The 288,358-nt window shown below is 41.7% G+C and overlaps 3 protein-coding genes and 1 long non-coding RNA gene across 6 annotated transcripts in view; 2 read left to right on the forward strand and 2 right to left on the reverse strand.

The window, feature by feature from the left end:
- Positions 1–728: 728 nt before the first annotated feature.
- Positions 729–122,982, reverse strand: LOC141570588 (uncharacterized). Of its 2 annotated transcripts, XR_012494754.1 has the most exons (6): positions 122,919–122,982; positions 107,632–107,704; positions 77,769–77,800; positions 14,957–15,024; positions 9,690–9,848; positions 729–3,427 (listed from the first exon to the last, which is right to left on the reverse strand). It is a non-coding gene; the product is annotated as an uncharacterized LOC141570588 (long non-coding RNA). The 2 variants fall into 2 exon arrangements; XR_012494753.1 differs by lacking the exon at positions 107,632–107,704 and having other exon boundaries at positions 122,919–122,981.
- CYP19A1 (cytochrome P450 family 19 subfamily A member 1) lies at positions 14,842–92,518 on the forward strand. Its single transcript, XM_019730620.2, has 10 exons — positions 14,842–14,999; positions 57,244–57,426; positions 62,461–62,611; positions 73,906–74,060; positions 81,754–81,930; positions 83,881–83,995; positions 86,253–86,367; positions 86,810–86,972; positions 89,484–89,725; positions 90,998–92,518. The coding sequence occupies exons 2-10, from the start codon at positions 57,282–57,284 to the stop codon at positions 91,250–91,252; spliced, it is 1,518 nt and encodes a 505-aa protein (XP_019586179.1). The 5' UTR covers positions 14,842–14,999; positions 57,244–57,281; the 3' UTR covers positions 91,253–92,518.
- Positions 122,983–190,339: 67,357 nt separating the features above from the next.
- Positions 190,340–233,679, forward strand: TNFAIP8L3 (TNF alpha induced protein 8 like 3). Its single transcript, XM_019730650.2, has 2 exons — positions 190,340–190,690; positions 232,149–233,679. Exons 1-2 carry the CDS (start codon positions 190,639–190,641, stop codon positions 232,709–232,711), a joined length of 615 nt encoding a protein of 204 aa, XP_019586209.1. The 5' UTR covers positions 190,340–190,638; the 3' UTR covers positions 232,712–233,679.
- Positions 233,680–238,758: 5,079 nt separating this feature from the next.
- Positions 238,759–288,358, reverse strand: part of AP4E1 (adaptor related protein complex 4 subunit epsilon 1) — a 66,601-nt gene continuing 17,001 nt past the window's right edge. Inside the window, exons 9-22 of one of the 2 annotated variants that reach the window (XM_074327746.1) lie at positions 284,078–284,200; positions 283,868–283,977; positions 280,771–280,910; positions 279,643–279,755; positions 279,411–279,529; positions 275,206–275,508; positions 273,156–273,270; positions 268,224–268,347; positions 264,497–264,755; positions 259,895–260,452; positions 258,353–258,543; positions 256,664–256,821; positions 255,496–255,638; positions 238,759–238,908 (exon numbers count right to left, since the gene is read on the reverse strand). In XM_074327746.1, coding sequence (XP_074183847.1) covers positions 238,876–238,908; positions 255,496–255,638; positions 256,664–256,821; positions 258,353–258,543; positions 259,895–260,452; positions 264,497–264,755; positions 268,224–268,347; positions 273,156–273,270; positions 275,206–275,508; positions 279,411–279,529; positions 279,643–279,755; positions 280,771–280,910; positions 283,868–283,977; positions 284,078–284,200 — 2,489 coding nt within the window. In that variant the 3' untranslated portion in view covers positions 238,759–238,875. Of the gene's footprint in view, positions 238,909–252,648; positions 255,639–256,663; positions 256,822–258,352; positions 258,544–259,894; positions 260,453–264,496; positions 264,756–268,223; positions 268,348–273,155; positions 273,271–275,205; positions 275,509–279,410; positions 279,530–279,642; positions 279,756–280,770; positions 280,911–283,867; positions 283,978–284,077; positions 284,201–288,358 lie in introns of those variants that run through there. The other variant, XM_019730653.2, reaches the window with a different exon arrangement.

A 288,358-nucleotide genomic window follows, 5' to 3' on the forward strand; every position in this document is an offset into this window, starting at 1 on the left:
AACTATAAAATGGAACCAATCAGAAGTAAAGAATACAGATTATTGTTCAACTCTGCGTGGCCGGGCGCTGTCTTACTCGGCTCTGGCAGTGTCCGTTTGTCTGGCTTCCTCTCAGCCCCTCACTCCCGGAGGCTGAAGGCAGTGGCTGCGGCGGGCGGGGCCTGGCGTTTTGAGGCCGAGCGGTGCCAGGGTGAGGGGCACAGAGGAGGAGGAGCAGTAGCCAGAGGAGGAGCCGTGTGCCCTGGCACCAAGCAGCCATGGCGATGGTGTACGCCGATCTCTTCAAGTACATCACCATTGGCGACCCAGGTGTTGGTAAAGCCTGCTTACTGCTACAGTTTGCAGACAAGAGGTTCCAGCCAGTGCATGACCTTACTATTGGTGTCAAGTTTGGTGCTCGAATGATAACTATTGATGGAAAACAAGTAAAACTTCAGATATGGGATACGGCAGGGCAAGAATCCTTTCGTTCCATCACAAGGTCATATTACAGAGGTGCAGCAGGAGCTTTACTTGTGTATGATATTACAAGGAGAGATACACTCAACCACTTGACAACCTGGTTAGAAGATGTCTGCCAGCATTCCAATTCCAACATGGTCATTATGCTTCTTGGAAATAAGAGTGATTTAGAATCTTTATTCGAGGATAACACATTGCTGAACCTCTTATATCCCCTCGTGGCGCTATAGACCCGCCTGCGAGAATCAGGGCTCTGCCATCCTGCCATGCAAAGATGGCCGGAGCACAGGGAACCTCCACTATCCCTTCTTTTAAGCATAGACTGCGTTGCTCCCGACAGACACAGTACACTCATGTCTACTTCCAACAGTTCCTCGCCCAAAGAGCACCACCACATTTCTTGAAAGAAGAGTCTACACTTACTGTCTCCACAGCTTCTCTGCCCACCATCTGACTGAATCTGACTGATGGGAGAGCACAGTGTGTTCCTAACTGCTGAAGCTGCTGGACTTCTTTTTCTTTTTCAAATCTAGTCAGTATGAAGTGTTCTAAGCTGATGCCTTTTTTCCCTCTGTTTTTACACTTGTCCTCTTTGGACTCCTGTTAAGTGATCTTCACCTGGTTTTCCTTCTACTCTCATGGCTTCTTTTCTGCTTCTTCATTAGTTCCTAAGCTGCAGATGCCTCTCAGGGTTTTGTTCAGAGCTTACTTCCCTGATCTTTCTCTCTCCTGTGTATGATGTATTCCCAGAGTTTCCAGTGTAACAGTGATTCAGCTGACTTCCAGATTTGTATCTTCTGATCCAGATCTATTTCCAGATCTCCATGCCCACATTTCCAACTGCTGGCCAGAATGTTGCCTGTCCTGCCAGCCCCTCAACATGTTCAAAGCCATCATCTTTCCCCCTCTATTTTCTTCCCCTTCTGGCTTCTCTAGAGAAACACTCTGTAGTGCAAAAGGCAAAGACTTTGGACACACCACCTAGGTTAGAATCTTGGTTCTATACTTTTTGTGTAGGCTTTGAAGCAAGGTCCTTTTTGTCTCATGTTTCATGAAGGCTACCAGTGCTCGTTCTGCAATAAGCATTTGTTAATTGTTGGTCCTCTTGCCCATTTCTTATTAGCACGAAAATTTTCTCTCTAAAGTGGGACTGCCTCTTTTCCAGGTGGCTCATGGGAAATTGTGCAGGAAGCTCAATTAAATAGGAACTCTAAGGAGTCAGGGAATTGTGGGCTCAATACCGGCTGGGACTGGCCAGGGAAGACATTCAAAAGATAGTTTTGTCTAGTTGTTTAATGTACTTTCCCTTCCCTGTACCTTCCCAAATCCATGTCAGTTCTACTGAAGCATCTCTCACATTGGTCCCCTCTTTCCCGCCTTGAGGGGCAGTAATATGGCTCCATGAAAACAGTCTCTCTGCCTCCAGGCTCTGCCCACCCAATCCACCCTGCCCACCACCACTGCCAGAAGCAGTGTTATGATCATAAGAAGGCCTTGCTTAAAAACTTTCAGTGCTCCCATACCTGGTTCCATACCCTTGCTTTCAAGATTTTTTATAATCTGCCTCAAACCTAGTTTTCTGCCAAACTTAGGTTGACTCAATCACAAGACATGCTGGGACCAAAGTGACACAAACTCTGAGGGTGAGGTGCAGGGAAGGAGCCAGTGTTTACCCAAGAGCATCTAACCTAGAACATAGGGGCAATGCTTTTGGGCCCTGGTGCTGCTCAGAGTGAAGTGGGGGCTTTGCCAGCCCCTGGATGCTGGGCCCTAGCCCTCAGGGCAAAGAGCACAGCAAGTCCTAGACAGAGAATCAAAGTCTGTGTCCCAGCTATGTATTAGGTTGGTGCACAAGTAATTGCAGTTTGGGACCGTGAATTTTAAATCATTATAACTAGGCTCAAATTAGGCTCAAATTGATTTATTAATCAAAATAGGAACTATTACAATCAGCACATTTTTGCCAACGCGAAATAAGTTTGTCTATTCCTGTATAGTAAAAATCCGTGCTTCGGGATTCGACAAACTCTTGCAAAGCATTTTCTGCATCCTGCTGGTTATGGAAGTGTTTTCTCTGCAAAAAGTTGTTGAGATGCTTGAAGAAGTGGTAGTCAGTTGGCGAGAGGTCAGGTGAATATGGCAGATGAGGCAAAATTTCGTAGCCCAATTCGTTCAAATTTTGAAGCGTTTGTTGTGCAATGTGCAGTTGGGCAGGTGTTGTCGTGGAGAAGAATTGGGCCCTTTCTACTGACCAATGCCGGCTGCAGGCGTTGCAGTTTTTGGTGCATCTCATCGATTGCTGAGCATACTTCTCAGATGTAATGGTGTCACCAGGATTCAGAAAGCTATAGTGGATCAGACTGGCAGCACACCACCAAACAGCGACCATAACCATTTTTTTTTGGTGCAAGTTTGGATCTGGGAAGTGCTTTGGAGCTTCTTCTCGGTCCAATCTCTGAGCTGGTCATTGACGGTTGTCATATAAAATCTACTTTTCGTTGCATGTCACAATCTGATTGAGAAATGGTTCATTGTTTTTGCGTAAAATAAGAGAAGATGACACTTCAAAATGACGAAATTTTTTTATTTTTGGTCAGCTCATGAGGCACCCACTTATTGAGCTTTTTCACCTTTCCAATTTGCTTCAAATACCAAATGACCACAGAAAGGTCAACATTGAGTTATTCGGCAACTTCTCGTGTAGTTGTAAGAGGATCAGCTTCGATGATTGCTGTCAGTTGGTCATTGTCAACTTCCGATGCTTGGCCACCAGGCTTCTCATCTTCAAGGCTCTCGTCTCCTTTGCAGAACTTCTTGAACCACCACTAACTGCACTGTACGTTCCTTAGCAGTTCCTGGGCCAAATACGTTGGTGATGCTGCAAGTTGTCTCCACTGCTTTACGACACATTTTGAACTCAAATAAAATCTGCTTGAATTTGCTTTTTGTCTAACATTTCCATAGTCTAAAATAAATATGAAATAAACAGCAAGTAATAAGTCATTAGCAAAAAAAAATATAAAGCGAGACATATGTATTAACATGATGTATAACATAACCACATTTATTTAAGAATCAAACGACAAATTTCAACAAATGCAAAAACTGCAATTATATTTGCACCAACCTAATAGTTTTAGAAGTCCAGGCAGCACTAGAGGACCAGTTGGAAATCCAGAGATTCTCAGGAAATGGAGACAAACTTCCACTCCCAGTGTGCAGAGCCATGTGACAGGGGAGAGGGAAGGGGAAGAAGCAATGTAGTGCTCCTGGGCTTGAGGTAGCAAGTTAATTCTGGACTCTGAAGGTGGAACCTCATTGATCTTTCTATTTCCTGGCTTTAGGTGAGAACCTTGCAAATAGATCTTGCTTAATTAGTTTAACTCACCTCATTAGCCTTATCTCCTTCCATAGAAAGTGCTGGCTGGGTCCTATGAAAGTTCTCTACATCAATTGGCCCATTGGAATTCTCACAGCCAAGACAGAAGACAGATGGGGATGAGTGGGTGGGTTGTGTTTGGTCATAAATCTCCATCTTAGGTATTGAGCAGAATGTTTAGCCAATGCATAGAAAGCCTTTTTCTTTTTTCAACTCTCCTGGAGATTTAGGAAATAAGGGACCCATATTATTTTCATTTGGACAAAAGCCTTTCTTTTTCCACTTTAAAGAGCTGAAACTCCCTCTAGTTCAGAAACGTTAAATGAACAATCCACCATGTGCTGAGAGTTTAGATGCTCACCACTGTCTGGGGCTCCTGACTACTCCTAGCAGCTTCTATCCATCCCATGGATACATTCTGGATTTATTCTTTTTATTATTAATAGCTAACATTAACTGAGTGCTTACTATGTGCCAGGCATTGTGCAAAGGGAAACACATTGCCTCTTTCCCAGGTGATTCCTGGAAACTGAGTAGGAATGTGAAATAGAAACTCTGAGGAATTAGGGGGGTATGAGCTCATGCAGGCTGGGACCAGACAGGGAAAACGGCCTTTAAAACATGGTTTTGCAACTCAGCCTCAGTTACACACCTGCTGTCTGTCACCCACTCACTCAGTAGTGGGCCTGAAGTTCAGTGGAGGAGGAGTGGGGTGCTGTTCATGCTTGAGCCTCATCAGCCTCTACTGGGTCTGGTAGCATAAGTGTTGCATAGGATATTGGGGTACCAAAAAGAGCCTCTGCCCTAGCTCCTCTAGCTCCCTGAGGGTTAACACTAAAATTCAGAGGCAAGATTACATTCCTTGATTTGATGCAAAAAGGCTTAAAATGCAAATAGCTCTAGAGAAATAACAGAAGGGGTTGGATACCATTTCCTAGAAGAGAGGAATGACTCAGGAAAGTGTTCTGGCAAGGGCTATGGAGAGGACATCCAGGGATCCTGGCTTGTCTGAAGGAGAGTGGGGAAGAAAGGGGGCAGGCACAGTGGGCAGCTGAGAGCGCTGCAGGTGAGCCTGTGATCAAAGCATTCCAGAAGATCCCAAAGCACCCACTCAGCTAGAGATAGGAAGGTGGTTTGCAGCCTCCTATGGCAAGGAGCCAAGAATAATTACAAGCAGAGACAAATTCAGACTGTTGATGAGAGTACTTGGAATGTGAAGCCTGGGGCAGAAGTCAGGCACAAGTGCACCCTAGAAGAGCTGCTCTATTCCTGGAACTGTCTCAGGAATTGCATAAGCAGTGGCCAGGTCACCTACTCATCCAGGGACCTTGTTTTCCAAAACTCATGATTTGAGAAAGAATTTGTTTAAAATGGTTTTAGAAATGTGTATAAAGTCTAACAAAGCCTTTGAAATGTAAAGATTTGTGTGTTTAGTAAAGCACAAAGTTAACTACCTTCGGGAGGGGTAGAGACACAGAATGAGCTGGTCCCCATACTCATGTGTGGAGATTAAAAATAGGAAGGGATATCTTGGCTGCAGAGGTCCCCCTTGAGGCGTGAGGAGTCCCAGCCACACATAAGGCTCCCCAACCCAGGGTTCTAGTGCCGGGGAGAGAAGTCCACACAAGGTTTGGCTGTGAAAACCACTGCAGACTGTGGTTGAGTGAGAGATGGAGGGCTTCTGGAGTCCCAGGCGTTCCTGTTAAAGGGCCCACACATGGACTGACTTGCTGACAGACTCACTCACTCTGAACGGCAGTGCTGGGGCAGCAGCTCAAAAGGCACCCGGGACATACAGGGAGGAAATGAATTGTCTGGTTTCAGGGTGAGGGCTGGAGGGGTCAGCTTTCTTTCAGACAGAAGTGCTTTCTTTTCAGACAGAAGTAACAGTGGCAGCCGGCCACTGTTACTTTGTTGAGCTCTCCCCACCACCCAGCATGCACATATCTGCATTTCCATCAACCTCACTAATAACTTTCGTTCTGCCACCCTGGTGATTCTCTGAGATCCCATCCAAGCTGCTTTCAGTGGCTTTTCCATAAAAATGTCCTGTCTTGGCTCATGCTGCAAATTTTCCTAAAATCTCTCAAAGATTCACCAACCCCAAACCAGCAGCATTTGGCCTTAGTGTGTCCTGTACCACTTGCTAAGCAGACCCAAGCCTGGCACTAGTGGCAGATGGCCTGAGTTCATGACTTAGCCTTTCCCAGGCACCTCCAAGCCTAATGGAGGTGGAAGAAATCTGAGGATCACCTTGTGGCTCATGCCAGGTGGCCCCAAACAGGGCACAAGCAGAGGCTAAACTTGGCCTTTGGCAGGGCCCTTCCCAGGTAGCCCTGGTGCTGGTACACCTGGTGGCTGACTTCAGATGATGCCAGAGCACCACCAGGCCAACTCCACAGATGACACACCCAAAGGGCTGACTGGGCAGGCACCGGAACCCTGCTAAAGCAAATCCTGATGTGTAGGGTAAGGCTCTGCACCACAACTCCTCCACTGTAGTCACAGCCAATTCCTCACAACCAATCAGCCTGAGGGTCAATTCCTCCTACTGACAGGCAAACAGCAATCAAGGCTCATCTAAAAAAGGAGGGCACAAACAACCCACACAAGGGACACACCCGGCTCAGGTGACCAGGGCGATTGTGCTACTGGGCCCCACAGGACACCTACTACATAAGGCCACTCTACTAAGACCAGGAGACATAACAGCTCTACATAATACATAGAAAAAACAAAACAAAACACAGGAAGGCAGCCAAAATGGGGAGACAAAGAAACATGTCCTAAATGAAAGTACAGAACAAATCTCCAGGTGTAAAGAACTAAAAAAAATGGAGATAAGCAATCTACTAGATGCAGAGTTCAAAACACTGGTTATAAGGATGCTCAGTGATGTCAGGGAGAACTTTAGAAAAGATATAGGAAACATAAGGATGAGATAGAAAACATAAATCAGAAATGAAGAAAACAATAACTGAAATGAAGAATATATTAGAAGAAATCAACAGCAGATTAGATGAAGCAGAAGATTGAATCAGCAATTTGGAAGATAAGGTAGCAGAAAACACCCAATCAGAACAGCAAAAAGAAAAAAGAATCCAAAAAAATGAGGATAATTTAAGGGGCCTCTGAGCATCAAGCCTACCAACATTCTCATCATAGGGGTAACTCTTAAAGTAGAAGAGAGAGAGAGAGAGAGAGAGCAAGATATTGAAAACCTATTTGAAGAAATGACGATGGAAAACTTTCCTAACCTGGTGAAGGAAATAGACATACAAGCCCAGGAAGTGCAGAGAGTCCCAAACAAGATGAACCCAAGAAGCCCCACACCAAGACATGTTATAATTAATATCACAAAGATTAAAAACAAAGAACCTTGAAAGCAGCAAGAGAAAGGCAGTTGGTTACCTACAAGGGAGCTCCCATAAGTCTGTCAGCTGATTCCTCAACAGCAACTTTTCAGGCCAAAAGGGATTGATGTGAAATATTCAAAGTGATGAAAAGCAAAGGCCTACAACAATTTACTCTACCCAGCAAAGCTATCATTTAAAATTGAAGGACAGATAAAGAACTTTCCAGACAAGAAAAAACTAAAGGAGTTCATCAACACCAAACCAGAATTACAAGAAATGTTGAAGGGACTTCTTTAAGAAGAAGAGAAGATAAAAAATATGAATAATAAAGTGATAAACTACATATTTGCCAACAACTACTTTCAATGCAAATGGATTAAATTAAATGTTCCAATCAAAAGACATAGGGTGGCTGAATGAGTAAGAAAACAAGACCCTTACATATGCTGCCTATGGGAGACTCACTTCAGACCGAGACACAGACTGAAAGTAAAGTGATGGAAAAAAAGATATTTCATGAAAATGGAAATGAAAAAAACAAGCTGGGGTAGCAATAGTTATACCAGATGAAAATGCCTTTTAAAAAAAGCCTTTAAAACAAAGGCTATAACAAGAGACAAAGAAGAACCCAGCAATCTCAATTTTGGGTATTTATCTGAAGAAATACAAAACACTAGTTCAAGGGGACATGTGCATCCATATATTCATCGCAGTATTATTTCCAGTAGCCAAGACATGGAGGCAACCTGGGTGTCCACCAATGGATGAATAGATAAAGAAGTGGTGGTACATACATACAATGTAATATTACTCAGCCATAAAAAAGAATGAAATCTTGCTATCTGCAACAACATGGATGGACCTAGAGGGTATTATGCTAAGTGAAATAAGACAGTGAAAGACAAATACCATATGATTTCACTTATATGTGGAATCTAAACAACAAAATAAATGAACAAACAAAACAGAAACAGACTCATAGATACGAGAACAAACTGATGGCTTGCCAAATGGGAGAGGGGTTAGGAGGTTGGGAAAAAAAAGGTGAAGGGATTAAGAAGTACAAATCAGCAGTTACAAAATTGCCATAGTGGGTTGGGGGAAGGGGGTCGGCCAGATGGCTCAGTTGGTTAGAACACGAGCTCTGAACAACAGGGTTGCTGGTTCGATTCCCACATGGGCCAGTGAGCTGCACCCTCCACAACTAGATTGAAGACAGCAAGCTGCGGCTGAGCTTCCAGAGGGACGGCTGGATGGCTCAGTTGTTTAGATCGCGAACTCTTAACAAGTTTGCTGGTTCAATTCCCGCATGGGATGGTGGGCTGCATCCCCTGCAACTAAAGATTGAAAATGGCAACTGGACTTGGAACTAAGCTGTGCCCTCCACAACTAGATTGAGGGACAACGACTTGGAGCTGATGGGCCCTGGAGAAACAGTGTTCCCCAATATTCCCCAATTAAAAAAAAAAGTCACGGGGATGTAAAGTGTACAGCATAAGGAACATAGTTAATAATAATGTAATAACTATGAATGGTGTTAGATGGGTGCTAGATTTATCAGGGTGATCACTTTGTAAGGTATATAGATGTCTAATTTCTATGTTGTACACCTGAAACTAATATGTCAACAGGATTTGAAAAATTAACAAAAATAACAATTAAAAAAGTTAAATATTAAAAAAAAGTTAACTACCTTTAGTGACAAGAATAAAACACTATGGAAAGTGGGACTGTTACAAGATAATTCAGCATATCTGATTGTCAGAGACTTGTACCCCCAACCCCCACTTTCATGAAGAATGTAACTAGCCAAAAACCCTAGTTGTACAGTAATAAACCTCTCCCTGTTTAATTCACCTTCCATGTCTCTTGACAGTACAAAGTCTGTTTTGAAGTGACCAGGAAACTGAGCCAGCTTAAAGTAGGGGTTACTTCCTGTGCCGCTTTCTTGAGGCCATTGTGAGCCTTCTCAGGTTCTCAGGCGGCTGCAGCACAGACATTGGTTCTGCAGCTCTGCAGAAGGTGCCTGTTCCCACACAGGTTCCCCAGGCGCCCCCCTCCTCACCTAGGCCAAAACACCTTTGTCCCAAATCCACTCTGGCCAGGTCCACACCCTACTTTCAAATGGCCTCCCTCCGCCAGTACTTTCGCAAAGAATGTACTTTTCATTATTTTGATTGGGGTTGGCCTAGAGGACTGGAAAGGACGGATAGGCCAAGAAGGAAAGACTGATAAGGTTTCTAGTTCATTCCCAAAGTTCTGGTTTTTGTTGGGAGTGGGTGTCATTTGGATGAAGTGTGTGGGGGAGGAACATGGGGTGACAAGCCCTCTTGTCAATGCTGCCCTCTGTTGATGCCGCCCTCCGGATGTCAATGTCGGGTAGGATGAATCGAAGAGCTTTTTCTGCTGCATTCATCCTCAACGAGACTGGAGCAGCACCTCCTCTCCCCTCTCGAGGCCTCTTAGAGGTGCATTCTGAGGCCACAGCTTACCTCTCTCCAGATGTCACAGGTGTGAGGTGTCAACTTCTTGCTTGTATACATAAGTCAGTGTACCTCCAGGGCACAGATCCTGCCTTTTATTTCCTTTTGGGGGATTTTCATCAAATGTCTACTGGTTGCCTGCTCCATGCTTACAAATCAACAAATGCCCTGCAGAATGAAAACAGTTGGGAAACCATGAATGGGGAGGAGGTAACAGTGTCTGGATCATATACAGCAGGAGAACCTTTGCACTTCTTAAAGAAGATTCCCTTTAAGCTATCGAAGGCCTGGTGCCCTTACACAGTGGGCTTTGGATGTGCCTGGAGGTCAGGGCACACTTGGCTTCGAAATGCGATGTGCTGAGTGAAATAAGAAGGACTTGGTACCCTGATGGTTGGAGATTGTGGTTCAGACAGGATTAAACCATCGAGAGGGGAAAGAAATCCCAACAAAACAAGTGCATGAAGACAGAGCACTTTAGTTTAGTGCTTCTTGGCCTTTATCTTAGCCAACCTTATTTAAAGATGTGTGTCTGAGCGGCGGTGTATGGAGCACGGGGGAAACAGGGCTTACCTGCAGATGAGAGGTGGCTGGGTGGGGACGTACAGGTAAAGAGCGGAGGGAGATAGGGAGAGATGGACTCAGAGATGACTCAGAAAAGAGAGAAAAATGGAGAGTAGTTTGATTTATGAGAACTTTGCTCAGTTTAATTGTACTTGGCTAAAATAACATTGTTGGTTTATAATTATGTTGCAGTTAATTACCCTCAATCTGTTTTCTTGAGGAATTGAAGATTCCGGAGTTAGTAGGTTCCTGTGTGGGTATTAATGTATGCACCTTTGTGGGACCACATCACTTTGTTAGTTCAAGAGGATGCTTGGTTTCTGTTTGTTTTCATCTTTCCCCCACCACCTCATATTCTTGTTGCCTATCCCTCTCCCCAGTCTTTTCTCACTCAGTAAACTACTTAACAGATGGGTATAATTAATACCTGAAAGTTGTCAAAGGCAGTGACTAGAGGTAAATTACCAGCTGTGAAGAGGGTCAACAAGGGCCAGACAATTTGAGAAGAACAGCACTGTTCTTTGCCCAAGAAAAGCAGGGAAATTGGACTATGTGGTGGTACTCATTAGGCCGTGTTCTTTTGTTATGTTATCACGCAAATTGCAGTCTGAGAGCTCCCTGCCTTGCATGTCTGGTAACTAACAAGATGAGTTGGACACATGTGCTTGCTCTGGAGCCTCGTGGTGGTCAGTGGATTCTTTGTTGTGGTCTTCAACATGTCAGAACAAGGCTCTGAGGCCTTCCTGGAAGGCCCTAGCTCCCCCCAACGACAAGCTGGCTGCTAGAGTGTTGGTATGACCAGAGCACTGGGAAATTAGGTGTGGGTGGAAGCCATATTTTCTGTGGCAGGGGTGGATAGGGAGAGGGTAGGGAGGGAAGGGGTGTTTTAACAAGAGAGAAGGGGCAGAGAGTGGTTACAGGTGAATTTCCCTATGTAGCTGGATCAGGCCCAGTGTTGGTGACAAGTGCAAGGGCAAGCCTTTCCTGAGCACCCAAGTGATACATGGTGGGTGGCCTTGCTCTTTAGGTAATTATTGGACAACTGGTAGCTGTACATGTGGACAGATGGATCCCCCACAAAGCTGGGGTACAATCTGAATGGGGAGCAAGGTGTTTAGAGGAATTTTTGCTGAGAAGGGCTATGATGAGGTAGCAAAAGGGGAGGATGAAATGTAGTGTCTTAAGGCCTCTGTCACTGCAAGGAGGGGGTGAGACCAGGAGGAGGGTGCACGATCGGGGAAGCCAACTATACCCATGTATCTTGAGGTCTGTTCACCATTGAGCCAGGTCTCCTTGTCTCAGGTCTGAGCATGCCAGAAATCTCTGTGGACTTTGACAAACATTTTTTGAGTCCAGAGAGGCAATCAGCGCAAAGGACAAGCTTGGCTGCAGCACCTCTGGCCAGATGGGCAGCTGCTCCCTAGGAGAGCAGACCCTCTGCCCTTTGACCTCAGGCCTCCCTAAGTAGCCTTGGCTGTCACCTTGAGGCAGTTGTACTTTGCTGCCCTCTGCTGCTCAAACCCTACTCTTAATAGTAGCCTCTCAGGGCTGGAAGGCAGGAGGCAACTTTTCCAGGGCAGGCCCTCCTCTGCTGCCCCCTGGTGCTCTGGCTTCTAAGAGTAAGTTTCTGCCCAGCACATGGGTGGCATCAGGCAAGGGTAGATTTCTGGGAAAAAGCAACTTTGTTCAGGGCTGGTCAAACTTGTACTAGCTCCTCCACGCTGCATGCAGAGGTCCTTCTGGAAAGGACCCCAAACTCCTGAAGTGGAAATGGTTCTTACCTAGCAGGTCATGCTTTTCTATGGACTATTTGACCTCTTCCAGGAGCAGTTTCCTGGAGAAATAGAAACAGAGTTTCGGGCTACTACACTCACAAGAGAGAAGTGGATGCTTTCTACCTCCTAGTTAAAGAATGGGTGATGTGAGCCTTTCTAGAAATGGTGCCTAGATGTCTGTATTTTAACCAGGAGAGGCAAGTCCTGGGGGAATTACTGGCAGTTGGGCAATAGAATAGATGGCATCAGGATCTTTGGGTGCTCAGCTGGGAGTGGCATCAGGGGACACTGGTTTCCCCAACTAAAAAAGGCACCTGCAGGGGCAGCCACTTCTGCAGAGGATGCTTTGGGGCTTGATGTTTCTCAGTACACCATCTCGGTACACCATCTCCTGACCTCGGTACACCATCTCCAGGAGCCCGCCGTTCTAGGATCCCAGCTCTGTCCTCATTGCTGAAGTTGGGAGATGGAGCCTGCATGGGCTGGCAGCTTTCCAGCAGTTGGTTGCGGTCAGGGTGGCTCTGTGGTTCAAGCACCAGTAGACCAGTGCTCTGCTACACTGCAGGACCCCAAATGAACTAGACTGCATTTCTTGGGGCGAACAGTTACATCCATGCAAAAAATTTCCTTTCAAAGCTTCAAGTTGATAGAGCCCTCATGGATCCAAACCTATTTCTTTCTGTGATACGGCACTGACCACTGAGTGGGCCGCTTGCATTTCCCCACCTCTACCCAGGCAGGTGAAAGCCGGAGCCTGCCAAGGAATGGGATCCAGAATGGTGCCTGAGTCACCTCCTGATAGGCAACAGGTAGCCAAAAGGCAGGGATGGGGCCTCATGTCCCAGAGGTAGAAGCTAAGAATCCAAAGCAAATGGCCACAAGGCCGGGAGAGGAGAGCCAAAGAAGTAGAGAAATCAAGATGGAGGAAAAAGAAGAAGTGCAGGTTTTTATTTTTAGATTGAGGTTCAAAATACAGATGTCTGCAGAGCACGCTCTTTGGAGGGAACCAGGGCCAAGTAATAGTTCAACCTCCTCAGGCCCATCCTTACTGCTCTTTTTCTCCTTTGACTTATAATTTAACAGAAGCATTTGTTCTAAGTGCAAAAGTCCTGTACACAAAGTACTTGGAATTGGGGAAGGGAAAGTATAGGTGTTTTCTGCCTCAAAGAACATACACTCAAGGTCATGGCCTCTTTCCCCCGCAGCCTCCTCTCCCTCTCCCTCATTCCTGCAACAAGCATTTCTTCCTAGGTACTGACTATGCACTTGGAATTTATTTTTTCCTCTTACCTTTTTCTACCCCTAATTCCTTTATCTCAGATCCCTTCCATTTCTCTCCCAAAAAACTAAGCAACAGAGAAATTTAGGGGGGTAGAGGAAGAAAAAGACTTTAAGGGAAAAGGGATGCTTAGTTGGCACACCTGAGTTCATTCTGTAAAACTCAAATGCTATGCATCCATTTCACGCGTAGCTTGGGTTGGGGAACGTTGTTTCATTTCCTCTTGGAATAAATTTTTGCTGAGCATTAGACCCATCCCATTTGCCCAGGCCATATATATATGCTATATATATCTAAATAAATTCAAACTGGTTGCAGGTCTTTCATCATCTACTTTGTAAATGAGTGGTGGAATGCTGCCAATCTGACAGTGACCAGAGCTAAACAGTGAATGAATACCTGACTCTTAATCCTCCCACCTGACACTTCCACCCTGGCTTTCAGCCCTCACTCCACCGTCTCCATCACGTACAGCGTATTCATCATAAAGACCACCAATCAAGGCAAAGGCATGACGTGTTCTATCATGGCCAGCACTTTGGAGAAAAAACTCTGAGATCCTAGGTCTCTTATCTTGATTTTTAACTCCAAGAGTTTGATCCCTTATTTGCTTGTTTCTCACCTAAAATGGGACCAAGGATAGATGCAGGAGGGAGTTGTGTTATCCAGTTACATAATGAAGTGTTGTGTCTCAATTTATTTGGCTCCCAAACATCGCCCATCCTACTTGTTAAGAAAGCCACCATTTCTTTGAATCCTAAAGAAATTTAAGAGTCTTTCATTTGAAAATAGATTCCTAAATGCAAATGTCCCTGCAAGGGCTAATCCTAAGGTGACAGGTAATTTGAGGAGAGAAAGTCTCAGTGTGGACAGTGGGGAGAGAAAGAATCCCAAAGCCAAATCGCACCTACTTAACCAATTATATTTACTCCTCTCTCCAGGTCAGTACTGTACCTGAGTACAGGGAGAAGATGAAAGGCAGACTTGTATGCAAACCTCCTCCCTCTAGCACATACGTACACACCTGGACCTGAAGCAGTGATAATTGTTCTCACCTGAAAACATCTGCCTGAAGGCTAAGATCACTTCAGATTTCCAAGTTACATTTTCCTAAGTGTAGCACTTTTCTCCTAATTTTCTTTTAGAAAAGACTGAAGTAGCTCCACATGTCTTCATCCTCCAAACTGGACTCAGTTTGCCTGGGACAGGTGTATGTCTGTACGTAAATCTATATTCCCAATATATGTCTAGGACCCCCATGAGGAGACAAAGTTTCAGAGACCAAGTTTCAGAGAGCCTTGCGTCGGTGTAACTCCCTCACAGGGAGTCCGAGGCATTACTCTCTGTCCATGGGAACGGATGCACAGATCTTTTCTCTTCCTCATGGTCAGTTTTCTATTTGTGATTAGTAATTGGCTTCCCTCGGTACGTTGCGATCTATTACAAAAGCCAAACATTCAGAGGGCGAGCTGAAATGACAAAATTGGGTTATAATTTATGTTGGCCCCTGACATATATATTTTTTTAAAATGATTTGGTCTCTAAGCAACTGATCTCTTAGCAACAAGAAGCACCTTTATAAAAGATGGCACACAAAGAGTGATTGCCAGAAAAGCCACCCGGTTCTTAAACAGCCGCGCATCATTAGCAAAACTCACCATCTTCAAGAGTCCAAAAACTAGAAGTGACCAGCAGACCCAGGTAACCTTGATATTTGCACATTTTCCTGAAAAAAGAAAGAAAAAAAACAACTCATGCAACTATTGAAGAGAACAAAATTCTTTGAAATGTGTTCATTTTTGAGGTCTTATTAGTTGGTCTTGGCTAACTTTTAACAGAATGTATTCTATTAAATAACTGGCTTCTTGATTTTTTAAAAAACAACTTGGACATGAATTTTGTGATCAGAAAACAATTCACTGAAAAGATTTCATTGACATGAGAGGATGGAAGGGGGGAAACAGTCTATCCTTTTCAGAGTTTCTTTCTGTGGGTTTTCATTGAAAAGGAGAAATTCCACACTGTGGCAAAATAGGAGTGTGCTGAATGTCATACGAGTGGTATGCACTACTAGGGGAGTAGCGTATTTTTTTTCAATGTATTTTTAAATGGTTAAAATATTTAAAGAGCAGCAAAATTATTTTACTTCCAAACTTCAGCTTTTTAATCCAGTGTCAGTTCTAGTGGCAAATGATGGTCTTTTCTTGCAAATATGCAAAGACTGGTTTTTCTTTTCTCTCTTTCATAGCACAAAACCAAGCATTTTTCTATTTGTTTTCATTGCCGTAAGAAAAGATTCATTCTAAAACTGAAAATAGGAGAAATTCCAGCCATCTGTACTTTGTTTGCTTTTTTCAGGTAGCTGGGAGTTGAAGACTTAGTGTCTTTCTAGAAAATTGGAGTTAGAGGTGAGGAACAATTATTTTTCCTCTGTATCCCTTTATTTAGGACTGTGTAATTATAAACCCACTTGGGGTACTGAAAGTGCATAAAAAGGAGATATTTTGTGAGAGAGAAATAAAAATCTCTCTAACAACGCTTGGGAACATTACATAGAGATAGCACAGATCTAAGCAAACAGACTTTCAGAGAATTGCAGTTTCAATAAAGACAAGTTGGGATGGTGAATATATATATAAATACATATATATATATATATATACATATATGTATATATATGAATTGCATGTGCCACTTACCTTTAAATTGAGCTGTATGTTGACATCTTCTCGGAACCAGAAGATGGGATATTTTATCTAAATACTGAAATTGGCGGTGTTTCAGAGTGTTCAAAATCAGGAAAATCCCAGAAAATTTGGGACTTAACAGTTATTTTGCTAAGAAAAGACTCCTTATCAATGCAATATGATTACAACTTGATTTAAAAACAAAAAGCTGCTTATGATTTGTATTTCTGTTACTGCTACCACTTGAGGCAGAAAGAATTCCTTCTTGTGATTGCTTTGCTCAGAAGTTAGCAACTTGGGTATTTTAAGTTGAACGGCAGAAACTGTTTTTTAAAGAAATGTACCATGAAAGCACAGAGACACACACATATACAGCTTTGTCGTTGAGAACTAAAGATTTTATGTACTTGTATTGCAGTATGGTCATTATTTTAGAAGCATGTTTGTGACTTTAAGTTAAGGAACTTGGATGAATAATTATAAGATATAACTTGTGTTGGCTGTGTTTGAATGTTTCCAGTTTTAAGTGTACCATAATCTACCAAACATGAAGGGGAATAAAAATAAGCAAAGATATGGTAATATTTGTATCATAAGTGGCAGCTAAGTTTTTGCAGTGGTTCTTTAAGATTTTTCAAATGCAGTCATTATGTCCTTTGAGGCTCATGTCTTGTAAGTTTTATCTATGCATAAAGAAATAAAGGGAACCAATGGCACTGTAGAGCTTGTCATTTTGGCTGTCTTAATAAACCATCTGACCAAGATGCAAAACAATTGCAATCTTTGAGATATACAATGAAGTACTCTAAATAGACTGGCCACTAGAGACTAAGCTGACTCATTCTGCTGTGTTAGGATTAGTTACTTCTGAGACACACACACACTTACACAAATAGTCTCAATATAAATCATAAACCAGGAAGTCAAAATGAGCCTCTTCATTAGTGAGGGTCTCTTAAGAAAAAAGATAGCTTTAATTTCATAAAAGTTTCCAACCATAATCGTTATTTGGTGTCTAAAAATCCTAGATGAGACTTGATGGCTTTTTTCCTTCAAACCTTAGGCTGGGGTGGGGTTGGTGGGGGCGAGAGTGCATGGGGTGGGGTGGGAGGATAACAGCTGGCAGACCTACGTCCAAACAGTTCTGCTGTGTGGGAGATGCATGCTGCAAATGGGTCTGTTTACTTTGGACACTTGAATAACTGAATTGAAATGATCAGGCAGGAACTTGATCGATTACTACTTTTAACAGAAAAATGTTAACGCTCATCCTTTGGATAATTTGGTCTTTCTCTGGTGAGAGGGAAGCAAGAACAAAGGGGAGTTCCACTAAGGGCTAGGGACTTTACAATGTGCAGTGTGTTTAATCCTCACAACCGCTGTGCAGGGGCATCAGCATCTCCATTTTGCACTTGTGTAAACCAGGCTCAGCAGTTTGCCAAGATGTTATCTAAACAGTGAATGACAAAGGGGGGTTTAAACCCAGGGCCAGTCTGACTCCCCAGTCTATGTGCTTTCCTTGGGCCACAATGGCACAAGCAACTATTTTAAACTGACATTCAAATAGTCCCTCTGGTCTTAGTAAAGCAAAAGCTCTGATTCAGGCATCTGTCCACAGAAGAATCTCCTTAACCCCTGCCTCTGTTGGCTGGGGTGACTCAGATGCCTCATTCAATGGCTACCACAGGCTGTGAACTGGAGGCGGGCACTTGGTGGGGCTGTGGCAGCAGTGGCCACAGGGCATGTCACCATTCCTTGCCATGATGCTCATCCCAAATGAAGTTGGGTAGGACTCTTTGAGGTACTCTTTGTATGAGACTAGAACCTGAGACAGGGCTCCCAGGGAGCATCCTTGGACCACAAGAGTTAGGGACTGCATGGGTAGAGAGGAAGCCAAACCAAGAAGCAGAGTGGGTCCAGTGGTATGCCACCAAGTTAAGGTGGCAAGAAGAGAACCTAGGTGGCTGAAGCAGGGTGGGGGTGAAATGATGCTACAAAAAGTGGAGCTTTCTCCCAAGGAAGTCCTTACAGAGTTGCAAGACTGCAATGCGCAGTCCCCTCTGGTTCTGATGCCTCTGCCTTGTGTTTTGCCCCCTCTTTAAATAGCGCTGACAAAGGGATCAATCTTAGAGGGCTCATTTAGAAAAAATCCCTGAAATATAGTATCTGGGTAGAACATTTGTAGAGGAGTGAGGGCCAGGGCAGCCACAACTAGTCCTGGAACAAAGCGTTCTACACATCTCCACTTCTTTTGATCTGTCTGTCAATCAGCTCAGAGACTTGCAGTGTCTCGCCCAAAGCCAGATAATTCATGGAGGTGAGATTTGAACTCAGATTTTTTGGCTGAGAACCCTGTGGCTCTTTCTTGGAACTGGAAAATATGATGATATACATATAGGCACATACCAATTCTAAGGTGTGATACGGATCCAAAAAAGTTGGGGGCTGGAGGTGACCTGCCTTGAACTTGGCATGACCATCAAATGAACATCAGGGGCAGTTCTTTGCCTGCTACACTTTGGTCCATCCTTGGTCCACACTCCAACAAATGTAAGAGGCAACCTCCCATTTCTTTTTTCAATTCCTCTTTGCTGGGGTATATTATGGGTAATCTCTCCTACACTAAGTCAGAGGGCTGGCGGGCAGCTTAGAAAGCTTGAAAATAATGTATAGTAATAGGTTCTATTTTTGTACAAAAAATAATTATCTTTGTACAAAAGTATCCAAGTAATCCATATGACTCTACTTCGCTAGGGTTCTTGTCTCCAATCGGACATCCCCACCCTCTCTGATTTCCTGGCTGGTGTGTGGTGCTATGACGTATATGGTTGGCACATGACGCCACATAATTACCAAGGGCAGCACAGGCCAAATACCCCTCTGTATAGTGCATAGAAAGTCTCCTCTCATTTGGCATCCCGAGTAGAAGAAGAGAGCCACTCAAGTCATTTCATTTCTTTCAAAGCATATCATTCTTCATCTGGGAGCTGGCTTAATTTAGACTTCTCATTTTGGAGGTGAGGGAAGTGAGCTGAAGTGACTGCCCAAGGTCTATGCAACTAGTCATAGCGAGGGATAGCACTCAGTTCTCTTGACTCCCAGTCCAGTGCTCTTTCCTCTGTATCAGAAAAATTGTTAATCCTAAGAAGAGGGTGAGAGTACAAACTATTACCCCCATTTTACAGATAGAAAAATTGAGGGCTTAGTTCACTTTAGGGACAACTGCCACTCCAAAAGTATGAAAATTATTAAATCTATGAAAGTGATTTAACGGTTCCTCAGTATTAACGATTTACATTATCCCTGCTGGATACAAATATGCAGAGTTCCGTGTGATAGTGAACACACTGGGGTGTCCAAAGGCTATGCAGCTCGCTGATCATATGATTTCTCCCTTGCATGGAATTAAGGAAGAGAGGGAAGTGTTCCCTACCGTTATGAAGCCTAGTGTCCAAACAGATTATACATTTATGGAATCTCTTAAAAAGATAAACCATGTACATCTCCATGGTAGAACTGTCACAGATAAGCCCCAAAAAATGGATAACAAAGGGCACTGTAAGCAGTAATCCTTGTGGGTTTTCCTCCTGTTGGACCAATATTATTTCTTCCTACATGATTACAACTCCCACATTTGAATTTGGTACTTCCCCCAGAAGTGGCTCTAGCAAAAATACTCTGATATGCAGTAACAATTATGGGAACTGTACAATTCTGATGACAATTCTCAAAAGTTAATGTGAAACTGTTCAGTTGGATTGAGTTCTCTGTGCCAAGTTCTGTGCTAGGACCTTTACATAGGTTTTCTTATTTAATGTCCATAACCTATGGTGTCAATATTCTGAGCACTGTTTTCCTAATGAGGAAGCTGAAACTCTTCTGCGTTTAAGGAACTTACCGGAAGGCGCAAGACCATAGCGTGGTGTCTATTTGACTTACCTTTACTGTACTTAATTAATGTGCCTGGCCCTGGGCCAGATGCTGGTGATATAAAGTTAAATAAGACATGGTCCTTGTCTTGAAGAAGCTCACAGCTTAATGATGTTCTTTCCCAGTTAATGTGGGAACTTTTGCTCCTCAGAGCTAGTTTAATAGCAAATAAGATATTTACTAAGTAAATTCTAAAAGGTTTGCTCTAGAGCACACGTCTTGAAGGTAGGCTAAGGATTAGAGGAAAAATATCCTAGGATAGGAAAATATAGGATTAAAGTTTACAATAAGGGGGAAAATTGAAGATTGACAGAAAGTTGGCATTCATGGCATATAGAATAAATGGTCAAAAAGCATGGAGGAGACCGTGCTTAGGACACATAAAACGGCCAGCAAACCTTGTTTTTTATGTTGGCTGTAGGGATAATATGAACAGTGAACTTGATAATATAGGACACTGGTAGAAAACCTTAAAGATCAGACAAAAGAGTATGGATTTAGTAAATAGAAAATGGGGAGCAATACGAGATCTGCTGATGCAGGATCCTGGTTTTCGAATATTGTGAATACCTGTGACAAAAAGTGACAGAGGAACAGATTTTTGTCTGTGTGTCATTGTCTCTGACAGAGAAGGATACTACAGACCAGAAGATCAGTCTTCTGAAATCCTGAACTAATCAAGAGTGAACTGGTGTGACCCTGGCCTGGACAATAGCTGCAGAAGACAGAGCCTAACCCAAGACAAATGCAGAACAATGGACTAGGCTTGGTGATTAGATGGCAGAAGGGAAGGGAGAAAGAAAACAAAAGGATGGTGGTATCTTTAGAAGTAAAGGAATTTAGGAATTAGTTATCTCTTTAAGTAGAACTATGGTGAGCTTGTTTTTCAACAAGGTTTAGATATAATAAATGTGCTCATCCGTGGAAATGTTAACTATGTCCCTCAAAATACAAATCAAGACATATTGGGTCTAAGAAGGGATCTGTGCTCTTCTGAGAGTAGAGGAAATTTGGGGGGGAGGGGGAGGGATGTCTGGAAAACATCATTTAGTTGCTAAACTATTAGAATTTCCAAGCCATTTTCATGGTTTTAGGACTATCCTGGAAACCCCAGGAAGCAGGCACACTTCTGGATCTTTCTCCTATAAAATGCCTACAAAATATGGGGGAGGTGCTCAGTAAATACCAACTCCTCTGGAACAGTGGATTTTTCAGCTGTGTTACTTGGAGTCTTGGAGTTTTTGAAAAATTTCCAGAAGCTATTGTTGAAGGTGTTGGGGGTGTGGAAGACGATAGGAGGAGACAGAAGATGGTAGGAGGGGCTCCAGCTACAGCACTCTCACCAGAACACTGGGCTCCCATGGAAATTTTTGTTTGGAATACTATTCGGCAGTAAGAAAAGATGATATAGGAACTTTTGTGACAACATGGATGGTTCTTGAGAGAGTAATGCTGAGCGAAACAAGTCAGACAGAAAAAGCAGAGAACCATGTGATTTCACTGATATGTGGTATATAAACCAAAAACAACAAAAGAACAAGACAAACAAATGAGAAACAGAAACTCATAGACACAGACAATAGTTTAGTGGTTGCCAGAGGGTAACGGGGGCTGGGGGTGGGGGGTGGGAGATGAGGGTAAGGGGGATCGAATATATGGTGATGGAAGGAGAACTGACTCTGGGTGGTGAACACACAATGGGATTTATAGATGATGTAATACAGAATTGTACACCTGAAATCTATGTAATTTTACTAAGAATTGTCACCGCAATAAATTTAATAAAAAAATAAAAAATAAAAAAAAAAAGGTGGGGGGAGCAGAGATAAAACTACTGGGACTAGTAATGAATTTAGCAAGGTTTCAGGATAGAAGGTTAATTCAGGATACAAAAATTCACTTGTATTCTTATACACTAGTAGCAGTCAATTGGAAAATAAAATTTTAAAAACAATTCCAATAGTGTAGAACAAAAAATACATAAAATACTTAGGAATAAATCCAACAAAAGATGTCTAAGACCTGTACACTAAAAGGTACAAAACATGGCTGAAAGAAATTAAAGACAATCTAATAAATGGCAAGATATATTTGTGATATAAAACCCAGTATTTTTAAGGTAGCAATTCTGCCGAAATTGTCCTTTAGAGTCAATGAACTTCCAAATAAAATTCCGGTGGGCATTTTTTTTGTGTGTGTGTGTGTGTAGAATTTAACAGGCTGATTTCGGAAATTTATATTGAAATGCAAAAGACCTAGAATAACCAAAATATTTCAGTTAGGGACCTTTGAGAAGCAGGCAGCACGACTAGATGTACAAGAGATTTATTGGAGGGGAAGAGTGGGGAGCATAAAAGGGAATGAGCAGGAGTAGGTAAGGAAGCTGTCAGACCCTAGTGTAGTTCTGACACCAGTGAAAGGAGAGAGGGAAGAATTGTGTGGAAAGAGCTTCGGACCCTAGTGTAGTTATGAGAGGTTTTTTCTGGCCAGGAAAGGAGAGTTCCCAAGGAAAGGCTACCTGTTGGAAGAGTACTGCATTAGATAGAATGGACTACCACTAGTATCCCCACCATGATTACTCATTGGTTAGGAGCTACCTAGAGAAGTATGGCCTTTCAGTGAACTTGGTGGTGAATCCATAAAGGGGCTCTCAATTAGGCTCCCAACAGCAGGTTCTTTTGAAGGCGATCTCAGCAGCACACCTCCATGGCCACCATACAAAGTAATTTTTAAAAAGAACAAAGTTGAAGAACTTATCTTCCAACTTACCAACTTTACCTTTATATTTCAAGACTTACTATAAAGCTACAGTAATCAAAACAGTTGGGTATTGGCAAGAAATAAACATATAGATCAATGGAAAAGAATAGAGTCCAGAAAGAGTTCCACACATATATTGCCAATTTTTAACAAAGGCAATTCAATGAGGAAAGGAAAGTCTTTTCAACAAATGGTGCTGGATCAACTGGATATCTATAAGGGATGTCAGGGGAGGGAGGCTGGACTCCATCAACCCTTACCTCACACCACACACAAAAATTAACTCAAAATGGATCAGAGACCTAAATGTAAAACCTAAAGCTGTTAAACTTCTAGAAGAAAAATCTTTGTGATTTGGACTGGCAAAATTTCCCTTGAATACAAACCATGAACTATAAAAGAAAAACTTGGTAACTGGACTCTATCAAAACTAAAAACTTTGATCTTCAATAGACACTAAGAAAATAAAGCAGACCACAAATTAGGAGAAAATATTTGAAATACATATAGCAGACAAATAACTTGAATCCAGAATATAAAAGCAAAACAAAACAAAGAAAACCCTCTTAAAATGCAATAAGACAAACCAATTTTTTGAAACGAAAAGACTTGACCAGACACTTCACAAAAGAAGATATACGAATAGCCATTGAGCTCACTAAAAAATTTAGTAATTAGGAAATTGCAAATTAAAGACCATAATCAGATACCTCCAGAATAGCTAAAATTAAAAGCCTGACACATACCAAGTATTGGTGAGGATGTGGAGCAACTGAAACTCTCATATACAACGGGTGGGAATGCCGTGGTACTTTGGAAGATAATTTGGCAGTTTCTTAAAAAGTCAAAAACTAATGTGAATGTTTAAATTTTTAAAAATGTATTACCGTAAAAGACACATTGCCATTAATCCCCCTCAAAATACTCCCCTTGCTTCGAACACACTTATCCTATCGTTCTTGCCACTTTCTGAAGCAGTTCTGGAAGTCCTCTTTCATGAGTGTCTTTAGTTGCACTGTTGTGGCTGCCTTGGTGTCCTGAATCAATTCAAAATGTTTACCTTTCATGGTCATTTTGACTTTGGGGAAGAGCCAGAAGTCGCACGGTGCCAGATCCGGTGGATAAGGTGGATGAGGATACACTGTAATGTTTTTATTGGACAGAAATTGCCGTACCTACCATATGACACAGCCATTCTGCTCTTGTATGCTAGTGTTCATATTAGCCTTATTTGAAATAACCAACAAACTGGGAACAACCTAAATGTCCAGTAACAAGTGAATGGATAAACAATGGTTTATCTATACAATAGAATACTACTCAGAAATATTAATGAACAAACTATTAATATGAACAACAACATAAATGTATCTCAGAATCAATATGCTGAGTGAAAGAAGCCAGACAAAAGTGTACAGGCCATATGATTACACTGACTAAAATTCTAGAAAATGCAAACTAATCAATAGTGACAGGAAGCACATCAGTAGTTGTGACTGGGGATGGGGTAGAGGAAGGGATGGATTACAAAAGGGTGATGGAAATGTCATCTTGATTTTGGTGATGCTTTCACAAGTGTATATATACAGTGTATATATATATATATATATGTTTATATATGTTGACATATATATAGATATATGTTAAAACTCAAAATTGTACACCTTAAATATTTGAGGTTTATTGTATGTCAATTATGCCTCAATAAAGTGGTTTTAAAGGGATGGGGGAGATGGGGTCTGAAAGCAATGCAACCTGGCCTATACAATAAAAAGATTGGAATAGTGTTCTAGAAGAAACTTAGGGAGAAGTGAGTCTGGTACTTTGCATTCCTTTCTGTCTGTTTAGTGTCTGCATTTCCCCTAGGCTGGGGAAGAGAGTGGAAGAAGGAGCAATGCCTAGTGCCAACCAGCTGTCCCGTTGAAACTCTCTTGAGCACTCCTGCCTGCTGGGCTGGGGTCTACATAAGGAAGGCCCTTTTCTGTGATGTGAGCAGGCAGGCCAGCTGCATGGGTGATTGGCCAATGCATCACACAGGGCTGAGCAGTCAGAGGCAAGGCCTACTTGGTGTTTAATGCTCTGCAGTCACCATATTGAAGTTCTTAATAATTGTACCTTTGAATTTGTGTTTTGTAAGCAAAGTCTGATGGGACATTATATGTGCCCCGAACTTGGACCCTTGGCTCCCGAAGTGTCAGGGTCGCCTCTCCTGTGCTTCCCGGATACGTTCTGGACTGTGAGCACCTCCTCTGTCCTTGCCCAGCAAGCACTGTAGCCCTCCCCCAGGCAGTGACCTGGGCAAGGACGTGGGGAGTGGGAGGGCTGGGCACACAGCCAGGGGACTGAGTCACAGGGTGCTCCCCACCTGCGGGGGCACCCTGTGATGGTCTGCATTTGCTGTGTGAGAATCCTTGTACCTTAGGGAGTGCAATATTAAGTGGCAAACAAAACACACCATGACAAGGGGAGAGGAAAAGGCCTTTTCCCCGCTTTTTGAACACGGGACTCCCCATTTTTATTTTGCCCTGGGCTGAGCAAATTTCTGTTGCCGGTGCCGCTGCAGGGCAGCCTGCTTGAGATGCTCACACTCATTCCCCAGCCGCTTGCCTGCGGCGGATCAGCTGTGGATTGCCACAGATAGGGGAGCTGGGTTGATTTTGCTCCCGAAAGCTTCCAACTACCCTAGGGGAAAGATAAGGCTCTATCCACCTTGCCCAGCATTGCCAGACCCTAAAGCATTTGTAAGAAACGTCTGGAATGCAGAGCTGATGTGCTCTCCAGAGCAGTAAGTATATCAGGATAGAAGCAAGGAAAGTCCTGCACTCATAAGATGCTTCTGGATGCAGTCCTCCTCCTCCTTTGATTTCCTCTCCAGTGTGGAATAGGGGTGAAAGTCCCAATTTGGTGTTTTGAAAAAAATCACCATGACAACAGCCAAGTCTGTACAGAGAGTTGTAAAACACATCAAGCTCACTTTCAATACCTTGCCTTTCCTTCCAGAATGAATGCTTCTAGTCAGACAATGATCCAGGTGCAACAAAAGAGCAAAAGGGAAGAGTGGACCATGGTTTGCCCAGGCCCATCAGAAACTAGTGGTACCTCTTTGATTTGTCAGTTCTTCGCCTCCAGCTTTCTCCACACCGTCCGAGTCAGCTTTAAAAGCTTATGCTAAAAGGGCAAGAGCAGATATGAGCTCTTTTCAGGAAATGTGCTCTATAAATCTGTTAAACTCGTGGATTTAGAAGTAAAAATAAACTTGGAAACTTCCATTAAATATGTCAGGGTGTGATAGAAATTTGGGACTAATCCTTGACTCCATGGGTTGGAGAATGAACTGGCAAAAGCTTGTCCAACTCTATCATCGTGAGGAAGAAAGTGGTTTTCCTTCTGCCTAACAAGTGGGCCTCCCACCCTGGCCTTTTCCAAGGCAGGAAGAATCAGTATAATCTTCAAGGGCACTGGCTGGGAAATGAGGAGGCCTGGGTTCCAAACTCTTGTCACTAATTAGTATGAGACCTTGGGTACGTAGTTATCCTCTTCGGCTATGCCAGTGTTTTCCCTGCCCTATAGGCATATATGCAAGTGCCTTTCAATGAGAGGAAAGTGTTATGCACATAATGTAATGTGTGAGTGAGAGCATTATCACATGTTTTCTCTTTGCTCTTCTCCCGATATGGCAGAGATGGGTTGGATCTTGCAGTCATTTTGTGAAGTGAAATCTAAGTCTTTCCTGAGCTGGGTCTGGGCTGTGCCTCTGTGCAGACTTAGGGAGATAACAGAGGCTTATTACACCTTTGCACAAAGTAAACCAGCTATTTTCCTCAGTGTTGGGGGCAACTAGATTTATCAAGACCGGTCATATTTGTTAGCCTGCAGCCGGACGCTTGGGTTATCAGGCACCAGGGTTCTGAAGCTCAAAGAGCTACAAAGGTCAGGCCGATAGTGGTCAAGGAGAATGGAGAGTGTTTGCCCCATCAAAAGGGACAACAAATTGTTGCCACAAGGGGATGTGAGTCCAGCCTGGCCAGATCTTCCGAGTTTTTCTCAAGACCTGAAATCTGGACTTTTAAAAAGTTAAGATATCCAAAAGTTTAAATAACGGCAACAAAAGCAAATTTAAAGCACAGTGTAATCCAGAATGAGACGGGTTAGCAGGTTGGGTGGGTTAATGACAGAAACTCCAGTTAGGACAGGGGAAATGGAGCAGTGACACAGTCCTGTGCCCTGCAGTTCCTTCAGGGAGCTCTTTATTTAGGCAACTTGTGTCCTGCCTCAGGGTCTCCTCTTCTGTCTCTCCTCTTCCCTCAGGCCTGACAAGTTTCATCTCTTTGTGGGAGAAGGAGGTAAGAAGCCTTGCTCCTGTAGCCCATTCTGTTTCCCAAAGCCATCATTGTGACCAGTCCTTGCCTACCCCTGTAAGGCCTGGATTTTGAAACTTAAAACCCAGGAAAATAATTCCCCCCCACTCCCTGCTTTCTGCTTCGCTGAGGCAATGAAAAATGCTCAGGAGACTTAATGAGGAGAGGGGAGAAGGGGTAAACAGGTAACACTAGCTAACTGGCCCCCAGCCCAGGGGTTATACTGGAGGAAGGCACATCACACGCTCAGTCTCAGAGACCCAAATGGGGACGGTGTACTTGTAAAGGAAGAGGAATTAGCTATAGCTGGTGGAGTCTGGGCACATGGCAGGAGAGGAGACTGGAAAGGCAAGTGAAACAGGACTTACTATGGAAAAAAATTTTGATTGACTCAGATGTCTGATTACTTGTGTGTTATTTTTGTAAAGTTGGTGACCCAATTCTACATCTGTCTGTGTAATTTATCATCTATGCACTTTAAAGTGACCTAAAGGGCCTCAGAAACCACGATCTGGAAACCATGCCCATCCTAATTTGAGTTGTCTTAACCTCTAAAAAGCATCCAAAGCTGATACTGGTTGAACTCATTTGAGGGTATTAAGTAAAGCCAGACTTTACTGAGAGTTGTGTCACAGTTGTCACCAAGCCTTCTTGCAATCTGAGGACTACTACTGCTTCCTATCTGCCCTCTCTCTACTCCAGTCCCCTTCATTTCTCCAGGCTCCCCGAAACTCTTCTTGTTCCCCAGCAATCCTCCCAACTCCATCTCTTCACTGAACTTGGGCTGACCCCTGAAGACCCTGTTCTCCTGTCTGCCCTCTCAAGTAGAGGATGTGTTTTCAATCATAAATCCCCCAATTTCAGTGTTGGTATCTCCTGGGGTACTGCCCTTGGACCATTACTCCCTTTTTCTTTCTAAAATATGAAATCTCCTTAAGGATCTCACCATCCACCCACTCACTCTGTCTCCCATAGTCACTGAAGGCTGTTGCCTCTTTGTCTGTGCCTTCCTCTCCACTCCCTCATCCTGAGCAGCTAAAGGTCCATGTGGCTGATCTAAGCGACTCCTTGGCTGCAGAGTTCCACAGTGATCGCACCTTAGGTGACGTTCTCCCTCCACCTCAGCACACTCCCATGGGCACAGCTTGGACCTGGTCATCATCAGGAATACACCTTCTCTGAAATCTTGCGCTCTCACCACCACCTTCCAGCTCATTTGCTCAAGTCCCCTCACTGCAATAGTTCTCCAGGCTCAATGAGATCTCCAAGCCAGTAGTCTCCACTTTATGTCCCTGGACCTCTCCTGGCTTTACGTCCTTCTGTATCTAGCTTAGAGGCCATTGTTGTTCCCACAGTGTCCTAATAATACTAAATCCAGTGTGCCCCTCTTGATTGTCCATGCCTGGCAAAGGCCCTCAGACTTATTCATGTCTGTGCCTGAGTAGATCATTATTATGGGAGAAGATGACATGACAGGACATTTTGATGTGGCTCTAACTTCATGTGCTCCAACCCTTGATTGGGCTCAACACTTCCCAGCAATTTTACCATGCTTTCCTAGAAGCTCTCTCCACTTTCACAATCATAATTTCAGTTCTTCTCAGAGCTTTGTGCTGCCAACCACTTTCTCCCCAGAGAAGAAGCTGGGCAGAGAAAACTGATCGATTGCATTTGTACCTGCCCACTCCTCCCATGTATATTCCAGCGGTGCACATGTCCCTCCTCCAACCACAGCCAGTCCCTCTACATGTGCCCTGGATCTCATCCCCACCTATCTAAGCCGGGGGTCCTTCCGTGAAGACCTTCTCCTTCCCAAATTTTCAACCTCTTCCTCACAGCTGGATTCTTCCCTTCAGCACTCAAATATATGTTAGAATCTTCCATTACAAAGTCAAGGAAACAAAATTTCCCTTAACTCTACACATCCCTCAAGTTCTCACCTATTATATCTACTCTCCATTCACAGAGTTATGAATAGGCAGTGCCTCCACTCTGTCATCTTGTCTCCTTTTCATTCTGGCTTCCTACTTCACTGTACAGAAACTGCTCTTATTTTATCCAATATAAGTTATTTGCCTTCCTCTGACTTTACCTCTCAGCAGCATTTGATACAGTTAACCACATCTTCCTTCTTAAAACACTCTCCTCTTGACTGTGGTGATAAAGGTACTGTTTTGGTCTTCTTTATCCCTTCTGAATCTTCTTTCTTGGGATCTCCTCCTCCTGAATTCTAAATTCATGAGTTCTTTGGGAGCTCCTCTCACTCTGCACTCTTTCTTGGCAATTTCAGCTTCTTCCAAAGTCTAAATACCATCTCTAGTTTGGTTTAATCTTTCCTGAATTCTTGCCTTTTCTATCACAGAACTGGAATTAAGTACTTATTTGGGTGATTATCTGTGTATTGTTTCCCTATTGGAACTGTGAGCTCCATGAGGGTGGGCAATGTCATCTTTATTCACCACTCCCATAATCCATTGGGTTAGTCTCCAAAAAAAGTGACCAAGCTTCAATATCAGCTCTTAGTCGATGGGCCCACCTTCTGCCACCAGAGAATGAAAACATCTGCCTTCATGGGATCGGCTAGTAGTTTGAACTTATCACTGCAGTCTTTTTTCCAGCTCTAAGCTACAACTATTTTTTCTTTATTGCAGAACAGGAAGTCCAGATATTTTCTTTTGCCAAAAATGGGGGAATCCAGTATTAATAAAAATCAGCATTGAGGGGGTAAGGGAGCCTTCAAGTTTTTAAGCAGAAGAGTGAAAGGTGAGGTCTGTATCTTGGGAAGCTGTCTGTCAGCAGTAAGGAGGGGGAATTGGTGGAAGATGAGAATTAGAGGCGGGGGCATTTGGGTGATTGTGTTCCAGGAGAAAGATGAGGAAAGCCTTAGCTCACAGGTGGCATTGAGAATAGAGAAGGAAGCGGGAGAGGTGAGACTTCCAGAGATAAATAATCATTGGCTATGAGGGTGCCATGTGGGCAGTGAGAGATTGCCCAGAATCAGAGGACGCTAGTATTTGACTCATCATCCTCTTCACATACATGCTGCTGGTCTCTCTCCCTGGAAGGACCTGCCCCCACCCTTATCTCCTTGGAATCCTATTCCTTCATTATTATGATCTCTACGATGCTCTCCTTGACCACCTCAAGGAGAATGTCTCTTTTTCCTCCTCTTTCCCCCCATAGCACTTTGTTCAAATGATCATTATTATGGCCAATCATGTATAACACAGGTGTTCATATAGCTGACTATGTCAAGGTATTATGCCATCTGCGATGAAATAGCTACTTCAAACTAGAACAGCTGAAAAAAACAACCATAAATTAAAAGAAGCACATTTACTGCATTTCCTTGACTTTAATTAACCAAAAACATATTCTCATCTTTTTTAAAAAAAAACCACGAAGTTCTGGTGGGGCATGTTAATAATGTTTATTACTCATTTCTCTGATAAGATTTATATAAAAGTCTTGGGTGATCCTGGCCTGCTTCTTTCTTTGGCCTCGGAGTAAATCTCTTAACTCCAGAGTAGCCTGCGACACGACCTCTGAGCTTCTAAATGACTCTTAAATCCTGAAAACCAGTGGTAATCTCACTCTAGGTCAGCAGGCTGTAGTTAACCCTTTTGCAAGCTATCTGCGTGTGCATGCTTTAGTAATGTAGTTTTTTAAAAGGGGCCAGGCATTTACCGGACACATAACACGGTCTAACTCATATATGTCCTGGGTCGACTTACACAGACTTCTTCATATTTAAGGCTTTTCCTAAAAAAATTCCAACATTCACTAGGGCTTCAGCAGCACCCTTTAGACAAATGCCTTCTGTGAAAACATTCAAAAATACATCTGAATTCACGTCCTATGCCATCACCAAGAGCACTCTGCCATCTAGTTCCTGCAGAACCCTAATAATTCCATAAGGCCAGAAAGAGTGCCTCATTGGGGGACAGTTCCTGATTCCCATCACCCTCTTCTGATCAGACACAGTCCCTTTGCTGTTCCACCTTCATTATTTGCATATCCCTTTCCTGTGGAGTTTATCACTTAAAGCCTTGCTATTTTTACTTGTATTTATGTCTTTCTTTCTAGTTATATCATAAGCTCCTTAAAGGCAGAGACAATATTCTCTTCGTGTCCTTTTTATCTGCCCCCCCATCCCCACCCCATTCATCCTGGAATCCTAAACCCATGCCTTGCACTTAGTTGGAGTTTAGGGTTCTAGAAAAGTTAATGAATGAAACATAAATATAATTTGGGTCACTTTTCCCACGAAATGCATCATCTGTCTTTACCCACATTGAAAGCCCTCAGCCTCTTCTCTGCCCACTCCCACTGGCTCCCTATAGTTTCTCCACATCTGCCTCTAAAATGCTTTCCAATCTGCTGCAAGCCTAGCACCTGCACCATCATTCTCTCTTTTGACTCATTCTTAAAGTTGGTTAATCAGGCTAGTGCCATGGTTTAGCACTCTGCCATTAGGAGAACTGTCCTACCACTGCTGGTTTCTCCAGTCCTGTTAACACTGCCCCCACTGCCCAAACCATGGCAACTCTATAAGAAAGAAAGCCTTATGATGTCTCCGTCAGCAAAGGAGCTTGTTGTCTTGTAATTTCCAAAACTCTGTGCAGTATCCAGTTTACCCCTAAAATCTCCCTTGACACTGAGGAACACAATGTGGTCTCTCTGAGTTTTTTCCTTATGTCATCTTTTTTTTTTTTTTTTTTTTTCACATAGTCGAAATGTTGCAGCTATCTCCAATTATTCCTAAACTTGTGTTTTCCAGAAACTGATGTTTGTGTAAATATTTTTTCAAGCAATTTTTCTTTTTTTTTGCTTTGGTGATTACTTGACAGATGTTTTTGGTGATAGTAATCCTAAGTCCTAAACGTACCTCGCATGATTCTGTGGGTGTTTTACTACCCACTATCTCCTCTACTGATCACATCATCCTCTGAATGGGGAGTGGGCAGGGATCATTAGCCCCATTTTACAGATGCATAATCTGTGGCTGGGATTTTGTGATTTTCCTGAACTGCCATGGCCTGTAAATGGTGATGGTGGATGAAGGTGAAAGTACTTAACCCACAGCTTTCTAAGATTTTCCCATTTTCTCGTGCTTTTTGACTATTTCTGTGAGCAGCTTTCAGTGCAGCCATCTTTGGTTGCCTGGACTTTTACTCATCCGCGTAAGCTTCCTCCCCTAGTTTTTTTGGATTTAAACTCTTTGCATTGAATAAATCAGATTTACAATTTAAAGAGAAAACCACTCTTACAGTCCTGTTATTTTTTGTAAATCTTTGTAACAATTTTAGCAGGCCTTACCTTCCATTGGCAGGCAGACAACAGATAGATATGTACTGAGCACTGACTTGTTAGCCTTTCTGCTAGATACAGGGAGACTGACCAGGCTGGGAGATGATGGGGGTGGGGTGGAGTGGGGGGAAGGAGGGTGTGTCAGGGGAGAAAGGGTGCCTGGAATCCAGTCCAAGATCCACTGTAGGTGTGCCTTTTTCAAAGCACCTCTCAGAGGTGCAGGCTTTTTCAAATCACACGATTGACCTGCAGAAGCTAAAGGGGTCTGGCCAGGAGGGGGTTGGGGGAGAGAAGCAGGATAGTTTACAATCTAACCCAAGAGTCAAGCTAGATGCTTAAAAGCAGCTGGGTTACACTGGGATAAAGACATGCTAGAAATGCTACCCAGGATGTACACCAAGAGCTCACTGTGTTCAGGAGCAATAAAGGAAAACAAAGGCAGGAGAGGCAGCTGTGTGCTGCGGGGATCTGGAAAGCTTTGTGGAGATGAGACAGTGGTTTGGAAAGCATGAGATCCCAGCTGCAAGCAGGGAAACAGTCCCATCCCCAGGCAGGGCCTGAGAGTCCTATCTAGTGCCTGCTCAAGGAGCATCCAGTCCTTTGGAAGTAGGTAGACTATAAAATGTTATAAAATGTAGCCAGCACAAAGGCGAGGAGAGAGAAGAAAGCAAGGAGCAGTAGAGAGGATAGGCGTGTCCTTCTGAGCCACAGTAACTGAGTGACATGGGTAAACTGCTGCTAGTTTCTGGTCTTTGACACTAGCAGTGCCTACTTCCTAGACTGGGTATAAGGATTAAATGAGAATATTGTCCATAAAGTGCTTAGAACTGTGCCTGGCACACAGTAAGTGCTCAATAAATGTTAGCTATTATCATGATCACACAGGCATATAAATATATGAGTGTCTACAGTTACTGATAGGTACACATCTACACACACAAAAGGCCTATTGTGTTCTACAAATAGTAGCAGCAGCCATAGACTGAGAGTTGTTATAGTTTAAAAGATACCACGAAAGGTCAGGGAAAGAGGTCTTGACCTTCATGTGTTGTTGCTGTTTTTATATGGTTTACCACTTTGGGATAACATTTAGAAGAATATATGGCAATGACAGTGGTGCTGTTTGGGACTGACCTTGGTTCCCTGGGCTCAGGCACTGGAGCACAGTGTCCAAAAAGCCAAGGCCTGTTTGGATTCCTCACGTCATAGGAAGGAAGCAAAGCTCCTATTGGCTACCCACCCACACGGCAATAGTCTTTTGAGCTGCACCCTTCCAGAGGTCTTGTGTCCAGACCCTGGGGGGCATAGGAAATCAGTTTCATTGCTAAGGGAAATTTCCAGAGTGGCTCTCCTCACCCTTCCGGAATCACCACCTGCTCTGCCCTGCCCTGGATTGTAGGGCATACAGAGACCTGCTACTATGTCTAGCCCCAAAGTGGAGTAAGTTGGGGTCATCACTCCAAGTTCTATGCTTGGTGAAATCGGGTCTCTTGGGCAAGTTACTTAATCTCTCCAAGCCACATCTGTAAAATGGATATAAGAATGAAACCTTCATGGGACTGACTGTGAGGTTTAGCTGTACTACGTTACAGCTTGGCATTCAATAAAAAGTAGCCATTATAGCTATGAATAGCTGCGGCCACTGTAGTCATGATACTACAGGTAGAGAAGGGGGTGCCGCTGAAAGCACACTTGAAACTCACATATAATTAAGGTGACCATAAATGTATTGTCAAAACTGGGGCACTTTTGAGAGTCAAGGGAGTGCTATTAATAATGGGACCAGGACATCAGTCCTAATTGGGACCTTCTGGGGTAAACCAGTCCGTGATTCTCTACCCACTGCTCGTCTCCAAGGCCAAACTGTCTGACTACACCTCTTTCTTCAAAACACAGTTCTTAGTGAAATATTTTTTTCCTGCTTGACATCTTTGTCTTTTGATGGGCATTTATTTTACCACTAAGGTTAACCATCACTTGTTGGGAAATAAATATGTGTCAGACAGTGTACCTGGTGCTTTAAGGAAATGAGCTTTGAAATTCTCAGCCACAGTGGGAGGTAGGTGCGAACTCCATGACACAGCTATGGAACCTGAGGCTCAGGGAGGTTAAGTAACTTGCCCAGCCAAGGTTACAGGCCTATGAAATGGTATATTGGGAACATGCCACATAGACTAAAGCCTATGACCTTTCCTGGATCAGAATGTTTAGAGGTGAGCCCAGAATAATTTGTGTGGAGCCCTCGCTGCCACCCCTTACCTGCTAGACTGATGGGGTGGGTGCCAAGGTGCACATCTTCCTCCCATGTATACACTGATTCCCAAACATTCAGGTCAGAGAACTGGGCTGCAGAACCATCGACTGCTGTTCTCTGATTATCACAGAAATGGGAACGTCATAAGTGGAGGTTATGAAAACTGCTCCTGGTTTCTTTGTAAGTGGAATCTTGTGTAGTTTTCCTAAGATTGAAAGATTGTGCAGCTAAGCTGGCGACACATTTTATCCTTATCTTTTCCATTACAGATATTGCCAGGGTGGGGTGTGGAGAGCAGTATCTCTAGACCCAATGCTCTTTTATAAACAAGCTATACAGGAATACTTCTTTCAAGAATGTTCACTCCTGATTCTGCCATGGTGATACAGATACACTGCCTTACCCATAAGTATCTGTTGGTGGAGAACATTAACTCTGAATGTCTGTGTCCATGTGAGAAAATCTAGGGCTCCCATAAACCTGGGGTATGATACCCAGAATTCATCTGAACTATTTGGACAACTTTATCATTCCTGGGGCCATAATTTTCAGGAGGATGGTTTGCATGGTGTAAGAAAATGACTGCTTCCTGCAGCACTGGCCGCTGTATAAAAAGAGCTCTTTGGCAAACACATTACTCATCCTTCATTACGGAGCCTGTCACCTCCAGGGTGCTAGTTCAGAAGTAATCCCATTACCTACATCATGTCCTAGCAAGTGGAAGGTTTCCTCTGCACTCACTCACTGGCTGATTTCTTAGGTCCCCATGGATGGTTGCCATTCAGGGGGCTAAGGGTTCCCAAATTTCCAATACTGGCATTGATGCCAGTCCTCAGGAGGGGGAACACCAGAAAGCTTTCCTTACCACCTACTTGCAAGCATAACAAACTGAAAATGAAACCTAATTTCAAATGTTCTGTTGAGGAAAGATTTCTTTGAGTTACTTTAACTGGGTTTTTATGAACACAAGTGTCCTTCTTTGTGTCCCATGTCATGAGTGACTTTAATGAGAAATGGTGGCAGTCAATTCAGGTGAGTCCACCTGCATATGGGGCAAGTCCCCACTTCATTGCCCTGACAGGTCAAGAAATCATTCAGGAATTTGCAGCCCAGCTGTTCCAGATAGCCTCGGCACAAGTAATGTTTGCTCCAAATTACTGGACTAATGCCTGCATAAATTGGAAAGAGGGAGTTTTTCCAGTTTTGGTAAGAGCATTGTCTTCTTAACCATCAAAGTCTTTGTACGTACTGTTCTCTCACTCTGGAATAAGCTATTCCTTTGCATTTCCTTTTCCTGGAAGACACCTACTATTTTTAATACTCAGTTTATGGGGGCACCTAACCTCCCCTGGAAGAGGTTTTCTGTCACGTACTCCCATAGGACCCTGCATGCTCCCTTTGATAAACCTCATCTCATTTGTATGAACTACTTACTAGTTCAAGGCCTGCCTGCCTTCACTACTGGGTCACGAGCTCTAGGGACAGGGCCTGTCCGCCATGTTTCTCCCATGCCCATCACCTGTCATGGTATCTAGTGCAGACAGCCCTCAGCGAAAGAGAAGAGTACTTTGTTGTGTGGGGGAATGTGCCTGGTCCACTGGCTGTGGCAGTTCAGGGCTTTGCAGGGCCCCTGGTATGCTTCACTGAGGCTGGAGATGCATTCTCTCTCTCTTTCAAGGATTTTACTTTCAATTTCAAAGACTGTTCACTTCTGCTTTGCTCCTAAACTCCAAGAGAGTTAGTACGAGCCTCAGGTAAAATTATGCCTGCCATTTTTATCATGTCACATTACAGTTTATATAGATATTTCATCTAAGTTAGCTCACGGCAAGGAAGGTTCTACTATCTCCATTTTGCTAACAAGGAAACTAAAGGCTAGAGTAGTGTAGTAACTTGCCCCAAGTCACAAAGTATGGGGCAGAGCTGTAAAGTGAATTATTCCCCACGATGAGACAACTACACTAACAATATCATAAAAGCTATAATAAGGTTGATTATGTCTTACTTCCAAGTTCCAATTGGTCACAGATCATTCAGAGCCCCATTCAAACTTTTTCTAATACTTATTATTAAGGAGTCACCCATTGCCTCTTTGCAAGTTAAGCAGCCTTGTAGAAATTGTTATTTTTTTAAATTATTTTCTTTCAGTTACAGTTGACATTCAGTATTGTTTTATATAGGTTTCAGGTGTACAGCATGGTGGTTAGATATTTACAAAATTTATGCAGTGACCCCTCCACCTCCATTAGTCTAGACCTGGCGCTGTACATAGCTGTTGCAGCATTCAGCAAACTCATTTTACACCTTGAGTAGTGTAGACAAGACTGTTGAAGAACAAGTTGATGAACGTACATTTTTCCAATTCACAATTAATGACAAAGATCTCCCATTCAGTAGGTTGCCTCTTTATTTTGTTGATGGTTTCATTTTCTGTGCAGAAGCTTTTTAGCTTGATATAGTCCCATTCATTTATTTTAGCTTTTACTTCCCTTGCCTTTGGGGTCAAATTCATAAAATGCTCTTTGAACCCAAGGTCCATAAGTTTAGTACCTATGTTTTCTTCTATGCATTTTATTGTTTCAGGTCTTATGTTTAGGTCTTTGATCCATTTGAGTTAATTTTGGTACACGGTGACAGATATCAGTCCAGTTTCATTCTTTTGCACGTGGCTTTCCAATTCTCCCAGCACCGTTTATTGAAGAGGCTATCTTTTCTCCATTGTATGTTTTTGGCTTCTTTGTTGAAAATTATCTGTCCATATTTATGTGGGTTTTTTTCTAGGTTCTCAATTCTATTCCATTGGTCTGTGTGTCTGTTGTTCTGCCAATACCATGCTGTTTTAATTATTGTTGTCCTGTGGTACAAGCGGAAGTCAGGGAGTGTGATACCTCCAGCACTGTTCTTCTTTCTTAGGATTTCTTTGGATTATTATGCTGAGCGAAATAAGTCAGACAGAAAAAGTTGCGAATCATATGATTTCACTGATATGTGGTATATAAACTGAAAACAACAAAAGAACAAGACAAACAAATGAAGAAACAAAAACTTATAGACACAGACAATAGTTTAGTAGTTACCAGAGGGTAAGGGGGGGTGGGGGGTGGTAGGTGAGGGTAAAGGGGATCAAATATATGGTGATGGAAGGAAAACTGACTCTGGGTGGTGAACACACAATGTGATTTATAGATGATGTAATACAGAATTGTACACCTGAAATCTATGTAACTTTACTAACAATTGTAACCCCAATAAACTTTAATTTAAAAAAATTAATGACAAAGATACAATAATCAGAAAAACGTGCTAATTTACACATCCCAGTGCTTCAACTGTAAAAGTGATGCATCCAGTCGAGAGCAGCCGCTGGAGGACAAAGGAGATACCCACTGGAGCTGGGTGATGACTGCGGCCTGGCTCGTGGCTGGCGGAACAATGAGCGCCCGCAGGGGTTGGTGTTGGAAGCTTCCAAGGAGCTGGAATGTGCTGAGGATCCAGCCTCTGTTGGGAGGCTGCTCGTGCTGGCCTCTTCACTCTGGACCAGTGCCTGAACCCCTTCATGCAGCCTGGGGTGCTGGCACCTGAGGAGGCTTGGTACTGTCTGCAGTGCAGACAACACCGCGAGGCCTCCAAGCAGCTATTGCTGTGGCGCCTGCCAAACGCGTTCACTGGGCAGCTCAAGCACTTCTCCTTACAGTTGCATTTGGTGTGACAAGGTCAGTGACTTGGTAGAGTGCCCTGTTTGGAACCTGGACCTGAGCAAGTTTTGCATCAGTCAGAAAGAGGAGCAACTGCCCAGCTACGATCTGCATGCTGTCACCAGCCACTATGGAGGCGTGATCCGTGGCCACTATACCTCCTGTGCATGCCTGCACAATGACCACAGCAGGCAGAGCAGCCATGTGGGCTGGCGCTTAGTTGATGACAGCACGGTGACAAGAGTAGAAGAGAGCCAGGTGGTGACGTGTTATATCTCATGCCTATATACTCTTCTATCACCAGTGGAAGTCTCCTGTGGAGAAGGCGACCCCCCCCCATCCCCATTCACCACCCCTCAGGTTACCCTGAGCATCACCCAGACCTAGAACCTGCCGCTGAGGCTGCTGCCATCCATGACAGGGCCTAGTCAGGCTGGCCATGGCCCAGGGTGGGCATCACCCTCTCTGAGGCCTGTGCCTCTGGGTTCCTGGGGGCCCCAAGACTGGGTGGGCCCCCCTGCCATAGGACTCCACCATACCAGATGAGGGCTGCCTCTGGTACTTTGTTCTGGGCACCATGGCAGCTTTGATGGCCCTGGTGCTCAACGTGTTATACCCTCTGGTATCCCCGAGTTGCTGGAGATGAGCAAGTTGCTGCTGTGAGCTGGCTCACCTGCCTGCCCTCCAGGCTTGCCTGTCTCTGTGGTGGGGACCAACTCTGGGCTTGGGCCTCAGTGTGTGCATCTGGAGGGAGAAGGTGGGGATGGTGGCTCCTGCAGGGGCAGAGCATCTGAGGATGGGTATCCATCCAGCTGTCTGTCCATTCGTCTTGCTGCTCTGACCCTTGGCCTGTGGCTTAGCCCTGCCCAAACAGCTTCCAGTATTTAAACTATGAATAAAGCAAGATTGCTCAGGCCTTCCTCCTCCCCAAAATAAATGCCCAAGGGCCATGTGATAGGCTAAGCAGAAACCACAGTTTTTTCACCACCTGTTCTCATGTACAGGAAGTGACAAATCTGCAAAACCATTAGGGTCCCTGAGCCAGCCATGACCATGGCAAGAGACAGCAGCACCACACTCAGGCACGTTTCCACACTGTAAGGGCCTGTCACAGAAGCATTACGTGCAGGAAAATATGTTATAAAATATTTTAAAAATTTATGCAAACAATTAAATGCTGATTACGTTTTCTGAATCAGCAAATCGAAAACCCAGAGACAAAGAGGCTCCTGCAATTATGTAGACATGTACTTGTGACAAAGCTTCCAGATTCAAATCCTCTGAGCAGAGCAATTTCTCAAAGACAGATGCTCTTTTTTTGTAATTTATTGGAGAGACAGTGGTTCATAAAATTATATAGATTGCAAGTGTACACTTCCATAATACATCATCTATATATTGCATTGTATGTTCACCACCCAAAGTCAAATCTCCTCCTGTCACCATATACCAGAGGTGCCAAAAAAATGTGTACACATGACTTGTATTCATCTTTTGTTTTCAGTATACATTGAGTATTACAAGTTTAATACACTGTTTTCCTTAAAATGTGCACACATGGTTTTGGCACCCTCTGTATTTGACTCCCTTTACCTTCTTCTACCTCTCCCCCAACTTAATCTCTGGTAACCACTAAACTGTTGTCTATGTCTATGAGTTTTTGCTTGTCTTGTTAATGGATTGGAAGAGTCAACAGTTAAAATGGCTACAGTACCTAAAATGATATACATATTTAATGCAACCCCCATCAAAATCTCAATGGCATTTTTTAAAGAAATAGAACAAAAAAATCATCAGATTTGAATTGAATCACAAAAGACCCCTAATAGCCAAAGCAATTCTGAGTAAAAAAAGAACAAATCTAGAGGTATCACACTCCCTCACTACAAAGCAACAATAATCAAATCAGCATGGTAATGGCAGAAAGCCAGATATGCAGACTAATGGAACAGAATTGAAAACCCAGAAATAATCCCACATTTATATGGCTAAATAATTTTCAACAAAGGAGCCAAAAGCATACAATGGAGAAAAGAAAGCCTCTTCAAAAATGGTGCTAGGAAAATAGAAAAGCCACATGCAAAAGAATGAAACTAGACTGCTATCTATCACTATATACCAAATTTAACTCACAATGGATCAAAGACCTGAAACAAGGAATTGCATAGAAAACAACATAGATACTAAATTATGGACTTGATCTGAGAGAGGATTTTATGAATTTGACCTCAAAGGCAAGGGAAGTAAAAGCAAAAATAAATGATTGGGATTATATCAAACTAAAAAGCTTCTGCACAGCAAAACTGTCAACAAAACAAAGTGGCAACTGACCAAATGGGAGAAGATATTTGCAAACAACACCTCCAATAAGGGGCTAATACAACTCAAGAACAACAGAAAATCCAAAATGGGAAGAGGACCTAAATAGACACTTCTCCCAAGAGGACATACAATTGACCAACAGGTATATGAAAAGATGCTCAACTTCACTAGCTGTTAGAGAAATTCAAATCAAAACCACAATGAGATAACACCTCACACGTATTAGAACGGCTGTTATCAGCAAGACAATTGTTGGAGAGGCTGTGGAGAAAAAGGAACCCTTATACACTGCTGGTGCAGCCACTACGGAAAACAGTATGGAGGTTCCTCAAAAAATTAAGACTAGAGCTATCATACTAATCCCTCTTCTGGGTACCTACCTGAAAAATCTGAAAACATGTATCCGTAATGATATATGTACCCCTATGTTCACTGCAGCATTATTCACAGTGGTCAAGACGTGGAAACAACCAAAGTGTCCTTTGATAGATGATTGGATAAAGAAGATGTGGTACATATATACAATGGAATACTACTCTGCCAAAAGATAAGATGAAATACTGCCATTTGCAACAACATGGATGCATCATGAGAGTATCAGCTAAGCAAAATAAAAAGTCGAGAACTACATGATTTCACTAATATGTGGGATATATAACTGAAAGCAACCAATGAACAAGACAAGAAAATTCTCAGATACTCTTCTCTCATAATCTTTCTGAGAGAAATTTATACAGGCCTAAACAGAGTCACACTCCCCACCATGCAGGAGGGAAACAGCAGAGCAGCGTCCCCTCAGCCCACCGCCAGCTGAGGCAGTGGGTGACAGTGGGGACTGTGGGGGCTGCAGCAGTGGGCATGGGTAAGGCGTCGGTGAGAAGAGGAGCTTGCCCACCAGCCACTGACAGCAGACCTGTGCAACCCCACTTGCCACCTGACCCTGCCCCAAATTTTGATTATTTTATTGGAATTCTCATGCCTGTCTCAAATCTCCCATGTTCTCTATTCTACCCATTTTCTCAGAAACCATTTTTATGTGCTTGCCTTTCTGCTTGCTTCTCTTTCCTCCAGCTGGATCACTGACCTCCACATCTAACCTATATTTGCTATTCTGAGTCTCCAAGTATATCTCTTTTCATTATTCCCTGCCGCCTTCTATGTTTGCTGTATCCAACTCTGGAGCCCTCCTTAAGTAAGGTCTAGAGTAACTCTGATATCAGCAATACTGCTTTACTGTCACAGGGTCTTTTCTCAAAATCGTATGACTGATAAGCAACTACTCCATGAGAAATTTTCACAACCAAACAGGTGACTCTCTTAACCTAACCACTCATTTCATTACCACCAAAACACTCATTTCATTATCACCAGAGCCCCTTCTTTGGAATTGCTTCAGAAATATGTGGCACTTTGTTTTAATATCTTTAGTAAATTTCTGGTTCAAGATGGTGGATAAAGCACATGTGACAATTTTTCTTTGTCATCTCCAAATCCTGGAATTGATAGAAAAGGTATTTTTTAAATCTACAACTGCACCAAGGCACATCATAATTGAAATGCCAAAGGTTAAAGACAAAGAGAGAATCTTAAAAGCAGCAGAGAAAAGCAGTTACCTACAAGACTGTCAGCTGATTTCTCAACAGAAACTTTACTCGCCAGAAGGGATTGGCAGGAAATATTCAAAGTGATGAAAAGCAAGGACCGACATCCAAGATTACCCAGAAAAGTTATCTTTTAGATTCACAGGACAGATAAAGATCTTCCCAGACAAGGAAAAAGCTAAAAAAATTTATCACCAACAAACCAGTATTACAAGGAATCTTAGAGGGACTTCTTTAAGATGGGGGGAAAAAAGGTAAAAAATACAAATAATAAAATGGCAATAATTACATACCTATCAACAGTTACTTTCAATGTGAATGGATTAAATGCTCCAATCAAAAGATAGGGGCACTGAATGGATAAGAAAACAGGACTCTTACATATGCTGTCTATAAGAGACTCACTTCAGAGCAAAAGACACACACAGACTGAAAGTAAAGAGATGGAAAAATATATTTCATGAAAATGGAAACAAAAAAGCTGGGGTAGCAATATTTATACTAGACAAAATAGACTTTAAAACAAAGACTATAATAGGAGACAAAGAAGGACCTGGTAATCCCACTTCTTGGTATTTATCCAAAGAAACTCAAAGTGCTACTTCAAGGGGACATGCTCATCCATATGTTCATTACAGTATTATTTCCAATAGCTAAGACATGAAGGCAATCTGGGTGTCCCTGAATGGATGAGTGGATAAAGAAGAGGTGGTACATACAGAGGGTGCCAAAAAAATGTATATACATTTTAAGAAAGGAAAACTGTATTAAAATTGTAATACTCAATATATACCAATAATAAAAGATGAATACAAGTCATGTTTGTTTTCTGCAATTCCAAGAGGTGCTCAAAGTGGTTACCAAGGGTGTCCAGACACTTGTGATTATGGCAAACTACTGCTTAAGCAGCGTTGACCAAAGTGTCCACTTGTATACATTCTTTGGCACCCCTGGTATATACAATGGAATATTACTCAGCTATAAAAAATAATGAAATCTTGCTATCTGCGACAACATGGATGGACCTACAGGGTATTGGGCTGAGTGTACTAAGTCAGACAGCAAAAGACAAATGTCATATGATTTCACTTATCAGTGGAATCGAAAGAACAAAATAAACAAAACAGAAACAAACTCATAGATACAGAGAACATTTTGATGGTTGCCAGATGGGAGGGGGCTGGAGGGTGGGTGAAAGAGGGGAAAGGATTAAGAAGTACAAATTTGTTATTATACAGTAGTCATGGGATGTAGGGTATAACATAAGGAATATTGTCAGTAATATTGTAATAACTATGTATGGTGTTAGATGGGTACTAGATCTATCGGGGTGATAGATGGGAGGGGGGTTGGGGCAGGGTAAAAATGGTGAAGGGATTAAGAAATACAAATTGTTAGTTACAAAATAGTCATAGGATGCAAAATAAAGTATAGGGAATATGAGTATAATTAATAATATGATAATAACTATGTATAGTACCAGATGGGTACTAGTCAGGAGGATCACTTTGTAATGTATATAAATGTCTAACCACCATGCTGTACACTTGAAACTAATAAACAAAATAATATTGAATGTGAACTCTAATAGAAAAATTTAAAAAGAGGGGGAAAGATAAAGAAGAATAAGAGGTTTAAGTTTCCAGGTATAAAACAAGTAAGTCTTGGGGATGTAACATACAGCACAAGGAATAGTCAATAATATTGTGATAGCGTGGTATAGTGTCAGTGGACTTACCATAGTGATCTTCTTTAGCATAGGGAATATAATCAATAATATAGTAATAACTGTGTATAGTACCAGGTGGGTACTTATTGAATAACTGTGATGTATACCCGAAACTACTATAATATTATACGTTAGCTATATTATAATAAAAATCTTAAAACCCCCCAAAATAAAACAACCATCCACAACTGAACTATAAAACAAGAAGGGGAGTCCTCCTTGGGCCAGAAATTCTGGAAGTATAAAAACTTGATGGGATCAACCTGACAAAGGAAACAAATCAAAATACACATAGGAGAGAAGAGTATTCTACAAAGGTAGGACAAAACCCAATAGGGCTCCACACCGGGAGATAATGGATTATTAGAGCAGAAGAAAACCAGGGACGACCAGCAGATTGGAGAACTGCCTTCAGGAGTTCCTGTACCTCTTCTTTCCCCTTACCAAGCAGCAGCTAAGGTGGGTCTCTGCCTGAAGAAGCTACTGGTATAGAGGGTTGGAGCTGGACAGGCAGGGCACCCCCAAGCCCAGAAGCCTAACTGCTAAGATACCCTGACTAGAGGTATGCTCCACCCTTCCTCACTCTTTCCCGGGACAGGTTGGAGCACAAGCTGCAGAAGAACATCCTGCCTTTTCTTTTCCTCCTCCAAAAGGTGGGCAAACAGAAGCCACCGTATGAATAACAGGAAATTTCAGGAATTTCATTCACAAAAATGAGCACATAATTAAGACTGATCAAACATTTGGTGAATGCCAACATTGTGGAAGGGAGTCACAAACTGAAAACAAACAGAAGAGTTTATACCTGAGGAAAGAGACTTACTGATCAATCAAAACAGGACTGTAGAATGTGTTGAATATATGTAGACACCAGCAGGTATGGCATCGCTAAGAAAATTAATGGACAATGGACATTCATATTTTGGTTTTTGACATAAAAATCTGAATTAAAGAACTGAAAAGCCAAATAGATAACATTTGAGGATCTGGGAGATCCAGTCAAGGAATTATTTCAGAATGCAGCACAAAAAGATAAAAGAGGTGGGAAATATGAAAGAACAGGTAAGAAACATGAAGAATGTATCCATAAGGCCCACTATTTGTCTAATTGGTGTTTTAGGAAGTAAAAATGTTCAGAATGGAGGGGAGGCAATATTCAAAGAAATATTAGCCAAGAATATCCCAGAACTGCAGAGGACCGCCTTAATTCTCAGTAGTATACAAGAGTCACACACAGATATCTCAGTGGGGCCAATTCTTTCATTCACTGAAGATAGACTTGATTTGGGAAGCAGCAAAAGGTCATTTGAAGCCAAGTTTTATGGAATCAAATTCAGTTACTGTTGAGAATGACATGTAAGTGAAATTCGATGTAAATTTTAAATACGTTTGTCAAGGCTTATAATTTAGTTCTTCTATAATTTAGTTAGTAGAGGACTGCCTCTACTATTAGCACCTACGTGACAGTTTAGCTAGTAGAATTGTCTATTTTCTCAAAACTTCCTCTAGTTTCCTTTTATAGGAGCACACATATGCTGGTTTCCTAGCATAGGAGCACGTGAACAAAGTAAAAGCCAGTGGATCAACTAAGAGAACAATGCCTCTCCCATATGCTCCCTCAGCATCCCCACTCCTAGTTACAGTTCCCCCAGTAGATAGAAATGCTTCCCAACATGAATCCAGTTTCTTCAGTATCATTATCCTCAACCGTCACACTCATTCTTACCTCCTTACGTAATTCTACCTCTTTACTCATTCCTCCCTCCGAGCATTTACAAAGTCCCTTCCCTACTCACCATGAAAATCCCTGCCACATTTCAAGGCCCAGAACAAGTCCCATCTTTCACACACAGGCTTCTTTGGCCACATCTCAGTGCTAATATTTCTTTGTACTTGTCAACAGTACCATGCTTATTAGTATTTTTCTCCTTCTAGACTGCAAGCTCCCATGTGGCTGAGAGAGTGCCAAACATTTCTTTTGTGCCCTCCAAAAAACTGTTCCAGGCACCTGTTAAAATGAAAATATCCCCAGGGGAAGAACAAGTTGAGACATTATCCCTGGAGATGAATTATTTTGGTGAAATGATGTCCCCTGACTGGGGAGGAAAAAGTGGGTAGACAGAAAATGTGGGGAAACTACACAGAAAAGGAAGTGGGGGTGAGGAGGGGCACTGGAGGCAAAAGTCAGCTATTTCACAGTTCTTTTTAGGCCACCTCAGCTTGTCCCACATGACAGAAGAGTCATAGAATAACTGACCTCCAGGCTACCTTATTCCCTGGTGCCCTTCCGAGTACCCAAGAGAAGTGTGGTGACCTGCTCGAAAACACACATTTTACAGTGGCCCCCGAAGATATTGCTCCATTCCAGATTCTGCTCCTTCCAGCTATTCCCAGGACTGTCTCTTATTACCTATACTCTTGTTGGAGACTGAAGACTTATGACAATTTGTATTGACCTCTTTTATATGTTATTGTTATAGAATAGAGTTCATGCGCCTAGTGCTAGCAGAGCCTAATACGAGACACCGAGAATTGTAGTGGAGAAATATTGGCTGTTTTATTGATGAATGGTGCCATCCAGGAGAACAGGAAACTCATGTTCAAAGGCTTGAACTCCCCGATAGTGTGTGGTTTACAAATTATGTAGGGAAAATCACAAGACACTGTGGGTTAGGGGTTCAAGGTTGAATTGGGAGCTGAGTTCCCAGAGGTGAGGTAAGGGTAACGAATCAGTTCTTCAGGTCTTGAGGACAGCTCGGAGGTCTTTTCTGGTGTCCCTCCATCTGGTCTCCTGAGAAAGTAGTAGGGCTCAGGAACTGAAACATAGTTTAGGTGAAGATGTTATCTTTAGCCTGCCAGTAGTATATCTTGTGACTGTTAGGTCAGGTCTGGGCTAGTGTCTCCTGCTCTCTCGGGGCTTGCTGATTATCCAGGGATAAGGCTAGGTCTCTGAAGGGCATGAGGGGTGGGATATGATCTATAGAGCTAGAATTTAAAAGTAAATCTAATCAAAGCCATAAAGACTCTCAGCTTCACTAGATGCTCATAGTTGTCATATAAAGAAACACAATTATTTCCCCCATTTTTCTGATGAAGAAACTAAGGCAGAGCTGTAGCAATGAATGCAACACAGTGATGGGGGTCCATCTCAACCCAGCAAAGCAAATGGCATGGGAAGGGATGCAAAAGCAGCCTAGAGTTTCCCAGTGAATTTTTTTCTCATTCTCTCTCAACCTGCAATGCCTTTCCCTCAACTTGATAGCTTATAAAATAACGTTTCTCCTTCAAGGCCTGCTTCGGAAGCCATACCCAACCTTCCCAGGAAAATCCCTTTCTCCTCTCTTCCCATGGTTGTTTACACCTCTGGTTGAACACTTGTAATTTGACTTATATTAATATTAATAATAATTTGGGAGGCTCTGTCTTGTCAAAATTAACTCCTCAAGGACCAGGACCTCATTTTGTTCATTGCTATAGTCCTAGAGCCTGCAACAGTGGTTAGGGCATTGTAAGCATTACATTTTTGGAGGGAACACAGTAGTCTGCATGTGTATGTGCTTTCAAATGAGACGGGGCCTCCATAGCAGAAGCCTAGGGTTCTTGTGAGCCTTAATACCCACTGAGGGCTAAAGTGTAGCCACGAACAGTGTCAGTGTGAGGGATGCCACAGATGGGATTTCAGGATGTCAGTCACGCCTCTCACCCTCCCCTTAAATCTTTCTCATTGGTTCCATTGGTGGCATAATCTACCACCTTATTATACCTTCACCCATATTTGGGGTCCAGGTAAAACGTAAAATACCCAAAGGACATTTCATTCACTTACAACCTAGACATCATATTCTACTGGTCATGAAGATGGCTTTGATCTGGAAAGAGGCTCTTGGACATTGAGAACCTGAGGTAGAAGATGAAGAGAAGAACGAACCCAAGAGTTGTTTATTTGAAGTCTGCGGATGGGCCTCGGGGATCCAGAACCAAGAATTGTATTCAAAGCATTGCACGTGGATTCTGGAGAGTGTTTCTCCAGAGTGCTGTTCCACAGCTTTTATTAGATTCACAGAATGGGTCCAAGGCTCTAAAGAGAATGAGAAGAGCTAGAGAAGATGGACACAGCTGGTCGTTTGCACCCCAGCTTCCCTGATATCCAGTTTAGCTCTGGGCCCTGGGCCTACAGGCATCACTGGCTGGCCTAAGGCAATGGTGCAGAAGGAGAGAATGGAAGAAGATGAAGGGCATAGGTACTGGGGGGGTTGGGAGGGAAAGTGAAGATAAAGGGTAAGAATGTTTGGCATCAGATACAGAGCTAGAAGAGGTCATGTGACCCAATCCTCTTGTTTTATAGATAAGTAAAGGCGGTCCAGAGGGGTTAAGTAACCCCAGCTCTTCGAGTCAGCCAGCGGCTCCCTTGCCAGAGACTGGCCCTGTTCTAGGCCATCTCTGTGGCCTCACAGTTTGTTCATTAAACAACAGATAAGCTCAGAAGAAGAGGCCAGTGATGCTGCTGTTTATCTGACTGTTTGGGTGGTGGCTGGGGGCTGCTACATTGTTGAAACTTGGCATTTGGAATCATAGATAGAATAAGGAAACATTCCTCTGGGAATATGTGAATGCGTCATTCTTTGGTGACCCCGGGCCTAAAAAGTTCATTTATTCACTTCACAAGCATTTACCGAGCATGTAACTAGGTTCAAGGTACTCATGGAAGCCCCCGTGGGGGCCACAGAGATAAGCAAGATCTGAGTCTTTGCCTTGGAGGAACTTATGCTGTGGCAATGATGAAAGACTCTCTCTACAGAGGCAGCTGGGTGTTTCACACAGGAGGCAAGTTTGTTACTGCCCTTAGAGGAGGTAAGTACAAGAGCCAAAACAAGGCCACTTGGGACCTTGGTGTGATAAATCTTAGATACAAAGGCTCAAGAATGACTCTGGATCTTGCCATGAGAAACAGGTTTAGTGACCACTCTGTAGGTGGCATCAAGGTTGCCCTAAGCAGCCCCACTTGGGGACCTGCCATTGTTGCTCCCAGAGTCCCAGAGTCCCACAACTCCACATGCCATGAAGAATTTAAAGCCTGAGGAAAGACAGCAAACCACTGGTGCACAGCTCCCAAGCTTTCCCTTTAACCCGCATCTCAGTGTCCTGAGGTAGAATTCACTTCTTCAGCCAGGGCTCAGGGAGGCTTGGGCAGTGAACAGGTCACAAGACGAGTTAGCCACAGAGCTGAGACTGGAACTCAGGCCCCTGACCCTGAATCCTGCTCGTGTGATACTGCCACTTCTACCTTCTCCCCTTCAGGTTAAAAGCCAAAATTGGACTGAAAAATCCTTCTACCTTATTCCCTATGAGGCCAGACAACATGTTAAGTGTTATAAAATTGAATTGAAAATGAAGTGGTGGGAAAATGCCTTAGAGAAATGACTGCTGCTGTAGGGACAATACCCAGCGTGGTCTTTTCTGCCTCCTCCATGAGACAGGCTCAGCCTGTCTGTGAAACAAAGTATGGATTGGGTGCCAGGTAGTCCCTATACAATAGGCTCTGAGAGCCCCATGGTGGACCTCTGATCCCACAATCCCATGCACCCCATCCCTTGTCTCATGGCCCGAAAAGCTTTGAATGATCAAGATCTAGAAGCCTTTTCAGCTGGTCACTTTAAAACAAACTCTTTTGGGAGAGGTTACCAGCTACAGCCCATTGAGAAGACAGTGGATCAGGTATTTGAGGGATGACAGGGCATGCTCAGAGGGGAAAGATGAGAGGTGAGGTAAAAGGGAAGCCAGGCTTGCTGCTGGTGGTTGGTCAGCAAGCCATTGCGAAGAAAGTATTTCCATAAACGTGCATTGAAGTCATGGGACTTCAAAGATGAGTATAAAAGCCCCAGCCCTGCCTGATGCCCAAGAGTTTGGGTCTTCAGGCTCATGGGAAATGTGGGTTTTGGCAGCTTGTACGAATACCAGAGAGGGAAACGTGCCTTTTATGCACGGTTAACAGTTTTCCCTACATCCTAGTGGCTGAGGTCTCCTAGTGGTGCCCTAAAGGGAAGTCCAGGCCAACCACACAATGTTTATGCCTCCAGGTTTCCCTTGTTGGCTCCTATTGAGTCTCTCCTGCTTCAGAACAAGAGATTTCCAGTGACTCACTTGGAAGCTTGCTGGGAAGAACTACTAGAACCTCCAGTGTCATGACCCCAGTGCCAGGGCACGGAAATCAGATTGCAGAATGTACACTTGGGTAAACCTTTCCCACTTTTTTTTTTTTTAATTTGAGAATATTTGGGATCAGTGTGTTTCTCCAGAGCCCATCAGCTTCAAGTCGTTGTCCTTCAATCAAGTTGGGGAGGGTGCAGTTCAGCTCTGAGTCCAGTTGCCGTTTTTAATCTTAGTTGCAGGGGGCACAGCCCACCATCCCATGCGGGAATTGAACAGGCAACCTTATTGTTGAGAGCTCGTGCTCTAACCAACTGAGCCATCCAGCTGCCCCACTGGCAGCTCAGCAGCAGCTCATTGTCTTCAATCTAGTTGTGGAGGGTGCAGCACACTGGTCTATGTGGGAATCAAACTGGCAACCCTGTTGTTCAGAGCTTGTGCTCTAACCACCTGAGCCATCCGGCCACTTACCTTTCCCTCTTTTAAGTGACCATTAACAAGTTACCTTACTTCCCTGGATCTCATATGGTTGGCTCATTTTTCATGGGATAGAAATATACTGTAAGATCTCAGAGTATCTTTCCAGCTCTGATAGACCATGTTTCTTCGGTGGAGAAGTTCACGGGCAGTTCTGCCTTTCACCCTAGAGTCCCAGTATACAGTACCTTCCTCAGAACTTGCTCAGATAGGGTCCTTAATAAATATTTAATGAAACTCTCCACAATTCTGAGTTATAGAGTAATGTGGCAATCAAAAGCAAGAGTGTCCCATGTCAAAGGGAAAGGAGGGAGGGGTATTTGTATGTAAGAGAATGCTCAGGGAAGGAAGATACAGACCTCTCGCAGGAGACCCGTGGGGCAGAACCAGCTGGGCTGGGGAGACATGAGAAGAACTCCTGGGTAGGATGTCTGTGGGTCAGCGAGGAGTCAGAGTGTGGTGGAGAGAGCCAAGAAATAAAGCTGTGTGAAGATGAGTTTGGAAACCTTGTTGTCAACAGAAAGCAAAGGACAGTTTTTAGCAGGGAATTGATATGATAAAAACTGAGCTGAAAAACTATCTGACAGCAGCATGGAGAATGAACTGAAAGATGGAAGGCCTGAGAGGAAGGGGTTCAGGTAAGTTACAATAGGGAGTGAAATCTGGACAAAGGTGGAAACAGTGCAAACTCTGGCACTGTTTGTAGCGACCATGTACAAAAGTCTGGATGCTGTTCTAGGAGTCTGACACTGGCGTGAAGGAGACAGACACATATCTGTGGCTTTGGGGAATTCAACTTTTAGGAGAGGAAACAGAAGGAGGGAGATGACTTTTAAGAATCAGTGTCCCATTTATTCTGCAAGGCATTTGAGGAAACTTACAAAAATATATCCAACTCAGAAGGATAAATATGAATGATTTTATCTATTGTCCTGACAACATCTCTTTAAATTGTGTGTATGGCTGAGCTTATAGAGTCACTAAGAGTTAGCTTATGGCCTGGCACCAAAGCATGAATAAGCAAAGGCAGTTGCAGAAAGGACACAAACAACTAGGTCCAAGTGTGCAGCTCCTTGGATCATGGCAATTGATTCAGATACTAAGTAAACGGTGCAAATGGGCTGGAGTCTAGACTGGGCTCATGGAGTGAAGTCTGGTGTGGCGTCATGTCTGATATTTTGTGAGGAGGGCTATGCTCTATCTTATAATGTGCTATAAGTCTGTCCACCTTCTCATTTGTGTCACCTCTGTAGCCCTTGAAAGCATCAGATCTTGGGACTTCCCAGAGTGGATTGAGGGTTCACCAGGAATTCTCCCAATGAATTTTTAACAACGGAACCTTTTGGATTAGAAAATTTGAGGTAATTTCTGGCAGGGGTCCAGAAGGCAGATATGAATTTGCCTCCATCTGACCACTGAGAATATGCTTTGCTCATAAACAGAGCAGAGGATAGGGTTAAGGTCCATTATACAAATTAAGATATGGACCAGGAGCTAAAGAAGTTCAGGGAAGTGAGTACCTTGAGTCAGGGGCAAGACATTTTTAGGGAATATCTTTAGAACTTTGGGAAAAGACATGTCTAGTCTGGGATGAAGCGTGGGAAGTAAAGGGTAGGGTTAAGTGAAAAACAAGATATTAAAGTTAAATGATTAGGAAAATGATGTATAAAAAGGTTGGAGTGGGAGGAAGAGGCCAGGAGGAAGTTGATGGATTTGTTTTTAGACATAAGTGTGGAGTGACAGTGAGACATCTAAATGGTGATGTTCACTAGGCATTTGGGGTTTCAGAAACAGAATTAAAGAGAGGGGGCAGGGCCAAGAAGGGAACTGTGGGGGTGGGGGGAACCCAAGAGCGGTGAGAGCTGAAATCAGGAAAAGTAATGAGTCCTCTAAAGGAGTACGAAGCATAGGGATAGAGCACTTAGTCTGGGGACTGTAGGAGGACTAGGAACAGGGACAGAGGAATAAGAAGGAACAATGGAAAAAAGGAAAAGCCTATCACAAAAACCATAGACAAAAAGGCAGAAGACAGAGGAGTGGCCAAATGGGTCCAATGCCACAGGGTGAGATCAAGAAGAACAAAGATGATGGTGAAAAAAGGACTGGGCAGTCTCTGAGAGACTGGTATCATGAACGTAGTCAAGCAAAAGCCAGGAGTTAAGAGGAAATGGTAGAAAGGAAGTGGAAACAGTAGACAAAGGTTATTTGTTTGGTTACCCCTTGTTTAAAACCCTTCAGTGGTTTCTAATCTCTGTTAGAACAAATTCTAACATCTTTAATGTGCCTACAAGGCTTTGCACAGGTGTCCTCAGTCACTGTTTCCATCCCCAGTGCACCCCACACTTACCCTTACTCTCTGAGCCTTAGGTCACCAGCTTTCTTCCTGTTCTTTGCTGACCCTTCTTTCTGCTTAACATCATGCTCACTCTCCCTCCATTCTCCCCCTTCCTAGTCCCCAGTCCCACTCAGCAGGCCCTCCCAGGGACAGGACATGCTCCAGCCACAAGTCTTCCTGCCCCCAACTGGAAGTTCTCCCTCACTCAGGAAACGATTCAATAAGGGTCTGTACACTCCCCTTCAAGATCTTGTCTGTCAGCCCCTGAGGGCTAAAGTCACATCTGTCTTGCTTCTAGCAGCAACCCGAGATGCAACCCTCTGTGGGGACCCAAATCAGAGCAGGGAGAACCAAGGTGGCTGGGTCTTGTTTCTCTAGGAGTGGAGGCATAAACAGGGATGGACCAGGTGTGCTGGAGAGAATGAGAGGGAGGGCAGAGACTTGTGGCTGGGTTGCCTCCCTGCTGGACAGGTTGCTCCCATGCTGCAAGAGAGGATTTGGTAGGGTCTGCCAGGCCCAGTGTGGGATGCCCCAGCAAGTGGAGAGTGAAGACCACACTGCAAATAAATACCCAGAGATCCAGGCATTTGAAATGGCCTTTGAAGGTGCATGGCACTTGAGGGCCATGTGTTTGAGGTGAGGGTAGAGTATTCCTGGCACCAAGACATATAAGCAACCTCTTTGAAGTTTTAGGACCTTCCTATATTCCTGTACCACCATTCAAAGGCCTCTGTTTAACCTGTCTGTATGGCCCATCAGAATGTTCTACTGAACAGGAAAACCAATGAGCAAGGAGGAGAGAATCTTTATTCTGAGGTCTTAAAAGCTTACTCCTTTAAAGAGAATCATTCTGAATAGCCTAGGAATGAACATAAGTGATTGAAATGTCCCTGAATACAGGGACCGAATGAATTTCCAAATAGGCAGCAAAATGGCATGATTAAGAGCATGAGCTCTGGAGACACACTATACACATAACTCCCATCCCAGCTCTACAACAAACCCAAGCTGGGTGCCCTAGGGCAAGCTACTTCCCCACACCTCAGTTTCCTCATCTGTAAAATGGGGATCATCATACCTAGCTCATATGACTGTTGTGAGAATGAATGGCTTAATATTTGTAAAGTGTGAAACAACATCTAACATATAGCAAATGCTTTGTTAGCATTAAAACAACTCTTATCATGGGGGGTCTTTATTGTTTAATATTTTTTTATTTTTCAATTACAGTTGACATACAATATTATATTAGTTTCAGGTGTACAACATAGTGATTAGATACATATAACTTATGAAGTGATCCCCCTGAAAAATCTAGTACTCATCTGACACGATATATAGTTATTACCATATTATTGACTGTACAAGCTCTATGCTATACTTTAGATCCCCATGACTACTTTGTAACAACCAATTTGTACTTAATCTCTTCCCCTTTTTCCTCACCCCCTCCCAACATCTGGCAAGCATCAAAATGTTTTCTGTATTTATGAGTTTGTTTCTGTTTTGTTTGTTTATTTTGTTCTTTAGATTCCACATATAAGTGAAATCACATTGCGTCTGTCTTACTCTGACGCTCCACTCAGCACAACACCCTCCAGGTCCATCCATGCCACCACAGATGGCAAGAACCCATTCCCTTCCATGGCCAAGCAATATTCCATTGCATACTTGTACCACATCCTCTTTATTCATTCATCCATCAATGGACACCCAGGCTGCCTCCACATCTTGACCATTGTAAACAATGCTTCAATGAACATATGGATGCACACGTCCCTTTGAAGTAGCATTTTGGGTTTCTTCAGATAAATACCCAGAAGTAGGATTACTGGGTTCTTCTTTGTCTCTTGTTATAGCCTTTGTTTTAAAGTCTATTTTGTCTGATATAAGTATTGCTGCCCCAACTCTTTGTTTGTTTGTTTCCAGTTTCATGAAATATCTTTTTCCATTTCTTTACTTTCAGTGTGTGTGTGCCTTCCAATTTGACGTGAGTCTCTTGGAGGCAGCATATGTAAGGGCTTTATTTTCTTAGCCATTCAGCCCTCCTATGTCTTTTGATTAAAACATTTAATCCATTTACATTGAAAGTAGTTGTTGATAAATATGTAGCTATTGCCATTTTATTATTCATATTTCTGATCTTTTGTGTGTGTGTGCCTTAATAAAGTCCCTCTAATATTCCTTGTAATGCTGGTTTGGTGGTGGTGAATTCCTTTAGCTTTTTCTTGTCTGAGAAGCTCTTTATCTGCCCTTCCATTTTAAATGACAGCCTTGCTGGGTAGAGTAATCTTGGTTGTAGGTCCTTGTTTTTCATCACTTTGAAAAAAACGTATCAAGAGTATTTGAACAGTTCTTGCCTTCTTTTGTTTGTATAACTCAATGGTAATGAGGGAGCATCTTTTCCATACATTGGTGCATTGTCATACTCCTTTATGAATTTGCATCAGCTTCCAATATTTCAATGTTGTGAAATATGTGAGAGTTTATGTAATGTGAAGTTTTCTTCCTCTGGGACATCTTGCTCCTTTTTGTCACTATCACTTTCTCCACTCATGCTTCTAACATTAGTTTCGGGATTCATCAATATAAATAGAAACCTTGAGGGTCCTGGCTATTAGAAAGTCATAAAGAGCTTAGAATGATATAAAATTCTAGTCTGGATATTAAAAATCTAAAAACTCAACCTGTTCAAAGCAGCACCTATTTATTAACAAAGGAACGAGATAATAACAGAAACACTGTTGAATTTCAGTCTCTCTCTGTATCTATCCATATATATCTATATATCTATGTACCTCTATCTATCTATCTATCTATCTATCTATCTATCTATCTATCTATCTATCTATCTATCTATCTGTCATCTATTTCTGCCCAAGATCTGTGCAGGAATTTTCAGCGCCTTGCTCTTAACTGTTAATGATTAATTAAATGGTAGAAAAATAGAATGAATCAAGCAACTGCATGAATTCAGCTATATTGTGAAATTTCTGTAGTTGCCAGAAATGCATCTGATTGAATGGTTAACATCTCATATAGATCAGAGGAGAAATATATTTACATACTCTTTAAGAATGTGATGACAGCTTCTTTCCCCTGAAAATTACAGATGAGCAGATGAAACACTTTTTGCAGCATTTCAGGGCCTTCACAGAGCCCCTGAAATCCAATTAGAAGCCCTGGCTAAGATTCTAGAACTTGTGCTCGCTTCGGCAGCACATATACTAAAAAAGAATCTAGAACTTTATTACTGATAAAACCCAGGCAAAATCTGTTTCAGAGCCATTACAAATCCTGGAAACTTCAGACATTTTCCAAGGGAAGGTAACCCTTGGAGCAGTCAGCTGGCACCGGCAACCACATTGAATGGTTTCTCTTTCCTCACTGTACAAGTCTATTCAAGCTAGGTCTCTTCAACAAACCAGCATCTCTGAAACTCTCTTCTGAGAGTATAGGTATTAGAAAACCTTACTGAAAAGACAGACTCAACATTATGTTATTGAAAAACATAACAGAACCAGTGAATCAAACTGAAAATTGGCTTATACAGAGGTTGGCTGCTGTGAGGAGTGAGGTTGCTAAGTGGCACCTGAGCTTATAGCTGGTGGCATTCTATTCTGTCTGTCCTCTCTTCTATTCCTCCTTCCCTATTCCTTCACTTTCTCCCCTCCCTTTATTCTTCCTCTCCTACTGCCTCTGACATTGGCCCTGATGGGCACTGCTTAATACAGCCCATGATGCAGAGTTTTTAAGCCTCACTGAGTGAGCCCCATTGAATTCAATAGAGAATCTAATGGGAGAATTTGAGAATGCCTCACCGATGCCCAAGAAACATATTCTTGCTGGAGAAAGTTATTCTTTGGGGGAAGTAATTTTGAGCAAGGAAGGGGGTTGGAGATTTAAAATAAAAAACAACACAAAACTGATTTGGCTTCAAAGGGAAAAGATTACCTAAAACAAATTCTGCTGATGAAGTCACAGAATGACTCCACTTCTGAAATGATCTTCATTTTCTTGTATTTTGGTAAGAAATCTGGCTTTTGATTGGGAATTCAGTCACTCTACCCACTCAAGGGCAAGGTGATAAGGTTCTATCAGACCAAGCGTCTAAGTGAACCTGAGGCTCCACCAAGGTCAGAAATGCTGCACTTCAAGCCAAAAGATCTCTCTTGGGCTTACTTGTTTTGACTTGTAACCATAAATTTGTCTTGTCTAAGTGTCCGATCACATTATAAAACAAAGTGGCGACCTCTAGAGCACAGCATTTCTGAAGCAACAGGAGTCCTACATGTATGTTTGGAGGATTCTTTAAACCTTCTGCCCTTTGATTTCCACAGAACTTTAAATTGCTTCCCTTGTGATCAGGGAACACAAGATGGTTTTGGAAATGCTGAACCCGATGCATTATAACATCACCAGCATGGTACCCGAAGCTGTGCCTCTTGCCACCATGCCAATCCTACTGCTTACTGGCTTTCTTCTCTTCATTTGGAATTATGAGGATACATCCTCAATCCCTGGTAAGTCAGTCATTCAGGTTTGTATCAAGGAGCTTGTTACTTGGGAGTTTGGGTCCATGATGGTAAAGAAAATTTGAAAAAGGACACTAAGCAAATGTGGGGAGATGGCTGAAGCCCATGGCAACATTAGCAAATGAAGATGCAGGTGAAAATTTTTCTACCAATTATCTGCACATTTTAAATGAGAGCACTAAAAAAAAATCTTAGGTAATCCCTTCCACTCTGTGCTTTGTTTTGGCAAAGTAAACGTGGCACAAACCCTTTAAGGTAAGTTTGAGATAGAGTGGAGCGAGGTAAAATTCCAGGTGTTTTTGTTTGTTTTTTGGATTCAAACTCATTCTAATTTGCTCTGAAGGTGGAAATGTCTCCGGAATGCCTTCTCTACTCCTTTCCTTCCTCTTCCCACTTTGCGTCATTCATGTCTTCTCACTATCTTTAACTTGCTTTAACTTGTTCCTTTTCTTTACCCCACTCTTTTTTTTTTTTTTTTTTTAATTCTTGGGAAGGGGAGAGGTAATGGTGGTGCCACAATAAAGGCTGAATAAAACCTGGTCAGTGGAGGAAGGATTAGTACCACTACAATTCCCTCGGAGCATCACACCCTGATAGAATCTTTAACAAGGTCTGTGGGTCAATCGAAAGTAGAGAATAATATAATTATCCAGATAATTCCAGTAGAAACCCCTACCACTCCACCACTACCAGATGAATTCAGAGTTATCAGAAATATCAGACAAGTTCTTTAGTTTTCAGTGAAAATTCCTCATGACAGATATCTGTCCCCCAACCCCATAAGATACAGGATACGGCTATATATTTCAGTAGCATAGTCATTACACTTTCAAGTGTAATGAGGTGGGCCTCATCACAGCATGATTTAGAGTGGGAGTATGGGGCTGGTGCAAAGTGCCCCATGTCTGGATTCTATAAGAATTTCCAGAAGACTGCCTGTCTCTCTGATTGAGCTTGGTATTTTAGGTTACTTCAATGCCCAATTTAACAGAATGTTTAGTTAATTTTGTTCCCTACTACTTGATGGGATCTGAGGGAAGACTCTTCCGTAGTCTTTAATTTGAACCCTTTTCCCTTTCCTTTGCCAGTGGGATCCCAGGTCAAAGTCCGTGAATGGTGGAGGTGAGATGGCTATATTTTAAACAAGTCCCCCCAGATGTTTATGCTGCAGGTTGTGGTAGAACTCCCTTGTACCCTTGAGTGAGGAGGTGAGTGTAGGGGGCAAGTATGAGAATTGGCATCTCTGAAGCTCTGAATAAGGAACCTTTCCTCCACACTCATTTTCCCTTGTGATCCTCAAAGCACTCTGGTGAGATGGGCGGGTGCCTGTTTTACAGATAAAGAAACTGAGACTTAAAGATGGTAGATGTTACACAGCTAGTAAGTGAAGAAACTGGGACTCAAATCTAAGCTTCTTCAACCTATATTTACTGAGAGGCCCTGCTATGTCAGGTTCTGGGGGTTAGGGGGATGAGCAGGGTGCAAAGATAACACACAGGCAGGTGACTTAGTGTCAGGGAGAAGTATGAGAGTCGGGGGGAGGAAAGAGTCTTTCCTACTTGGGGCTTTGTAAATTTCAGGTCTGGGAAATTGCCCCAAGTTCACTGATCTCTGTCTAGGACTCACAGTTACCTGGCACTTGGGAACTCTCTCTCCCTTCCCCAAGGACACACAGACATTCTCAACCTGTGTAGGTCTCTCCTCCAGAGCCTCTTTTTACTTTGGGCACCACATCCCCAGAAAGGGACACAGGGAAAACGACATGGCAACATTCTCTCTTTCCCATTAAGAAACGATTTCACAGAAAAGTGCCCAAATAAATATGTCGTCACGCCCAGGACAAGAAATAGGATGTTAGCAGAGTCCCCAAAATGTCTCTTGTGCTTTTTCAATTACGCTCTCTCTCGTCCCCAGAGGTAAACAGGCTTCTGTTTTGTGACAATCATTTTCTGCTTGTTTTTACAGTTTTGCCACCTCATTTCATATCCCAAAACAATAGTTCAATTCTGCCTGGTTTTAAATGTTTTAGCAATAGAATCCTACATTATTTAGTCTTCTATTTTGCTGCTTTTGCTCAATATTATGCTTGTACAATTCATCCACATGCAGCTGTAGTTCATATGGTATGCAGTTACATGAACATCTCATGGTTTAATTACTGATTCTACTGTTGATGGGCATTTAGGATGTCTTCGGTTCGGGGCTATTGTGAACAGTGCTGCTATGCACATTTGTGTGTGCAGGTTTCTCTAGGGGGTATTGTGAAAAGCAACGGCTTCTTGACTAGACAGCAGGTGAAAGGTCTCAATTGTTGGCTTCACAGAGGCTATCTCTACACAAAAATGCAGTACAATATTTACTGCATTTTTGCAATCACTGCATGCCTAGATAAGCATTCCCAAATCTGAGAAGCAGAGAACAGCTTAACATGTAGATGCAACCAGAATATTTCCCTAATAGCATACCAAAGTTTCTCTCCCCTCCTAGAGCATTCTTCTTCCCGGGTGGAGGGTATACGATATACAGAGGGTGCCAAAAAAATGTATACAGATTTTAAGAAAGGAACAAACTGTATTAAAATTGTAATACTCAATATATACCGATAACAAAAGACGAATACAAGACATGTGTATACATTTCTTTGGCACCCCTGATACATGGAAATAAAAGGATCACATTGTCATTTATTTGATTTTGTACTTTTTATTCACATTCTCTTCTCTCCTGCCCAAGACTCTGATGGGCACCTAGTTATACTTCTCATACCATCTCTAATCCTTAACCTAGAGCTGATGTCTATTCCTACAGCATCTCAGTAAGTGTTTGTTGGATGAATTCAGCTGACATAATGATTGATCACTAAGGATGTAAAGCTCTGATTCTCTTCTGGTTAGAACTCAGATTTTCAACCTAAGTAAAGTTCATCACAATTCCCGTTTCAGCAGATACGGCTCTGCACTGTCATATTTTATATTTGAATGGTGATTCCCAAATATTAAGATTTTTTACATGGCACCAAATTTTTAGGTAAAAAAAAATGAGAAGTGCAGCCTTTCATTTGCACCTTTTGTTTCTCATGAGCTTAGCATATTAAATAAGTAAATGTTGAATAAATCTAGTCCCAAATAGCCAGATGTTTAACCTCATGCGGAATAAATGTATGTGATACAATGATATTTTTCCATTGTTATCCAAATGTAAATACAATCTAAAATACTCTTTAAAAAATGACATTTAAAACTTCATCCTTCATGTTACACACATCTCTAATTTTAAAAATTCATTCAGAAAACATTTATTGAGCATCCACAATGTTTCAACGAATAAATATCCAGCAAAGTATTTTGCTGTTATGCATATTTCAATTGATAGCAGGTTGGTATATCTCATGACATTTTAAGGAAATACATATTCAACAAAATATGTGTGTTCAAATCTTTTTAAGAACTTAATGAAATTATTTTATATAAAGTCAATCATCTACTTATAGTGTTATTAGGACAATCATAAGATTAAGAACCCTTTGAAAATGTTTTGCTTCTAAAGATATTAACACAGACCTTTATGTTAAAGAAAAAAAAAGTGACAGGTTGTCCACATTAATACTGCTATTGCAAAGTTAAGGACTAAACCTTAACTTGTTTGTCAATGTAGGTGTCTGACCACTGCACTATACACCTGAATCTAAAGCTGAATAATACTGAATGTAAACTGTTATATATATATATATATATATATATATATATATATATATATATATATATATATATATATATTCATTCACGGGATGTGGAGTACAGCATAGAGAATAGAGTCAATGGAATTGTAACAATTATATATGATATCAGAGGGGTAGTAGATTGGGGAAAGGGGGTTATCACATTGTGGAATGTAAATGTCTATTACATTGTTTTGTACACCCGAAACTAATAAAATAAAAGAAAAAAATCTAATTTAGATGATTCAAGCAAAAGCTTAGATTATTACACAACTCTTGCCCATGGAATGAGAATACTATCTTGTATAGTTGTGCATGTTTTGGATTCATAATTATTTCATTGACAGAATGGAATTAAAGGAGAAAGATTTAGAAAAGCTACTACTTTATAAATAAATAATACTTTTAAAACTATTCAAAAAAGTTTTTATCTAACTTTTCACCACCACTAGTAAAATCAAGCTACCAAATTTGGTCTCTGATAGAAGCAACTGCAAATTCCCCAGCTGTTCACTGGATTCATGTCTTCACAATTCTGCCATCCTCTACATAAGCAAGGATGAAATAGGCCACTTCTCTTGAGTAAAACCACATCACTGGACTCAAACTCTGGTCTAAAAACACTGATCAGAGTCATTGCCTAATTCCTCAAGTCTTAGATTTATTTTGCCTAATGAGATTTAGCTTAAGATTCTTAAACTCAATCCTTTCCAAAGGGGGGGGGGGGGGAGACAGAAGAAATGGATGTTGTTTCGACATTATCTTTGTAAATTAAATTTTCTTAATTAAAAAGATTACACCAAAACCACCTAATTCTAACCCATCCATTCTGTTAACTGGGGCATTTAAGCTAAAAGTTTTCAGACAAAACCAGGCAGCCAAACGGATCTGTCAGTTTGTCACTTGTTTCCATGCCTGTAACTAACTGGACTGATTGACTTGTATTTGAAACTCATTGACACCATTTAACATGGCAAGAAAATAGTAGACACATACTCTGATTCATTCAGACTGAATGACTGAGACCAAATGGAACTAGTGTGATGGACAATTAAATACTTTTTATTCGTGGAGGGGTAAAGAGCTTCACATTATGCTTATTAATTTATTTTTTAATTTTTTCTTTTCTGTTATTTTTTGTTTGTTTGTTTGCTTGTTTGTTTGTTTTTTTAGTGGTTCACAGGTATATACCAGAATATGTAAAAGAACACTTAGGTATAAAAGAACAAGAACAGCAGTAACATAAAGCAGTTGCTTTTTTTGATGTTACTAAAATGCTGACTGTGATCTGATAAACTTCCTAGGTCCTGGTTATTGCATGGGAATTGGGCCCCTCATTTCCCACTTCAGGTTCCTGTGGATGGGCATTGGCAGTGCCTGCAACTACTACAACAAGATGTATGGAGAATTCATGAGAGTCTGGATATGTGGAGAGGAAACACTCATCATCAGCAAGTGAGTCTGTTAATAATCAGAGACCTATTTTTAAAGTCAGGGCTGGGTTTTTTCGTATTAAGAAGCAAACAAACTTATTTTGATATTTGACATCTTTGGTTCTAAAGCTGTGTTTTTACCACTCCAATGAAGGTGAGCAATTCCCTGGTAAAAATCTAACACTGTAGAAAAGTGAGATTATGGGCTTTGCCATTATTTCAGAGGTACATAGATAAAGAACTCTGGAAAGTTGGGAAATTATTCCAAATCTCTCTGAGAAGTGGATATAGAAATTTAGAATCCAGAAAATTTGGTTTTGACAAAATATACTTTAAAGAGAGGCATTATCTTTTTGGTTTCTTAAGATTTTGGTCTTATCTCCACAAGTAAGCATTAAACAAACAAAAAAACAAACAAACACACCCAAAGCAAAGAAATATAACTGTACCAATTTGCTAATGTTTTTCTAATGCCAGGCTCCTGGGCACATCTAGAAGGGCAGACAGTAGAAAAAGAAGCCATTGGTATGTGGCTGCCCTATTTATGACTGCATGTCAGCATCCTAGCTGAGTGATCTTAAATAAAGCAGGAATAATATTGACTATTAAAAGAAATGATGCCCCCCTCAATTTCTGTATTTTCTGGATAACATTAGCAGATTGAATTCACTTCAGAGTTAACCAAATATGCATTGACTGTGAAGAACCAGCTTTGCAAAATACTAGGTTTCTTATTTATTAATCATAGAAAATGGAGAATTTCAGAGAGCATATTTCACTAGACTTTCAGCTATCTTTACTAAATTTTTAGCAAAGCTATATACCAACACAGTCTCATTAATGAGTTTTTATATTTATAATCCCTAATGGGGCTTTACCCACAAACTAAGATTGGCCGGGGTATTTTACTGATTTATTAGCATTATTTATTCAGACACATAGACTATCACCCAGAAGTAAGTGAAGCATTTCTGGAAACTACATTGATTTTTTTCAGGCCAAGATTACATATATCATTGCATAAAATACCACGACATCCCAAAAGCCTGATTCTTTGAAGTAAATACCTGAAAGAAGGAAGTGGGGCAGAAAAATGTGTTATCCTTCCAAACATTTTGAACTATCATGTAACGTTATTTCGGACGAATCTGAGACCTCAATTTTTTTTTGTTTCTTCAGTTTGGTGTTGTAGCACTTTTAAGAATAGTTTAGGCAGACTATGTTTATATTAATATAACTAAGCTTAAGTAGCTTCAGGTTGAAATGTCATTTTATTAGGTTCATTGTGAAACCACTCCAATGCAGTGGTTCTCCAAATGTGGTCCCTCAACCAGCAGCATCAGCATCACCTTGGAACTTGTTAGAAATGCACATTCTTGGGTCCCACTCTGACCCACTAAATAAGAAAGCCTGGGGGTGGGCCCAGCAACGTGTTTTCACAAGCTCTCCGGGTGATTCTGAGGACACTCAAGTTTGAGAACACTGTCATGGCTAGACCATAAGTACTCTCGGATTTCACTTCTCTTGGGATATTGAGCTCTGGTCACCCAAATTTAAGTGAATTTGATATGTTCTCATTTTAAAAATCAATACTCACTTTTGCAACTGACTGCTGTCTCAAAAATGTCCCGGCACTGATGACATTTGGGCTGGGGGGATTGGGACATTTGCTCCTGTTCTTTCATCCCCCAGCACAACAAGTTACCTTCCAGCCCTCAAGTCAGCACCTGCCTTCCCTTGTCACCTATTTCCCCCAGCAGACAGGTGAAGTGACCCACAGGATATTTATCAAAAAGGATATTCACCTGCAGCTCAGGACCTGAAACACATTAAAGTAACTCAGGGAGCTTTTAAAACCGCCAGTGCCCAGGCCACACCCCAACTTTTAGAATCTCTGGGGGTGGGACCCAGGCATCAGCAGTGTTTAGAGCTCCCGAGGTGATTCCAGTGTACTGTGCAGCTTGAGAGAAGAGAGAAGGTAAGAAGCTTCCAGGGCAGCGGGGCCTTTTCCTGGGAATAGAGGAAATAGCTAAGCACAGCTGGAGTGGTTTTTGTCTTATTGTGTTACCCTTAAGTCTAGCTCAGGTGGTGGTAGTGTAAGACTAGAAGTGGAATGAAGAATGATGCATATGAGGATGGACCAAGGACCAGAACAGAAATCGCTCTTATATTCTAGATGCTAGATCACCAGATAAATTCCCAGGAAGCCCAAAGCCAGTCCCTGAAGCAGGATCTTCATTACAGTGAGGGGGGTGGCATCCGACCACTCTGCTGTCTTAATTAAGAAAGTGATCTTAGCTCATTTATCAGTTTATATTTTGTCTAGATTACCTTTCTTTTCAATGGTACATTTCTGAGGTGGAGCAAACTGCTAACAAAATTTTAACCCTAACACAATAGCATTACAGCCACACATATTCTATTGTACAGATTACATATTCTATCCTTATATGAATGTTGTCAGTTGCTCTACTTGCTATCTCTATATGTTATACTATAACTCCTTTGTCTTCCTAGGTTATGTTTAATATCATCGATTTTAGGTTGGAAAAAAAGAAAGTGACCTTAGCGACCTGACCAAGTCAGGTGCTGATTCATGCTGGAGACGTGTACACAACCCATCCCGTCCTTCCCCCAACTTCTCCCAGTTCTTTCCTTGTCTTGTCCTCACAGGCTTTTCACTGGTTAGAATCTTTGTGTTCTTTTTAATTGCCTCTGAGCTGCTCGAGTTTGTTGTTAAGGGCTGAGCCCCCCGCGAAATAGGATATGTTTGTCCCTATCTCCTTTCCTTGCCTGCTCTTCAGGTCCATTTCAGAACTACCTGTGCCTCTTGAAAAGACCCCATTGGACCTCAGAAAGCTCTTCATTTTTATTTGAATAGTTTGCTGGATCTTTTTTCTTTTGAAAAGTTTGAGATCTGTAGTCATTACAACTGTGTAGAGATTATGGCCCAACTTTTCTAACCAGTTTAGTCCAGAAGAGGTGGGGGAAGTCAGACATGAGTGCATATGGAACATGGCCTGAGCAGCTGGGGGTTTTGGGAGAAGGTTCATGTGATCATGGGTAGATAAAGTATGCACAATTCTCCTGTCAGGTATGTGCTAAATTAAGGAGGGTCTACAGAAGTTGTGCACGACACTATATGATATATATATATAGTCATGAATACAAAAAAAAAGGAATGTGGATAGCATCCATAAAGCAGAATTAGCAGTTCATATGCCAGTTAGGGTCATATCTGTTAGCAATTAATATACTAATTAGGGTTATTGTTGCATGTGTTTTAATATGTATAATTTTATAGGGAATTTATTCATTCTTTAAACATATATTTATTGATAATTTACTATATACGTAGCACTGAATGATCCTAACTTACCATAGTCATTATTGGCTCTCCACTCACTCATTCATTAAATAAGTATTTATTGAGAACTTACTATATATACTGGGTATCATGAACAAATCAGCCAAAAATTCCTACTGTCCCAGAAATATATTATTAATATACTGACAATAAACCAGTAAAATGTATAGTATATTATCAGTAGGGTGACCAATAGTCTCAGTTTGCCTGGGGCTATGGGGAGTCCCAGGATTTGGGACTTTCAATACTACAACTGGGACAGATGCCAGCAAACCAGGATGGTTTCTCACAAAATTATCAGATGCATATGTGGTATATAGAAAATTAAAGTAGAGAAGGGGAATGGAGGGGTAGTTACAGGGATGGGAGTGCAGTTGTAAATAGGTGGTCAAGGAAGGCCTCATTGAGAAGATAACATTTCAATAAAGACGTAAAGGAAGTGAGGGAGAAAGCCATACAGAAATCTAGAGGAAAAACATTCCAGACCGAAGGAACAGCGAATGCAAAGGCACAGAGGTGGGGGCCTGTCTGAAATGTTCGAGGAGCGATTGTTCATAGATACCAGTGTGTCTATTGCAAGAGTAATAGAGATGAGAGGGACTCATGTGGGGCCTTACGGGCTTTTACCCTGTGTGAGATGGGAAACCATTGAAGAGTTTGAGCAGAAGAGTGACATACCTGACTCATTCATGTGTCACCAAAATAATTCTGGCTTCTCTGTTGAGAATAGATGGCAACAGCTGGGTGCAGAGAAAGTGTTTAGGCAAAAGATAATGATGGCTGGTTCAACTGAGAGCAGTAGAGATGATAAGATGATGAGGTGAAATTTTGGGCGTATTTTGAAAGCAAAGCCAATATTTGCTAACAGATTGTATATTGGGTGTGAGAGTCAAGGTAATGCCACAGTTTTTGCCTTGAGCACGTGGAAGAATGAGGATATTGCATAACCTGAGATAGGTGGGACAAGTTTGGTATGGGAAGAAATCAGAATTTCATTTCAGACATTTTGACTTGACATGTCTAGTAGACATTTGAGTGGGATATTAAGAAGCAAGGTCTGAGCCTTCAGACTTTCAACAAAACGTCACTGCCACCAATCCAGTGCCAATAGGAGTCCCCAATCTGGGGTGCCGTGAAGGGAGAAATTTTATTCAGATAAACAGTTTGCAAACCAGGGAAATGTAACCTCCAGTAGAAACCAAAACTGTGCTCATTGAAGACAAAGAGGAGGGCCACTTATATAAAGAAAGTGCTCCCTGGTCCCTGATTGGTCCATTTTTATGCAAATGAGGAGCCAAATTTGCATCACTTTATTGGTCCAAATAACACTATCCTGATTTGTTGGAATTGCATATCCTGATTGGTCAATATGGAGCCGCTTTGATTGGCTGATAAAGATGCAAATGAGGATATAGCTATGAAGCTCTGACTGGACAGGGCAGGTCTCAGCCCATTGGTCAAAACATGATTCCAGGAACTCCTTTATAAGTTTCAGCTCAGACAGCAGGAGCACAGGAGGCTTGGCAGCTCAGTCTGCAGCTTTTCCCTGATATGCAGTATGCATGTAAAGCAATGGCTGCTAGACTCTGATTATGAATTTGGGCCTGTTAACCACAGGAGTCCTTCTTGGCAGGTATATTTCTTCTCGAGGTCCACAAGACCCTCTACCATAGTTAGAAACTAGCAAAGGAGGCTGAGAAGGAGAGCCAGATAAAGAAAGGAAAAACAAGTGGTCTGAAAGTCGGGTGACAAATACATATCAGGGAAGAAGTAATTGTTAACTATGGAAAGATACTGCCATATGAATACAGAATTTTGAGCATTGCATTTAGTAATCAGGAGGTCATGGATGACCTTGACAAGAGTGTGTTTGGGACAATGGAGTGATGTGGGGAGGACAATGGAGTGAGTTGTAGGGGCAAAAGTCTGACTGAAGTAGAGAAGGAGGGGGAAATAATTGGAGGCAGGAGGTGTAAATAACTCTTCCAAGCAGTTTGCCATAAAGTAGGCAGAGAAATGGAACAGAGCTGGAGAGGGATGTGTGGTCCAAGGAGTTTTGTTAAGATAATAGAAAGCATAGCATGTGTATTGTGATGGGAACAATCAGTTACAGAAACAAACTGTTGATGGAAGAGAATGAAAGGGTGTGCTAGGTGAGCTGTGAAGGGGTCCAGGTGACAAGTAAAGTTGGCCTTGAATAGGAAGGGACATGAAAGTTGATCCACAGTAACAGGTGGGTAGGTTGAATATATGGGCAAAGATCCTGGTAGTTGGAGTTTGCAGAAATTCTAGTTGCTTTTGTTTTCTCCTTAAGATAAAAAATAAAGTCTTTAGCTGAGACTGAGGGGGGAGAAAGTGAAACACTTGAGGAGAGAGGATGCGGGATATAATAGTCATCTAGGAGAGTGAGAAAGTGAATGGACTAGGGAAATGTAGTAGAATTGCCAACTGCACTATGGGTCCGCTTGAATTTAACTGAGACCTCTCATCTGGTGTGTGTGTGTGTGTGTGTGTGTGTGTGTGTGTGTGTGTGTGTGTATGCATGTGCATGTGTGGGTTTTTTTCCCCAGCACGATTCAGCTGCCAGGTGCAAGCACAGAGTAAGCTAGGAATTGGATTTAGCCAGGGTTGAGATTTTACCAGGCAACTGTGACAAAGTAAGGTGAGGGTCAAGGGAGTTGAGGATACTTGGAAGGGAGTGATTTTAATGATTTGCAATGAAATATTTTTTCCAACTCCTTATTAAGACAACGTTCAAATGAACAGGAAAGTTAAAAGAGCAGTCCTCCCATTTTTCCCCCCAGGACACTGACCTTTTGAAGAGACCAAGTCAGTTGTCTTGTAGGATGCCCCATACTCTGAATTTCTCATATTGTTTCAGTATAGTGTCATTTAGCATATTTCTCTATTCCCTGTGTTTCTTATAAACTGAAAATTAGGTCTAAAGGCTTAATTAGGTTCAGATTAAACATTTTCTAATAATACGTCAAATGGTATCACATCAGGAAACAAGAAAGGTTGTTCCACTATTAATGATACTAAATTTGATCACTTGGTTAGGGTGGTACGGCCAGTTCCCTCAGTTAAAAAGATTTTTTTTCTCCTGCTGTGACCCAATTATTTAAACTGGGTAAATGAGGATATTAGAGGTGTATATGACAGTGAAAATGTGATAAGATTGATGGAGCATAAGCCTCAGGCACAGAACAGGTCTGACAAGGCAAGTATTTTTCAATGTGTGGAACCAAATATTCCATTTATTGTCTCCTCCCTATTTCTAGTACTATCACCCTTGAACCTGGGCCACAGCTATGTGAGTTCTTTAAACTCAGAACAGGAGGGTGGCCTCCTCCTTACCACTTAACTTAGTTCCTGGCTCCTCTCCATTTTGAATAGACAACAGGTTTTTTGAATAGACAACTATCTTTGGAGATGTCTTTTCACTTTAGTTGTGCTTAAAGAAGAACAATTACCCACTCCAGTTACCAGACAACTTACACTATGCACTCTCCCTTCTGGGCTTGGGTACCTGTTCAGTCTCTCCTCAGTGATGAGAAATCCTCACTCTTCCAACATGTCAATATGACATCTCTTTCAACTGGTGTTACAGTGAGCACACACAAGACAGAAGCAAGGTCTGTACTGTGCCAGGAATGCTCTGGGCCCGGGGCACCTAGTTATTCACTAACGTTCTCTTCTCCACGTTCCCAATTTAGTCCGGTACGATAAAGCCAGCCTACTTTTGAGAAAAACAAACAAACGACAAAAAAAAAACCTTGTTTAAATTGCTTGTCTGCCGGCTGGTCACACTTAGTTTGCTCTATAGATCGCTGTCTTTTGCCAAGGCTGAACCGCTGACTCAAAATAACTGAGATGCTGCTGCCCCCTACAGACACATTGATTTTAAGTTAGCTCTTGATTAACTAACATTTAGTTGGGTTTAAGTTTGGGGCTTCTTGTTCTCTTTTTGAAATTGATTACTAATTACTCAAAATAAATGGACAGGCCAACATGGTTAATGCAGTATACAAAGCTCTAGGGGTCAGAGCAGAAAAACAGTGTTCTGCTTGTGTTCTAAGCACTAAAAATTTTTAGGTACAAATTTGTGAATAAAGATTATACAAATTAGTTTCTGCTTTAATTATGGAATGAGGTAGGGGAAGGTTAGAAAAGCTAGAGTCCTGAATCTATTAACAAGAATTTCAGTCTTCTCTATAGCATGGTTTGTCTATACAGGACAAAATTTTAGCTGTTTGTCAGTCAAATTAATTCCCTGGAATATAAATAGAAGCATCTGGATTTTTGTTTTTGTTGGTAGGAAGAGGAAAACTTGTCCAAAATTCAGGATCATTTGATGAATATTATCTGGCATTAAATCAAGAGGATATTTTACTTAATAGACAATGTTTTGATTTGAACATAAGATTTTCTTTCATGAAATAAATATCAAGTAAATAATTTATTCATATAATAATAATAATTCTGTTTTCATTCATTTCTTGGCACTGCCATTATGTCAGGGGCTTTCTTTTAAAGTTTAATTAGGACTATGGAATCCATCACAAATGTGAGGATTTGGCTAAAACTTAGCCCACAGCCTTCCCTCAGCCAGAGCAAAGCTCTTTTGGCCCAGCAACTTCTAAAAGAATGTGTTTTCATAGACATTAATGGAACAACCTCATTAAGGCAAAGTCATCCGTTTAGGAGCCAAGTGTCAATTTTGAAAGGGAGGAGCAAGTGTTAAGACGTCCGCCCCAGCCCAGCATAAGAACCAGGCTGCACAAGAACTAGTTACACATACTATATAGTAGCCATTCCCCATCTTTGAGGGTTATGTGTTCAGACAACCCCCATAGTAAGAGAGTTTGCAGTTGAGAAATAAAATTTCAATGAAGTGGGGAGGAAGGACCAAAGTTGCAGTCAATACATGAAAACGTATAAACATTAAGTTCTCTATAAATAAATAAATAAATAAATAATGACAATGTCTAAAATAAAGATGACACCGATGATATTTTATGCCTCTTGAATTGGCACGATTAGGCACCGTGCAATTATTAATACTTTCCATCTTCTATCCCTTGCACACCAGAAAAATGTCCAGGTTTTCCCATTTTTGTAGTATCGAAGAAATGTTTATCAATCCATGCTGCTTTCTTGCAATAGTGTGTATATTTTCTTCCTGTTCCTCTGCTCAAATGTGCAGTCCCTTTTCAATTTTATGATCTGTGCCTCTGAACCCTACTCTGGTCTTGGAGACATGGGATAATTCATAATCCTCAGGTGGAAAAAGCTCTGGGGGTCTATTTTGACTTACCTAGCAAACCTGTGCAGTTTAGTTCTCAAGCCCCAAAGTCAAGGGTTATATCGCTGTAGCTCTGCCTGTGGCAGGCCCCACCCCCGGCCCAGCACACATGTGGTCAACTTTTATACACAGCTTGGCTCCCGCCTTGTTCACATGGCTGAAGCACAGACTAATGGCAGTCTGCCTTGCCTCAGCTTTCTTCATGTCTCCCATAGTTGCACTGCAGAAAACCACTACTCCTTCTCTGCTAACCACTCTGCCTCTTTTTTAAATTCCCCAACTCGGCTCCCTTTTGCTCATTATCTCCAAGAAAAATGGCTATTAATTTGAATATACTCTAATGGAAACTTTTTGCAGTTGCAGAAAAATATATGGAGAAAAGCAAATATGCCTATATTTTATGCTTACATTTTATTGGGGGAAATTTGCATTTGGCTCGGTTGTCCGCATATAAATACTGTGACCGAGGCCATACAATCTGGAAAGCCTATTGTCATGCCCCTCAGGGGAGGCTGGGGAAATAGACTTGGAACATGCTTTGTTAGCATCGGGAGGCGGAGAGGTATAACTGAGGTCTGGTGTGTGCCTGAGCACAGGCTCTGTGGGCCTCTGTGTTCTCGGTTTCTGCTCAGCAGCACAGGGCTGGCTGAGGGCCCCATACCTCAGAGGGGGTGTGCTGCAGTTTTATAGCTAAAATGACTGGGCCTTGGAGGGAGGTAGCTGAAATGTGACCTCTCTTTCCTCACTCACTCATCCATAGCCATGCACCCCTGTGGGTGAGGATGTGGGGGTCTGGCTACCTGCACCTCCTTTTGCCCCGTTTTGTCTGCCTTGTGTCCTCACTGCACTGACGTTCTTCCAGATCCTGTAGATAATCTCATCTGATGTCTCCAAGTGGTATTTGTGTCTGATCTATGCCTACAATACAATATTGGCATTTATAAAAACAAGGGACATACAAACACCTTGTGTTCTGCTTATTATCCTCTCTATCCTCTGAGAAATATCCTGTCTGTCTTCGTGCACCCTCTATCTCACCAGACAGAGGCTTAATCATGCAGCTTATTCACTCGTGGCATCTTTGACTTCCAGTTTCCTGGCCCATGCTTTCATGGCCACTGCCGTCAACCACTTAGCCCTCGTCCAGGCAGCCTGCTTCCCTCTGGGCCCTGCGTGAACCTATTTTCCAACCTCTGCCCCTTTCCCCAGGAAATTTGGTCATGACATTTCTTAATTTTTTCCTTGATAGATGAAAAAAGAACTTATTCTATCTACTCCACAATTCTCAACTTCATAAATTCCCAACAGACTTCTTTTCTCCCCTCTTTTGCTGAGCAATGAACTAGGAGTCCTCTCTTCCCCAAATCCTCACACACATAGCATTCATCCCAGCTCGTTCCCCTCCTCTCTCTCCTGTGCTGCTTGTACCTCTCGTCCAATAAACCACCCCACCATTTATCCTAAAGAGAATCATTATCCTTTATCCTTTTGATTATTAAATTACCTATTTATTTATCTTTCCAATGCCATAGATTAACACCTAAGCAGTCATAATAAAACATCTTTTCAACAAAGTGAATATCTCCCTACAGAAGAATTCCATACTGTTGTCCTAAGAAGATAATATTCTCCTCATATGTGCAGCCCCCTGTGACTTCTTCAGCTAGAATTCTATAACATGTTAAAACTCTCAGTGCCTCATCATGCCCCAGTTAGACGAGGATGTATGGGCAGGATTCAGCAACCAGAGGAGGAAATGAGTGGGAGGGGAGAGACAGAAGGAACTGCCTTCTCCTTCCCAGCTCCTCTGAAGGCTCTTCCCAGGCCTTAAAAGCTGGGCACGGCAGTGGTGATGGAGGCAGAACTGTGGAGAAGAAGCTGAAAAGTTCAAGGAAGTCTGGGTTATTGGCAAGGTCCCAGTGTTGTGATATAAAGGGCTACTAGTGGCTCCCCATATCTTATATCCTGGGAGAATCCTGTGACCCTGGAGACCCTGATGAGTCCTGATGGAATGCAGAGCCCCAGAAGTAGCTGTCACCAGCACGGAGCGCCTTCAGGATCAGCCCAGCCAGCCAAGCGCAGCACCAGGTGTGCCCAGGAGATGTCCTTCAAGCCCAGAATGATACCCCCCTGGAGGGCCAGGCCTAATTAGAGGGCAGATTGCTGGCAATTCTGGCAACTCCAGATTCTGAGGCTCACTCCTGCAAGGGGTGGCACTGTCTGGAGTGGGGCTGGACAGTACCTAGGAACCTGGAGGCCCTCGGGACGCTGGTGGTGTGGAGGGTTCAGCTTCTTAACAGCTTAGCAACTGACCCCAGTATTTTGGTGACTTGGGTAGTATTTTGATGAATTGGAGTTAGACAAGAAAGGGAAATAAGAAATGAGGGGTGTGTGTGTGTGTGTGTGTGTGTGTGTGTGTTCTATCTTTCATAATGCTCAAACAGGGAGTGAGTAAATAGAAATGTTTCAATTGGAGAGGGATGCTCTTATGCTAACAGAAGTGTTTATTCAACATGAACACTAGAAATCATGTGCTGCATGTAGATGAACATGCGTTTGCTAAGAGAGCCACCTGGTAGTCAAAATCATCACCATGAATTCTCCCAGTTTTTAAAAATTAACACAAGTTTTGCTTTCTCTGTAGGTCCTCAAGTATGTTCCACGTAATGAAGCACAATCACTACATCTCCCGATTTGGTAGCAAACTGGGGTTGCAATTTGTTGGTATGCACGAGAATGGCATCATATTTAACAACAACCCAGCCCTCTGGAAAGTCGTTCGACCTTTCTTTATAAAAGGTAATCAGGTGCCTGGCTCCATTCTGCTCTTGCCTATGAATGTGTCTTTTTTTAAATCATTCTTAAATCCTCCTGTTTTGAAATAATAATGATATGAGCTAACATTCATTATACATTTACTATACAGTAGGCACTATTCTAAACACTGGATATTTTAATCTCACAGCAACTCCAAGTGGTAAATACTCTAATTACCTACATTTTACAAATCAGAAAACTGAGGTATAATGAGGTTGATAACTTGTCCAATGTTCCAACCTTAGTAAATGGTGGCCCAGGAGACATGTCCAGAGTTCACATTTTTAACCACCACAAATTCTGGTCCTCCTGTTAATGCACAAAGCAATTTCATGGACCTGAAGAAGAGATGGAATTGTATTGAGGATCATTTCAATTAAGAATTGAGTGTGTCAGCCATGTGTTTGACTTAAACACAGTCAAGCAATGCATTTGCTGAATCATTGACTAACTTCCCAGATGTTTTAACAGAAAGCAATTTGTGAATAAAATTAGAGAATTTTAGAACTGGAAAGGAATGTATTATTTCACCTCATCCACCTTCTGAGTTTTAGAGTTGAGGAAATATAGTCCTAGAGAGTCTGTAATTTTTGCCCAGGCAACACAGCAAATAATGGATGAGCAGAGACCAGATCCGAAGCCTCCGTATATAGTAGTAATTTCCCTTTTATGATACCCTACTGGAAATGAAGCTATTGGGGGATACACGTGACCAGTCTTTGTCATTAACATCAAGGAACATAATTAGCTTTGGAAACATTGTCAGTGGTGGAATCTGGAGCTAGTTTGATTTTAGGTCTGACCATGCACCATCAATATTCATCCCTCCAGCCAGCCTCTGTAGTGAACCTAGATGCTTCCTATGTGGCTGCTGAGACAGGGAAAAGCTATGCTTGTCTCCACTGGGTGTTGATACGCTTCTGTAGAGTTGCCTATCACCAAGACTCAGCACAACTCTATTATAGACTGTTGTATTAGTTTCCTATTGCTGCTATAACAGATTGCCACAAACTTAGTGGCTTAACGCAACATATTGATTATCTTAAAGTTTTGTACATCAAATCTGACGTGGTTCTCACTAGGTAAAATCAAGGCATTGATAAGGCTTTGTTTCTTTCTGGAGGCTCAAGAGGAGACTGTTTCTTTGCCTATTTCAGCCTCAGAGGACACCCATATTCCTCGGCCTATAGCCATTTCCTCCATCTTCAAAGCTTGCAACAGAGGGTTGAGTCCTTCTTACAGCACATCTCTCTGACCATGCTTCTGTGATCACATTTCTTTCTGACTCTGACCTCAGCTAGGAAAAATTCTTTGCTTTTAAGGACTTATGTGATTAGATTGGGCCCTCCCAGATAATCCATAATATTCTCCCCATATCAACGTCCTTAATTTTAATCATATGTGCCAAGTCCCCTTTTCCATGTAAGATAATATATTAATAGGTTCCAAGGATTAGGGCCTGGACAACTTTAGAGGGCTATCATTTTGTCACTACTCAAGTTGGGGCAGATAAATCCTCTTTTGTGTGACAAAATTGCAGAATAGATTAATGGAAAAATTAGGTATTGTGGGTTTGAGCCCCAGCTCTGCCACTTTACTAGCTATATAACCTTGGACAAGTCACTCAGCCTCTCTAAGCTTAAGTTTCCTTATTCATAAAAGGTAATAAACGAATAATAAAATACTTAGAAATAAATTTAACCAAGGAAGTAAAAGACCTGTACTCAGAAAATTATAAGACACTGAAGACAGAAATTAAAGAAGATACAAATACAGTAGTACCTGGGTTTTCGAATGTCTCTGTTGATGAACATTTCAGTTTATGAACACTATAATTTTTATGGATCTATGGTATCATTAGATAGTAAAATTCATGCTAAATTTGCAGTTTTAGGGGTTGATTTTAAAGGTCTGGAATGGATTAATCCATTTTGCATTACTTTCTATGGGGAAACCATGCCTCGGTTTTCAAACGTTTCAGAACTCGAACGGTCTTACAGAATAGATTACGTTAGAAACCTGAGGTACCACTGTAAATGGAAACATATACCATGCTCATGGATAGGAAGAATTAATATAGTTAAAATGCCCATACTACCTAAAGCAATATATAGATTCAATGCAATCCCTATCAAGTTACCAATGACATTTTTCACAGAACTAGAATAATCCTAAAATTTATATGGAACCATAAAACATTCCAAATAGCTACAGCAATCTTGAGAAATAAGAACAAAGTGGGAGGTATCACGTTATCTGACATCAAGTCATACTACAAGGTTATAATAATCAAAATAGCATGGTTTTGGCATAAAAACATAGACACATAGATCACTGGCACAAAATAGAGAGCCCAGGAATAAATCAATGCCTATGTGGTCATTTAATCTATGACAGTGAAAGCAAGAATTTACATGGGGGTAAAGACCGTCTATTTAATAAATGGTGCTGGGAAAACTGGACAGACACATGCAAACAAATGAAACTGCACCACCTTCTTATGCCACATAGAAGAATAAATTAAAAATGGATTAAAGACTTAAATGTAAGACCCGAAACCATAAAACTCCTATAAGAAAATATAGGAAGTAAACTCAGACATTAACCTTAGTAATATTTTTAATGATATATCCCCTCAGGCAAGGGAAGCAGAAGAAAAAATAAACATGTGGGATTACATCAAACTAAAAAGTTTTTTCACGCATCAATAAAACAAAAAGATATCTTACTGAATTGGAGAAGATATTTGCCAATTATACATCTGATAAGGGGTTAATATCCAAAATTCATAAATAAAAAAAATCAAAAACACATACAATTCAACACCAAACAAACAACCCAATTAAAAAACAGGCAGAGGACATGAAGCGACATTTCTCTAAAGAGGACCAACCTACAGATGGCCAACAGGCTTATGAAAAAAAGCTCAACATCACTAATCATTAGAGAAATGCAAATAAAAACCACAATGAGATACCACCTCAGAACTGTCAGAATGGCTGTCATCAATAAATCAATGAACAACAAATGTTTGTGAGGATGTAGAGAAAAGGGATCCCTCATGCACTGTTGGTGGGATTGCAGATTGATGCAGCCACTATGGAAAACAGTATGGAGGTAACTAAAAAATTGAAAATGGAGCTACCTTATGATTCAGCAATTCCACTCCTGAGTATCTATACAAAGAAATCCTAAACACTAATTTGAAAAAATATATGCACTCCTATGTTTATTGCAGTGCTATTCACAATAGCCAAAATATGGAAAAAACTGAAATGCCGATCAATAGACGATTGGATAAAGAAACTGGTACATTTATACAATGGAGTATTACCCGGCTATAAAAAAGAATGAAATTTTACCATTTGCAACAACATGAACGGACCTAGAGAATATTATGCTAAGTGAAATAAGTCAGACTAAGACAAATACCACATGATCTCACTTATATGTGGAATCTAAAGAACAGAATAAACAAGCAAACAAAACAGAAATAGACTCAGATATAGGGGAAAAAAAACTGATGGTTGCTAGATGTGAGGGGGGTCGGGATGGGGGAGAAGGTGAAGTGATTAGAAAGTGCAAATTAGTAGTCATAATATAGTCATGGGAATATGAAACACAATATGGGAAATATAATCAATAATGTTGTAAAGATTATGTAGGGTGCCAGGTGGGCACTGGACTTACCAGGGAGATAGATCACTTCATAGACTGTGCAGCTGTAATAAAAAAAAATAATAATAATAATAATAATAATAATAAATAAATAAATAAATAAATATGTATGTAAAATATATATTTATAGTAAAATAAGACCGGGTCTTATATTAATTTTTGCTCCAATAGACGCATTAAAACTGGTGGTCTGGCTAGGTCTTATTTTCAGGGAAACACGGTATGTATATGGGATGTGAAGTACAGCACACAGAAGATAGTCAATGGTATTGTAATAGCTATATACAATGTCAGAGGGCTAGTAGACTAGGGGGAGGGGTCATCACTTTGTGAGGAGTGTAAATAAATGTCTAACTATTATGTTGCTTTGTATACCTGAGACTAATAAAAATTTTTTTGAAAGGTAATAAACACTACAGAACATGAATTCTAGGGTTATTGTGAAGAATAAATGAAATAATGCTGAAGATCCTATAGAAATATAAATTTTATTTTACTTTATCATTTGGCCAGATGTATTAGGAATATGTGAACTAGTATTTAGGAGCAATTAACTTTCATATACCAATATCCTCTATTCTGACATGCAAGAGTTAATAGAATCTCCAAACTCATCCATTTGTTTAATAAACTACTGTCTTCTCATCATTGAACTAGGTGCCTGGGATATAGTGAGAAACAAGATATAGTCCCTGCCCTCAAGGAATCTATAATGGGGGGACGGGGCAGAGTGGCAGATTAATACATCACCAGATACCATGTTAGGTGATGTGTTATGGTAGATGTGTGTCCAAGTGCTACAGAGCATAGACAAATGGGCCATCTAAAACACACTGAGATGTCAGGGGAGGCTTTTTAGAGAAGTCCTGTATGCTTATGATGAGTTTTGAAAGAAGGTAAATGCTACCTAAATTAAGAAAGTGTGACAATGACACATTCCACAGGTGGAAAGAACAGGATACTCCAAGGCAGTAAAGGATAGATCAGCATGACATGTCCAGGGACCTGTAATCAGAGCCTTATGCCTTGTATGGGTATGTGCCTGCACATATCCAAGCAAGATGCAAGGCCAAGTGGAAGGCAGGGCCAGTCACCAAAGACTCTTGTGCTAAGGCAAGGAACTGAGCTTATCTCAGAAGCTACAGGAAGTCATTCAAGATTTTAAGCAGAATGATATGTACATATTTGTGTTTTAGAAAAACTCCTCTGGTAGCAGAGTGAATAATTAATTGGAAGGAAGCATGACTGTGAGCGGTGAGAATGGTTAAGAGCTACTGCCGTGACACAGGGTTGATGGAGGGGAGGGCACCAATATAAGAGATTTTAAAAGAGTAGAATCTATAGTACTTGGAAATTAATCAAGTAATCTTTGTGACTTTTTAAAGATTAATCCTATATATGAAAGATCAGATCTTTCTAATGAAAACATTATAAAACTGGATCCAAGTTAAATGTCAAAAGTAGAGGGCTAATTGCTTATGAAAATTCATTGTTGTGTGTGACATTTTTAATAACCAGTGAGAGCCCCAAGCATTTCTTAATGAATCTCCTTTTAGAGTTAGGCTTCTTGTTGGTTTTACTGTTAGAATAGAAAGTTTGGGATAGGTTTTGGTATCTAAAGTAGTAGCATTAATGAAGATAGTGACTCATTGGGTGGGTCTATGGAGAAATAGTTACGTATTTTGCCGTGTATAATGCGCTCCTGTGTATAATGTTCACCCATGTTTTTGGCCCAAATTTTCAGGGAAAAAAATCTTTCGTTTTAATTTTTTAATTCAAATTTTTATTTGTTTACCTTTAGGTACTTGTTTTTTGTATTATAAAAGAATTTTAGCATTTATTTTTAACATATTATGGTATAATAATTTTATATAATAAATAATTATGAAACATAAGAACAGATACAAGGTATAAGAAATTTTATGTACCAGTAACACATTTATGAGATTTACACATTATAGGAGGCCAAGAACTCTTCATAGTTGCAAGTTCATCATAAGTTCAACAAAACTGATGGTCATATTCCAGCGTATTGTTTTGCATATGGATATCGTTATTGATTTCTAGAGTTACACTTTTAACTCATAAGCATAAATAAAAGAATTAAAAACATTTTTATAAATATGGAATTAGTATTACCCTTGTATAAGGCACATCCTTATTTTTCCCTCACAAATTTGGGCAAAAAAGTGTGCGTTATACACAGCAAAATACGGTAAGTTCACCTTAGGCAATGGCTTAAGGGGGGGAGGGGTTGAGGCAGGGAATGAAATGGGAGGGGCAAGAAATAGCTTGTGTTTCCTGAAACTGCCAAGGGAGTTGTCTTTATTTTTTAAATTTATTGGGGTGACAATTGTTAGTAAAATTACATAGATTTTAGGTGTACAACTCTGTATTACATCATCTATAAATCCCATTGTGTGTTCACCACCCAGAGTCAGTTCTCCTTCCATCACCATATATTTGATCCCCCTTACCCTCATCTCCCACCCCCCACCCCCTTACCCTCTAGATTCAGTACTTTTAAGCACATTGTAAAAATTAAAATCATATCTACATCATACCACTACCTATAAGCAATGATATTATTACATTTTGTTTATGTGTTTGGAATGTGGCATCAAGTTCTTGGACATAGAGGCTAATCATACATCAGCCTGGAAGAAATCCACCAGTGATATTCAACTTCCACACAAAGGGCTGAGTCATTAAGGAATCGTTTGTCTCACTTGTGGATGTGATAGTCACCCAGGGAATAACATCCTGGCTTTTCATATCTGCCAAACCCTTCCTACAGTCAGAACCTTTCTTTTTTCATATAAGTAGAAATCTTAAGAGTCTAGAACCACTCACCAGGCCTTCTTTCTTAATTTGCAAAGTCTACCTTCAGGAGATTCTGCAGCTATTTTTCGTTTGTTTGTTTGTTTGTTTTTAAAGATAGAATTATGCCTACAAAATTCCTCAGGGTTTTTCATTGCATTTCAAGGACTCTGACTTTAACAGCAACAGCAAGTCTGAGTAATCAAAGACATACAAAAGAGAGATTCCTTTTAAAGAATGCTGAAAGAAACTTAGAACAAACGAAAGGGACTCTAAGAGTTAAACTCCCACGATAGGTCCTCTACCATCAGGATCCACTAGCTGCTCAGATGGTCAGGAGCAGAGCAAAGGGTGAGAGCAGAGCTAGTTCACCAGATCTGTTTCCATCCATTCATTCATTCATTCACCCATCCATTCATTCATTCCTCTATTTGACAAATGTCTTGAGGGCCACCATGTACTGCGGACTTGAAGTACAATGCTAATAGGAGGTTGCCACAGCCCTTAAAGAATCCCCAGTCCACTGCAGAAAACTGCTAAACAAAGAATTGCTTAGCTGTTATGATACTGGCTGAGTAAAATAAATCTCAAAAGTAGTTTGAAGAGAAACCAAAATTAAGAGAAGGGCACTTTTGGTAATTTTATAGGACTAGCATTTTAAACATATAAACAACAATTTAAAAGGAAGCACCTTAGATCAAATAGTTAAGTACCAATTTGACCAGTTCTGTAGTAATATCCTGCCACCTTTTGAAACATAAAATAAATATCACCCTGTCTAAATCCACACCTTCTTTAGAGGGAAATATAAACAATAAATATGAAAAAAACACTGATTTGTGGTTTATGGCCCGAGTACTAAATGTTTCATTTGCAGTCTGATTTGCCATAGCATGAAGGAAAGTTTACTTTATAGTAGTTTATTCAAAATAAGATTCATTCATTCATTTTAAACAATAAAGGTGATACATTCTTGGAGAAAATTAGGGGAATACAGAAAAATATAAAAAATATATGAAAATTTCCACCTAGTTACTGAATAAGAAATTGTGGACAATTAAGCTCCAAACACCAAAATCCAAAATCACCTGAGAGAGAGAGAAAGAGAGAGAGAGAGAGAGAGAGAGATCGAGACCTGGAATTTGCGGAGGCTCACTCTCTGATGTGTTCCCTTCAGCTTTGACTGGCCCTGGCCTCGTGCACATGGTGACAATTTGTGCTGAATCCATCATAAGGCATCTGGACAGGCTGGAGGAGGTCAAAAATGAGTCGGGCTTTGTCGACGTGTTGACCCTGATGCGGCGCGTCATGCTGGATGCCTCTAACATGCTCTTCCTGAGGATCCCTTTGGACGGTACTGAAATTTTCATACTCCTGACTTGACATTCCGCCCTTTACTGAACAAGGGGAGGATAGCGGACTCAAGTAATGGCATGCTGTTTTCTACATAGTTCCTGTTTAATCATCTCTAAGATTTCCTAAGATTTTTTTTTCCTAGTGTGTCTGCCTTGTTCGCTTACGAGATATAAATTTCTGTTAAGTAGGGACCATCTTCGATTTCTTTTATATGTCTCCTCGTTGCTCTAGGAAATAGGATTCTACCCAAAGTCAAAACTTAACAAATGTGATCAGTTCATTTGGTCATTAATATATCCTACACCAAACTAATGTATTTAACCATTTCTAACCTCTCTTCTTTGCATGATATGTACATACATATATGTACATATACACACACATACATACATATGTATAAATACGAGTATACATCACACCCTGCCCTCAAAGCTTGCAAGTATGAAAGCTTTGACTTTCTACTATGGTAATGGCACTGCTTGCTGCTGCTGGAAACTGATGATAGCTACCATTAACAGAGTACCTACCATGTACCAAGTAGTATGAAAAGTTTCTTTACATAGAGTTTGTCATTTAGCATTTTTAACAACCTTGGCAAGACGGCTCACTCAAGAAGCTACTTTCCTCTGACTGCCATTCAGGTGGGAGTCCCCATTCACTGAGGATTTTTAGTCACACCCTCTTGTCTGATCCCCTTCAGGCGGGGACTGCAATCTCAGCTTGCCTGTTTTATACACATATCTCCTCAGGTTAGGCAAGAACATATTTTATAGGTCCCTGCTCTTTAGTTTCCTGCTAGCCTTGATTATTAGGAAGGATCCTGTAAAGGGAATTGTAAATGTCTCTGTTAACTTATGGATACAGACGGTGGTGCTAAGAACTTGCATATGCCATGCAGAGTTCATTTTATTTCCCTTTTCTTCTCCCAGTCCTTGCTAAACTCTACTTGTCTAAGGGACCCAGTGCAATGAAGAGGAAAGGACATTGCCCTGAGGTCAGATAGAACTGGGCTCCAGCCCTTGGGCCAGCCTGCCTGCCTGCCACACTGGCTGTGTGGCGTTGGGCAAGTTTCTCAGCTTCTATGAACTGTAGTTTCTTCATCTGCCAAATGATGATACTATCACTCCCATAGCAAAGTTATAAGGATTAAATGAATTCTCTTTGATAAAGCATCTTGTGTGGTGGCTGGTATTTAGCAGTTGAAAATTAATGTCTATTCCCTTCCCTTGTGTATAATTTGGAAAAAGCAGGAGTTTTCTTTCCCCTAGTATTCAATTGAATTAAAGAACATTTATTAAGAGCAGACTATCAATGAGGCACAAGACAAAACACTGACGATACTAAGATGACTACATTCTGGACCGAATATATATAAGCATGAAAGCTAGGTGATGAGTGCTATGAAAAAAATACAAAAAAAAGCACTATGAGGTAAGAATACACTTACAAGCTATTAATTAGGTACATAATTCAAGTAGATCATCCACTTAGTGGCTCTGCTTACCCAATACCAAAAGAAGTTAAAATGTGGCTGTTGGCTGCCTAACAGGACAGTAGCACGGCTTTTTGCTCTCCCAGGTGCCAGAATTGAGGCCATCTCAGCCATAATTACTAGTGCCCCTCTTATTCCCCAATGTCCAGAAAATAGGAAGGAGGTGGAGGCTCAAAGAGGGACGTGTGAGATTCTAGGCTGTGTCTCCATCACAAACTTGAAAACTGACAAATCTCTGGTCAACTCGCTGATTTAAATATCCAGCGGAATAAATTAGTGTTGATTTGTGTAGCAGCATTAACATGGCTAAAACGCCTACTGAAGGTAGAACCTTGCCTAGCTTAGAACCCCAGACTGGTAGGAGAACCTACAAGGAATCTTTTCTGCTCACAGTACTCTTCTTGGGCTCACGTTTTTACTCAATTGCTCTGCTCTTTTTTTGTTTCTTTCTTCCAGAAAATGCCATCGTAGTTAAAATCCAGGGTTATTTTGATGCTTGGCAAGCTCTCCTTTTCAAACCAGACATCTTCTTTAAGATTTCTTGGCTATACAAAAAATATGAAAAGTCTGTGTAAGTAACACAAGTTTGGAAAATTTATCTGAGAGATTGGATTGTTTTTTCATTGTGTCTTTGCTATTGTTGGCCTCTTCAACAAGTTTTCTGCTTTCCCAAGACCACAAAGGAGATTAAGTTGCTAAGGAAACACTTTCTACATCAATTTGTCTGAATGTGGCTAGACCAAAGAGTAAGGGAAGCTTTTAGCCAGGGCAGCTTCTTAGCCAGGGGGCCAAGTGGGTGGTCTGAGAGCTCCACATCCAGAACTAAAACATTGCAGTGTGTTTTGAGTTGAACAGAAGGGTTGGCTGAAACTATCATTATTATCTGTCAAAATTATCTGTCACAGGATAATTTTATAGTTGTGTTGCTTCTGAATGAATTTCATGTGTAGGAATTGACAGTCATCTCAAAAGAATTTTTTTTCATAATATGTATAATGAACTTCAATCAAATATGTGATTTTTTAAAATTACATATCTTGTGTCTTTGGCGGATTCTGAAACTGTCATTAAATTGCTTTGCTTTGGTCTTAGACTTGTCTAGCTGAAAACTGGACAAATGCCCAATGACCTTAGTTAGTCAAGGGGTTTTCTGAGGGTAAGTAGCCAGCCACTAAACACTGCCACCTCCAAACATTAGTGAAAAGCCCATGTGAGCTAGAGACAGACAGACATGGTTTGTATCCTATCTCTACCACTTAGTAATAATGGCCTTGGGAAGTTATTTTAAGTAAAATAGAACTTGCCTTCCAGAGTGAGGATATAGGTTAATGAGATCCTATATGATGTACAACTTAGTGATTCAATATTTGTATATATTGCAAAATGATTACTGCAATAAGTCTAGTTAACATCTGTCACCATACATAGTTATAATTTTTTTTTTCTTGAGAACTTTTAGGATCTACTCTCTTGGCAACTTTCAAATATACAATACAGTATTATTTGTAGTCACCATGTTGTACATTATAACCCCATAACTTATTTATTTTATAACTGGAAGTTTGTACCTTTTGACCCCCTTCACCCATTTCGCCCACCCCATCCCCCATCTCCCACCCCCACCTCTGGCAACCACCAATCTGTTTTCTATATATATGAACTTAGGCTTTCTTTATATATGAGCTTAGGTTTTATTTCTTTGTTTCTTTCCTTCTTTCATGAGATTCCACATGTAAGTGAGATCATTCGGTATTTGTCTTTATTTATCATGCCAATACTTAAAAAATATATTTATAGAAAAGATTCTAGAATATCTAACCCCATCCCTATTTATTCAATTTTATGTTTTTGCTTTTTAACTCCCAATATTACAGCAGTATTGTTTTCTACTTTTTATTTTAGCAAGTGTAAGACTTTGCAGCCAAAAAATACCTTAAAATGGTGTTTGCATTATATTTAATGTAATACAGAATATTGTTCCCTGATATTGGGGAACAATACACTTGCCCATGAACACATATACTTAAGCATAAAGGCAAGAATAATAGAATTTCGATCTCAAGGTTGCCCTATTGTTCTTCTAGTCTGATCCCTTCACTTTAAAACAGACATAAGGCTCAGAGACTTAAAGCAGGTTATGTAGAAAGAGAACATCCTGGAGTAGAATCTCACCTTCTGTCCAAGGTACTCTTCCTTCCGCTGTCAAAATGCACAGACTTATTTATTCATCCATCCATTCATTCATTCAACAAATATTTACTTAGTGTTTACTATGTGACAGGAACTGCAAGGTATGAGAATAAATATCAAGAATAATACTCAATCACTTGAGTTTATTCTATAGAACAGGAATCTCAAACTCAATATAGTCTTGAGGGCCAGGCAAATGAAAGTGGGCTGGGTGGCTATAAGATAACAGGAAACGGAGGCGCCCATGGCAAACTGAAAAGTGCATGCCCCCACTACAGACATTCACTGATTCTGGTTTTGGCTTTTTAACTTCAACACTGTACTGGCCAAATCAAAAATCATAAAACATGATTGGATTTAGCTTTTGGTACCAGTTTTTAACCCTTAACTAGAGGTCATAGCTTTGATTTTCTACCAGTACCTAGAAATCTTAGCTAACTCTGTCTGGTTCCTTAACATGAAGTATAACATAGATGTAATTTAAGGCTATTTCTGAATAATTAAGTATAAATTCAGGTATTCATGAGCACTAATGGCATCAAAGCAGATCATTTTATTTAAACAAATGGCAAATGAATCCATTTTTCTAGATGTCTTAACTGAGTACAGATAGGTTATATTTTCACTTTTTTTTCCAGCAAGGATTTGAAAGATGCCATAGACGTTCTGACAGAAGAAAAAAGACACAGGGTTTCCACAGCAGACAAACTGGAAGACTGTATGGATTTTGCCACTGAGTTGATTTTTGCTGAGGTACTGACCTGGACTAACCATAATTTCCACACAACATATGTTTATGCCTGTTTGTGTATAGATGTATAAAGATTTCCTTTAGGAATTGTTGCATGTTTCTGCTTTTAAGTATTTGCTTCAGTACTTCTATACCGCTCAACCCAAATAGCTCACTCCTTAGACATTCTGGTAAGACTGACCTTTAAGACTGAAGTGATTCTGTGTCTGCACAATACAAAATATGAAAATGGGAGAGTCCAAAGACACTATATATACGTACATAATTGGTTATCATTCAGTTTTCAGCTGAAGATTATGAAAACTGTTCACAGTTAATGACAGAGACGTGTGATTTCTATGATTTCATTTTAGTGAGGTTGTTGATCCTTGAGTGTGTCCTCCCCTCTTTTTGTGACATTTTGATTTACTTTTCCAATTTTTCTCTCCTCTTTCAATTATTCAGAAACGTGGTGACCTGACAAGAGAGAATGTGAACCAGTGCATCTTGGAAATGCTGATCGCAGCACCAGACACCATGTCTGTCTCTGTGTTGTTCCTGCTATATCTCATTGCAGAGCACCCTAAGGTTGAAGAGGCAATAATGAAGGAAATCCAGACTGTTGTTGGTAAGAATCTATCAAATAAACAAGAGAGCTTAGAAAACAATTCCTTCTGAGTATCAGCTTCTTACATTCTAAGAATCTGATGTCAAACAAGATAGAGACATCAGATTCTTAGAATGCAGAGAGCAATAAAGCAAGTCATTTTGTCACACTTTCATTATGCCAGGTATGTTAAAAATATGGTTCCTTCTGTGTTTTATTTAATTATGAAAATAATACATGCTCATTGAAACAATTCAATAATAGAGAGATGTATAAAGTAGAAAGTGACACCCCCCATTTCCTTCCACTCTGCTCTCCAGCCTCATTCCCATTCTGCAGGGAGAATCACTGTTAGCAGTTTGCTGTGTATTCTTCAAGGTCTTTTTTTCATGTGCACATAAACACACACACACACACACACACACACACACACACACACACACACAGTTGTATTTGTCTGTGTTAAAAAATCATGGGATCGTACACAATATTTTGCCGACCTTCTCAGTGACAAAGGCTTTTGTCAGTTCACCCAGGGAAATGGCTATCATTTATAGCAGTGTTTCTGGGTTTCAAGCAGTCCATTCACAAATGAACTTCCAGTTGGTGGCAGAAGGAGGAGGAGAGGGTGATGGCCAAAGCAGGAGAGTGATAAGCTTCCCTCATGCCCGGATCCAGGATGCTGGCCTCTTCTTCCCCTGACCCTCTCTGTCTCCTCTGCAGCGCAGGCCCCAGGTTCCCGCTCAGCATTTCCTAACACTTCCTCTTCCTTTCTTTGCTCTGCCCCAGCATCATTCTGCCCACGGCTCCTGACATTACCACCCTTCCATAGAAACACTGGCGTATTCATAAGAAGTCAGAATTGCTTTCTTAGAGAAAACAGAATTCCTTATTTGGAATGTTGTCCACATGGGTAATCTTTTTAGGGACACACTTCTGACATATTTGATGAAGTGTCAGTAATGATGTAGACTTTTCTCTCCTGACCTTACACAATCCCTGTGAAAGGAGTTATGTGGTGGTAGAAAGGCACCATCTTTTTAAAACCATTTGAGTGCTGCTTGAAATAGTGGACAATAAGGGGAAATGTCATAGAAGAGTTAAATACATGAAAGGGACCTACAGATGTGTAGCTGTAGGTGGGAAATTGCCTGGCAAGGTAGATAACAAGGAGCTTGGAATAACATCCAGGCTCCAAATTCCAGAATATTCCCTTGAGTGCCGGCATCAGGTTACAGGTACTGTGCCAGCTGTAGGGCCACAGTGGTGAACAAGCCAGTGCCATAGCTGTACTCATGGGGCCCACGGGCTGGTAGGAGAACTCAACAAGCAAACTCAGGGGAATGAAGAGAGGGCCATAGAATGATGGAGTTCAGGGAACAAGGTGGGGATTACTCTTGAGACCATAAGCCTTTAATACAATTTCTTTAGAGGTGAAAAGTGTTTGTGCCCCATGATGTCCCCCTGACACATCAATAGGCCTCTGCAAAGATATAAAAGCCACAGAACCGTCTACTCATGTGTCCATCCTCCCTCTAGCTACACATGGTGATGACTTCCCAGGGAACACTTTTGGTTACCTTCTCCGTCATCTTCCCTTCTACCTTCTCACCCCAGATAAATACACCCTATTAGGTTCTTGAGTGTACAAAGGGCAGTATGTGAGGGGCAGGGCTGTTAGAGTTTTTGACCAAGTGAGACCTTTCCTGAATGCATAGTTGTACATTCCTGAGTACAGGGCTGCCTCGGGATCCTGGGCTGTTTTGATTCTGCAAAAGTGGTATCCCACTTGAGGGTGCTTTGCCAATGCTGGGAGTAATTCAAGCCCCTCTAACCAATATCAGGCCAATCTGAGACAGTGGGGGTGTCCTTCAACCCCCAGCACACTGAAGGCTGATCTGAGGCACCCATATCGTGTGGTAGGGAGAGAGGGGTTTCTTGCCACTCTACTGCAACAGGTTGTTCTTAATGAGATGGGGGGAGGGGCCATTAGTGATGAGTCCTGGGCAGATGACTGCACAGGTAACCAGAGGAGGAAATGCATTGAAATTCACTCTCACTTTGACAAGAAAAAGAGAGAATGTCCCCTAGAATTTAGAGTAGGGGACAAAACTCCAAGACCTCAGAGGCCAGGCACATAAATGTTGGAAGCAGATTGGGTGGGTCTACATGAGACTGCAGAGGAACTGCCCCTCTGAAAGGCTCATCAGCCACTCAACTCCAGCCCATTGTTGTCAGGTAGGGATGTGAACCCACTGTTACCATGTTTTCTGTTTTTTTCTGAAAATCCAGGCTTTTCTATAAAATTCACTAGCTTTTAAGATAATTGGCTTCAAATATAATTGTTTATAAAATACTTTGTGGCACAAACATAACATATTTGGCCCAGGTTGCTGGTTTGCATTAGAATTATAGATATAAATTTTTTTCCAACCAAGAGCAAATCGTTCTGTGGAAACTACAGGAGTTTTAATGCCCATCACATGTTGAAACTGACATTACCTCCTTGTCCTTTTTTATCTGCTCCCACAGGTGAAAGAGACATAAGGATTGATGATATTCAAAAATTAAAAGTGGTGGAAAATGCTATTTACGAGAGCATGCGGTACCAGCCTGTTGTGGACTTGGTCATGCGCAAAGCCTTACAGGACGATGTCATCGATGGCTACCCAGTGAAAAAGGGGACCAACATTATCCTGAATATTGGAAGAATGCATAGGCTCGAGTTTTTCCCTAAGCCCAATGAATTTACTCTTGAAAACTTTGCGAAGAACGTAAGAGCCCTTCCTTAAAACCGAATGTACCACTCTTGAAAAATGTCAGCTGTTAAATCCTCTCTGGCTCTGTGCTTGCATCATGTACATTTCATTCTATTTACTTGTTCCTCTCCACAACCTCACCAGGAACACTTGTTTCCCCCAGCTGGGAACATGGCTACCATGTTCGTCCTCAAGCCGAGGATGCTGGGTCTTCAGCTCTAGGGATTATCTACATGGTGGCGAGATAATAGGTCAAAATGTAAAAAAGTCAGGCCCTTCATTTGACTAAAATGAGGTGAATTTTGATTAAGTCATCCAACCTACTTTTCCATTTAAAGTTATAACTTTGTCAATCAGGTAGCTTCAGCAATTACACTATCTAAGCAAAGGAAAGTCCACTTCTGCTTCAGGTGGAAATCAAATGAAATCAAAAGATTTGGGTTTTGCAGTCTGCCCTCGGTTCACCCAATGATCCGACAAGCACTAATTACCATTCTAAATAGGACTTAGCTATTAGCAGAGCTTTGGCTTTTTCTTTTTCTATCATTGAAGTATACTGTAGATTCTGCTTCCATTATGTCAAATTTGAGGCAATGATGCTTATAACCTATTCTCCAGATAATACCCTCAGTGCCTTCTTTTTCATTTGCATATGGTATTGAAAAATGATTTTAATTAATCCAGTTCTCTAATTCACTGTTTCTATATGAGCGACCCTTGTCATGTTGACAATTGGTCAGCAAAACTTATTGAGAATCTACTACGCAACAGGCATTATGTAAGCTGAGATGTGGACTAGACAAACAGATGTGGCCCCCATGAATTTTTTGCATAACTGAAAATATTTAGATGCTTGGCACTAATAGGTCAGGAATCTACATTTTTGCCTAAATTTGTCCCTTGTCATCAGATTATGTGGCATGGCACAAAAATGGTCTTTGCCTTGATGATTTTCAGAACACTGGTAAAGCTGTGGCCAGCCCAGAGAGCTAGTTGTGTAACACTGGCTGTAATAAAAATGATCTGTGATGCTTTATCCCAGCACATTTAAGTGAAAAGAGGAACTGGTTATGGTCCAAGGTTGGGTTTATATCAGAGGGAATGAATCAAACTGGATGGAGAAAGGGGCTTAACTGAGTTACAGTCCTTCATCTCAGTGACGGAGCAGTATGGCTGAGGCCCCAAAACAGAGCGTTCTGACTGACCAGTGTTTTCAGAGGGGATCCAACAGAGATTGCATGATGCTAGCCTTCAGTACTCTGGCTAATTGTCTGATCGTTTTCACAGGTTCCTTACAGGTACTTTCAGCCCTTTGGTTTTGGGCCCCGTAGCTGTGTGGGGAAGTACATCGCCATGGTCATGATGAAAGTCATCTTGGTGACACTTCTGAAACGATTCCATGTGCAGACACTGCAAAGTCAAGAAGCGTGTATTGAAAAAATGCAGAAAATAAATGACTTGGCCGTGCACCCGGATGAGAACACCAACTTACTGAATATGATTTTTATCCCAAGAAATTCAGACACAGGCCTCGAGCCCTAAGAAGATGGCTCAGCGCCTACTCGGAAGCACTTCTCATCAGTAGCTCACAAGGAAACCATCCATTTTTGCCAGGTAGTGTCATCCTCACAGTGAACGTTAGGTGGTCTGTGGCATTTTACAGGTATACCTCCTATGGGTTGTCAGCAAACCAGGAGATATCAGTCATCTGATTTTGTCCAAACTGGAGAACCACAGGAAGAGAAAATATAGAAGCCAAGAGTTTGCAGGGAAAATAGTCAGTGAAGAAACTGTAGCCCAAAGGCCCAATTCCACAAAAAAGTTAGAAAAGATAGGCCACCAGCAAATCTTCCATCTGGTTTCCCACAGGATCGCCACTCTCCTGCCTCAAGAGCAGTTTAACATTTGGGGCAGAAGCACTCAAGTCTATTAGAAAGACCAGGCTGATGTCTGAGTGCCTAGACCAAACATACCTACTAGTGTGCGTAAAGGTGTTTAATTTAGTTTTCAGTGGGATTGGGACTGCAACATTCACAGTCTTTGGAGAAATACAAATTCAGCATTTGACTTTTCCTATGAATTATATTCAATTAACTCTTGTTTGTCCACATGTGACTTGTCTGTGGCAAAAGTTTAAATCAGAGATGATCCTGTCTCAGTCTCAATTCATGCCTCAGCCGCTTACTTCACTACAATAGATGTAGATTCAGGTAATACAACATAACTTAGTAATAACTCTAGTAAACTATAATTAGGAACAGAAATATGCTGTAGGAAAAGAAATTCACACAATGCATTTCAAATTAAAATGTTTTTTCATGTTTGCATTGTTGCTTAGCTCCATCAGTGTCGATTCATAAGAGATAACTTTAAATAATGACATCATCTATTCATTCTTACAGCAGCTCCAATGATTTGGGGGGAATTCCTAAATCTGTAACTAACCCTACAGCCCAGTGGAATCAAACTTCTAAGGAGTGCTTTTCCCCTTCCATTATCCTTCTCCCTCGGCATTTTCCCCTTCTCTTTCTATGACCCCAAAGCCAAGGGCAACAGATCAGTAGAGAGTATGATCAATGTAGAAACCCTGCAGTCATTTTTTATCCTACCTCTGATTGAACAGTTATCATAGAGTTTTGACAATTGTCTAGTTTATATGTAGCAATGGATAAAATGTACACCTTGGAATTAGCTTGGTAGAGGGAACGAAATATATGAGTTAATTTTTCAAATATCACTTGTGTTATTGCCAGAATGATTGTATGTACTGAATGTCACTTAAAAGCTGATTAAAGTCATTTACAAAAATTTAAATGTTTGTCATTGAGTCAGCCACGAACCTCAACATTTGAATTTTATTTTCATCCACTATTTGGCAATAGGGCAACAACAGAGTATAAAGTGAGAGTGTAAGCTCCTGGAGAGCAGGAGCTCTTTCTTTTATAATACATCCCATGTTTATTCTCAAGAACAGTACTAAATAGACACTCTTGCTCATAGACACTCCCAACTGACCCTAGAAACTAAGTATAGAAGAGGCAGGGATTCTAAGAATTCATAGAAGGGCATTAGTAAACAAGGAAATATTTGAACTTGGAATTATTTGAATCATCTGTATGGCCTAAACATGCATGCAGATACAACTGTGCGCCTAATTATGTCCATAATCAGCTCTACACAATCATCCAAATAATTCAGGATTTATTTACTTGAAAGTAAGTCCACGATTTTAGACTTAATGTATCCAGGCTAATTCACTCTATGATTATTAATACACTTTATTTTGCTCTGGCTAGAGCTGCATAGAAGAGGAAAACAAACTGGATCGGTGTACTTCACTCATCCAATTCCCTTGGAACTTTCCTGTGTTTTATATGTATATAGGTAGCCAAGGCCTACGTCTATACACTCAAAGTAAAATGGAAGGTTGATACAGCTGTAGATAGACAATGCAGATACAAAAATATGCTGTGTCCTCTCAGCAACCTTGGTACGGATTACACCATAGGAGCTCTACAGTCACTTCCAATGCTTTTGTTCTGTTATTATTTTGCTTCGTAAACATAACACCATTTCCCCCTTTGCATCTAAGCCCTAATAACAAAATAAGTATATAAGACAATCTCACTTTCAGGTCAAATATGTAAGTTGGTCATTGAACACGTGATCTGGGCATCCATTGTGTGTTTGTTGGCAGCCCCAAACACTAACATGTCTGCATATAGCCCTAACTTACTGCTGTAGGGGCATGGGTAAGTTTGTGGAACACGTTTCACTCACAAATAATTGTTTTATGCCCTATTTGAACTTGTGAGCAAACCAATGGATTTGCTGAAGCAAATAATCTGTTGAGGTTCATACTCAAGCCTATTGGATCACTAAGAGCTCAGTTATACTTCCCTTCCCAGCTGAAATTAACACTTTCTCTGGACACCTGGACACCAACACTTTCTCTCTGGCACGCTCACCACCTTCTCAAAATGCAGCTTGCTGCCTTTACTATTCATATACCTATAGAAACAACTGAAAACAGGCAAAAAGAAATGAACTCTCACTTTGCAGAAATCCCTGCCATGACAATGCAGGAGTGGCTGATATCTCTTTGTGTGTAGTCCTTAGGGCAAGTGTGAAAGGAAGGAATTGTTATAAATCATTAAGGTGCCACAAGTGATAAGTCTCCATCACCCAGTGCTTATCATGGGCTAGGTTGTCTCATTTAAATTTCACAGCAATCATGCAAAGTAGAGATTATTCTCTATTTTGCAGGTGATAAAACTGATTCTCAAAGAGTAATTGCCCCACTCACTTAACTAGAAATTTGATTCCCCTAACTTATCTCAAAGTCTATGACCTTTCTTGTATGCTATAAAAGTGGGATTTGGTCCTTTGTAAACTCAAATATAGTATAATGATAAATGCCTGTAAATTTTAGTTGACATAAGTATTAAAATTGGGGGTAGGGTTGGTAGAAAATCAGGTATTGAGAACACTGGTGAATTTTGGTCCTATCAGCCCTGACTGGCCACTCCACCATGGGAATAAATCCAAAAGCAATGACTTAGGACTTTGGCCTGTCTCTTCAGTCACCAGCCAAGAGTGGGTCAAACCAGTTATATTGATTTGGCTATATTACAGAGTTAAAGTTAATTTATCAATATGTTTCCTCTAGCCATCCATGTTTTATTTATCTCAGTGTCTGACATACAACATGAACTCAATAAATTTTTGGTGGATGAATGAGGGAAGAATCTTTGAGCCAATAAGAGAAGCAACTTCTATTTGATTCACAAGAATAATTGGTGTTACATGTATACATTCTAAAATGTGGTCTTTGCAGTCTACTAAATACCAGTGAACCAGTCTTAAGACAGTGAATGAACTAGTTATGTATTTAAAACAAGAAAAACAAAAATAGAGCCAAACGAAGGTGGAGGAACTGGATACCTCTGTTGGGGTTACTGGGGAGGGAATTCCTGCTCATTAGGGAATTATACTAGATGAACCTTGGGACTTCTGCAACTTGAGATTCCACAACTCTATAGGTTGGAACGCACTCTACAACCAAATGGTGAGGATTTGAATATGTGCTTCTTTGAAACCAAAAGGCTGGTCTTGTGGAACACACAGCCTCAAAAAGATCATCTTTTAACCTCTCTTAGCTTAGTAATCAGTCATGTTCATAAAGATCACAAATATATGGTATTTTGTGATTATTACATTTGATGCCCACAGTTACCAGGAGAGGCAACACTATACATATTTGCTAGTCTAACTCGTTTCCAAATAAATCATAAAAGCACATTTGATCTTATTTCAATGCAATTATTGCTGGTTCTCCTTCTTAGGTCTCATTCTAGTCTCTTTCAGTAGCCTGCATTCTCACTTCTCTTAGGTCTTTTGTGGGTCCCTCCTCATAAATCCTCTTGGTAGCCCCTTCCTTACACAGTGCCCCTCAGCTTTTCTCAGGTCCAGTGCTGAGGACTCTGCTTAGGGAAGCCCTGCCTGGTTTCCTGACCCCAGGCCCGCTGTCCTGTCCCAGCAAATCTTGTGTGTGTGTTTGGTTTTGGTCCTATTTCTTCCTCCTCTGCAGATCTACCTTCCACATTTCCCTCCTTGTTCCTAAGCCTCTGTTATCTCCTTCCTCTTTCTCTTACAATCACCAGTCACCTTCCCGAATTGCTCTAGGCAGAGGTCGCTGGTTCAGCAGTTTCATGTGCCCTTTTATTGAGCTGGTGAAGCTGAGGTGCCCATCCCTCTTTAACCACCACAGGCTCTAGCCTAGAGGATGTGCAGTGCCTCCTCCCTGAATCAGTTCCTTGGGACCGCCTTAACAAACTACCACAAACTGGGAGGCTTAAAACATCAGAAAGATATTCTCTCATGGTTCTGAAGGCCAGAGTCTGAAATTAGGACACTGGCAGGGCTGCTTTCCCTTGGGGCCTCTAGAGGAAAAGCCTTTCTTGCCTCTATAGCTTCTTCTTGGCCTCCTTGGCTTGTGGCCACGTCACTCTAATCTCTGCTTCTGTGGCCATGTTGTCTTCTCCTGTCTCAAATCTCCCTCTGACTTTCTCTCATAAGAACATTTAGTATTTGATTGGGGTCCACCCAGGTAATCCAAGATGATCTCATCCAAGATCCTTAACTTAATTACATCTGCAATGACCCTTTTCCCAAATAAGGTCACATTCACAGGTTCCAGGGATTTGGATGTGGGCATATTTTATTGCGGGGGGGGGGGGGAGCATCATTCAACCCACTACACCTCTCATGATATGACTGACAGTTCTCACTTTCTAGAGAAGTGTTTTTTAAACTTGGATGTATATTGGAGTCACCTGGGCTTTTGTAACACCACAAATTCTGACTCAGTAGGTCTGGGTAGGGCCTGAGATTCTGCATTTCCAACCAGCTCCCAGCTCTCACTGATGCTGTGGTATGAGGTCCAAGGTGAGCAGAGTTTGCAGCAGCAGCAGCAGCAGCAGCTCCTGGAAGCTCATTAAAATGAAGACACTCAGGCCCCATCCAGACCTGCTGAGTCCGAATCTACACTGCAACAAGATCCCAAAGCACTTTGGTTGTGTGTTAAAGTTTGAGTACCATTGATCAGACCAGGTTTTTATCCTATTACTATATACCCAAGATCCCTCCCACGGCACTCTGCACCTGCCTTGTGGAGTCGTAGCCCTGTTAGAGCAGGTCTTCAGCAGTCCCCTTCATGGGAGTAATTCCCCGGGGCTCCTGAGGGGAAGCCCCTGGAAATTAACCCATTGTGGGGACAGAGCCAGGAGTGCAGTTTCCAGGCTCTCGGCCTCACGTGGAAAGGTGCTGGCTCAGGTAGTAAATGGCCATCAACTGTGATTGGATGGCCATTAGCTGTGGCCAGTTGGCCGTCAGCTGTAACCAGTGAGCCATTGGCCACTAATATAACTGCCGTGGCTACGCTAGCAGAGAATGGGGACTAGCAAGAAGATGGTGGCTGAGCTGGCAAGTGCGGATTGCAATTAGGATGGCGGGTTGTGGACAGTGTGGATCCAGCCTCCAGTGAGACTATAGTGCCACCAGTGAGAATATAGTAGTATGACTCCCCCATCTATGGCTCCATGGGTGTTCTTTTTTAGCCTCACCATATCCTGCGTTCTTATGTGGGGAGCGGGAGCAGAGAACTCTCATGACTCCCTGCATGACACCCATCCTCCTTTGTACTCAGTTCTATTGCACAAACAGCCCCACCCTAGGCTCCTAGTCAGAAGGCCACATTCCCAAGACTAGGAAGACCATACTTATGATTCCAACAAGCCACAGCAGCTGTGATGCACGCAGAAGCTATCAAACGGGATCTTGTCCTGCTCAAAGAAACCACTACAAAACTTTCCCAGAATCCTGGTCCTTCTTCCTGATAAGGGACCAATTTATTGTGCTTTCCACACTCTTCTGATGCTCACATCAAACCCTGTACTTGCAAGGAGTCAAACTATGAAATGTATCCCTTCATGCAGCCCAGTGAACATAAGGAAGGACGTTCCTACAACAAACGTCTTCTACTAGGCATCTGCCATCATCACTCAGGTGGTTCCTTTGCTCAGGGAGTTTTCCCTGAAAGAGACTTTCCTGCCAGCCTGCTCCCTCCACGGGATGTAGGTACACAGTCAGTGAAGGCTGAATTTAGTCAACCTAGCATTAAATCCTCACTCTGCTAGTTAGTGGTTGTGTGTCCTGGGGCAGGTTGCTTAACTTCCCAGAGCCTAGTTTTACCCGTTTGTAAAAATGGATATAACTTACGCCCCACAGGGTTTTTCAATAAATGGACCTTGAGTATTAGAATCGTGCTTGTAAGAGTGAGCACAGGGGCTCAGAGAGGATCCATGTCCTTTCTCCACTTGGTCCTCTTCTCTTTTCACAGCCCTTAGGAAAATGAGTGTGACAATTGCATCTTTCATTTTTCTTCCTCTTCCTCCCTCTTCCTGGCTCAGTGGTCTTTTAAATAGTTCATTTTGAAGAAAAGATTGGTTCTGATTTTGTCTTAAGAGGTCTATCTGTCCTTATCTCCACATCAAAATAAAACTAGGAAAACTAAAAAAAACAAAAATCTCTGAAACCAATTTTATAATTCTCCAGAATTAAATTAAGTTTTTTCCTAATACTTAAATAACCTTCATCATGCAACAAAATTTATTTCTTCTTGCCCTATTATTCATTTATTTCTTCAACAAACATTTATTGAGCACATGCTATATTTCAAGTCCTGTTCTAAGTGCCCATTCCCTTGCAGCTTATATTTTAAAAGAAAAAATAAATAAGTTAACAAACAATGAGCAAGATCATTTCAGGTTGTAGTAAGGGCTGTGAAGGAAACAAACAGGCTGATGAGATATGATGGGGGAAGGGCTCTATTTTAGTGTTAGGTGGTCAGGTGAGAACTCTCTGAGATACTGAAGTTAAGATTAGATTAAAGACTAACCAGTCAAGTTTTGGAGAAGAAAGTTCTAGATAGAGCAGCAAGTGGAAAGGCAAAAGGCATTCGGGTAGGATTAAGGTAAGAGTATTTGAGGGCTTGCAGACAGAGTAGCTGCAGTGTTGTGATCAGAGGGGAGCATGAAACAAAGTTAATGAGGTAAGCACATGCTATGGACAAGATTGTATGCCCCCCAAATTCATATGTTGAAGTCCTAACCCCTGGTGTGACTGTATTTAGAGATAGGACCTTTACAGAAGTACTTAAAGTTAAATGAGGTCATAAGTAAGGTTGTGACCCTCACACAATAGGACTACTGTTCTTATAAGAAGAGACACCTGACAGGTCACATGAGGACACAGTGAAAAGGCAGCTGTCTGCAAGCCACGAAGAGTCCTCCCCAAGAACTGAATTAACCAGACCTTGATCTAGGACTTCCAGCTTCCAGAACTGTGAGAAAAATACTTTCTGTTACTTAAGCCACCCTGTCTGTAATATTTTGTTATAGCAGATTGAGCTGACTAAGCAGGCCATGCTGGACCACAAGGGTCACCATAAGAAACTGCATTTTAAGCAAAGGCATGCTGCGTCTGGCTCATTTTAGCTCACAAAAGTCAACTGTTGAGTTTTCAGGAATTTTGTAAATTAGTAAACATTAAGTTGGTAGCTTGAGATTGGCCTTAGTGAGAATATTTACACCATGGAAATTGGTAGATGCTACAAATCAAGGCTCTTCTTCCTCCACTCAGACCCCTCTCCTCCAAGAAAGCGTGTCATTAAACATGTACTAGCACACAAATGAAGTCTGTGCAATGTAAGTGCAACTGGAAGTCACTGGAGGATTTAAGCAGGACAAAGACATGACCTAATTTAGGCTTTGATATAGTCACTGTGGTTACTGTGTGGAGAATGGCTTCTGGGGGGGGGGAGGGTGAGAATGGAAGTGGGGAAACCCAATAAGACAGACTTGAACCCATATCTTCTGATCCCAAGTCCAGTCCTCATTTTACTGTCACAGCTAAGGCCTGCCTTTTGTATTCTCTTCCTGAGGCTGTAGAAACTCTGCTCTTTTAACCTTTTGCTCCCTGAGCTCAATTTCCTAAATCTTTGAACAGCAATCAGCTCTCCTTTTCACTCAAAATTAGTATCAAGCTTCATAGTCAAGACCCCCAAACGAATCAGTCTCAAAGACCCTCGGAGCTGAAGGGCCTATAAGACCCTATGGCTCATCCATGCCACCTCCCCCATTCTGCTCAATGTGGAAACTGAGTGTTGGAGAATTTTAATGGCTTGTCCATAAATATACAAATAGATGGGTAGAGGAAGCACGTAGATGGACACTGGCTCTTTGTCCAGTATTGTTTCTACCACATGGAAAGGCTGAGCAATAGTGAACACAGAAGACCCATCTTGCTATTCGTACTTCAGTTGAGACCAGTAACAAATGATAATTTGTTTTAATTATAATTATCATTATAATGATAATAGTAATTATCAAGGTAATGCTCAGCCTTTATGAGCATGTTCCCAATAAAAACCACTTGGGGTAGAAGCATTTAACAGCAGATCCAGAAACAGTCCTTATGGAACAACCAGATCTTTACTCAACCTTAGGAAGATGTACGCTCAATGCAGATACGTTCTCAAAGCTTCTAGTTATTTATGACACGAATGCAAAAATTTAAAAGTGACCATAAAAGCAATCAAAGGAGACTCCTTCTTTTAACCACAAGAAGACAAAAAAAAAAAAAAAGAAGTTAATTAATCACCCTTTTCAAAAGATCTTACAATTATAAATAATGGAAATAAAAGTGACATAAGTTCATTAGGGTGAAACAATTGCATTTTTTCTTGTTAGGAATTAATCATATCTCAGAGTTTCAGAAAAAATTCTTTATAGGATTTTTACTGTTTTCATAGATTTATGGAATGTTATTGTTGGAGCAAACACAATCCACCATCTATAAACCCTGAAGGTTTAGAGTTTAAGAACTCTGCCTAAAAGCCACACAGCTCATGGGCAGCAAGATGAGGAAGAGACTCAGTGTCCTGATTCTTAGTCCAGTGCATGCTTACTAAACTCTCAAGAAGGCTCAGGCTACACTCTGCCCAGCATGGAGGGTTGTTCGCTGCCTCTGCAGTGGTACTACCACCCAGGGATGGGGTCTAAATTTCCGTTGAACTCTGCAAGCTGCCTCACAGGGAGTTAAGCTGAGTAGGACGTGTGATACAGTGTAGCACTAGGGGTTATCACTTCTGAGAGAAAGATACTGGAACACCAGACAACTGTGCCGAGGACACACAGGGGATATGTACAAACTTCATCTTTAACAAAAGTGAGTCCTGTCAGGGCAATAAAAGTGCTAGTGGTTCAAGGTGTGCCGTGAACACAGAAAGTTGGGGAATCAGGGGCTCATATGGAACCTCTTAGGCCAGCAGCGTTTGTCATTCACAGTCCAACCCATTTCTTATCATTTCCTTTCAAAATTGGCCTCCAAACACAATTCTCAAAAAGGCGTTCCCAAGATGTTCTGAGCAGGGCCAGCATCATTAGAACGACAGTGTGAGCCCCCCACGTTAAATATAGAGGTTCTGTATGTCAACTGAAAGATAGTCACATCTCCTTCAGGGGCCTAGTACTGTCTGCTTCTTACTATTTTCAGAATGTTTCCTAACAAGAGGATAATTTTGAAGCCAGATTAATAATGTACCTAACTTTTATTTCTGGATTGAATAAAATGTCAGTTTGGCAGCTGAAATCAAAACAGAAACAGATTAAATTCCATTGTTGAGATTTAAGGCTGAACATAACCAGACAACAGGAATGATAGGTGCCGAGTGGGCCGCTGTCCAGCCTGCCCTGTCCCACGACAACCAGATCCTTCTTGTTGCCATTTCCAGACATGTTTGTCTCAATGCTGTGATACGGACTTGGAGTTTTACATCACTATAGTAGAGTCTTCATTAAAATGTAGTAATGTGCTATTGTTCCTCTACTTTTTACTATGTGCTATTGTGAAAATGTTTAAGTAGGAAAAACAATACTTCTGTTGATGCTGAGAAACTCAATACCATCCCTCAGATGCTACGGCCACCGGCCTACACAAACATAGCTTTAATGTGACTTTTGGTAAACGTGGTGCTAACAAAGTGCTATGAATTTTCCTCTTTTGTTCCTTCTGGAAACCGTCCACTTGTTAAAAATTACTCCTCTAGTTGTAAAGATTGATTCTATCTCCAGAGAATCCAGAAGTAAGAGTCTGCAAACTGTTTGGGGTTCATGATGAGATAAACACAGACATGGAGAGTTGGCGCTTACAAATTTTAAGGCAATGTGACTTGACCATGTGATTCAAAAACGATCAAAGAACTTGAATCACTAAAGAGAATAGAGACTGGTTTGGGTATTTGTCATTTCATTTTCTAGTATTTTAGCTTTATTGTGTTTTCTTACATGTAAGTCCATGGTGGATTGAAAATTCAGAAAAATAATTTATCCTTCACCACAGAAGTCCTGCCTTAGACTCTATCTGGATCTGAATAAATGTGTATAGTCTGTGTGCTCCAAATTAAACAACAAAAATTCTTTGGAAATTCTCAGTTCCCCAGATAACATCAGGGTGGTGTCAATAGCAATAGCTATATCCAGCTGGTTCTAACTCCCACTCCTGCTGGCACAGGAACTCCAGGCCCCACGACATTTCTCTCAGGGATTTCTGGCCTCCTCCGGTCTCCACAACTGGACCACAACAACTTCATGTGCCTCTCCACAGTTTCTTGGCTCCAGCTTTCTCTAGAACCTCAGCCATTTGCTCAAATGGAAAGCACCAGTAGGTGCGATCCCCTTATTTCCTGGCACCTCTAGCTGTGTCTGCTTCCCCTGGATGAAGGGCCTGGTACTAGCTCATTCTGCCACAGCGGGAGCCTCAGCAGCTCTGTACCCAGACCCCATCCAACCCAATCCATGGGGCTCTGACCCCTCTCACCACTTCTGGATCCATTGAAGCACCCTGGTATGAGGTCTGGCTTCCTCAGCAGCTGCTGGAGGGGAATGAGTAACCCAACCCAGGAGTGTAGAGGTGGGACAAGAGACAGGAGGGAGCTGGCAGGTAAGTTCCTCTACTTACCTCCCCTCAAGTTCTAACACTTGGTAGTTTTACACATTGGGGAAAAAAAAAGTCGCACACATCTTGTTTTTATTCTTCACTCTATATAGTGGGTATTAAACTTACAGATGAGGAAACTGAGGTTCAGGGAAGATGAGATTCATCCAAACCTGACCCCAAATATGCCTCACATAGGTGTAGGCCGGTCAGTGCAGGACAAGCCAGACCCACCTTAGATTGGGTTCTGCACTAGGAGGCCTAAGCAAGGGACAGGTAGGCCTATATAATAAATCCATGCACGAAATTGCTCCAGAAGGAGAGGAGATGCTCTCATCAGGAAGAAGGGGGAAGTGGACCTGTCCTCACGGAGACTGCCTTCTTCTGGGACTAATTACCAGTGTCTGGAACTCTCAGGCCTCACACATTTCTGATGGAGAAATCTGTGGGCCTGGTGTGTATGACGTGACGCTGGGTCTCAGCCCAGCCACGTGTTGGCTATATGACTGTGGACTTTGGAGCTCTCTGGGCCTCGATTCCCTCCTACAAATGTGGGTGTTAGAAACACCTTCCTTTACAGAGGTGTTGTATGACGCACAGAATGCTTGGTAAATCATCACGTCAAGTCAAGATTTGTTATTACATCAGACTCCATCTTTAGTTCCCCCCAAATCCCATATAAGTTGTTACTTTCTGCTTCTTCTTACTTTTTACTTCCTGAGGTTGGTCTTGCCTGTGGGTGAGAGGTAAGCTGTCCTAAATGCCAAGTAGCACAAGCCAGTTTACCTTCTGAACCATAAGATTCCCATTCTCCGCTAGTGTGAGCCTGGAGACCTCAAACAAAGGCCTGACTCTGAGTCAGAAGGAATGGGCGGCACCTGGCCACAGAGGGACACAGGTCAGCAGACCAGAAACAGGAAATGGGGGTTGAGGAGGAGGCTTCAGGTGAGAATGTGAGGTTCAAGGAGGAGACTTAAATGGGGAAAATGTTTCAAGGACTTAACAGTAGATGTTTAGGACTGAAGAGCCATTAGAGTCACACAGTCTAACGCCTCATTTTGCAAACTAAGGAATAAGTCCAAAGAGGATAACTGCCATTCTGGTAGATGGCCCTGCTGAAACCAGACACTGGGTCTCCTGACTCTTGTTCCAATGCTTTCAAAATGGCCCTTTAACGCCTCCATACTGCCTTCACCCTCCTCAAATTACCACACAAAATAGATTTGCCAAAACAGCAACTGATTTAAAACAGTATAACCTAAGACATTCCTGTTTGTCAAAGCACATGTCCCAATTTGGGGGTCGGGTAATACCATCCCCCTAAATCAGCAGAAGGGCCAAGCAGTGGGCCCACACCTCACTGCATTGAAGATGCTCTTGCAACAAGCTGGGAGAAAGCCCTGCTATCCTCACATCTGCCAGCAGAGGGCAGACATGGAAAAGGGTTGTCCCCTTTGCAGTCTGGCAGCTCCCAGCAGAAAGGAGGGCAGCCTGGTTTCTAGCAGGGCCTCTCACCAAATTGGGCTTCCAGCCAGAGACCAGCAGTAAAAAGCCAGTATGATCGGTTTTACTGTCTAATAAAACAAAAATGCTCATAAATGCTCATTTGCTGTATCATTTCAGACTCCTCAGTGCTTAGGCTGGCTGGCTGCAGATGTGGTACTTGAATTTAAATCATCACCAGACCATAGAAGAGCTGTGACATTGGGGAAGTTATTCCCAACACTTGGTTTGCACATTTGAAAATGAAGAGAAATATAGTGCCCACCTGTTAGGTTTGCTGAGTGGCACAGATTAAAATTTCCCTGCCTCATAGTATTGCTCAATGTATATTAGGTAGCAGTTAATAGTAATTTGACTTTATTAACTCATTCCTTAAATATTTATTGAGCACCTACTATGCATAAGGCCCTAAGCCACAGGTTTAGGAGATAGAATAATGAATACAACACTTCTTCAAAAATATCACAATTACTATCTTTGTTTTATATATTTTATCTTTTAGCTACTATCTTAATGCCAGTAACTCTATAAGTCTCTTTGATTTCTATTATTTTTCTTGCTATGAGGAAGCTTAGCACCAAATCTGAAGGCCAACCTTGATTGCTGTTTTGTCTCTCATGGCCAACAGATTCACATTCTTCTGTTTGGTTGGTTCTCATATTCTATTTATATTTGTATTTTACTAAGTCACTGTATAAATCTTTGCCCTGGTCTGCTCCATCCAGGGGTATGGGATTGCTTGGTCAGAGACTGGAACACTTTGGGAAAAGAAGGTCACAACCAAAAAGAAATACCAAACAAACATATTTACAGGTAAGGAAGTGACTAACGGGGCGTGAGGGGAAGAGGGATGAAGCAGAAACAGCAACAGTCAAAACTCCTCTAAGAAAAGCAGGATTGGGGACTATGTGGGAAGAAAGAGAAAAACAGATAAAAATAAAATGCTACCCAGGGCCACCTTCAATGTGGGCAGAGAAGAAAAAGAAGTGAAGACAGGGGAAGTGTGTATTAAAAAGCATAGGTTAGAAGAGAGGTTGCCTGGTATCCATTTCAGCTGCTGAGAGGGAGGGAAGACAACTAACAATAGGTTTCCCAACTGACTCTGGGTGATGAACACACAATGGGATTTATAGATGATGTAATACAGAATTGTACACCTGAAATCTATGTAATTTTACTAACAATTGTCACCCCAATAAATTTAATAATAATAAAAAAATTAGATAAAAATATTTTTAAAAAAAAGAGAGAGACAAAGAAGAGCAGGGAGCAGAAATCATGATCCCACCCCCACCCTAGTGCCCAAAGGGAGAAGTTCCTGGATCAGCTGGTCACACAGCTGAGTCTCCAGGTTCCCCTGTGACTGTCAAAAGGCTTCAGGTCACTGATGTTCACAGCATCTCCCTGCCCTCCTACTCCTCTATCACCACCTCTCATGAACCAAGAAATGTATACACAGCCAGTCACCACATATGTTAAAAATACAGCAGGGCTGCCATTGGCCTTACTCAGCACATGTTAAAGAAACCTACAGATGGGCCAGCACATGTTACCTGAAAGAAAAAAAAGAACAAAAGAAAAATTGCTGACTGTGGCAAAAGACAAGCAGGCTGATCCATCTGTTAAGGAAAAGTCTTGGCCAACAACGCACAACTGTCGTAAGAACGTCCAAACCTGTAGAGAATTTTAATGAGTTTATTTGAACCAAATTGATGACAATTGCCAGGAAGCAAAATCTCAATTAATTCAGAAAATGCTCAGAGAATGGCAGTTTTGCAGCTTATTTTACACATTAGAATCAAAGGAGAAGATGTCAGGAAGGTGACGTGAAATCCGTTGGTGGTAGATTAGGGAGGTGGCAGAAAGCAAAGTGGGGAAATCTCTGGGATTGGATAAAAGGTAAAATGGAGAGATGCGTACTTCTTTTCATTGGTGGGTACAGGAATAGACAGTAATTAACATTTATAACACATAGTGATGGTATTTGGGGAACAATAAAAATGAGGGGTTCTGTAGTCTACTGCTCAGGTGATGTGGGTGTCCCCCCAGGGCTCTGGAAAAGGAGGTTACTCTGACATTTCAAAGGTATGTTATCTTAGATGCAGAAAGACGACAGGCTCACTTAAGGTAAAGAAAGTCTGACCTCTGTCAAGGAAGCTAGAGGCCTATGATGTGACTACCTGCCATGACTTGCTTTTAGTTAGGAATTTTTATGTTCAGGCCATCCTATGTGGTTACTTTGGGTCTCTGAGCTTGTAAGGGCCACCACGCAGACCGCCTCTGAGTTTGTCAGATTTGTTATGTGGCCCTTTTTCATCTATACAACATTTCTATTAGATACTATGCAGACCCCACAAAAATGTGTACCTCTCTCGCCCAAAAGGTATGTGCTGGAACCATAAATTGGAAACTGCCAAAATGTCTATGAATTATAGAATCGATAAATGAATTTTATTTTCATACAGCAATGAGAATGAACAAACTACAACTACATACAAGAATATGGATGAATCTCACAAGCAGATGTTGAATGAAATAAGCCAGACATAAAAGAATGCAGACTATATGGTTGCCTTTATATAAAGTTCAAAGATAGGAAAACTATGGTGTTAGAAGCCAGAGTAGAGGTCACACTTGGGGGCAGTATCTGGAAGAGTACAACTTGGTTTCTGGGGTGCCAGTCATGTTCTATTTCTTGATCTGCTGCTTGTGTGCATGTATGTTCACTTTGTGAAAATTCATAGAGCTGTGCATTTTTCTATACGTATATTAGATTTCAATAGAAAGCAAAAACAAACAATAACAACACAAGCAGGTCCTGGGGTCTTGACACAGTGGGTCCCAGGGAGAACAGTAGGCCATGTGGCACCCCACCCTGGTGCCAAACATTGACATGGGACGTCCAAGATGGTGGTGACACAGGAGGACATGGAACTCACCCCTCCCATGAGCAAATTCAAATATACATGTATATAAAGAGCAGTTACTCCTGGGAGACAATTGGGGATTGAATAAACAGCTTCTTAACAACAAGCAAGAGAAAGAGATGGAAGAGGAAAGGCTGGAAAGCCGTGGGAGCCTTTTGAGAGCCACAGGAGCTCTCTGGACCAGAGACGACAGTGAGTGACATTATTTGCATTCCCTCCACTTTGACAGAGATCTATTTGGTAGTTTAGCTGCCTGTAAGATTGCCATGATGCATTCCCAGCTGCATTGCCTAGAGTCATTTTCCTCTGGAAAAAAAAAAGGGGGGAGCAAGTAGGAACAGGGCATCTCTGTTATGCCTGGACTTCTTGCCTGGAGCTGCCAGTGCCCCAGATGCCATTAGCACATGCTGAGCTCCAGACGGCTTCCCAAAACTATCCAGCACATAGAGCCTATATGGAAGACGCTTCTTCACAAGACCATTTTTTATATAACAGACCAGAGAGTGATTGTATAGAGAAAGCTGGGGAGCTGGGGGATGAGGACAGGTTTAAATTTGTGGCCCCAGATTTTTCTGAGGAAGATCCACTCTTTGCTCTCTTGAAAACTTCCTGTAGGAGGCCAGAGCCCACATTTGGCCCTGAGTTCTGCTTCTACTGTGTTTCCTTGAAGATAAGACCTAGCCGGACAATCAGCTCTAATGCATCTTTTGGGGCAAAAATTAACATAAGACCCAGTCTTATTTTGCTATAATATAATATAATGTAATGTAATATATAATATAATACTGGATCTTATATTAATTTTCGCTCCAAAAGACACATTAGAGCTGATTGCCCAGCTAGGTCTTATTTTGGGGGAAACGCGATAGTTCAGGGCTGGTGAGGACAGACTGGTGGGACTTTGGAAGAAACTCTGGCCAACCTGAAAGCCATTACCTGTGAGCAGGGAGGGATTGTGGCAAAGCCAGGGCTGTGTGCACTCTCTTAGGCCGCTTAGTGGCTCAGGGACCTGCAAAAAAAAAAAAAAAAAAAAAAAAAAAATCCACCTTGGTCGATAGACAGTCCAAGATGGCAGAACAGGTAAATGCTATGCCTGCCTGCCACCTCTCAGGACCACATTAAAATTACAACAAAATTATAGATCAACCTCAAGAATCATTTGAAGACTAGCTGAACCGAACCCATGTAACTAAGGATATAAACAAGAGTCCACATGAAGACTGGTAGGAGGGGCAGAGATGTGAAATGGCTGACCCCAACCCTACAGGTAGTGTTTGAGCATTGGGAGGGACACCTCAGTGGTGGCAGTGCAGTTCCTCCTGAAGAGTGAGGGGGCCCAGCTCCATACCGGGATCCCCAGCCTAGAGGTCCTGTGCCAGGAAAAGGAGTCCTTACAATATCTGGCAGTGAAAATCAGCTAGGATTCCATCTGTCCATCCTGGTGAGACAGAAGGTAGCTGGAAACACAGACATCCTCTTAATGGGCCCATGCATAGTCTCACTTGCTTGCAAGCACTCACTCTGGGATCTGGCAGAAGGGCAATAACTCAAGAGGTGCCAGAGACATACAGGGAAAGACTGAGTTGTGTGGTTTCAGGGTGAGGGCTAGAGGGACAGCCCCCAGTATCCCTGTGTGGAGCCTGCCTCATATGTCGCCTACAGAAGGGTACCATCTTTCTTGTGTTGAACCCTCTCCCAAAGGGCCAGGTAAAATCGATGCATGCACACCACCTTGGTGGCTCCCTTGGACTCCGTCCCACCCAGCTAGTGCAGCATTATCCAGGGTACTCGAGGCTCCTTGGCGGTCGGCCTTACCCCATGATTTGTTGGAGGTTTGTACAGCTGCAGACAACCCACAGGAGCTTAGGAAACTTTCAGTGGCAGGTGGTCAGCCCTACCTCATGCTGCAGTCTTTCTTGGGCAGCTCTGAAATTGGCCTGCATGGGAGCCCCTCCCAAGAAGCACCAGAAACAACACACCTAGAGGTCAGCCTCAGACCACACCAGAGCACTACCTGATTAGCCCCACAAGCTGCACACCCAAAGGATGATCTTAACAGGCACACAAGCCCACTTGAGCGAATCCTCCTCTGAGGGTTCAGCCCCCAGACAACAGCTCATAAGCTGTGGGCATAGCCTATCTTCACAGCCAGTCAGCCTGAGAGTCAATCCCACCCACTGACCTGCCAAGAGCAATCAAGGCTCAACTACAACAGGAGAATACACCAATATACAAAAGGGAACACACGCACACGTGATCAAGGAGATTGTGTCACTGGACCACACAGGACACCTACTACATAAGGTAAGTTCATGTGGCTAAGACTGAGAGACATAGGAGGTTTGTCTAGTACATAGAAACAAACATTGAGAGTCAACCAGAATGAGGAAACAAAGAAACATGTCCCAAATAAAAGAACAGGAGAAATCTACCAGAAGAAACGAACCTACCAGAGACAGAGTCAAAACACTGATTATAACAATGCTTACAGAACTTAGTGAGAACTTCAACAGAGAGATAGTAAGCATAAAAAAGGACATAGAAACCATGAAAAAGAACCAATCAGAAATAAAGAATACAATAACTGAAATGAAGAATACACTAGAAGGAATCAACAGCAGATTAGATGAAGCAGAGGATCAAATCAGCAACTTAGAAGACAACGTAGCAGAATACACTCAATATGGACTACAAAAAGAAAAAAGAAAAATAAATGAAGATACTTTAAAGGACTTTTTGGACAACATCAAGTGTACCAACATTCACATCATAGGAGTATCAGAAGGAGAAGAGAGGGAGCAAGGGATTGAGAACCAATTTGAAGAAATAATGACTGAAAAGTTCCCTAACCTGGTGAAAGAAATAGATATACAAGCCCAGGAAGCTCAGAGAGACCCAAACAAGATGACGAACACAAACTGGCCCACACCAAACACATTATAATTAAAATGAAAAGGTTAAAGAAAGAAAGAATCTTAAAAGCATCAACAGAAAAGCAGTTAGTTACCTATGAGGGACCTCCCATAAGACTGTCAGCTGATTGCTCAATAGAAACTTAGCAGACCAGAAGGGATTGGCACAAAATATTCAAAGTGATGAACAGCAAGGATCTACAGTCATGACTGCTCTAGACAACAAGACTATCATTTAAAATTGAAGGAGATATAAAGAGCTTCCCAGACAAGAAAAACCTAAGGGAATTCATTACCACCAAGCCAGTGTTACAAGAAATGTTAAAGGGACTTCTTTAAGAAGATAAAGGGGGGAAACAAACAAACAAAAGATCAACTATATGAAAATAAAATAGCAATAGCTATGCACCTATCAATAATCACTTTACATGTAAATGGATTAAATTCTCCAGTCAAAAGATATGGGGTGGCTGACTGGATAAAAAACAAGACCCATGCATATGCTGTCTACAAGAGACCCACCTCAGATCGAAAGAAACACACAGACTGAAAGTAAAGGGATGGAAAAAGATATTTCATACAAATGGAAATGGAAAAAAAGCTGGGTAGCAATAGTTATATCAGACAAAATACACTTTAAAATGAAGACTATAACAAAAACAAAAAAGGGCATTACATAATGATAAAGGTATCAATCCTACAAGAGGATATAACCCTAGAAAACATCTGTGCACCCAACATAGGAGCACCTAAATATATAAAACAAATACTGACTGCATAAAGGCAGAGATCAACAGTAACACAATCATAGTAAGGGACATCCCCATGACCCCAATGGACAGGTCTTCCATATAGAAAATCAACACGGAAACAGCAGCCTTAAATGACACACTGCACTAGATGGGATTGATATTTTTTAGAGCATTTCACCCCAAAGCAACAGAATATACATTCTTTTCAAGAGCACATGGAACAGTTTCCAAGATAGACCACATGTTAGGCCACAAAACAAGTCTCAATAAATTTAAGAAGATTGAAATCATATCAAGCAACTTCTCTGACCACAATGGTATGAAACTAGAAATGAATTACAAAAAAAAAAAAAAAAAAAACACTGAAAAACACACAAACACATGGAGATTAAATAACATGTTACTAAACAATGAATTGGTTAACAAGGAGATCAAGGAAGAAATCAAAAGATACTTTGCGACGGATAAGAATGAAAACTAATATAAAATAATAATATATTTTTTAATTATAGGATGCAGTGAGGAAATTCTGTGGCTCTTGGGTTTTTTTTTTATCAATTGAGTACTATTTCTTACTATTATTTTCCCTTGACATAAAAGAGACATTGTAACATGCACTGGGAGAAATATAACCCAGTATCAAAATGAGACAAGTTTTTGGTAATTTTTCAAAGCAGAAAGCAAACACTTTACAATTCTTAACCACATTAACAAAGGATTGCTCCTTTGGGGGGAAAAATACTTTTTTAAGAGAAAAAGTAACTAGGAATGGGAATAATAATGGAATTAATTATTGAACATTTGCTCTCTGCCGGGCATAGTTCCTGGGGACTAGCATTTTCACTCTTCACGACAACCTCATGACATGGGAAATGTTCTCTCTCCTGTCTGGTTGGAAAGTGGAGTAGAGCTGGCATTTAAACCCAGCAAAGACAATCAACCCCACTGTATACAAAACACCCTGTTGGGGGCCTGATCCCAGCTCCTAGGGTGTGAGGACATTTATGCTGCACGGTGGAGCTGAGGTGCTGGCAGGACCCCCAGGTGGCGCTGTCCAGTCAGAAGCAGAAAATGTAGGACTGATGCTAAGGAGAGGGCAGATATTTTATCCACTCAGTAGATATGTTATGAGGGCCTATTATGTATCCAGCACTATTCTAGGCTGAATAAAACAGGCAAAACTCCCTGCCGTCATTGAGCTGAAATTCCAGTGGCGGTTTGGGGGTTGGCAGGGCAGTTAGATACTAAGGTAATAAGTAAAATGTATAGTAGGTCAGATAGAGAAAAGTTCTATAGAGGAAATCAAAGAAGAGAAAAAAGATTTGGAGAGCCAGCATGTGGTGGTGGGTGGAAATTTACTTAGGGTGCACAGGGAAGGCCTCAGTCGGGGTATTTGTGTCAAACCTGGAGTTAGGTAAGGCAGTAGGCCATGCAGCTATCTGGGAAAAGAATATTTTGGATGGAGTGAAGAGCAGTGCAAACGCCCTGTGGTGAGAGGGTTCTGAGCCGACCAATTACATGACCTGATTTATATTTTAAAAGAACCACTCTGGCCACTTCATAAGCAATGAAATGTAATGGGGCGGGGAGAAGAAGAGGGATAACTAAGGAGCCAATTGCAATAATTCAGACAAGATGTCATGGTAGGTTGGAACAGAGTGGTAACTGGATATAATGAGAAGTGGTATTCTGGACGCATTTGGAGGGTAAATCCAATGGGTTTGGAGTCTTCAGACACCTTTGAGACTATCTTTTAAGGACTGTTTTATTGTGGGCCCCGATCCCAAAACCCTTTCTTGGAAAGCCCTCCCTGGGTGTCTCCAGGATTATAGAATCCATCATCTGTGGAAAGAAGACTTTGCCAAGTCTCAGGGCACTGTGCCAGCTTTCCCGATGTCCCCATGGATTCTGGGCCCCTCCCTACGATGTGGAGAACAGCAGGTAATAAGCACTGCCAACCCCTCTACTTCCCTGCAAGATTTCTGTCAGGATCAAAGCAAATGCCACCAGGAGCAATGCTCCAGTTCCTATTGCTGCATTGAAAACAACCCCAAAACTTAGTGACATAAGACAATTTGCGCTCTTGGATTCTGTGGATCAGTAACTAAGACAGGGGCACCATGGGGATGGCTTATCTCTGCCATTATGTCTGGGGCATTAGCTGGGAAAACCCAGTGGCTTGGGGAGCTGGAATCACCTGGAGGTGTCCTCACTCAAACTCTGGCTTTTGGTGCTTGTTCTTGGCTGGAATCTCAACTGGCCGTTGACCAGAAAACATCTGCACACAGCCTCTGCCTGTAGTGTGTCTGTGGTGCATGGTTTGGGTATCCACATCAGAGTGTGGGCTAATAACAACATGTATGACATGAACGAGACCTAGACCTGCAGCAGCCACCTTGTAAGGCAGGGAGATGCCCCAAAAACAAGATCAGCACACTGAAGATGGCAAAGCAGAGAGATGGAAAGAACAAGAACAACTCAATTAATCTGGAGCACGCTACCTCCAACCTCCTGTTCAGTGGAACAAAATAAGTTGTTCTGGATGGTTTAAATGAGTGTGAACTGAGGGTTTCTGTCATTGCTGCTAACGGTGGCATAACTGATTCAGGTCTCTTAATCTCTCACTTCTCTGGGGGGCTGCACACTCCTGGAAGGGAGCAAGGGCTACAGTCACTACAGGTATAACTGAAACCCCGCTGCCAGCAAACAGCTGCTGCCTCATGGGGCCCTGCATGAGCCTCTGAGACAAAGTGTTGGCACCTTCATCTGTAAAGGCAAGGAATCCATTCTTTGCAATTATCAAGCACTTAGCCCGGGAGTGGGTGGGGGTAGGAGAGTAGTTCTGATGCGGGGTAACTTGACGGTGCCAAACACTAACCAAAAAGTGCCCTAAAGGGGAGAAAACCTTTCAGAGGTGGCTCAATCACTGACTCTGAGGGAGCTCCTTGCCTTAAACCTATGTGTGATGAAAGCACACTGTCAGTGCCCCAGACACGTCCCTTAGACATTCCAGTGCATTCCAGCCAATCTTAAACTGCCAGTCTGTATGCCTGTGCTGGGGACTTTTTTCCAGAACTGTGGAAAGTCCCTCAGTTCACACTCAAGGAAGTTCTAGAAGTGCTGGGAATAATATTCCATGAGAGCAGCCCTCAACCTATGCTCCTGGAATTTGGTATCCAGTTCTCTCACCCTTGATGGAAGCATTCCGAGGTGTGTATCTGACAGAGCTTTCCCAAAGATCGAGCTCTGGTTATCAGCTGTGATGGCTGGTATAATAATGTACCCTTTGTTGACTGCTTTCCTTCCCTGTGTCACTTTCCTACTAGTGTCCCTCCCAAATCAATTACCTGTGCTCAAATCTTTGCTTCTGGCAGAGCTCAAACTAAGGCAGTGATCCTAGGGGGGTGGTTCAGGAATGTGGGAAAGGAGGTGAACAGCGAAGTCCCTGAGGGATGCAGTGATAATCTAGCTACTAATGGGAAGTGCTGGAGGCATGAAACCGAGGCTTCTGAAAATTGCCAAGTGGGAGATGAGTCTCCTAAGTTTTCAAGGTCCACTGGTTGATCACGAGTGCCCAGCTGGTGAGGACACCATTCATGTGGTTCTCATTGTATTCCAATCCTGGCAGCACCCTTGGGTGGCATTTCACATTGAAGATCCTCTCATCCACTTGGCCCCCATCTCCCTGCCGCCGAGGGAACCTCTAGGCAGTGATCAGCGTTGGGAATGGATCCTCCTTTGTTCTTATTCATTCGATGTGTTTATTTTCAAAGATTGCATTTGTGGAAAGCATTTAAACAGCTCCACTTAGAAGAAAACAAAAGTCACCAGATGGAAAAATAGAATAAAAAACATGCACACACAAAAAATTCCCCAAGCAATGTAGGCAGGGCAGCGGGAGTTATGGTTGCCCTGCTGTTGTGGAAGAAAATGCAGCTGTGTCGAAAAAGCGATCTGCTTTTGACAGCCTAGAATTTTCAAGAGAGAACTGAACACAGGTCAACAGCATTCTCTACTGCAGTTTGCTTCTTGAGACAGTTTGACAGACCTTCCTTCTTTCCTCTAGTGAGGACAGAAGAACGGTTACTAGGATTACCATATATATTGAATTATTAAGAACATACAATTTTTTCTTGGGATGATGCTTTCCAGCTGGCTCATATCTTATTTGGACAGGCCTTGTTCTCAAGAGCCCAAGAAACACCCTGCAAATCCAGAAGGATATGAACGCAAGAGAAGTGGTGGCTGCTCCCAAGGCTGAGACCAACACACCTCATGCCCCTTCAAGAAATCAATTGAACCAAACAGCCTTGCCCCTGTCTCCTGCCCCACCATCAAACAACACTATTTGCCTATACTTGGCATTGAAAAACTTCAGCAATATTCCAATGGAGGCAGAAAGGCCCACTTTCATTCACAAGTAGGCCCGTCATTGCTTATTCCTTGTGTTTCATTCTCCCAATGGCCAACAAGAGAGAAGAAAGACGGCAGAGTCTTATATTAATGTTTGTTCCAAAAGACTCATTAAAGCCGATTGTCTGGCTAGGTCTTATTTTCGGGGAAACATGGTAAATAGAAGCTCCTACCTTAGATAGTTAACTTGAGCATTAAAAGATTATAAAACACTAGTGCCTAACGCATCATAAGCTCTCTATAAATGGCAGCTCATATTACTACTGTGGGAATATGGCCATGGTTTCTAATACTGTGAGCAAGTATGGGCTATTAACAGCTGTTTCCACAATTGCCATTTTCAGGGACTATTGTAACATGATTGTAACTGTGGGTCTTAGAGCAATGATGACTATTAGAGAGCCCAACTGGGATTTCGCATTAAGAAACCAATGACATTAAGGAAAGAATGGAATGTTGGGCACTGGGTGGATGGTTAGGACAGCCAGAGAGTGTGGAAAGTTACCAGAAGGTCTGGCTGCCATCAAGAGGGCTTCTCAGGAAAACAGCTCATTCAGTCTGACACAAATCAGGAACCAGAAGAAAAGGTGGGCTCTAGCAGACAGAATTCTGTGAGTCCTGGAGCTGAACCAGCACACGCAGGTTTCATTAACAACAAAGTCACAAGAAAGAGACTTTACAGAGGCCAGTCTCTCTGAGGAGAAAAGAGGTTGAAAACCACTGGCAAAGACCACAGCCATCTCTGTTTCATACAAGTGTGCTCAGCAGGCCAGGCCTCCCTCAGCCCAGCCATGATGGCAGGTGCAGCGACCTTGGGGACAGGTCTCAAGCCCTCCTCCATCACAGCTTGTGTTTCTAAAACATTACTATGAATCTTATTCAATAATGCCAAGCACTTTCCTTTCAATCCTTTTCAGACATATAGGTTGGCCAAGCATGGCTGGGAAACGCCAATAGTGCCTTTGTGAGAAAACTCCAGAAATAGGGTGGATTCTTTGAGGAAAAGAGATAAAATAGAGATTTTGGTTGGGCAGTAAATTATGTGTGAAGAGGGACATAGCAGAATACCCTGGTGTGATACTGTGATTTATAATAAGAAATAAATACAGAGAGTGCCAAAAAAATGTATACATATTTTAAGAGGAAAAAACTGTATTAAAATTGCAATACTCAATATATACCGATAACAAAAGATGAATACAAGTCACATGTGACTTCTGCAATTACAAGAGGTGCTCAAAGTGGTTACCATCAGTGTAATTTTAATACAGTTTTTTTCCTTTCTTAAAATGTGTGTACATTTTTTTGGCACCCTCTGTATTTGGTCTTTGACCCTATTTCTGGCACTCCTAAAACCCTTGGAATTTCCTAAGTGATAAACGCAATAAAGGTGTCTTGATATTTATAACAAACTCTTTTCCACTACACCTGAATTTGTTAATGGGGTGACTTTGAGAAAGCACCTAAGGTTGGGGGCTGGTTGCCAGGAGAACCAGCCATGTGATTGGAGGGCTGAAACTGTCAGTCCCACCCTGACCTCTGGAGAGGGGAGAGGGGCTGAAGATTGAGTTCAATCACCAATGACCAGTGATTTAATCAACCATGCCTGTGTAAACAGCAGGATATTGAGGAAATGATGGTGTGTGACATTTGAGGCTAGGTCATAAGAGAAATAGTGGATTCTGCTTTGCTTTCTCTTGGATCATTCACTGTGGGGGAAGTCAACTCCCATGTCACAAGGGCATTCAAACAGCCTTGGGAAAAAGTCCACGTGGCAAAGAACTGAGACCTCCCCCCACCAATAGCCAGGATCAACTTGGCAGCCATGTGAATGAACTCTTAGAAACAGATTCTCTAGCTCATCAAACCTTCAGATGAATGAAGCCCTAGTTGACATCTTGACTGCAATCTCAGTGGACACCTCAAGTCAGAACCATCAGGTAAGATGCTCCTAAATTTCTGACCCACATAAACTGTGAGATAATAAATGTTTGTTGTTACTTTAAGACACTAAATTTATTACACAGCAATAGATAACTAATACTTAGACATATTCAATTAACTGATAAAGGACCTAAGAAGTCAACCTGCCATGACCACATGTGACACTGGGATGACCCATACTCTCTAACTTGCCAAACTCCTCTCTTCAGAGGCACAGCTTCCCTCCTCCTCTTGCCACCTCCTCCTGGACTTGCGTGAAACACTCAGCACCCTTCCTGTGGATTAGACACTGATGCTAGCTGTAATCAAAGAAGCAAGTGACTTTCGTTCCACTTGCGGGGTGATCTCTGCTAGCTCTTTCTCCTCCCAACTTGCCCAGGTGCAGGAGTTCTCACTTCCATACCACCTTACCCCCTACGTATTTGCAGTCCAACCATCTATTATATAGTGGGCCTACCAGTATTCTGCACCATGAAAAATGGGGTGCCCGTGTGAATTAGCTGGGAGCTGAGACCAGAAGTCCCCCAGCCAACTGCTTCTGGTGGGTTGTCCTCACTGGCCTCACTCAGCAGACAAATATACTTACTCATTAAAACTGGTTCCCTCGGGACTCCTGGAACAGAGAAATTAAGCTGGAAAAGTACAATTCCTCAGGTGTCTTCCGGGTGTTCTGTTGCAGCTGTCCTCCCCAAAGCCATGGAAGGTGTGTCCAATCTGGGGACTTGGGAAATGTGCTCACACAATACTTGAAAACTCTTCTTCTTACACAGATCTTTGAAAACGAGAACGAGGAATGTGTGCTGTTGCTGTTTTTCTTATTTTATAATGGGCTCTGTCCCTTCAAAGAAGGAGCTAACTTTTCTAATTGCCATTTGGGCAGGGAAGGAAGGTTCGTAGGATAGAAGTGGGAAAAAATGAGGAGCACAGAATAAGGTGGGGGAGGTCTATTAAAAGTTTGAACTCAAATTATATGAAAGGGTTCTCCAGAGAAACAGAACCAGTAGGATGAGATTTATTATCAGGAATTGGCTCACACAATTATGGAGGCTGAGAAGTCCCATGATCTTTCATCTGCAAGCTGGAGATCCAGGTAATTCCAGTCCAAGTCCAAAGGCCTAAGAACCAGGGGCACAGATGGTCCAGACCAATGGCTGGAGAAAACCTATGTCTTAGCTCCATCAGACAGGCAGAGAGAAAATTCAACCGTCCTCCATGTATTTGTCCTATTCAGGCCCTCAGTAGTTGGATGATGCTCACCTACATGGGGAGGGTAATCTGCTTTACCTGGTCCACCAGTTCAAATGTTAATCTGTTCTGCAAACACCCACACAGACACACTCAGAAATAATGTTTATCCGTACATCTGGGTATCCTGTGACACCACCAAGTAAACACATAAAATTAACTGTCACGTAAATAAAAGCTTATTTATGGAGCACATTCCACTCCCTGCCTCATACTCAATGCTTTGGGGACAAGAACCTCTGTACAGATATCATTCTGTTTTCTTCCTTTTTCAGTGCTCCTCTGCCCAGAATGGTCTTTTCTCATCTTCATATCTGACTAAGTCCTACTCATACTTTTAGACTCAGTCTAAGCAACTCTCAAGTGTGTTAGGATCCACTCTGAATGCTTCCATTAGTACCCCATGTTCTTACAAACTGTACATTTCTCCCATGACACTCAGTCTTATATCATTGAATCTGTATGTATCTATCCCATTACTCTGAGCACTTCTTAGGGCAGGAGCTTTGCCAAAATCACTTCTGTATTCACAGCCCCTACCTACATTCTAGAACAGTGCCTAGAAAATAGTAGATAATAAATGTGTGCTGGGTGAATAAATGATTGAATGAATGAACGAAATGTAGTATACACTGCACAGTGGAACCCTATCATATCCACTCTAAGACCAACCTCCATTTTATTTTCTTAAGCTATAAACATTATCCTCAAGTGATATTGGGGACTGGTCCCTACCCCTGTGATTTCCTACTTTTAAAACTGTTCTTTAAACCATGACACTCAGGCACAAGAATTCCATTTCACTTCATTTTTCTAACTCAAAAATCTAGATTTGATGACTCTTGAGAGGGGTGAGAAATTCAATCTCAATCACATCTGGGGGTGTCAAAGTACAATTTTCAAAATGCTAAAAATGTGATTTTCAAATAAATATATAAGGAGCATATGTCAAAAGATTTACATAACTCATTAATGAAGAAAGGCAGGATGAAAAAGCTGGTTCAAAGGATTACACAAGAAAATGATATATATAGAGAGAGAGTCAATGAGAAAAGGATACAGGGGAATAAGATTGCTAAATTATATACAAAAATTAGTTAATGCCCTACACAGCAATAAAACTGTCACTCTTGGGGTTACCTTTTCTACCAAACAGAAACATATGCATTTCAACAGGCAAACTTCATTCATCTCCTTTCAGCTTTCTACAAGCTAACATATGGACCTTAATGACCTTGAAGTATATGCTCAACAAAGTTACCTTGCTATAGAGAAAGAAAGTGAACTCTATTCTGGAAATAATTCTGCCAATAAAGAGGTTAAAATGAGAAAGTGTTAAAGTGAAGCTTGGGATATATACATTTAAAACAAATGTGAAAATGAGACTAAATTAGATTTAGGCACAATGTGTATGTACAAGGGAGCATTCCCGGGCAACGAGACCCAGTGAATAAAGGACAATAAAGATTGGAACACTGTTGTCAGTGCCAATGTGTAGGCAAAAAAAGAAACAAAAGATCTGATGATTTCATATAGTAATCTGATGAAAAGACTAACAAATTGTATTGGGCAAAAACCCCAAATATGCCTTGATCAAGTATTAAGTAAGGAGTTTATTGAGGAGAACTGCCTACATAAGAGAAAACTCTTAAGTGTGAAATAAAATAAAATAAAAGAAGCTTTCTACTCCGTCCCCTACACTGTTCCCTCAAACCTAAAAGGCAGGGCCTACAGCACAAACTCACAAGCTCACGTGGACCAGGAGCCAGCAGGATCTCAGAGACTGCTGCCTCTTGGAGAAGCTTTGCCTACATGCACGTTCCACACAGAAGTGGGAAACACAAGAGCTCTGAAAACCAAGTGACAAAATTTGACCTGAACTGATGATAACTGACTGAATTGAATGATTTAAACAGCACTTTCTCACAGTTCTGGAGGCTGAGGAGTCTCAGATCAAGGTACCAGCAGATTCAGTTGGTGGTGAGGACCCTTTTCCTGGCTTGTAGATGGCGGACTTGTTACTGTGTCCTCACATGGTGGAAAGAGGAAGCTTTAATGCCTCTTCTTCTTAAGGGCACTAATCCCGTTACGGGGACCCCACCCTCTCATGACTTCATTCATGGAAAGCTATTACCTCCAAAATGCTCCAACTACAAATACCACATGGGCTTCAACATATGAATTTTGGGGGACACACACATGCTCTCCATAACAGCATTTGACCCTAAAGTTTTTAAATTAGAGGTTGTGTTCCTGCACCATACCCAGAGATTACCAATGCTAACGTTTTGGTATATAATCTGATTTTTGTAATTTCCCTGTTGTTGGATATTTTAGAAGATGTTTTCAATTTTCCTTATTTAAAAAAAAATTCTTCAATGATTATTTCCATATGATAAATTCCTAAAAGCAGAGCCAGAGTAAAGGGGCATGCATGTTTTAAGATGATTGAAACATGTCAAATTACTTTCCAGCACTGTCAGCCAGTATTTAAGAAAGTCTATCTCAGCACAACTCACACTGTCTTACTGCTGCAGCATTGTTTTTTATTTATAGAAAACCAGCACACATGAATGGTAACGTATTCAAGTAGTAGAGAAATGTACACATCTTTGCTGCCAATTTTCAATCCCTCTCCCCAGAGGGAGGTTAGCCATATTCCACATATTTTTCTCAAATCTCTGTTAGCCTTTGCCGCTGCCTCCACTAACACTCTCCATTCCTGTGCCTTTGGAGGCCAGGTAAGGAGAGTGACTCTCATATTCCAAACTTGGTCTCCCTCTGGCTGTTTAATTCCTGGACTTCACTAATCTTTGCTGTCCTAAGGTAGTTTAAAATTCTCTTTCTACCACCTATTTTCTTATTTTAAGAGGATTTGACACCCTGGGTATCAATCCTGGCTGGAAAACTAGGGAAAAGGAAGATTAAAATGTGCAAACACCATTAGAGCTCTGACTACTGATTTGATCTGCTAGGTCTTACCCAAACCAACGGGCTAGGGCCACATTTGATGACACCTGCTGAAAGGCAAGTCTCCTCTGGCTTTCACAAAGGCTTTGACCTTGAAAGTCTTTACTCCAGAAAAGATAGTGTATCTCCACTCTAGACTAGATCTTTTAGCACTGGGGTACAAGGCAGAGAGAGGCCCAATGTTGGTATCCCATGAGTGCCACATGATTGGAGTAAGAGCTGTGGGTGGGGTAGGGGTATTCTGAATAGACCAGGACAAGAGTTGTCCACCATAACAGTCATTGGTTCTGCCTGCCAGAGTCCTCACCCTCTGGCAAATCCACACTCCTGAACCCTTAGCAGGTTATCATGGAGAGAAAAGGAAAACAAACAACCTTGATGGACTCATTATAATCCTGCTAGGAGGGTCGTATCTATTCATTTTGGATGATACATTCCTCAATACCCACTCTGGAATCACTGAGATGAATCTGACCCAAACACTGTCCAGAAGAAGACAAACCCTGTGATAGAATTCCTTTTAAGGCTCTTCACTTCCCTACCCTTGCACAATGCCAACCTCCACCATAGCTCTATTCCTTCCCTCTCCACATCGAAACCCCTGAAACTGTGCCCCTTGTAGACTTTTCTGTTTCAAATCCCACTCGTTGGCCCTTATTTCTAACAGAGCTCTAGGACTATGAACTCCTATTGCTTGTGACTCCCTTTCCCATTAACCAAAGATGTTAGTAAGACTGTTGGCTTCATTACACTATTCAGACTTGACACACTATTCAGACACTTGAAACAAAGACATCAAAATCATACTGCCATCTCCTGATTTTCCATAGACTTCATGTATCTGACAATATGTTTACAAGTACATGTACTATGTTTTTCAGGGATATAGCTTTCATACAATTGAGATTTGACTGTGAAAATAAGATTCCATTGCTAACATACTGATTTTTTTAAATGCTTTCATTTTTACCCTCAATTTGTAGCCAAATTTGCATTTGACAACAATTTCTTATGTATCTTAACATAATTATTCTTAGGCCACATGCATACAAGTGCAGACTAATTTGCATCATCAAATGATACTGTGTTTTAATGGATACCCAAATAGCTATCTTTAGATTAAACTATAAATGTTTCTATTTTATAAAAAATTTTGTAAAAAGAAATGACATAAGATTCAGCATGTAGCCACATCTCTGTGAAATACTATCTAAATTTTTTTCCTTAAAAGTTATTTTGTATACTGGTGATATAATTCCAGTCAAAGTTGTTCCATAATATGAGAAACATCTATACTGGACAACTACATTATTTTAGGTTGAAGGTTTCCTTTGGACAAACAACTTGCAGATTGCCACTAGAGGTGTTTCTTGAGCTGTCATGCTCCTAACCCCTCTTAATTAAGAACAAGAAATGAAAACATTGGGAAAAGTGTTGGCACTGGAATGTGGACTTAGGTGCAGGGCCTAGAAATATGGATGGAGGCTCTTCTGAAATGAACTGAAATTCTCTGACCAGAGAACCAGGAAGGAGGAAGTAAAGATACTGTTGATGCTGCCTCCAGGAACAGAGAGCGAGCTCAGTCCACTTGGACATTCCAACCCAGACCCTGGCCATTCCCACAGGACCTCCTTCAGCTCCCATTCTGCAACTGCTTCTGCCAGGAGGGATACAGAGTCTCTGTTCACACTGCTGCTCCCCAATGATGCTCAGCTAAAGACTTGTCCCACACTATGGGAAGCCAGCAGAGACATCTGCCTCTTCCTGAAAGTCGTGGGGTCCACCACCCTTGCCCCCAACTGAATAGAGACTTTCCCCAACCTGGCCGGAGCTGGCCTCCTGAGCTGTTCCATGGTGCTGTTTAAATGAAGCAAACAGACAAGTGGCTTTAGGGCCAAGGAACACATTGGGCTCCCAGGAGGCCCGGGCAGCTCCTGATGGAATCAGCGTGGACTATAACACAGAGCCATTAGTTTTAATTCCTTACCTGTTACTGACTGTGAGTCCTTAGGCAAGTCACTTAACCTTTCTGAGGCCTCCATTTCTCCACCTGCAAAATGCAGATAATACCATATGGTGATGTGGTGGGCATACTGAATGCATGCACAAAAGAAAGTATTATGAAAACACCCAGTACAATTATCAGTCTGGCAATATGTTGATGCTAGCTTTGAACAGTTTGTATTATTTTCTAAAAATAAAAAAAGGCTGCTAAGAAAATTTTATGCGAATTCATCTTTCCACTTACATAATTTTCATAAAAACTCTGCAAGTGTTAGCATGTAAACAATGCCAGATACTCATTTTCTTTATAAATATCTATAATTGAAATCAGCTTTATAAAACAGAATAAACCCAAGTAAATTATATGCACGTGATTAATTACAAAATTTTTGTCTCATTATCAAAAGCTTATGTAAATCTGAATTAGGAATTTAAAGAGCATCCTTGAACTTTTTGATCCATCTCTTCAAGCCTAATTGTGAAAATCTGAAGAACCATAAAACTACTGCCACTCCCTGAACTAAATCCAACTCAAGAGAGAGAGTGGAGAATGAGCCAAACTCAAGCCTTGGGGCTGCCCATGCTTAAAAAAAGGGGAAAGAGTGCTCAAAGTTATTGGAAACCAAAGAAATAAAAATTAAAACTACTAGAATGGCTACAATTAAAAGTAGTAAAAACACCAAATGTTGATGAAGATGAGAAGCAACTGGAACTCTTAGACATTGCTGGTGGGAGTGTAAGCAATACAACTTTAGAAAGATTAGATTCTTATACAGTTGAACTTGAACATACTGCATTTCTGCACCTACGTTTTACCCAAGAGAAATGAAAACGAATATCCACAAAAAGACTTGTCCAAGAATACCCATAGCAGCTTTGTTCATAATCGTAAAAAACAGAATACAACCCAAATTTCCATTCCCAGGAAAATGGATAAATAAATGAACTATGGTATATTTATGAGATGAATACTACTCAGAAATAAATAGGAACAGACTAATGATACATGATGGATGAATTTCATAGACATTATGCTGAGTGAAAGAAGCCAGCCCAAAAAGAGTAGACATTGGATAAATTTATTTACATGAATTTCTACACAAGACAAAATTATAGTAAAAAAATCAGAAAAGTGGTTGGTTCTGGGTGGATTGACTAAGAACGGACATGAGAGAATTTTCTGGGGTGATGGAAATGTTCTATGCTTTAATGGAAGCACATGCATGCATGAGTGTGTGTGTGTGTGTGTGTGGTGTTAATTTGTCAAACTATATACAATTATACACTTATGATTTATGCATTTCACTCTGTAGAAATTTCACCTTAAAAAAAATAACTGAAAAGTGCTGAACTCTACTTAGTAGGCTTGTTTTTCTCAGTGGCATGAGTTAGCAATTCTGAAACTACTTTTTATGTATCCTAGGATAGAGCAAATGAGTAAATATTTCAAGGGGAATGGGAGCCAGATTTCTTACTGTTAGAGAAAAGAGTTACAAATATATAAAATGGGGAACACTAGAATGTCCTCTGAGGTTATGGACTGCAATTGGAGATACCAGTATGAACTCATGCTTCTTAGTATGTAGATAGGTAACTAAACGTATTTCCTACCTCTGTCCACTGAGAGTCCTAGAAGCAATAACACCCCCACAGCAATGAGCACACCTAGCACTTAGATCTTGGTTTCTAAATACCATTCTCCATTAAAATGAACCAGGGCTCCCTGGAGAAAAGTCTCGTATACCAGGACTGGGGCATGAAACGTACAAGATGAACCCGGAACATCTTGTTACACCAGAAACTAAGGAGATCCTCAATTGGTAGTTGGGAAAATACCAAAGGACCCAGGATCAGCTTGAAGGAATTTCCACTGGCCAAATCAGGGACAATTTGAACTTCAATGATAATAATGCACTGTATTCCACTGAATAAAATAAGAATCCATAAGATCACACTGTCACACATACACACATGCATATACATACATACATACGTACACACACATAAGTAGGGGAAAAGATAAAGCTCTTCCTTATGGAAAAATGCCAACTAATAAATGTAGAAGGCATGATGGGATTAGAAATTCATCAGTGGAAACTAAAACTAGTTTGATGAGGGTGAAAGTTTGATAAGGAACAGAATATTTACATAGTCTCAAAGTACTTCCCTACAAATTATTTATAATTAACAAAGGCAAAAGTGGTAAATTTATGGTGGAGAAATTTGGCAGACACCACTTGTTCCAGTTACTGTGGCCACATAACAAATCACCCCTAAATTCAGCACCATTAAACAGCCCCTTATTATGCTCATGGATCATGGAGGTTAGGCATTTGGACAAGGAACATCAAGGATGTCTTATCTCTCCTCCATGATACTGGGGACCTCAGCTGGAAAATGTGAAAGCTAATGGCTGCTATCTTCATACTCACAGTTGATGCTATCTGTCGATGGGAGCCTCTTATCCTCGCCATGTGGCTGGTTGGGCTTTCTTATAGGACTGGGGCTGCCTGGATTTACCACTGTAAAGTTACTACTTTACAATTAATACGTAGCTTCTAGGGAGATAGTTTGAGACCATAAACATACTCTAAATCTTAATCATGCTTTTGTCTACTAATTTTACCACCTACTGATGAGTTTTGCCTACAACAATTACTGTGGTATTGTTGCGAACTCTATTTTTAAATGCTAATTTACTTCACAGACATCTTCATTTCTTCAAGTAGTCTAAACACAGTAATTCTTGGGAACATAGAATCTGTTTGTTTGGCTCACAAGCCTTCATTTTAGAAAAGCTCCTTGGTTTTCTAGTTTGACAATCTTTGCTAATCTGATAGGTTAAAAAAATATATTTCATTATGTCTTTAATTGCATTTCTATTATTATACACTGAAGTTGAACATCTTGTCACGTTTGAATTATTTGTATTTACTTTTCTGATAATTGTTCTTATCATTTGTCCATTTCATATGTACTTGCAGGAGTTTTTTTATATACTAAGAAATAATTATGGAATAAAGAAATATATTATGAAAGATAGCCCTTTATCACTTACACAATTTGCAAACATTTCTTCCAGATTTGTGTTTGCCCTTTTTCTCTGAATTTTGTTTGAGTATCCCTTTTTTTAAGGTCTTTATTAAAATATAGCTAACATACATCTAGTATGTTTATATTAGTTTCAGGTGCACACAATAGTTATTCAACATTTATATACCTAAAGAAGTGATCACCATGCTTAGTCCAGCAACCATCTGACACTGTAAGATGCCATCACAATATTATTTACCGTATTTCCTATGCTGTATATTACATCCCATGATTTATTTGTTTTATACCTGGAAATTTGGACCTCTTATTCCCCTTCACCTTCCCCCCCCTTTTTAAATTTTTCAATTACAATTGACATTAAATATGATTTTATATTAAATTAAGTTGTATAGCATAGTGGTTAGACATTTATATAATTTAAGAAATGATCCCCTGACTAGTCTAGTACCCACCTGGCACTGTGCATAATTATTATATTATTGACTATATTCCATATGCTATACCCTACATCCCCATGATTACTGTGTAACAACCATTTTGAACTTCTTAATCTCTTTCCCTTTTACACTCACACTCATCCCCTCTCCTATCTGGTAACCATCAAAGTGTTCTCTGTATTTATGAGTTTGTTTCTGTTTCATTTGTGTGTTGATTTTGTTCTTTAGATTCCACTTACAAGTGAAATCACATTGCATCTGTCTTTCACTGTCTGAGTTACTACACTAAGTACAATACCCATCCATGTTGCTGCAAATAGCAAGATTTAATTCTTTTTTATGGCTGAGTAATTTTCCATTGTATATATGTACCACCTACTCTTTATCCATTCATCTGTTCAGGGACATTCCAATTTGCCTCCATATCCTGGCTATCATAAACAATGCTGCAATGACCATACGGATGCACATGTCTCCTTGAAGTAGTATTTTGAGTTTCTTCGAATAAATACCCAGAAGTGAGATTGCTAGGTCCTTCTTTGTCTCTTGTTAATAGCCGTTGTCTTAAAGTCATTTTGTCTGGTGTAAGTATTGCTTCACCAGCTTTTTTTTTTTTTCATTTCCATTTTCATGAAACATTTTTTCCATCCCTTTACTTTCAGTCTCTGTCTGAGACTGAAGTGAGTCTCTTGTAGGCAGCATATGTAAGGTCTTGTTTTCTTATCTATTCAGCCACTCTATGTTTTTGTTTTAAATTGGGACACTTAATCCATTTACATTTAAAGTAATTGTTGATAAATATGTAGTTATTGACATTTTATTTATTTGTTTGTTTGTTTGTTTGTTTATCTTAAAGAAATCACTGTAACATTCCTTGTAATATTGGTTTGGTGGTGATAAAATCCTTTAGCTTTTTCTTGTCTGGGAAGCTCTTTATCTGTCCTTCAAATCTGATAGCTTCACTGGGTAGAATAATCTTGGTTGTAGGTCCTTGCTTTTCACCACTTTGAATATTTTGTACCAATTCCTCTGGCCTACAAAGTTTCTATTGAGAAATCAGCTGACAGTCTTATGGGAGCTCCCTAACTGCTTTTCTGTTCTGCTTTTAAGATTCTTTCTTTGTCTTTAACCTTTGGCATTTTAATTATGATGTGTCTTGATGTGGGCTCTTTGATTTCATTTTGTTTGGAACTCTGTGCTTCTTGTACTTAAATATCCATTTCCTTTGATAGGTTAGGAAAGTCTTCATCATTATTTCTTCCAATAGGTTCTCAATCTCTTGCTTTCTCTCTTCTCCTTCTGATACCCCTATGATGCAAATGTTGGTACACTTGATGTCTCACAGGCTCCTTAAACATTTTTTTGGATTTTTTCTCCCTTCTATTCTGATTGGGTGTTTTCTGCTTTATGTTCTAAATTGCTGATTCAGTCCTCTGCTTCATCTAATCAACTCTTCATTCCTTCTAGAGTATTCTTCATTTCAGTTATTGTACTCTTTATTGGTTCTTTTTTATGTTTTTTTATCTCCATTTTTATGTTTCCTTTCTCTTTCTTGAAGTTTTCATTGAGATCATTGAGCATTTTTATAACCAGCGTTTTGAACTCTGCATCTGTTAGATTGCTTGTCTCTCTTGTTTAGTTCCTTTTCTGGAGCTTTGTTCTGTTCTTTCATTTGAGACTTTTTTTCTCTCCCTGTTTTGTCTGCCTGTGCTTGTTTCTATGTATTAGTTAGGGCTGCTATGTCGCTCAGTCATAGTAGAGTGGACTTCTGTAGTAGGTGTCCTGTGGGGCCCAGTGACGCAGTCTCCCTGGTCACCAGAGCCAGGTGCTCCAGTTGTGTCCCTTGTGTAGGTTGTGTGTGCCCTCCTATTGTAGTTGAGCCTTGGTTGCTCTTTGCACCTCAATGGGAAGGATTGATCCTCCAGCTGATTTGTTGTAAGGACGGGCCATAGAGGATTTGTGATGCAGGAGCTGACTCTCTGGAGCAAGATTCTCTTTAGCAGGGCTCTGGTACCTACCCAGTCTGCCCTTTGGATGTGTCATCCTTGGAGGAGGCAGGGTCTCAGGATCACCTGGAAAGTGTGAACAGAAGATGTCAGTCAGGTTGATGGAGACTCAGATATGGTGGCCAGTTATGTCTGTATGCTGGAATGGGGGAGGGCTCAACAAGGAGATAATGGCTTCTGCCAGCTCCTCATCCAGGAGAGAGCTGCCCCTCCAGCTTTCACCATAAAGCCAGACACTTCAGTTCCTCCTCATGTATCCCTGGCACCTTTTGAGCTGTTGCCCCCGCACTGGAGCTCAGAGTGAATGAGTCGTCCGCACTGGAGCTCAGAGTGAACAAGTAAGTCCGTGTGCAGGCCCTTTAAGAGGAACATCTGGGACTGCAGCCACATTCATCTCACTCAGCCATAATCTCTCCTGGTTTTCACAACCAGAAGTTATGGGGACTTCTCTTTCTGGCATTGAAAACCTGAGATGGGGAGCCTGATGTGGGGCTGGTCCCTGGCTGGGACCCCTCACTCCTCCAGGGGTACCTCCGCAGCCGAGATACCCCTCCTGATTTTTAATGGTCACACACGGGTGTGGGACCAGCCTGTTCCATGTTTCTGTCCCTCTTACTAGTCTCAAGGTGCCTTCTTCTGTTTGTCCTTAGCTGTAGGGCTTCAGTGCAGCAACACTTCAGGTGATTCTCTATGATTTGTAGTTGTTCTGTAGCTTAGTTGTAATTTTGATGTGGTCGTGAAAGTAGGTAAGCACAGCATTTACCTATTCCGCCATCTTGACCAGAAATCAAGTGAGTATCCTTTTCTTATGCACAATTTTTTTCATTGTTTCTATCTAGTAGAATTTACTGCATGCACATGCGTGTGTGTGTGTGTGTGTGTGTGTGTGTGTGTGTGGTTTCTTAGAAGAGCCTTTCTCATTCTATTATTATTAGTTAAATCTTTCATATTTTTACATAGTACTCTCATGATTTCATTTTTTATGTTTGTATATTTGATCCATCTGGATTTTAAATTGGTGTAAGAAGTGAGTTAGAGATCCAACTGTTTTTTGTGTAATGATCTAGTGTCTCAACATTATTAAATGAATAATTTACCTATTCCGTACTAATGCACATTTTGTTATATACTAAATTCTCATATGTATTTGGTTTGACTTTCTAGTTGTATTATTGATCTAGTCATGTGTATTTACCATGTTGTTTTAATTGTTGTAGATTTATAACGTTTTATATCTGGTTTGACCAATATCTCTTCATTATTCTTTTTCCACAATTTTTCTCTCCAAGAATATGCTTGTTTTTCATGTGACCTTAGATTCAATTTATATGCTTAAAAATGAGATTTTTATCAGGAAAGTGATATATTTCATGATTAACTTAGAGAGACTTAACATCTCTATAATACTGTCTTCCCAAGTAGGGAAGCTCAACATCACAAACCTTTCTATTGTTTAAGCTTTGTCTGTATTCCCCCTTTTTTGGTGTGGCTTAAAATAGCATTTTAAATGTGTTTTTCATATAAATCTGTTTGTATGATTAAATTTATTTTGGAGGTTATTGTATCTGTTTTGTCATTATTGCAAATGGATTCTTTTCTCCTGTCATATCTTCTAACTGATTGCTGCTTACCTATAGTTAAATGTTTTTAAGTAAATAGTTCATAAGTTCTCTAAGCTTATATCATTTAATGGAAGGAAGAGGATTTTATTTCTTCCTATATCAATCACCAACCAACAATGGTAGGAAATGAATCTAGGGCTGCATACCAAAAGCAACTTCAGGCAGTTCTTTTTTCTTTTTCTTGATAGAATGAAATAGAACATTCAGCACACTGGCTTTTGGAATATATATATATATATATATATATATATATATATATATATATATATTTGGAATATGTATATATATATATAGATATACATATAGATATATAGATAGATAAATATATGAAAATTTTCAATAAGAAATTCCTTTCAAAAAAACTGCTTCAGTTTTCCTCAGCTATATCAGTCCCAGTTAATACAAGTTAAGACATAGTGAGAAAGACTGAAGGCTAAAACACAAAAAAGATTTTGCAGTGCTTGTCAAAGGTCATAACCAAATATACATTTAGGGTGTGGGCTTTGCAGTCACCACACTGCCCTTAAAAGAAAAAAAATTTTTTTAACGTGACTATGGATAATTCCCATAATTTTTCATAGTATAATTCAGAGGTTGCAAATTCATATGCCAGAGGGGCCAGGCAGGTGTCACAAATGAGTGAAGCAACAGCTGTGGATAACAAATAGGGAAAGGTGGTGACTGGGGCAAACCGCTTACCTCGTGCCCCAGTAAAGAGGCAGCTAGCTGCCCCTCAGCACCAATCAGTTGCTTCCATGTGGCAATTAAGATCCATGTTACTGTAGCTTCCAATTCTTTAAGAAAGACCAAAAATCCAGATTTAACATATCAACGTTCCCAGTTTTTAAGTGCTGGCTCAAATTTTTAAAAACAAAAAACACTGTGCAGGCCAGATGTCAGCCAGGTCCTCAGGTTGACCAGTGAGAGCTCCTCCCTGCTCTAACTCTTACTCCTGCACCTCCACGCTGAGTCACAGACCAAGCAGCGAAAAGTATCCCGTGCGCTGTGGTTGTACTCAGCACAGGCTACGTAGGACACCACCTGAACCATCTCTGGACTCAACATTGAGCATTACCACCTCAGTTTGATGGGATACTTAAATAGCCTGCTTTGCCCCAGAGACAGAAGTGAAAAATTGGCTTCTGAATTTTAACATTATTTAATTACGACGATGACCAGCTTCAGGAACTGCCCGATTTCATAACGGCCTCCTCTCAATGAAGCCCCAGTGTGGCACATTATTTTGGAAAGACTGCATGTGGGCACAGTGCTGGCTTCTAACGTGGGGCACCCAAGGTCCACCTTCTAGACTCCAGAGGAGGGCGGAATGTGTCCTCCACGCTCAGTACACATAGATGGTTCTACAATTGTCACCTTTGTTGAAAGAATCCTCCAAAGCGAGCATGCTTTTTAAAATGAACTAAACGTCTTCTCTTCCAGAGCGGCATCTTTTAAAAAGATATCTCCTGATGTAGACCACTGGTGCAGTGATTTGCAATTTTCAGAGTGTCTCCTGTCTTCTCCTTATCCAACCTTAAAACAACACTTTGTGGAAGGGGTTATGATAGTCCTCGTTTTACAGGTGAGAAGCTGAGATCAGAAAGATTCCACAGTTTGCCCGAGCTCTACAAAATAAGTGCTTCCGTTCAGGCAGCTTAAAAAGCCTCCTCCGGCCGGCCCTGTGCTCAGGCGGTTAGAGCTCCATGCTCCTAACTCCGAAGGCTGCCGGTTCAATTCCCACATGGGCCAGTGGGCTCTCAACCACAAGGTTGCCAGTTCAATTCCTCAACTCCAGCAAGGGATGGTGGGCTGTGCCCCCTGCAACGAAGATTGAACACGGCACCTTGAGCTGATCTGCCTCCCGGATGGCTCAGTTGGTTGGAGCACGTCCTCTCAACCACAAGGTTGCCGGTTCGACTCCTGCAAGGGATGGTGGGCTGTGCCCCCTGCAACTAGCAACGGCAACTGGACCTGGAGCTGAGCTGCGCCCCCCACAACTAAGACTGAAAGGACAACAACTTGAAGCTGAACAGCACCCTCCACAACTAAGATTGAAAGGACAACAACTTGACTTAAAAATAAATAAATAAATAAATAAATAAAAATTAGGAAAAAATAAAGCCTCCTCTGTCCATGTACAAATGGTTGATCAAGTAGCCCACACGGGGAAGTTTTGCCTTGGTTTGTGTGAAAATCTATGTAGGAGGAAAAAGACAAACAGTGCAGTTTTTGAAACCTCAAGAAAAGGCAAACACAAACTGCACAAAATCACAGGACATAAGATGAGACAGACGGAACTCTGAGTTACGCTTACCAGGTTCCCAAGGATAAGTCAGGCAGGGTAGTGACTGGTTGGACAAAAACGGTCATTAGATTTGCTTGAATATTTATTCTGAATAGTTTTTCCACTATAAATATCTTTGCTAAAATTTCCACTGTTTTATATAGTGAAGTTTTGCGTTGCTTTTTACAAAGAGGAATCTGTCTTTGTGGAGCTGGAATAGCCTGAGGCTAACTTTATCAAAAAGCACTTGCTCTGCAGGGAGGCAAGTGAGTCTCTGTCGCCACCTAGTGGACATTTCTAACAGGAAACTGCAGAGAGGGCTCGCATAGGTGTTTGGAGCCTCCAACTTCTTCTCACCAATGACATACATGTGACAGCCACTGAGAGGCCAGAACAGTCTTGGCAGGTCAACCCACAATTAAGTGACATTTCTGATTAGAAGCACATAGCATTTAAAAGATCTTGAAAAAGTCCTTGTAGTATTTGAAGTGAAGCATCACAAACTGAACAGGAGCTCTCACCTGCTCTGTGTCATGCTCCTCTTCTGCTCACCAACATTATTTTCTTGTAACCACATTGCTACTTTGTTAACTTAAACTGCGTGCCCAGTATATGGCCCATTTGAGGTGACCATACTCTACATCCAATCCTGGCTTACTTGATTCTTCCAGCCTTCAAACCTTGCCTTTGTCTGTGACACATTGTCCCCCTTCTCCAGCTACTACAGCCTGTCACCCAAGCCTATCCTTTCTGCTTTCAACATATTTTAAAAACTAACTCTTGCCTCCTACTGCCACATCCCAATCCTGGCCTTTGTCTCTGAATTTCGGATTCATTCATTTATTCAACATATTCTGACTAGGCACCAACTGCTCCTATGTGCATCTACAGCACTGGATGCAGGATAGAGAGATGAGGGTCGTACCACCTGTAGACCCAGTAGGTGTGTATGCAGAAGGTTTCAGGGGAAACTGGGCAGCTCAGGTCAAGAGGGGTGAGTCGCTTCCTTCCTGGGCTTCCCGATATGAATTCTTTCCAATTTGACCCACCATGCTTCATCTTCAGCCTGACTCAGAATCCTCTACAGTCCCCTCTTTCATCTGTTTAGCTCATCTGTAGAGTCTATATTACTCTGTACTCAGAAATGCAGATGGGGTGAGATCCAGTCCAAGCCTTACAAAGCTCATCAGGAGGAAGACAGACCAGCAGGCCCATAAGTATGGAGAGAGCTGCCTGAGGCAGGAATCATGGGTGCTCTGGGGGCCCAGAAAGGGCATGAACAATTCTGTTGGGTAGTGGGAAGCATGGCCAAGGAATGTTTCCAAGAGAAAGTGACATTGCACTGGACCCTGAAAGATGAGTAGAAGTGTGTCAGCTGGAGGTGGGGGAAGGTGAGAGAGAGCATCCAGGCAAAGGCAGCCGCAGGTGGAAAGGCACAGAAGAATACAAGAGTATAGGAGTCAAGGACAGTGGTCCTTCCACATGGAGGGAGAGGAGGCACATGGCTAATGTGACAATGACTCAGATTCCGACCAAATCACTGGATGCGAAGGCCATATGTTCACCCCACCATGTGGATTTACCATCCCTGAAGTTTCCTGAGGCAATAAGAACTAATAATGCTTCAAATGAATGAAATCCCAGGCAGCCACTTCTGACTCTCATTTCACATGCTGCTGCACTGATATGGCTGGGGTGGTATGGGGCCCAGCAGTCACTGTGAGCCAGGCTCTGGGAGCAAAGCTCATATTCACAAGTCACAGTGTGGACTGAACTGAGGCGTTGATTGCCCTAGCTGCAGGAGTGTTGACAGCTGATGGCTCAGATGAGTTTTCCTCTAGGACTTGCTCTCATTTGAAGAGAGCTGCCTCATCCAAAGTCATGACCCTTCCCCATAAATAACTCACATCCAATGATGAATGCAGGGAACAAAGCCAGGGCCTCTTACAAGTCTAAGGGGCCATTCCAGCTCCAGGGCCTCCAATGTGATTGCCTGAGACAGTTGTCACATCTGCGTTGCAGTTCAACTTCCTCTTCCCATTCCTGCTTCTTTCAGGCCACTACAGATGTTGATCCCAAGAACACTGCCCAATAAAGCTCCTTGCACACAAATCTCTATCTGGAAGTGCTTTTCAGAGAACCCGATCAGCAACAGGAAGCCTGGGTCCCATTCAAATAAGACCTGATGACATTAGCATAGTTTAAGAAAGACAGTGTCAATCAGAAGGAAGTTGGTGAGCTGCAGAAGCCGCACGGAAGACGTCACTGATGCTCAGTGCTCACCCAAGCCCGGTGCTGGAAGGAAGAGCCACGGCAGGGCCTCACAAGCTCCGCTCCACCTGGAAGGACTCTTCCCTCCTGGGGACATGGGCACGTGGGGCTATTGGAATCCGGTGCCATTAAATGAAACCCACCTTCTGTAACTCCTCTCTCCCCTTGCTCATGCTCACCAGAGACATTTTGATTCTCGTTTGCCTTTCTGGGTACCTCATCTGCAAAGACAGAGTACCTGAATGGGCCGTCCATCTGGCAGTTACAATTTCTAATTTTTCAATCAGCACATTGACATTCAGGCTTGGAGTCGGTCTCGTGCAAACTGAGTGGACTGATCGGTGCTGAGACAGTGAGGAAGACAGATGTCCAAGCCCATAAGACAGCGTCCAAAACTCGGATGATGGCCAATTCACCATGGCGATGCTCTTCTGGGGGCCTCTTGGTGAACAGGCCACTCCTTCTTTTGCTACTTCAGCCTTGACTTTTCAACATATATAGATTTAACTGAGGGAACTGAGAAGCAGCTCTGCTTCTCCCAGTGTAGCCCCGTCTCAGTCCAAACTCTCTAGGAAACAGACCACTTTTCTCCCAGAGGTCAGGGGAGGTGACTGTTTGGGAATTTGGAAGAGCTTGTTCACAAACAAAGAAAACTAAAGGAATTGGGAGCCCCTCTGCTACCCCCACACACTCCCACCCCCACCAAGTGAACCATGACCCAGCTCCTACTGTGAGGCCATATTGTCAACAAACACTTAAAAGCAAGAATTTTCATAAATAATCCCTTTGGAATAAAGGAGATGATTTTGCAAGTAACTGCATTCTGACATCACTTTAAAACTTCAACAGTGAAGTGACTGATGTTATAAGTAAACAACCAATCAAACGCATGTCTGCCCAGCCTGCTTGGTGCCATTAAGGAACAGCCACTCGACATCCAGTCCCTGAGAACAGGAGGCCAGGCTGTTACCTTCCAGATCCCATCTTTGAAAAATGGAATTTTAGGAACTTGTTTTCATCTCCATACCATGTTTATATCCTCCCCAACCCCCCTCCTCAAGCCCTACATTATATTCCTGCTCCCTCTTTGAAGTGTGGTCCCCAGAGGGCTACCAGAGAAGAACATGTGTGGCATCTGGTCACCTGGTCCATTGAGGTGGCTTCTCAATGGAGACGTGTCAGGACAGGTCAGGTCTCTATGTCAGCTGGACCTGGTGGCATTACTTTAGAGGTGCCAGCAAGGCCTGTCTCAGAGTGGCAGTGCCAGCAAGGCCTGTCTCAGAGAGGCGGTGCTCCATCTATGTCCCCAAACCCCTCTCTTGCTCCTTAGGGAAAGGAGGCTCAGGGAAGTGATGTATGTAAACAAAATCCAGATCTGATTCCTAGGCCACTGCCCCTTCCATGAGGATATTCACCACTGCTTTCACTCGCGCACTGGTCACTCACATATTTAGTCAGCCGCTTAGAGAGCAAATGTTTGCTAAGCTCCTACTGTGAGTAAGCACAGAGCTGGTTTCACTAAAAGGAGCTGGGAAAAGTGTTGGTGCTGGGTGGCATGGGCCAGAGGTGGTCCATGCAGGAAGACATGATGGCAAGCCCCAGAGAAGCACCCAGTGTCCACGGGAGGCTTCAGCTCCAAGATGACAGAAAAGGACTAGGAAAGGCTGGATGAAGGGACCAGGGACAAATGTGCCCACCTCACAACTTGCCCAAGGGCTGGCATTCACTCATAATCCCTAAGAGCAGAGGACTGGCAGTGCCCACCAGGACCAGCTACACAATCTGTGGGATCCAGGGCAAAATTAAAACGTGACGCACTTTGCTCAAAAAATATTATGAACTTCAAGACAGTGACAGCGGAGCATTAAACCAAGCACGAGACCCTTCTAAATACAGGACCCAGGTGCCCACACAGGCCATGTGCCCTGCTGCTACTCAACTTTACCACTTCATTCACAAAGCCAGGGAAGGCCAGACCCTCCTCGCCCTGCCCCTGCCACCTTTCCCAGACCCCTTCTGAGCAGACGAAGAAGCCAAGGCCCAGAGAGACGAAATGACTTGTCCACAGTCTCATAGCTGACCAGAGGCAGCAAATCTTAGAAAACAGCTATGCCCTATTTTTGTCAATCAGAATTGCCATATAGATTTATTGATTTGCTGTCTGCTTGTTTATTTCCTACATAAAGCTGACTATGAATAAGATAAAATGAAAAAATATACCTCCTTTAAACATAAAACAAGGCCAAAACACCTGAAGGCAGAGCCCATTATTTCCCTCAGACTTTCCAGGCTCCCTGCTGGGTCTTCTTTTTAGGGAAGCAGCCCAAGTTCACCCGGGAAGCCCCTCTGGTGTCCAGCTGCTCACACACGGCTCACAGTACTCCAGTGTGTGAATGGCATATTTCTAGGGTCTTCTGACCATCCTTGAGGAGGGCAAGAGGATGAAGAATCACAGATTAGGTCATGACACTGCTGGAAGGACCCTGGAGAGGAGCAGAGTAACCCTCCCATTTTATAGATGAGAAACCTGAGGCCCAGAGAAAGGATGCGTAGAGTTGGGAAAAGAACCCAGTTCTCCTGAGAGCTCCCCAAATGCCAGAAACTGTATGTGAGCATATTTCTGGCAGGACTTCCTTCTCTGTACCATGGGGAGGTGGGCGGAGAAGAATGGAAGGATGGTGTGATGGAAGGAGCCTCTGAGACAGACAGACCCAGCCAGTTCTGCTGCTTCCTAGTTGTGCAAACTTTGCTGGGTCATGGAAACCTCTGAGCCTCTGTTTCACCATCTAAACAATGCGAATAGTAATGTCTACATCAAGGGTCAGATTCAATGAGATGAGTGACCTAAAATGCTCAGGACAGTCCTGCCCTTATAGCAGGTGCCCAACAGACGTGTCCTGCCCATCTTCCCTCCCTTTCTTCCTCTGCATCAGGAGCTCCAGCAGGGACGACACTCAGGTTTGGACCCCTCTCAGGTGCGGTGTTAAAGCAGCTAAGCATCTAGTTTACCTCCCAATGCACATGGAACTGAAGAGATTTATGAGAAAAGAGTTTTACCATGTATGCAACTGGGGTTCCAACTCATAGGGCAAACTAGGGATCACTGAGAAGAGAAGGGGGAAAGCAGGGGAACCCTCATTTTGGAGCAGCAGAGGCTTGAAGTCACATCATACACCCCTAGAATGCCTAGAAATCCTTGAGGGAAGAAGGAAGCTTGAAAAAGTTGCTAAGACCCCGTGGGCTAGGCAGAGGTGGGGGCTAATAAGGTAGTAAAATCCAGGAATTTCCATTCATTCTTGAGGACTCCTGGGTCTCTACGGCTGCTGAGGCCTGCAGTTGCCGCCCACACACACGCTGCCACAAGCAAGCCTGTAAAGGCCCCTAAGAGTGAGGGCCTCAAAGGAGAGGCTGTTGACCATCACTCTTTCCAAAGCTCCTCCCTCCTGGCTTCTGACACCTGGCAGCCTCCCCCTGAATGCGGTCCCCCACCCCTGCTCTCTCATCTCCTCATGATGCCTTTCCATAACAAGGCGCGCCTGTTGGCAGCTCCCAGGCACAGGGCGGCCCTGCAGAGTCAGCCAGGATCCCTCACAGATCAGCTCCCAGCTGGCAGCTTCCCAAGCTCTTTCCCCAGAACTGCCCCCTCCGGCCCCTCACCCAGTCATTCCCAGCCCTGCCTCAGCCTCCCACTTTGTGAACACACGGAGGGTATCTCTTCTATAATGATGACAAAGAGCATTGTAATTCAAGGGAATTTATATCCACACAGATCCCTAACGGTAGACTTTTACGACCTTGGTAACCCCTTAGGAGACCAGGGAAGTCCCTTCTTCAGTAATAGCTGGAATCTCAGAAGTCTGAATTTGGCATAGATCAATCAGAGTGGCGGAGAAGTTCTGAGCAGGACGTGATGTCAGACATACTTGCCTTCGCATGCCTGTGCTGGCACTTACCTGCTCGGTCCCCTAGGCAGGTGACTATACCCCTCTAAGTTTCAGTTTCCTCCTCTATAAAATGGCTAGACTAGCAATCCCTTCTGCGGAGGAGGAATAAATGACAGGATGTGAGTACGGAATTTAGCACCGTGCCTGGTACACAAGCAGCCCTCGGGAGGCATGCGAAGTGGCTGCTGCTGCTCTGGAAGCCCCCCAGCGTTCTCCTGTGCGGTCCCTCATTGCAACTGACCTGCAGGATTTCAGGGCTCCTTCACTTGACTCCCTCCATTCTTGGTTTTCTTCCTCAACTTGATGTTATCACATGACTTCGGAAATCCTCAGTGTCTCCCCACTGCCCACAGGGAACAGCCATGCGTCTTAGCTCACTATGCAACCCTGTGTGTGCAGGGCGCCCCACTCTCCTTCCCGATCATGTCCCTGCACCCTCCTCCACGTGCACGTCATCCCCTCTGGTCCTCGCTCCTGCTGGCTCGGAGCTTAGAAGCCCCTTTGTGCTGACACATCCTCACTTCTTTCAGTGCCTCTCCTTGGGGAGGTTCTTCCCTCCCCATCCATGGAACCTCGTACACCTTTGTGGTCCTCCAGTGCGAGCCGGGATCTCTGTCCCATAGCAAGCCTCTCGGTGGGACTGGGACACAGACCTGCATCCCCAGACTGTGCGCCCCTTGGAGTGAGGAATGTTGACCTGGTCACCTCTGTACATTTCCCTGCTACAGTGTTGGGTGAGTATTGTTGGATCAGTGATATGGAATAAGTAGGAAATTGTCTAATCATTCCCTGCACACGCAAGTCTCTGCCCCCTACATTTCAGTCCAGCATTTTAGAAAAACAGAAAAAGAGGGAGGCCCAGAGGCACACATTCTTGTGCTTCGACCAGCATGTTGGGAGTAATCAGAAACAGGCGGTGCACCTCCCCACCCCCTGCACCCCCACCCCAATCAGCACATGCACACTGCAGAGCCTTCACTGGATTCTGCGTACTTCACTATCTTTGCAGTTTTTCTGATGGCTGTGGGGTCACAGGGAGTGGTCACACTGCGCGGCTCTCAGCACTTCCCTGGGAAAATCCGTCCTTGCAGACCCACCACCTGCAGACCTGCCCTTTGCTTCCTCATTTCCCCAGGCACTCAGAGCTCTCACAGAGCTTCCCACAGCGTCTGTCCTAAGCAACCCCTCCTTCCTACAAGCTCCTGCCTCGGAACCTGTGTGTCCAAACCTTTGCTCCCTCTGCAGCACCAAGAACCCTGATTGCACACACACCCCTTGGAGTCCCAGCAGAGGGTGAGGGGATGTGTGAAACCATGCACAGTAAGGATGCCGCCTGAGTTCTGGAGAGTGGGCTTCTGGGGAGAGAGAAGGGGATTGGTGGGGCATTGACTTAGCCATGCTATTTTATTTCCCTAAAGTGAGAGGCAGAAATTCTAAAGCCAATGCGGCAAATAGGAAGGGGGCCATGGTTGGCCATCATATTATTTGTGTGTATTTCATAATTTAAAAATTTTCAAAAAGAACAAAACTCTTGGGTACATAACATACTTCAGGTACATAAGTCAGCAGTAGGTCTCCCCTCAGTCCTCTGCTCATTCTTAAGGGTGGGGATCAGTCCCCCAGGGGACCTCCCTCTCCTGCTCTTCCCTGGCCCACCCTGGGCCCCCTCCCCTGCTCCTTCTTCCTTCCAACCTTCAACGTGTGTGCGCTCCTTGCCTCCTACACCTAAACATCTTTCATTCCAAGACCACACCTGGGCCAACCAGCCACCAACTTCTCAATTCTACAGTCTTGGCTTCTTCATACTGCCCTCAGGCTGCTTACCGCTGCCAAAGCACAGAGCCCATCGTCAAAATAACTAACAAAGGGAACATCTACAGAAGCCACAAACATTCCTTCATATGTCATAGGAAGAATCACCCCTGAGGCTCTCTGGAATAAAACATGGGCCAACTGTGTCGTCATAGGAATTTCACTTGGCTTTTCTGGTTTCTGAATTCTGCCTTGCCAGCCTTTTTAATTCCTGGGCTGATGCACCTGAACCTCAGCCGCACCTGGCAGGTGGATAGGAGAAACGAGGAGGAGCCATGGTGGGCACCAGCTCCAAAAAGGGCGATGGGGCTCACTTCTCATGGGGACCCTCACTGCCTGTCTCATCCTAAAGGAACACCCTCCTGAGAGCAGTTCCCAAACCAAGGGTGGGCTTTAGCTTTCTTCTCTGGGCCCTGCTCTTTTGGATCCCTCTCTTTCTTCTGATTCTCCCTCTTTCTTCTTCCTCTCCTCCTTTTTATGAATCAAGATGATAATCATCCCTTTTGCTGGCACTAGAAGGAACTTTGGCCATATAGTAGTGGAAAGGGCTTCTTTCTCATTTAATAATAATTTTTTTGAACGTTTCAATGAAGAATAATTGACATTGAGGAAAGTGTATAAATCACGTGTGCAGTTCAATGGGTTTTTACAAAGCGAACACACTGTGAAACGAGCTAACGGTGGAGAAACAACATGAGCAGCACTGGGAGCCCACCCGTGACCTCTCCCAGGCACTATCCCCCACCCAGGCGTGGGCCTCTCCTGACTGCTAACAGCACACAGAGCAGTCATGCCTGCTCTCGTGCTTTCCTGAAGAGGAGTCACACAGAATAAACTCTTCTGTGTCTGGCTTCTTTTTGCTCAACATTATGCTTATGAGTTTCACCCCTAGTAGTACTTGTGATTCTTTATTCTCATTGTGGTACAGTATTCCACTGTGAAACTAGGGTACGTTTGTCCACCCTGCTGCTAATGGGCATTTGGGTAGTTTCAGTTTGGACTATTACGAATAGTGCTGTTATGCAAGAAGGGATTTTTTATTATTGTGGTAAAAAACATAACATAAATTTACTCTCTTAACATTTTTTAAACATACAGCATTGGCAACTGTATGCATAATGTACCACAGATCCCTAGAACTTTTTGTCTCCCGTGACTGAAACACTGTACTCATTGAACAACTACTCCCCATTTTTCCCTCCACCAACCCCTGACAACTACCATTCTACTTTCTGTTTCTAAGAGTTTGACAGTTTTAGATACCTTATACAAGTGGAGTCAGGCTGTATTTGCTCTTCTGTGACTGGCTTATTTTACTTAATGTAATGTCCTCCAAGGTCATCCACATTGTAGCATATGATAGGATTTCCTTCTTAAGGCTGAATATATATATCTCATATCTCACATTTTCTTTATCCATTCATCTGTTGGTGGACATTCAGGTTGCTTCCACATCTTGGCTATTATGAATAGTGCTGCAATGAACGTGACCGTGCAACTATCTCTTTGCGATTCTGTTTTCAATTCTTTGGGATATACACACAGAAGTGGGATTGCTGGATCATATGATAGTTTTATTTTTAGTTTTTTGAGTAATCTTTGTACTGTTTTCCATAGCAGCTGCACCATTTTGTAATCCCAACAGTGCATATGTGTTCAAATGTCTCTACGTCCTCGCCAACACTTGTTTTCTGGTTTTTTGATAGTGGCATCCTAACAGATGTGAGGTGATTTCTCATTGTGGTTTTGACTTGTGTTTCCCTGATGATCCGTGATGCTGAACATCTTTTCATGTACTTGTTGGCCATTTGCATATCTTCTTTGAAGAAATGTCTATTCAAGTCTTTTGCCCATTTGGGGGACAGATTTTGCTGCTGTCTGAGGAGATCCTTACGAGTATGTCTTTGTATATGTTTTGGCTATTAACCTCTTATCAGATACATGGTTTGCAAATATTTTCTCCCATTCCTTAGGTTGCTTTTTTACTCTGTTGATTGTGTCCTTTGCTTCACATAAGTTTTAAAGTTTGATGTAATTCCATTTGTCTATTTTTGCTTTAGTTACTTGTGTTTTTGGTGTTATATCCAAGAAATCATTGTCCATTCCAATGTCATGAAAATTTCCCCCTATGTTTTCTTCTAGCGGTTTTATAATTTTAGGTCTTACACTTAGGTCTTCAATCTACTTTGAGTTAATTATTGTATAGGGTTTAAAATGAGAGTCCATCTTTATTCATCTGCATGTGAATATCCAGTGTCCCCAAAGCATTTGTTGAAGAAACTGTCCTTTCCACATTAGGTAGTCTCGCATCCTTGTCAAAGATCATTTGACCATATCTGTGAAGGTTTATTTCTGGGTTCTCTATTCTGTTCCATTGATACACACACACACACACACACACACACACACACACACACACACACACACATCTTTCTGCCAGTACCATACTGTTTTGATTACTGTAGCTTTGTAATGTTTTAAAATAAGTAAGTGTGAGGTCTTCACCTTTGTTCTTCTTTCTCAAGATTGATTGTTTTGTCTATTCAGGGTCCTTTGAGACTCCATATGAAATTCAGGATTTCTTTTCCTGCTTCTGCAAAAAAAAACTCATTGTAATTTTGATAGAAATTTTATTGAATCTGTAGATAACTTTGGATAAGTATGGACATCTTAATACTATCGAGCCTTTCAAACCATGAACACAGGATGTCTTTCCATTTATTTGTCTGCTTTTAATTAATTTCTTGTCTTCTTTAACTTCTTTCAGCTTTCTTTTGTAGTTTTCAATATACAAGCCTTTAGCTGCCTTGGTTTAAGTTTATTCCTAAGTTTGTTTGTTTTTTATATAAATGGAATTGTTTTCTTAATTTTCTTTTTAAATTGTTCATTGTTAATGTATAAAAATTCAACTGATTTTTGAGTCTTGATTTTATATCCTGTAACTTTGCCAAATTCATTTATTAGTCCTAACAGTTCTTTTGTGGTGAATCTTCAGGGTTTGTTATATATAAGTTCATGTCATTTGTGAACAGAGGTCACTTGACTTCTGCCTTTCCAATTTGAATGTATTTTATTTCTCTTCCTTGCCTAATTGCTCTAGCTTGGACTAGGGAGGGCTTTTTAATACTCTGCCTGTATCCCTACAAGGCTGTCTCCCACCCTTCCCCAAACTCCCAGTATGCTAAACTTACTCTTTTGGGTTAATGGACTTGCCCAAGGTCACTGCTAATATTTGGTTAAGGCAGATATTAGACTGAGACCTATCTGATCACAGAACTCACAGGCTCTTCCCACTTTCTCTCTTGAGCTAAGAGATCTATCATTATTAAAATGATGTTATTAAGTTGAACAGGTAACACCCATTGATATCCCAACATAGTTTATTTTAGAAAAGGGGCTTCAAGATTGGGTCAGTATTGATGTGACTGGAAAAGCACAGCAAGAGCTAGAATTGGGGCTGGGGGGAAGGGGCCTCTTGGGAACAAAAAATAGGGAGTGGGGGCCCTAGGTAAGGGGTGGAATAAATGGGAGTAGAGGTGATGAAGGGCTGTGTAAACTCTAATTGCAGCAGCTACCTATTTTCCATGACTTTTGTTATATTCTAGTACCATCTGCACTATTATTGATTGTTTTTCTAAAAATAAATACATTTTTAAAGGAAACTTTATATCTCTACTCTAAATCCTTACCAGAATCATGTGCCATAAATAGAATATAACAGCAGAAAAACAAATACAATGAAAACAATAGTATGTTGCTAAACATGTTGTCTGCCAAAGGATGCCAGCCTTGGGCCTATTTTCTCGGCTAAAGAGAGAGATTAGCATGAGTTAGGGAGGTGTGCAAAGTATTACCACCACACTAAATTTCTTCTTGATACAATTAGAAAGATTAGATAACCATTAAAAAGGAAATATCTTTCTCATCCTATGATTCAAAGTTATTTTATATTCGGTTCATGTACCACCTAAAATTACTTCTCACACCTCGAGTAAGACATGTCCTTTAAGTAAAGAACATCACGTGTTGTTTTGCTTTGTTTTTGTAAAAATAGCCCAAAGCTCAACCTCTTGAGAAATGTGGGTTGTGGCAGAGAAGAAAATCTGGAGCATTAGGGGGAGGTAGCAGTATGGAGGTCCATTAGGGGAGCCAGGGAGAGGAGCCCTAGGAATGCAAACATTTCCCATCACTGTGATTAGCTTTCCTAAGAGGATCTGTGGGGAAAGCAAGAGCCATTCAAAGTTTAAAGACACGGAAGGGAACCAGCAGGTTCTGCTAAGAATCCTTGACTTCAGTTCTCTTCTCACTCTTCCCTCTTCTTTCTTTTTCTCTCTCTCTCTCTCTCTCTCTCTCTCTCTCTCTCTTCATTCTCCCTACTTCTGGTTATAGACTTCCTACTAATGTTCATAAAATAGTTAAATAGGAAGCACTTGAGCAACTACAATCAAAGAAAGAAGGTTCTTAATGGTTAATCTTGGGAAAAACAGAACCACGAAGCCAGAAAGAAACAGACTGAAATCTTGACTTCCTAAAATGAAAAGGCTTCTTTCTGTATAGCCAAAAAAAAAAGCATTATTAAATAACATTTGAAACAAAAAAAACACCAAAAACCTGGAGAATATTAATATAAACAAACAGTTCAACAGAAAAATAGACAAAAGAAATGGACAAGAAATTTTTAGAGGAAAAAATGCAAATAGCTAACACACACATTGAAAGATGATCAGCCTCTGTAGTTATCAGAGAAATTCAAATGAAAACAAGATGCTATGTTAGACCTATCATACTGGGAACATATAAAGACCTGATAATATTAAAGAAAAGAGCTCTTTCATACATTGTACTTTGTTTTAACACCTTTGGAAGACAATCTCATAAAGTCTACCAACATTTCAAGTATCTATACCTTTGGCTCAGTGATGCACTTTTAGGAATCTATCCTATTTAAGGATATTTGTACAAAGATATTTGTGGCAACATTATTGATAATAGTACACAGTCAGAGACAACCTTAATGTCTACCAATAGAGAAACGGTTATATACAATACAGAATATTCATGGGATACTATGCATTCTATCAACATACTGAGATAAAATTGTATGTACTATGGATATTATTGAGTGAAAACAGCATGTTGCAGAACATTATGCATAAATTCATATATGTGTGTGTGTGTGTGTGTATATATATATATATACAAATGAGATCAAAGCATTTAAATAATGGTGAACTACATGGTTTTTATGTAATAATCAGTGCTTAAATGGCTAATAGTTTTCAACTTATTTACCTCTGCATACTCATATTCACACTATTTCAGCAGTTCCAATGCCTGTTGAAATATTATTTGAACATGCGTTTTGAAATTACCTTCAAATGGTCTGTTATGTTAGATTTGATGACTTGGATAGTATCAAATCTTCTCTTTTCATGATGTGTTTCAATACGGAAAATAGCCAAGAGCTCCAAAATGACAAGATGGTCAAAAACACAATTTGTTATGTTTTTATCCCCCAAAATTGCCAAGTGACAAGCGATATGCTAAGCTACATCCAGCTCAAAAGGCAAATTTCTCTAAGAACAGTAACCACATAGGCCAATACAAATGAAGCTCACCATGCCCTGGAGAGTGATGGCCAGAGAAGACTCTGGACACGCATGAGAGAAGATTCTTATAATATGCTTGGCCTATGGGCACTCTGCATCCCACACATCTGTCAGTGCTGGCCCTATTCTCCAATCTATTCTAGCTCACCTCATGCACATAGGAAAAGATGGAGAGACGCACACCAAAACGCCATTAGGTGTTATACTTGAGTACTGAGAGTGGAAGGAGTGGGGCTTGATAGGGACTTCATTTCATGTATAAACTTTTATATCATTTGAATTTTTCAATGAATACATACCAACTCAATTAAAAACATTTTTATGGATTGAACAACAACAACCAAAAAGGATAACTCAACAAGATTATGATAACCATGCTTTTGCCTAATGGGAGATCTGTTTTCTGCTTAGACTCAATATGAAATTACCAAAGAGACAAAGTACAGTGCCCACCACAACCACATTGGCAGCAGAACATAGAGTGTTTAAAGAGGTGTGGGAGCAAAACTTTATCACAAATAAAGAAAAAGAAGCTATTGGAGTAATAAAGAGCAAGTAGCAAGCAGTTAGCAAAAAGCATATTGAAAGATGCAATCTGTTTTAAATTCCAATGTTGGAGGATGCATTTAAAAGAACTTTGAGTAAGTAAAAGCAAATAATTTTCTAACTGCTTTTAAAAGTAGTTTTCACCATTATTTTCTATATTTACTCCTTGCTGCTTTAACATGGTATTTATCATAATTTAAAATTGTTTTAATTATTTGTCCATTTACTTTTTGTCTCTCTTTCCCTTAGAATATAAGTCCACAGGAGTAGGGATCATTATCTGTCAATCACAATCTCTGGCAGATTATAGGTGCTCAATTAATTTCTTGGATGAATGGATGGATGAATGAAAATAATAATAAAGATCCTCATGTAAGGAAATAACAATCTCAAAACAATATATTGTGGGACCTAAAATAGAATAGAAAACTTAGATATCGAAAAGCACGCAGGACATGAGAAGAGAAATTTGGCAGATTGTGGAAAGAATATTTGGCTAAGGGTTTTCACCAGTTCCTTAGTAGAGAGAAACTGCAAATTGATACCTTAGCTTTACTGCATCAATAAATACTTAAAACTTATAAATCATTATATATATGCTCAAGTTAATTTTAATACAAAATGTGTAGATTTTTCAGTTCATAATGGGAGTTTGATGTTTAGAAAGAGCATGGGTTTGGAGCCAATGTGGATATAAATTCCAGCCCCAGCACTATGGGGGAGTGTGTGTGGTCCTGATTCAAACAAACTGTGTGGAAATATTTATGAGACAATTGGAGAGATGTGAACACTAACAGAAAGTAGATGATGTTAGGAGTTGTTCATTTGGATGGATAGTGCCAACAGTATTGTGGTTACATTTTGAAAGGTCCTTGTCTATGGAGACATGCGTTGTGGATGAAATAGTATGATGTCTGGGATTTGCTTTATAACAATTGGGGTAAGGGCTGGCTAGGAGAATGAGTAAAACAAGATTGACTGTGAATTGATGATTGTTGAAGTTGGCTACACAGGACTTCACCATTCTATTCTCTTTACTTTTGTATAAATTTGAATATTGTTTATAATCAAGAGTCTAAAAGCAAACCAATATGTACGTATAGAGGAGAATAACACACTAGTTCAATGATTCTGGGTAAATTTCAAAACATTTTATACTTCAGTTTCCTTATCTGTAAAATTGGGATATTAATAATAACTGTTAGAGATTGCTATGAGGTTTAAAGAATATAATACATATATAAATGAGAACAGTGACTGACACATAGTAAGGGCTCATAAATATAAGCAGTTGTTAACATTAATACTATTAGGGAGAGAGAGAGAAAGTACCGTGTTTCCCCAAAAATAAGACTTAGCCGGACAATCAGCTCTAATGCGTCTTTTGGAGCAAAAATTAATATAAGACCCAGTATTGTATTATATTGTATTATATTGTATTATATTGTATTATATTATATTATATTATATTATATTATATTATATTATATTATATTATATTATATTATATTATATTATATTATATTATAAAGATGGGGTCTTATATTATAGTAAAATAAGACCAGGTCTTATATTAACTTTTGCTCCAAAAGATGTATTAGAGCTGATAGTCTGGCTAGGTCTTATTTTTGGGAAAACATGGTATAAAGTCTGGACATATATGTACCAGAATGTTAATTTAAGTGGAGGGATTATGAGTGATTTTGATGTTCTTTCTTTTGTTTAACTATATTTTCTGATATTTTAAAAAAGTGAAAATGGGTAGAGATCCAAGAGGGCAGAGTAGATAAACACTGTGTGCCATGAACACATTAAAATTACAACTAAATTGTAGAACAATCAACCTGGAGAACCAATCTAAGTCTAGCCGAACAGAAGTCCTATGATTAAAGTATTTTTAAAAAGCCACATTGAGACTGGTAGGAGGGGTGGAGATGCGAAATGGGCCCCAAACCTCTGTGTGGCAGTTGAAAATCAGGAGGGATATCTCGACAATGGAGGTTCCCCCTGGAGGAGTGAGAGACCCCAGCCCCACACCAGCCTCCCCAGCCCAAAGTACTGGTGCAGAGAAGAACAGCTCCCACAATATCTGGCAGTAAAAAATAGTGGGGATTCCGACCATCTGGATAGGATGGAAGGCTATGGGAAATATGGATGTCCTCTTAAACAGCCTGCACAGAGACTCAAGCTGTACACAGACTTACCTTGGGCTCTGGCAGAGGGATGGTGACTCAGGAGGTATCAGAGACACCTCCCAGCAAGAGGGGAAGACTGAGGTGTGTGGGTTTGTGGGGGGAGGACTGGAGAACATCAGCATTTTCCCTGTGTGAGGTCCTGCTCCAGTGCAATTGGCAGGCTGATGCGATCTTTCCTGAGTTGAGCCTGCCCCCACCATGGCCAAATCTGAATCAATTGGCCTGGGCAGCTCTGCTGCTCCACCCTGCTGACTCACTAGGACCCTGCCCCACCCAACTCCCTCAACACCAGAGGTGCTTTCTCTGCGAGCAGCCAGCCCCACTTGCGTTACAATCTTTCTTGGAAAACTATCAGAGTCCGGCTGGCCCCGGGTGGGCCTCAATGTATTCTGAGATTTTTGCTGAGTAGCTCCAGGCTCAGAACTGGCACCAAAGCAGAATTTACACTAACTTGGTAACCACAACTCTTCCCACTCTAGTAACTCCCTGAGACCTTGCCTCACCCAACTTGCACACCACACAAGACTCTATCAGCAGCTGAACCTTAAGTGAGCTGGCAGGTGGCAGCAGGTCTTGGGGTATCCTGGCATTTTGCAGAGATACCCCAACCTGGTACTGGTGGCAGCCATCCTTGGTTCATAGTGTGGCCTCTCCCAAGTACCTCCAGGTTTGGCACAAGCAATGACCAACCAAGAATCACTTTGTAGCTCCTACTGGTATCCTCTGAACAGTCACAGAAAATGGGTGACCTGGGCCTGCACTGGAGCCCCTCCCAAGAGGCCCCAGAATCAACATACTAGGAAGCTGGCTTCAGACCACAACAGAACATCACACAATTACTCCCACAAGCAGCACACACAAAGGATGGTCTCAACAGGCACCAGAGCCTGCTAAAATGAATCCCACTCAGTGGGGTAAGCCCCACATACAGCAGCCTGTAAGTTGTGAATGTGGCCAAACCCCACAGCCAATCAGCCTGAAGGTCAACCCTATCCACTGATGTGCCAAAAACAATCAAGGTTCAACTACAAAAGGAGGGCACATACAACCCACACAAGGGACACTCCTCGAGCAGCCAGAGCAGGTGACCAGGGAGATTGTGCCACTGGGCCCCACAGGACACGTACTACATATGGCCACCCAGCCAAGACAATTACTTTTTACACCCAGCCAAGACAGTTACTTTACCCAATACACAGCAATATACCTAATACACAGAAACAAATACAGAGAGGCAGCTAAAATGAGAAAACAAAAAAACGTGTCCCAAATGAAAGAATAGGAGAAAAATCCAGTAAAAGAGCAAAATGAAATGGAGGTAAGCAACCTACCAGAGTTCAAAACAATGGTTATAAGAATGCTCAACAAACTTAGTGAGAACTCAACAAAGAGATATGAAGCATAAAAAAAAGACATAGAAACCATAAAAAAGAATGAGTCAGAACACAGTAACTGAAATGAAGAATGCACTAGAATAAATCACCAGCAGACTAAATGAAGTAGAGGATCAAATCAGTGACTTGGAAAACAAGGTAGCAGAAAACATCCAATTGGAACAGCAAAAAGAAAAAAGAATCCGAAAAATGAGGAGAGTTTAAGAGACCTTTGGAACAATATCAAGCATAGCAACATTCGCATCACAGGGGTACCAGAAGGAGAAGAGAGAAAACAAGAGATTGAGAACCTATTTGAAGAAATAATGACTGAAAACTTTCCTAATCTGGCAAAGGAAATAGACGTACAAGTCCAGGAAGCACAGAGAGTCCAAACGGGATGAACACAAACACCTAGACATATTATAATTAAGATGGCAAAGGTTAAAGACAAAGGGAGAATCCTAAAAGCAGCAAGACAAAAGCAACCACTAACTTATAAGGGAGCTCCCGTAAGACTGTCAGCTGATTTCTCAACAGAAACTTTGCAGGCCAGAAGGGATTGGCAGAAAATATTCAAAGTGATGAAAAGCAAGAACCTACGACCAAGAGTACTCTACCCAGCAAAGCTATCATTTAGAATTGAAAGACAGACAAAGAGTTTCCCAGACAAGAAAAAGCTAAAGAAGTTTATCACCACCAAACCAGTATTACAAGGAATGTTAGAGGGACTTCTTCAAGATGAAAAAAAAATCAAAATTATGAATAATAAAAATGGCAATAGCTACATATCTATCAACAATTACTTTCAATGTAAATGGATTAAATTTTCCAATCAAGAGACATAGGAGGTCTGAATGGATAAGAAAACAAAACCCTTACATATTCTGCCTACAAGAGACTCACTTCAGATTGAAAGACACACAGACAGAAAGTAAAGGGATGGAAAAAAAGTGTTTCATAAAAATGGAAACAAACAAAAAGTTTGGGTAGCAATACTTATACCAGACAAAATAGACTTTAAAACAAAAGCTATAAAAAGAGACAATGAAGGACCCAGTAATCCCACTCCAGGGTATTTATCTGAAGAAATCCTAAATGCTATTTGAGGAGCTGTGTGCATTCATTGCAACATTGTTTACAATTGCCAAGATATGGAGGCAGCCTGGGTGGTCATTAATGAATGAATGGATAAAGAGTAGGTGGTACATATATACAATGGAATATTGCTCAGCCATGGAAGGGAATGGGTTGTTGCCATCTGTAGCAGCATGGATGCACCTGGAGGGTGTTGTGCTTAGTGGAGTGTACCAGACAGAGAAAGACATATGCAATGTGATTTCACTTATATTTGGAATCTAAGAAAAAAATTAACAAATAAAACAGAAACAAACATAGATACAGAGAAAATTTTGATGGTTGCCAGATTGGAGGGGGTCGAGGGGGGTAGGTGAAAAAAGGGGAAGGGATTAAGAAGTACACACTGGTTGTTACAAAGTAGTTATGGGGATGTAGGGTATACCATCAGGAATATTGGCAATAATATTGTAAAACTATGTATGATGTCAGATGGGTGCTAGATTTATTGGGGTAATAGATAGGAGGGGATTGGGGACAGAGTGAAAAAGGTGAAGTGATTAAGAAGTGCAATGGTAGTTACAAAATAGTCATGGGGATGTAAAGTAAAACATAGGGAATATAGTCAATGATATGGTAATAACTGTATAGTACTAGGGTAGTCAGGGGGATCACTTCATAAATTATATAAATGGCTAACCACTATGCTATACACCTGAAATTAATATAAAATAAGATTGAATGTCAACTGTATTGAAAAATTTAAAAAGGGGAAAAAGTGAAGGAGAATAAGAGGTCCAAATTTCCAGGTATAAAACAAATAAGTCATGGGGATGTAACATATAGCATGGGGAATATAGTCAATAATATCGTGATAGCATAGTACGGTGTCAGATGGTTGCTGAATTTATCATGGTGATCACTTCTGTAGGTATATAAATGTTGAATAACTATAACATACCCCTGAAACTAATATAATATCGTATGTTACCTACATTTTTAATAAAAATCTTAAAAAATAAAAAAGAGAAATAAACCTTCAAAAAAAGTGAAAATGAATTACTTGTATAATAAAAATTAAGCCAAAATGCTGCCTCAAATCCTTTTATGTATAAAATTAAATTATCTAATGAAAGTTTAATGTACATAAAATTGAATTAATCATTAATTGAAAGCTAGCAAGGATCAAGGGAAGAACAAGTCACAGGAAGAGAACTGGTGCCAGGCCCAGGGGAGTGGACAAAGCAGGAAGTGTCAGTGAATCCTTTGGAGTGGAAAGATGCCTCCGAAAGCTCTCCAAAGACAGTCTGACTCACCTAGCAGTCGTTTCTGCTTACTCGTTCTTTCACTTCATTAAAAAGACTGTCCTTGCCTGGCCATTTTACTCTTACTATATTTTCTCCTTTGAAGGAAGCAGACTCTATAACAATCTCAATTATCACTCTCCCAGGGACAGCTCCCAAATCTACACCTCCAGGCCCCACTGTCTCCTGGCTGCCTGCTGAGCAATTTCAACTTGGCATGCTCATTTTCTCCTTAAATCTCAATATATCTATAATGGCATGAATCCTCTCCCACTCCACAATAATATTCCTGCCTTTCTAGTGCTACTAGACCTCCCCTCTCCAGAGCAAAAATCTCCCTCTCTTTCTGCCCTTAGAATTGATTCTATTTGACAACATCTACATAATAGCCTATTCTGTGTTGGGCACTGAATTTAGAAAAATGAAACTATGTGAACTATGCTCTTAGGAGTCAGTGCTTATGCCAGTGTTCCTGCTTGAAGTGCCCTTTGATCATTTTCCCCTCAATTGACTCCTATCCACCCTTCAATACCCAGCCAAATGTTATTTCTTTGATGACATCTTTTCCAACCTCTTCCGAGGCCTCAGCTTGGCCTTGTATTGTGATTACTTGCTATAGAACAGGATAATAATTGTCCCCCAATATTTAGCATCCACTTCTCCCTCATATCTATAGACTCCCTAACATTGAGCCTAAGAAGTGACCTCTCAGAAGAAAGATTACATTTCCCAGCCTCCTTTACAGTTAGTTGTGGCCACATGATCAAATTCTAGGCAATGGGATGTAAAAAAAAAGTGAGATAGACAACTTCCAGGAAGAAATTTGAAGGGAGGGGCTATGGTCTTCTTTACCACTCCTTCCACCCATCTGATTGGAGCAGAGATGTACTGTGGGTGACCTTGGTTCAGGCAGATGAGGGAAACACCCAATGGAACACAGCCACCAGGTAGGTAACCTAGGATACCTACCTCCATCCTGTCAAGTAAAAGAGAAATGAACCATTTTATTTAAGCCACTGTTATACTGTGTCTCTGTAACAGTCAGCTAAACCTGTTCTTAAATAATATACTTGCCTACCTCTGATTTCCGCCCCCCCCCCCAACCAAGGTTGTACAATTCTAGAAGGTAGTACATACATATAATTGGAGTCTCTGAATGAGAGGAGGAAAAGTATGAGGCAGAAGGAATATTTGAAGATGTATGAACTCCAAGCAGAGCAAATACAAAGAAAACCACGCCTACACACATTATAATAAAACTGCTAAAAACCAAGACAAAGAGAAAATCTTGAAAGCAATTAGAAAAAAGAAATTATTTGCCCAGGTCCTTGAAAAATATTTGTCAAATGAATGAATGGTAGCTTGGGTGAATGTTTGATAGAATCAAATCTCCTTGTTGCCCAGCCTGTTGTGGTAGAATCAACACAATGCGTATCAGGAGACCTGAGTTTTAATTCCAGCTCTGTAGGTTTTCAAAGGATTTTGATCCTTTGATATCCTACAGAATATGTTCTCTAAACCACAGTGGAATTAAGCTAGAATCAATAACAAAATGAAAACAAGAAAATCCCAGACTGTTTGGAAATTAAGCAATACACTTCAAAAACGAGGCCAGACAGATGCTCTCGGGGGTCCCTTCAAAGTCTGATGGCCTCTGAATCTGAACGCCTTGTTTGCCAAGTTTCCACTTCACGCTGAGCTATGCAGGCCCTATGGCAATTTTTCCTCCTGTCTTCGGAGGCTAATGGGATTGTCAGCCTTTTCCTCATTCTTTTTAAGAGAGAGAAATTCCCTGGGCAGAGCAGGACGAGCTCCCACTTGCTCTCCTTCCTCCCTCTGCCTTGTGGGGTTCTGCAGGCGACATTCATGCACCTTAGTTACCATTTTTCCTAACTTGGGGACTATGTCACATCACCAGGGAAGCACCCACAGATCTTCCAGACTCCCATAAGGCTCTACCCACCTAATGACAGCAGCTACTCCATTTCTGAGGCTGCTCACAGGAGGAGCAGCAGCAGCAACCTGGAAAAGTCATGACTGGACTATGTGCAGACTCTTCAGACAGAACCCAGGGAGACCGAGACACTAACAGCTTGGGGGCATCATTGTGCCCTGAACTCTCAGAACTGGGCCACTTGTGGTCACCTTGTATGGGCTCCAGAAGGTGGTTGAAAGCAAGTCATATAAAACTGGCATCGCTGATTAGAGGGGTAAGTAAGGCCTGGTATAGACCAACGCTCAAACTGACAAGAGCTCTCTCTTCAGTCGCCCTGTCCAGCCTTGCTACATGCTTATTTACACTGGGGTAAACATGACAGATACCATTTAATAGGCATCCAAACCTTATTTATTCACCATATACCTATAAAGCTCCTACTACAGCCACATATTCTGCTAGACACTAGTGTTACAAAGAAGTATCATATAGATTTGTAACTAAGAGAATTAAGCTCCAAAGTGTTGGGGAAAGTATTTTCTGGGGTATCTACTGGGACTATCCCATAGATGGGTCTGTAGTCCAGCATCTTCCTGAAATTAGAGCCTGGGTTACAGCCAATCCTGGAGCTTAGAGGGGTTCAGGTCTTATAGGTCCACTGTAAAAACCAAGGAATGGCCTTTCCCAAATACTGCCCTCAGCACCAGGGCCCCTGCATCCTAAATTACAGAATGCAGACATTTCTGGAGACCGTCTCAAAGCAGACATATGGATATGGGGCACGTGCACTTAATTAAAGCCACTATTGCCCACAAACTCATGTTATTGGTGTTGTAACAGAGCCTCCTGGTCCCAGGGATTGTGCTGAGGCCTGGACAGGGCTCACATGTCATTCTCAGCAGCATTGTATTTGCATTTTCAAAAATAGGCAAAACGAGCAGAAGACATGTTCCTGTGGGAGAATGAGGATGACCGCTGGTGCTTAGAGTGATGGCTATAGGCGCTGGTATGGGGAGAGGGTACAGTGGCATCCAGATGGTTGGGGTAGGCAGCAAGGGACCACAGCCCTCCATGGAGGTCTGCTGGGCCAACTCTGGGCTTCCGTGCCGGCAGCTGTGATGTCTGAGACACCTCACCCAGCTGCCCTTCATTAACTCTCAGCCTGAACTGCTGCCCCTCCAGCCCCCGGTGGCTCTGTGCTCAGAAACTGGGGCCTACACAGATCATTGTTAGACTGACCTCCCCGGCTCTGGAGTGAGGCCACCCTCCAGGCCACAAAGCTGACCTGCAGCCCTGCTACCCAAATGAGGTAACTGGTACCCAGGTGAGAGCAAGTCCCATGGGCATCGCAGAATCAGAGTAGAAGAGGTCATTCAGCCAAACTCCCATGGCTGGGTGAGGAGGCAGGGGCAGAAGTCTCCCAGCTCCCCAGGCCTGGCATAAATCTTTCCTCCATGGCTTCCCTGTCCTGCACCTGGCAGGTTCCTCCAGTTGTGAGCAAACACACACATGCACATATATACAGGCAGGTCCACACATGTGTGCATGCACACACACCTGCAGGTACATACAACAGAGGCCGAGCTGAGCCCTGATCCCTTGCTTGTGGTTCTGGGTGTTGCTCACATGACAGTTCTCACTTCCTATTTGGCTTCCCTGAGACCTGGGATAGAGAGCATGTGGCATTGGGATCCAGAGAGGGGCTACAAGCACCCCCTCCTGCAGGGTGGTTCAGAGGATCCCCCACAGACCAGCAGCCAGTCCCTCCAGACAGGGGCAGAAGGCCAGCTCCTTCCCAGTGTCCTCTAGTCTCTGTGGGATCCTTCAACACTATGCCTCACCTTGACAAGCGTGGGCCAAACCTGGCTTCTTGGTGCCAACACCCACTCCTCGCATAAAGGGTGACAACATTCTAAAACAGAAAACAAAGAATGTGTGCTCCCCGGTGTGAGAAGAAATTCTTTTCGGACAGCTAACGGGGAAGGAGATTGGCATTTACTACAGACTTGCCATGTATTTTCACGTATGATCTCAGTAACCAGTGAGACGGGTAATAGTTTCCAATTTTACAGAAAGGGAGACTGAGGCCCACAGATACTAGTTATATAACTTGCCCAAAGTCACAGCACTGCTGAGATGTGGGACTGGAATTCAAACTCAGGTCTCATTAACGGGCAGAAAATGAAGGCTTGAAGGCCAGGGTGGTGCTTTGGGAAAGAAACAGTTTTGTGGAAAGGGCAGAGCCAAGTAGAATAGCAAGACATGAGGCATTTGAGTTTATTTTTAAAAGCTTGAATTTCTAAAAGGAAGGAATGTGTATATATGGAATATATGTCATTTCTGGTAAGTTTTCAAAAAAATAATAGATCCTTCCTTCTCTGAGTGAATCCATCTCCAGAGTGAGTGCAAAGGCTTGAGTCCGTGGTAGAATTGCCATGTAACCTTGGACGAGCCACTTAATCCTTTGGAAAAAGGCAGATTGGAGACAGCCCAGAAACAAGTTGGCAGAAGGAGGAAACTGGAGGCTGCTGATGTGAGTGACAAATGCTGGGAACAGGGATGAGGGAGCTCAGAGGGAAACAAGCAGACATCTGGAAGAGGGAGGGGTAAGAGCTGATGGCGGTGGGCAAGCAGAGCAACTGGGAGTCCTGGGGGGAGGGGAGGGCACTCAGCACTAACCTCCACGTTGCTAAGACCTCATCTGATTCCACCAGTGCCCCTAACAGGGCCTGGGGCCTAGGATGTGTTCACTGATGTGTTAGGAAAGAGAGCAGAGAAGAAATGGAATCTTGTGTTCAAATACAGAACACAAGGATTCTCAGAGGCTCCTGAAAGGCTAGTGTCTGGGGGCCCAGAACAGTGCTGGCACAGAGTAAATGCTCAATATCTACTTATCAGATGAATTAATAAATCAAGATATCTAGTTTCTAACCCAACTCTGCTCCTTCATGAATTTAAACAAATCAATTTAGCTTCTCAAGATCTCATTTTCCTCATCTGTGAATTGAAGAGCTTGGACTGGACAACCTCCAGCTCAGGTGCATGGCCCAAGGCTGAGGGCCGCAGTGGCCAGAGCACACTCTCTCATGGGGGAGAGTGGGATCAATGCCAATAGCCCATGGAGTTTGTGGATGCCAGCCCAGGGGTCCGCTGAGAATGCTCTTTGAGGAAGAGGCAGTGAGTAACCTCTGGGCTGGAACACAGGAGACAGTGCAGAAAATGTATCCTCTCTCTCTCTCTCTCTCTCTCTCTCTCTCTCTCTCTCTCACACACACACACACACACACACACACACGCCACTCCCTCTCATCTCCCAGGTCACCCTTACCCGATCAGCAAAGGTTTTGGCCTGACATGTCAGTCAGGAAGGTCTAATCCCCGGCCCCCAACAACTCCTCAAAGATTTGGAGTGTGTGGCCCTGTGTTGCATCAAATATGAGATCCGTTTCCCATCTTTTTCTCCTGCATCCCATCCTTCATCCGTGCCCACCACTCACGTGGCCTCCCACAGTGCCAGAGGGGCATGGGCTTGGGCTCCAGCCTCAAACTTCCTCCCTGTCACTAATGAGCTGGTTGGTGTGGGGTGGTCATGCAACCATTCTGACTCCAGTTCCTCATCTGTGAAATTAGGTAATAGTGCCTACCTGCGGGCCTATGGTAAAATAAATGAGCGTGAACATAAAGAACTCTGCACACCGCGACAGGGGTATTGCAATAGGAGAGACAGATCTAGCCCAACTCCCAAAACAACAAGGACAAGTAGGGATTTGTAGCCAAGGCCCAGAGTGAGGGGTCAGAGGATAGAAAATTACTAAGAGGAGACATCAAAGGTTAGGGAATTCTTGTTAAACTAACTTAACAGGATTCCTGCTGAAGGCAGGCCAGGGTGATCAGATACCAAAGGTGAGGGATGAGGAATTTGATCACATATCAAGGGTGATCAGATATCAGATGTGGGTTTCTCTCTAAGCTGACTTAGCAGGATTCTTACCCAAACTGGGCTTTGGCAAGAACTGATACAGAAGCAAAAGCCTAATCAAAGCCTAATCGGAAAGAGGGCTAAGAGGAGCCCAACTAAAGTTTGGTCAAGGAGAGTAATCTTGGTCACCTGACATGATGGTCCAGCTAACAGTTATCAAGCTAGACATTGGACCTCAGTGTTCTGAGTCCCCAAAATAACCCTAGAAGGCAGGGACCAGAATCATCATCCCCATTTCACTGAGAAGAAAACAAAGGCACCAACAGGTTGAGTATCTTGCCCAAAGTCAGACTGCTAGTCAATGACAGAGCTGGGACTTGAACCCAGAAAGTCTGGTCCCAAAGCCTATAACTTTAACCACCAGATGACACAGTTTCTCATCTTGTTCATTCTTTGATGGATTTCATGTTTAATTACTTTCTCCATCACCAATATGGGGGTACAGAGACCCAAAGAGATAGGGCTCTCATACCATCCTGCTTTACAATGGACCATCCCTTTACATCCTTAATAATTACTTTGGGACATACAAAGATAAGCCATTGTAATGGATGATCCATTATGTGATTTGACCAACAAAAACATTGGTACACAAAAGAAGAAACTGGAGCAGATTTCTGCATTAGTATCTATTTTCGTTGTGTTCTGCTTTTGTTTAATAATAAGGGGGAGGAGACTGAGCTGGAGCACTCATCTGCATTAAGAATTACTAGGGCCTGGAAAACAAAATGAGTTTTAATTTCTTCCAATTGTATTTCAACTTTGCCAGTGGACATCTGTGCTATGGGCTTGGAAACCATAATACACGGCTAACACTTTCCAATAATTTTCTTTTGATAATTCCTCTGACAGTGTGAAGAAAGGGGCCTAAACATGAATTAAAACATCACATGAAAATACTTTCCAAATTATACGTGGCAAACTGATACTTCTCTTTTTCTACCAAGATAATAGGAGGGAAAAAACAACTTAGAGTGAAGATGCAGTGGACTAGGCACCAGGGAAATCGGGCTCTTATCCTGGCTCTGCTACCTGCTCTCTAGCTGTGTAACCAGGGGCGGTTGGCTTCACCTCTCTGGGTTTCTGTTTCCAAACTGGAAAATGAGATGCTTAGACTACCTGATGCCACAGTCCCCCCAGTTCCTGAGTCTCTGACACAATATGGCACAGGTTGACCTTTACAGTGTCAGCATTTTGGCTTTGGACCTAGTCTGAGTTAACCTGGTTCTCTGGCTAACAGGGGGAAAGCTGCATTAATTATACACATTTATGAGCACAAAAAAGGCCACATGTATGTCAGGGGTCCCACATACCTAAGTGACCTAAGTGAGGGCAACTGGCTGACCAAGTAGACAAAGGAAGCAGTGAGGACAGTGGCGAACAGTGTCTCTGAAGGTGGCAGCTATGGAAACACAGCCTCAATGTGACCAGAGTTTGATTTTTCACAAGAAAATAGAAGTTTAAATTTTCACATGAGATTTCCCAATTTTTAAAACACTACTGGGGCCAAAGAAAACATACTCAGTGGCCCCAGCTAGCAAATCCTGCGTCACATGCCCGGGGTCTCCATGCCCTTCTCTTTGTTCCCAGAGCACCCTGTACTTCCTCTGGCAGGCAGAGCGTTCATTCTGGTTATTTATCTGTCCCCTCCTTAGGCCCAGAATATTCTGAGAGTCATGGGTTTATGTCAGTCTTGAGTAGCACATTGGCAATAGTCAATGGAATAAAGGAATCTTATTATTTACAACTAATGCCTCACTAAATACCACAGACTGCATGGCTTAAACAGTTCTGGAGGCTAGAAAGTCAAGATCAAGTTCTAGCACTGTTCAGTTTTTGGTGAGCCTCACTTTCCTGGCTTGTAGACAGCTGCCTGTCACAGTGGAAGAAATTCTGGGGGTGATGACTGGCCAATCATCCATTGATGCCTCTGAGAATAAGCTTCCCTGTCTTCTAAGAATGCATTCCTAGAGGTATCTGAAGATTACCCAACCTGAAGCTATCTATTAGCTCATCATTGTGAGGAGGTCCTGAGTTCAAATGCTGACTCCTCCATTTGCTACTGTGTGCCCTTGAGCATATAACTTTCTGGGCCTCCTTTCTCCTTCCCTACAAAATGGGGTGTTTATTATTCCTACTTTGTGATATGGATACCAACTTAACTCAGGATCAAAGCAAAGATAAAGATACACATAAATACATTTAATCTGAAACCTAGCACATAGGAGCAGCCAAAGAAATTATTATTAATTCTAGGTTAGAGAGACACCTTGGCTAATTTACAATTTGCTTGTGGATTGTTCTGCTGGACATCTTTAGGCACTAAGCCCTTTCAGTTAAAGAAATGCAAATTAGAAATATCAATTATATATCTATATCTAGATAGATAGATAAATAGATATAGACATATAATTACAGAGCAGTAAGTTTTTTTACAAGCATAGAAATATTCGAGAAGTTTTCTGAATCTCTCAAAGCTTGCTTATTTTTACGTGCATTGTATTACTGTATTTGTACATGATTGTATGAGTCAGTGAGGTATGGTGTGTTGGTGTATTTGTGTGTGTGTGTACAGAAAGCATTAGGTTAAGTGTAAGGACTGCAAGCTCTTCAGAAAAAAACATTTGGATGCTGACACACTGATTCAGGAATAAATGCCCAGGGTGATTCCTAACTAAATCCAGAAAAACAACTGCCGACATTCATTTAGGGAACTTGAATCTATTGAGGGCCTACCCTGTGCCAGACCACATGCTAGGGATGTTATTTGCTATCTCATTCTCCCCTTAAATAAACCAAGGAGATTGTATGTTACTGTCCCCACCTATAAGATGAAGAAACGAGGGCTCAGAGAGGCTAAGTAAACTGCCCATAGTCACACAGCTAAGAAAGCATGGAGTTAGGATGTGCCCCTGGGCACGGCTTTGTTTTGGAGATGATGAGAAGGTTCTAAAATTACATCAGGGTGATGCTTGCACAACTCTTTGAATACATGAAAAATTGATGAATTATATACTTCAAACGAATGAACTTTATGGTATATAAATTATATCTCAATAGAGCTGTTACAAATTAAAAAAAAAAAAAAAATCAGTGCACCCTGGTCTGCCTGACTCCAAAATCAAACTTGAGTAAAATGTTTCTGGTTTAAAAAGTGCTTTCACATACATCACCTGTTGATGTTCAAACCACTCCCCTTCCCGCTGCCAGCACCATGCTGTAGCTGTGGAAATCGCACAGGCGGATGGAGAGCGGAGGGGTGGATAAACAAAGTAAAACTCCTGTATGACATCTCAGGTCAGATGCTCAGCAAAAGCGCAGGGGTCAGGGGTGGGTACTGAAGTCAGGAATCAGAGTCAGAATGCATAGGCGAGGGGGACAGCCAGGGCCCTGGGGTCCTGCCATACTGACCAAAACCTCCACAAAGACCTCTTTAGTCCATTTGCAATGCAGGCTTACTAGTTTTTTTAAAAAACTCACACCTGATCTTGTGGATCCCACTAGCCCTCAGCTGCTTGTCTTTGCCTTAGGGTTACACAAGAAGACTTTAGCACAAACCGCGAATCCCACATGACGCCCTACACTCCAGCCACAGCGGAACAGCACAGGCGGTCCCCAGCTGCAGAGGAGCACTCATGTCTTCGTGCTTCTGACCACACTGCTCCGCGTCTGCCTGGAAGGATCCTATTCAACATCAGATTCAATTAACATCTCTGTGGACCTTCTGCTTTCCTTCCCCCACAGTCCCCACCTTATAGTTCTCCTTTCACATTTCCATCAGACATTTTTAACATGACATTGTCACCATTTGTTTGTCAGCATTGTGAAGATTAATAAGTAGAAACCTCTTTTAAAATGGAGTCAGGAAGCTAGAAGAGAGAACTAACACAGGTATCACCCAATGCATACTACTGATCCCAACAGAAAGAAGTCTTGCATCTCCAACAGGAAGTAATACTATTTTACTATCTCAGTAAGAAGAAGAAAAGATTCCTCTTTGCCCAGTAACAGCTCAGCCAATGGGAGACTGCCATAGCTCATCCAATGAAAAGGCACTATACTTTGAACTTTCAATTTCCTCCAATGAATTTTTAGTTTACAACAGCCCCTTCAAGTCCATAAAAGAGCATTCCTCTCCTTTGTTCTCCAGAGGTGCAGGGTTTGCCATTAGACTGCATGTCCCTAATTGCCAATCTTTGTTGTTGCCACATAAACTCATTTTGCTGGAGAAATATCTGGCTGTTTGTTAAAGGTCCATACCATATCCCCTCTCGCCACAGCCCGACCATCATGGATTCACACAGCCCACTGCCCAGCTAGCCACCCCATGTGGAGCACAGACACTGTTTTGGGATGAATTGTGTTCCCCAAAAGATATATTGAATTCCCTGTGATTATGATCTTATTTGGCAATAGTTTTGTAGGTGTGATTAGTTGAAATGAGGTCATACTGATTAAGGTGGGCCCTAACTCCAATATGACTGATGTCCTTATAAAAAGAGGTGAAGACACAGAGACACACACAGGGAGAAGACCATGTGATGACAGAGGCAAAGGCTGGAATGATGAAGCTACAAGCCAAGGAATACGAAGGACTGCTGGCAACCACCAGAAGCTAGGGAGAGGCAAGAAGGAGCCTCCTCTTAAGACTTCAGGGTGACCATGGCCGTGCCAGCACCTTGATTTCAAACTTTTAAGCTCCAGAACTCTGAGATAATAAATTTATGTTGTTTTAAGACACACAGTTTGTAGCACTTTGCAAATGAATACAAATACTTTATATCCATCAAAGTGAAGGGTATCAGATTATACCATCCCAAAATATGCCACTTTGACATAAGGGTTATTGTGAAACTGAAGGCAATTGAGAAGCAGGCATGAGCAAAGCTCTCTGCCCTCCCGCTATTCACCTAAAAGCAGGACAGGACAAAAAATGATTGTTTTTACGAGGAAGGACAAAAGTTAATCACTAGAGACAACTCTAGACCCTTGTCAGCCTAGAGATAACACCAAAGGAATCTACATAACAAACTTGACTCACTAGCCCTTATCTTCCATTAGTTCCCCCATATATTTGCCTTCCTACAACTTGCTGCCCTGGAAATTCAAAGTCCCTTTCCTTTGTCTTGTCTTGTCAGTTCTCTAAAAATTTATTATTCTTTGTTAAGATGTTGCATAAGCCCAAGTTCTAACCACCCCTTTGAGTTGCTCATCTCTGGGTACTCCTATGTATCTGCACATTGCATGTGTTAATAAACTTCTGTTTGTTTTTCTTTTGTTAATCTTTCGTCAGTCTAATTTACTGGGCCCCAGCCCAATGGACCTAAGATGGATGGAAGGAAAACAAAGTTTTCCTGCCACTACAAAGGCCAAATCTAATTTCATGATCTTGTCCTCCAAACTGGACTCTTCCACTGCTTTTAGCACAGCTTCCATCCTGTTACATGAGCCAGAAACCCACAAGTAATGTAAAGAGCTTCCTCTCTCTCATATCCCCATTTGCAATTCATCACTGAGTCTTGTTGGTGTGTCTTCTACATATCTTCGAAACCTGCTCCCTTCCCTTCAGCTCCACCACACCAACCTAGTTTATCATCTTTCACCTGGACAACTGGCCTTCCCACACACATTCTTGCCCCTCCAATCTTTATCCACACAGCAGCCACAATGGCATTATTGAAAACAACTGTAATCATGGGTCCCCACTCCTGCTTAGAACACTTCCTGGCTTCCATTGCTCTTAGGAGGAAAATAAAACTCTACTTCTCCAGCCACAGTAGGTACAACCCTCCCTCTCATTCTGACACCAGTTCCTCTTTGACCTTTTGGGGTTCTTTTAGTATGCCGCACTCCCTCCCACCACAGAACGAATGTCACACAAACTGTTCCTTTGTCAAAGACTTTTACACTCCACCATCCTAGCAGGAGGCTTCCCAAATCACCTGCTGAGGTTCCAACCATCATATTAGTGTTCTAAACACTAGGAAGGAAAATAGGTCAAAACAGTGTCCTCCTCTCCATTTAAAGAGACTTTCTGGAAGTCACACAGGACATTCATATTTATACCTTATTGGCCAGAATGTAGTCACGTGGTCATCCCCTACAATGGATGCAGGGAAATACGTTTTTCACCCAGGTGAAAACGTCACCAACTGAAAAGTAACAGATGAGGAGTGGCTCCTTCTTATAAAGTTATTCCAGTAAATAAATAAAATAAAGTGATAGAACATTACCATCTTGCAGCCTCCAATTAATTAACAGATCAAGTCATTGAGCATCAATGATTGTTAAGAGAAAAAAAGAGTGAAAAATAGACATTCTGTACATCCTGATGAAAGAACACATACAATCCAGTTAAAAAGATCAGATATGAGTTTGATCAAACCTCTGGCAATCAGCAAAATTAAGACTGTAAGGAACGTCATAGGTCAAAAAGGTCAGGTTCCTCAAAAGATAAATTGCAAGAAGAAGAAAGGGATGGGGGAAATCTGTAATTTTAAAGAGATTTAAAAGACATACCAGACTTTTTAGAGCAAAATTAAACTTCAGTGTCTAGGAATGCACAATGTGGGTAGTAAACTGTAAAGATATACAAGAATGTAATTACCAAAAAAATCAGGGTTGTAGTTACTTTTGGAGGGATGGAGGAGGTTGTCAATTGGACAGGATACGTGGAAGTCTTCTGGGGTCGCTGGCAGAATTCTGTGTCCTTACCTGGGTGGTAATTAGAAGGATGTTCGCTTTATAACAGTCCACTAAGCTATCATTTGCTTTGTGTAGTTTTTTTTCAATGTGTGGTTTACTTTACAATGAAAGAGTTAAAATGACCAAAAGAAATATCTTTTATTAAAAGGTATTGCAGCCTTTAATTAAGAAGGATGCTAGAAGAGAATTTAAAATAAGGGCCCAGTGTACCCACTATTATCAAAGAAATGATTAAAAGACATTTTTCCTAATCTGAAGATACTCTCACCAAGGCTATGGAAAGAAGGTATAAGCTGCCACACAAGAGTAATCCTTACAGAAAACAGTTTCTAGAAGGGCTCTTGACAAAGAAAGCTGAGTGCTTAAGCCATTGCCAAGTAGTTGCTCAGAGCAACCTCAGCTTTAGGAGGAAAGGCTCTGTTTCCTGACAAAGAGGAGGTGGCCTGCTGCTGTAGTTGGTCGCCCTATGAGTCAGGGGACCTGTGTTTCTATTTTAGCTCAGTCACTGCCTCCCTGTGTGACCTTGGTGAGTCACCTAAACTCAGTATCTCTATCAGCAAAATGGGGAGTGAGTGTTGAATGAGGTAATCTAGAGTCCTTCCAACTCTACCTTCATATAATTTTATGATTCTAAAGCAGGATCTCTCAGAGGGTTGTCTGTATTAGACCACCAGTATTCGGTATTCGAATCGTTGGTTATTGAAAAGGCAGATTCCTTGGCCCCACCCAGACTCAATAAGTCAGACTCTCTGGGAATGAAATCCTGGACTCTGGTTTTTCAAGGACCCCAAAATGTTTTTAATACATACTAGTTTGAGAGCCACTGTTCTAAGGTATTGTTTAGGTAGAAGGTGGTTGGAAAAGACTTCACATCTCTTAAATTCCTCCTGTATGCCAAGACCATGCTAGGGCACTTCGATATTATATATACATATATAATATTGTATTATTATTTTATATTATGACTCATTTAATCTTTAGAGCTATCAAGTGAAGAAAGTGGCATCCGTGTCCTACAGATATGACAAAAGGAGGCTCAGAGAGTTCTAGTCACAGGGATAGTAAGAGATCTGTCTGAATTGGAGGGCTTCCTTTCAAAAAGCTAGAAATGGAGGGAGGGAACTAAATTTGCTGGGAAAGTGTCCCAGGATTAGAAAGTTCCTAGTTGGATTGCCCTGTTGTTTTCAGCACAGATACACATACTACTTAAAACTTTGTATCTTTTCTTTAACATGATAAAGAGAAGGAGAGGAGGGGTGATGTGGAGAGAGAAGGGCAAAAGTAAGATCTTGCTTTTTGAGTAACTTAGAAGCCATCAGAAGACACTTCAACCCTTGAAGTTTCTGGTGCGGAAAAACAAGTAGCCAGAAAGATCTTAAATTCAACTGGCCTAACTATGGAAAACAAAACAGCTAAGAATACCTCTTGATTCCCGGAGGTGAAGGAGGGATTTGTAATAAAACAATATACTGACATATTGATTTCTTTAAAGGTTGCTATAAAATATGATTTTTAAGTACAGCAGATCCTCAAATAATATCACTGCATTCAACGTTATTTCATTATAACATTTATGAGATGATGCCAAAGGAACTTAACTCTTATTTATATCAATTAGCCTATGGTCAAATTGGTTACAAGTTTGATTATAAAAATTTGTTATACATTGTTTTGCTGCAGTTCCAAGAACCTATCAGCGATGTCATGTGAGGACTTACTGTATAGGGATTATACCAGATATAAATGTATACTGTATACTTTAAATATCTCAATAAGGAAAAATTGTTATAAAAAGGACTGAAGAGGTCATGACTGGAAGCGCATCTCAAGCACACTTTGCCTTATAGTATAGATCATGTGTTTGAGGTCCCACTGCCTGAGGTCAGCATACCCAGTAAATGGAGAGAGACGATAATCATTTTAAAGGTGAAATGTGCAAACATAAAATGAGCAACATCCTAGCCAATGGCACAACCATGGGGGAAGAGAGTGAATCTGCTTCCAAATATCTGTTTAAAAAAATTAAAGTAAATCAAAGGATGGAAGGGGCTGCAGTATAGGTAGAGCTCCTCTCTCTGAACAGGGGGAGCTAGGGCTCAGAGAGCCAAAGTCAGAGTGTGGGGCAAAAGGACAGCCACTAAGATCAAGGGGAGTTTTAGCCACTGAGCTAGAAACTATGCGGGAGGCACTTCTGCCCTCAGGTAGCTTATCAAGCCAGTGGGAAGCCAATCACACGCAGGAAAGTGTTACTAAGAAGAAGAAATGGAAGAATGAGAACTCTCGAGCAAGAGGAGACAAGAAGTACTACAGGTATACAGAGTGATGAGATACCCCACAGCCCAGGACTTCCAGGGAAGAGAGAGAGGCTTGTCAGCCAGGCTCCAAATGGGGGGAAGGTGAGCTAGGGCACAGAGCATGTACCAGGTGGCAGAGCTGAAGGACAGTGAGCCAGCCAGTCCAGTTGGAGAGAAGGGTTCCCACAAAGAATGTAAAGTTGCAGAGAGTCAGACTGGGGATGGAGCAGGGGGCTCAAATAACAAGATTATCTTATAGGCAATAGAGATCTACTGAAATATTATGAATAATATAATCCTTACAAGTCCCAGATCTATGTGTCTACTCTCTATATGGAAATACAATAAACACAGTCCAAACAGTCAGAATTAACAACAAAAAGAACTGCAGTCTTTACTTCCATCTCTCCAATTCATAACTCCCAGCAACATTTGTTGAATCCTTTTTTCATTTCCTCTCTTCCTCCAAAACACTGCTCCAGAGAGTATTATTTGTTATATGCCTATTTGCCCCCACACTTCCCTTCTTTCTTTTCTTCCTCTCTCCCAGCACTTTATTAAAACAAACCAATTTCAATGTTCTGGCCAAAATCTTCCCCTCCCCCTCCAGCCTCTATACTCCAATCTTTCTCCATCACAAATGTTCTGGAATACCTCTGACAAATGGAAACTCTCCTAATCACAGGCGTGAGGGAAGAAAGGGGGGGGGGGGGCAAAAGAAGAGTCATAAAGACTGCATTCTCCCAATCAAGAGAGGAGATAAGGGACTATTCAAATCTAAATAGATTTTTATTCTCTCACTATAAGATGGAATGAGGAAAAGGTGGAGTTCTAGAAAACGTCCACAATTATTTCTCTGACCCTGAAATGTTACAGATACACACAGAACAATGGTCAGGTAGCTAGGATACAACACAGTGTTTTGATGTTTGGGAGCCAGTGGATGGATGGACAAATTCGATGAGAGAAGGACAATCATGGGAGACAGCAGAGAGCTGATAGACTGTGTGTCATCAGGACCAGGCAAAAAAGATGGTGGGTGATCAGCAACACTGACAAAAAAAGCTAAATTTCTGTGATTTTTCTGAAGGTTAATGAGTCATGAATCAACGATTTCCAAGGAAACATTTCAAGCTGCAGAGCAAGGTCTTTTGGAAGTAATAAAAATGAAAGAGTTTACATTTGTATTTTCATTCAAATTTATTTTATTTTATTTTATTTTATTTCAGACTCACAGAAAAGTTGCAAGAATAACTAGAATGTCCTCAATTTGAGTTTGTCTGATGTTTTGTAATCATTAGATTCAGATTATGCCCTTTTGGTAGGAATGCCACATAAGTGATGTTGAGTTCTTCTCAGTGTCTTGTATCAGGAGGCAGTATATTTTCATTTGAAAATATATTATATGGAATGATTGCTTTGAGAATGGTTCTGCAGAAATAATGTATAACTATAAAAATGAGAACAAACAACTAACTCCTCAAGGAACCACAGTAGAAACAACTGTAAAAAGATGTAGTTGTTTTCCAAGATGACACGAGAGCCTGGGAGCGACCATTTTCTATGTCTTCAGAATTTTCTGTGTGTCTAGTCCTGAGTACATATAGCCCCATTTGATGGCCTGTAATACTTTTTAAATCATATAATTTAAGGAACAGAAGTCCGTATGATATATCAAGAAAATGGAATGCTATGAAATCATTAAAATAATACAATGGTAGGAATCATATGAATAGATCTGAAAAAAATGTTCAGGGTGCAAAGCAGGAGGCATAATCCCATTTACGTAAGAAAAACATGAAAGAGAGAGAGAGAGAGAGAGATTTGGAATGATACTTACCTAACACTGGTTATTTCCGGGATGTGGGATTATAGGCAAATTTCAGATTTCACTGCCATCTGTCCATATTTCTGAATATTTGGAATTTTTATAAGGATTATTATTCTTATGATCACCACAGCCATACACATAATTCCATTTTGGAAAAAAATTGTTTTTTGCTTATAAAATAAGTCTTAGCAGCTTCATGGCATCTCCTCAGAAGCACCTCTCGTCCACACCCCTTCTTCTTCTGTCACAGATGCCCTCACTGTCTACACCCCTCGAAAGAAAGGGAACTCCCTCCATTTTCCTGCTTTGCACCTCGCGGTTTCTCTGCACGACTCTCAACATTGCCCGTTGCCCATTACCTTCCTCTCAAAGGAAAGGGCCTCCTTTCCCCTCTTCCAGGCCCCTCTTCAGAACTCTCCCTCCTAAAATTTCCTCCATTCCCTCCCACCCAGCCAAACTTCCCAGATAGGCGTGTTGCCTCTCTAAGCCTTGAGGTCAGCCTCCGCTCTTCCTCCCTGTAACACTGTGCTCTTACTTCCAGGTCACCATATGATTTCACTGATATGTGGTATATGAACCAAAAACAACAAAAGAACAAGACAAACAAATGAGAAACAAAAACTCATAGACACAGACAATAGTTTAGTGGTTGCCAGAGGGTAAGGGAGGTGGGGGGTGGGAGATGAGGGTAAGGGGATCAAATATATGGTGATGGAAGGAGAACTGACTCTGGGTGATGAACACACAATGGGATTTATAGATGATGTGATACAGAATTGTACACCTGAAATCTATGTAATTTTACTAACAATTGTCACCCCAATAAACTTTAATAAATAAATGAAAAAAGAAAGAAAAATCCAATGCTAGCTTTTCCTTTCCTTTCCTGGAAGAGTCCTCTGCAGCACTGGATACCTGTGACAGCCTCCTTGAAACACACTCTTCTGTGGCTTCTGGGACAGGCTTCAGCACCAGCCCTCTTCTCTCCTCCAGGACTGTTCATCTCCAAACCCTCCTGAATGGGTGGTTCTCTAAGAATCTGCCCTCAGCCTTCTGCTCTGTGTTATGACACTCTTCCTAAAGATGATCTCACCCACATCAGAGACTCATCAGTTCCCTCCAAACCTCCAAGGGCTCTTTCAGCTTTTAGCATCTGGTCTTTTCTTTCACACGGGATAGATAACGCTGACATTTTCATTTCCACAGTCATTGGCCTGCTATGTCCAAGTAAATCTACTGCTGAAATGTCTTGTTATGGACTGAATGCTTAGATCCTTCCACCCACCAAATTCCATATGTTGAAGCCCTAACCCCCACTATGACGGTATTTGGAGGTGGGGCCTTTAGGAGGTGACTAGATTTAGATGAGGTTATGATTGGGGAGCCACCATGATGGCATTAGAGTCCTTACAAGAAGAGGAAGAGACACCAGAGCGCACACTCTCTGCCATGTGAGGACATAGCAAGAAGGTGGCCATCCACAAGCCAGAAAGACAATTGCTCAGAACCAAACCTGCCAGCATCTTGATCTTGAACTTTCTAGCCTGCAGAATTGTGAAAAATAAATGTCTGTTGTTTGAGCCACCCAGTCTGAGTTGATTTATGGCAGCCCTAGCAGACTAAGACATGTTTGTTAAGTCTTTAGTTCCTCTTCTGCCACCCCACAGCCACTGCCCTGCTTCGGGCCTTTGTGTGTGACAAAAGCCTTCTCCTAGGGTCTAATCACTCACCTTTACAAACTATACCTCAAGCTGAGACCAGAATCCACTTCCTGAAACACGGCCTGACCATGTCATTCCTCTGCTCAAAACCAAAATTCAGATTTCCCAAAGGCCATTTCACAGGACACTTGCCCCATTAACAGCTGATAGGGAAAACTTTTTAAAGTGGGGACAGCAATGTCCATATAAGTTTGACTTACTGAGACTTACTTGATTTTTTGAGAAAAAAGTTCAACTGTAGAACTCAACAGAGTCCTTCATATGCTAATGCACATGTTAAATCTCCAAGAAAGAAGTTGTAAATTTATTACTTCTCAAATTTATGTGACCCCAAAAGTCTTTTTTTTTTTTTGCACAGAACATTGAAGCTGTGGGCCACAAAATGGAAGGACACTAGGTCCTCAAGTCACAGCTTGGAGCATCCCAGGAGAGCAGTCCCGTCACGGACTATTGGGTGGGTGAGACATACACGCTTACTGTGTTCAGCCACTTAAACTTACGGGGTTTGTTATCGCAGTTATCCTATGGCACCTAATGCAGAATGCATGCCGGTGTTATCTGCCATACAGATGATCTTTTTCCTCAGGGGAAGTTACTGTCACAAACAATAATAGGCCACATGGATGGCAGCCTTATTAAGTGTCAGGTACTGTGTAAGCGCCTTGTAAACATTATCTCTTTTAATCCTCTTGACCCCCCAGTAGGGTAATTACGATCATTGCCCCATTTCACAGACGAAGAAACTAAAGCTTACAGGTTAATACAATAACTTGGAGGTAGGAAGTCTAGGATTTGAATCCAAGTCATTTGGCTTCTGGATCCTTGACCTTAATCACACTGAGGTGCTGCCTCCTGAGCCCAGGTTACGAGGTCAGAAAAGCTGGGTCTCAGGCTCAGTGTGTAAGCTTCCTAGACCAACACAACATCTGGCTGATGGGCTTCCAGTCTTTTAATTTAGACAAATCGTTCTCAACCAGGTATGGTTTTGCTTCCTCAGGGGACATCTGACAATATTTGGTAACATTTTTGGTTGTCACAAGTGGGGAGGTGCTACTGGAATCTGGTGGGTAAAGGCCAAGGGTGCTGCTATAACATCGTATAATGCACAGGACAGCCCTTCACAACAAAGAACTGGCCCAAAATGTCATAGTGTCAAGGTTTGTAAACCCTGACCCAGGTATTTATATATTTTATTGACAGAGCCCAAAATGTCCAGAATAAATCCACACTCTTGTCTAGAATAAGAAGCATGCTTGAAAACTCTGCTTTCTGCTTTTATACCTAAAAGAGCAGGAAAGACAGTCAACAACAAATGGCTTTTGGTGCTCAATGGCCAAGGCTCATTGGGGGCGGGAGTACAACCTAAAGAAGATTGGCCACAGATAAAGAATTTGGTTTGGCAAGAGCTCGGGAACAATATACAGTGGCAGAACAGAAATTCTCTTGAAAGAATGCCAAAACTTTTTGGTTTCCTAGTAACACAATTTTCCTGAGATGCCTCTTATATTTGAATGTGTAGCATCTCTATACCTATTTTAAATCAAAGCAACAAAAGAATCTTTTTTAAAGATATAATAGAATCAGAGCTTCTTGGGGAAGGAGGAAAACCTAAAAGACATCTGGTCCACCCCCTGCCCACATCTCTGGTGTATGCTGCCCTTGTTTCAACATCATGTAACTGTGGGGTGGTGAAGTCACCATCACGAGGATCCCATTCCATTTCTAGAATATTCTTTACAAAGTTCTCCTTCCCAGGGGCAGAAACCTACTTCTCTGAACCCTCTGCTTGTTATCTCTAATTCAATCCATTGTCAAAGGTTGGGGTTGGGAGGGAATGGGTACAAAGAGGACAGGAGGGGATGGAAAGCATCCTCCAATGAAAGCTTACCAGGTCCCGGGTGCTGTGCTTGGTGCTTTATGCTAACCTTCCAACAATTTCTCGTAGCAACCTCAGGTTAATTGTCAGGAACAGCCTCCCACCCCTGCCTGTTGTCTCTTTTCAGGTGAAACAACAAGAGATCTATTTTCACACGAACATATCCCTTTGACACCCTGTTCGATCATTCATTCATTCATTCAATTCATTCATTCATTCATTCCGCACGTATTTACTGAGCATTTTTGAAGTGACAGGCTTGTGCCAGATATTATGGATACAACCATGGGCAGGTTGGCCTCTCAGGACAGCAGAACTACCACCTACTGCTATGAGGGAAGCCCTCAGTCTAGGTCGTTATTATTATTACTTGCAGCAAAAAATTCCAAGGCTGGCACCCTATAAAGTAGCCTGTGACGTCAGGGGCCCATCCCAGAATGGTGATGTCTCCCTGGGAGTTTAAAGTGAGACACAGAGGGCTTCCCCAGGTGATGGGGATAGACAGTGTTACAGGCAGAGGGAGTCACAAGAGCACTCAGGACACCAAAATCAGGCCTGCCTGGCTGGAATGGAAAGCAAGGATCTGGGAGAGTCGAGAGCAATGTTAGAGAGGTGGGCCCTGCAGCTCACATAAAGGATTTGGGCCTTTAGCCGAAGGACAGTGAGGAACACTGAATCTGGGAACAACAGGATAGGATTCAACTTTCAGAAAGCCAGTCTTGAAGGCCGTGTGGAAAACAGATCAGAAGGAGCAGAGGGGCCAGAGGGGCCGGGTGGAAGATGTGCTATCGTTCTGTGTTGCACAGTAAGGACAGTGGCAGTGGGGTTGAGAGAAGAAACTGTGGTCATGGAGGGGTTGGGGAACCTTAGCCGTTGCCTATAATCTCCATCAACTAATTTCCAAAAGTCACCCCAAGCAAGCAGATACTCAAATTTAAAACAGGGCATTGGATATGCACTAGTAGCTAGGAAATAAGCCCCCAGTCCTACCCCTGCTTCCACCAGCAGATTATTCCCTAACCCCACACTTCACAGTAAATTCTATCCAGCCTAGAGAAATGGGGATATTTAGGGTAGACAGGACTTGGTATTTGCACATGGGATGTGGAGAGGGAGGGAGGCAAGGATGACTCTGGTCTCTGGCTTGAAGCATTATCAGCAGGAAGATAATGGAATCTTCAGGAGACAACAGAAGGAGCATGTTCAGTGGGGAGAAGGGGGATTCAGTGGGTCCAGGTGGAGCTAGGGGCACCTGTTGGTCATTCAAGTGCAAGGAGAAGAATTTGTAGCCCCAAAAGAATCAGGGTGTGACAGAAGACAGAGGACAAAGGGGTGAGCCTGACAGTGGAATGAACTCTCTTTTGATCCCCATAAAATCTTCAGGGTCATTTCCAAACTCATAAAACGCTTGCCATAAAGCATGTTCCATGAACACGGGGGTGTAGCTGAGCTCTGCACACCCCCGGGGCTTCATCAGGCTGTGGAAATAGGTAAGATGGCAAGGACAGGGAGATGTCTAGGGAATTTCACCTAGAATTCAACCAGAGAGAGAGATCCCTGATACACCTCAAGTTATGTACTCGTACATCTGGGCCTTTGATACAAGAGTTCCTTTGCAGAAACAGCTCCATTGCATTACCATCAGCCCCTCAGAAAAAGTTTGAAAACAATGTCATCAAAGGGAATAAATCCCTCATGGTGGAATTGTAGGTACTGTGGCAGGTTACTGGGACCACAATTGGTGGTGAAGGGGACTTTTTGGCACCTTCAAATCACACTCCCTGCTAGCTGCTGATTCCTTCCTTGTGCCCCACAGGTGCCACCTGAAGGAATGATCTCCCCAAGACCACTGAGGAAGGCCCAACTCTCTCCCGACTGGTCAGGAGTGTCCCCAGCCATCCCTGAGAAAGTAGGAAGACCTGAATGAAACAACAACAGAAAACAAATTATATGGAGACGTCTCTCAATGAACCGAGGGAAGTTGTGTACAATTCTATGTTTTTGCCATTTCTCCTGAACGTGGGGGGGTGGATTTTACGTCTGGAGACTGAACAAGAACAGACTGAAACAACTGCATAGAGGCTTCATAATCTCCTGGAAATCTCTTGAAAAATTACGTGAGGTAAATGTGGAAATTAAAAAAAAAACACAAAAAAAAAAACACTTTACTGAAAAATAATTTGCAATTTGAACATTATATAAAAAAGTATTTTATATCATGTAAATTTTCATTTCAGGCTCATCTTGTTGAAATAGCATTGCCTTTATTTACTGTTTGTTTTGTTGTTAAGCACATGACTAAGCAACAAGAGGCCTATGTTCTGCCTGCTAGCTGTTTTTTGGGTACTTGTCTTGCACACACCCCAACTCCTCCCACCCCAATCCAGCTAACTGACTCCTTAAGGCTGAGAGGGTCCCATTTCTCTGCATGAGCACCAGGCCTGAGACCATACCTCCCAGGTAGTAGGTGCTCATCAAGAAAGAACACGCAGATCTGAAGGGAACTGTGGGGGGAGGCAGCAGCATGGCCTTTTCCTCAGGAAAACAAGGTCATGATGCAGCCATCTCCAGAGGTCACTTGCTCTTCTGTTCCGGGTGCCACATGACAGCAGGGACCAGGCCATAATTAGTTTTGAGTTCCCAGTCCTTGCTACCCGGAAGGCACTTTGCAAACGTTTGATGTAAGAAGCCAGGCATTAGGGCCAGGAGAAAGAACATCTACACATGGGGGAAATACTACAAACGCAGGCGTTTTTCTCTTTGCAATCAGGTTACTCCAGGCCAGAGGAGCAGCAGCATTTGGCTGCTGGTATAGCAGAGCCGGCACTGGTGAGGGATGGCAGGAGAGTTCCAGGATCTTCACTCCTGGGGGACGAACAATGTGGGCAAGATGTGAGGACCAGCCGGCATCTCCATGCCTGGAACTGCAGCGCTGACCCTGTTACAGTGCCTCTTTCTGAATACATTCCACTGCTACCATTTTTCTGGGATGGGCTCTAGGGACGGACTTAGGTTTCAATCAAAACTTCACCGTTTATCAGCTGTGTAGCCTTGGGCAAATGACAAGCCTCCATTTCCTCATGTATAACACAGGAATAAAATTTGGAAATGCCTATCTCATTGGGAAATCTTGAACTATGTAAAGCACAGCGCTTAATACATACCAAGCATCCAATAAATCTCCCAAGGACAGGAGAGGCTTACCCTTCGTGGGCCCTGGCCAAACTTTGAGGTGAGAGGTACTGTTCACAAGCCTACCTTCCCTTGTACTGCTTCCATGCAGACAGTCCCAACCTCAGGAATGGGGTGGAAGGACTGTCAGGGCTACAGGGCGTGGCACAGAAGCAGGGACAAAGCAGGACGGGGGCTAAGGGGAACCAGCCTGGAAGGTGGCCTGCTCCCACACTGGTGTCAGGCATTCAGGATGGGGGTGACGGGGCCAAATGAAGGGTTACCCAAGGGGGGGTCCCTGGACAGGAATCTGTAGGGAGATGGGATTTGCTGGCGCAGAGGGGAGGGACAGGGTTACAGTCCCAGGATTGGCAGGGATTTCCCGGGTAAAATGGGGCTCGGGGTGGCCCCCTGGCCCTCTGGGAGAGAGGCTGCATCGCTATTAGGGTTTACTCCAAGCCATCCAGGCATTCAGACTAGGAATCAGCAGTAACTACTCCTGCCCCCACCCAGCATCACCCCACGTCCTCCTCAATGACCACCTTCCCCGCATCTCCCCGCAGCCTCTAGGCCCCTTGCTGGTCCACCCGCACACCACGTGTGCTTCACACTCAAGCCCTTCACCCCAGCTGGGCTCAGTGAACCACTTCAGGTACCATGGAGGGCAGGGGAGAAGGTGTCAGGCTGTTTGGCTCACCCAAACCACACTTTTTGATTCATTTCATGCCTACCTATAAGGCTAACTCCAATCGAAACCAAAAGGTCATTTATACAGACAAGTCATTAGAGAAATTTGAGAATTTAAGTCTTAGTTTCAGTAGTATTACCCAGATAAATGACAGCTTGTGGCTAGAGCTTGGATGAAGTTCTTGCCCACAGGTTGGGGTTTCTTCTCCCTGGTGCTCAAAATCACTGCCTGGTAAAGGACGCAGCAAGCAGGGTATCATTACCATGAAGAGTTCATGACAGGAAATTCAAGAATGTCCAAGCTCCACCCAGAAGCCATGGTCACGAAGCTCGCCCCATTTGCTCATGGCTGAACCCACTGAGAAGAATCATTTCGGTACCCAGAACACATTTCTCCAGTTCCTGTCCACACGTGAGAAGAAAAGGCAAACGCCTCTCTGTGGGACAGCATCCAGAAACACTGGTGAGTGTGAAAGAAACCTCACCCACAGCCGTGGCTGACATCCAAGAGGTTTTCCAAGGTTCTTCCTTGAAGAAGCAATGAGGAGGGTGGGGCATGGGGGTGATAACATGGAAGGGGAGAAAGAAAATGAAACACCCCATCCTGAAAGTGTGAGGTCAGCAAGGGTGGTTGTGTAAGAGGCAGTCCCTTGAGGGCCTGTTACGGCTGCCTCCCCTGCCTGCTACAGCCCAGGGCACAGCATTCCTCTTCAGCCATGACCAGTTACAACAAAATCCATTGCTATGAATGAGAGGCACCTGCACAGGGTCCCCTTGAGCAGGATTTGGCCAATGCCTGGGAATGGGCATTGTGTCTGTGCAGGAATGTCCTCAACACCCACCATAACTGGAAAAGGAATGGGGTTTGAATCTCAGTTCTCCCACTTAGCTGTGTGAGTCTACACAAGCTTATTAACCTCTCAGAGCCTCAGTTTTGGCATTTACAAAACAAAATAACGTTATGCCCATTGTGTTTTATCAAAATAAATATTATTACATGAAATTGTGTACATAAAGGATCTAGAAAATGCCTGGGAGTGCTCTATAAATATTACTTTCCCTATATGCCTCATTGTTTTGCTTACTAAATGGCATTATATTACTTTACAGTGGATTATTATTGCTTTTAACTCCTGGTCTAAACTGCCCCTTTTAGTTTCTTCTATTTTTTTTGTTTGTTTTAGAAAACATAGAATATATTCGTTGTTTAGTTATAATAAACCTATACATTACAACTAGCTTAGTCTAATAATACTCTCAAATATAGGAATGATTGGAGGGACATTCATTCTCCCATTAATTCATTTATACTCTGCCTTACTCCAAAAAGTATTTTGAGGGAGCTTACAAAAATAAATACAGCAGGATACAGAGAGACACAAGTTGGTCAGAAAATCAGTCCTGAGCTTCCCAGAAGCCAAAGCAAAGGGGAAAGCAGAGCAATGGTAAGACTCAAGGTTTTTGCAAGATACTAGCTGCTTCCAGGAAACAGCATTTTTTCTGCATGAAGCTCTATGTGAACTCTGTCCCATCCTCAGTAGTATCCCCACAGAATAGCTGCCCTTGACTCTGCCTATTGATACAAAACACGACATCACACCTAAGGGCTGCTCAAGAAAGATCCAAGCAAGGAGGGTTTCTGTGGGTCTGGCTTGATCCAGGGGTAGGATTTTACTGACAGAGGAATCAGTGAAATGTACATCGGTTCCAGCTACTATAGATGCATAACAAATTACTCCCAAACTTAGAAACTTACAACTACCATTTTATTTTGCTTCCAATTTGGTGGACCAGGAACTTGGAGAGATTACAACATAGGCAGCTTACTTCTGCTCCACGATGTTGGGAGCTCACCTAGGGGCCACTCAAAAGCTGGAATATGGAGGCACCTTCACGTACATCTCTGGTGACTGATCTGGCTGTTGGCTGGGACAGGAGTGTTCACACATGGCCTCTCCATGTGACCAGAGCTTTCTCACTGCATGGAGGTCTCAGAATGGTCAGAATTCTTATGTGGCAGCTCAGAGCTCCAAAGGTGAGTGTCCCAGAGAACCAGCCAGAAGATGTGCAGTCTTTTCTGGCCCAGCCTCAGAAGTTATGCAAAGTCCCTTTCACTGCATTGGATTGGTTATAAGCAAGTCACAAGCACACTGAGATTGTGAGGAGAGGACACAGACCCCATTGCTTGATAGGAAGCGTGTCAAGGTCAAATTGTAGAAAAGCATGTAGATGGGAGAGATTGTTGCTGCCCGCTTTGGAAAACGCAGTCTGCTACAACATGCTTTATGCAATTGCACATAAATACCGTCTCTTGCAGCCAAGTGTTTGATAAGAACTGAGCAGACCTAAAGGGTGAAAGGGTCTTTCCAGTGCCAAACACCAGGTGAGGAGGTCTCAATGGGCATACAGCAGGTTTGAGAGGCACAGTAACCCTATGCTAAATCGATCAACAGGTCTGATGCCTCACGTGTACTATTCTTCTCAGGCTTTAATAATATAGTCCCATAGACTGGGTGGCTTAAACAACCGAAGTTAAAACAAATTTCTCATAGTTATGGAGGCTAGAGGCCTGGGATCTAGAAGCAGGCACTGTCAGGTTCTGGTGACGCCTCTTCTCGTGGCTGGCAGATGGCTGTCTTTTCACTGTGTGCCCACCATCAGAGGTCTCTTCTTATAAGGACACTAATCCCATCGTCACAGTCCCACTCTCATGACCTCATTTAACCCAAGTCACCTCCCAAAAGCCCCGTCTTCAAATACCATCTCAATGGGGGTTAGGGCTTCAACACAGGAATTTGAAGAGGACACAAACATTCCGTCCATAGCACCATAGCTACAGACATGCTAGCATTTAGTGGGAAATGACGTCAATTCCTATTTCCAAATATCTTGAGTCTTTAATCAAGTAGACAAATTACCCACACACGTGAGTTCTTCACTTTCTTTATAACTTAGTCTTAGAGCTAAAACTCAAGCCAGAGACTATGACATGGATATAAATAGACCTAAAGCATCATTATATATAATTTGGAAAGGATTTCACTGCCGTACATCTGTAAGCAGTTCAGAAACACTTTCAAGCTGTGTTTACATGATATCAAACATCTGGATGAAAACTGAAAAAAATAATCAATTTGGATTGGAAACAAAACAGAAGCACAAATCTCAGTGCACTTGCCCTTGGAATACTGAATGCACAGCTGACCCCCATGCCCCAAGAATGAGATAATGGTGTACAAGAAGGACCACTGAAGTGGCTGAGGGGGAAAAGGGGCTTTCGTGGGAAGGCAGACTTTTTAAAAAGAGCTCCATTATGCAAACAGGGGATGGGGCAGAAAATCAAGGACTATGAAAAACATGAGAATACAAATCTTAAAGAACCATGCTGTTGAAACCAGGAGCTTTAAAGCTGAAATGATTTTAGTTCAACTGAAAACCCAGTAAATCCCGGCTATGAAGGAAAGGGGTGTCCAAGAAACTCAAGCTTTTAGATAGGCAAGTCATTATTCCTTTAAACATCACAACCCATTTTCACTTTCAGGCAAAAAACCTTTCTAAAATGTGGTGCTTATTCCCCAGGCCTCCTACAGAACACGTTATACTCCGATCACTACTACAGCCCTCGGTGTGTACAGCGATTATGTCACGTGCCCCTAAGTTCCAATAGTCCTTGCTAAATGATCCCAGGGCCCCAAATACTTTAGTTCTTGTCTCTACTTTTTCAGAGTTCTTCAATTTTCTCTTTGCATTATTTCTCAGCTTTCTGTTCTTTCACCAGGATTTAAGATAGGTTCCCCAGACACAGCCCCTGACATAAGAATTTGAGGGTAAGTTGCTTGTTTGGGAAGTGATTCCAGGAAGCAACAGTCGGGAGCTAAGAGTGTGACAGGGAAGGGATGGCAGCCAATACAGGTGCATTACTTACAGGTGGAAGTTGCCTACCCCTGGGGGCAGCGGGGGCTCAGTGGCACTGGGTCCTCTACAAGCCTGCAGAGCTGTCCCATATGAGGAGTGGAAACCTAGATTTTATCCCCAAATCCTGCCCATCATTCTTTGAGGGCTGCTCACTTTAGCTCTCTGGCACTTCCACAAGCCTGCAGGTGTCTGCAGCAGGCAGCCAGCAGGATGTAGGGGAAGGTAAGTGCCTAGGGGATGTAGAAGAGGACAAAAGCTCCTCCACGCTGGCTCTGCTGGCTCCGTGCTGCCTGGAGCAGCTGCTCCACCCCTCCCTCTTGTTCTCAACCCTGACAGAATTTTGGGGGTAAAGAAAGAAAACTAGATTATGAGTGACAGCCTTAGAAACTCTCCTCTGAGTCAAAGATAGATTTTATGAAAGCTCAGGGGTCCTTACTTTTTTGCTTCTCCTGGGTTTTGGTTATATTTTTTAACTGGTAGTTAAAAATATTTTTTGGCCGTTCAAAAAGACCCAGGAAATTAATTTTTAAAGCAAAGTAAGAGTCCACAAATGGCAAGTTGTATTAGGCAGACTCTCTGGAGATGAAAACTGACTATTTGTGTTATCTCAAGGAATAGGGAATAGCCAGACCTCAGAAAGAGTCAATGTCCAGGGTGGGGCTACTATCCCAAGAAGGACGCATGAGTGCAAATGGGGAAACTGAGGCAAACCGAAGCACACTGGTTTATACACTCTATGAGGCAGAACCAAAAGGGAAACTGTGGGTAAGTGGATATGCAGGGTCCCGGGGTACTCTGGGCACCAGGTTACAAGATTCATCCCTTCTCTCATCTTGTGGCGGGAAGGAGGGCTTGGTCAGTACAGGCTGAGGCTTTAGCGGGGAAGTGGGGGCATATTCAAAAGCATGTGAGATGAAAAGCTGTCGGTCTTCAGAACTGGCATCTGAAGAGGTGTGGGACAGGCAGCACTGACTTATTTAAGGTCACATATCAAGTTCATGAACAGCCAGGACAAAAATCCAGGTGTCTTCAATCCACCACAGCGGAAATTACCCAACACTTAGTGGTCCAGAGGCAAAGCCAAGAAGAGGATGTGGGTTCCAGGGACACCAGGGCACACTGGCCAAAAGTTCCCATGAGGATAACTCTGGGGAGAAGGGCCTGAAGCCAAGGCAGAAAGTTAAAACCTCCAGTCATCACAGCAAAGCACCCAGGCCAACAGACAGGAGATAGGGAGAGTGTGTGTGTGTGTGGGGGGGGGACAGGTAGGAGGGTTGGGAGCCCACATATCAGGGATGGAGCTGCCACAAACAGAGAGGGGTGGGCATGGGACAAACCCATCACTGCTTAGACTCTGGCTAGTTCTCTATTTTGATACATATTCACGCATGAGGAGCAGAACAGTAAAGATGCAAGCTCTCAGACGAAAACAGGGACCTTGAGCTCTGGCTTGGGTGTAGTGGGATTTAAGCAAGGGTAGAGAAAGGGTTGTTGCAGCTATCAAGACACAGGTGAAAACCGGGGAGAAGGGAGACTGCAAATTCTGAAAGAAAGGGGTAAAATCAAGAGACTTATGGAAGTAATACCATTAGAATTTGATAGGACTGTGGGTGCCAAAGTGGAAGTAAGAGAAAAGTCAAGGAACTAATGTGAAGACTACCAGCCTAGGGAACTAGGAGGCTGTTGGTACCTTGGGTGATGATGGAGACTTTGGAATGAAGTGATTGGAACTGAGAGACAGTATTGCTCTGATCCCCACCCTCCACTCTGTATCTAGGAAAGGCAAGCACGATGGGGTTAAGAGCCGGTGTCCAAGGCTGTCCTTTTTTCTGTGGGTCCCTCCCCCTTCCTGTTCTTGAAGCAATATCACTATACTAAGGAAGGAAACAGGTGTCCCATACACTTGTTTCTGGGGCAGAAACTCAATACTTGATCCTTAGACTTACCAACTTCATCGAGAGAAATTAAAGTATGAGTTTCAAGTATGTGAAGGGTGAACTGAGTTCCTGAATTCTTGACAATTATGTGACTTCAAAAAAATCCACATTGGAAGAAAGTAACACAGAATTTGGAAGGATAGAAGAATATAATTAAGCCAACTGGAAATACGGTGTCTGTGTGTGGGGGGGAAGGATTCATTCATTTACTCAAGGTCATTGTGACTCGGATGTTGTATTATAATGATGTTATCTGAAAGAGCTTCAATAAATCTAACAACTCATAAATGTCTAGGTAACACAGATTTGGAAAGATGGAAAAACCAGCTAAGATTGATACTAACAACCAAAGGAGAATGTTGTTGAAACACTGAAAACTCCCATGGAATGATATGTGTTAATGGTCTGAATTAAAATAAATGTGATATTTTTGGCTATGGGAGGATTTCCCATCTATACATACCATACTGTCTGAGGTGTTAAATGCTTACATCCACAGTGGAGAAGCCAAGGAAGTAAAAGAGATTGGTCCAGGGGTCCTGCCAAGGGGTGACATTAATTTATGGCTTTCCTCAGAGAACGATCAAAGGTTTGTGGTAACCAGAAATCAGATCCAGTGCTTGAAAGATTCCTCCCTTAGAAGTGTTGATGGCATCAAGTAGGCATATTGGCTTTGAACACAGAGGGGAAGGGTCAATTAAAGAACAATTCCAATGGAAGACTTGGTGGGAAAGAAAATGTTGGCTAGAGAAGAGAGAGGAATGGAAAGTCTGAGAATTCAGCAGAGAAGGGGAGGGTTGGGGAGCGAACAGAAGGAAGCTGCTGATGAGACGAAGCAATTAAAAAGAGGCGTTCATTAAATCTGGCTTTTGATAATTCCATTCCAGGTGGAGGTGGGCTACGGGTGTGCAGGGGGTTAAAGAGGGGGAAGATCAATATTAGGAAAAGAGATTTGGGAGCAGAAGGCAGAAGCAGATTGAAAATGATGTAATGAAGGAGAGTAAAGGGTCCATAAAGAAGCATGTGGTACGATGGGTATCCTGAACTAGGGTTGGAGACCTGCGTTCTAGTTTCACTTTTGCTCCTAACCTTGGGGAAGCCATTCCATCTTTCTGAACTTGTTCCTTTATATCTGTAGTGATGGGGTTAGATGAGGTGACCTTGAACATTCCCTCCCTCTTGTAAGCCCTCATACCATAGACATTATGAAATCAGAGACTTACATAAATGGAACCTTCCAGATTGGAACACGTATTTAGCTTTTCTAAGTAGAAAATGTTTTGAAAGTAGGAAAAAAAAATGGTTCCACTCAACACTTGGCGAGCAGTATTTGTTCTGTAAAATAATTAGTGAGTAAGCATCATTGAACTGGGTTGTCACATAATTACAAGAGAATTAAAAGGAAAAAAAATTTAAGAGACTCAATTTTCCCTCCCATAGATCAGAAGGGTGATTAACATAAACCATGGGTGGATGGTTAATAAAGACATATGCAGAAGGAGAGAACTAACATCAAATGAAAAGAGTGCTGATTTAGGGATCAGGAGCCTTGAGTTCTAACCCCACTCTACCACTCTCAGGATTTGGGCATCTCATTGGCCTTCTGTGCCCCAACTTCCAAAGGAATCCTAAAGGTTATGGGCTCCAGGCTCCCACAATATGATCATCCACCTGTAATCATTAAAATACTCTTTCTTCATTCTGTGTGTCTGTGCTAATAAGGTCCAACTAGGAAAGAGAAACTGTGTTATATTTTTTCAAGAGTAATGCAGGGAATTGGTTACAGAGGTGATAGAAGAGCTGAGCACCCAAGAGGTCAGTGTGGCAACCTAGATATTAGCAATAGCAGGAAGCCACCACTACCCTGGGCTGGAGGGATAGAAGAGAGAAGGTGCTGTGACCAGAACCCAGAGGCTGTGGTCACCAGATGAATGCTGGAACCATAGTGGGTCCATCTGGTGGGAGCTGGAGCCACAGAGAAGATGCAGCCATTGTCTGCGGTGCCAAGATCTGAGGGATATTGGATTGGAGAGAATATCCTGGCTCTTGCTTCCCCTGCCCTTCAGTCTTCTGCCAGTGCCTCTCATTGGCTGGATCCCGCTAGAAAATAGCTTCCAGGAGGCTGGTCAATGCAACCTGCAAGGGTCAGTCCCTCTCCCATACAGAGCAGGGAAAGGGCAAGGAATGGATTTGAGGACAAGCATGCCAGGACCGGCACTAGGTCCAAATTCTACTTTCTTATAACATCTACCTGTTGGTCCTACATCTGCCTAGAGTCTAGGTCTTCACACATTTGAGAACATCCATCCTGTTGTGCCTTGTGTTCTCTCTTCCCCAGCCTGACACTCAAACTTCCTCATACGGAATGGTTGTCAAACCTTCTTCGTTGTTCTGGTTCCACTCCTCTGGGAGCTCCCTTGTATGGCTCCTTAAAATGTGGCACCAGAAGTTCGTGAGACTCCAGGTGTCTATAACACCAGCTCAAATATAGAAGAACTATTCCTGCCCTTCTTGTAGCAGTGCAGCTGTTATCCCGCTGTTGACTCACATTGAGTTTATGGACAACCAAGACCCACATCTTTTCCATGTTATTCCAAGTCTTCCCTGACCTGTCCTAGCAGGGTAATCTACACATTTGATAAGCCAAACCAAATCTGTCCTCTAAGTCACTGACCTTAGCTCTTAGACCAGAGCTAAGGACAGAGCTCTGTGTCACTCCACTAGAGACCTCCCTCCACATTAACTGAGAACCATGAATCAAAGTTCACTGGGTATGGTTGTTCAATCGACCCCAAGTCTACCTAACAGCAAGGGGGATATGTAAGACTTCATCAGGTTCTTTACTTACAACATGTGGTATCGGTCGCAATCAGTTCCCTTCACTTTGCACCTGAAGCACACAGTGGTCACCTAATACTTGCTGCATTGAAGTTGAATAGAATTATCTTGATTTACCCATCTAATGACGCTGTTTAAAGAAAGTTAACATGATCATTTTAACAGGACGTGATAATGAATCCATGATGGCTGCTGGTGAGGATCGTTTTCTTTCTTTAAATATTTGTAAACCTGTTGTTCCACACTTTTGCTAGAGAGTGACAAAAATGCAACCAATGTTATCCCTGGAATCCACTCCTTTCTTTCTTTTAAAAACTTGGCAATATTGCCCCATCAAGTCTTTGGGTACTCTCCTATCTTCCTAAAAATTTTAGTGACTCGAGAGACTGCTTAAGCCTCGTGGGTTTTGACTCCCTCTTCTTGCCAGTTGGAATATTGACCCTGTCCATGCCACAGATCTGTGTAAGAACCCTGGAATATAGGAATACACTGGGCACAGTTAAAATAGTCCCGGGGTGCCCACGTAGGAGCCATGTGGATCCTTGTAAGAACAGCTCCAACATAGCACAGTCACATCCTGCAGCCCCCAAAGCGAATGCCATAAGCGGGACCAGACACCATATGTGATCAAGGAGATTCCCAGCAGGGCTGAAATTTTGATCCTGCTCCTGCTGTTTAAAGAGGCTTACAAACAACCCCATAGGCAGCTAAGCCAGAGCACAACAGAGATTGGTTCCATAGTTTTCTTCTCTCTCCCTTTTTCTCTTCCTCCTCCTTCTTCGTCAATTTCCCTGTCCCTCTGAACCAGTGCTTTAGAGTCACTATAACTGCATTAACTGCTCAGGAAGCTGTCCTGAAGGCAGCTCACAGGGGTAGAAGCTAAGAACCTAGGAGAACAGCCTGAGGCCCGAGTTGCCAGTCTCATCCACCCCCGGCCTCCCACAAGACGTCTGGACTTGCATGGACTATGCAGAGGACATACTGCCCACAATAAAAACGTGAAAGGAAAGTTTCCATTCCACCTATAGGATCCCCCTCTGGACTCAATCAATGCTTGATAAATGCAAGAATGAACTCAAATAACCCACCCTCTGCTGAGAGGGGATTATACCCACAAAAATTCTTGATAACCTTAAAGTGTCGGGATATGTCCACAATTATTTTGTTAGCTACAATTTTCTTTCTCATTTTTCTCTCCCAAGAGCAAAAGAGGCTGCTAGAATTTCACAGACGGTGATTAAAGATGTGTCCAAAGATTGAGACATGACAATATTTACTGATGGTATTAGAGCAGAACATTGGAAACAACCTATATGTCCACCAATAGTTGTTAAATACATTATGGTACACCTGTACAGAACACTGTGCAGCTATTAAAAATCAGATTGTCACAGAGTGGATAGAACGATGCGTACAACATATTGTTAAAAGGAAAAAGCAAGTTACAAAAGCAGAGTGTTGTACATACAAAGCGGGAAACTTTTCAAAAGATACCGTATGTTATCAGTTAAGGCAACTGGTGGAATTATGAATGGATTTAAAACTTTTCTCCTTTAGTGCTTATATGTGTTTTCCACTTTTTCTACAGTGCTGTGCATTGCTTTTAAAATGGGAGGGAGCGATAAAACCTATTTTTGCTAACCAGAAAGAAATAAGAAAAGTCCCCACTTTCAAGGCTGTCTTCCAGCACTTTGTTCTGCCAGATGGGTATGAAGCCAGCTCAGACCCCACTGTCCAGCTTGCCTAGAGCCCCATGGACGCCACCTTGGCTTTGGACAGACGCTTTCTTGGTACCAGTATACACCTTGAGACAAGTTATTAAAAATGAAGTTGTCTGGGCCAACCTTTCATCCCAAAGTACCAACGGCCACTTCAGCCCAGAGAAACGGCAATTCCAGAGCTCTGTGGGTTTTTGAAGCAGAGCAGCAGCTCTAGCTTTTGCGAGAAACCTCCCTCCCTCCCTCTTCCCAGCTGCCTGGTAAAGGTTTGCAGACAGCTCCCTTTCCATCCCACAAGAGGAGACAGGCAGATGAGTCATAGCACTGGCTCAGATTAAAGAAGTATTATTGTGTTAGCAGAAACGGATCTTATTTTATTATCTGTTTCTTGACACCTTACAAATAGATGTGCTTTTCCCACCGACAAGCAAGTGCCTTAAAAAGCGAATAATTTCGTTAAGCTGAAGCTAAGAAATGACCAATAAGAGTTAGAAATTCATATATCTGAAGAGCAGCCAGAAGGAAAAGATGTAGTGGAAACACTGAGGAAAGTGGTTTATAACCCTCAGACTCCAGATTCAAGTCTGCAAAGTGATGCCATCCTTCTAAAAATATACAGAGGAACTACGGAAATCCTTTCCTTTTTTCTAAGAGCTTTCTCTTTCTTTTTTTCAAAGAAATATACTCGGCTTGGTTTGTAAAGGAGATTCACCACCTCAGATTTCACTGCTTTCATGGGGGTGATGGTCGTGGGATACTATTTTAAGGACTTCCTTCTCTTGTACAGATTTTTCCATACTGGGAGGACAGATAAGGTATGTTCCACTAATGTTCCTTATTAAACACACATGTGTGCCAGCAGTCACTTCCCTTTGTCTTGCTATCCCATGACAACAGATTGCACATCATCGGAAATTGGAATGGAGACCGTATTTAGTTTGGATCTCTCTTCTCCATTGTTTAATTCCACATTCAATTTTTCATTCTCTGTCTGCCTCCTTTTGCAGAAATATACTATGACTGACTATAGGAACAGATAAATGAATAGGCGTTGTTTACTAAAGACTTACATCATGCACTTTTCAGAAGCACTTAGAGGAGCACCCCACCCCAAGCATTTTTTTAAACCTCTGGGCTGAAATGTACCAAGTATTCATAAAGATATGATGACTGCTGGATATATATGTGTCGTAAGTGTGCACTCCCCATACTTTGTTTACTGTTGATCAAGCTCCAGTAGTGAATCTCCCTGTTTTCCTTATTGCTGTGATGCATAGGGTATATGTCTCCTTCACCCTTCAACCAAGACCATCTCTCCTTTAAAATAAACAAAAACAAACAAACAAAAAGCTTCCACCAAGTGCCATCGCTCCTTTAAAATAAACAAAAACAAACAAAAATCTTCCACCAAGTGCCAGGAAAGGAGGTCTAAGGGAACAGAGAAAGTTTCACATTTCCTGTCGTTGAATCTAGGCATGGCCTTTAGAGGAAGCTGGATGCCTTTCCAATCCCATGTGCTCTGTTCTGACGCGATCATCATCGTTTTTCTTTAAGACTGCAAAGGTGTGGTGGCACACTTTTAAAATGATCCCAGCTGTTTGGTTTCTGAATATCAATTTTTATCCAAATGTTGCTATGACTTGTTTCTTTTCATTTAAAAAAATGTGATTTTAAAATATTTTGTTTTCCTAAATGGGATCCATTAGATCTAAGAATGAATGTTCTTTCCATTTATCAAACATTTAACTGTGTGTCAGGCATTGAGTAATAGCTTCCACACTCATTATTTCATTTACTTACTCCCTTACAACCACCCCATGCAGGAGATGCCAACACATGAGGAAACTGAGGGAGATGAAGCCATTTGCCCAAGATCACACATCTAGTGTGGGGCTCTCTGCATCTCTCCATCGAACTCCATCCAACTTTTATCAAACGAAGTCCATGAGTTTGGCCATCCAGAAAACGTTTTCTAAGAACACAAAGTAGAGTTGTATTTGCTCTCTGAGAAGCCCATACCTCAGTATAGAAAGCAGCCCTCAGGTAGCAGAGAGACCAAACTTACTTGTAACTCACCATACCGTAGCCATTAGGAACAGGTCTCTCTGTCACATAGCCCTGATTTCAAGTCCCTGCTCACCCACTCACTGGACCTGAGACCACAGGAAATTTATCTATTCTTTCTGAGACTCAGTTTCCCCATCTATAAATGGAGATAACAATATAGATTGAATTATATGAAATTGCCCACTTGCAACCATTTTTTACCTACGAGAAAGCATTTTCAAACGACTGTACCTAAATTCTTCACTGGGTCATTGTAGGATTGTGCATAGGAAACAATAAACGGAGCTTTTTAGTTAACTTTTTCTTTTTGATTTCATTTTGTTCAGGTTAGTAAAGTTAGTCTGTATTCTCTACCTACACCTACACTTTGTAGGCAGAGAAGCCGGCCTGAAGTTATGTACGTGTTAGAACTGATAATTCCGGGAGACAGTAAGACTACGTGGAGAGTCAAGAATTAACAACAAAGAATCTCTGGAGGCCTCACTGCCTCAGGCCCCCCTATTTTACTCTCTTAATTACTAAATACACTTACAAATGCTTTTCTTTTCTTTTAAGAAAGTGAAAGGAGGGTATATTGAGGAAGTTTAGCACTCCGTGTTAAAGACAAAGAAAGGGTTTTAAAACCAATTCTTGCCCCTCTGGCAGGGCGGGTCCTGACTTTGTTGCGAACTAGGGTTCCCAGCCCTCGGAACCAGCTCCACCGCGGCTGGTCCACGCTGCCCCGCCCCCGCCGGGAGAGGAACAGCCCGAGTTAGCAATACCTGCTATGCGTTGTTTACTTCCTCGCTGGCTGCCAGGCCCTGCTTTTGGCCCCTCACTTGCATTATCTTATTTACTCCCCCCAAAACATTCCGGATAAAAGGACACTCTCATTTTCCCCATTTTCCAAGTGAGGAAACAGAAGTTGAGTCACTTGCCCAAAGTCTCCAAGTGAGGGAGTCGCACTCAAACCCGGGAAGCCCCGAGGCTCCCACTGGTAACCTCTCCTTTTCCTACTTGAGTAGAGGCGCCTTTTCACTTAAGAATCCTCCAGACTTAGTCACCGCATGGAAAGGGCGCGGCCTCACCGACGCGCACGACCTCAGGGGCGCTCCATAAGTCCCAGGCTCCTGGCGCCCGGCATTGGGCGCGGATGAGAGGAATGACACCGCCCCCGGGGTATTTAACCCCAGTCTGGAGCCCGCGGGGCGCCGGCCACTCCCGCTCCTCCGCTCGCGCCTCCCTTCCCTCCTCCCCACTCTCTCCAAGCGCGCCCCAGCCTCCGCCCTGCGCTTGCCTCGCGAGCAGGCATCGGCCGGCGGGCGCGGGGAGCGGGGCGCCAGCAGCTCTCTCCTCTGCAGAGCTGCCCCCTGGCCGCGGCCGCCACGCACTGCCCAGACCGCGCCACTCCGGCTGCCCGCACGGAGTGCCCGGGACAGCCGGAGCCGGGACGCCGGACCCGAGCGCCCCGCAGACGGGCGGGCGTCTGTGGAAGCCCGGCTGGCAGCCCGCAGCATGGATTCGGATTCGGGCGAGCAGAGCGAAGGCGAGCCGGTGACCACCGCAGGTACCGAGGGGTCGAGGCATCCCAGCCCGGAGGGCTGGGGCCGGCAGGAGGGCAGGCCTGGGCTGGAAATCGCGAGTATTTCTTTGAGCGGCCAGGCGGGAGGCCGATCCCCAGCAGCCCGGTCCGTTCCAAACCGGGACTGGGGATTGCTCCGCGCTGTGAGTTTGCTTTGGGCTTTTTCTCCGATTGCACTTGGACGCGCAGGAGGGATAGGAGGTGCGTTTGCGGGTGGCTTTCCTCGCTGCCAGACTCTTGCTGCGGGTTCTGGTCACCCTGGCTAGGCGGGGGTGGGGAAGAGTTCGGGAAATCCACGTCCAGTAGTTTGCTGCAGCGAGGCTTGCAACACAGCTGCCTTTTGAAATAACTTTCTGAGCTCTGGCACGGTCCTCGAACCCCAGGAGCCGCGGAAGCTGCGGAACAGGTGACCTGGTCCGAGGACCTGACAGAGGACTTGGGAAGAAAAGGCCCCGCGGGTAGACCGGCTGGGGTCAAACCGCAGCCAGTGGCTGTGGTTCCAGAGGCTGCTAGACGAACCCGTGCAAAAGCGTTCGCCCATCGCTGCCCCGCACGAGCGGAGGAGGTCCCCGCCAAGGGGTCCGGGGACACAGACGCGGGGGCGCGCAGGAGCCGGGCTATGTCTTTAAGAGGCTCCGCTGGCTTTTCACAATCGATAGTTATTGAAGCAATGGGTGGATGCTTACTTAGGAAAAAATGCATGTCCTCTCCCGCCCCTCCCCGATACTGAGCAACAGGAGGAAGCCACCCACAACCTTGAGCCGACTTACCGAGGAGCTCTGCCCGCCGCCCTCATGTCCACTCAGGAGAGACGCGAAAGCCCCGCGCCAAGTGGCCACGGCTCCCGCATGTGGCCCAGAAGGCTAGCCCTGGCCAGTAGACCTGTGACCTGAGAGCTGGGACCCTCCTGGTACAGACCGGAGGTCCTGGACCAGTCCCCACTCTTCCCAGTGTCAGACCTGTGTCCTAAGGGTGGGGACCCAGTGAAGGGAGGCACCATCAGCCCAGGTGTGGGTGTAGGAAAGGCAGGCTCAGGAACCAGACAGGACAGGGCCAGGCGCTACGCCAAGGGCCCTACATGTATTATTGCCCTTAATCTTCTTCACAGCACCTAGTCAGGTGATTATTGGACTTGCACACGTCTCACAGCCAGGGAGTAGCCAAGGGCCGAGTTAGTCCCTTTCCACTGTATCATACACCTCAGCCTCTCACAGGGCGGCTGTGGTCAACGCCTTCAGGTGGGTGGGAAGGGATGAGGCTGGTGGAAAGGAAAGATGGCATCGCCAAGATGCCTGTGTGTGAGGATTCCTGTGTGTATGCAAGGGCCACCTGCTCTGTGTAGGTATGTGTGGATATAATGAATAAACATGAGCCCTTTGCCTACCTATATATTTGTGACTGTGAAGCACCAAGATTTTGTTTCACAGGTGGCTTGTGGATCTCCTCACATCATTTAAAAGTTCCAGTGGGTGTTCTGTGTGTATCTAAGTATATCTTCAGAACTCAAAAGGGGGTTGGAGAGCAGTGACACTGACACTTCACTCTCTCAAAATCCCAGGAACTAAGAGGCTCTCCCTACCCCCACCCTCGGATCTCTTTTGTGGGTTGATGGAGAGGGGGAGGAGGATAAAGAGACTTAGAGAAAGAGAAGGGGAGGAGGAAAGAGGGAGGAGATATTCCACAAGAGTTGGTACTTGGGTGAAAGGAGAGAGAGGAGTTCTTAAGGGTCTTGTTGCTTCTCCCTCCAACCTGCACAGCAGGAGTTATCTTGTACATATGTGTTCATGTCTGTTTCTGTCAAGGCCTCTGCACAGCTAACAGCAAACATTATCACCGAAGTCAGATGGGTCCAGTGAGGAATAGGGCAGCCAGCTCTTGTGAGGTGTCACCATTTGTTTGTGACTTACTGTTTTCTACAGTCATTTCTTCTCTCTCTGTGTGCTTGAATCTCACAAGGTGAACATTTATTTGAATGTCACAAGCCATTCTGCTAAATGGCATTCAGTCTCACTCATTCTTTTCAGCCTTAAAGTATTTTTCATGAGGAAGCTTCAAAGCTAGGCGCTAATTCGTCGCCTTGCTGTGGCTGCATCATGTCAAATACAGCATGTCAAATGCAGCTTAGGATACAGATTAAATGACAAGTATGTCATCCATAGGGGCTGACCTTGTGTCCCTATAAGGAATATGGCATTTATCTGTGGACCTGTATCTGTGCAAGCTGGACGGGTTTGTAACTGAGAAGGACAGCAGAGCAAGTGGGACCTGTTGGAGTATTCATGTGTGTTTGTGTGTGTCTGTGTTCACCTACTTCATAGGCATTTGCTATATAAGGATTCCTTCCTGCTCAGTACTCTTTCCCTCCCTAGCTTGTGAAAAAGCTCTGCCCTAAGACAGGCCTTATTAAGGTCAAGAGCCTGAACTGTGGAATCAGAAAGACCTAGGTTTCAATCTCTACCTGATGGGCAAGTTACTTAGCCTCTCCAAATCTGTTTTCTCCTCTGTAAAATGAGAATAGCAATAGTACCACAAGGGGGTTGTGAGGATTAAATAAAATAACTCATGAAAACAGTAAACGGTAGTCATTCAGTAAACGGTAGCTGCTATTTTGATTATTACCTGATTGGATTATTTGTTGTAAGAACACTGCTAAATAATATACCCCTGTGCTTTGTAAAATGTAAATTACTAGCATGTGTAAAACAATTAGTATTGTTGTCATTATCATCACATTAATATAATTGCCTAAGAAGGTTTGTTTTGAATTTTCTCCTTTACACTCTCCCATTCTCTCTCTGGTGTGTGTGTGTGTGTGTGTGTGTGTGTGTGTGTGTGTGTGTGTGTTTGGGGGATTAATTTACGCATACCTCTTCTCACCCTCATCATCTTCCAGCTCAAGGCATGAAGATGGAGACTTTCAAACCTACTGGTTTTACTACCACCCTTTTCCTTCAACTCTAGGGCAACTTGTGAAAAGCAGAGAAGCCCTTACCCAATCCACCTGCTAACCTGGAGGTGAGCCACTTTGAAATAGAAGAAGAGGGTATAACCCTGTCTTCCACAGACTCTTTTCCCTTCAAGGTGGCAGGAAGCACAGGAGGTACTCACCATTCTCTCTTCCATTTTTGCCCATGGTGGGAGGTGATACAGGTGAAAAAGACCCAGCTCTTGCCCTTAGGGGGCTAACAGTCTAGGACAAGATTTGAGACGTGTACAGCAATAACCATAAAGCACACAATGGGAAGTGGCTGGTGTCAAGAGAGAACATATAAACAAGAGATGAGGCCGAGATGTAATCCCAAGCAAGGGGTCAGGAGTGAGGAAATCTCCGAGGACCACCTACTCTTTGTTGTACCCAATTCAAGAGACTTTTCCAAAGATCTCCCAAGTGCCTGCTGGCAGATCTCTCACCCAGCAACTCCCTGCATAGAAGGGTGAAGGGGGAGATGAGATTTGCCTCAGTCTGCATTTTCTGTTTTTCAGGAAGCAGAGGATGATGCTTCTATGTCATTCTACTGCCTGCAGCTCCCCTCTGCCTTTCTCTTGTTTTATGATTCTTTCTATGATTAGGAGAGAGGCAGCGTTTATGGAACACTGGATTCATTCCAGAGACCCAACTTGGCAGTCTCTCCTTTGGCAAACCCACTATCCATCTCTCAGAAACCCTAGAGCTTGGTGTATTAACTCAGCAGCGATTGAGAGTCTTTCCAAAGACGCAACAAGCGAGTAAACATTAGCAGTGTCAGCTTTTTCCCTTTCTGGCTTGTAAGACCAAGTTAGTCTACCCAGCTGAAGGCAGACAAGTTCCTTTCACTCACTAGATGGGCCAGGGCTGCCACACTGATGGGGCATCTTTGCGGCTGGGTCGGTACGACAGAAGAGCATTTCCATGAGATGGAGTCAGGATGCGCTAGGGGAACTTCAAGACAGTAAAGGATGTGGAACACCAGCCAGCTCCTAACATTGCCCTTCCTGTCCTTCCTGTCCCTAAGGTCCTAAGCTTGGTCTGTGTGAACAAAGTGGCAAGGAGTGGTAGGATTTGACAGGCAGCCAAGAGGAGGAAAGGTGTTCCAGAAGTCAGATACCACTTGAGCAAAGGTACAAATGAACAGGGAGGTGACTGGCGTGAAGAACATGTTAGGGAGTACTGGGAAATCAAGTTAGCTGAGTGTAGGGAGGGCCCCTTATATGAGGGTCTTAATACCTTGGTCCTGATGGTGCTGAAGGAGCATCTTGAGCTGATTGTTGAGCAGAGACGTGACCAACTGACAGCTGGGTTTTCAGAAGCCACATTTGACAGACATGAAGTGTGGTGATTGCCTACGCTTAGAGCCTCAGCTCCCTGGGTGTGGCCACAATACTGGAGGGGGCGGTAGCACTAAGACAAGGCAGAAGAAGAAGGATGCAAATGCCATTTCAGAGAAACAAACAACAGAAGTTGGAGACAGATTGTACAAAAGCAGTGAAAGGAGAGAGGAAATGGAAGGAGACTGGTGTGTTGAGTTGGATGAGGGCAGGGAGGTGCAGGAGACTGGTTCCCCCACCCCACTAATGCTTTCCAGTCCCTCTCTTTCCATCAGGCACTTAGAAGCGATGTTTGGCTTAAAGGTGCTTTCCCCCTATAGACAGTAAATCCTGCCGGGGCGTTGGTTTCAGGGCAGTGTGAGGTTCTGGAGTTTGTGGTTGTCATTGCTAGGCTCCTAGTGGAGGCTGTTCAGTAACCTTTGTCAACTGACTGAGTGATGACTGATGAACTGGCCAACTGAGGGCAGAGACTGCCTGGGGATGGTGTACCACTGGCTATTAGTCCCAGTCCCACATCTTACTCCTGTGTGTGTACATTTTCAGAGGCCTCTGCCTTGTCCGTGCAGTGGGCTGTAGCTGCTCTGAGGGTCAGGGCCTTGTCTTGTGCTTTCCTGTTCCCGAGATTTTTATGGACATAATAAATGAACGAGCATCTTGAGGAGCCTCCTGAGAACTCTGCATTAAAAAGTCAGACAGACAGACAGACAGAAACCTGTCCAATGAAGTGGAACTGCCAAAGATTTCTTTCAGTGTTTGGTTTCACTTTGTTTTAAAATTCCTTGAACAGTCTGGGACTCTGTGTTGGGAAGTATGGGGAACGCGAAGAGAGAGGACACAGTCCGTCCTGTCCTCCAAGGCTTGAGATCAGATGGGGAGAGGGGACGCATATGCCAATGGCCGCAGCCTAAGCCAGTGCCTGAAGATTCCTGACCTGCTTGCTTGGGATTATACCTCGGCCTTGTCTCTGTTTATATGTTCTCTCTTGACACCAGTCACTTCCTATTGCGGGCTTTATGGTTATTCCTGTACATGTCTCAAATCTTGTCGTGGACTAAGGGCAAGGGCTGGGTCTTTTTACCTGTATCATTTCCCACCAACACCATCCATGTGCCCTAAACACAGTGGTAGGTTGCTAGCTGGCTGGCTGGATAGATAGATGTATGGATGATGTTGTAGGTTGGTTCCCCAGGAAGCAGCCTCTGAGGTGGAGGTTAGCCTACAGTGAGTTTATTTGAGATTGCTCTTGGGATCCATACCTGGGGAAGTGATGGGAAAAAGAAGGACACTGGACAGGGCAGAATTAGAAGCTGAACTGCAATGCAGACCCAACAACAGCCTCGAGCTCTAGAGCTGGAATAGCCCTTCAGAACTGTTCTGAGTTGGGGTGAGGAGCTAGGCCTTTATATGTCTGATATAATGATCAGCCATTAAATGCAGGCCATCCCAGGGAACAGGCTATGACCTTGGGTGAAGCCATTCCCTTCAGCGGAAAACTGTCTGCATGTATTACTCCCACCAGCTTGTAGAATGTTTGGGCCTTCATGCCAGAAGGAGAACCTTGGTAGGACATTGCAGCATCCACCACAGGTGACCTCCAATTTCTTTAACAGTGTTCATTAGAGATGGCAGACCCTGTGTACTAGCAGTGTTCAGGGGATACTTACTGAGCTGTCAACTTTATCCAGACCTCATTAGGGCAATTTAGATTGCCAGATGAAATTAGCCAGTCTAGACCTCATAGCTCTGCACCCAACTGTTAATCCACACAATCCAGCAGATACTGGCTGGCCATCTGCTTTGTGTTCAGAGTGGTGCAGGGGCTTCGGTAGCACACAAAAATGGAATTAGATGTGGCCCTGCAGCCACGTTAGGGAGAGAAAACATCCACCCAAGTCTGAACCTGCAAGACTGGGCAGCATTAGCAATAACTTGCACAGGATTTGGAGCATGGGGCATGGAGGTTTGGAGTTCTGACAGGAAGGCTTCGTGGAAGCGAAGGCCTTGAGGATAGGCCTGGCTCAGTGGGGGCCCCTTAGACGGCACATGGGAGAAGAGGGCTGTCATACTCAGAATGTAAAACTGGTGTTTTGGTGATCATTGTAGACAACATGTAAGTTTCTGAAGCTGGAGGGAGAATGTGCATGAACATATAAATATAAAGCTCTATTTCCTATGTTATTTTCTCTTTTAAAATATGGCACCTGCTTTTTTATTTGTCAGCAAGACCAAATTATAGTCACACTTTCCATTAGCACTTTTCTCTAACTGGTTCGTTTTCCTCCAGAGTTACCATTGGCTCCCACTTGAATTCACATGTAAATCTCTATTAAAAAAACACTATATACATAATTTTGTTGTGGTTTTCAGTCACTTGGCTTCAAACTCTTTATGTAAAATGCCTGTGTAGGTGGGTGTTTGGGCTGTATTTTGTACAAGTATAGAAATAAAGGCTAGAGAAGAATTAAAAAAATAAACAAGTCTACCCTAACAACCCAATCCAAGAAAACATATAAGGAGCATGCATGCCTTTTCCCCCCACATTTATTAAGGCATGCCAAAAATATATATTTGTTTTTATACATCAGAAATACTCTTTAGGCAACTGCATAGCACAAATTCTGAGACTGTGCTAGAATAATCTACACGTTCATATTGGGTTTCCTAAATATCATTGCCTGGGAACAAATTTGAGCCTGTTCATGGAAAATCTAGTGTGCAGACTATAAAAATGGAAGGCTTGGCAGCACAGGAAGTGCTAGACACACCCTCATAGAACGAGTATTTTGTAACTCAGTGCTCCAGGGAAAAAAGGAGAGACTTTGGTGGTGTCCAAATATTGGCTTAAACTGTTGAAAAGCCACAGAAACAGCTAGTAGCTTCTAGGTTCTCTTCTCAAAAGTAAGATATGCTGTCTGTTCCAGCCCTGAAAGGGAGCATTTTGATGATACGTAGCTTTATGGAGACTCCCAGTTTATTGTTTTATAGTAGAGGCATCTGATTTTATGTGCAGGGGGAAATTCTGTAAAGGGCTGCTCTGGTGAGCACCACATCCCGTGTTCCTGATTTGGGGCCTGTGGGTTATGCCAAGAAGGTCAACAGATATTTCAGTGTAGATTGTGGGAGGGAAGTGATGGGGGCCGTCTGCAGGGTAGGCCTCTTTCCTACCATGTTTGAATCTGGTTCCTTGGTTTCTTTGGGATGACAATGAGAAAGTCAGGGAGAGAGACTGAGTTTGGGGTTAGATGGTCAGAGAAAGTAGTGTTTAAGAAGTTGTAGCAAATATCCAACAAGATGAGAAATTGTAATGATGGTCTTTGCCAGCCAGAGTTCAGCCCCAGAGGGCTAGTTTTGAATGTGAAATAATAGTGATGCTTTGAATTTTTACTATTTTATATCAATTAAGCACGCACAATGTATTTAAGACTGGGTTAACTGTTCATATGGTACTTAACGCTTATACCAGTTTTCTGGGCTAGGTACTATAGAAAGCCCCATTTTATAGACCAGGAAACTGAGGTACAGAGAAGTTAAGTAACTTACTTAGGGATATACCGCTTGTCAGTGGATAAGAAGCCAGTCTAACTCTAAAAAAGGTGCTCTGGTATCAGGTACATTATGTAGTTAGGTCAATGGATGCCACCAGGCTTCTTTGCAGCTCCTGCCAGCTCCCCTGGGGCCCAGATCTCTGACCATTAGATTTGTTCATTAGGTTTCTTCTGTTAGGTTAGGATATTACAGTTCCAGTAGGCCCTGTTTTAAGCTGCAGACATTATCTGCATTAGCCCAGTAACACATGGGCAAGGATTGGCCGGCACGGGCTCCAGAACAGGGACTGCTGAATGGTGGTTTGGGAGAGAAGATGGGGAGAGCGGCACTAAGTTGCTGCCTGGGTGAGAAGGTCCTGGAAGGACACTGCAGCCATGTGCATCTCCAGGGTCATAGAGACCTGCTGCTGAGTGGTGAACGTGGCAAACATTGAGAGAAGGATTGAAAAGCAGAGTGAAGGGAGGCGCCAAACACAAACCAACATCCCGTTTATCGGAGTACGCTTGAGCTGGATCCTAACCTACTTTTTTCCACTCCAGCATTTAGAATCATTTCAGATATAGCATCTCCAGGACATGGTGACCAGTGGGATTCAAGGACAAGAGAAAACTCAAAGATGAGACTGCAGCTCAGTGACGAGACCTTGAGCTTCAGAGCTAGATAACTTAGGTTTGGGCTTCCAGAGCTATCTCGTAATAACATTGTTTTCTGACCAAAGGAATGCAAACTCTTGGTAGAATATGTGAAAATAATACAAAGAAGAAAATTAGACTGAGCCCTAAGAGTCGATGTGCTTTTTCCTAACGAAAGAGTGTAGTCCAAAAGCAATGCTGAAAAGATGACAGAGAGCTTTATTTGGGGAGGGAGGGGGTTTTGTAAGAGAACAAGAGTCTCCCTTCTGAAATGTTTACTCCGGGGCACTAATGTCATCTAGCTGCTCTGCCAGGCAGTGTCAGATCCAGAATTGGAGGCCAGATCCTCTGGCTCCTCTATCCTTCCCCAAAACATGTAATGTTAAAAAAAGGAGCAGAGTTATTCTGGGTGTCGGGTTATCAAAAGGATCCCTGCTCTTCCTCCCAACACCTTCCACCATGTTTCTTGCTGCCCATTCCCCTCTTTTTCTTGTCCTGAGGTTTCTCCCTCCCAAGCACATCTGCCCAGAGTTCAGACCATCAGAGGCCCACACCAGGCCCTTCCGTTGTGCCTGGCCCTCTCCTCTTTCTCAGTCAGGAGAGCCCTACACGGAGCCCTCACAAGATTTTTACATTTTTTTAATACCCAAGAGGCATTTGGTGGGTTTGACAGATGCCCAGTGACAATTGCAAAGGTTAATTTACTTTGAGTTTAGCTACCAGCTTTAGGAATAGATTTATTGGCCTTTGGCTCTCCAGTCATGTTTTATCTTTGTTTAGATTGATTTATTTTTGTCAGGAAATGGGAAAATTTGTTCATGTGTGTTAGCCTCTCTACCCTTAGGATTTAACTGCATAATTCAGTGTTTCAGTCTCAGTCAAACAAGGTAGCCAGAGCGAAGTTAATACAGAGTCAACTTTTAGAAAGCCCAGAGCAGTATCTGATGAGAGTTAATCCTGAATTTTCTTGACTTGCTTTTCCTATTGACTTCTCTGACTGTATCTAATTGTGGTTTCCCTGCACCTGTCCTCAATTGCTCTTCCTGCATCCCTCATGAATACCTTTTTCCTACCTCTGTCTCCTAAGGCCGAGCTCCTGTCCTTGTTCTTTTGTGACAATACACTCGTTTGGAAGCGATCATCCATTCTTACAGCACGAAGCTAAAGATTCCCAAAGCTGTAGTCTACCCCAGTCCTCTCTCCGGAGCAAGAATCCTGTCTTCCAGAGGCCTCTAGGCCTCTCCTCCTCACTGTCCACTGTCCAAGAGACATCTCAGTAACACCACAGCCAGACCATTACCCTCCCTTACCTTTTCCCAACTCTTCTGGTGGCCTCGACAGCCACCAGGTCATTCAAGGTTAAACAATTGTGAAGTCATAAGAGCAACGGGATATCCTACACGTGGTCTCATAGCAAAACCAGAACACAGAAAAGGCAGCGATTCTTATTCTCAGTTTACAGATGAAGAAACAGATTCAGATTACCCCAAATCACAATGTAAGTGGTAGATTTTCACTATTTAAAACTGCCTCCCCACCCCAAAAGGGGGCAGAAACTAACTGAACATCCAACCTAAACAAAACAATCTAAATATTCAGTCACAGGAGGTCCAAGATAGTGGAGACACAGTAGGGTATGGAACTCACCCCTTCCCATGAGCAAACTCAAATATACAGGTATATAAAGAGCAGTTACACCTGAGAGACAACTGAGGGCTGAAGGAACAACTTCTGACAACAAACAAGAGAAAGAGACAAAATAGCAAAGGCAGGGAAACCAAAGGAGCCCTTGAAGAGCTGCAGGAAGAGCCAGGGAGCGCCACTGTTTACCTCCCCTCCACTTCAGTAGAATGGTAGGGAGCGATATTTGGATGCTTTGGCCTACCTGCAGGATGACCGGGAAGCGTTCCCAGCAGACTTTGCCTCCGAAGTGGGAACAACACAGCTTCACTGCGTGTGTGGCTCCCTGCCAGGAGTTGCTCCAGCCAGCAGGCCAGTGCCCCAGGTGACGTAAGCGCATGCCCAGCTGTCATGCAGGGGCTCTGGTCCCACTCCCCGCACAAGAACATGGTGAGGCCAAAAAGGAACATCAACGGAGCCATGGATGGAGGGTTCATACCACTATAGTCTCGCTGGCATCTGGGTTGGAGACACAGGAAGCAAGAGCCACACAATGCACAATCTGCCATCTGCTTCTCTGCCAACCAACCAACCCCACTTGCTAGCTGCAATCTGCGCTTGCTAGCTCAGCCACAGCAGTTATATCAGTGGCCAGTGGCTAACTGGTTACAGGTGATGGCCATCTAATAACAAGCGAGCACCTTTCCACATGAGGCCGAGAGCCTGGAAACTGCTCTCTGGGACTCTGTTCCCACAGTGGGATTTCTTTGGGGTCGGAGGGGCTGATGATCACCATTGTTTACATCTCCCTCCACCTCCACAGGTGGGTAGAGACTCTATGCAGGTGCTCTGGCCTACCTGCAAGGTTGCTGAAGAACATTTCTGGATTCATTGCTGGAGCCCATTTCAACCAACAGGATCAACAAGGCATTACTACATGCACCTGGCCTCCCTACTCAGAGCCGCTTCTGCTCAGCAGGCCAGTGCCCCTGATGCCTGAGGCACCCAGTTGGCTCCTACCAGCTGGTTAAAACCACCCTGCACACACAGCTTACACAGAGGCTGCTTCTACAAAAGCCCACTTTTCCAAGACTGGAACAGACAGCTATTTTGTCTAATTCATATAACAAACATAGAAAGTCAAAATGGAAAGACAGAAGAATATCTCTCAAATGAAGGAACAAGAAAAATCCCCAGAAAGAAAACCCTAAGGAAATGGAGATAAGTAAGTTGCCTGATCAAGAATTTAACTAAATGGTCATAAGGATGTTCACCAAACTTGAGAGTGGAGTAGAGGAACTTAGGGAAAACTTACACAGAGTTAAAAAGTATAAGGAAAAAAACAATAATTGAAATGAAAAACACATTGGAGAATACCATACAATAATTGAAATGAATAACACATTAGACAGGGTGTCGTACAGAGAAGCCTGCGGGGTCTCTGCTCCCGCTCCCCATACAAGAACGCAGGATATGGTGAGGCCAAAAAGGAACACCCACGGAGCCATAGGCAGGGGAGTCATACCACTATATTCTCTCTGGTGGCACTATACTCTCACTGGAGGCTGGATCCACACTGTCCGCAAACCGCCATTCACACTTGCCAGCCCAGCCGCCATCTTCTTGCTAGCCCCCATTCTCTCTCTCTTCTCTCTGCTAGCACAGCCACAGCAGTTATATTAGTGGCCAATGGCTCATTGGTTACAGCTGACGGCCAACTAGCCACAGCTGATGGCCATCCAATCACATTGATGGCCATTTACTACCTGAGCCAGGCACCTGTCTATGTGAGGCCGAGAGCCTGGAAACTTCTTTCTGGGGCTCTGCCCCCACACAGGGCCAGCCTGGTGGCTCAAGTGGTTGGAGCTCCATGCTCCTAACTCCGAAGGCTGCCAGTTTGATTCCCACATGGGCCAGTGGGCTCTCAACCACAAGGCTGCCAGTTCAATTCCTCTAGTCCTGCAAGGGATGGTGGGCTCTGCCCCCTGCAACTAAGATTGAACACCGCACCTTGAGCTGAGCTGCCTCCCGGATGGCTCAGTTGGCTGGAGCACGGGCTCTCAACCACAAGGTTGCCAGTTAGACTCCCGCAATGGATGGTGGGCTGCGACCCCTGCAACTAGCAACAGCAACTGGACCTGGAGCTGAGCTGCACCCTCCAAAACTAAGACTGAAAGGACAACAACTTGAAGCTGAACGGCACCCTCCACAACTAAGATTGAAAGGACAACAGCTTGATTTGGGGGAAAAAAAAAATCCTGGAAGTTCCCCAATAAAGTCCTGTAAAAAAAAAAAACAACAACAACAAAAAACACATTAGACATAGATGGATCTTGAGATTACAATGCTAAGCGAAATAAGTCAGACAGAAAAAGTAGAGAACCATATGATTTCACTGATATGTGGTGTATAAACCAAAAACAGAAGAACGAGACAAACAACTGAAAGAACAAAAACTCATAGACATAGACAATAGATTAGGGGTTACCAGAGGATAAGGGGAGAGGGCAGCAGGTCTCTAGAAGAGAGTAAACGGGGTCTAACATATGGTGATGGAAAGAGAACTGACTCTGGGTGATGAACACGCAATGTGAGATATAGATAATGTATTACCTGAAATTTGTACACCTAAAATCTATGATTTCAGAATTGTACACCTGAAATCTATGTCACTTTACTAACAATTGTCACCCAATAAACTTTAAAGAAAGAAAAAAAAGAAAAACACATTAGAAAGAATCAACAGCAGATTAGCTAACACTGAAGAATGGATCAATGACTTGGCAGACACACTAGTAGAAATTAACCAATCAGAATAGAACAAAGAAAAAATCATTTAAAAAAAATAAGGATAGTCTAAGAGACCTCTTAACTCAAACATTCACATTATAGGGATCCCAGAAGAAAGAGAGAAAGGAACAGAAACTTAATGTAAAGAAGTAATGGCTGAAAACTTTCCTAACATACGAAAGTAAACAGACATTCAGATCCAGGAAGCACAGAGTTCCAAACAAGATGAAACCAAACAGACCCACACCAGGACGTATTGAAATTAAAATAGCAAAAGTTAAAGAGACAATCTTGAAGGAAGCAAGAGTGAAACAAGATAAAAATTGACAAAAATAAATGGAATTGACAAACCTTTAGCCAAACTTATCAAGGAAAAAAGAGAACACAAATAAAATCATAAATGAAAGAGAAGTTACAACCAACACCACAGAAATACAAAGAATCATTAAAGAATACTACAAAGAATGCCAACAAATTCAACAATCTAGAATAAATGGGTAAATTTCTAGAAGCAAACTTCCAAGACTGAGCCAGAAAGAAATACAAAATCTGAACAGATATATTACTAGCAATGAAATTGAAGCAGCAAGAAGAAAAACAAAAATTCCCAACAAATACAAGTCCAGGAGCAGACAGCTTCACAGGTGAAGTCTACCAAATATTTACAGAAGAAGTAATACCTATCTTTCCTAAACTATTTCAAAAAATTGAAGAGGAAGGAACACTTCCAAACTCATTCTATGAAGCCAGCAGTAGCCTGGTACTAAAACCAGACAAAGACATTACAGAAAAAGAAAACTACAGGCCAGTATCCTTAATGAACATAGATTAAAAAAAAAAAAACCCTCAACAAAATATTAGCAATCCAGATTCAACAATATATTACAAGGATTATATACCATGACCAAGTGGGATTCATCCCAGAGGTACAAGCATGGTTCAACATCCATAAATCAATCATTGTGATACATTCCATTAACAAAATAAAGAATAAAAACCATATCATCTCAATATATGCAGAAAAACATTTGACAAAACTCAATATCCTTTTATGATTAAAAAAAAACTCTAAACAAAGTGGATATAGAAGGAACGTATTAAACATAATAAAGGCTGTATATGACAGACCCACAGCTAACATCGTAGTCAGTGGTGAAAAGCTGAAAGCCTTTGCTTTAAGATCAAGAACAAGACAAGAATGCCCACTATCATCACTTCTATTCAACATAGTATTGGAAGTCCTGGGCACAGCAATCAGACAAGAAAAGGAAAAGGCATCCAAATAAAAAAGGAAGAAATAAAAGTCTCATTATTTGCAGATGACATGATACTATATATAGAAAACCCTAAAGACTCCACCCAAAAACTATTAGACCTAATAAATGAATTCAGTAAAGTTGCAGGATACAGAATCAATATACAGAAATTTGTTGCATTTCTATATACCAATAATGAATAATGATAAGGAGAAATTAAGAAAACAATCCTATTTACAATTGCATGATAAAGCATAAAATACCTAGGAAAAAAGTTTAACCAAAGAGGTGAAAGACCTATACTCTGAGAACTATAAGACATTGAAGAAAGAAATTGAAGAATATACAAATAAATGGAATTGGATTGGAAGGATTAATATTGTTAAAATGTCCTAACTACCTAAAGCAATCTATAGATTCAGTGCAGTGCCTATTAAAATACCAACTGGCATCCTTCTCAAAATTAAAACAACTAATCTTAAAACTTAAATGGAACCACAAAAGACCCCAAATAGCCAGAGAAATCTTGAGAAAGAACAAAGTGGGAGGTATCACCCTCCGATATCAAACTATACTACAAAGCTACAATAATCAAAACAGTGTGCATACTGGAATGAAAACCGATATATAGACAATGGAATAGAGAGCCCACAAATAAAATCCTTGCTTATATGGTCAATTAATCTATGACAAAGGAGGCAAGGATATACAATAGGGTAAAGATAATCTCTTCAAGAAGTGGTGTTTGGAAAACCAGACAGATACATGCAAAAGAATGAAATTGGACCACTTTCTTACACCACATATAAAAATAAACTCAAAATAGATTAAAGACTTAAATGTAAGACCTGAAACCATAAAACTCCTAGAAGCAAACATAGGCTGTAAAGTCTTCGACATTGCTTTGAGCGGTATCTTTTTGGAGAGGTCTCCTCAGGCAAGGCAAGAAAAGAAAAAATAAACATATGGGATTCCATCAACTCAAACATTTTTACACAGCAAAGGACACCATCAACAAACCAAAAGCCAGCCTACTGAATGGAAGAAGATATTCACAAATGACACATCCAATAAGGGGTTCATATCCAAAATATATACAGAACTCATACAACTTAATACAAAAAAAAATCCAATTAAAAAATGGGCAGAGGACCTGAACAGACATTTCTCCAAAGAGAACAAACAGATGGCTATGAAAAGATGCTTCCCATCAATAATCATCAGGGAAATGCAAATTAAAACCACAATGATATATCACCTTACACCTGTCAGAATGGCTATCATCAATAAATCAACAAATAACAAGTCCTGGCAAGGATGTGAAGGAAAGGGAAGCTTCATACACTGTTGGTCGGATTGGTAATTAGTGCAGCCACTATGGAAAACAATATGGAGATTCTTCAAAAAATTAAAAATAGAGCTGCCATACAATCCAGTAATTCCACTTCTAAAAATTATCCAAAGGAAACAAAAACACTAATTGGAAAAGTTTATATGCACCCCTATGTTCATTGCAGTCAAGGTAATAATAGTTCAGGTATGGAAGCAACCTAGATGTCCTTCAGTAGATTAATGGATAATGAATGTGAGAGATATAGCTATAGATATAGGTATAGGTATAGGTATAGGTATAGGTATAGGTATAGGTATAGGTATAGATAGATAGATATATAGATATAGATATAAATGACATATATATGATGGAATATTATTCAGCAATAGAAAAGAGTGAAATCTTGACGTTTGTGACAACATGGATAGACCTAGAGGGTATTATGTTAAGTTAAATGAGTCAGGCAGAGAAAGATAAATACTGTATGATTTCACTCGTGGACTCTAAAAAGACAAAACAAATGAATAAGCAAAACAAAACAGAAACAACCTATAGATATAGAGAACAAGCTAATGATTGACAGAGGTGGGGAAGAGGGAGGATGGGAATAATTTTTTTAAGTAAAAAATAAAAAGATTAGAATACAGTCCAATGCTTTGGGAAACTGACTCTTGAGAGGATAAAATTAAATAAATAAATAAATAAATATTCAAATAGTTATTGAATGATTAAATACATAATGACATTTCTACATAGTGGAATATTATTCAACTGTTAAGACAAAGTAATTCGAAGAACATGTAATATAGGGAAATGTTTACATTGTAATGTAGAAAGAAAGCTTGATAAATGATCCAAATTTTGTTATATACATGTATATACACACATATTATTTTATTTATTTATTTATTTATACATACACATGTATACATACATATGCATACACCCTTTTTTAATATAGAATCGGGGAGGAAAGTTCCTCACATTCCCATACATAAACTTTTTTTTAAATTTTAATACTGGAAGAGTTAACCACTCCATATAAGTTTATAGGTAATTTTAATTTCCTTCTTTGTAATTTCCTTCCAGATTTTTCCTCAATCAGTATGTATAACTTTCAGAAGGAAATGTTATTTTAAAAGCAAAAATCAAGTGAGATCCTGGGGCCCAGTCCACTGCTCATCTTCTGACTTTCTTGCACTTTTGTCCCAGATCCCTCCATCTTCTTCCTTGGAACTCTTCTGCACTCAGTTCCCCATGACATTCCCCACCCCCCTTTACCCCTGCAGACCATTCCTCCGTGGGTCCCTATCATGGGGTCCTCCCGGCCCCCTGTTGGAGGCATATTCCAGGCTTCTCTCCTCAGTCCCTTCCTGCTCACCCATTTCCCCAGCGTCTGCTTTTCCCCCTTTCTATTCCCTCCATCACATCACACCCTTCCCTCTGAGCCCACCCAGCCTGGGCCTTGTGGGTCCCTCATGCCATAAAGACGCAGTGCAGACAGGATGGGTAATGAGCTTATAGATTTGAGGCCTACAGAAAGGCCAAGAGCACCGGAGCCTTGCAGGCCAGACGGACCTGCTGGGTGACCTTGCTGACTCAGTCTTTTTGGCCCTTGAACCTGGCCTCGCTGTTTCTTGCTGACCAGCAGTGTGTGCAGCTGGCATTCCTGACCCTCACTCCCTCCGGGACCCTTTCTCTGTCCCTGACCCCCATCCCAACTATGAATGATTTTCACCTTGCACTTTTTCATTTACACATTGACTTTGTGTTTTTATTACTTTTACACTTAGAAAAAATAGGGGGGCATTTAAAATTCTGTTATAACAGGATTATTAGCTTTTAGGATATATTGGTCTACCACCACTATTATCAGTCTCTCAGTCCAAAGAAATTCATTATTCAGGAGTTGTATGATATTAAATATAATGTGTATCTTTCTGAAGGAATTCAAAGTTTAATTGAGGATTTCTTGTGCATCTTGGAGCTGAAAATAAGAGATATCATGGTCTCAAAATTCTTTACTGTCTCCCTATCTCCATCTTATTCTACTCTAGTCCATCAAATAGGGGTAACCCAGTCAGGAAGTTTGTAGGAAACAAAAGTGCTCACCCTTTAGATTCACATTTATCAGAGTTTAAATTAGCCCCAACCACCCTTAATGACTGGTATTCCCCATCAGCCACGACTTTATCTTTACTTTCTTGGGTTCTATTATGAAAAATAATTTTTTAACCCCTTTTCAGATGTAAAAATATATATTGACGATGCATTTTCACCCTTCCAGAAAAATCCCTCCTCCCATTAAAAGACATCACTTCCTTAATATTCAAGTGGAAAGCAGTGTCAGGTCCCGTATCAAGCAGCCATATCTTGCTGTTAATTGTGAGTGAATATGACCACTGGGATTTTTAAAGGACAGATCAGAGAATATAACAGGCAGAATGATAGAAATAGAAGTAAGTTCTTAGAAAATGCAGGCTTTTATGCTAAGAATGATGAATAGCACATCCTGAGACCAGCAAGTATGGTAAGCGCCCAGCTGTTGTCTCCATAGCGCTGTCACCAAACACCCCCACCCCAAGCTTCCTCTTAACCTGAGGAGGGAGGTCAGTAATGGGCTGAGGCTCACGAGTGAGATGTAGTCTGGTTCCTGCCATCCTTGGTTTTTTGTTTGTTGGTTTCATTTGTTTTAAAAAAAAAATCTCCACATAAAAATAGCTTTGCCCAATTGTCATAGTGCAGTGAGAGCGGCTGAGGTCTGAGCAAAGTCTGAAGAGAGGTGAAGGTTGGTGGTATTAGGGGCCAAGACGGTCATACAAGCAGGACGGAGGCCAGGCAAGGACTAAGAGCAGCTGGTCAGGTCATCAGGAAGTCCGGTCATGTGGCAGGGAAGCCAGAGGGCCCGGGGGCCCAGGACAGGCCAATTCTCTTGAGAGTCACTTAGCCTGCAGGGGGTCCGCCGCTCAAGGCTGCGCTGGCCTTCGTGGGCCTCTCGCTCTGGAGGGTACCCCTCTTAACCTTAAAGACTGAAGCTTTGAGGAATGCTGGCTTCCCAGTAGGGGCCTACTGACCTGTACCCCCAACCCCAAAGCAAGTCCTCCCCCTGACTCCCCCCTTCTGCACTGTCTCCCTGGCACCATCATCTCTGCCTCACCCTTGATGCTTCCCTTCCTTGCAGCCCCTCAGACCCAGGTTCTCTTCTCTGTTTCCTCTCCCCACTGCCCTCCCCACCCCTGTACCTTACAAACCCTCCTGGACAATAGAGAGACAAAGGCAATGGAAACTCTGAGACCTGGGGCCGTGGCTGGAGACTGGTCATGAAGCAAAGATCTGAAAAGCTTCCAGAGAAAAAAACCAGGCCCTTACCAATGTATTAGATTTCTAAATAGCTATGCCAAGAGGTAAATAATAGTAGTTGATGCCTTTGAATTCTCAAGGTGAATGATTTTCGACGTGGAGTTCTGAATATAATCAAACCGTCAATCAAATATGCGGGTGGAATAAAGTCATTGTAAGACATGTTCAATCTCAAGAAAACGCCCGTGTTCCCTTCCTTAGGGACAGCTAGATCAGGACTCAGCCAACTGAGGCCCCAGACCAAGTCCAGCCAGCCACCTGTTTTTGTATTACTCACAAGCTAAGAGCATTTTTAATGGTTACATTCACTTAGTTATATAAATACCTTGCTCTATTTTGTCTTTTGGCCCTTTATTCTCTAGCCCTTTAAGGTAGTTTGCTGGCCAATGTGATACACAAATAGGAGATGGACCCAGGTGAGAAGGAATGAAGGGAGAACTGGGAGGACAGTCTGGATGGAGCAGGCTTAGCTGGAGTAGAGACACGAGTGCGGAGATAGACAATCGCTCGGGTGAGAAATGATGAGGGTCTGTTCTAAGGTGGTGTCACTGAGGCAGAGAAAGGCAGATGCATTTGAAGGTATTAAGGAAGCTCAATCAACAGTCTGATGCCCTATTAGGTGTGGGAGGTGAGGGAGAGAAAAAAGGCAAGGATGGCCCCCAGGTTCTTATCTAAACGTGGGGCCAGGCCACTTATAATACAAGGAGGAGGGCTGCAGGGGTTGGAGAAAGGAGGAGTGACGTTTTGAACCTGCGGAAGGTGATGGGTCTGTGGGAATCCAGGTAGAGAAGTCTGATAAGTAGTAAAATATATGGGGATGGGCCTCATGACAGACTCCTAGGATGGGAGATACATCAGGAAGGGATCACCACCTGGGCAAAGGGTGACATCTCACGCTTGGGGAGAGTGTGTGGCAAGAAAGAGGGCTCTGAGGAAACTCAGGGAAGCCAGACGTCAGGCACGGACAGAGGAAAAGCAGACCCCGAGAGGCTGAGAAGGACCGAGGGGTAGGGTCGTCAGGAAAGCAGAGGCCGACAGGTGGGCCCACGCTGCCAGAGGTCAGGTGCTGAGCTGTGTGCCTCAGGGATGCCATTGGCATTCCCTGTCCTGGAAATTACAGAAGAGTTAGCATATCTGGCCCCACCCACTGATAGCCTGTAGAACCCTCCACTCACATACTGTGACGACAACTATGTCCTCCCACGTTTCCAAACACTCATCAGGGACCATTAGAAGGCCCCTGGGTGACCTTGGTGAGAGCAGCTGCCATTGAGCTTGGAGTAAAACCAGGGAAAGGGAAGACGACGCAGCTCCTCTGTCCTACTGTGGTCATCCGTCCTCGGGCCTCTGCCTGAGCTCTGGGACTCTCCTCTCCAAAACCCCAGGCTCTGCCCCATGACCTCACTCCCTCGCCTAACCAGTCACTATTTGTTTTTTGAGGTTTACATGTATTATTCAGCTCCTACTATGTGCCAGGGCTACCACAGTGGATATGGCAGTCCAGGTTCCCCCTCATCCTTGCAGAGAACAAACAAGTGAAACCAGATGGGAGGTCCTTGAATAGGCCACGTAGGAGTTTGTTCTGGATGGAAGGAGGGTTCAAGGAAGGCGGGGAGGGAGAGCAGCTGGAGGTGCTTGGATCTGGGCAGAAGATGCACAGAGCAAAACTGGTGAGACTGGGGAAAGGGTGAGCCACTTTCTCTTTAAGGCAGAGACGAGACAGTTAGGGATGCGAGGCCTGGTGGGCAGAAGTGGCCCTGGGGTTTTGGACGTGAGTCCCATATGTGGCTATGTCAGCACAGGGCAGCCTGCTGGGGCTGGCCGTCTGTGCCTCGGTCTGTGGGTGCTGAGGCGAGCACAGGAGAGGGCTTGGGGAGCCTGCTGACCGCCTGCTCTGTGGCGAGCACAGGCTGAGGTCTGACAGAGGAGGCAAGGGCCCCAGGAAATCAGGTGATGGGGAGGCATTTTGGAGGAAAGCCACAGAAAAGGAAAGCTGGAGGCTTCAAGGTCAGTGCCCCAGGTTTTTCAGAGGGAGGCAAAAGCAGGAGGCATTCCACTGCTGAAGCATGACTGTTGCAGAGCTGGGAGAGAGCTTGGTGGATGGAGGGGAAGCAGTGTGAGAGAGGGAAAGCTGAGAATCCATTGGCTCACATCTCATGTATGCCCACTGCTGTTTTTTCATGGATTCAAAAACTCGATTTCTGATTCTGAAGAAGTAAATATTATGCTGAGAATGTAAAACAAATTAGCAAAATCATCTAATCCAGTTCCCTCATTTAACAGACCGATAAACCAGGAAGTTGTAGACGTGGCCCATAATAGCTCATCGTGAGTGCACTGGGGGGCAGCAGCAGACCCCGGGGCCCCAGCTCTCTTCTCCACACAGTGCTGCCTGCTCAGTGGCTAGAGACAGGACCAGAGCTCGGCTCGATGCTTTTCTCCGTATTTGGGGTTTTCCCTGCATCTGGGGAGTGACTCCAAGGCCCCAGCCCTGGCACCCCAACTCCACTGGAAGCCACTGTCAGCATCTTTGAATTGACCACAGCTGACAACTTGATCTGAAACCTTTTGGTGGCACTGTCTTATAGTACCATGAAGTATAATTAATTATATTGGGGGACATGTACTGCCTTTGAGACAAGGATGGGGAAAGTATAATTTAGAAAGGAAGCCTCTGAGAAAGACACATTTATGAGTTACTTCTAGGAAAGCAGGTCACCAGAACTAGGTGGGCTCTTCCTCTTGAGTGATGTGAATGGGGCTCAGAGTGGCTCCATCAGAGTAGGGGTCCCAGTAGATCTTCGGAATCCGACCTCAAGACACCTTGCAGGTGCCCACCTCACATCTGCAAACTACTTCCCCCAACACTGTCATTCCACGGGGATAGACACTGACTGTGGCACCAGTGGGTATCCACAATGTGGTGTGATTCCTGTCTCAGATCTCAAATCTATGAATCACCACAAAAAAACCAATTACGACAGAATACACGTAAGGGGTTTGTACGTGACATATTACGTGTCCCTTTCCTGCTGTTTCACTTTCAAATTGACTGAAATCCAAAAGTGTCATTGTACAAAATGCATATTTCACTAAAAAAATTAAGTGGAACATTGAGCAAGTCAGGGTGCTCTCTGCCAAATCATCTCCCACCCAGAAGTACCTTCTGGTTTCTTCTCCCTTGTGTGTTCCGACCTCTTTAGTACAGCTAACTGTTTATCTTTTTTTTTTGTTTTAAGATGACTAAGCTGAAGGTTAATGCATTACTGTATTTAATCTAAATACAGCATCTTTCAAGAGCCTCAGTTCTTTAGGCTTAAATATCTACTGTCTCAGGCCATATTTTATTTATTTTATTCCAATGTAGACTGGAGTTGGTTCCATTTTATTGACTGCTTTTTTTTTTTTTTTTTTTTTTTTTTAGCATCTTAAGTTTTAGATCTGCACTCCAAAAATTGAAGAATTTCCAAAACTGCCATTTTTATTACATCAGTCTATTTACTAATTTCACATATTACCAAGTTGGCACCCTCCCACGCTCTGTATGTGGCCTCCTACTGGTATCCTTGTTAGCAGTCTGGTGGCCTGAGCCTGGGCTTTTGAGCACCTGCTGCGGTGAACAGTTTGGGAGCTGCCAGCAGAGAGAGAGGATCACCCAGAGAGACAGATGTGGCCAGTGCTATTCTGATCCCCAACAGCTCCTGAGTATTAAAATAGCTGGTGAGCATGACGAGACGTGAATGGGGAGGTTGCAGGGATGGCAGGAGGGATGGGGGCTGCTGCCATGGAGAGAGGGTTCCTGCTGGAATTGAACACTAAAGGCGTGTGGATGATGCATCTGGTACCCCAAGTGATGCTGCTGTTTGTAGGGGAGTAGACACGCAGAGCCCAACTGGGCCACGCAGCTGGCTCCGTGTGGAAGGCAAGGAGTGGGCCTTGTGCTGAATTCAGAAGGCATTTGCGTGCCTGCAGTTCAGCCTGCACTTGGTGAATATGCACCTTGTTCGAGTGTGTATCCTGAACAGATAGAATCTGGGCCATAAAGATGAGAAAGAACCTGCTATATCGTTCATTCAGTCATTCATTTAACAGACATTTATTGAACAACTTCTACGTGGTGGACAGTGCCCTGACTGTGAGGATACATAAGTCCTCAGAGCATCAGTCCTGTAAGAACTCAGCGCCAATCACCGAGCAGCATGGGAAAAGGACTGTGCTGGAGTTGTGTGCAAGGGCAACCCTTCCTGGAAGGGCTGGCCAGGGGCTCATGATGGGAGGAAGCCAGCCAGAACAGACAAGATGTCCCAGTGCCTCTTCCACCTGGGCTAGCGGTCCATTGGATTCAGCTATCGGCACAGAGGGCCAGGGCAGTGGGGGATGGGGGGGGCAGAGCAGCACCCTCAGGGAGAGCTGACTTTGTTTCTGGTACTGCTTGGCTCTCATGTGCCTGTCTTCAGCCAGTTGGGCTGGGGTGGAGCCATTCTTGTGAAGGGGTGAGCCACCCTTCTGATTTCAGCACCTCCTCTGACTGACATTGGACCAGCAGGCGTCTGGTATAAGGGCTGCGATGACATGGGCAGAACCAGAGGGTTCTGTTTGTGGGACTCCTCAGTATCTCTTGTCGCCTCCTGGCTTAGGAAGAGGCATTAGAAGAGAATCGTGCTATGTGCCAATAGTCACCTTTGGATACCCTTTCCCCCAAAATATAGCCTAATGCTGGGTTGTTACTTCCTGCAGATTAAAAAACAGTGTTCACTGATCCCATGTTTATAAATATTAAAGTACACATACTTGGGGGACTGTTTGGAGGAACGTAGATATGCTAACCGTGATGCATGGTGGGATTGTGGGGGACTCATCTTCTTCCTTTAGCTCATCTGTCTTTTCTGACTTTTCTCAGTGCTCATGTATCATTTTTTAAATAAAATTATTGAAGAAAAAATATTTTGAGAAATAGTTCCTCAGTCTCTCGTCTCAAAATAAAACAAGAATAGAATTGAAAATTATACAGTGGATGGTTTTTATCACTTTATTCCTGAGAATGATCTACCATTCAGAGTGACTACCTATTTTGTAGATGCTCTAGGAAAAGAAAAGAAAGATCTAGAGCTTAAAGTAGTTGTTAAATAAAAATTTATATTTTTGTGTTGTTTTAGGGGATTATTGCTCTTACATAAATAAACACTAAAGAAATTGATTCTCCACTCATCTCCACTCTCAAAATATACACTAGTCACAAGAGGCTTTATGGGCTAATTTTACAAAACATTCAGAAAACAGTTAACCTTCATCTAATACAGTTTCAGAGATCAGAAAAAGGGAGAAAGCTACCCATCCTTTTTATGAGGCCAGTTTACTCTGACATCAAAATCAGACAAAGATGGTACTAGGAAAAAGTTATACATCAATCTCACCTTCGAGCATAGTTGCAACATGCTAAATACAATATTTACTAATAGAATTCTTCAGTATATTAAAAACACATGCATCGTGACCAAGTATAGCTTATTTTGAGAAAGCAATGCTAATTTAAATCAAAGGGTCATTTGCAGATCCAAGATGGCAGAGTATATAAACTCTGTGCCTGAGTCCTTCCATGAACACATTAAAATTACAACTAAATTATAGAACAATCAACTGGGAGAACCACCTGAAGTCTAGTCAAACAGAAGCCCCATAACTAAAAATATAAAAAAGAAGCCACATCAAGATTGGTCAGAAGGGTGGAGATGCAGAACGGGCCCCAAACCTCTGCGTGGTGGTTGAGAATCAGGAGGGATATCTCAGCTACAGAGGTTCCGCCAGAGGATTGAGGCTCCCTGGCCTCACACCAGACTCCCTGGCCCAGAAAAAGAAGGCCCCAGAATATCTGGCTGTGAAAAACATTGGAGACTCCGACCATCTGGGTGGGATGGAAGGCTATGGGAAACTCAGACCTCGTAAGCAGCCCGCGCACAGATTCACTCGCTCGCAGGCACTCACCTTGGGCTCTGGCAGAGCGACAGTGACTCGGGGGGCGTCACAGGCATACAAGGAGCAGACTGAAGTGTGTGGCTTGGAGCAAGAGCTGGAGGACAATTGCCATTCTCCCTGTGAGGTGTTCTTCTCCCAAGCAGCTGGCAGGCAGGCGCCATCTTTCCCATGTTGAGCCCTCCCCCTATGCTTCCAGATTCTAATTGGCCTGGTGAACTTCACTGGGAGCCCGCCCCACCCAGCTCGCCCAATGCCAGAGGCACTTTCTTGTGAGCAGCCAGCTCCACCCACACTGCACTCTTTCTTTGGAAACTATAGGAGTCTGACAGGCCCCAGGTCGGGGGCAACTCGTCTTGGTGTGCTGTGAGACTTTTGCTGAATCGTTCCAGGCTCAGCACTGGCACCAAACTAGAATATACATTAATCTGGTGACCACAACTCTTCCCATCTGAGACCCTATGTCATGCAGGGAGTCATGGAGAGTCTCTGGTCCCACTCCCCACATAAGAACGCAGGATATGGTGAAGCCAAAAAGGAACACCCACGGAGCCATAGATGGGGGAGTCATACCACTATATTCTTGCTGGCGGCATCCACCTCTCTGCAATCTGCTCTTGCTAACTCAGCCACCATCTTCTTGCTAGGCCCCATTTGCTGCTAGCATAGCCACAGCAGTTATATTAGTGGCCAATGTCTCACTGGTTACAGCTGACAGCCAATTAGCCACAGCTGATGGCCATCCAATCACAGTTGATGGCCATTTACTACCTGAGCCAGCACCTTTCCACGTGAGGCTGAGAGCCTGGAAACTGCACTCCTGGCTCTGTCCCCACACCCTGCCTTACCCAACTTGCATACTGCACAAGGCTCTATCAGCAGCTGAACCTTAAGGGAGCTGGCAGGTGGCAGCAGGCCACATGGTGTCCTGGCTTTTTGCGGAGCTACCCAATATTGGTGGCAGATGTCCCTGGTTCTCAGTGTGGCCTCTCCCATGCGCCTCCAGGTGTGGCACAGGCAGTGAACAACTATGAATTGCTTTGTAGCTCAAAGCAATTAGCTCCCACCTGGTCACATGCAGTGGGTGACTTGGGCCTGCACCAGAGTCCCTCTCAAGAGGCCCCAGAAGCAACATACTTGTAGTCTGAGGTTGGCTCAGACCACAGCAGAACACTGCCCATTAGTCCCACAAGCAGCGTATGCAAAAGGCAGACTTAATAGGCACTAGAGTCCACTAGGGTGAATCCCACTCAGTAGGGTAAGCCCCCTGCACAGCAGCCCATAAGCTGTGAACATGTCCAAACCCCACAGCCAATCAGCCTGAAGGTCAGTCCCACCCACTGACATGCCAATAGCAACCAAGGCTCAACTATAACAGGAAGACACACACAACCCACACAAGGGACACCCCCGGGGCACCTGGAGCAGGTGACCCTGGAGACTGGACCAAGGTCCCACACAGAACCTACTACCTAAGGCTAACCGGCCAACACTGGGAGACATAAAAGATCTACCTAACACATAGAAATAAACCCAGAGAGGCAGCCAAAATGAGGAAACAAAGAAATGCCTCCCAAATGAAAGAACAGAAGAAAACTCCAGAAAAAGAACTAAACAAAATGGAGGCAAGCAACCTACAAGAGACAGTTCAAAACAATGGTTATAAGGAACTTGGTGAGAAATTCAACAAGGAGATAGCAAGCATAAAAAAGAACATAGAAACATAAAAAAGAACCAGTTGGAAGTGAAGAACACAGTAACTGGAATGAAGAATGCACTAGAAGGACTCACCAGCAGACTAGATGAAGCAGAGGATCAAATCAGTTATTTGGAAGACAAGGTGGCAGAAAACACCCCATTGGAACAGCAAAAGGAAAAAATAATTTTAAAAAATGAGGATAGTTAAAGGGCCTCTGGGACAACATCAAGCATACCAACATTTGCACCATAGGGGTACCACATGGAGAAGAGCGAAAGCAAGGGATTGAGACTCTATTTGAAGAAATAATGACTGAAAACTGTCTTAATCTGGCAAAAGAAATAGACATACAAGTCCAGTAAGTGCAGAGAGTTCCAAACAGGATGAACCCAAACAGGCCCACACCTAGACACATTATAATTAAAATAGCAAAGATTAAAGACAAAGAGAGAACCCTAAAAGCAGCAAGAGAAAGGCAACTAGTAACTTATAAGGGAGTTCCGATAAGGTTGTCAGCTGATTTCTGAACAGAAATTTTGCAGGACAGAAAAGATTGGCATGAAATATTCAGTGTGATTAAAAGCAAAGACGTACAATCAAGGCTACCCTACCTTCAAGGCTATCATTTAAAATCAAAGGAGAGGTAAAGAGTTTCCCAGGCAAGAAAAAGCTAAAGTAATTCATCACCACCAAATCAGTATTACAAGAAATCTTAGAGGGACTTATTTAAGACAGGAAAAAAATCAAAATTATGAATAATAAAATGGCAATAGCTACAGAGCTATCAAAAATTACTTCCAATGTAAGTGGATTAAATGCTCCAATCAAAAGACATAGGAGGACTGAATGGATAAGAAAACAAAACCCTTACATACGCTGCCTACAAGAGACTCATTTCAGATTGAAAGACACACACAGACAGAAAGTAAAGGGATGGAAAAAGATATTTCATGAAAATGGAAATGAGTAAGATAAAAAAAGCTGGGGTAGCAGTACTTATACCAGACAAAATAAACTTAAAACAAAGGCTATAAGAAGACACAATGAAGGACTCAGTAATCCCACTTCAGGGTATTTATCTGAAGAAGCTCAAAACAGTACTTTGAGGAGATGTGTGCATCCATATATTCATTGCAGCATTGCTTACAATGGCCAAGATGTGGAGGCAGCTTGGATGTCTGTAGATGGAAGAATGGATAAAGAGTAGGTGGTACATATATACAATGAAATATTGCTCAGCCATGGAAGGGAATGGGTTCTTACCCTCTATGGTAGCATGGATGGACCTGGAGTATATTGTGCTGAGTGGAATGTCAGGCAGAGAAAGACAGACGCAATGTGATTTTGCTTATATGTGGAATCTAAAGAAAAAAATAAACAAAACAGAAACAAATTCATAGATACAGAAAACATTTTGATGGTTGCCAGATGGGAGGGGCTTGGGGATGTGGATGAGAAAAGGGGAAGGGATTAAGAAGTACAAATTGGTTGTTACAAAGTAGTTTTGAGGATGTAGGGTACAGCATAAGGAATATAGTCAATCATATCGTAATAAGTATGTATGGTGTCATATTGGTACTAGATTTGTTGGGGTGATAGATGGGAGGGGACTCAGGACAAGGTGAAAAGGGTGAAGTGAGTAAAAAGTATAAATTGGTAGTTACAATATAGTCATGGGGATGTAAATAAAGCATAGGGAATATAGTCAATGATATGGTAATAACTATTTATAGTGCCAGGTGGGTACTAGATTAGTCAGGGAATCACTTCTTAAATTATTTATATGTCTAACCACTATGCTGTACACCTGAAATTAATATAAAATAATATTGAACGTCAACTGTAATTGAAAATTTGAAAAAGAGGGAAAAGGTGAAAGTGAATAAGAGGTCCAAATTTCTAGGTATAAGATAAATAATTCATGGGGATGTAATATATAGCATAGGCAATATAGTCAACAATATTTTGATATTTGTAGTGTCAAAGGGTTGCTGGACTTATCATGGTGATCTCTTCTTTAAGTATATAAATGTTGAATAACTATGGTGCACCCCTGAAACAAATATAATATTGTATCTGTTAGCTATATATTTTTTTTAAATAAATCAAAGGGTCATTTAATAATTGGTTAAATTCACATATTAAAAGGGATAAACCATATGATCATCTCAATGGGTACAAAGAAAGTGTTTGATAAAATTAGATATACATTTCTACCCTCAAGCAAAGCCTTAGCAAAATAGGAAAAGAAGAAAGATTCCTTATTTTGATACGTGGTATCCATCAAAAGCCCACAGCAGACACCATATGTGGTGGGGAAATTTTAGAGACAATTCTGTTAAAGTCAGGAACAAGACAAGGAAACCGAATAGCACCCTTACTAGTCAACATTGTACTGGAAGTTCCCACCAGTGCAATAAGGCAAGATAAAGAAATAGGAGGTAGAAGAAAAGAATCATTTTGTACAGGCAATGTAGCTGTCCACATAAAAAAGTCCAAGAGATGCTACATAAAATCTATTAGAACTAATAACAGAACTCAGAAGAATCTCAATTGGAGATAAATACACAAGAATCAGTTGGGTTCCTATATATCATTAATAACCATGTATAAACTGTAATAGAAAAAAAATTACACTTATAGTAGCAACCAAAACTATATGGTACCTAGAAGTGAATCTAATGAAAGATATGCAAGACCTTTATGGAGATAACTATAAAACATTATTGAATAACACAGAAGAAGATCTGATTAAATAGAGTAATACATCATGTTAATGGATGGGAAGCTTGATATAAAGATACCAGTTTACCTCAGATTAATATAAGGTATTCATGGCATTTGGTCAAATGATCTTAAAATTCATATGGAAAAGTAAAGACAAGAATAAAGAATTTCTAAGAAGAATAAAATGTTGGGGGGGGGGTGCTTCCCTATGGCCTACCAAGACTTATTGTGAGTTATAGTAATTTTTATAGTAATTAAGACAGTGTGGAATTGGTACTGAAATAGACAAATTGATCAATGGAACAGAGTAAAAAAACAAACCTATGCAGTATGGAAACTTGATAAGAAAAAGGTGGCCTAATAGATAAGTAGCAGAAGGATGAACTATTCAATAAATTGAATAAATTGAGAGAGGGAAAGATATCTCACACAATATGCACAAATAAATTCTGGATGGATTAAATACCTAAATGTGAAATGCAAATGTAGGGACAGAGCAAGGAATGCAGTTTCCAGGCTCTCGGCCTCAAGTGGAAAGGTGCTCACTCAGGAAGTAAATGGCCATCAACTGTGCTTGGATGGCCATCAAATGTGGCTAGTTGGCTTTCAGCTGTAACCAGTGAGCCATTGGCCACTAATATAACTGCTGTGGCTACGCTAGCAGCAAATGGGGGCTAGCAAGAAGATGGTGACTGAGCTAGCAAGAGCGGATTGCAGCTAGCAAGGGATCGGTTGGCAGGCAGAAAAGCAGACAGCAGGTCACACGTTGTGTGAATCCAGCCTCCAGGGAGACTATATAGTGGTATGACTCCCCTATCTATGGCTCCGTGGGTGTTCCTTTTTGGCCTAGCCACATCCTGCGTTCTTATGTGGGGAGCGGGAACTGAGACCCTGCATGACACCCTGCATGACAACAAACCTTAAAACTTTTGGAAAATATGAGACTCACTTATCAACACATTGCAGGAAAAGATTTTTTTTAATGAGATACAAAACTCATGAACTATAAGGAAATATTGATAAATTTCACTGTTAAAACTTTTGATTTCTGGGGCCAGTCCTGTGGCTCAAGCGGTTGGAGCTCCGTGCTCCTAACACCCAAGGCTGCCAGTTCGAATTCACATGGGCCAGTGGGCTCTCAACCACAAGGTTGCCAGTTCAACTTCCACAAGGGATGATGGGCTGCACCCCCTACAACTAACAACGGCAACTGGACCTGGAGCTGAGCTGCGCCCTCCACAACTGAGATTGAAAGGACAACAACTTGACTTGGAAAAAGTCCTGGAAGTATACACTCACTGTTCCCCAATAAAGTCCTGTTCTCCTTCCCCAATAAAATCTTTTCAAAAAAAAAAGCGGGCCGGCCTGGTGGCTCAGGCGGTTAGAGCTCCATGCTCCTAACTCCAAAGGCTGCTGGTTCGATTCCCACATGGGCCAGTGGACTCAACCACAAGATTGCCAGTTCAATTATTTGAGTCCTGCAAGGGATGGTGGGCTCCGTCCCCTGCAACTAAGATTGAACACGGCACTTTGAGCTGAGCTGCCGCTGAGCTCCCGGGTGGTTCAGTTGGTTGGAATGTGTCCTCTCAAGCACAAAGTTGCCGGTTCAGCTCCCACAAGGGATGGTGGGCTATACCCCCTGCAACTAGAAAACGGCAACTGGACCTGGAGCTGAGCTGCACCCTCCACAACTAAGCCTGAAAGGACAACAACTTGACTTGGAAAAAAAGGCCTGAAAGTACACACTGTTCCCAATAAAGTCCTGTTAAAAAAACAAACAAACAAACAAACAAAAAAACTACTCAAAAAAAAAAGCAAAACCAGCAGATTAAAAAAAAAAATTTAATTTCTGTATGACTAAAGACATCATATATAAAGTTAAAAAATACTGCAGACTCGTTGGAGATGGTTGCAGCTTATGTGATCAACAGATGATTAGAATTCGTAATATGTTAAAATCTCCTACAAATTAGCCAGAAAAAAAGACATACAGTTGAATTGGGAAGGGGAAAAAATGAGTAAATTATATGAATAAGGAATTCACAGATGACAGACCTGAATGTTCAGTATATACACAAAAATATATTGATTCTCACTAGCAATCCAAGAAATATATATTAAAACAAGATACCGTTTTGTACCTATCAGATTGGCAAAAAATTTAAAGGTGGACTATTTGAAGTGTTGATGAGGAAATGGAACCACAGGATCTCATACATTCCTGCTGGGAGTGAAAATTAGTGTAATCTCACGGGAAAGCAATTGGCAGACTCTCTGGTACCGGACCTGACAGTCACTCTCTAGGCACAGAACTCAGGAGACTGTTGTGTTGTGTGTGTGCACAAAGAGATATGCCTGTGGACTCTTTTGCTGGCAGAAAGTGTAAAGAACTTAAATGTCCACCAACAGGAAACATGGATATATAGTACATTCATATAAGCGACTAAATGACTCAGATAAATCTTGAAAGCATGATGTTGAATGATGAGTTGCAGAAGAAGAATCTGTGTAGTATGACACCTTTATCTGAAGTTTAAAAACACTCTGAGCATTCTAATGTCTATGCATGCATACTCATGAGGCAAAAGTATAAAAAATGCATGAGACAAAGACGCATCAACTTCTGACGTACAATTAGATCTGGGGAGGTGAAAGGAAAAGAGAGGGCGTTGAAAACGAAGAGGGCTTTACCTCACTCTGTCTCTGAGGACAAAACACTTAGATTCATTCTATCTGGGTGGTGGCACACAAGCAGAGTTTGTTATGTCATCTTCTGTTTTGTCTGTATATTTGAAATGTGTCATGGTTTAAAAAAAAAATTTTCTGACGAGAAAAAGCTGCTCAATCTCCATCTTAAAGTGGACAATAACTCAAAACACATTTTAACTAAATTGATGTTTGTCACCTCATGAATGGCAGTTTAGTGTGGCGGATTGAAGCACAGGACTCGGGGGCAGCCTGCCTGGGTCTGAATCCAGCCCTGCCCCTCTGAAATGGTAGCTTTAACCAAGCTACTTACTCTCTCTTTGCTGTGGTTTCCTTGGACGTAAAATGCTGCTGCTGCTCCTGTTGCTGACGATGATAATGCCGGTGATGATGGTGATGGTCGTGGTGGTCATGGTGGTGATGATGGTGATGGTGATGCTTTTAGTGCCTACTCAGAGTTGCTGCAAGGATGTTACTGTTCATAAGCACAACATAAGTCACTATTATGCTTGAAAGTGACCTAACATTCAGAGAGACAGTAGTTATTTGTTAGGTGTAAGAGAGTGAAGGAGGGGATAAACTTGCTTTGTTTGAAAAAATTATGTAAAGTAGATGTTGTTTTTAGTGATGGTTGCTCTTCTACTGCAGTGAGACAAAAATATTTCTCAGATCTCCAAAATTAACCTGTTGAGTTGGAGATGATTCACCCCCCGGTGACTTCACAGTTAGCTCTGATAAGTAAAATTATCACTCATTCACTTTTCAGAGCTGGCTGTAAAATCAATATGAAAAACAAAATCAGTATGTAACTGTTGAAATATGTAGAATTTTCTCTGAAAATGGAAGCTGCATGTATCTTCAAGTTTTGATGAATATGTGGTATTGTTCTGTTACATAAGAGGGGCCTTTTTTGTTTTTTGTTTTTTTAAAGATGAAATGTAAATCTCCTTGTTAGAATTAAATTGAGGCCTATTTAATGTCTCAAATAAGTGAGAAATCACAGTCATTAGGGAGCCAAGGATAATTATCTGAAAGCAGATGCAGGAAGGCAAAGATTGCAGGCTTTGTCTGGAGTTGATTTGAACTATAGCTCTGCTACTTACTAGCCTCATTCCTAGCTTTGAGTAAATTCTTTAAATCTGTTGTGCCTCAGTTTGCTCATCTATAAAGTAGGACTCTCTCTCTCTTGCAGAACTCTTGTGAGGATCAAATACATGGCATACACTCCCTTGGGTACACAGTCTGTGCTGGGTGGTTATCGTCATCTCTGATGTGATTATTATTGACTGAGTTACAGATTCCTCAATGCCTATGGCTGGCTGGATGTGTTGCAGGGGTGGGGAGCACTAAGACGAGATAATGAGCTGGAAGGTCTTACAGATGACCTTGCTAATATTTCTTCACTTCACCTGAAACAATAAGATATTTCAAGGCCCAGGAATTTTTTTGAAATGAAAAAAAACTTGGTCTTCATCTTGAAGATGATCAAATGCTATTTTAAAGTGGAATGAATCCAGTGCAAGGTATTGCAATGATCTGAACCTGCTTTCCTATAAGCACCCGTTTGACTACCACGGCTTTCGTATGTCCTTGCTCAGCATCCTAAAACCTCCAATCGAGCTAGGAAATACCATCATGCCTGGTGCCCCCAAAACACTCAAATCCTCATTCCTGATCACTGGAGGAATGATGAATCTCTAGGACTGAGCAGCCACCAAGGGCAAAGCCAAAACTCTGTGCCTGCACCCAGGCCTGAGCCAAAGGCAAGATTTAAGGGTTATCCAAGCCGGAGCTGGAGGCAGGTCGGCTGGCCACATGGCAAAGGGGGTGAAGACGGGCTAATGCAACACCCCCTCCTCTGCTTTTGGTTTTCTCTGGCAATTTAGTTTTCTCCTTCCATCCTCCACCCCAATCCTACAATACCTAAATGTGTCTATCACTCCTCATTTTTAAAAATCCATTCTCTTGGTGGGGGAGGAGGGGCGGTTTGGTGGTCACCACACAGGGGAGAGAGAATGCCTAGGAAGGGTACACTGTGCCTCTGACTACAGTGAAACCCAGCAAGCTGTGACTAGAGACTGCACTTTCACCAGCAAAATAGGTATTTGCATTTTAAAGGAAGAACCTGTGTATCCCTCACTCATGGGCTAATTATTTAGGGAAGATGGGTTTTTTCACCATGTCTTGCTTGATGGAAAGGGACACGGTTTGGATGGGAAAATGGAAAGCTCAGAGTAGGACAGGCTGAGTCGAGGTACCCTACTGCACAAGCGCGTGTCACCCCGATGCCCGCGCCCCTCGAACTCAACATGCTCAGGACTGAATCATCTTGCCCCATGCTCCCAGATGCCTGTTTCAGTGGGTGGTGCCTTAATGCCCACCCTCCCACCACCTGTCTTCCAAGCTAGGAGAAGCACCCAGCATCCATGCTGTGCTGTACTGCCTCTCCCCATCACCCGTAGGATAAGCCAGGATCAGCATCACAGTGCGTTCACCTCTCTTGCTAATTGCCATGGCTTCCTACTGCCTCGGGGAATATCTCAAGACAAGTAACTGCAGTCCATATTTCAAATCATCTTATGAGAATTTTTGAAATTTTTACGGCCCATTTCTTGTCCGATCAGATTAGATCATTCCTTTTACTTTATAATTGGGCTGCAGAAAAGCTGGTTCGATAAGGAGGATCCACGTCAGCTCTGCCATTTTCTTGCTGTTCCCTTGTGCTGGCAGGATTAGCGTATTGTCTTCAGTCCTCAGTGGTGTTTCTTGCAGGAATCTTTTGAAATCACTAGTGCGTTTTGTGAGGGTGAGTTTAGTTAGAACTAAATAATATAGTCCGTGAGTCCGTTTAACCAAGCACACATAAACTTAGGCTGAGATAAATCAAAACTGCTGCAAGGGAACAAACAAGTGAGGAATACGCTAAATAACCTGCCCTCCCCAGGTGGCTCGCTTTCCCCTCTGCCCTCAGAACGCCACACACCAGTGGGTCCTAGGGTCATTCTGTATGTTAATTAGTAAAGCTTAATTTATCTCAAAACAAGGAAAGAGAAATAGAGGTTCTAATATGTTCACTTTGCACACCGGTCAGTGGTTCGTGATGGAGGCTGCTACCCTCCAGGTCATGGTGACCCTACCCATAGGACCTAAAAGCTGCCTGCTTCTAATCACAAGTGGTGCAAATTTGGGGACCTCAGGTCTTCTCAGGAGCAACGGGGAGCCAAGGGATATGTTTTCAAAGCAGGTGGCTCTCTTGGAAGCTAGGGGAAGGGTCAGACCTAAGAAGGACTCAAGGATATGCTGGATTAATGCTCAGTCAGAAAAATCCATTTCCTAATCCTCCCAGGCCATCTAAATTTTACTGTGATGCCTTTTAAAGTATTCCAAAATACCTTTCTTAAGCTTCAAAACTGCCATCTCATTCAAGCGTGAAATGGATTAGATCAACAAAAGGCATTTTTTATGAGCTTTGGGGGGAGGGGAGGATCAAGGGTTTGGCATGTCCCTAAGTCAAAGGCCCACCATCGCGTGATGATTTCATTTCTTTGTGCCTCTACCAGAGCTGTGTTTTTTCTTTCCTATTCCAGCAGCATACAAACTGCAGTTTTATACAAGAAAATGTTTTTCAGTTTGACTCCAAAGGAGTTGTGACAACTCAATTAGTCTTTCTGGAAACCATAATTGTATTAGATTTGCATTTCAAAACACTACTTAAGTTTCCTTAATATTTGTCCCCACAGCTACATAGGTTCAACCAAAAACCAAAGCAGAGGCAATTTCTTCTCCAGAAGGTGTTTTATCATTGTCAAGGATATTCCATTCTGCAGACCACATTACCCCACAGCCCTCCCCCACCCCCCTTCCTCATCATTCACCTAGAGAACAGACAAGGAAGCAGGAAGGGTGTCAGTCTCCCCTCTGGCACCTGGTCCCTTATCAGTAGTGAAGGATGGAGCACCAGCTTCTCTGGGTACATGTGCAGGTGAGCAGAAGGCTAAGTGCTCATGAAAGTTCAAAAAGTAGTTTGCGAGGCTGTTCCATCTCAAGGAGGCTTGCTTGAACTTTTCTTCCAAGAGATAAGTGTAAGTGATTGAGTGCCAGAAACTTGGACTATCACAACTCCCCCTCTGCTTATACCCTCTGTCTTACCCTTGCTCATACCCTCAGGTCTCCCCTCGCACTTCCTTTGTACTCTGATTCTCCTGCTTTGATGAATGATGCTTATTAAGTGCCACAGATTGTTCTTCTCTGGGTACTATCTCCACTCCAAACTTCTGCTGAACACTTTTAGCTGCCTCTCTTCCTTGTGGTCTTAGGCTGTTCACCAGACTGATGTGCTGCTGTGCGAGTGCGGCCTATTCCACATAATTTCCAATTTTATCATTGTGACACAGCTCTCCATACTCATATACAAGTGTTTCCCACCTTAACCAGAGGTACCCCAAGTCCTGTGGGTAAGGAGAAAAGAGTTGAGTCTGTCCCCCCAGCCCTCTCTACTGTGATCCATCCTCGGTTGCTGCTCAGAGCTCTTCCTGGGTTGTAGCTGACAGCGCAGAGCCCGTCATCGTCCATAACCATCACGTACTTTGTTTGCCTGAATGTATCACCTTGCTCTTACCGCGCTGAAGTTCATCTGCCTCTTTTCTACCCACTTGCCCAGCGTGGTAAGAGATTCCTGCTGTTTAGCACCACCAGCGTGGCATTTCACCACCTGGGAGCGCTTAGTGTTTTCTAGAAACGTGAAAGCATCATTTTTACTAGTGCTGAACACCATGTATAGAAACATCAACTCAGACTGGCCCCAACACTCTCCCATGGAGTGAAGGGCCCACTTAAAATATTTTTTGCTTTCTCTCGCCAAACGAGTTCACTACGGCTGTCCTGCCATTCTCCCAACATAGTTCTGGTACTTTTCCTTTCCCTGTAAATGTGAGGGTGCTTATCCTCAGAGCACTGACTTTGTAATTCTTTCACTTGAGCCCCTCTATCAGTCTTGCTTGAAGGAAGCCCGTTTTCCTGTTTTTCGTTTTTTGGGGGGTTTTTTTCTCTGAGGATGAATTTTGTAGCTTCCTCAATCTTGTCTCATTGTGCGAGTCAAGTGAGATATACAATAGCTGCATATCACATTTTTAAGCTCCATTCTCAGAGGTATTGTAAACAATCCATTACTTTTCATGGTTGGGGAATGGAAACTTTTGTTCTAACATGGTGAAAAGAATCATCTCTGGTTGAAAGAGCCTTCTTAATCCTTGTACACAGGAATAAGAGAACGATTTTTGCCAAGACCTATTCTAGATCTCGTGTTGTTTGCACAAAACAAACCTGTGCCCACTAGTTACTCCTATTTCCCCAGCTACCCCAAGTGCACTCCTGACCTTGGCTGCCAGAGCTCATGCTCTTCCTCTCTGCCTGCAGTATTCCTCCCTGGCGGTGGTCTCCAACGTGGTTCCTCTGCAGAAGGCTGGATGAAAGGAAACAAGCCCAAGGTTTCCGTTTGCACAACGTCTTCTGAATAGGCCTGCCCCACCCAGCTCTCCCTCAGCACACACGCTCTCCCTCAGCACACACGCTCTCCCTGAAATCGTACATGTATGTTGGAAATAGTAGTGTTTCCCCCACCCCTCCCCCACAGATCCCTGGGAGTTGTTAAAGTTGACCAGAGTGGTGTCTTGATATTATTTCTCTGTGTTTCCCTTGCATTTCCCATAATGTATACCACAGGGTGGTGCAGGGATATACATATTTGTGTATAAATATATACTTGTGTGTGTGTATGTATAAATATATATATTCCTATAGTCCAGTAAATTTGAGAAGTAGTAGGTTAAACAAAACTCCACAGATACCGTTATTAACAAAACTTCTCAAGGCCTTTAATAAGCTACCTGGTATGGCAAATCATGAAAAGCCAGTCACAATATATACTCATCTACAAACTCATTTAAGTGACCACAGAATCTTTTTCTCCAGGAGCATCTAACAGGGCGAGTATTCTATAGGACACACACTGGGCATGTTGTGATCAGTGGGTCCTATGTTCAGCGTGTCAGAATCACTTAGGGAGCTTGTGATTACTGGACCGACTCCTTAAGATTTTTAATACTGACAGCCTGGGGTAGAGTGTGGGAATGTGCTTGCTTGTTGTTGTGTGTTGTGTTTTCTTAAAGATTTCCTTATGATTTTGATGATGACTCTTGATCTTTAAGGCTTCAGAGATGCTATCCCTGTGACCCTCCTGAGCCCTCACCAAAGAACTTGTACCCTAGTCCCTTTGTAGGTAAATAACATGTTTCTGCAAGAGAGATGCTGGGGGAACCACCCCAGGCATTACGATTTGGGGAAAATTGCTGGCCTGTTTCTATGCCCTTATAAACCACTTCCTAACATTGTAGCCAGCCCCATCCATCCACCTTCAAGTCCACCTGCAGAGTCCACAGAGCTTCCCCCAGTTGTTCTCACTGATGCCAATTTGGGCTATTTCATGTGTTTCTGTATTTTGTTTCATTTGTCTATATCTTGCCTCTCTGTAGGACCATATTCAGAGTAGGACCCAAATAAATACTTTGGGGGTAATGTTCCCTATAGCATTTCATACAGAGTTGAACAAATAGTAAATGTTCAATAACTACAGAGAAACCAGAGACAAAGGGGACTTTGGCCCAAAAATGGCACATGAGGAGCATTTTTAAACAGACAATAATGGGTGTTTTATTACTGTGGTATGTATGTTACAATGGACATATTTAAAAGAATAATTTGAAAGGTTAATTTTAAAACATCAATCTTTATAACATCTAGAAATTATAACTAATTAACCATACAATGAAAAATACTTGCTGTCAACTTAAAAAATATGCCATAAGAATTTTGAAAAATTCTTATGGGGACATATGACTAAAATGTGTGACAGCCACAGTTCTAGAGAAAATTGTTGGGAATGCTGATGGTGAAAAGAGCAGGGTTTGGAATTCGGATGGCAGGGAAGCCTTGATAAAAATGCCAGCTTCACCCAACTCTAAGGGTTAAAACCATGAAGTGCCTGGCACAGAGCCAGCGCTCCCTTCATTTAGTCACTAGCTTCCATGTGCCACTAATGCACTAGGCTCTGGGCCAACAGTTGGGCTTGGACACAAGTCCCTGCTCCCACAGAGCTTACATTCTAGTGGACACATATATAATTGAGTCATTGCTTCTGCGTAAATGCATGTTTGCTACATTTCCAGAGAGTCTCTTAAAATACCTTATTCTCAGGCAATTTTTAGGAACTGTTTCTACAAAGATGTGACTCATTTTTTGATATTCCAGAACGGATCTATCTAGCTCCCATTGTTCCCATCAGAAGAATCACCTGAGGAGGCATTCACTTACTTCAGTGACAGGGCCATTACCCAGAAGTCTTTAAGCTTCTCCTGTGGAATTGACTTCAAAGCATACAACAGTCTTTTGCACGTCCTTAATGCTTGTAAATATTTGTCTTTGGAGGACGAATGTGGTGTTTCTGGAACAAAGGTTATCCACACAAAGGTTCTGGTGACCATGGTGTATGATCAGACTAGGCAGGAATATTATTTGTCTCAAACTCCGAAAGAGCATAAATCAGGATGTTGGACTTTCTCATGGTAAAGAAGAGTCAAGAGATACCATTTATTATTCCCTTTGCAGCGAAGCAACTCTTGGCCACTTCGGAGTCACTTGGCTATGGAGTTGCTTGAAGATACAATGGTCTCAAACTTTAAGGAGAGAGCTTCTTGGGGCTGTGGGAGGCCCACAGTACTCACTACTTTAGTTCAGCTGATACCCCTGCAGCGACCCCTCTTCAGGCCGTGCCACTGGGGCCTGCAGCTGGAAGAGGCCTGAAGAGCTGAAGCAGCTGTCCTGGAAGAACCTAGGGCTGAGGGAGCGAGGCTGGGCCAGTCCGTGAGGGGGCATGTGGGTGGAGGAAGCACCGGGGTCTGTGTCTAAATTGTGTTTCAGTGTTTATTGAGTCTGTGTCTGCCAGACCTGAGTGATTAATCACTGTCCACTGAGGGAATGAGTCCAGGGTGGAGAGAGGGGTAGAATATGAGATGGGGAGGGGCCAGACGATTGCAGAAGCTGGCATGTAAGGCTGGCTGGCTGTCCACACTGCCTGTCACATCTGTCACTTCTATGTGGCTACGAAGCACTGTATAAAAGCTCTAGGGATCCTCGAGGGCCCTCAGTGCTCAAAGGAAAATTGTTTTGTTTCTTAGTATAAGTTTGCTCTGTATTTTACTACTTTCTTATTCTTCTGCAGTATTTCCCTGGTATTTTACTTAACAGACACCATCCCACCTGTGCCCAGAACTGAGCTAGGTGCTGTGGGACACTGTCTCTGTCCTCAGGCAACCTGAATCTTCTTGGGAAGATAATAATAATCTGTATACAAATGGCCAAGTAAGGATGGCAGTGGGTTTCTTTTTAAATGATAGCTCCACCTAATTGGTGATTTCCTGGTGTTATTTCATCAAATCTAAAACACCATTGATTGTAAGATTCTGCTTTATGTGCTCTTAAGACAAAAGATGCTGCCAATTAAATTGTGAATGATTACTTTCTTATTACTTAGAATTTTTATTTATTGAAAGATCCTTTTTAGCCTTATGTAGACATAGTGTTATTTTTCTTTAAACATATATTGCTCTCGTTCATTCGTAAAGTGGAAAATAACAGGGAAATAAATTGGTTGTGCTTTTCCTAAGCTTCTTCACACTCAGGGTGCTACCATCGAAAACACTTTTGACTTGGAGTTGTCGATGACTTGTTTCCCACACAGTGCAGTTCTCGATGCCAGGAGCACTGGAGAGGCAACATTTCTTACAAGAGTGGTCTCTACTTTTCTCCCCAATCTCTGGCTCCTATTGTGTAAACTGATGTGCATACAGGTAATGACAACCACAGCACAACTGCCACCTGGGAACAGTGACCACAAGACACATCCCAATTTCCAAGATATCAAATGTGAAAAAAAAATACCTCTTAGACTCAGTAAAGTATGGATTTTGAGACTGAGTCGGAAAAAGAGTAGCATGGCCAACCACCCACATCTGCCTTGGGAACAGGATTGGCAGTGGTGGGTGCAACATTCCTGTCCTTAAGCAATAATTTCCTCCTGTATAATTTGCAAAACTGAACGGTTTCCAGTGCAATAGCCATTGTAGGGAGTTCTCCATGATCTAATAGAGTCTGGAAGACTGTATGCATGAAGTAGATCTAAAGGGCAAGATTTGGCCTGGACAAGAGGAGACCCCTCCAGAAAGGGAAGAGTGCAATTTAGAAGGTGCAAGAGGGTAAACAGCATGTCATGTGGAGTGGACAGTGGGGCAATCAGGCATGGGTGGGGTCTAGTTAGGGACTTGTGGGCTATAAAGGCTTGAGTTTTTGCTCTAAGAACATAAGTTCAAATTAGTATGTTTCACTTGTAGAAACATAATAAATGGTTCTCATATTTTCATAACTGTTATTTCTTTCCTTACCATAGGTCCTGATGTTTTTAGTTCAAAGAACCTTGCCCTTCAAGCCCAAAAGAAGATTCTGAGCAAAATAGCCAGCAAAACCGTGGCCAACATGTTAATTGATGACACCAGCAGTGAGATCTTTGACGAGCTCTACAAAGTCACCAAAGAGCACACCCGAAACAAGAAGGAAGCCCACAAGATCATGAAAGACTTAATCAAGGTGGCAATCAAAATTGGGATCCTCTACCGGAACAACCAGTTCAACCAGGAGGAGGTTGTTATTGTGGAGAAGTTCAGGAAGAAGCTGAACCAAACCGCCATGACCATTGTCAGCTTCTATGAGGTGGAATACACCTTTGATAAGAACGTGCTCTCCAAGCTCTTACACGAGTGCAAGGACCTTGTACATGAACTGGTGCAGCGACACCTGACGCCCAGGACCCATGGGCGCATCAACCACGTCTTCAACCACTTTGCTGATGTGGAGTTTCTCTCCACCCTTTATAGTCTGGATGGAAACTGTAGGCCCAACCTCAAGAGGATTTGTGAAGGAATCAATAAATTGCTAGATGAGAAAGTCCTTTGAATGTCTTCCCTCCTCCTGGACTTTGCTGCCTTCAAGTCACAGAACCCAATATGGTCTGGGTGAGAATTCAGAAAACAGGAAGAAACCCTTGTCGAAGACACCCATGTTCTGTCCTTTTCGTCCCTCTGATGTTGATGCCAAGTTCAGCTCAGGTATGTTTATCCCGAGCTCACTGATGAGGTCTTGTACTTAAAAATCACCTTTGTTTGCAAGCCCAAAGGACATTTGATCTATTCTACGCAGAAAGGCTGCCCTGGTCATCAAGGTGAGCTCAGTTCGTCTTGTGGAGTGAAAGAAGCCCTGGACCGAGAGTTGGAGGACAGGGATCTGGTTCCCAGCTCTACCAATTATGATCCACCCTCCGGATCCTGCAACCATGACGCCTGCCTTCCAGGGCTGCTGTGAGGATCGAATGAAACGATGTGTGTTCACGCTTTTGAAAACCCTAACGTCGTGTCTTATTATTTTCTCTTCGGAGTGTGAGAGGGATCAACCTGGATCTAGACTATTAAGCAACAAAGAATAGAACAATAGTCTCGAATGGGCTGGGTTTGCAATCTGTCTCTACATGTGCTGTTTCAAACAAATTTAAAATGAATCTAAAGGTGTGAAAAAGTATAGCTGAAAATTGGGAAAATGTTTTTCAAGAGCTGTGTTTTTTAGATGTTAGATGTTCAGGTTTATGATCCTGCAGCAGTGGGTGGAGAGAGATCCCCCCATCACACAGAAGCCGGGAAGGACTGTGCTCCCCTGCTGGACCTGCCCTCCCTCATCTATCTGTGAGGCACCGGGAGGGTTTATTCCAGCACGCAAGGGGAGAGTTGGGCAGAATGAACCCCCATCTGTCTTTTTGGCCTTTCATAGTCATTTTGTGCTGTTCTCTGGTTCATTAATAAATTGAAACTACCCTTCAAAAAAGAGGTTTTGGAATTGTGACTCAAAAATAAAATTCATTTGAGTTAGACAGAGTCTTACGAATAATGGGATTGAAAGGAAGAAGAAAATGAAGAGTAAGCGCTCTGCACTTCAACCGTAAGGGGAGGTAGTCCCGGGGGAACCACTGGGACCGGTGCCCCTGATCTGTGGGGAGCTAGCTCAGGGACACAGTGACTGCATTCTCTGAATGTCTCATGGCCTCGCTTTCACACTGTGGCTTCTCACATCTTTTCATCACAGTCTTAACAAGCATCAGGACGATGTATTTATTGCTTTATGATGTTGTCTGGAGGACACCACATTATGAGACTTGCTCCACCTGCATCACCTCCCCTCCTGCCATGCTTCTCTTATGTCTGATGATAATGTAAAAATACCATGTTAGCTCAGCCCCATGGTTCACCCCACCCCATGGTCTCTCTCTAGCAGAAGCATCAAGAGATGGTTTGTGGGAGTGTGTGAACTGACATCCGTTGGCCATTTAGCCTCAAGTGGCTCCCATAGCAACATCAGTGCAGACTATCCAGTTCAGTTCTTCCACTATGAGCACTCAAAATTAGTTCAAAGGAGGGATTTGCAGGGGGAATAGGGAGTGGTTAAGTCAGCCCATTCTCCATTTTCGAGGAGCATGACCTACTGCCTCCTCATAGCCCCAAGGACTAAACAATGATGCCCTGTGCACATCTGGTCTGGGGAGGTCGTCGGTCATTTGGGCAGTGCTGGTGGAAGCTGCAGGCAGAAGGCTCCCCTTCTCACCTGCCCAGTAGGCAGCAAGCATCCAGCAGTAGCTGCACTTTCACATGCAAAGTCCTCAATGCTTGCCTTGGTGGATTCATCTAAGGACTGCTTTCTAGTTGGAGGGCTGGTTCTTTTTTCACGAAGTGAGTGGACCTATCCAGAGAACTCAGACTCCAAAAGAATGGGTGGAACTGTCTTCTGTCCATCTGAGACACAGCAGGGAAGAAGGCGGGATCCCCAGACCATGAGGGGAGTCCCAAAGACTGCAGGTTCTCCCGCTCTGCAGCCCATAGCACACAGCTCTGATGGCAGAGGAGGGCTGAGCTTCTGACAGCCTATGAGCCTCTCAAGGAAGTGGGTCCACTTTATTCTGGTCAGAGATCAGCGCTTCCACCAGCAGCTCTCGGGAGGTGCCAACAGCAGACTGTGGACTGAAACATCCACTGCCTTAGACCTCCCCACTGAGGCTTCCCCCGGAGCTCTCTACACAAAGCCAGCTGGGTATATCAGGCTTATCAGCAGTCATCAGGGAGAGATGGGCTATCCAGGCAAAAGTAACCCACCAATTCCTCTAAACATAGCCAAAGCCAACCCCATGTATACATTTCAAACATACTATTTGTATATAAATTCAAGTGATTATTGAGTTTCATCAACCGCCTGAAAAGCTTACAAATTTCAAATACTTTCCATAGAAATCTAGTGATCAAACAAAGAATCTCGTTATTGGTTTGTCCTCAGGACACTAACCATGTCACTCAGTGGCCCTGAAAAGCTGATTGGGCTGACAAAATGTGACAGAGGCCACCAGATGCTTTCAAAAACAGGACTCTGTACAAAATTTTCAATGAGAACCCACAAAAGCAAGGTTAGTATATCTACATGTAAGTGGCACCTGAAAGAAAACTGGTTTCAAAACAAGCAATAGTACAAAATCACTCGATTGACCAAGCTACACACAAACCAGAAAGCAGTGCCTGGCTCAGTCAACCCACGGCAGAGACAGGACTCATTCTTTATGGATGGGGGTGGAGGGCGGGCAGGAGCAGCTTGTCTGTCACTTGGAAACATCACTGAGCACTCAGCTCTGTCCCCACAGGACACTCAGGGACTGGTGCTACAGCTCCCACCCAGCCCCTAGTTACGTGCCCTTCCTGTGTGTGAACCCCGCAGACACACATTCCCTGCCGGCTGTGCCTGCCACGGCCGTGTGTCTTGATCACTCTTCCTCCCTGTGTTTGCATCTGTGAGTCTTGACACCCTCAGCAGCTCCAGGTCTCTGCTCAGTGACAAATCAAAATGAAAAGACTCCTCCATCTGTGCATCTCCTCCAAACTCCCATCTCCCCCATCTGTACATTTTTCAGAAGCAAATCAGTACATTCACTGGCTGCTCCAATGAACTTCCTGTATCCATTTATACAAAAACAAAGCTCAAAATCAGGGTTGCATACCCTCTGCACCAGTATCTCTGGGTCTCTGGGGGAAAAAAAAAAATTCAACATGGTCCCAGACGTCAAGAGCAAAACCAAATCAGGGAAAATTCTAGATCAGTCAATGCTGGCTGCAAAACAATGCATTAGCAGGGGTTGTCCAGTGATGGATGTTGACAATAGTCATGAATCAGATGGCCTTGAAGGAAAGGGTCGCCAAGACCCTCCCAACTCAGAACTGTGTGGTCAGTGGGTTTCCCGTGTTTAGTCTGACCCTACTTTGGGGCCACAGCCCAGGTGAGGCCCACCTCCTGCTCTTTCCTTAGAAGGGGTCTTGCTTGCTGGAGGAAAGACTCTTGTACAACTTAATTCCTCAAAATGGCATCTAGGAATCCCTGAAAGTTCCAGGGGTAGGAGGGAGGGAGGGAGGGATAGCTTGAGGGGAGAAGAGTCCATGAGTTCTAAAAGGAGTTTTTAGATTTTTGTTTTATCCTTTAAAAAAAAAATCAACATCAACATCAGTACGTTCGCAATCATGTGGGGATGATTACCTTATAGCCAGGTAATGCCATCTGGCTTCAGGGTCTGAGTTTCTCTTTGTGTTTACAATGTCATTCATGCTGATTGATCAACTACAATGAAAGATTTTAACTGAATGTGTTTCTCTAACTAGGCCTGGGCATCCCTTAGGGGTCCACAGGCACAGTTGGGCACCCGAGAGTTCTCAATTTTGAGAAATGTTGCTACAACATATGACAGTATACTTATGGAGAATGAATGTCACCCTGCCTTTGACGGTGACTCATTTGTGGGGCCTCAAAGGTTGAGGGGTGAACCTGTGTCTGGGGGAACAGAGGCCTGCTGAAGAGACAGGTAGGCTCCATGCGTCCAGCCTGTCCTTGGAAAGCTGGCCAGGTATAGCAACCACATATAAATCAAAGAATTGACAATCCCGTCCTGCCAATCCTCATAATAAATCTCAAAGGTACAAGACACGCCATTGCTGGACACACCAGGCACGGTTGCTCCCACGGAAAGGAACAGTGAAGAAAGCTTGCAAAGCCTCCTTGTGGAGAAGTCACCAGCACCCACCCACAGTCCCAGTTCCAGCTTCACCTGCTGACCTGGGCGTCCAGAGTGTGTTAATCCCAGTAGGTTAATCTTTGGCTGAATTTAATACGAAAATGTGGCCGTCATCATTCCTTCCAGCCCCAGGAGTGGTCAGCCAGAGCAAGCGGGCTCTCACACCCCACCCACAGCAGCAGCTCAGTGTCACACTAACCTTTCTCTTCCTAGTCCTTTCTTTGCTGAGCTGGGGGAGGTCTCTACAGAGGAGGTGCCCTGGCTGCCCACCCAGGCAGCTGGAACTTGGGCAGCCAGACCCCCCAGGCCGTGGTACAGAGCTCTTCCTTGCTGACTGCTAAGGCCTTTCTGGACCGGTTCCTGGGACAAGGGAGCCCCAGGGTTGGCTCCGCCTCAAGGAGGGGTTGGATAGGAGCCAGAGCTTGGCACATAACCAGTGAGGAGGCTAGCAGGGACGCAGCAATTAGGTTACGTTAGGAGGGAGAGAGCACTCTTTCAGCCTCTGTCACTGGTGAAGGAAGAACTTGTGGGCTGGTCCCCGAGGAGTGATGGGGGTGACTGGGCTCCTTCCACCTCTCAGAGCAGCGGCTTCCCTGCCAAGAGGGTCATATTTCCTCAGTGATGGAATGGGCTGTCTTGCTCTGTGTTTCAGAAACAGCTTCGGCTTGATTTTAGAAATAGGCTGTTGGGTGTGGGGAGACAGGGGAGAGGGATATTTGGGGTTTTGTTTTCAGCTTTCAGAGGCAGCAGAAAGTGTACAAGATGGAACGAGCCACGCGTTAAGAAACTTAATCTTACCTCGCCCAGTACCTGGTGATTTCCTTACACTTCATCTCTTGGGCCTCAGTCTCCCCAGCCTCCTTGTGCAAGCAGAGTGTTTCACGAGAGCTTCAAGAATTCTTCCAGTTCTACAGTTCCATGTTCTTAGCAGCATAGGAGAGCAGCTTTGGGCATTTCTTTGTCGCAGGTTTCTTAGAAGGGAAGCTATACATCATTTAAACAATAGCTTCCAAATAGACAGAAATGACTCCTTAATGATCCCCTTCAGGACTTTTGATCATAGATCTAAGATCGTGATTTCAGAAGGGAAAGGCTTTAAGCCAGAAAATGCAAGGTAAAAATCCATAAAAATCAGTGACCTGCAGGATGCGGCCCCAGGAAGTCAGCCAGTCCCCAGCTTAGCAGGGGCCTGCTGGCCTTTCCTGCCGGGACTGACCCTCTACCGAGACATACATTTCAAATCAAAATGTGTCCATCTCCAGTAATGTATGTCGGTAGAGGTAACAGGGTAATAGGCAAAGTCATAAATAAGTCATTACTGATTTGAGTCATATATAGGAAATTATCAGAATTGTGTTTAATTAATAAAGCCATCCCCCCCAACAAATGGGACATTTTATGGAGTCCTCAGAACATCTGCCCCCCACTGTTTGAAACATTTTTAATACAAGTCTTTACGTAGTGTATTCTATGCACCCCAGTGTGGTGAACACATTCTCTCACTGAAATCACACTATCCTTATTCATATATACAATTAGCATTCATTGAAACATCTCTAATACGTGTCTTTAGATAGTCTATACCATGCAGCCCAATGTTGTGAACTCACTTTTTTAAATAAACAGCTTTATTGAGATGTAATTCACACAACATACAATTCACCCACTTAAAGTGTACAATTCAGTGTATTCTGGTGTATCCACACATCTGTGCAACCATAACCACAATTTTAGAAATCTGGTACCCTTTAGCTATCACCTCCCTCCCTTTACACCTTACTAGCAATATGTTACTCTTCCCCCCCCCCCTACATATTGCACATAATAATTGCTCAATATTGAAACTGTACTATGGGTGTAGAATCAGAACAAATAAATCCCAATGACGCATGTAAATGAGGTTCATTGTGCTAAACCAGGTTGAGCTTCAAGCATCCTGTGTGTTGCTCCTTTGAGGAAAAGCTTCATCAGCATCTTAATAGGGATGGTCTCTGCAGGGAGGTGGATTCTGTTAAGTGTAAGGATGAGCGGATATTAAAGTCTCCAACTATTATTGTAGAATCGTCTATTTCTCTTCAATTCTATCACTTTTTGCTCCATATATTTTGATGGTCTGTCATTAAATGCATACATGTTTAAAATTGTCATGGCTTCTTGCTATATTGAAGCTTTTATTAATATATAACTTCCTTGTCTCTTGTAACCCTTTTGGATTTAAAGTGATTTTATCTGATATTAGTATAGCCACTCCTGCTCTCTTTTGGTTATTATTTGCATGGAATATCTTTTTTTCCATCCTTTCATTTTCAGTGTATTTGTTTCTTTGCATCTAAAGTGAGCTTCTTGTAGACAGCATATATTTGGATGATGTTTTTACCCATTCTGTCAATCTCTGTCTTTTGATTGGATAGTTTAATTCATTTACATTTAAAGTAATTGCTGATAAGAAGGGACTTACCTCTGTCATTTCGCTATTTGTTTTCTACATGACTTAGTTTCTTGTCCCTCATTTCCTGCATTTTTCTTATTTTGTGTGTAGCTGATATTTTATAGTGAAATGCCAAAATCCTTTGTCATTTCCTTTTGTATATATTCTCCCATCCAAGTACTAATCAGGCCCAACAGTGCTTAGCTTCCAAGATCAGACGCATTCAGGGTGGTATGGTCGTAGACGCCTTTTGTGTATATTCTATAGCTATTTTCTTTGTGGTTACCGTGGGGATTACATTTAATGCCCTAGTTATAACACTCTAATTTGAATTGATACAAGCTTCAACAACATACAAAAATCTGCTCCTTTACAGCTGTCCCCACCCCTTTCAGTTGTGGATGTCACACAATTACATCTTTCTACTTTGCGTGCCCCAAAACACAAACTAGTAGTAATTCTTTTAAATGTATTAGTCTCTTAAATCATGTAGAAACCAAAAAGTGGAGTTGTTATAATACTAGCTTTTATAATTGCCCATGTTATTTATCTTTATTTCTTCATACAGCTTCAAGTTATTGCCTAGTGTATTTTCATTTCACCTTGCAGGACTCCCTTGAGCGTTTTTTTGCAAGACAGGTCTAGTGGTACCAAACACTTTCAGCTTTTGTTTTTCTGAGAATGGCTTAACTTCTCCCTTACTTTTGAAGGACAGTTTTTCCAGATATAGGATTCTTGGTTGCTGATTTTTTGTTGTTGAAAACCAGACATTTGGATTTAAAAATGGGGTAACTCTGGATATCAGATTCTCCCCCTTCCCAGTTTGCTAGTTTTTGGTTTTGTTATCATTGTTTTATTGCTGTAGGCTATCTCTGTGCCAAGGATCAACCTGAAGTGTAAACATAGGTCTTCTCAGGGCTTTTCTGAGCCTGTATCTTTCCCTGGCATGTACAGTCACTTTCTAATGATCGCCCTGCTTTTGAATGTCCTAGTCTTTAATATCTGGCTCCCAAAAAGGAAAACAAAAACTATGAAGGGGCAAGGATGCCGGCTCTTTAAATCCCCCAGAAGTCACATCAGCTGGAGGGTGAAAGGCTTGCAACAATGGTGGGAAGTGCTGCAACAATGACCACCTGCCTTTTGCACCTCTGTGATGAGAAGCGGCAATCAGTGATCAGAGCACATATCGCCCTGGATTGGAGGACAGGGTCCTTTTTGTCCATTCTGGTTGCTGCAAGCTGTGTGCAAGCTGCCCCAGGAACACATGCACAGCTGCCTGCCACATGGTGAGGGACAGGGAATGGGTAGCTGCTACTGTGGTAAGAGCTGAAACTGACCAAAATTCACCATCCAAACCTTCCCCTGGAAGTTGTAAGCCTTCCAGTCTATTCAATAGATTCCAGAGTTCCAAAATAGTTACATCAGACAAATTCTGCCAGTGCGATTGTTGTGTAGGTGGGGAGACAGATTTCCTGTTGCCTCTTATTCCACCATCTTCCCAGAATCTCCCTGGCACATTCACTCTTGGGTCTCCTGCCTACTCCCCCGTGCCCTATCAAATGTACTTATGTATGACCTCCAGTTTCCATGCTCCAGCCCCTACTTGGGTGTGAGACCACTGAAGAGATCGTGAACTCTGCTCATCAGTGGCCACTGGCCAAATGTTAGGATTCATCAGTACAGGAGATCCAGGGACCCACCTCTTCAAATTTCTCAACTCCTCACCTTTTTGCAATCATGGATCCTTTCACATTTTCACCTAATTTGATACCCATGTGATCCAAATCCCAAGAAAAAGAGAGGGATCTTCATGATGTTTGTGCATGTATACACATATGTGTGGATATACAAGTACAACAGCAAAATGTAATTTTAAGTGAAATCCTATTGACAAATTTCCCCACACTCTCCGAGTTAACTACAAACAACAGGATTGCTTGAAAGATTCTTGGCAAAACTTAAATCTCCAAGAACCTGAACAAGGAAAACTAGCCCGAGCACATATGCTTGGTGCCTCTGAGCCGGAGCAGGTCCTCCAACCATCACTAGTGGAGAGAAGTGGTGACATTGAGCCTCCCACCTCTCCTCTCACTGCCCCTCACCCTCTGAATGATGTTGGTTTCCTTGTGGACTAATTAACACTGGGTTGATGTGGAAGTGGGGGGAGGTTGCAGGCCCCTTCACCCAGAAGAGAACTTGACAGGGCTGCTGGCCCAGGCCTGTGTAAGGACGGGTTCCCCCTGGTGCTCCTCCCCCACCTTACAGGGGGAGTGGGTGGCCCTTACAGTCGTGGCTGCCCAATTCCAATTCCTCACTCGCCTGTGAGTTCCCAGAGGAAATGCAAACAAATCAGACCACACTTGGCTGCTGGCCAACGAATCTTTGAACTTCTTCAATAAAGTCTCTAAAACTTTGGTTCTGACCCAAATCTTTTGCTCCAGCATTAATACGGCTGGACCTCAAGTCTTTCTGTTTAGGGAAACAGTGTGTCTGTGGCATTTGAATAAGGATGTTTATTTCAGAAATGGTTCCCTGAGTTCTACCAGGTTCTATAATAAGCTCACTGCTCACCTTCAGCCTTCAAACCTTCCCAGATATCTAGTGTGTTTACCTACACCCCTCACAGCGGTTGTTGGGTGTATTTACTTGTGAATGTGCCTAACTGTCTTCTTTGTAAGCCCCTAATTGTGCGTTGTAAAAGGGCCTAGAGGTTGCTGAGTTTCCACTGAAACCAGGACGAGAAAGAACAAACTCTCCAGCAGAAGGCATTTGAAAGGTACTGGTCACTGGTATTCACTATGCAAAATGGTCCTGGAGCTACCACCACTACAGTTTTATTTTTTTAATTTAAATAATCGGTGAGATATAAAGTGCAGTGTTTTTTCTTTTAGACTAAATGGTACATTAGTTTTATTTTTTCATTCCCTATTTGTTGCTGCTTACTTCCAAAGCAGATTATATGACAGAAACCTGCTCTCCAAAGCCACATCTCCTGCCCTTGTAACCAGAAGTCTCGGGAGGAGGGAGAACCAAGTGTTCCAGACCTAGGCATTCCTCTTAGTCCCAAATCAACACCCTCACCACCTTCCCTTCCACACTTTCCTGAAAACAATATTACCGAGTCCACTTTGAGCCTCTGAGCAGCAGTCTAGAGGAAGTCAGTGGCCAGCAAACCACTAAGCAGTAGTTTCTTAATCTACCCTATCACCAATTACGTATACAACAACACGGACGTTCGAACAGCAGCCAAATCCTCCCAAGTGTGTCTTGCTGGCTACTAGAACCTCCTTAACCTGAAATCTGCCTGCTCCAAACCTGCAGCAGATCTGGGAGTGAAAGACATCACGAAAGTCCCCCCGAGAGTCCCAAACAGCTGGAAAAGTAACAGGGAGCAAAACAGGATACCAGACTCAAGGAAAGAGGAGAACAAAAGCTCATACCCTCGGCACATTTTTTCAGAAAACTGGAGTGAGCAATAATTGCTAATCCATTTCCATAACTGCTCTCTTAATTAACACCTTCGTAGAGTCAGGCCGGAACTGTTCATTTTCACCTGAATGACTTTTGGTGACAATAGATGGGAACCAACTCCATTTCAGAATTAATTTTCTTTTATGGCGCACTTCCAGACGCGTCACAGGACATGGAGCATTGTAAAATAGTATTTTTTGTTACTCTGAAGTGCCAGTTTAAATTTACGTGTACATAAATGTGCCGCGTCTGTATTTTAGGACCCCACCAAATCGGTTACAGAGATGGACACCATTAACCCAAGGACAAAAGAGGTTCCAGAGAGGCCTGCTCCTTGCATTCCCTATTTAGGCATCCTCTTTCTAGACTGGTGGCAATACACATATCATCTCCCCACTGCCCCCCCTCAAATGGTTTACTTAGCCACGCATAAAATGATTTCATATTCTATCATAATATTTGTGGATTAAATGTGATACTTGATCTTGTTTTGTTCTGTTTTCATTTTTTTCTTACCACCATATTCATATATTTACATGGAAACTTCTAAAATTGGCCAGAGCTCTGTTAGAGCAGGCAAGTTATGAGAGCAGACGAAATAACATATTCATTAGATATTTATGATGTTGTAACTTTCTAAAATGCTATGAAGTCAACTCCTCATATGAAGATAATATTGCCAGTGCTGGTATTTATGGCAAGTCATAAATGAACATGTGGGATGTCTATGTTGGGTAATGGCTGCTTTTAGGGCTTTGGAAGAATTCCCTCACTGTAGGTCACTTTGACATCACTCCCCCCTATACAGAATTTCTGGATGGCAGTTTAAGAGGAGGCTGATCCTGGAGGGAGGCAGCCAAGGCTGCATGTAAAGAACGGGGTGCGGTTATTGTCACAGGCCCAGGGAAAGAGTGGTTTCTGTTGTTCTCAGGTTGTATAGCCTGTCCTATCTTGGCTGCCCTGAGGCAGTTGGGGATTCACAAAGCTGTGCATTTGCTTCTGATTCTTTCCTCACCTCCTCCTTCCTCTGCTTCTATCCTTGTTCTCGTTCTCCTTACAAGAACTAGAGCCTGACTGCTTTGGAGCTCAAACACAATGACAGAGATACAGAAAACCCAGCAAAGGATGGCTCACTATCCCTCAGTGGATTACTATAATGGGGTAAAGTGAGCAACATTAATCACCTAAGGATTATAGCAAAAAGCAAATAGGGGAGAGGTCTGAATCAACCAAGTTTCAGTTAGGAAAACAGAAATCACTTCCAGACATTTCAAACAGAATTTAGTTCAGGGAATTGATTACCAAGTGGATGAAAGAGCTGAGAAGCCTAAACGAGTACAATAATACAACCCAGAGATCAGCAATAACCACGAACCCAAATTCCACCAACGCTTAGGGCTGGGGGACCAAGAAAGGAGGCAATGTTACTTGCTCTCAGGAGCCAGAGCATCCAGTTCGAAAAAAACTTTGAGTTCCTACCTCCTCTTCCACTTAATCCTTTTATTCAGGACTCCCAGCCTGGGGGGCAAATATTTCTTTACAGATTACTTAAAAGGTTAAAGAAAGCCACGGTACCTATGATATTCCATCCAGATCCCATTAGGCATCAAAGAAATGTTGAGTCCTTTCAGGTCTTTGAATAAACATAAAGGAGAGATAATAACATACACATGGTATTAATAATCCTTTATATAAATATATAAAAATAGATCCTTTACACAAACAGAAAGGATTTTATCAACCCTTGACCCTGCCCTACCCTCCCACAGCTGGTGCGCTCCCACAGTCCTGCAGACGTAGGGAGACCACATATTACGGTTTGCCAGGGACGAATGTAATATATACACTTGCTGCTATCCTGGCGCCCATCTTTTCAATGTATGTCCTGGAATTTTCATCTTTTAATGAAGTATTATTAAGAGGTAAAACTATAAATCTCTTACAAGGAAATATAGGTGAAAAACCTGCATGACCTTGGATACAACATCAAATGTACAAGCAATCGAACAAAAAAATAGATAAACTGAACTTCATCAAAATGAAAAACATTTGTGCTTTCAAAGGATACTATTAAGAAAGTGAAAAGACAACCCATGGAATGAGGAAAATATCTGCCAATGGTGTATCTGATAAGGATCTAGTATCCAGAATATATAAAGAACTCAACTAAATAAAACAAGTAACCCAATTTAAAAATAGAGGATTAATAGATATTTCTCCAGAGAAGATGTGATGTTGAACACATGAAAAGATGCTCAACACCCTTAGAATTAGGGAAATGCAATCAAAACCACAATGAGGTATCACTTCACCTACTAGGATAGATGTAATAAAAATAACAGACAATACCAAGTGTTGCTGAGGCGTAGAGAAATTTGAACCCTCATATATTGCTCCAGAGGTCATTTCCCTCTGTTCTTCAGTACGGGGGCCAGGGAGAACCAAGGAAAACCTGGTGTGACGACTGGCACTTGCCCCTCTCCTCTCTGGGCTTCTGGAACTGGCAACCACGCCCCCTGGACCAGACAGTAAAATCTCACATGTGGCATCAGACAGCTGGCCCCACCCCTGGTAGAGACACGCACCCCCTGGACTCCAGTCCTACAGCCCTGGGCCGGCTCCAGCACCCTGGACAGGAGTTGCTGGTCTGATGATTCTATATTATGCCCTGTTGGGAGAAGTCAGGGAACATTAGGTGAGAAACTTCATATTCAGAGTCTCAAGTTGATGTAGCTGAAATGATTCATTAATTTAAAAAAGATGTTTCACGTATGTAAATAATCATTTCAAATGTGTATTTCATTAAATAATAATATATGCGTATGTGTGTATGTGTACGTATGCTGGATTAATCTGCTTATCACTCATTTTTGGTGATATAAAAATGTTCTAATACAAAATACACACATACAAAAAAAAATACTGGTGAATAATCAATCGTTAATGACTAAATTGGTGAAAATAGTTTTACTCTGGAGTCACAATTACCTGCTTCAATTAAATAAAATAATCACAGCATTATTTAACTCCTTGACCCAACTGCTAAATTAATCTAAAATAAAAACAAATTACTGTAATTTTTCAATTTTCTTTAGACTATCTGGATTTACAGCACTCAGAATGGCTTCAAATCTGGAAGTAACTAAGAAAAGAAAACACAAAATGTGTCTCTCCAGTAGAAAAAGAAGAACCCTCCGGTGACAGGCTTGTCAATCTGCTCACAGAAGTTATGGCCCCTCGAATTGGCAGAATTCTCAAAGGGCCAGCTGCTCCTCACCAAAGACAAGAGGTGTGGAAGAAAAAAAAGGAAAAATGAAATAAGAAAATAAGCAGAGGTTACTCAAAAGCGGTCATAAAGTCCCAGTCTAAGTACTAACTCTACTACTAGATATCTGTGTGACCTCAGGCAAGTCACCTCAGCTCTCTGAGCCTCAGTTTCTTCATCAATAAGATGGGAAAATAATATCTGTGTTCAGGGGTTTGGGAAAATTAAGCACATGACAGTGTTTGAACAGCTTCTGACCCAGTGGTATTCAATAAACGTTTCCTTGTTTTTGTAATGACAAATTATAGTAGATAAATTATATTAAGAGGTAAGGCTTGAGAGATACTTGCAAGCTGGGAACCACCCAATGTGAGGGAGGTTGATATTTTAAATCAACTATGTACTCCTTAAGTCAGGACAAATAGGTTTCATTTTAAGTGGCTAACTCAGACTAACTTGTAATGGATGCCTGAAATGCTATGGTAGGAAGGATTCTGAAGATGAGCCTTGGATCTAGGGGTAGGAGGGATATGGTAGATTGCAATGTATGCTCTGATCTCAGAAGAGGAACGGATAGCATGTGCCATTCCTGAACTATATATGCACAAAGGACACACCTGCCATGACTCTGGTAGCCAACTTCACAAGAGAAACTCAGACAAGCAATAGTATTTCTTAAACCAAAAAATAATTTAGTAGAAAATCACTTCATTAAAAAAAAAAATCAAACGAAAACAGCAATACTGATAAAAATCCATGGCATTACAAGGTCAACTTGAAACCAAAGAGGTTGGGAAGGAAACTCTGTCGGACAACCCAGGAGCTGACAACATTTTTAACATAATTTTCATGTTCATGGAAGGAAACTTGAAGAAACAACAGCCCTCTCTCCTGCTCCCCCTCACCCAAAACCCTACTATAATGCACAGACAAACGAGTAGTTCAAAGTCCACAGTATTCTCCCACAAAGAACACTCCCAAATACCACCCTCAATGGAAGGGAGAGTTCAGGTCAGACTAGCCGACTAGAGTTCTTAGCCTGGGGCTGCTCCAACAAAGGCCTGTGCCCGCCTGGCCTCTCTGGCAGTCTGTTGATACGTGACTTCAGACTTCATTCTGATGGGAAGATTTAAGAAATCCTCTTCTAACTCTGCCTTCTTAGTTATCACCTAGCTGCCACAATAAGGGGTTCTTCCTTTTGATGCTAACCGTACTCCCTCACTATAGGTTCACTATCTTTAATAACCTGGACAAACCTAAAACTTACAGAGAAGGGTTCAGTATCGACAGAGTGATACAAGCATCTTCCTTCCCAATTCTATTAATTCTATTCCCAATTTAATCAAGTGCCTCGGGAATTCCTAGAATAAGGTAGGAATGTGAAATTAAACCTGGTTAGGGCACTACCTCTTTTGGCCAAGAGTAACAAGGTCTGGATTTACCCTCCTGCCTTAAACAACTAGGAAACTGGAGAAATTATATGAAATCATGGTTTTTTTCAGACATTGAAAAATAACCAGTACAGGACTCTGATTTCCCTGAGAGAAGGGAAATAAAAACAAGGCAAGCCCCGTGATTAACCCAGCTCACTGCCAGGGTATAAGACAGGGAGAAAAAATTCTAAGAGTTCACGGAGGCCAGGATAGCTGGAACTGGGGATGAAAATAGTTTGTTTCCATTAGCCAGAGTGCCCTCACGATGCTCACAAGGGTACTGCCTTAGTGAGGATAAATTAACACTAGACTAAAGATTACTCTGGAGCAAGCAAAATAAAGCTTTAAGGCAGCTTGAAAGAATCAAACTGATTCCAAGTAACTTAAATGTGCACCAAAACAAATCCCAACACTATGTAACAGAATACAGTAAAATCCAGCACCCAACAAGGTAAAATTCACAATGTCTGACATCTAGTAAAAATTACCAGGCATGCAAAAAGACAGGAAAATATGACTAATAACCAGGAGAAAATGCAATGAACAAAAACAGACACAGGCCCAACAGTGTAATGGCTACTAGCACTCTGGACTCTGAAACAGACACACAGATGACAGAGATGCTGGAATTATCCAACAAAGACATTATAACAGCTACTAAAAATACACTCCATATGTTTAAGAAAGTAGAAGAAAACATGAGCATGATGAATATATTGAATATATTAAAGCTCCAAATAGAACCTCTAGAAATGAGAAATATATCTGAACTGAAAAATACATTAATAGTAGTTTAGACAAAGATAAATTAGATATAGAAAAAAGACAAAGACAAGAACAAATAGATTCTAAATTCTTCCATTAGTAGAGGAAAATTCTTCCTTTTAAGAAGATATAATTTTCTCTGCATTGCCGTTAAGTTTAAGGATAATGGATTTAATGTTAGGGTTAGCAGTAAGGGACAGAAGAATCACTGCTTGTGTTTTCTAGATTTGATCTTTGTAGGACTATAAATTGAGATCTTGATTGAACATTAGATCCAAGATAGTGCTGTCCAATAGAAATATAATGCAGTCACATATGTAAATTTAAATTTTGTAGTAGGCACATTAAAAATGAAAAGAAACAGGTAAAATTAATATTAATATTTTTAGTCTAATATAGCCAAAGCATTAAAATTTCAGTATCATTAATATTTAAAATTTTATATTTTTTGTACTAAATCTTTGAAATCCAGTGTTTATTTTACACTTAGAATACATCTCATTTCCCAATAATCCCATAAATTCAGTATCACTATTATCCCCATTATACAGATGGGAAACTGGGGCACAGAGTATTTAAGTAATTTGCCCAAAGGCATAAATTAGTAATAGATGGAGCCAGGAATCAAAATTTGACAATCTGACATCAGAGTCCTTGTATCCTACTCAATTTTGCTACCTCTCCAAGCAGTTTCTCCTCAGTATGTTGCCCTATTCTGGAAAGGAACAATAATCAGTCAGTTTCAAGAGTTCATAGGGGCTAGAATACTTTAGATCTTAGTGTGAATTGTGCAAAACCCTGTCCAGCTTCAGATGCTAAACTCAAGTTGACTGACTGTGCCTTCCAGAGACCAGCTGGCTATTTCAGAGTTATGCTGTTCTCAGGTCTATTAGACAACGGTTCCTTCCCTTTGCTTCCTCCTGCAGAGACGCAAATACTACGTACATATTTTGACCAGTGACCTGTCCCCACCTGCTTGTATTTTGGAGCTCACGGAGTTACCTTGTCACTTAGTTTTGTTGCAAAAATTGTAGGTGGGTTTTTGGTTTTACTATCTAGTTTTTCTGCCCATTTTCATGTAGAGATTCAGGGAAATTCAAACACTAAGCCTGCCACTGCCACCATCTCCACAGGACTTGTTTTATATTCACACAAGACTCCTTCCCTGGACCTACCCAGTATTTCCAAACAATGCCATTACTTACCTTCCAAACATTCAATAGATAATTACTTGTAATCAATTTCAATTGCAGAAAAGAGTATGGGGAAAACAATCCCAAACAATCCCACTGAGGAACCGTGGGGTGAGACATCTAAAACAGTAGTTCTCAAACTTGGCTGTGCATTGTAATTACCCATGGAGTTTAAAAACTGCTGAAGCCTGGGTGCCACCCCTGAAGAGATTCTGATTTAATATTCTAGGGTGTTTGGATTTTATAAAGGTCTCCAGTCTAACAGACAGTATAGTGATAATAGTTAGTAATACTTAAAAATGCAGTATTATATACTTAAAATCAAGATCTTAAGTGTTCTCACAACACACAAAAAGTAACTATGAGGTGATGGACGTGTTCATTAACTTGATTGTGGTAATCACTTCACAATGTATATGAATATTAAATCATGTTGTACACCTTTAAAAAATCACATTGTACAACCTAAATACAAACAATTTTTATTCATTAGCTGATGTTTTTCCCATACCACCAAGCAATTCTCTAGTTCTCGACAGACACACACTAGGTGTCCTACATATAAACTCAATCCTGACACTATCTACCTGGAGATAGCATCAGATCTCCCAAGTTAAAGGCTCAGTTCCACAAGACTACCCCCATTTCAGATGCCAATCGCAAGTCCAGGTTGTCACCTATGCTTCTGACCAACCAGCAATAGATCAGAGGGTCCCACAACCCCCTTCTCAGGTTCAGTTAATTTGCTAGAGTGGCTCACAGAATTCAGAGAAACATTTACTTAGACTGACCAGTTTATTATAAAGGATATCATAAAAGATACAGAAGAGGTACATGGGGTGAGGAACAGAAGGGTGCTGAGTACAGGAACTTCTGTCCCCACGGAACTGGGGTGCATCACTCTCCCAGGATGTAGATGCCGTCACCAACATGGAAGCTCATCAAATCCCACTGTTCAAGAGTTTTTATAGAGCCTAATCCCCAGCCCCCAAACCTTCCCCTTCCCTGAGGTCAGTGGGTGGGGCTGAAAGTTCCAACTCTCCAATCACTTGGTCTTTATAGTGACCAACCCCATTCTGAGGCTATGTCACTTCATTAACATAAACTCAGGTGTGCTCCATCCAACAGGCTCCTTATGAGACATAAAAGATACTCATATTACTTCTGCAGATAAAGATTGGTCCAACTGTGGGTTCAAATCATTTCATCTTCCCCATAGCTCACAATAATTCGTCTATTTAACACCATCAACCATTAATCAGTCAACTCAGATGAAAAAATAAATTCTTATACCTTGATATCTAGCATCAATGGGGACCAGCTTGTTCCTATTACTGGTTTTGCCCTTATCTTCATTAAATTATGTGGTAGCGATTCAGACCAAATGCTTCTCCCTAAGAATATATATGCCTTGCTTCTGTTTCTACTTGTTACATAATATAAGAGGTGCAGGAGATGTACAATTAAACAGATTTCTAATTGCTTTTCTCTCACCAAAATACAAATAACCTCTGGGCTCTAGTCTCTATCCATTTGGCTCATGTCCTGCCAGATCCCATTAGGGAAAAATTTCCTGAGGTCAGCCATTTAGTCACATTGGCAATTTAATGTTTTGGGGAAGGAAAAGTACTCAGCCACTTAGGAAAATAGTTTAAAATAACTAAAGGAAATTTATTCCTTCCTTTGGAACAAAGCCCACAATCAAGCTGCAACCACTTACAAGGACCCACTATTTTTCCAGCATTATAGGTGCTCCAGGAAACTCATGGTGTTTTCCATCATCTGTACTTTCCCTACACCCAGGCCCATCGTCTCTGTATATAGGCCACAATCTTTAAGTCCTGGGGTTGTCTGGGAGCCATTTTTTGGGTACTCTCCTATCTTGGATCCATACACCTACCACAGTTTTCCCGTGTGATGCAAATGAAAGACGTTTTTAAATAACCCCTTTTCCTGCTGCTTTATCCCAGAGGGCCTTGTTCTTTCCCAACTTTCCTGATGCTACTGACCTTATTCATGTCAACAGTTGTCTCTCCCATTATCATAGTGCTCACTTTTCTAAAGAAACAGGTGATGCTAATTTAGCTGGTAAATATGCCTTATGGTGGTATTCATTAGCTCCCTATCTTTAACTTTAGCTTCACTGATCAAATATCTAATGCTTTCTGTCCCAGCACAAGTTCTTCTAGACCAGTACAACTTTGTGAACATCTGCCATAATTTAGAAAAGTCCCTCTCGTCCAAGTCACAATTTCTATCCATAATCACATTGCGTTTGCAGACAGATGTCTTCAGTGGCATGGCAAGTTCTCACAGGACTTAGCCTTCAGCTGGTAAGGGTCTCATCAAGTGATCATGTCTCCTCTCTCCCATCCGGTACATACTTGCACAAGCTATTTTCACCAGAATGTTTTTCCACTGACTTATATCTATAAACCAGATCAGACCACTTTATTTCTGGGAGAGCCAAAGTATTACTAAAATCAATCCCTGGATATTGTTTGGTTTCAGATTACTTACTTTGAGGGGACAGAACTCTTTAGTCATTTGTTCAACAAACCAACTGCCTATTACTGAGTGCCTATTATGTACCAGGCAAAAGGGACATTAAAATATACAGATGGTTCCTAACCATAAAAAACTCAAGTCTCTCATTACACACACCCATAAACAAGTAACTTTCATACAATTGCTTCCACTACACATTCTAGCCAGCAAGAGGCATAACTCAGTCAGATTTCAAAGCTATTTCTGCTCTAGCTTTGTGTTTTAGGATACACACTGCAGAGATGACCGGGAGATTCCCAGTCTTTGGTCACTAAGCCTCCATCTGACTTACCACGTTTCTTGCATCTTGAGGCAGCTGTAAGGAGAGGGCATTATAGAAACAGAACACTCTGGAATGCTCTGGTCAGGCTAGAATGAAAGCAAGGGATATGGACAGGTACCTGAGGATCAATTCATACTCTAACATGTCTGAAGCCCAAAAGTTCTCTCTGAACATAATACAAAAACAGCAATAGCCTTATCTTTAATAACCAGTTAAACTAGATTCTTATGGACCATAATGAGGAAATTACTCTTTATCCCATTCCAATTTCTTCTGCTCTTTTTAGCTAATGCTTATCAAATTACTGAATACTACTACTTATTATTCAGCTATTTAGATAATAAAAAAATATATAGACCAAAGAACAGTATAGATCACTTTGTGTTTATTACATGTTTAACTGAATTGTTTCAAATTACAGAATTCAACTCCAAAATAAGGTCATTAATGTCTGTTAAGTTATTATTCACTTGCATTTTTCCCTCCTAAAACACCTTAAAGACATGTGCATGGGTTCAGTGCACTTCAGTGGCTCACAATCATAAGACAAAGATGACATTTATCCATAAAAATTAAGACAAATCGCTCAACATTTTAAAATATTATTGACATGAAATAAAATAAAGAAAAAAATAAAATACTGCGTTTTTACCACAACTGTTTTGGTAGATAGAATATTGTTTAAAATAGTGCTCCTCTGCAGAGCATATGCTGTGGTTGGCATGCTTGGCACACAAGCACTTGGGAACTGCTCAGCCTCCATCTGCAGTTGTTTTAGAAGGACCCTTATTCGGGACCCACTTTCCCCTGAGCTTGATCCTTCCTCCACCTGGTCTTAAAACTTTTCTGTCTTCCCTTTATTCTCCCCAGACTCACGCTTGCTGCCACCTGCACTCTCCACAAGATGCCTGGCCCAGGACTCACACAGCTGAGTACACACATCCGCCATAGCTCTTATTCCAGATGTTGCTCCTTCCATTTGACTAAATTATGACTATAAAGTAAGAAGATGATCTACGAACAGTAGTCATTCTCCTTACTTTATAGTCACAATGCAAAAAAAAGTTGGTGATGTCTGATTTAGAACTTGAAACACTGAATTAGTTTAGGCAGAATATGTACTGACTGCTCTGAAGTTCTTTAAAATCTTTCCTACTATTGTTGTTTTTAAAACCATAAAAATATAGAAATCCTGTCACCCTACTTTTTATTTAGAGTTCAGATAGAACAAAAGTGACACCATGTTCCCTTTGGCAGACCCCAAATCATGCTCCCAGCCCTAACCTACTATTACACGTCTCCCACCACCAGATAGCTCTGTAGTTCAGGCATGTCTCTCATGACAACAGCTGCTGCCACTCATGTACACCCTTGTAACAAAGCAGTAGCTCACTGTAATCTCTCCCAGATCCTATGCCCCTGCTTGCTGGGCACCTCACATCCACTGCTCCAGCCTCAATGGCCACGCAAACACATGGAAGTAAGGCTATAAAGATCTGGGAGCACCTCCTCTGCCACACGCTGCGTTCCTCTGACAAGTGAAAGGGTGCTTCCTATCTCTTTGCCAGACTAACAGCAGAATCAGGTGGGGGTACTGCTGACACAGGTAGGAACAGAGGAAGCTGATGAGTCAAGCCACCAGTGTCCACCACACCCCCAGAGATGGCACATTCCCTTCACCATAACACCACTGGGAGCTTCAGGATGAATCTCATCTTCTATTCCAAAGGAGAAACCTACACAGGAAATTCGTCACTTTACCCTGCTCTTAGAGCAAGGTTTCACTGTATTTTTAAAAGCATGAAATTAATAAGGTATTACATTTTTTAAATGAATAACTTAAACATTAATTAAAAAAAACACTGTTTTGTTTTTAGGGAGGAATATGCTAGACACAAATGACTAATGAAATCTATCAGCTCTGGAGAAATCACCTTAGCATCTTTCAGATCAGCTATGATTAATGAGATAACCTAAAAACAGAATTCCACATCTGGGTGATAAACAATACCAATTAACCAGAGTATTTACTGCAATGATTTAAAACTATATTACCTGAATAGTCTCCATGGTGAAGTATCAGAAAAAGTGAAATATTTCCACAGCACCATAAGGTTTCATAAAATAGAATTTCAGCTTTTAATGTTAATGTACAATCTCAAGATTCTGGTCCATCATTCATATTTGTCTGATAATAGTTCTGACAGCGGCCATATAGGCACAACCATACATGAAAATGATATATTTTACTGAAGAAGCTGTATGGTATACTACGTCACTGTTTTGGTTGCATCCACTGAGTGTTAGTGGATTCACAGGCCAGGAAAAATGGTTTTGCCATTTATACTCTAATCATAAATTTTAACTTGCCAAAAGAACCAAAGTGGTAACTAAGATATTTGCCATAACTAAAAAAGTCCTTTTATATCTGTTTGCTTTAGTACTGCGTGCTCTTGTGGGTTTTGTTTCTGTATGATAGTATTTTGTAAATGGTTCTGAGTTTTTAACATAAGGATAGAGTTACTCAATTTTAAAAATAAATGCAAGTGGAAAACAGACAAATTTTGTAGCCAAATTATCTGCCATTATGTATAACAAGTTATCTATAATAAAACCTGTATCACAGATTGGATCCTCCAATATCCAGCATGCTCATGGATCTCTTGAACTTAGTGTATGCTGTGCCAACTTAGTTCAACACTGATGTAAGCAAAATATACCTGAAATACTAACTTGCCTACCAAAGAGCATACGCTGCATTCCAAAGCCAAATATGAATTAGGTTTGGGAGTATCAATTCCATGTCACCCCGCCATTAATGCAGAGAACTCAGACTTGGCTTTACTGCAAATCTGCTAGCACTAGAGTAAATTTGCTATAAAATTACTTATAACAAAATAAATATTTTCAGTCCCTCTACACTAAGTGATATATAAATCATTAGTAGTTTGTAACATTAGCTTAGGTCACTCTTTGAGACCCAAACATACTGTACAATCCTGAGTAAAAGGTTAGAGATACAGTTTCTTGATGATTTTCTTGACCAGGAATCATAAAGAAAACACATAACACCACAACTTGTAATAATCCCCATTTTCCTTAAAAGTACCATGAGTTCTTTTTACTTTGGTAAATAAATTTATCTGTGTAAACCATTTATTTTGATGGAGTAAAATATAAGCAGAGCTTCTGCTAGGAGCCCTCCATCACCTTTTGACACTGATACAGTAAATAGTCAGGCAGAGGGGAGCAGGAGGACCTGAACCACAGGGCCAATACGTCACCATGAACTCGGAAATGCAGCAAGCAGGGGCTGGATGGGAGCAGCTGACAAGCCAACAGCCCTTCAGTGCCTACAACAAAACAAAAATTAAAAATTCTTTAAGTCCAAAGAACTTCAACAGACATTTCTCCAAAGAAGATATACAAAGGGCCAATAAGCACATGAAAACATATTCAATATGACTAATCATTAAGGAAACGCAACTCAAAACCACAATGAAATACTTCTTCACACCATTAGGATGGCAGTTACCAAAATAAATAAACAAATAACAAGTGTTGGTGAAGATGTGGAGAAATTAGAACCCTGGTGCATTGCTGGTAAGAATGTAAATGGTACAGGTGCTGTGGAAAATGATTTGACAGTTTCTCCAAAACTTAGATACAGAATTACCACATGTTCCAACAATTCTACTCCTGAGCATATGACCAAAAGAATTAAAAGTAGGGATTTGAACACAGACATGTGTGCACCCATATTCACAGCAGCATTACTTACAACAGTCAAACAGTGGAAACAAGCCAAGTGTCCAATAGACGAATGGATACGTAAGTGTCGTATATTCATACAATAGAATAGTGCTCAGGCTTAAAAAGGAACTTTTGGCACATGCTACATGGACGAACCTTTACGGCATTATGCTAAGTGAAATAAGCCAGTCACAAAAGGACAAATATTGTATGATTTCACTTATAGGCGGTACCTAGAGTAGTCAAATTCATAGAGAAGGAACACAGAATGGTGGTTGCCAGAGGCTGGAAAGGGAGGGGAAATGGGGAGTTAGTATTTAATGGATACAGTTTTAGTTAAAGAGGAGGAAAAAGTTCAGGAGTCCATGGTGATGGTTGCGTAACAACACGAATGTACTTAATGCAACTGACCTGTACACTTAAAAATGGTTAACATGGTGAATTCTGTTATGTATATTTTACCACAAAAAAAATCTTTAATAAAGTCTAAAGAACAGATTCATCTGAAAGATACTTTTAACAGGAAATATGGCGCTAAGAAATCTGACACTTATAAGAGCTGATTTGTGTTTTGACTGTGAAAAAGCCCTTATAAACAGTTTTGCCTTTTCATAACTCTACGAACCTATAATGTCAACAACATGAAGTCTCAGTTTCTGCTGCAGGGTCTTTAGGGCAGAAGGCAGAGCAGCTTGAGATTCTGACATTTTTACATTTTGCTTCACATCATTTGCGAAGGATAACCAGAGTTTGCCAAAGTCTTCAGTTGAGATTTTTAATGGCCTGGAAATAATTTTTAAAATTAGATTAATGTCAAAAAGAATGAAATTATTCTAAACAAATAAATATAAATTTCAAATGACGCATGGGAATAAAACAATCATTGTAAATCTGGGTCCCACAAAACTTATGTTTTTAAACCTAGTATGATTAAAATGCTGACCACCATCCTCTAACCTGATGAAAATAATCAAAGGAGATGATATTAAAGTGCCAATATCTTTTCAACAAATCACCCAGTTCTCTCTTTTTCTGAGATTTAGTGATTTCATTAAATTTTACAAAGTAATTTCATGAATCATTCAAATATAATACGAAACATACACTTTGCATTTGGGGATAATGAGACACTCTATCAAAGTCATGTACAAGAGTATGAATACGAAGACCCAGTACTTTAAGTAATTTATACCAATAGAAAGGATTTTAGTAAAAGTGTTTTAAAAATGGTTCATGAGACTGAAGATTAAATAGTTAACATGGGTATCTTGGGGTGGGATTAAAGCGAACTTTCATATTGTACTTATATTTTTCGATAGCATTTGAATTTTTATAAGTATGCATTGATTTTATAATTAGGAAAAATATTTTTAAAGATACAGCGGATTTTATTAATACACACAAAAGAACTGTTGTGTTATGTATATTGTGCTTCTTCCGGTTAAAAATGCTCACCATAGGATATACCTTCATAGTCACAGAATGTAAGTTTTTTGAAGGCTGGATTCTATCTTATATAGCTACACAGGCATAAATACTCTTTGACAGATTGACAGACATGTTCTTACTAAAAGACTTTAAAGCGTAGGCAAAAATTATAATATAACACAAGTGGATGTGTGGAGATTAAAACAATTTTACAGATAATCACTGGTATTCTGCATTCTTGGTTCAGGTGGCTTTCATTTTAAAAAATGTTTGACTACAGTACAAAATATTTATAACACTAACTGAGAGCAGAAAAGTTAGAAGGTCATTTGCGATTATTCTGGTAACACTGCACAGTGTCTAGTATAATGCTAAACACTTACTGTACGTCTAATAAAAGTTTAATAACTTTGTTGAGTAATTCTCTGGCAGCTCTCTAAAGCTTAATGAACAGATTTTATGAAAGAATTAATCAAATCAATGAAATACAAATGAGAGAAACTTTAAACACTTAAAAAAAAAAAAGCCATGCACAATCTCTAAAAGTTATTTCAGTTTAAGCATTACTTTAATATTAGTGTCTCTCAGAAGTTTTCCAAGATCACTAACCAATCCCAACCTAAATCAGGTCCCAAACCATAACCAGTCATTGTACCACTTCCTTTGTCTTCATAGCACAAATCACAATTATACTCATATACGCATTTGTATGATTGTTCAATGTCTCCTCCCTAGACCGGACACTCTCTAAAGGTAGGAACTGTGTCTACTTTTGAATTGTTCTACTCCCTAGCACCTAGGATAGTGCTTCTGTCCACAGAAGAGGCCTGATAAATATCTGCTGACTGAATAAATAACCTGAATTAACATTCCAGAAAATATTTACCTAATGAAATCTAATAGTGATAAGTTTATTGAAAATTCAAGCTGAACTGCATGACTGTCCATCATTTGATAATTTATAAAACCAGAAAGATTCCCTTCTGTAAAAGGTTTTTCCATCTGCACACTATACTGAAAGTTTCTGGTGCTCTCTGCTTCTATTACAGGCAAGCAGCATCCAGGTTGCTCGGTGACCTGTAAATAAAGTAATGACAGTATTGAAGACCGGATCAACACAGACTATCACATGAATACCAATTTTCTATTTAAGTGGTATAAAAGCAAACTATTGTGAAATGTTAATAAACCACATTATGAAGACGACTGACAACTTAAGTTGAGAAACACTCACTAGCACACATAATTAAGAATAGTACACAGGTCAAAATTATGTAACAAATGGCATTACAATGAAAACCTCTGTATAATTTAAGAACCAAAAAAATTATTAAACTCTAGTTTTGTGGCTCTTAATCCTGGCTGGCACCAGATTTTTAAAGCTAGGAGAGTTAAACATATATACACAGGGTACCAAAAATATGTATAACCATTTTAAAAAAGGAAAACTGTATTAAAATCATAATACTCACTATATACCAATAACAAAAGACGAATAAAAGTCATGTTTGACTTCTGAAATTACAAGAGGTGCTCACAGTGGTTACCATCAGCATCCAGACACCTCTGATCACGGCGAATTACTGCTTGAGCAACAGTGACCAAGGTGTTAACATCTCTTAAAATGTGTATACATTTTTTTGGCACCCCCAGTGTGTGTACACACACACACACGTGTCTTCCCTTCTCATTCTCCACCTTTACTTGAGGTCTGGTGATAAAGCTCAGGCAACCGGACTGGGTTTTGTGTTTTGTTTTTTTAAATTCCACAGGTGATTCTAATGCATATCTAAAGTCGGGAACTTCTGCTCTGGTCAGGCCCAGGTAATATCCCGTTCAACAGATTCTAGCTCATAGAAGAAACTGGGTCAGTTTTGTGGAATACTGATCTACTGATCAAATCTCATTATGACTCCACCAAGAACATGCCTATAATAATTCAATTAACATATTTCAAAAAAATCACAATGGCAGTCGAAGTTAGGGAAAAAAAGAACTGATGCCTAAGCACTCAGTATAATGCAAAGGCACACATGCTTTTAATATCTTCACTTTAAACATGAGGAAACTAAGGCACAAAGCAGTTATATAACTTGACCATGTAACACAGCTAAGAAACAGTAGAAGCAAGATTCAAAGCCAAGCAGTCTGAGCCAAGAGCCTATATTCTTAACCGCTGTGCTCTACTGAAACTCGTTATATTTACAGCCTACTCCAATACAATCTTTATTATGTGTCCATGTCTCTCTTAAATAATTCACTTCTACTCAAAATATAATAAAAAATCTGTCACATCTTTTACTTATTTTGCTAAAGAGGAAAGAAGAATACGGAAACAATGGATAAACCATCAGACAAGTCAACAGCAGAGACAGTAAATAAGCATTGTCCATTTAAGGAAGAAATAATGAACCATTCATTGGCTTACCTTGAAATTTTCTGCAGGAGCAATTTCTAAGTTAGCACTTTTCAGTTCTGAACCACTCTTATTAGAAATTGAGCAGACCATCAATAAACAATCATCTTTCCAAATTTTGTAAGAAGACACTGACACAGTTTCATTGTTACAGACCTCCATAAGATCTGAATGCACGTGTTCAGTAGTTTCTTCCAGCAAAGAAGAAGCTAAAGAGATTTCACTGGCAACTGAGGCTGCTGTGGATGGAGGCGGGTGAAAAACTTCCATGTTGTTATCAGCAAACAATGAAGGTGTAGACAGCCTGCAATTTGAGTTTTTTTCAACCAAGGGCAGTTCTGTGAGTGACTCAGAATCCAAAAGTTCTGAATTGAGAGTGCATTTCTTTAATTCTTTGTCTTCTCTACCCTGCAAATTATCCAAATAATAATCTTCTTCATAAGTCACATTTGATGAAGAACTAAAGGAAGGACAAGTCGTATTATGAGCACTGGTTGTTTCTCCACTTTTGGTTTCCTTAACTTTCGATTTCCTTTTAAACTTGTGAGAGACGGTATCTGCTTTTCCTAGCTGTGAAAATGAAACATCATAATAATATAAAAAGAAATCATTCTAGTCATGGGTTTCAAACATTTTTCTATAATTTCAAGTGAGCAATTTACTAACTTGCTCAAGTTCTATCTATAAAGCATGGATTTAAAAAGAATCAGAGATGAACAAAATGTTAAAGCCCTGAAATTCTGACAGCTACAGAACTTTGAACTATTAACTAAATCTTATTTCTCATTAAAAACACATAAAATCAGAAAAAGAAATAAGGTTAAAAAGTCAAATATGAACAATCCTAAAAACTTGGCAGATTTCAGAATACTAGAGTACAGAATTGCACAAATTAAAAAAAATGAGAAACCTAGTCAATTTTTGGGTCCCTAGAGTCACCTAGGGACCCAAATACAAGAAGTCACTCAAATACAAGAATGGCTCAACTCTGATTCAGTTATCCATAATAATCATGATTTCATGGTCTGCTAAACAGGGAAGAAAAACTGATTTTACCTCAAGAATCAACTGGCAGTGGCTGACAGGAGCACACAGCAAGAAAGAATTCTGTAACTGACCAGTGATGTTCGCTACAAGCTCGAGATGGGAACAGCAACTTGCCATTGTTGAGCTAACCCTCCTGAGGAGTGGCCTGCCAATCTGTGCCCCACAAAGTCTATCTAGAATCAGTGCAGGAGATCAGCACTACTCGACGTCCAAGTTCATGCCTCCATCCTCGGGGGGGGGGGGGGGCTGTCACTATGTGGTCACCCTTCGCATGATTCTAGTTAACCAGAATTCTACTTCCCTCTCACTCCCTAAATTCCCCACATCTCTTCCAATTCTCAGCAGAAGAGTCTGTCTCCTGCCTTTCCATTTAGAAGTCATCAAAAAAGAACTAACATTGTATTAACACAAAAACAGGGGAGGGAGTGGGGGAAGCACTTCCATTCAAGTAGCCCTGGGACTTGAATTAGACATATAGTAGTCCACCATTATCTGTGGTTTTGCTTTCTATGGTTTCAGTTACCTGCGGTCAACCGCAATCCAAAAATATTATATGGAAAATTCCAGAAATAACAATTCGTACGTTTAAATTACACACTGTTCTCAGTAGTGTGATGAAATCTCTCTGTCCCACTCTCCATCCTGGGACATGAATCATCCCTTCATCCAGCGTCTCCATGCTGTGTCTGATACCTGCCCATTAGTCACTTAGTAGCCATCTGGGTTATCACCTGGACTGTCCTGGTATCGCAGTGCTTGTATTCAAGTCACCCTTATTTTACTTAATGATGGCCCCAAAGCGCAAGAGTAGTGATGCTGGCAATTTGGATATGCCAAAGAAAAGCGTAAAGTGCTTCCTTCATGTGAAAAGATGAAAGTTCTCGACTTAATAAGAAAAAAATAATATGCCGAGGTTGCTAAGAACAAATCTTCTATCCATGAAACTGTGGAGAAGGAAAAAGAAATTCATGCTCGTTTTGCTGTCACAACTCAAACTACAAAAGTTATAGCCACAGTGTGTGATACACGCTTAGTGAAGATGGAAAAGGCATTAAATTCAGGATGGAAGACACGAAGCAGAAAACATATTTTGATTGATGGCAACACGTTGCACCAGAAAGCACTGAGCCTAAACGAAGACTTCAATTCTGTAAGGGATCACCTGAAGCGAGTGACACCAAGCAATTTACTGCAAGTAAAGGATGGTTTTACAAATTCAGGAATAGGTTTGGCATTTTTTCATCTCACACCATCACAAGCAGGGTGAGTACAGCACAATAAGATATTTCCAACAGACCACATTCACATAACTTTTATTATAGTATATTGTTACAATTGTTCTATCTTATTAATTATTATTGTTAATCTCTTACAGTGCCTAATTTATAAATTAGATTTTATCATAGGTATGTATGTATGGGGAAAAAAAGTGTATATATATATATGGTTCAATACGCAGTTTCGGGCATCTGCTGGGGTTCTTGGAACACATCCCCCCCAGATAAGGGAAGACTACTGTATATTAGACTGCTCAATATTGTTCCTCAGGTCACTGATGATGCTCTAAGTTTTTTCATGTGTTTTTTTTCGTTTTGTCTTTTCTTTCTGTGTTTCAGTTTTTATTATTTTGTCTTCAAGTTTAATGATCTTTTCCTTTGCTCTAATCTCCTATTAATGAGAAGCTAAATAAGCCAGAAGACACAGGAGTGACATCTTTGTTAAAATACTTAAACAAAAGAAACAGTTAACCTAGAATTCATTTCCCAGAGAAAATGTCTTTTAAAAATGAAGATGAAATAAAAGGTGAAGGGGGGAAAAAAGGAAAAAAAATCCTAGATTCTTGACACAGCGAACGATGTAAAAAAAGTTAACTAAAAATGGATCACAGACCTAAAATAAAACTAATTAAAGTAAAATGCATCAATATAGCCTTGATCTATGTAACTGAGAGCCTTAAACAAACATTTTTCTGAGAGCCTTAAAGAAAAACTGGCAGGGAATAGGACTGCCAGAGAAAAGCAGTTACAAAAGGAGTCATGCTGCAGATGGAGCACATCCACTCAGTGCCAATCCTGTCTGCTCTGCCCCAGTGACGGAGGAAAAGTTGTGGATGAGGAGTAACAGGACTCATGCTAATTTCACGTAATCACTTGCTTCCCCTCCGTTCTGCATAATGCCATCTGAGTTACAAACAGTTCCTCACAGAACTCAGGGTCCCTTAAAACTGGGAAATATACTCCTTTTTCCTTTTTTAAAACTATTCTAGTGATAGCTGAGGGGAAAAGAAAAGTATAAGGGGTAACCCAAAAAGGATTTAGCGTAACATAAATAGAAGAACATGGTCATTACATTGATTTTAAGATGACCACAAAGGCTGATAATTAATTTGTCCCCCTGAATGTTCTCCTGAGGAAGAATCTGATAGCTGTGCACTTTGTTGAGAAGGCAGGAATCCTTTAACCTCAGCAATGAGGTTCACAAATCAGGGCCCTACCTAAGCCTGGGTGCGTTCTGACCTTGACGCAATCTGATCGGGGTGTACTCTGACCACTAAGAACATACCCCAACAGAGCCAGAGCAGCCACTGGTACCCTTGCCACAGCCTGTTGGAACAACTTAAAGATCCAAATCAATTACTCTGCTGTTGAACTGATAATATTGAGTGAGACAGCATTAAGATACATTACTTATTAATACTTTAAGGTTGAATTTGGGGTTTTTTAGGAGGGAAAATCAAGTCTAACAGAAATAGGATCTGGAAAAGAGAGAAAGATAGGCAAAGGGTGTAGCCTAGTCTGGTCTAGTGTTGATAGGGATGGAGGGAAAATTCCCCCAAGGGAGAAGGAGGCGGAAAGAGCTAGGATGATGTAAAAGTGACAACCACGTAGCTCTAATCACAAGTGTGCACGAGGTAGGTTCATCGGCCCACCAAACGGGATCTGACATGGAATTCTCACAGGCTAAAAAAGAGCATTTGAAATAGTTTTCATTTTTATATAATTCCTTTCAGTCTCAAAACATTTTTAAGTTATAGACAAGGCGTAAATAAAATGGTATATTCTGTTTTTAATATATACTTTTTTATTTTATAATACAATATATAATTTTTAATGGCTGAATAATATTTTGAGCTAATATAATTTATGTACCAATTCTCCAAACTGATTCCTGTTTCACTATTAAAAATACCATCTTGAGAAGTACTTTTTCCATAGACACATCAATATTGTTGAACTATTATTATTGACAATATTTCCATCAAGCCCTTTCCCATTGAAAGCTGTCCTCCACCCACGGGGGTGAAACTACCCATGGCCATATTTGTGACTTTATTTGGACCCTGACCCTTGCCCAGCTGACTGGACGTAGAGAACACCTGACTCAGGCTGAGCTAATTAGATTTTCTTTTTCAGGAATACAAAAGGCGTGTCATTGGCGGCACCCTGGAGCTGGGGAAACCATTTCTCACCATGTGTATAGATGACGGCCACGAACTTACATGGCGCCAGTTTCTTTTGTACAAAACAGGGGACACAGATTCTCAGAGGAATATAACTGACTACTTACCAAATTGATTGTACTTCCTGATCCTAGTCCAACAAATAATGATGATGCCAGCAGCTGCTTTTCTTTTTCTTCTTTAGATTGGGCAAGAACTTGAGATTGATCCTTTTTTGGTATAGTCTGATCTACATTCTCCACGACTCCACTCTCTTGGGGAACAGGCAGAACTTCAGTTTCATCACCAGTTTTGCTTTCCTTCTTGGGGAGATAGCCCTCTTTCCCCCACAATTTCTTTATGCCTTCCAGCTTCAAGCTATTTGTCCTACGGAGATTGATAATGAAATCAACTCAACTTAAATAATTGTGTTACTTTCCTGAAGCATTTTTAAAAAACACATCATTGCCGTTGCCTTTTAGAAACAGTTTTCATGTTGTATTTTACATGCCAGAAGTAAAACCTAGATCTCTATATTTTATTTTAGTTACAGCCAACCTCCCCCCACCCTCCAGCCAAACGATTTAAGGCAACAGAACTCAAGACTTAGTTAAAAATATCAGACCATTTAATTTTCATTTAATTGCTTAAATAACTTGTCCAAAAATAGAACAACTGTAAATCAGTTCCTTTCCCCCATTGACTTTTCAAAAATATCTTGTCTTTAATTCTGATGAGTTAAAGATGAGAAATGACTCTTAAATTTCTTAGCTATCACCATTCAATGAAAGATTTAACCCTACATTAATTTATGAAATAAAATCCTGTTGAAAACAATAAAAAAATTCAAATCCACTCCTATATGTAAATTTAACCTTTAATCCAAAAGGTTTTCCTAATATGAAGACTAGCTACATTTTCAACTATTATATAATGTACTTTTATAAAAATGAAACGAGGTTTAATCTGTAAAAGAAAAAAGTACAATTTCTGGGAAAAGCATGAAGGTTAGGAGTTTTTTACACCTCAGTTGAAGAAGAACTAAAGTAGTGATTAGAATTTGGACTCACCTACTATTGTCCCAAAAGTTATAGCTATGAATCTGGAACGACTACTGTAATCATAACTGCAGGCTGAAACAGCCAAAGATTGCCTCTATTGTTTTCATGTAAGAACTACGTGTCCTTGGTACTTGGCTCATTTAAGCATCCCTATCATGGTCAAAAATAGCATTTTAAAAATTTGTACTACAAGATAAGCAGATCATGAAATGAATCTAAAAGAAAGACTCAGAAACACTTGTACTGATTATTCTCTTCTAATTTGTTGAAAATATGATCAATTTGATTTTCTGCACTGCACCAGAAACAAAAACCGGTAGTTATACTTCACACTGAGTGAAGAACTCATGCTATTAAGTACTAACTGGCTGAAAGAAAATCTGAATGTTAATAAAGAATGACCTATGGGGAATCAGTCTGTTCTTCCTCAATGAATTTTGCTGTTGAATGTTCCTTTACAAGTATCTTCATTTCTCCCTTTCTTTCAGGTACCAAAAGAATTTTCTAAAAAGTTTTTAAGAAAATAAAAACTCGTCATCATCTTGGTCCAACTCAGGACAACTCTAAAGGGCCATTCTAGCTTCCAAGCTCCCCATGGGGTCAGCAAAGGCTGTCACTGGCACCACATGGCATCTTCTTACCTCTGCCCAAACCTGCTTCTTTCCCCTTCCTTCCATAGGTGTTGATCCCAAGAGCACTCCTTAATATTCTGCATGCTAAGTTCCAACACGCTGTGCACTTCCCAGGGAACCCAATCCACAACAATAGGCAAAATGGGAGAGGGGAGGAAAAATAAGCCCTAAAAGGAACCTTGAGCTATTTTAAAGATTTTTCTGACTTACAAGTATTTCATCTGCATACATGCCTATCATCAACATAAATTTTCTCTGTCATGCATTACATACAGACAGTCTAAAAAGCAAGAAAGTAAGAGAGCAGCTTAATGCCATTTCATACATAAAATATGATATTAAACATATTATAAAAGAATTTTTTTAAACATGCGCCATCTTTGTCTGGATTTTGACAATAATAAAAATATAACTGGTGGTTTTATATGGTACAATTTTATATTATTTTTAATCAGACCATTCAAACACAGATGTAAACTCTGGTCAAGAAACCTTCAAAAGATCAGGGCCATATTTTAACTCAGCTCTAGGAGCTGCCCTTTGCCGTAGGGTGCTGCCTGTGACAGGGCTGGAGGGAAGACACTCGAAGTTGGCCACTACTTTCTTCTCAGTTTGCCAGAGGCTACAGAAGAGTGACTACCTCCTCCATAAACTCATTCACTTTGCCTATTACCACACAGGTTCCTGATCTGAAATAATCTGTGAGCTGTGGTCCTCTTTGGAAAGAAATTTTAAATTCATCCCTCCTGTTCCATTTTACGATAATATAGCATATGTGTAATTCCTTAGCAGCTTTGCCAGATGTCACTTCTTGGAGGGTTGTACCTGCACACGTATAGAATTTATGAGGCCCTGTCAAGTCCTCCAGATTCTAGTTCAATACTGAAAAAGCAGATGCTGTTGACTGCTGTGCAGGTGAAAAAGAACTAAGTTCCTCCTTGGGGTCGGAGAGTTCCTGTCTCTCCTTCCCTCACCCCTCTCATCCCTGTTTGAGACACTTAATTGCCATCGCCTCCATCACCACATGCCCACAAACTGTATCTGCTCTCCATGCTTGCAATACAAAAATTAAATGTCTGGGAAAGAAAAGCATGTCAAAAAGGAAGGGAAAAAAAAGGCTAAGAATGAGATTTTTGAACTTATGCCATTTCACTGAGCATATCATTCTACATTCCTCATAATCTATGTGTCATTCTTATGAGATATACTTCTTATAACCATTTCAGTGGAAGACTGACAAATGCAAAGATGAACATAAAATAAGGTGACCGACTCCTTAATGAATCTATGAGAATGCAAAATTCAAACGGCATCTTTCAATGTTGTCACCTTCGAGACTCTCACATTTATTCCAACAATGCTGCCATTACTAAAAATACTTAAACTCCTTTAGAAGCTCCTACACAAAGAAGAAAGCCATCTACAATGCTTTGTGTCACAAGTCATCCAGATTGATCACTAATTTTGTTTCATTAACTCAGCTTTGGATAATGATGACAATGATGGCAACAATTATTAATATTAGCAGCGACCATTTATCAATTACTATGTACTGGGTTGTGAGGCACTTTACATACATTTTCTCATTTTATTAATTTAATCATACTTTTAAAAACAATTTATTTGTATTTTCAAAATCAAAATCTACTTGAAAAGAATAAAAATTTGGCTCCACATTAAGACATTTATACATACGTATCACCAATTTTCAAGCAGCTGGAAAGAAGCTCTGAAAGCATTTTGAGCAAAGTATACAACTTCCTCAAGTGAAGTCAATCACCTTATTTTATGTTTATATTTGTCAACGTTCCAACGAGCTGGTTATAAGAAATAGATTATAAGAAACATAGAATGATATGCTGAATACTCACCTGGGTATATAAATTCTGATATACTTTTTTAAACACACACACACATAATATATAGTAATAACACACACATCATTACTATGTATAAAGCTTGTATACATCCTATGCTGTCTTGGAAGTAAGCAAGCTCTTTTAAAGTACAAGGACATACTGTACAGCATTAACACGTGGAGAGCAATAAATAGAAACAACTAAAACAACAGCCCATGCAGAATTTAGCTTTCAGGAATCCGCCTACATTTAAAGACATTTAAATACTCCCATGTTTTCAAGTTTAATAAGAAAGGAACTTACTCTTTCAGCCCTGTCTCTGCACTATTCCCAGATATATCTGAACCAAGAGAAATGCCAGCAGGAGACTGTCGTCCAGTGAAGCCAGATGAAGAAAAGGAGAGTCCATATGGTTCAAAGTTGAGAACTAGAATTTTAAAACAATAACAGAGGTTCATATTTAAAACTAAACAAAAATTATCTTAAAAAAGGAAAAACTATCAAAATTATCGTTTACTACTGAAATAATCGAAGGCTAGAATCCAGTGATAATTTTTAAACTGGAAGGGACTTTGGAGATATTCTAATCAAATATTTATAGTAACAATAATAAAGTAGCTAAGATTTATTGAATGTCTACTGTAGTCTTCATACTATTAGTTAGTCAAAGACAGTCTTTCAGCGGCAGCCTGTGAGCTCAGTTGGTTAGAGCACCGTGCTCTTAACAACAAGGTTGCCAGTTCGATCCCCACATGAGCTGCACCCTCCACGACTAGATTGAAACAACTACCATGTTTCCCCGAAAATAAGACCTAGCCGGACCATCAGCTCTAATGCGTCTCTTGGAGCAAAAATGAATATAAGACCCGGTCTTATTTTACTATAATGTAAGACCCAGTCTTACATAATATTATACAATAATATTATAAGACCCGGTCTTATTTTAATATAAGACCGGGTCTTATATAGTATTATTAAGATAAGACCGGGTCTTACATAATATTATTGTATAATATTATGTAAGACCAGGTCTTATATTCATTTTTGCTCCAAAAGATGCATTAGAGCTAATGGTCCGGCTAGGTCTTATTTTCGGGGAAACACCATACTTGACTTGGAGCTAATGGGTCCTGGAAAAACACACTTAAAATAACTTTTTTTAAAAAGGAAAAAAAAAGACAGTCTTTCATTTTTATCATTTACCACCCTTAGAAACTGAAAAATAATTCAATTAGGAAAGACAACTGATAAAGCATGTCTACTGAGAAGTTGCTGCTCTCATGCAAAAATGTTTAAGATATGAAGAGATGAGCATGTTTTTGCGTAACAAAATGCTCTTAGGCAAGTCTTACACCAAACAGAGTGATGGAGCCCTTAATGTGAAATCTCCCTTACTGACAAAGGTTTACTCAGATTCACATTCCTTTGAGTCTGTATAACTTTCGATCAGAGCCATAAAAATTCACACTGTGATTGTGATAGGGGAGATGACAATATCTATTCTCTTCCTTCAAAGTAACAGAACCCTCGACTCTTAGCTAGGTACACTGCCGCTCAGAAAAGAGATGACATTTCCAGACTCCTTTACTATTTGAGTTTTGACCAATGAGATTACGTACATACTTTGTGTGCAACTTCTGGGAGGAATCCTCCTGGACTGAAAAACATCTTTTTTTCTCCCTTCCATTTTTATAGTCATGAAGCCATCATCAACCCTGGTTGCCTACTTAGGAATCTTTTTAATGAAGAGCAAATAGCCTTCTGCCTTGCATAAGGCCCCACTTAGCTTATTTGTTTTCTAATATGTTATGTAGCTAAACCTAATCTTAACTGGCACATTTATCTTCTTGGACTATCTGCATTATAACACAAAAAACCTAATTAAATCATTAACTGTATCTTAGAAAATATAAACGTGAACTTCTGTAATTATTATCTTCATTTTACAAATGAAGAAACTGTGGCAAAGAGTTTACTACAAACTTACTGAAGATCACTGAAATAGGAAATGATAGAGCCAGGTAAGAAACCAGATATGTACTCTGGTTTCAGAGTAGCACTCTCAACTATACTGCGTCCTCCAAAGGAAACAGCATCTAATCCAAAGAATACTAAATAAATGCTTGTTTGTTAGCTAAACGAATGATATAGAAGAAGAATCAATGTGCAGTAGAAAAAAATAATGGGCTAATTAGTAATCAACAGAACTGAGTTCTTGACGAAGGTTGGGTGTTAACCAGATATATGAACTAGACCTTAATTTCTTTGTAAAGTGAAGGGTTCAGACTAGATCAGCAGTTTCCAAATGTTGATTTGATAACCAGAGTCAAGTTGACTTCACAGAATCACCCACTGACCTTTTTATACAAACAGCCAAGCTTTCAGAGATCCAGGTACAGATGGTATAATCTGTATCATTTGTAAAATCTCTCTGCGATTCTGATTCACAATCATCTTTGGAAACTATCTGTTTAAATCTTTCTAAGGTCCTTTTCAGCTACAATATCCTCTCATTTTAAGCTTTTACTCTAACCTTCTATCCCATATTGCCCATTTTTTAATAGCATCTGTGACGGTTGGTCATCTAGTATCTGCATTAACACTTCCACTAACAGTGAATAGCTCAAGAAATGTTTCCTATGCAGAAGACAGAGTTTAAGCAAGGAGTAAGTGAACATACAGTTTAAACAAAGAACAAAAAGAATTCAAAATTAGAGGTGAGAGTTTGAGAGAGAAAAAGACTAGACATGGAAGGGGACAGTATCTGGAAAACAGTCACGTAAAATTCTGATCCTGAGACAAAAGAACTGATTGCCACCTAAGGAAGGCCTAGAAAGGTTTGAGGTTGAGAATGAAGTTCAAACCACATTCTTCAGGGAAAATTTCCCAAGGTCCTTCCAGAAGTGACTGACCAGAAGGGCCAGAGATTTTTAGGCGTTAACTAGATACACAATAACTCATGTGTATGTGGGGAGCAGGACAATAATAGTATGCAGAAAGAGTCAGGGGAAGGAAGACGATGGCTGAATTGCAACTTAATGAATATGTAGAAGTTAATCACAAGAAGAATGAGGACAAAGGGCAATTCATGTAGAAGAGAAAGCAGGAGTCTTTGGGAGTTGCAATTTATTGAAAGTAATCCAGGTGAGAGAGAAAATATACACTATCTTGGGCATAAATAAGAAATTCAATGTTTAACCTGATTGTGTATCCTTCATGACTTTAGAGGCCTTGATTGTACACACTCCCTTTTACTTTTTTACTACATAAGTTTCAGGTGTGTAACATTATAATTTGACATCTGTACACACTACAAAGTGACCACCCCCAAAAATCTAGTTACTATTTGCACCCTCCTTCTCTATCTTAACCTTGGACTGCAGTTTCTTTATACTTTGATCATTTGGCTCTACTTCTCTGACCATCCCAAGCTGTTATTTATTTATTTATTTTTTTTTGAGAGAATAACAATCTCAACTTGACATGTTTTCTAAAAGCCATAGTTCTGTAGACAGGAGATTATACTGTTATTTCCCCTTACAATTTATAGTTTTATCTAACATTGGGGCTATAATATATTTGAATAATGTTTTAACGTGAAATTTAGTAGTCACTGCAAATTATTTATAAAAATCTCAAATAAGATCAGTATCAGAACTGACTGATACTTGAAGGATTCCAGAATTAACAACTTTTTAGTCCAAAAATACCATTTTCCCCCTACTCTTTATTTTCTGTCTTACAGCCACTCATTCTGAGATGTATAATTTTATAACTTATTCCTCAAATGTTTATTAAGCATTGCTATGTCCTGTCTCTTAATTCATTTCTTTTTCCTTGACATAAGTCTAAGCTCATGAAATTTTAATTTTACTTTAGAGAACTTCTGAAAAATAAATGTGGGAAGAGCCTAATTTGAGAGCTTTAACCCCATTTACAATGATGATTGGGGGGGGGGCGGGGAATGTAGTTGGCAAAGGAATGCATTAGCTTGGGGAATTCCAGGGTTATCTATTTTATTTGCATCAGCCACTTACCTCATTTAATGAAAGAAGACAGTCAGTGCCAGGAATCAGGCCCCTCATCCTACCTCCCCTTTCCTACCCCATCCGTAAATTGCCATAATAGAAACTCATGGCCTCCAGACATTTTAAAATAAGGAAATATGGCAATTGGACCGTATCTCCCACTCTGGAACTCCAGATTTTCACTCTATGCCCTGGATGTCATAAGGCCTCTATATGGACTATATATAGTCCCAGGTTGGGCAATTGTAATTTAAAACTTTATTTTTTCCTCCACATAGTCTATCAATATATGAGGAATTAATGGGACGGAAACTGATTATTTTTTGAAAGGAAGCTGAATTTTCTAGGCCATTAGGTATCACTATGCTAAATAATAAATCAAAAACCTTAAAAGAGCAAAACTCTGCAAAAAGATAACATCAAGCCTATCATTAGTATTTATATTTTTTGGTCTCATTTGAGGATTAACCATTTTAGTTCTACCCAGCACAGAGCCTGGGAAATAAGAAGTACTCAAAAAAATTATTAAATGATGAATAGAAAAAGAGACTTTTCATCATTGAACTTTGCGGTATTAACATTGTGAACCCTTATATAGATAATATTCAGTGGTCTCCTTTTATTCATATACATACTTCCCATTCACCATCCAAATACCTCAGTGATTTCCTATTTACCAAAATCATGATAGAAGTCTTTCCCTGACATGCTACTTTTCTTAAATGTAAAGTTATTCTTTCCTTTCTTAATGTTCCTAACTTCACTGATCAGATATTTTGTTGGAGAGTATTCTAATATACTTAAGGTATAAAGATGTACAAGGCTGCTGAGAATGAAAATGAAACTCACTAGTCAATAGTAACCAGAGTTGTTTTTTGAAACTTTTTCACAGATATGCTTATACTAATATCGTTAGCCCTCTAGCACAGTGACCAACATGATAATTACACTTTCGAAGTCTTTCAAAATTCCAGGATGGCTGTCACGTTTCAGGCACTTCATATGTATAGAAAGCCTATGACTTTGTGAATACCTCTAGGTTAACTTTATTTCTGGATTTCTAAAGACCTCGTCAGGGTAAACAAGTCACAAGCAGATTTACTTTTATTAAAGACAATAAAAGTAAATATCCTCAGTTATTTGCTTATATGCATTAAAAAAAAAATGATGTCCCTATAACCTAGCTTATAAACTCATGATAAATTACCTTTTTCCTGAGAAAGCTTTTCCTGCTGCCGTTGGTGGTGAGGTTTATAAGGTGCTGCCCCCTGACTCAGTTGTTCAGCCACAAAACCATCCAGAAAAGACAGAGAAGCATCTACCTGCATTAAAATGAAGCAAAAATTAGGAATTAAAAAAATTTACCCTAAACAGTAGACTGTACATTCACGTAAGTACTTTTAGTCCATATATCCTAAAAACAATTTTTATATGAAAAACAGAACTTCAATTCCAAAAGTGCTACCTAACTGTCTAGCTTTCCAAAATATCTATAATCAAATCACTCAGCTAATAATCTGACAATGTAAACCATTTGCAGTTATTATTAATTTTACTGCATGTCAGATTACATTTTTGAGCATCCAATTATATTAGAGCATCATGTGAGGTGCTATGATTGAGACAAAGAAAGACACAGTTCCTGCCCTCATGAGATTTATAACCTATTAGAGGAGAAGATACATACCCTACGAGCTATAATCTGTATGTATTAGCTTCTTGCCACTGGGGGCTAAAAACAAGGTGCTGACAAGGCTAGTTCCTTTTGGAGGTTCCAGGGGAGAATAAGTTCCTGTCCCGTCCAGCTTCCAAGAGCCACCAGAATTCCTTGGCTTCTGGCCATATCACTCTGATCTCTGTTTCTATTGTTACTTCTCCTCTGACCTCTGGCCTCACTTTTACAAGGACCCTTGTGATTATATTATGCCTACTTGGCTAATGCAGGATAATCTCCCCATCACAAAATCCTTAATCACATCTGTTTACAAAGTCCCCTTTACCATGCAAGATAACGTAAGCACAGGTTCCAGGGATTAAGATGGGGATATCTTGGATGGGTGGGGCTATTATTCAGCCCCCTTTGATTTAACTATCTGATTCCCTTCTATGAAAAAATGCTTTTTTCAAATCTTATGGAAAATTACTTAATTTCAGTAGTAACAGAAAGGTATAAGACAATGATTAAACGAAAAGAAGTAAGAGATGAAGAAAGAGTAAGGGGGAAAGGACAAAGAGAAAGAAAAATAGGTATGTAGTGATGACCTTAGAAACCAGAGATTTGCTTCCCCTGATTTAGCTAAGTGTATGGAAACAGCACAGATAATTTAGAACAGCAGGTAATTCACAAACATTTAAATGGCTTGCCACGCTCTTAATTTGGAAAGGTTTAGTTGCAATAAGATTCTTAAGAGATGAAACTATGTCATCATCGTTACCTTTCATGGGAGGAAAGGGGAAATGTGGTTACTTCCAAGTCTAATACTATGTACAGCAGATTTATTAATCATTTCAATGTCTCTGGAATGCCTACCGTTATGTTAAATCAAGGTCTCTGCCTTTAAGGAGGTGTTGAAAGAACGAATAAACAAAGCTTCAAAATGAATACAAGCCATGAAAATGTGATTCAGAATTAGTGGGACTACTGCCCACCCTCTCCTCTTTCTCAACTATATGTCATCCAACACATAAAAATTTGAACATATCTGGTTTCCTTTTGGAAATTTTCTGATTTACACCAATCTGAGGGAGAAGCTGGTACAAATTCAGAAGGTGAGTAGTAACTGAGTGTTGTGTGTTAAAAGGGGTGGTGGCTGAAAGTCGGTGGGAGAAGGAAAGGTAGGTGGTCAGGTTCCAAAGTGGTAAAGAATTTAGGCAGTAGGTGGACAAAATAAAATGGAAAACTATTTTTTTACATTCTCAAAGAAGAGAGAGTAATAATAAAATGACATAGTAGAGAAATTCAAAGGAGATAAAAATAAAAATTCTTCAATTATTACATATAAAAGAGATTGTCAGAGTATAAATCCCTTCACTGCAATTCTCCAGAAGAGATACTCTTTTTATTCCTGACTATTTAGGATCAATACTGAATGGAAGCTCTCAAATTCTCTCTCATATCGATGTGAGAAAAACTCCAACCTTCATCTTAAGTGCTGTGGAAATTATATTTTGATATATTCCAGATATAGCACAAATGCAAGAATTATTCTGTTTAAAGAATATGCAATCTTTAAAAAGATGGAACGCAGATGTCTTACCACCATGTCTTCACAACTCTTATTAACTGGAAGCAAGGTCTTCATAAATTCCACATTCTCATGCAAATGCTTTAATTCAAATGCATGCTGTCTCATGCAAGTATTCAAAGATACAGTAAATTCCTGGATTAATCTCTCAACAATGTTAGAAGAGTGTGCTTGAGGTGTCAACTTGGTCACAGCAGCAATTAACCAGGCTTTCGTTTCTGAAGAAATGGAGTCATTCATAAGCAACCTGCAGAGCTTGGTTATAACTTCATCTGGCGTTTCCTTATCTGAGAGATAGGAATACTCCCCTAAAACCTACAAGTAAAACAAAGAGATATTTATATACAAATACCAAGTTATACAGCAAACTATACTTGGAAATCTAAACAAAGTGATGACTGCTGGAATAAATTTAATCTAGGTTAACATATTCTCACGGTGAAGAAACTATTAGCTAAAGATACAACTGTACATTTTAGGTTCAAAATCATACCAAGAATTGGAACACAATACAAAAAAATTTTCCACATCTTTATCATTAACAATATATAAAGCAGATAGATACCTGTACAAGTTAGCTTTCTTCTGAACTTCCAGGTTTGGTTGTTGGTTTCTACAAGTACTTTCACATTCTGCTATTATTTTCCAATAAGCATTTAAACGAGTGGTTGTCACATGCTAGCACGCATAAGAGTCACCTGATATGTTTAATTAAAATACAGATTTCTACACATTTACCCCAGGTATTCTGATTTAGTATGTCTATGGTGATAATCTACAATATACATTCTGAACAATCGTCAGCTGATTCTCATGGACATGATCCACTGAACTCTAAGGAACACTCGCCTATGTTACATATCCTTTTTCTTACATCTAACTTACTCAAGTGATACATAATCCTACTCGTCTAAGGATCATTAATAAACATAATTTATGGAGTGCGAGCTCTTTCGTAAGTGGTATTTATGAAGTATTTTCATGTCTCTGGTGAAATAACGGTACTAGCAAGATAAAAAAGAGGGAGGTGAGGTGACAGTCAAGGGAAAATTTATAGCTAGTAACAAGAAGAGGAGGAAAAACTAGGACTAAATAAGTTCAATCTTTAAATAGTACAATAATTTTAAAAGATGGAAGGTAGCTCTAGAAGAACAGGTAACCTAAATCCCAGTTCAAAAATCAGCGGACTTCACTTCTGGGAAGATGCAGTCAAAGCATTTTCCCCTATCCTTCCCACTCAGTACACATAAAATCACTTGATGTCATATATAAAATACACACAAAAAGACTCTGAAAGGTGAAGAAAAGACAGTAGATCACTAAGGACCGTGGGACTTAAGGAACAACATTGTGGGTTATCTGTTGCCTCACAGGCCCCAGACCAAGTACTGGAAATACCAATGGACTCAGACAAAAAAAGTCCCAAGAAAAGCCTGCTCTCTAGCCAAAGAGCCAAGAGGACAGAAAACTTTTAGACAGTAACTCCAGCCAGGCACCACATAGAAAAACTGCAGCCCCAGCCATACCAGCAAAGACGGGACGGAGTGGAGAATCAAGACTTCCACCCCACCGGGCTGTAAGAGGCACCACAACTCCCCCACAAGGGTGGCGACAGAGAAGGTCGAGTTGAGGGGGCAAGACTTTCATCCCCACTGAGCTGCAGAGGCCACTCCTCTGCAGTGTCCATGAAGACCACTTCACCTGCACCCAGGTATAAAGAGGTACCCTCCCCTCTCTCTGCTGCGATGGTGTCAGGGGCTGCCCAGGACTTTCACCACGGCTCAGCAATAACGAGGCCACCCCTTCACAGTGTCAGTGGAGGCCACATGGCTAATCTCAACACCCCTATGTCAACACAATCTCCAAAAGAATTTAATCCACATTTACAGAATACACCACCCAAAAACAACAGAATACCCATTCTTTTCAAGCACCCACAGAACGTATAACACAGACCACACCACAGGCCATAAAACAACCCTCAATAAATTTAAGGAATCACAGAGTATTTTCTCTAACAATAGAAATCCAACCAACAATCAGTAACAGAAAAGATAATAGGAAAATTTTCAAACACTTGAAAACTACACAACACCCTTCTACACAACCTTTCCAGAAACAGAAGAGGAAAGAACATTCTCAACCCATTCTATGAAGCCAGTATTACCTTGATACCAAAGCTAAACAGAGTAGAAAAAAATGAAAACTACAGCCCAATATCCCTCATGAACAGAGATGCAAAAGTTCTTAACAAGGTTTCAAGAAATCTACAAAAGAAATCCTAGATTAATAAGTGAGGGTACGAGACTGCAGGGTAAGAGATCAAAATACAAAAATCTGTTATATTTGTATGTAGTATTAGCAACAAAAACACAAACCAAAATTAAAAATACATTTATTACCGCTCTAAAGAAAACAAAATACTTAACTATAAATCTAACAAAACATGTAGAGGATTTGTATGCTGTAGAAAGACATAAAAACACTCTAAATATATGGAGTGATATGTCACGTTCATGGAAGGAAAAAACAAATGGTCACAAAATACAGTAACCAATTTAGGCAAGGATTATCAATACTAAAACCACTGGTGAAAGAGAGTTGAGGAAAAAATGTTCACACAGCCTCACAAAATCAAAGATTAGTTATAAATTACTAAGGAGAAAGGGCACCCTTTCAATGAAGAGATCTGAAGGTCACTATCTTAACCCAACAAAGAAACTTACAATCGCCAATAACTGGAGGAATTGACATTATATGCATTCTGATATGATGCAGTGGGAAGCACGTTATATTGCTGATGTAGTAATCTTGCTAAAAGTGTTTAGCTGAACCAGAAATAATCAGACAAATTCAAAATGTTGGACATTCTACAAGTCAACATGACTCATACAAAAAATCAGTGTCATGAAAACAAACAGAAACTGAGGATCATTGTAAAATAAAAAACAGGCTAAAAAGATATAACTAAATGCAATTTGTAAACCCTGACTGGATCTGGGATTGGGAGTAGAAAAGCAGCCATAAGAGACATTTTTTGGACACTGGATAAATGTGAGTATGAACTGTACACTAGGTGATATTAGTGAATTAATGTTACAATTCTTAGGTGTAATAGTGGTTTTATCATTATTCAAAACTCTGTCATTCTTACGAGATTCATGTTGAATTTTATATGGGTGAGGTGTCATGATGTCTACAACTCAATTGTAAATGGCTCAGCAAAACAAACTGTATAGGTAGATTTAGATGTTGATTCAGTAACGCAAAGGTGGTTAAAGATAGTAACTGAGAATCTAGATGAAAAGCATAGGGATATTTATTATACAAGTCTTTCAAATTTCCTGTAGATGAGAAAATAAAAATTCTTAAATAAAAGTCTGGGTAAAATTTAAGTTAACATGCTAACATTTGGCCAAACTATAAAATATTAAAATGTGCATATTCTATGACCCAGCAGTCGCACTTCTCCAAATCACCCCCATACAAACAAGAAAGAATACACAAAGGTGATAGGATGTATGTGATTACATATGATTAAATTACATAAAATTGTGACCTTCGTCTTACAAAGAGATGATCTCCTTTGCTGGCTTTCATGAAGCAAGCAGCCATGTTGAGAGGCCCCCATGGCAAGAATCTAAGGATGGCTCTGGGAGCTAAGGGTAGCCTACACTTGACAGTTTGAACCTCAAACCCTCCGTTTTACAGCTAAAGAAACTGATTCCTGAACTTGGAAGTGGATCCTTCACCAGGCAAGCTTCAGATGAGACAGCAGCCCCAGCCAACACCTTGACTACAGCCTTGAGAGACCCTAAGCAGAGAACCCAGCTAAGCCATGTCTAGATTCCTGACCCACAGAAACTGTGAGATAGTAAGTTTATGTTGTTTTAAGCACTAAGTTTGTGCACCAATAGGAAACTAATATATCACAGATGCATGAGTATTCACACATTCAAATACAGATTCACATAGAAAACACACAAATGTATTATAGACACAGAGCTAGAAATAAATAGCCATATTTAAAAGACTAGGCAAGTGAGATGGCAGGGAGAATGAACAAACAAGTAAATATTTAAATGATAGAAGGTAGCCACTGGGAAAAAAATTGACAGCTGAAGGACTTAACTAAATGGTTTCTGAAGGAAATACAAGTGTATTTGGTTTTATAAAAAAATGTCATAAACATTTGTGATTTAATTAACTTTGCTCACCCAGCTCATAACTTGAAGAAATCTCTGTGGATAGAACACATTTTCCACATCTAGTAAAGTGAGATAAGACTGAACTGCATAAAGTCTTAATTGTTGATCTTCTGTTTCATCATCAAAACCTACAAAGAAATTGATATATCATTTTAATTTCCACTAAATTCTCTAAGGACTCTGTAATAAAAAACATTTAATTTTAAAATCTTTACTTTCTAGAAAGCAATAGTTTACTAACCTTCCGCTAGCAGTCTCAGGAAGTTATTGGGAATATCAGGATGCATTACATCTCCTCCCACTGAAAACACAGCATTCATTGTCTGAATAAACCACGCATTATCAGGAGCATATGTGTCCACAGTGTTAAGAACAAGTACACTTCCAAATGTCACTTACTAAAATTATCCTTTCTGCATCAACCTTTTAAAAATAACCCCCAATTCATCCTAGTTTGGCATTTTTATCTCTAACCTCTGCCAATAAATTGTTCTATACTCCAGTTTTATATAAAATAGGTGCTCAGTAAATCTATTTAATAAATTTAACAAACCAAGTTCACGTTGCTTTATCTAGCACTCTGCCTTTCACATCATAAGCATCCAATAAATAAATGGGAAATAACTGAAAGAAACATTCCAGCGAATGACAGACAAATAATGGAAAATGATATACCCCTCACAGAGGCTAAATGTTGTGATGTGTCTACTTGAACAAGTTGTTTAACCTTTTTTCCTCATCTGTTCCTCTTCATTTCTAAAATTCTATCATTCTGCTGGCCAGAGCTATAGCACTGGCTAGAACGTAAGCAATTTCCAAGATAATCTGATTAACATTATTTATTCATTCTTTCTTAGCTCTAACAACAGACATCTTAAAAAGAATGGAATATCTTTGTGACGTGTGCAAGTTCCTCTGACTTTTAAAAAATGAATGTGAAGAAAAGTAACATGTGAATGGCATTCCCACTATTTTCTTGTGACAATTTCTAATATAAACAATAGTTTACAGGATAAATTTTAGCATCCTGATTACCCAACCCCCAAAACAACAAGAACTTTTCTCAGAAAAGAAACTGAGCAGGAAGTAGAGACAAAGACAAGAAGAGACTGAAAGAAATCGGGCAGAGGTTCTTTTATCTTCTACTCATAATACTGACCAACTGTATGAAAAGAGCCAGGAAAAAAAAAGCCATCCCCTGAGAAGTCTACACAAATTCCTGTTTTTGATAAGAGGCTCGAATATCAGGAAGGGAAGTTATTTCTGGGTCTCAGAACTCAACTTGCAAGTGAACATGTCTATACCAATCATTTAAAAATTATTGCGTAACTAAAGGTATTTTATGACTCAAAGTCCAAACAAAGGATATTTCTCAGCCAGTTCAGCTATTTTACCAACCAAATTGACAATAATATACTCTTCTTTGCTCTGATGTAAATATTCAAGCATTTTCTGGACAATCACTGTTACGTTTTGTGCATTAGTAATTCTGTAAAGAAGTTCCAGAGTCTATTTAAGAAAGAGAAATAAAAACAGTATTATAAAACTATGCCTTATAATACTGATAAACATAGTAACATATATGTTTATAAGACAGTTGATTCTTCCACTTTTATGGAGATCTACAGGGCAGGTCAGTTTATAGGTGCTCAAGAAATGCACAGAACTTAATAAAGGTAATTTTATTAGAAATAAAGAAATACAGATTATATCTCCTCTGATTGAAGACTAAAAACAAAAAATAAAACTAGAAATTTATTATTTAAAATTTACAAAACTAAATGATTACTAAAGAAATTTAGATACAAAAAAAGAAAGAAAGAAACCTTAAGTAAAACTATTGTTAACTAAAAAGAATTATGATCAATTCCAAAGTCTAAAAGCCTTTTATTGATATAGATAATTGTGATCTGACATTTCTACAAAAAAGGCTGTGTAAAGACTAAAAAGTTAACTTTTATAATTTATTTTTTAAAAATACAACAGCTTCTTACACCTACATTACTTATGCCTATCTGTATCTGTTTATGTACGTACATACACATACTAAAACCCAGTCTCGCAAATTGTATTTTCCATACTACCTAAACAACAGAAAACAGCATGTGAGAGGGTTTATCAGCTAAAGGCCAATGGCCTCTAATAGATGGACAAAGGTTGGTGGCTCAAGCGCTTCAAAGCTTAGCAAGGCCTACGTTTAGAACCTCAGTTACCAACAAGAACCACTTGCCAGCTGCTTATCAGTGCTGAGGAAATATACCTCTTGCTGCCTTAAGTCAGATGAAGGAAGACCAGTACCAGAGTAAGCTCCCATTTGGCTGATTTCCTAAGGCCTTACATTAAGTTTCTAAAAATGTAACTCCCAGAAATCAACATAAGACCAAGGGCAATACTGAGAAAGTATCATTTACTGGTGTTTTAGGATCAACAATATTAGCAGCAAGAGAATTTCCACTTAAGTATACCACTTGTCAAACTTGTTCAAAATATCTTTAGGGCTCTTTCTAATTTTTCAATCCTTACAGCCAAGACTTCAAGTACAAAGGATAATAGATTTTGAACGATTACAGCAACAAAAAATCCTTAATTCTATTTAAAAATCTATAAATACGTTAAGTCCCCCATCAATAGTTTTCAATTTAAGAAGCTGCTTCAGACATACTCCCTGCACACCCTAAACTATCTGTTATGTATTTTTAGATAATCTCTACCAAATTTATTTCCTACTCTAAGACCATGGAATTTCGCATTTCCAGGACTGAATGGTGTATGGTTTTAGGAATTCTATGGGTAGAGGTCTTTTCTGTTAGCTCCTTCATGCCTTCTTTCTCCTTTTATGAAAGAAAGGTAATAAAATCAGGTAAAATGAAATCCCAGCCCCAAGCAACAGGTCACTCCATACCTAAGGACCACAGTTCTTGCCATGTAATTACTGATAAAGTAATGAAGTTAGAAGTGACAGCGGCATGAGGAGACTAGACTACAGTGCCTTCTTGGGGCACTACTGATACTCAGTACCTCCCCCAAAGAATTCAAACTACTTTTCTCACTGTAAGTAAAGAACCAAACATATCAGAATTGATCATTTTAACAGTTGCCTATTTTCCCTTTGACTCCCATTTTCAAACTAGAGCCCAATAATTCAATATAACAATAAGAAAACTGTACCTAAGTCAATCCTGTTCAATTTAGTAGTCAGCCTCACAAAGAAAATGCATGCTCTGTATCTGGTCAAAGTGGAAGAGCCATATAGTAATTTGTTATTGTCCCTTGGTACTTTCTCCTTTTGCTACGATGACTACACACAGAAATCAGTACATACATCTATAAACTTCCCAGATTCATTCAAGGCAGGTAACAATTTTCCGAAAATTAAAAATATGAATGCAAAGAAATATGTGTGTGTATACAGATACACATCGCATACATGGCAATTTGTCAAAAATAGTTTTGTTTCAAAAACAGTACCTTTTAAAATTCAAAATTCATAATCTTATCTTTTAAAAATTACAACTATTTAATGCAATACAGTATTCTCTCGATAACTACTTTTAACTCATTGTTTTTAAGTAATTTAAATGTTTAGTAGGTTCTTTTTATCTTTATTACTTTTAAAATCAGAAATAAAACTATCCAGTCTTCTTAACGTAGTCCTATACACCATTTTAAATGAAGGTATAGAGTGATTTCTCTACGTGAGAATTAACAGAAATATTTACATAGACACCCAAGTACATATTAAAGCAATTTTACAAAAGGAAAAAGTCAAAAACAATTAAGTATATTATGCACCTTTCCTTTCAAGAAATTCAAAACATTTTAGAGATATTTTTATTAATTCTTTCAACATTCCTATATATGTAACAGGAAATGCATTAGCCAATTTTACAGATGCTAAGGAGAGTAATAAAAAATATATTAGTCATCATATATTACATCTTTAATGTGTACTAATAGGAAGACCTGGTAACAAAATTCAGGTCTCCTACTGATACAATTCTTGGACCAAAAAGATACTAATGAATCCATACAGGTAATTGGACCCAACTCCTTCAACTCATAATTTAAAACCATTTCTGTATGGGGGGCAGGAGGTTCACACAGTGTGAGGGATATAAATGATAAACGTCTAAGTATTACTTTGTCTTGTGCACCTGAAACTAATAAAAGATATATATATTTTGTTATACTTAAAAAAAAAAAATTACATCATCTAAAACTTAAAAAATAAATAAGTAAATAATTAAATTTAAAAAAATCCATTCCTGTAGATACTGACACAAGTACTTTTTAGAAAAGTTCCTTAAACTTTAGTGGAAAGAATAAAATGCTCTCCAAAGTTAAAATGCACGTGTGCACACACACGCACATACATACTGCCCACCACTTTCATCTCTCTCTATAATATCAACAAAAAGTTTAAAAATTGTACCACTTCACATACACTATTCAAAAGATTAGTTTACCTCTCTTTTAATAATGGGATCGGGATGGTCTAAGCATTCAATTATTGTCATCTGGTGTTGAAGAGCCAGAGTGGGATCCTGCTGGATAACATAGGTAAGAGCCTTCAGTCCTAGCAACAAACATTACATTATACCAAGTGACAAAACAAATTCCCAGCAAATTTCAAAAGCTCTTTTTGTAATTTTTGTCAAAAGAACTAATCATCTTACCTAAATATTTCAGATTTATTTTAGGTGATAGAACAAATTTTCCAATGCACTTGGCAGCCTTCTCAAGTAATTCTGACTTAGGATAAATAGAATAGACTGTATGCACACATTCAAACAGAATAGCTAGAGAAAGAAAATACAGAACTGTCAGGGATCATGTTAAGGCACAATAAAAGCACAAATCTGTGTAGATTCATAACAAAACAAACTACCTGAAAGGTCAGTTTTAGTCAAAAATCTTTTAGAAAAATTTTCAAAATATGAACTTTACTCTTTTCAGGCTTACAGTTACTAGGATTATGTTACCACAGTATAATTTAAAGAGAATTGTATATATTGATAAGAATGATCATTCATTCATGCAACAAGTATTTACTGAACACCTCCTGTGTGCCAGGTATTGTTCTAGCAGTATGGATACAGCAGTGAACAAAACAAACACCCCTGCCCTCAAGGAGGTCACATTCTAACGGACACTTAAGTAATATACCTATTGTTCCTTATAAATAAAGGTTTCTAACACTCCTTGAAGGCTTTAAAATAATTTATTTTCAGGCAGTTTCTACCACTTATACACAGGAACTGTCTATGTGGTTTATTTCAAAGTGGTTTACATTAATATAATCATTTGCGGATGCTCTAACATTTATTTCAAAGTAGGGCCACTGTTCAAAAATCCTCAAGTCATTTCTTCAGTATTAACATCAAAGAATATAGAACAATCTATTGAACATCTTGATAGTGTTCACATTTGATTTTTTCATATGGTCAAACATCTGATAGCTAAAACAGAAGATCAAAGTGGACACTAAGTCAAGGAGCTTTGCCATGCTGGAGCTTTGCCGTGGTAAAAAGGAATCACTGAGAGAGGCACCATTAAGTCCTGCAGGTCCTACTGGAATCGCAGCATGAGAAGCGAGACACAGAATCAGTAGACTTAAAAACAGTTCTACTACAAGTTGAAGCACATCAAGTGTCCTTGACAGAATCACTCCTTCTGTATTTCCAAAAGCTTAAAACATAAAGATCGGACACTTCTTTACATACAAGATAGATCCTGATTATTCAACTACTAATGTTTTACATTGCTAAGTTGCCTACCAATTGAGGCACACATAAATTTTGTGTAAAAAGCTTTATATAAACCCTTTCTATACAAGGAGAGAAAAATCAGAAATATAATTTCTTATTAAAAAGGGAATTGACTTTTATTAAAGGAAAACCTACAAAGTAAGTTAATTGAACCTAAAAAGATATTTTGTATATTCAGATGTTGTGCTATAAAATGTCTTTGTGCTATGACTTCACAACTTTATGAACTAAACAAAGAGAGTCTTGGTCAATTAACTAATCAGCGAAGGCAGGCATGGGCAAACTACCAGTAAATTCAGACCTCAGTCTATTTTTGCAAGCCTGTGAACTAAGAATGGTTTTTATATTTTTTAATTGAGATATAATTTATATCAGTATATAACATTATATTAGTTTCAGGTTACAATTATTTATTTTAAAGGTTGTAAAGAAAAGCCAAAGGAGAATAGTGGCAGAAACCTATGTGACTTATGAAGCCAAAAATATTTGCGATTTGGCTCTCAGAAAGTTTGCCAAATCCTGAACTAACATGACAGTTCTAAGCAAAATTTAAAATGATGATGCTCCACTATCATAATTGACATATTTTCCTTTATGGATTCCTGCCATTTCAGAACTTTCCTGCTATCAAATTATTTTACTACAAAAGATTCTCATTACCCACCTAAACTAAACTTCTATATACAGGAGTTTAAAATCTAAAGTTCTATATATAGATGCTCATAAGATTTCTGGAAAGCTAGTATAGTTCAAAATTGCACTTTGTAGTCAATTTAGGCATAAATGAGCTGAAAATGAATTTAGTAGGTCTTTAAATTCCCACCCAAAGTCCCTTTATTCTCCAGCGCTACAAATATGTGAGTATAAGTCCATAAATGAAAAAGCAGCCACTCTGCTGTCTCCTCTGCAGTAGTTAAAAGTGCTTCTGAGGGAGGATTGCTAAACATACAACGTAGAGCTGTACTTACTCTTCCGGAGGAACCCAGGTCGTAACCAAAACACCACCAAATAACTATTACCAAATTAAAAATTAGTAACATTCTAAAATCTGTTACACTGGTTTATCACAGATATTTTGGGTTAGAATATGCACAAAATTTGAAGTTCTACTGCTACCTTATCCTTCAGACTAGACTTTACTTTCATTTTAAATGTTATGTCTCTATCTACTGACACGACTCTGGCAGGGAGCTGAGGGTACTGCCAGTGGGGGTGGAAGTCCAGGTCCTCCACTTTGCTCCTGACACTCTGAGAGGAGGGGATCCTGGTTCCTTCTGGGTGGGGGATGCGAGTATCTGCTGATATTACCCTGTTGGGAGAAGGAGGGACACATCATTACTGCTCCCAGTGTGGCCTCCACTGACACTGCAGGGGTGGCCTCAGTACCCCTGACCAGCGATCAAAGTCTTTACACTCCACTAGGCTTCCTCTGACACCTACCCAGCAAAGAGGGGAGACGTACTAGTTACTTCCTAGTCCTGGATAATGTGAAATCGGGGCTTCCCACATCATCTCCACTGACAATGAGGTGCTGGGTGTCGTTAACACCTAGCAGGGATGAAATTCCCGCTCCTCTCTTGGGCTTCTCTGTCACCAGCCTAGTGGGAGGATTCAAGCGCCTCCTTATACCTGTGAGGGTGGAAATATCAGCTCTCCACTAAGCCTTGCTGTACTGGGTGGACCCATAGTTATTTCTGTACACTAGTTGGCTGGAATAGAGGGGCTATTGTCTAAAAAGTTTCTGTCTTGCTAGTTTGCCCTTTTCTTCTTGGTCCTTTGGCGAGAGAGCAGGCTTTTCTTGGGGCATGTTTGGCCTGCACCTGTTGCTGGCTCTCCAGTATCCAGTCTGAGGTATATAAGACAAAAAGAAAACCTAGGGTGCTCACCGTGTTGTCCTTCCTTGCATCCCAGGATCCCTAACTAGTCCACCTCCATTGTCCCACCTTTCAGAGTCTTACATTCATTCTACATATAATTTCCAGGGTTTTCAGGCGTACTTAGTAGGAAAAACAGAGAAAGGTACTTCTATTATTTCTGATCATTCTGTCTCTTGTACTCCCAATTTACTAGTTTACTAAAAATGTCATTCTTATCAGTACCCTGCCCAAAAATCTTCTGTACTTCAGATTTACACAGTATGAAGTCCAAACTCATTTGGCTGCCATGAGAACACCGCCACAATGAGGCATTGCCACTGCTCCCACTATGAATCGCCCATTCAGGCGGGTGAGTCAGTTCTCTGAAACTGTTTTAACCATCCCCATTTTGGCACTTTCTGTCATGTTCCCTCTTTCTAGAACCCCTTTCAACCTGCCTTCTGGCTATGAATCCTACCTACCTTTCAGGGTCCTATTACATCAATAAATCTTTATGTGTGCCCTCAGACCCACAGTGATGGCTACTATTTCTGTAATATTTATTCCCTGTACCACCTCTTTGCATTCTGCCTTATACTGCTATTATGCTTTCATAAAAAGTTATCTCTTCCATTATAATGTAAATTCCTTGAAGGCAAAGATTACATTTCATACTTCTTCATATCCTCTACAACACTTTATACAATGCCTGGCACATAGCAGATACTCAATAAATGTCTTTGGTGTGATTTATTATTATTTCTATGATTTGACACTAAGGTAAGTTATAATAATGGAACTCTCATAAAAATATGGTTTAGAAAGTGTTAAGACTGACACCTAATCAGACAGGTAATTGGTAAAAGTAAAACAACTTTCTCTTCCTTCAATTCAGTTAAAATGGAACACTCATTGATTAACCCAGTGCCAGTTACTGGGACATACTGGTCACTAAGACAGACACAGTCCCTGCCCTTATGAAGTTTGTAATTTAAAATTCACAATCTGAAGCAGTAAAATTTTTCTATTAGGATTACTAGAGAATACTCTACTATTGATGAAATCAATGGAAACTATAAACTCTATTAATACAAATATAGGGTAAAAGCATAACAATGGAAAGATGAATAAAGGAAATAAACAGAACAGAAACCAGAAGGTTTCTGTGGCAAGATGAAACAATGGACTGACAGCCTACAAAGAAACAAATTGTTGGTGTTGGTTGCAGCAGTTTTAGTCAGAGAAGGGTGTCCTAGTGGAGAACATTAAAAAATATTTCATCAGGTATACAGTATTCTCCAGATCAAAAGGAACAGGTAACAGTGGTTATTTC

The sequence above is a fragment of the Rhinolophus sinicus genome, linkage group LG03 (genome assembly GCF_036562045.2).
Source record: "Rhinolophus sinicus isolate RSC01 linkage group LG03, ASM3656204v1, whole genome shotgun sequence".
NCBI lineage: Eukaryota > Metazoa > Chordata > Mammalia > Chiroptera > Rhinolophidae > Rhinolophus > Rhinolophus sinicus.

Coding starts and splice junctions, on each gene's coding strand:
- CYP19A1 (XM_019730620.2), top strand. CDS start 57,282: ATGGTTTTGGAAATGCTGAACCCGATGCATTATAACATCACCAGCATG. Junction 57,427..62,460: donor GGATACATCCTCAATCCCTG/GTAAGTCAGTCA, acceptor TAAACTTCCTAG/GTCCTGGTTATTGCATGGGA. Junction 86,973..89,483: donor GGAAATCCAGACTGTTGTTG/GTAAGAATCTAT, acceptor CTGCTCCCACAG/GTGAAAGAGACATAAGGATT.
- TNFAIP8L3 (XM_019730650.2), top strand. CDS start 190,639: ATGGATTCGGATTCGGGCGAGCAGAGCGAAGGCGAGCCGGTGACCACC. Junction 190,691..232,148: donor CGAGCCGGTGACCACCGCAG/GTACCGAGGGGT, acceptor TCCTTACCATAG/GTCCTGATGTTTTTAGTTCA.